At 41.6% G+C, this 288,358-nt stretch overlaps 14 protein-coding genes and 1 long non-coding RNA gene across 29 annotated transcripts in view; 9 read left to right on the top strand and 6 right to left on the bottom strand.

The window, feature by feature from the left end:
- The window catches only part of ogdhb (oxoglutarate dehydrogenase b), a 35,257-nt gene extending 18,804 nt beyond the window's left edge, over positions 1-16,453 (top strand). For all 3 annotated transcript variants that reach the window (XM_078272003.1, XM_078272005.1, XM_078272004.1), the window contains 15 exons: positions 574-753; positions 829-957; positions 2,658-2,837; positions 3,933-4,085; positions 4,846-4,948; positions 5,059-5,187; positions 5,665-5,815; positions 6,957-7,084; positions 8,007-8,185; positions 8,311-8,382; positions 8,884-9,009; positions 9,144-9,216; positions 10,048-10,211; positions 11,588-11,742; positions 11,973-16,453. In XM_078272003.1, the coding sequence (XP_078128129.1) occupies positions 574-753; positions 829-957; positions 2,658-2,837; positions 3,933-4,085; positions 4,846-4,948; positions 5,059-5,187; positions 5,665-5,815; positions 6,957-7,084; positions 8,007-8,185; positions 8,311-8,382; positions 8,884-9,009; positions 9,144-9,216; positions 10,048-10,211; positions 11,588-11,742; positions 11,973-12,093 (2,043 nt within the window). In that variant the 3' untranslated portion in view covers positions 12,094-16,453. The remainder of the gene's footprint in view (positions 1-573; positions 754-828; positions 958-2,657; positions 2,838-3,932; positions 4,086-4,845; positions 4,949-5,058; positions 5,188-5,664; positions 5,816-6,956; positions 7,085-8,006; positions 8,186-8,310; positions 8,383-8,883; positions 9,010-9,143; positions 9,217-10,047; positions 10,212-11,587; positions 11,743-11,972) is intronic.
- A 153-nt stretch (positions 16,454-16,606) lies between these two features.
- pargl (poly (ADP-ribose) glycohydrolase, like) lies at positions 16,607-32,119 on the bottom strand. Its single transcript, XM_078272006.1, has 16 exons — positions 31,728-32,119; positions 30,184-30,728; positions 28,024-28,146; positions 26,998-27,087; positions 25,235-25,306; positions 25,059-25,145; positions 23,548-23,708; positions 23,213-23,292; positions 23,057-23,129; positions 21,469-21,544; positions 20,598-20,745; positions 19,731-19,809; positions 19,551-19,659; positions 18,605-18,701; positions 17,202-17,330; positions 16,607-17,113 (listed from the first exon to the last, which is right to left on the bottom strand). The coding sequence occupies exons 2-16, from the start codon at positions 30,724-30,726 to the stop codon at positions 16,995-16,997; spliced, it is 1,986 nt and encodes a 661-aa protein (XP_078128132.1). The 5' UTR covers positions 30,727-30,728; positions 31,728-32,119; the 3' UTR covers positions 16,607-16,994.
- A 7,585-nt stretch (positions 32,120-39,704) lies between these two features.
- Positions 39,705-76,756, top strand: zmiz2 (zinc finger, MIZ-type containing 2). 8 transcript variants are annotated; one of them, XR_013503191.1, is made up of 22 exons: positions 39,705-40,153; positions 48,319-48,420; positions 52,044-52,161; positions 53,035-53,237; positions 54,853-55,021; positions 56,988-57,191; positions 57,854-58,066; positions 59,932-60,015; positions 60,130-60,307; positions 62,908-63,049; positions 65,263-65,341; positions 65,632-65,763; positions 67,277-67,382; positions 68,143-68,300; positions 68,930-68,997; positions 69,095-69,163; positions 69,739-69,980; positions 71,173-71,288; positions 72,491-72,577; positions 73,214-73,423; positions 73,668-73,793; positions 75,560-75,643. XR_013503191.1 is itself a non-coding variant. In XM_078271011.1 (21 exons), exons 2-21 carry the CDS (start codon positions 48,371-48,373, stop codon positions 73,709-73,711), a joined length of 2,676 nt encoding a protein of 891 aa, XP_078127137.1. In that variant the 5' UTR covers positions 39,705-40,153; positions 48,319-48,370; the 3' UTR covers positions 73,712-73,791. The 8 variants fall into 8 exon arrangements, 7 of the variants coding, with proteins under 7 accessions (XP_078127137.1, XP_078127136.1, XP_078127133.1 ...); XM_078271011.1 differs by lacking the exon at positions 75,560-75,643 and having other exon boundaries at positions 73,664-73,791; XM_078271010.1 differs by lacking the exon at positions 73,668-73,793 and having other exon boundaries at positions 39,706-40,153; positions 52,047-52,161; positions 75,560-76,756.
- Positions 76,757-80,088: 3,332 nt separating this feature from the next.
- On the top strand, positions 80,089-85,824 carry LOC144531502 (peptidyl-prolyl cis-trans isomerase-like). Its single transcript, XM_078271665.1, has 5 exons — positions 80,089-80,234; positions 81,677-81,707; positions 84,034-84,122; positions 84,199-84,371; positions 85,429-85,824. The coding sequence occupies exons 1-5, from the start codon at positions 80,166-80,168 to the stop codon at positions 85,562-85,564; spliced, it is 498 nt and encodes a 165-aa protein (XP_078127791.1). The 5' UTR covers positions 80,089-80,165; the 3' UTR covers positions 85,565-85,824.
- Positions 85,825-89,247: 3,423 nt separating this feature from the next.
- LOC144531476 (tripartite motif-containing protein 16-like) lies at positions 89,248-91,211 on the top strand. The gene has a single exon (XM_078271630.1). It carries the CDS (start codon positions 89,279-89,281, stop codon positions 90,971-90,973), a length of 1,695 nt encoding a protein of 564 aa, XP_078127756.1. The 5' UTR covers positions 89,248-89,278; the 3' UTR covers positions 90,974-91,211.
- A 3,260-nt stretch (positions 91,212-94,471) lies between these two features.
- Positions 94,472-98,483, top strand: LOC144531702 (peptidyl-prolyl cis-trans isomerase-like). Its single transcript, XM_078271960.1, has 5 exons — positions 94,472-94,612; positions 94,851-94,881; positions 96,310-96,398; positions 96,475-96,647; positions 98,190-98,483. The coding sequence occupies exons 1-5, from the start codon at positions 94,544-94,546 to the stop codon at positions 98,329-98,331; spliced, it is 504 nt and encodes a 167-aa protein (XP_078128086.1). The 5' UTR covers positions 94,472-94,543; the 3' UTR covers positions 98,332-98,483.
- Positions 98,484-112,624: 14,141 nt separating this feature from the next.
- Positions 112,625-116,291, bottom strand: dusp26 (dual specificity phosphatase 26). Its single transcript, XM_078271731.1, has 3 exons — positions 116,113-116,291; positions 115,083-115,294; positions 112,625-112,836 (listed from the first exon to the last, which is right to left on the bottom strand). Exons 1-3 carry the CDS (start codon positions 116,289-116,291, stop codon positions 112,625-112,627), a joined length of 603 nt encoding a protein of 200 aa, XP_078127857.1.
- A 6,093-nt stretch (positions 116,292-122,384) lies between these two features.
- ddx56 (DEAD (Asp-Glu-Ala-Asp) box helicase 56) lies at positions 122,385-136,814 on the top strand. Its single transcript, XM_078271863.1, has 14 exons — positions 122,385-122,488; positions 126,110-126,271; positions 127,753-127,907; positions 128,437-128,607; positions 128,904-128,994; positions 130,102-130,343; positions 131,469-131,615; positions 132,125-132,238; positions 132,426-132,520; positions 133,205-133,278; positions 133,671-133,760; positions 133,862-133,967; positions 134,462-134,565; positions 136,410-136,814. Exons 1-14 carry the CDS (start codon positions 122,432-122,434, stop codon positions 136,488-136,490), a joined length of 1,689 nt encoding a protein of 562 aa, XP_078127989.1. The 5' UTR covers positions 122,385-122,431; the 3' UTR covers positions 136,491-136,814.
- A 1,936-nt stretch (positions 136,815-138,750) lies between these two features.
- aebp1a (AE binding protein 1a) lies at positions 138,751-164,663 on the bottom strand. The gene is made up of 20 exons (XM_078271437.1): positions 163,964-164,663; positions 157,538-157,810; positions 157,098-157,157; positions 155,516-155,584; positions 154,630-154,689; positions 154,463-154,522; positions 152,737-152,814; positions 151,204-151,313; positions 149,807-149,946; positions 148,698-148,782; positions 148,464-148,608; positions 146,944-147,023; positions 146,728-146,851; positions 146,442-146,638; positions 145,146-145,319; positions 144,907-145,032; positions 144,570-144,816; positions 143,964-144,103; positions 142,305-142,404; positions 138,751-140,749 (listed from the first exon to the last, which is right to left on the bottom strand). Exons 1-20 carry the CDS (start codon positions 164,214-164,216, stop codon positions 140,181-140,183), a joined length of 3,090 nt encoding a protein of 1,029 aa, XP_078127563.1. The 5' UTR covers positions 164,217-164,663; the 3' UTR covers positions 138,751-140,180.
- Positions 164,664-168,899: 4,236 nt separating this feature from the next.
- On the bottom strand, positions 168,900-171,289 carry pnx (posterior neuron-specific homeobox). Its single transcript, XM_078271895.1, has 2 exons — positions 171,172-171,289; positions 168,900-169,306 (listed from the first exon to the last, which is right to left on the bottom strand). The coding sequence occupies exons 1-2, from the start codon at positions 171,287-171,289 to the stop codon at positions 168,900-168,902; spliced, it is 525 nt and encodes a 174-aa protein (XP_078128021.1).
- Positions 171,290-178,529: 7,240 nt separating this feature from the next.
- On the top strand, positions 178,530-183,012 carry LOC144531457 (uncharacterized). Of its 2 annotated transcripts, none has more exons than XR_013503219.1 (5): positions 178,530-178,648; positions 179,873-180,022; positions 181,577-181,651; positions 181,954-182,042; positions 182,558-183,012. It is a non-coding gene; the product is annotated as an uncharacterized LOC144531457 (long non-coding RNA). The 2 variants fall into 2 exon arrangements; XR_013503218.1 differs by having other exon boundaries at positions 182,339-183,012.
- A 1,368-nt stretch (positions 183,013-184,380) lies between these two features.
- Positions 184,381-200,316, top strand: ash2l (ash2 like, histone lysine methyltransferase complex subunit). Its single transcript, XM_078272108.1, has 17 exons — positions 184,381-184,544; positions 186,966-187,032; positions 187,185-187,330; positions 187,422-187,510; positions 188,885-188,979; positions 189,307-189,402; positions 190,265-190,360; positions 190,739-190,814; positions 191,024-191,041; positions 192,610-192,709; positions 194,123-194,340; positions 195,244-195,411; positions 196,765-196,958; positions 197,615-197,707; positions 197,798-197,896; positions 198,061-198,120; positions 199,661-200,316. The coding sequence occupies exons 1-17, from the start codon at positions 184,486-184,488 to the stop codon at positions 199,766-199,768; spliced, it is 1,782 nt and encodes a 593-aa protein (XP_078128234.1). The 5' UTR covers positions 184,381-184,485; the 3' UTR covers positions 199,769-200,316.
- Positions 199,642-222,414, bottom strand: grk5 (G protein-coupled receptor kinase 5). Of its 2 annotated transcripts, XM_078272109.1 has the most exons (16): positions 222,157-222,414; positions 221,215-221,304; positions 219,225-219,337; positions 216,005-216,082; positions 214,522-214,619; positions 213,580-213,672; positions 213,339-213,402; positions 212,481-212,621; positions 211,350-211,540; positions 209,916-209,953; positions 209,246-209,335; positions 208,131-208,339; positions 207,923-208,060; positions 205,957-206,094; positions 204,948-205,079; positions 199,642-201,388 (listed from the first exon to the last, which is right to left on the bottom strand). In XM_078272109.1, exons 1-16 carry the CDS (start codon positions 222,206-222,208, stop codon positions 201,299-201,301), a joined length of 1,755 nt encoding a protein of 584 aa, XP_078128235.1. In that variant the 5' UTR covers positions 222,209-222,414; the 3' UTR covers positions 199,642-201,298. The 2 variants fall into 2 exon arrangements, with proteins under 2 accessions (XP_078128235.1, XP_078128236.1); XM_078272110.1 differs by lacking the exon at positions 207,923-208,060.
- Positions 222,415-233,803: 11,389 nt separating this feature from the next.
- Positions 233,804-264,646, top strand: scarb1 (scavenger receptor class B, member 1). Of its 4 annotated transcripts, XM_078271658.1 has the most exons (14): positions 233,804-234,046; positions 235,696-235,856; positions 238,057-238,198; positions 240,004-240,207; positions 241,119-241,214; positions 241,297-241,412; positions 241,509-241,675; positions 245,477-245,595; positions 250,880-250,953; positions 251,112-251,163; positions 254,516-254,662; positions 256,092-256,142; positions 259,589-259,655; positions 263,735-263,887. In XM_078271658.1, exons 1-14 carry the CDS (start codon positions 233,927-233,929, stop codon positions 263,740-263,742), a joined length of 1,524 nt encoding a protein of 507 aa, XP_078127784.1. In that variant the 5' UTR covers positions 233,804-233,926; the 3' UTR covers positions 263,743-263,887. The 4 variants fall into 4 exon arrangements, with proteins under 4 accessions (XP_078127784.1, XP_078127783.1, XP_078127786.1 ...); XM_078271657.1 differs by lacking the exon at positions 259,589-259,655 and having other exon boundaries at positions 263,735-264,646; XM_078271660.1 differs by lacking the exon at positions 256,092-256,142.
- Positions 264,647-272,386: 7,740 nt separating this feature from the next.
- On the bottom strand, positions 272,387-285,804 carry tacr1b (tachykinin receptor 1b). Its single transcript, XM_078271894.1, has 7 exons — positions 285,565-285,804; positions 283,881-284,056; positions 276,533-276,727; positions 275,229-275,379; positions 274,398-274,594; positions 274,151-274,247; positions 272,387-272,617 (listed from the first exon to the last, which is right to left on the bottom strand). The coding sequence occupies exons 1-7, from the start codon at positions 285,802-285,804 to the stop codon at positions 272,387-272,389; spliced, it is 1,287 nt and encodes a 428-aa protein (XP_078128020.1).
- Positions 285,805-288,358: the final 2,554 nt, after the last annotated feature.

Here is a 288,358-nt window from a genome sequence, read left to right as displayed (position 1 = left end):
AATTATTTGTAATAGAACAGACTTAGGGTTATGTTATAGCGCTGCTTGTTTTGAATGTTTTTATGAAATATCTGTATTGACCCGCATGATCATATCACCGTGTTATTTACCGCCACGCGAGCCACAAATTCAAGCTTGGCAAGCCGCTTCTCAGAGCCCAATGTGATTTCTTTGCTCGACATTTGATGAGAGGAAGTGAAGTGAGAAGATTGGTACCACCCTATGTCTGGAGAGTGGAATCCATCTTCTGATTGAACGCTTGGCGATAAAGCAAATAAGCATATTTTCCAAAATGTCAAACTGTGTTTTTAAAATGGTGTGTTTTGACTTTGTTCTGACCAACAGGCCAAAAAAACTAAAGACAATTGATTTAAAATCATAGAAGAGAGTAAAGCTGGAAATTTTTGACTTGATAAATTACCTTAACGATTAACTGACAATCTAAATTAGGGTAATTCATTTTCTCTTAAACAACTAATCGATTTAAAAGCTAATCATTTAGCGCTAGTTTTGTCATGGAAAATTAAGCCTGAATACGGTAGCTTTAACTCTTTCCTGATGCTCTGCTCTCAGGGTTCTGGTGACGTGAAATATCACCTGGGGATGTATCACAAGAGGATGAACCGAGTCAGCGACCGGGAAATCACGATGTCACTCATGGCGAACCCGTCCCACCTGGAAGCAGCGGACCCGGTGGTGCAGGGAAAGACCAAAGCTGAGCAGTTCTACTGTGGAGACACTGAGGGCAAGAGGGTACGCAGAGTTTTGTACAAACGTATGGAAGAAAAAGCTTGTAATACGTTTGTAACCTGACAAATGATTTCCCAGGCGATGTCCATTCTGATTCACGGCGATGCTGCATTTGCAGGCCAGGGTATCGTGTACGAGACGTTCCACCTGTCTGACCTGCCGTCCTACACCACACACGGCACCATACACGTGGTGGTCAACAACCAGGTACGCACTGTTAAGCCTGATTTATGGTTCTGTGATGATTGATGAATCCACGCTGTAGGTACGGCATAGAGAGGGACCCTACACTGTACCTTACTCTGTAGCCTAATGAGCACCTCCCCAGAAATGTAACTACACGTCTGTGATTGGTCTGCTTGGACATAGCTTCGCAGCGTCGCAATTCCCGGGTTCTCCTTCTCTGTAACCAACATGAAATCGAGGAAAGGGCTAACTTTTCCTGCTACAGCTTTCTGACCGTGGGGAGACACTTTGTTTCTCGGTCTCCACCGCCAGAGTGGGTTCTCGCTCCGAAGCTAATCACCGTCACTCTCTTACTGGCTTTACCACACGCACGCCGGCTCTGCTATTCTCTTAAAGAGAGAGGCTACAACAACGCAAACACACCAGCACACAATTATAAATCCTCACAACTAGGGTTGGGTACCGAATCCTACGCAACCGGTAGGAATCAGACCGGATTAAAACACAAATTTCGGTTCCTCATTTCGGTTCCACCTAATGTGTCGGCTGAAATATTTTCCCTCTGTCGCTCCGAAAACAGACGTAAAAATATCACACTTTCTCTGTAGTCTACCGTTAGCTAGCTACGGTAAATGTAGGCTACTTTTAAAATGCCACATTTTCCCTCTGGGCTCACCAAAACGGACGTAAAAGCCTTTCTTTGATGTCATTTTTCAGTTTTTCATGAATCGGTTCAGGAATCGGAATCGTTCTAAAAGTACCGGTTCAGCATTGGAATCGTAAATAACCCAACCCTACTCACAACTGCGTTGGCCACTTATGTACTGTATGCTACAGCTTAGGTATTGTGTAGAGCGCTACTACTATAAATAAGCATTTAGCGTGCACTCACACACATTGCGGCGGCCCTCAGGTGGATAAGCAGGTCTTTCCACTCATTTTGAATGTGGTTAGAGTGTTTAGCTGCCTGCGGCGAAAATTTCGGAGCAATTCAACTTTTAGAGAAACACAACCCAACGTCATCCTGCGGTGGCCAGTCATATAACTGGCAATCAGACTTGTCCGTGTTTTTGAGGGCAGTGTGAGAGTCCTGTACAGGAAACGGGAAACATCACTGCCTCTATCGCTGCCACAAGAACGTTTTAAAACACCAAACGCAAGCACTGAACTGCCCGGAAGTTTGTGGAACAGTTGACCATTCCCTAAGTCTCTAGTCTCTTTTTTTCTCTCTCTCTTTCGCCGTGAAATGAAGCTGCCTTCAAGTGCGGTCAGAAATATCGAGATCAAAAAAGGATCTGACAGAAAAGAATAATTGTGAAATTTAAAGTCTACTTGTGTTACATTGGGCGGTTAAATGACACAACACGAAATTGCACACATGGGCTGTTTCAGTGACACGACAACCCTGCGGCGTATCGCACAGTCGCGTTTTTCAGCATATACTGTGATTTTGAAGCTGATTGAGTCCAAAGAGTTTACCTCAATTAAATATATTGAAAATAAAACCAGTTTAGCTACATGAAATGTTTTCTTGAAGTGGTGAAGGCATGCTACATCATGAAACGGCGACCTGCTCCTGAGATTCTCATTTTACCCCTTTGTTACTTTATTTTGGATTTGATTGAACACAGATTGAATACACAGCATGAAACGACAAAGGAGAGTACAGTTTGCTGGTTTTGCTGTTAATACACTAATTATTGATACTCTCATCCACGCAGATCGGTTTCACCACAGATCCCAGGATGGCGCGTTCATCTGCTTATCCTACAGATGTCGCACGGGTCGTCAACGCTCCCATCTTCCACGTCAACGCAGACGACCCGGAGGCTGTGGTATATGTGTGTGAAGTAGCAGCCGAATGGAGGAACACCTTCCATAAAGATGTAGTCGTAGACCTGGTATGTGTATAAAAACTATTCTTCATCGCTCTTACATTAAATGCAAGGAGTTTCCTCTTATCAGATGATGGTTTTGGGATTGTTATTGTGGATCCCAGGCAGAATGAAGACATTTTAATTATCTACTGACAACAGTACAGCCTTTTTGTTTTTTTTTCCTTTCTAAACCAATTACATTGGGGCGCAGGTAGCTCACCTGGTAGAGCGGGCGCCCATATATAGAGGTTTACTCCTCGACGCAGCAGCCGCGGGTTCGACTCCGACATGCGGCCCTTTGCTGTATGTCATTCCCCCCTTCATGTCTAAGCTGTCCTATATAAAAGGTCTAAAATGGCCATAAATAAAACAATTATATTGCACATATTTGTTATAGTGTCTTTGTGCATACTTTTTGTTTTATATCTACTCTGTATTTATGTTCTTGACTGTAGCAGTACTTTGTTTTATTGATAATTCCCTTTTTTTTAAATGTTTATTGTTTTCCTGTTTGCACCTAATACACCAAGGCAAACTCCTTGCAATAAAATCAGATTCTGATTCTGAAATGTATTGCATCATTAGCTACAGTTTCCAAGAAATTGAAGAGAGAGGCCTGATAGGTTTCGGGAAGTCGAGCAACTACTTTCAAGGAAAGATTGAAAGCAGGAGTGGTCACCTGGGGGGTGGGCAGTCGTCAAAGAGCGTGGTAGAGATGCGACATTCGTTTAATATGGGGATATAATAGCTTTCAGACAGACATTCATAGTGTTGCACACAAAAAGTGACAGAAATAGTTGTGTTAAAAAACACTTGAGAGAGAAGGTCAAACCCTGGCTCCTCTTACCTCCACACATCTGAAAGAGATGTTGATCTCAGATCCTCAGTTTCAGAAAGTTAAAGAAATTGTCCGACACAGCCCCCCACTCCAATTCTGACATTGGAAAGGTGTGGAGGGAGGGGTTTACCAAGCTGCTACAACGTCCGACAAGCAGTTCAGATGGAATATACCGGCGCCTTAAAATATATTTATAATATATAAAAATGGTCACTTGATTGTGTGCACAAGAGAAATGTGAAAAGAAAAGCATGCCTAAACTCTTGCCTTCTCACATTCAGGTGTGTTACAGGCGTAACGGGCATAACGAGATGGATGAGCCGATGTTCACGCAGCCGCTGATGTACAAGCAGATCAAGAAGCAGATAGGTGTCCTGCAGCAGTTTGCTGGAAAATTAATCGCAGAGGGAGTCGTCACAACACAAGCCTATGAGGTAAAGCAACATGCACTGTTGTAGGTCATACCGCTTGTCATCCAACATCTAAAATATGTGCAAGATTCTGTACTAGACAAGGAGGTTGTCTTGCACAGTGTGACAATTTTAAACCATTAAATTCTCTATATTCCAAAAAGCCTCTGTGTCACATTTACCTTGAGACAATTTGCAATCTCTGCAACTATTTGAAATTTGTGTGAGGAGCTCTGATGTCCTTATAGGACAGAAACGTCCTTCATCAACACTGCAGTGCTCCATAAAACGGCAGCAATGCCCCGTGTAGAAACCAGGAAAAACAGCATGTTTTTGCCCCATAGAGTTAACATGGGATCAAAAATTTTGGGTTTTAGTGGAGACATTTTTGTCCTTAAGGGTCGGAGTGTCTGTATTTTGGATACACCGTTTTTTATGGACTTATTATAGGAGCTGAATTGATTAAAAAGCCAAAAATGTCCATAGAAGAGAATGAAGTATTATACGCTGACGACAAGCCACTTCGAAGCAGTAAATCCTGTAAACTATAGGGGAGAAATGAATGAGGTCCAATGTCGGAAGAAAACACCTTCTTCCTGTTCTGAAAGTTGCCACAACTCGAAAGCTGTCAAACCCCCTTTCACTCTCTGGAGGAGGTGAATACGTTGGGCAACCTGTACAGGCTTGTGGCGAAGTAATAAGCTACTATACACAAGGCAGAGAGTTGCTACTTTGGACACCGGCACTGTGAAGCTTTCAGTAAACTCGCATCCATCTCTTTCAGGAGGAAGTTGCGAGGTACGACAAAATCTGCGAGGATGCTTACGCTCGCTCCAAAGATGAGAAGATCCTTCACATCAAACACTGGCTGGACTCACCATGGCCTGGTAACGAGTGTTGTTTTTTTCCCCCCCCGTTTAATGAATCTTACGTTTAAACTGCAGTGGACTTTTTTTGCAGCATGGGTCTGTGATGTCTTTGTGTGTCTTGTCTGTAGATTTTTTCACAAAGGAGGGACAGCCCAAAAGTATGAACTGCCCTTCCACTGGCATCAGTGAAAAAGAGCTCAACCATATTGGAAACATTGCTGCCTCCGTCCCAGAGGAAGACTTCACGATACACGGAGGTACTGTCCGCTCTCCTCCTCCTGTTTCAACCACGGGTTAATGCATAGACTCTATAAGTAAAGCCAAAAACGTCAAAGTACACGTCAAATACATTTTTCCCAAAGATGCTCATTGTCATTTCACGTAGTTCCGATCTTGCCGATGTTTGTTCAAGTGTTAATTTTTCTGATAAATTTGGTTTTAATTAGTTAATCGATTCAAAAACTGGGATTGACTCGCGATTGGTTTTGGGCAAGTGTATGGGCGGGACTTTGGTACCGCAGCTCCACCGTTCGATCACTACTGTGCAAGACTCTGGCTCCAAAATTACAACATGGCAGTGCCTGTATCCGGGATATTTTGGGTTCACTTTTGTACAGCGGGAGGAAATGGAGACGTGTCGTCCATCTTTATATACAGTCGATGATTTCAACCCTCGTAATGTGCTGACAGTCTCTTTTAAATCTGTATTTTGATTCTGTGTGATCATGTTTCAGGTTTGAGTCGTATCCTAAAGGGCCGTGCAAATATGGTGAATCAACGATTGTGCGACTGGGCTCTCGGGGAATATATGGCCTTCGGCTCTCTGCTCAAAGAAGGGATCCACGTACGCCTTAGTGGACAGGATGTGGAGAGGGGCACATTCAGGTAATGCATACACAAAAAGGGAAGTCGCTGGTTTTATTTCTCTCTCTGGTTTTTGGAGAGAGAGAAAGTAGCAGCCGAGGGGAGGTACACCTTCCGTAAAGGTGTAGACGTAGACCTGCTAAGATTATAGGAGTTGTTCCTGATGGCGCTTGCATTATGTGTAGGGGGTTTCCTCTACTTAAATGATGGTTTTGGGATGTTTTAAGGTGGATCCCAGGCAGAATGAAGTCACAGAATGTCAAGACCTATTAATCATCTACTGACATTCACTGGATCATTAGCCACAGCTTCCTAAAAATAGAAATATAGAAAGTAGAGAGAGGCCTGAGAGTTTTCGTGGGTGATTGATAGCAGGAGAGGTAACCTTCATGCCTAAACCCTCCTGTGTCAAATTCAGAGAAACGGTGTGCAAGGAGCGCAGGGAGCGCCGGGAAATATTTGTGTAAAAATGACTTCTTCCTCCTGAAGATCTTTTATGGCTTCAGAGAAACTTCTCTACTTTGGACAACAGAAAGACGAGGCTGACAAATACTTAATGCAGTTTGTCTCAGGAAATAGAGACAGAATTATGCTCTTTTTGTTTTTACCACTTCACTTAATTTCTCTTTTTTGTTTCTAATAGTTCTAATAATACACAAATGGGTGATTTCACCTACTGTACATCTCTCTTTTGTATGTTGTTTTAGGATTAACTGCCATTTCATCTGTGACGTAAACAAGCTTGCACAAAGATAGACGTAGTAATGGTTCAGTCGTTTACTTTTTCAAGCACTGTGCCGATCGGGCAACTGGCTGATTGTATTTACTGGCCATGTAACCTTTGGCAGAAGGGTTCTTTGCAACAACAGTTTAAGTTTTTCTCAGAGATATTTTAGAGGCACAATTGAATGCACCATTAGTTTAACGAGGTGCACCATAAAGTTCTGTCAGAGCCCACATGATTTACCTACAGTGGCAGACTTCAGGGAAGCAGGAGGATTTTCCTGTTCTGTTGTTTAGCCGTCATCTCTGACCCGGGCAGGCTACCGGTTAACGAGCGCAAGTAGGTGGGGGTGGAGAGAGAAAAGATTCTGGGGAAATCGCTTCGGATCCAATTCAATAGTTGAAATCAAAATCTTTTTTTCTCTGATTTGCTTCCCAGCCATCGCCACCATGTTCTTCACGACCAGAACGTTGATAAGAGGATCTGCATCCCAATGAACTACGTCTCGCCTGATCAAGCTCCTTACACGGTCTGCAACAGCTCTCTGTCGGAGTACGGAGTACTGGGTAAGTAGCATACACACAAACCCCGTCAGTTGTTTTAAATGTGTTGGAACTGTGATTGAGGTTCACTTTAGAGAGCCACGCAGACATTTAGGCTACATCTACACTACTAAGTTTTGGTTTTAAAACTAATATCTTCTGCTAAGTTTAAGGCTTTGCGTCTGCACTACTCCGGCGTTTCCGAGCCAGTCCCACCTTGTCCAAGCTAATAAATCCCTGCTCTTTCTTTAACAACATTGTTGTTCTTTCTCCAGAATACTTTCTGTATTTTCTTTTTGTGTCAACTTTGGGGTGGCAGTAGTTCAGTCCGTAGGGAGTTGGATTGGGAACTGGAGGGTCACTGGTCCAAGTCCCCGTATGGACCAAAGTACAGAGTGTGGATTGGTAGCTGGAGAGATGTCAGTTCACCTCCTGGGCACTACCAAAGTGCTCTTGAGCAAGGCACCATACCCCCCAACTGCTCAGGGCGCTGGTCGAGCAGTCGCAACCTGCTGTCACTCTGACATCTCTCCATTTGTGTGTGTGTGTGTGTGTGTGTGTGTGTGTGTGTGCATTCCAGGCCTGTGTGTAGTGATTTAGAACAGAGTGTAAATTGTATGTCACAGTAAAAGTATAAATTAAGTATAACTTCTACATCCGTGATTTTAAACCGCAGAGTAACATCAGACAATCTGTCATGTGAAATGTGTTGTCAGACATGTTAATATGGACGGAGATTAGTTCTGCTACTGGAGCTAAAACTCGTGTGTGGATGGAGATTGTTTTTGTCTCAAAACGCGGCTTAAAAATGAAAAACTAGTCGTGTGAATGCAGCCTTAATCTACTTTAGAAGTTAAGTTGGAGAACCGAGCTCTGAAAATGTTGGAAAGTATTTTATTTGCCCGTCACTGAACCTGCTTTGTTTGTCTGGTTTATCTGTGTGCAGGTTTTGAATTAGGCTTTGCCATGGCCAGTCCCAACGCGCTGGTGCTGTGGGAGGCCCAGTTCGGAGACTTTCATAACACAGCTCAGTGTATCATCGACCAGTTCATCAGCTCGGGCCAGGCCAAGTGGGTGAGACAGAACGGCATTGTGTTGCTGCTTCCTCACGGCATGGAAGGCATGGTAGGAACTAAGAGACTTGATCTGCCACATTCTGCATTTATCTCAACCTCACAGGAGGCTTTGTTAGGAATATGTAACGTGCCAACTCTTGATGTTTTTTGTTTTAATTGTATCTCTTCTCTCAGGGTCCAGAGCACTCGTCTGCCCGCCCTGAAAGGTTTCTACAGATGTGCAATGATGATCCTGATGTTTTCCCTGTGAGTTTGTGTCAGAAACATTCCAATCCTCCCCCCTAAACATCTCCTTATAACTTCTGATTTTGCTCATATACATCAGATTGGATGTGTAGTTTGAGTACAGTTTGAGATTCAGTGTTACTTGCATAAATCTGCTTAGAAATTATAGAAAACTTACAAATTTGAACTCCAGAACCTGCCTGGGACTCATCATGTTTTTGAGTTTTCTTCAGTATCAAAGTAATCCAGTCATAGTTGTCTGTCCATCCATGGGTTCACTGCAAACATGAACTGGTAATAGATAATGTGGCATGCTTTTTAATTTGCCACAATGTGAACTAATTTAGTCTAAAGAAACGCTGTAACTTCCTGTTTACATCTTCCAAAGCATTATAGAAAGTGTAGCTCCACAATAATGTAAGAAGTAAGACAAAGAATGCTAACAGGAGTGACAGAATGATTGATTGGATTTCTGTATATTCTCACTTGCTTCTAACTCTCATCCCTACTTTAATTTGTCAGAAACTGTCAGAGGACTTTGCAGTGCGTCAGCTGTACGACTGTAACTGGATCGTTGTCAACTGCTCTACTCCTGCAAACTACTTCCACGTCCTCCGCAGACAGATCCTGCAGCCCTTCAGGAAGCCTGTAAGACACACACACACACACACACACACACACACACACACCATGAAACGTGACTTCACACACACCATGAAACGTGACTTCACACACAAGATAATGCGGTTTAAGGTCACTGAGCTCTCTCTTTATCTCTTCAGCTGATCGTGTTTACTCCCAAGTCGCTGCTGCGCCATCCTGAGGCCAAGTCCAGCTTTGATCACATGCTGCCAGGTGAGCACCAAGATGATCATAGTTTAGAATTTTCAGATAGTTTTTATTATATTTTAATTTTGACTTTTGGGTTTGATTTTAGTTTGAGTTAGTTTTCAGAGTGTGTTTGCTACTTTTAGTTTAGTTTCAGTTAGTTTTCAGTAGGGATAGACTGATCATCGGGCCGTTTTTTGGCAGTCTGCAGATAAACTGTATCTGCGTTTTATTTGCCTGATAACTGATAAAGTTAATGAATTAAAAAGTGTTGTACTTTGGCTCCTCTCCATCTCTGGGTCTGTCCCTCTGCTTCGGTTTCTCTCACCACTGAGTCTGACTTCATGTCTCCCCCCCACAACACCACCTGACTCTCTGTTACTGGGGATTATGTTGAAAGTTTCTCATTTATTAAATAATTGCTGAAAGCATTTAAATAGTTTTGTGTTGGAGTTTGTAACATTCCAAAATCTTCATTTTGACCTAAATATTTTCATTTTCACTGTAAAAGCATATCGGTTCCAAATATCAGTTATCAGTTTCATTAACTACTACTAATCAGTATCGGCTTTAAAAAGCCAATATCGGTCGATCCCTATTTTTGTCTTTGCTTGTTTTAGGTTCAATATCACAACAAGAGTTGACGGGAATTCATCCTGTCTCCTTTTTTTAGAAGCGAAATATTAAAGCTACAAAACTAAAACTGAAATGATTAAAATTCATTTTAATTTGATTTTAATTTTTTTTAGGCAATTTAGTTTCAGTTTAGTTTTTCTTGAAGGTTTTAGTTTTTTATTTAGTTTCAGTTTAAGGCTAGTTTCTTGTTGTGTTATTTATAGTTTGTTTGTTATCCTGCAGGCACACACTTCCTGCGTATAATCCCAGAGGACGGGCCTGCAGCGGCCAGCCCAGAGAAGGTGAAGAGAATCGTTTTCTGCACCGGCAAGATCTACTATGAACTCACCCGTGAACGCAAGAACAGAGGCATGGACGGCGCTGTAGCGGTCGTCCGTGTGGAACAGGTAACGTCTGAGTGGAACAGAAGGTGTTGAATGTTTTGGAGGTGGTATCTATGGAGGCACCTACCTTTGTTACATAGCTTAAATATGACCTTACATGTTTTTCTCTCCTTAAAGAGTAAATTCTGTATTTCTTCGGTTCAGTTTTTGTGATTTTTGTGTCTTAGTAACTAATGGGAACAACATTATTTGAAAGCAAGACCGCTGCAGCCTTTATACACACTCCAGTGTATCCACTCGGGGCATTTGTGCACCTTCAGTTAGCGTCCACTAACACCGAAATTCCACCGGCTGCGGATCGGCTCCGCTGCGTGTCGGCTGCGTGCTCCACAGTCCGTCAATACCCACCAGGTCTGGATTTGTTGCGGCACGGCTGCGGCCATGACTGACAGCTGAAGTCACGAGGACCCACGAGATCTCGCTAATTCACGTAGAATAGAACCACAAAACCAACAAGCGTTAGTTTCCATCCAGAGGAGTAGAGGGGAAACAGCTCTGTGCTCTGTTTTCAAGGTGTAGTGCAGGGAAATATGATCCGCCGTGAGCATGGTGGATTTTATTTATTTCTCTCCGGCGTCCGGCAAAAATAGAAGCTCTGTGTATCTGCTCCGGAGGGCTGCGGACCGCCGGAGCTGGGACGCAGTAGGGACACAGCCGTTCTGCAGTCAGTGAAAATGCACACACTGACTTTAATGGAAACCTATTGACTCCGCCGCCGTTCCGGAGCGGATCCACAGATGTTACGCAGTTGGTGGAAATTACCCGTAAAAGTTCAGTTTTTGCCACTTACGGGCTCAGATTATTATTCTAAGTGTCTGACAACATTATGGAAAGGATCCCTACAGAGATAGACCTTTCTGTTATAGAGTGAGATCATTTTTGTTTAACATGAAACAGCTTTTAAAGCACCATCACCAAACGCACCAGACTCCATGTAAATAATCAGGACTTTTAGCGTGTATAGAGCCAGCATATCTTCACATGTAAATGGGTGAATTAAGTTTTTTTTTCTTTTCTTTTTTTCTTTTCAACCAAACCAGAGTGGTGATTGTTGGGACAGTGAGAAGACAAACCAAGACGGCTTTTGAGAGTTATTTTTTGTTTCTATCGACTTTGAATGAAGTGTGTTTTACGATGATAAAATTACTGTTTATTTAAATGGAGTCTGGTGGGTTTGTGCGATAGCAACTCAGGGCTGTTTCATGATTAACAAAAAGGAGTATCCTTTCCATAATGTTGTCAGACACTTAAAATAATAAATAAAACGGCACTTTTGGTGGATGGACATTGAAGGTGTGTCCTAAATTATGGCAACTGCAAGCATGATTACGACCCAAATAAAAGTATTCTTAACGTCCGTCTCTTTTTTTTTTTTTCAGCTCTCACCCTTCCCGTTTGATCTGGTGAAAGCAGAGACTGAGCGTTATCCAAACGCTGATCTGGTGTGGTGTCAGGAAGAGCACAAGAACCAGGGCTACTACGACTACGTCAAGCCCCGCATCCGCACCACCATCAACCGCACCCGCCCCGTCTGGTGAGTTCTACCTACCGGAATTGGAAGTGCCTCTGCTGTGAATGTACCATATGCTTATTTGTGTGTGTGTGTGTGTGTGTGTGTGTGTGTGTGTGTGTGTGTGTGTGTGTGTGTGTGTGTGTGTGTGTGTGTGTGTGTGTGTGTGTGTGTGTGTGTGTGTGTGTGTGTGTGTGTGTGTGTGTGTGTGTGTGTGTGTGTGTGTGTGTGTGTGTGTGTGTGTGTGTTTGCAGGTATGCTGGACGTGACCCGGCAGCAGCTCCAGCTACCGGAAACAAGCCGACTCACCTCGCGGAGCTGCAGCGTTTACTGGACACAGCGTTCGATCTGGAAGCGTTTGCAGGAAAAGTTTAACAACTCCACTCTCTCCCACTCATCTGTCAAGCTTCCTCTAGACTGACTTCACCTTTTGAGGCAAAGTCACTTTGCATTGATGTTTTTTTTTCTCCCTCAATATATTTACATATCAGACCTGTTCTCAGGCATCATCTCCAAACTAAATGCACAATGACTTCAAACACTGTTACCATGAATACCTCGTGTTCACAGTGACACTTTTATAGACGAATAATGTTAAGTTAACCTGCATTGAATGTATGAATTTATACAAAGTTAATTTGTAAGAAAACAAGTTTTATCTTCATTTCTTTCATTTGCTTTCATTTTGTTGATTACAAAATCATTTTGTGCCTGCTCTGCATGTTGCAGAATCTACCAAAATACTCGATGCAACCACCTGCTGAACAAATACTTGAAAACAACAAACCAAATCTGTTAATCAGCATCTCTAAAGCTCAGATTAAAGCCCCTACGAAGTGTTTTTAACTGGTTATGAAACAGTCTCAATTTAATATTGATGCCTCTGTAAGACCTACATAATAAAACTAGACCCTCAGCGAGGAGATCGGCTTTTCCTATACAGTTCTTCTTAGCAGCCGGTAGGGCAATAACAAATAGTATAGTTTAGAAGTCATCAAATACTCTCCAAAAGTATACAAATAGTTGAATATTGGCGGGATATTTGTATGTATATTAACAGATGTCATGGGAGTTTATGAATGTTATTTGTTTATTGAGAAACATCAGTAGTGGCTGACACACAGCGGAAAGAGCCCTCATAAGGACACCGATTATTAACCCATTTTACTCAAAAGGCAAATGTTAACCAACAGAAAAAAGGCTAAAATTCACCGCAGTGAAACACCATAATGACAGAAAATATCCAACATCTGTGTTCTTGATAAACTGACAGTTTGGAAAACTTTGTCTGTCATGACAGAAAATCATCTTAGACGTGGGCCTCAACATACAGTGCAAAAACAAACTCGGACAGTAAACATGCAATAGTTTTTTATTCGCATTTTGCACTCCTGAGGTGCTTCTCGTGTCTCTTAAATCGCTTCCCTTCACGGGAAATCACGGGAGGAGAGAGGAAATGAGCAAATGTGTTTTTAGAGGGATGAGACGTCCTTTCCTCTGAAGCGTCACATGAATTGGTCAGCTGTTTGGGCGGAGTTAGCAACTCCTTCAGCTGCACGGCTTCCAGGAAGGCTGCTCTCGTGTTTCCTCGCCTATAGCTCCTCGATGATCCCTCCTCGATGCTCGCTCCTCGGGGCAGAAATAAGAGCTTTGAGACGGCCTTCACCGAGGAGGGACAGAACAACTTCCGGTTCAGCCGAGGACCGAGGAGATATCAAATTAGGGAATACGAGAAGCACCCTTGTTAGCTTTCAAGAAAATGTCTGCTGCTTTACCGCCTTGCATTGCAGAACTACAAATTGTTTTACCCACACTGCCCCCTGCTGCATATGTGATGTAATTACATGCTTTTCTGACACATTGCCACTACTTCATAACTGCACCATGGTAAAACCAAAGATGACCGACTTTTAGACCGTCAATTAGTATTTTGATGGTGGACAAATAGTCGACTATTCTGTGGAATCCCTAGCAGCCGGAGCTCTGGCAGGAGACGGAGAGCTTCACGCCTGTCAGCCAGGAGCAGAGCGTCGCCTGGCTGCTCCGCCGCTCCCCTCTGATAACGGTCCCGGGGCTGCAGGGTCCACGCCACGCTGCTGGAGGGAAGGGAGGCTCGGGAGAACCAGGACCAGGCGTGGCAGACTGTCATACTCTGCTGCAGTAAAATGAGAGGTTTTCTAAAGGGAGTCTGGCTGCTGCAGGAGTGACCCGGAACATTTCTGTTTGTGTTCTTCTTGAAAATGGATGGAGGAAAACTGTTGCTTCCGGTTTGACAGATTTTGACTTTAAACTTCACTTTGAAGCCGAAATTTTTCAGAAATTTTTGCAACATGAGGCGATTCTGCTCAAGGAAACGCTAACGCTGTTGTCCACGGGGGCCGCCAAAATCAACAATTAAAGTTTATGTTAAATTCCGTTTGGTTAATCCGTACACAAACCAAAGTCCAAACATGGATTTGTGGTTTCAAGGGGGGGGTTTTGTGCCTGAATATTTCTTGCCCGGGTGCAGAGACTTTTGGAAGCTTTAAATGTGCCGGTTCTTTAAGTTCTTGACCGCACCAGGCTAGCTGTATACTCTTGTTTCCAGTCTTCATGCTAAGCTAGACTAGCCAGCTGCATATTTAGCACACAGACATCTTCTCATCTAAAACTCTGCAAGTAAGTGAAAAAGTTATTCCCCTAAATGTCAAACAGCAATATCAGCAATGTTTCACAACTACAGTGTCACAACGACCACATGAGAGCTGGCAACCCTGGATGAAAAATGAAATATTGGTGAGAATTTGAAATGATAGCTGGATGTTTGTAGGGATATTTTTAAGCGCCTTTATGAACGCCTGCTCAACTCGGAAAACCGGGAAAGAGTTTGGTGCCCGACTTGCTGACTTGACGTCATGTGTCGTCAACAGGGCGGGCAAAAGTAGATGTTTTTATTAGGTAAGAAACTGATTGACCAGGTACCAGAAGAACTATTTTCTTCATCGTGGGAATATTATCAGGTCCTCCAAAGGGATGCACGTCACTCAAACCTTTTATTGTATTTTGTTTGTTATGGTAACAATCAATGTAGTCTATATCCACAACGTTCCACTTTCGGGACTGCTCTGTTGCCGCTGGAAATTCCGCCGAATGTCCGTCCCCTTCCTCTGTCTTTGTGTTGGCATTCTAACCTCTGGTGGATGTCTGAGGACTATGGTTAACTGCTCCTCAGATCTCTGCAGGGTAAATCCAGACAGCTAGCTAGACTATCTGTCCAATCTGAGTTTTCTGTTGCACAACTAAAACTACTTTTGAACGTACACACGTTCCACCAAAACAAGTTCCTTCCCGAGACTATTTTGCAGAGGCACCGTTGCTCCGTCCGGCATTTTGCGTCGCCCAAGATGATTGTGATTGGTTTAAAGAAAAGCCGATAAACCAGAACACATTTTTCTCCCATCCCTGAATGCTGTGTGGACTAGCCAGACCTTCCTCCGCAGCACTGTGGAGGAAGGTCTGGCAAAAGCGAGACTAAAATCAATGTTTCGACTTAAGAGAACTTGAACACATCGAAGTCGTAAGAACTACTTCAGATCTGGGTAACTCTGACTATCTGAGGAGCACATGAACGCACCATTAGCCCTCTACATATTAACTGTGACAAAAGTAAAACATCAATGCATGTGTCTTGTGTAAAATCTTTTTTCGGTGGAAGATGATTCACCCTTCACCGTCCTGCCTCATCGCTGTAAATGTATGTTGCGCGCCAAATAAAACCGATAACTGAAAATTACATTTTATTTTAAGAAACGATGCAGAAATCTGCAATGGAAGAGACTTCTGTAAAGATGTGAGGAGATTCCTTAGACTTGAAGGATGTATTTATTTGAATAAAGTTGTGAGAGCCATTTGAGTGAATGTTTTTTGTTTGTTTGTTTGTTTTGAACCTCCCGCCACTAGAGGCAGTAGTTCACTGTTAAACTGGAGAAGTAAACAGTTTTTTGACCGTGTGGCAACTGAATGTTTGTCTATGATTGGGGAACTAGAGTAATAAAAAATAAAGTGGCTGCACTCTGTTGATCAGGAACGCTAAGATATCAACTGTCTTTGTATTGAAAACCCTGGACATTTGGTCATCTATTGCACGCGTCTAAAACACATTAGGCTATCATCTGCAAACGTGGTTATTCAAGAGAATAACGGGCAGAAAAGTAAGTAGAAAAGAACATGATGTCTCAGTGAAGTTGACCTTTTGGATATATATATATATATACTCTGAGTGCTGAGTATATATTGTCATAATTTTATTCTATTACACATTTGTGTGAATTGTTGACATAATTAGCGTCTGAATTCTTGAGTTATGGCCAAAAATAGTATTTTGTTTCTCAAGGCATTCCTGAGTTATCGCAATTACGAGAATGGGAGGGAATCTGAAATTATTATTTTTTTAATTGGAGCAGCCTGAAATCTATTTTCACTTGAATTATTAGATCTGAATTTGTGACCATGAAAAAAATATTTTCAGCTTTTTGAAATTGCAAATCAAGAAATTTCATATTTTAAAGAGGTTAATTCAGATACATGGTTATCAAAGTTAAGACATTTCAATATGAAGTATTCAGTGGCTGTTGAAGAATTTGAATACTTCTCTATGTATTTTATTTGCTTCCATAGTCTCTGTACGTACTTTGTAAGGGCAGATGTAGTACGTGCTAAAAGTAAAATATGTGACTGGAAACACAACACAACAAATGAAATAATAAAACCCTTTTGACTTAATATCCAACTCCACTTCTACATCATAGGTGTATATTTCAGGGGGCATGCAGGGGCTATGCCCCCCCTAATATTTAGAAGAGGTTGATTTGTCCCTCTCAAAAAATATGAAAGACAATCCACTCTCCAAAAGAAGTCAAAATAACGGTTTATGGGGCTCATTGTGCTACATCGGGGTGTTAAAGAACAGGAGCGTGGAAAATAAAGATGTCATTTCATGTCTTCTCTGTAACCTTAAACTATGGAGCTTTAACAAGGTCTCCTCCTCCAACAGATTTGTTGTTGAGATGTAAATGATTCATGTTTTGAATGTGAAGAGGACACAGGAGAATAATACTTTTCTTTTACATAAATTGAGAGATTTGCACCATAAATTGTTGCATACAAATTCCCCAGAATTCAGGAAATGAAGTGTTTGAAGCCCAACAAATTTGGGATGATCGGTTATAATGTCCGTCTAAAACATTTGGGTTAGATTTTAGTGCAAATGCTGAAGCAGCCATGGGTTGAATCCGTCCTCACAGCTGACTCCGGGAAGGTCTCACGGCGTTCCCGATGAACTCGAACAGATCCACATGTGAACCGCTGTGCACCTGCTGAATAGCGCAGTAGTCCTCCAGGAGTCCAAACAGTTTCTCTGTGAAGGAGAACAAACATTTCATTGTTAGTCTCGTTTTGCCGTTCAGACCTAATTTTAACAGTTTAAAAGTCCTGAAATCTCTCACCAACTGTAGTTCCTTGTGTGACCAGCAGGTGGTGCGTCTGCTGCAGGCCCTGCTTCAGCTTTTCATCGTCAAAGGTGAAGAAGGCCAGTCCTCGCTTCGCCCTCGCTGCCGCCATCAGCTGGATCACCGCTGAACATGAAGGAAAAGATCATGTAAGTGTCTCCTTTAGGTCAGGCACCGTCATCCGTTATATCACGGATCTTATTCACCGAGACTCTTGTTCTTAAAATGTCTTGTTTTGTCCACAACTCAAAGATATTCAGTTTACTGTCACAGAGGAGAGAAGAAACTATAACATGTTCACATTTACAAGTTGACATCAGAGAAATTTTACTTTTTTTTCATAAAAAAATGCCTCCACCAAACCGATTAATCGATCAAAATAGTTGGCGAATATTTTAATAGTTGACAACTAATGGATACATCTTTGCAGCCCTAATAGCCCACTAATCCCTCCATCTGTTATCATCATGTCTATAATTCCGTATTTGTAAATTGCTGCTTGTTGTGGCGTTAGATGTTCTTTTTGTGTTTTCGTTCTACTTTTATTTTTACATTTCAATGGTCTTTAAAACATCACCTTAGTGCTTTTTTGTACAGCACTTTGGTCAGTGTCACGAGCCAAAGCATTAAGAGGTTGTTGTAGCAACTAACGCAATAATAACTTAGATTAGCCTAATATAGAGCATTATATGAATCCCAGGGACGCTTTACACAAGTAACATTACAGGGGGAGAAGAGAATAGTCGGCCAACACAAACATGGACTAAAAGGAATAAAGTCTGCTCTAAATGGAAGGGGACGTAATGTAATGTCGGCTACTGACGTACAACCACATGGCCCAATCTGAAGTTATTTTATGAATGAAATGACATATTTCATACCTGAGGGCCAATTCAGGGTCGGTTTTGAATCATTTACAATCCCATAATTGTCTCCATCTGTTAAAGCCCGACGTTATCGTTGTCTGTCACTTTCCCTTTTATCTTTTAGTTGTTCTTCGTTTAATTTCCTTCTTTCCTGTGATGGCCCTGCCCCAGTATCAGCCATAACTACAGCAGATAACTTCTAAAATAACATTAAAATACAATTAGGGCTATATAAAGAAATCTCCTGCTTCCTTTTACCTGGCTCCGCTGGCTGGATACGCTAACACAGGCTTTTCTGGTGTTACAAAGAAATGTGTGACCCGTCAGAATGTGTGACTGTAGCTCCGTCTACCTGCTGTAAATCATTCTGCGACCGCACGGGCAGAAACTATATAATAATAGCGTTTCACTGTTAGTCTTGTTTGCTGTTACAGGTCATTTAAGATCATTGTATGAAAAATGCCAGAGCTTCAGAAACATTAAAAAGTTACATATAGTCACTTTAATGAACGGACTGACATTTTAAAGAAGTACCTTTGAGTTGTGGGTCTCCGTTGAATGCTCCACAGCCCCACTTGCCCGTGGCAATGTCGGGCTCATTGTGCCCATGACCCTTAAATCCACAGTATGCCTTCAAGGATACAAACAAATCACGTAAATATGAGAACCGTAGAACACAGGCCTGCTGCCAATACTCACTAGAGTATCAAATGTGGATCAATAAATAAGTAATATGCCATTAAATGTCCCAAATGTAGTTATGTACAGTTATTGTTAAATAAATAAAATATGACAAATTCATATTTCTGTTTTATTTGCGTTTGTATGATTTCCCATATTTATTTTCTTTCCTATTTAATTGTACCTATTTATTTATAATTTTTTAATTTATAATTTTTATGATTTTTTATTTTTATTTATTTAGTTTAAATATATTTTTTATTTATTTATTATACTCAAAGGGAATAGGGTCAAAAAAATAAATAAAAGTTAAAACAAAGAGATTATAATTATACCCTCTTTGTTTTAACTATACTTTTTTATTACTATTATTATTATTATTATTAAAACCTTTTTGGTTAAAAGACAAAATAAAAGATTGTATATATCTATATATATATATATATAGACTAAAAAAAGCTTAAACTTGCTCTGCCCTTCCATCTATAACACTGACTTACTGCAGAGTTGCTAGTTTGGGTCTTTCCAGCTCTTAATGCCGAATGTGCTCTCTCGATGGTTAGATACATGATGGTAGAATATAGAAAAATTGCATATTGTATGTTCAGGGATGACAGATTGATAAGCAGACATGCTTCTTATGACTGGATCTGGCTCTCATGAAACAAATAGTGAAGACCACTGCATCACCTGAACCTTTTTATTTAAATAAATTATGTTAGTATGTATTGTCATATTATATGTTAATGTTAAAATAACGACACAAAATAATAACAATACACACAACGATAAACCTGACCTTGTTGAGTTCCCGCGTGATGCGGATCATATCGTACTGCTCCCATCTGTGTTTGTAGTTCAGAGCGTCGATGGCTAAGATCTGCCTCTTCAGCCGAGCCCACTCGTCTCTGTAAAGACCCAAAATGTGAAAAAACCAAATACACTCAACGATAAGAGCCATAACCAGAAGCGCTCATACCTGTCGAGGCGTTCTTCATAAGGGCCCGCCCACTCAAAGGTCTCACGGTAACCGGAGTAAAGGCTGAACTGCTGACAGCCTGAGGAACAGAACCCAGTTCACAGTGATGTAAAAAAAGAGTAAAACAGCAAATCCTCACAATTTAGTTGATTATCAAAAATACTATTGATTTATTTGTGTAAATTAACAATAACTAATCCACTAATTTTGGGTGTCACAATTTGATCTGACTTTTGTTTTTTTGAAATTGGAGACGGCAATGCCACAATCAGAGCCACTAGACGGCAGATGGGTTTGCAACAACAGTTTGAGTTTCTCAGAGTTCACAAGGTGCAATTGAATGCACCATTTGTTTAACAAGGTGCACATGAATGATCCATGGAGTCCCATCGGCGCCCACGTGCTTTACCTTCGTTGTGATGTTTCCATAACCCATTCACGGGGAAGGACAAAATGTTGCCACAGAGGATTTTTTTTCTAGTTCGATTGTCTCTGCGTTATCTCCAACTCCGGCAGTTGCCATGGAGTCGGGAGAAGAGCAGCTGCAGGCTACCGCTAAGCTAACCCTGTGTCTTTAGCTGCATGCTACCAGCCGGTAAGCTAACGTCAACTGTATATTTAGCTGCATGCTAGCAGTCGGTAAGCTAACGTCAACTGTATATTTAGCTGCATGCTACCAGCCAGTAAGCTGCGCTATTTTTATCAGATGTGCGCAACTGGGCGGGTGTGCACAGAGAAAGAAATACTGGGGGAATCGACCATCCTGCTTCCGATTTCGATAGTCGGAAATCGAAAGCTCATTGTAATTGATTTTCAAATCGTGACACCCCTACCATTAATCCACTAATCCTTTCTTTGCTACTGTACCTGTAACGATCAGACACTCATTGTCTGCGAGTTTCTCAGTGAAGAGGCGGGACACGATCAGCTCTGGATTCATGAGGAACAGGATCTCCTCCTGCACCAGACCAGAGCCCAGAACACCTCCACCTATAGAGCTGCAGGCAAAATCCACCTGCACACACACACACACGCACGCACGCACGCACGCACGCACGCACGCACGCACACACACACACACACAAACTTAAAAACAAACTTACTTTATTCTTAATTGTCACATACACACATAATACAATGTAGTGACATTCTATTTCTGCAGCTTAACCCAATAATAGTGTTAGGATGGGTGGAGAGCTATATATACTCAGCATCCGGGGAGCAACTTTGGGGTCTAGTGTCTTGCTTACGGGGCCACTTTGACATGTGGCACAAGCCAAATAAAACAAGTTCTGGAGTCAAACAGCTGGGGATTGTCGTTGCTTTGAGTTAGTTCCTACCTAGTCTCGCTTTGCCAGACCCTCCTTCAAAGCGTGCTGAAGGAGGGTCTGCCTACTCCAAATAGCATTCGGGGATGGGAGGAAAACGTGCTCTGGTTTAATGGCATTTCTTTAGACCAATCAGAATCGTCATGAGTGGTGCTAAACTCCGCACAGAGCCGCTGCAAAATAGTCGTGCGAGAGAAAACTCAGATTGGACAGATAGTCTAGCTAGCTGTCTGGATTTACCCTGCAGAGATCTGACAACTGTCAACAATAGTCCTCATTAATCCACCGAATTTAAAATTCCATCAAAAAGAAAGCGGTAGGAAATGGAAAATACGTGCATTTGGCGGATTTTCCTGCTGCACGGCAGCAATCCCGGAAGTTGAACGTCAAGGATATAGACTAGTTCCTACCTGGAGCAACCCTGTACCTTCGGTCTCGATGGTCCCGTGTGTTGTGACGTGCAGTTTAGGCGGCTTCTCCTTACAGCTAACACAAGAACAACAACAAAAGAGTTAAAGTGATTTACACTAGCGTGTTTTTTTCAGAGGAATCATTCTATTAGTCATGCTAGCTGCACGGCTTTACGGATGCCAATCATCCGTCCAACAGTTTGGTCCTCACTGAAATATCTCAACAACTGTTGGATAAATTGTGATGAAATGTGCTTCATCATTCATGTTCCCCTCAGGATGAATTGTAATAACTTTGGTGATCCTCTGACTTTTCATCTAGCGCCATCAACAGGTCAACATTTGAATGTGTCCAATACTTTAATTTATGAATATATACCATGGATGTATAACAACAGGATGCAGCGTTCGAGGCAGAGCGAGTGAGAGTTGCTCTGTTTCTGGAATTAAAAATCCCGTTCATTTTCTCCATAACTATTTTGATTATAGCCATAATGTGTAAAGGTAGACTGACCATGAGCTACAAGATTATGAAACGAAGGCTTATGCTCCTGTAGGAGCCTGAAGTCCAAATAAATTAATCTTTGTTTTAAGAAAAACATTTGTCACGGAGAGGTACTACACTACTCAAAATCCTAAGCGTAACAGCGACATCTCTGATTGGTGGAGCTCGCTGTTACCATTGAAATGTTTATTGAACCCGCGAATGGCTAGCTAGCTGCTTCCACTAAAGTCTATGATCCTTTATTATCTTTGAATTTCTTTTATCTTATTTACCTGACCTTGTTTTGTTACTTTATCACTGTTATCCTTTTAATCACATTTTATCACTTCTTGATTTAAATTGTACATCTTGTGTGAAGCTTGTGTTTTAAAGTGCCCATATTATGAAAAAAATCACTTTTTCTGGGAAATTTTGTGTCTCTGGTGCTTCCACACGCATACAAACTTGAAAAAAAAAAACATCCATGCTGTTTAGAGTGAGATACGGTTTCTGAACGTGTCCTGCCTTCAGTCTCCGGGTGAGCTGGTCAAAATCTGCACGGCTTTCTACGTCACTAGCCCAGACGAGGGGCTAACCGTTAGCATGCTAGCACTAGCATGCTAGCTCGTTCTCAATGGCAAAACACTGCTACAACACACACAAATTCACCCTAATCTACAAAATACATTGTATAGAACTACTTCCATGTCCCTGTTCTGCAGGTATTCCACGCAAAGTTGGAAGTGCGCCCTCATTTAGAAGAAGTCTCCCAGCTAATCCTGCCTTGTACTGACTGAAGTTAGAGAAACAGCTAGCTAGCTCATGTAATCCTTACCTAGCTACTGCGCATGTGCGACTGACAACAAAGATGTTACAGAAGTTGCGAGGTCTCACTCTGTAGCTAAAACAGAGACCTGAACACAGGGGGAAAAGAGGAGCTGCAGCAATGTGCAGTACAACAAAAATATGGTGTTTTTTTTTAAATTAAACCATGTAAACCTATTCTGATAAAATCTCAAATTACAATTATGAACCTGAAAATTAGCATAATGTGGCCACTTTAAGAAGTCTCTATAAATAAATATGACTATTATTATTACTTACTTTCTCCAGTCGGACACGGCCTGGTCTCTGAGGCAGCGCCTCTCAAACGTCACCAGTCCTTTTGGTTTAGTGTCTGCAAAGACATCAACAACAGTCACAGATCTTCACCGAAATGTCTCACAAACAGGAGGAAGAGGAGGTTTCGCATCAACTCACTCTCATCTGTAACCACCTGGAAGTAATACATGATGGCCCTCAGCTTCTCTTTCTTCCGCTGTGACCACTGTCCCAACAGACTGCATGCAGAAACAGAATGAAGCATTAACGTACAGGCAGCACACAGAATGTTAAGTATTTTTGTTGCAATCATTTTAATTTCACGTTTATTTGAATAGGGGACGGATGCATTTGTTAAAAAAAAAATCTCCAATCTACAGCATCACAGCATTTATAACTATTGCTAATTTCCAATGCCAGTCCCTAGAAGGGCTTTTAAACACAAAAAAACACATAATCAGATGTGAAACAGTTTGTGACGGATGTTTCCTGACCTGGTGAAGTTAATGGTGGGGTAGTTGTGGTACTCTGCGTTGTGAGATGTGGCGTTGCGGTGAGGGAAAGTGCAGAAAAATGCGTTGGCGAGCAGGCAGGAGATCTGAGCTTGTGACAGAGTGATGGATGCAGAGTGTCCGGTCCGAAGCAGTGGGATTCCCTGAAAACACGGACACACACTTTACTATCATCATCAGTGTGAAGTGAACTACATACATACATTCTGGGATAGGAGGGAGAAAAAAAAACAGTCTGGGTTGTTTGCATTTCTTTAAACCAATCACAACGGTCTTGGGCGGCGCTGAGCTCGGGACGCAGCGACAGTGGCTCCGCTAAATAGTCTCGGGAAGGAACTTGTTCTGGTGGAACATTTGCACCCCGCAAAAGAGAACGCCACATACAATATTAAATGAGGGGCAAACTGGTGTCATGTGTCTTTCTCTTGCCTGGCATAATAATCTTTTTCTATAACTGGTGGGCAAACATGCTAGAACGTCCCAGTCAGAGAGTAAATGCCGTGAACATATTCTTTGTAAATCTTTACAATCATTCCCTGAAAGAACCAAGCAGGCCTGCCTTGTTGCACCATCCAAATTTCTTTTAAAGTGCTCATATTATGCTCATTTTCAGGTTCATAATTGTATTTAGAGGTTATATCAGAATAGGTTTGCATGGTTTCATTTTCAAAAAACACCATATTTTTGTTGTACTGCACATTGCTGCAGCTCCTCTTTTTATCCTGTGTGTTGAGCTCTCTGTTTTAGCTACAGAGTGAGACCTCTCACTTCTGTTCCATCTTTTTTGGGAGTCACACATGCTCAGTAGCTAGGTAAGGACTACTAGCCAGTCAGAAGCAGAGTATGAGGGCGTGCCCTGACAGTAGCTAGGTAAGGACTACTAGCCAGTCAGAAGCAGAGTATGAGGGCGTGCCCTGACAGTACCTAGGTTAGGACTACTAGCCAGTCAGAAGCAGAGTATGAGGGCGTGCCCTGACAGTAGCTAGGTAAGGACTACTAGCCAGTCAGAAGCAGAGTATGAGGGCGTGCCCTGACAGTAGCTAGGTAAGGACTACTAGCCAGTCAGAAGCAGAGTATGAGGGCGTGTCATGCTAGCAGCTAGGCGAGCATTATAACGTGTGTTACAAAGTGACCACGTTTGTCTCTGAAGTAAAGGCTGGACTACAACAGAGCTGTTTGGAGCAGTTTGTGAACAGTGTTTTCTGTTGGAGATGGTAAGTCCCTTTGGGGTGGACTTTGGGCTTTTTCACTTTGTTAACCAATAACATGCAAAAAAAGATATATAACACAATAAAGGAAAGGGAAAAGCCAAAAAGCATAATTATGAGCACTTTGAAACTTGACTCAGCGTGTAGCTAGTTAGCTCGAAGTTTCTTGTTGTTGTCTTTGTTTACCGTAGCGAAGGGGGCAACATGCACCGGATTAGTTGCCGTTCTTAAAAACCTCAAAACCAGACCAACTGTACAGTGAACTGGAGCCAGTACGTTTCATACCTTCTGCACGAGTTCAGGCAGCTTTAAGGCCAACGCAGCAATCTTTGGAAACAGTTTAGGGAAGTTATTTTCTTCTTTCGGCATAACCTAGAAGGAAAATATAATTTTCTATCGTTAGAGGGTTTAGACACTAAACTGACGGTTGAATGATTTAATGTAAACACATGGACACTAACCTTAACAAAGCTGGAGAGGGCATCAAAGGACCACTGACTTTTATACTTGGGGTTATATTTGATGATAGCATCCTGGTGAGAGTTTGAAAGAGTACATTTTATGTTTCTTGCAGACAGATTAGAATCAGGTTTAGGTTTTCACATATCAGGAATTTGCCCTCTGTGTTTTGGTGCAAAACGGTCCCAATAAACATAGTGAGAGAAAAGAGTTGAGAATCATAAATAGAAAATAGAAATTTACAATACAAAGTATGTAAAATACATCTGTTTTAAGAGAAAATAACACCAAGACGATGGAATGTGCAGTTTTAGTATGAAGAATATGTGCAATATGCAAAAATAATAACTGTTTAACTTATATTATTAACATCCTACAACTAAGGATTATTTTCATTGTCGATCATATTCTCGATTAATGGATTTGTTGTTTGGTCTCTAAAATGTCAGAGAAATGTGGATCAGTGTTCCCCAAAAAGCCCAAGATGACGTCCTCAAATGTCTTGTTTTGTCCCCAACTCAAAGATATTCAGTTTACTGTCCCAGAGGAGAGAAGAAACTAGAAGATATTCACATTTAAGAAGTTAAAAATCAGAGAAGTTTTACTTTTTTCATAAATAGTGATTCAAACCAATTATCAAAACGTTTGTGATTAATTTAATAGTTGACAACTAATTGATTAATCTTTGCAGCTCTACCTACAACGCAGTGGTGGGATGTAACTAAGTACATTTCCTCAAGTACTATACTTAAGTCCAAATGTTGAGGTACTTGTACTTTACTTGAGTCTTTTCTCTTCATGCCACTTTCTACTTCTACTCAGCTACATTTCAGAGAGAAATGTTGGACTTTTTACTCTACTACATTCATCTGTTACAGCTTTAGTTACTAGTTACTTTAGTTACTCCTCTACATTCATCTGTTACAGCTTTAGTTACTAGTTACTTTAGTAACTCCTCTACATTCATCTGTTACAGCTTTAGTTACTAGTTACTTTAGTAACTCCTCTACATTCATCTGTTACAGCTTTAGTTACTAGTTACTTTAGTTACTCCTCTACATTCATCTGTTCCAGCTTTAGTTACTAGTTACTTTAGTTACTCCTCTACATTCATCTGTTACAGCTTTAGTTACTAGTTACTAGTTACTTTAGTTACTCCTCTACATTCATCTGTTACAGCTTTAGTTACTAGTTACTTTAGTTACTCCACTACATTCATCTGTTACAGCTTTAGTTACTAGTTACTAGTTACTTTAGTAACTCCTCTACATTTATCTGTTACAGCTTTAGTTACTAGTTACTTTAGTTACTCCACTACATTCATCTGTTACAGCTTTAGTTACTAGTTACTTTACACATTAAGATTTTTGCAAACAAAACACATGTAGTTTATAACATTTTTATAAAAGTTGTATTATAAATTAAACTAGCCAGCAATATAACGACCTACAAGTCCAGCTGAAATTATGAGCAGATTAAACACTTGGTTGATTGACAGAACAGTTTGGATCGTTTCCAGTTTCTAAAATGGGAGGATTTTTCTGCATTAAGTACTTTTACTTTTAATACTTTAACTACATTTTCCTGATGATACTTACATACTTTTACTTAAGTTGCATTTTCAATGCAGGACCTTTACTTGTAACAGAGTAATTTTTACGGTAGGGTGTTTGTACTTTTTTACTTAAGTAAAGGACCTGAGTAACTCCACGTCAACAGAATTTTGGGTGTGGTGAATACTTTGTCCACCGCTGCTACAACGTACCTTCACATCATCGACGCTCACGGCGGTCTTCTTGGCCAGAGCGCTCAGCTGCTTGGAGATCACGTCCCACCTCCTCACCTGGGTCGGTGACTGTGGACAGAAAAGATTCATTCAATAATACCAGTTTTCTCGGGGTAGAGTTAATCTGTAGCTACATGTAGGGCGGTGCAATCTATCAATCTATTTTTATTACAGCTCCTTAGGATCACAAAAACAATTTAACGGAGAGAAATAGTTTTTTTTTTTGCACGTTACGTTTCGCGAGCAAACTCTTATATTGTCTTGTGTTCTGGATGACACAGATCTATGGCATACATTTAGTTTAGTTTTTCTTTTATTTGTGTTTCATTTGTTACTTGTTTTCAAAAGATTGTGAAAGTGCACTTTTTTTGGGGCATTTCCGCCTTTAATGGACAGGACAGCTAGGTGAGAAAGGATAGAGAGAGAGAGAGAGAGAGAGAGGGGGAAGACATGCAGGAAATAGTCAGAGGTCGGACTCGAACCCTGGACCTCTGCGTCGAGGCATAAACCTCTATGGGAATTGAAGGGAAAATGTGTGTTTTCACTGTTGATTTGTTTAACTGTTTCACTGTTTTTTTTAGGTTCAGTAAATGCAACATCTTTGCAAAAGTCATAATATAAAAACAATCCTGATTTTAAGATGGACCAAAATAATTGTGATTAGGGCTGCACGATATGAGGAAAATATCTAATTGCGATTATTTTTTTTTTATCGTCATTTTCATAGAAAAAAAAAATAATTAAAATGATTATAGTGTGATTTTAGCGAGGATCTATACAAAACAAAGACATTTTCTTTAGTCTGTACGATACGATTTGTAGTTTGACACATATTTTGCCTTTAACAAATATTGCGCCCCCCTTCGATTTGGATATTGCACTAGTCCATATTGCGATTTCCAATTGTGATTATGATTTTTGTCCATTATCCAGCAGCCCTAGCTACATGTGGCTCACATCGTAAAGCCAGCATAAATGTAGATCAGTTAGTAGTCTCAAACACACCTTCACAAGTCCAGTCTTGATCATGACGCTGGATGGTGAACACGGACTTTTCACGAAGTTACTGTGCCACATGTCTCTCCCTCTCTGAGGCAAAGCTCCTTTTCCATCGTTGAAAGCAGCAACCTAAAAAAAACAATAGTCAAAAACAAAAACAATTTCTTTATTCGTAATCTTCTGCATGTGTGTGTGCTGCTGCGCGTCCCTGTGTGTGTAACAAGCATAGTGTGCGCGCTGTGCACGAGCCTAGGAGCATTTTACTAATGCTCTGTTAAAATAACAATGAAATGCTGCGTTATTGACTTTAGACCAGGTTTTTGTTGGTCAATGGTGCCATCACTTCCTGCTGCCTCAAAGTAGCAATACGAACAGAATGCACCTGAACCCACCTCCCTGTAAGACCAGCACGCGCAGAATGCACCTGAACACACCTCCCTGTAAGACCAGCACGCGCAGAATGCACCTGAACACACCTCCCTGTAAGACCAGCACGCCCAGAATGCACCTGAACACACCTCCTGTAAGACCAGCACGCCCATGGGCGCACACATGGGCGCAGGTGCATTTGCTATTTAAACGCCTTGGGCGCTGGACGGGAAATTGACAACTGGGTCGGTCGTCGGAATTATTAGTATTTTTATTTTCTCTCGTTTAAGATGACAGCAAAGCCTTAACTTACCAAACAACGAGAAACGTTCTTCCCTTCTCCTAAAATGGTCAGAAATCGATGCTACTCTACTTTCTTGTTTACGTTGCACAGGTAGGAATGAAATGCAGAGAAGGAGAATGAAACTATGAGAGCGTCTGTCTCCACAAAATCATCTGTTGTGAGTTTGATGGTTTAATGTTTTAGAACTTAACCTGAAACAATCAGAGAATTCAATTTGTATTTTCTCTCACTCAAGCCGACAGCAAAGCCTAAATGTACTTTTAATGTTATCAAACAGAGAAATGTTCTCCACTCGTCCTAATTTACTCATGAAACGATATGAGAGTACTCTCTTATACTCACGTTCCTGGAACTACTTGGTCGGAAAGAGGCTAACGACTCAACACACTACTTCATATTCCAGGCCTATAGGTGGCGCTGTTTCTGCTACAGAAATTCACCAAAAACGGAGAAGAAGAGGCGGAGCATGCGCATAAAGCTTGCACGCTGTATACAAACAGACCGTAGAAGAAGAAACCATAAGCCATTTTTGCTCAGCGTGGTGGCCAGGAGCATAATATTTTGCCCTAGTAACCCTAATAGGCTCAATATCTTCTCCAGCAGGAACACAAGCACGTTAGCCTAGAAATCTAGACCACCCTAGTGGCAGCAAATGTAATTTGCAGCCAGGGGGGGGTCTAGGCACTCTCTGTTGGCTTTGCGAGCTGGAAAAAACAAACTCTGGTCAGGCCAATCACATCGTGTATAGAGTCAGTAGGCGGGGCTTATGGCTGCTGCTGCTGCTGCTGGGAACAGCGGTCTTCTGGAAGACTTGGAGTTCAGCTTTTCTTTGAGAAAAGAACAAAGAACGGCACTGAAGTCATTCTTAAAAAAGGAAGCTGTGTTCGGAGTTTTGCCGACCGGATACGGCAAAAGTTGAATCCATCAACTAGCGGTGCTCTGATTGGTTGTAGAGCTATCCTATTGCGTGCAGAGGGAATTTGAAGACAACCGTTTATCCCGCCCCTCAGATTGAGCTCCGTCAATGGTGAGTTCCCAGACCCAACATCTGGATGTGGGGCTGGCTCGTCAGGCTACAAGCATGTAGTCGGCCATTGTTGTTGTTATGAGACGTCGTCGCGGGATAAGAGGTCGAAGGCTAGAAGTCGAGGGGTGTGGCGATGACATCATCGATACGCAAGTATGCGGCTTCGCCTTCCAAACGAAGACGCAAGGGCGGCGTTTTCGAATTTGTTCACCCTGGGACCAGGTTTAGAAAAAGTGCGTCTTCAGGCGGTGCGTTTACAGGATTCGTTTGGACGATCGGCCAAAACGATGCAAAACGTGCATTTACACCAAAAAGCGTTTCTGTGTGGATGGCCCCTCAATTTAGACCCTGGTCCCTGCGGTTAAAACGAGTTCCTACTTATGGGGGATGTTACTGCGGTCGGAAAGCACCTCTATTTGGGTAAAAATAAAAAAAAAAAGGGACCAACATAAGGATCAAATCTCACATCTACGAGGACCGTGTGCGCATGGTTGAATTTCAGAGGTCCCAGCTTTCTGTTACACTCTGGAAGTCGCTTCAGGTCATTCAGCGGACAACAAGACGAGGCGCCGTCCTCCCTCTGCGTCCTCCCCGCCTCGTCCCCCTCCACACGTCTACTACGTACATCTCCGTTACCGGAGGGGGCAGAGGAGGATGAGGGGTATGCAGAAGAAGAGGGGGTTTCAGAGGAATAAAGGGGTTTAGAGGAAGAGGGTTCAGAGGAAGATGAGGGGGGTTTAGAGGAAGAGGATGCAGGGGAAGAGGGTGCAGAGGAGGAGGGGGGTTCAGAGGAAGAGAGGGGTTCAGAGGAAGAGCGGGGTTCAGAGGAAGAGTGGGGTTCAGAGGAAGAGCGGGGTTCAGAGGAAGAGCGGGGTTCAGAGGAAGAGCGGGGTTCAGAGGAGGATGAGGAGCAGGCGGCCAGACTTGTGCAATCATTGCCCTTGTGCAGTATTTCCGGCTGAAGCAGCTCTGTCATCTGGCTGCTGTTGTTGCGGCGGTTGTCGTCCATCTCTGGAGGTTAGAGACAAAACACAACAGTCAGTGTGTTACCATGCAGTTTAAAATCCTGAATATATTCAGCTTTCAAACGCTGGTTTCTCAAACGCAACGTAAATGTCTTTCTCCGCCTAAAATCATAGTTCTAATCCCCCGGGGTTAACAGACCTAGATAACTCTTTTGTTTACATCTTAAACAGGTTCCGCGTCTGCACAAAATAATAATCAATTACCGGGTTATGCCAAATCTCTCCTGAAACATCGACAAAAAGCATCAAACGTTGACAAAAAAGCGAAAAAAAAAAAAAAAATAGTATCAGAATCAGATTTATTGTTTGTTTATACATTGTAATTTCCCCTTGCGGGATTAATAAAGTATTAATGAAGTATATATTATTGGCCAGCTATACTTACATACACAAGGAATTTGACTTTGGTAGGTGTTAACTCTATACATTCAACAAATAGACATGTAATAGTAGACATTCAGTAGACAAATAGTTATATAGACACATACTGTACAATAGAGACAACAATATACATATAGGCACATATCAACATAATATACAAATAAGACATAATATCAAGACAAGTACACATGGAGTGGGATGTAAAGTGCAAAAAGTAATAGTGCAAAGTAGTGTGCAAGATGCACAACTATCATGTTTTCCCAAATGATCTACAGATTTTTAGGCATGCTTTTGTCAAATGTCTTGAAAATAGTGAATGTAAATGGAGCATGCCCTCAGCCCCTGGAGGGCGTATTATTACGCTGTACTCGCTGTAATGGAAGGCGTATTTTTAGACCATTTCTACTTTCATTTGAGTAAATCTCGGATCTGAGGACAACTACCCTTTCAAATAGTCGTATTTAAAAGCAGAAAGGCAAACAATGGACCACTTAAAATACCGTAGCCTAAATGTCACGTTGGACTTTGGCCTGATACTGGTGAAATCTGTCTTTCCGCTCGAGATAAACCGCCTTAATAAAAACATTTGTACGGAATTACTCACCTTTCACCAAATGTGTTCAGGTTTCACGTAAGTATCTAAAGCCGCAGCGTTCATCGAGGACAACGCAGTGAAGAAGACGTTTCAGACACACCGAGTCAACTTTACTTTCACTTCGACGCAAAACGAAAGTGAAGTGAAGTGAAGTGAAGTGCGCAGCAAAAAAAACCTCAACGTGAGCGACTTTAAAAACATTTTCCAATCACCATTATAGAAGTAGTTTAAACCAGTAGTGTACGTAGTCGCAGGTATACGCAGTATACCCACTAAGAAAGCTCCCGGATTTCCACTTAAAAATGCCCGATGACACGCAATAACATACTTTCCACTATATTTTAGATATATTTTGAATAGTCATCTGTGTTTTTCTTCTTCACATAGGTTAAATAAAGGTATTTCTACCGTGAATTGGTGCATAAAAGTGTATCAGAATACAGGAAATGAAGTCGTTGATGCTCAAAACTTCTCTGGGGGAGGTCCCCCCCCCCGAAAAAAAAGGCAGATTCTGGCCAATATACGGTACAGTATACCCACTACAATGCATTAGACTACAACACAGGTTTAAACAAATAGTAGCGTAGATATCCTTAAGCTAAAAAAACAACGTAACAGCCTGCAAGATTATAATAACACCACATAGATAAACTATTTATCATACACCAGAACAATGTTGCATTTAGTGGAGTTTTTTGAACACAAGGTGGCATCAGTGAGCCGCTGTGATTCACACAACCACCAAAAATAATGTGTTTCTCTAATCTTTTCAAGATTATACAAGATAAGAATAAAAAGAGTAAGGATACAATTAGAATAATCATTTATAAAACTACATTTCAAAGGGAAATCATGTGCTTTTTACTCCACTACATGTATTTATTTAACAACTATTTACTGATTGTTTTTCAAATGAATGTTTTACATCTAAAACATATGTTCATCTTATAAAATACTATACATTGATCCAAACTATTCAACTGTATATACAATTGTTAACCACCTACAACATTTAAATGCTGCCAGCTTGCGTAATGAGTACTTTTGGCTGTGAATACTTTCACTTGTAATGGAGTATTTTTATATTATAGTATTGCTTCTTTTACTTCTTGTATTTCTGTAATTATCAATGTTAGAGCAGCATGTAACTGCTGTGGCTGCTCCAGGTGGAGCTACTTTAACTACTTTATATACTGTTTGATACTTTGGTCCAGAGGTTCCCAACCTAGGGGTCGGGCCCCTCCAAAGGGTCACCAGATAAATCTGAAAGGTCGAGAGACGATTAAGGGGAGAGAAGAACAAGAAACTAAAGGGTAACTTCGGTAGATTTCAACCTGGATTCAACCTATTTCCCTGTGTTTTTGTGTCTTAGTGACTGATAGGAACAACAATCTTTGAAATTGGTCCAGTATTAATCAACACAGAAAAAAAAAAGCTGCAATCTAACTTATTAGGCAATTGCGCACCGTCAGTTAGCATCCACTAAAAGAGCTGGTTTTGCCGCTGACAGGCTCAGAAGTGTCTGACAACATTATGGAAAGGATCCCTACAGCGATAGAGCTTTTTGGTAAAGAGCGAGATCCTTTTTGTTTAACATGAAACAGCCCCGAAATCAACATCACCAAACTACACCAGACTCATTTCATCATCGTCAAACACACTCTATTCAAAGTTGACAGGAACAAAGTAAAACTATTAAAAGCCGTCTTGGTTCGTCATTCCACTGTTCCAACAATCACCACTCTGGTTTGGTTGAAATAAACCCTTAATTCACCCATTTACATGTGAAGATATGCTGGCTCTATACACGCTAAAAGTCCTGATTATTTACATGGAGTCTGGTGAGTTTGGCAACCAGTTTAGGGGTTTCGGACTGTAAATTGGTTCATTGAGCTATTTGAAGACATCAGCTTGGGATTAGAGCTGTAATCGGGCCTTAAAAATTCGGACCGAGCCCGACAAGTACATTTTGATTGACAGCTTTTTAAAAGCCCGAACCCGTTTACAGCCCGACATTATTCAAATGTGCGCACTCACACAGCTCTTTTTCCTTTTGTCAAGAATGAGTCATGTATACATTTTTTAACATCATTTATTCATGACTAATGGAGGCTATCGGCCGCTTGGAAGTTGGAACAAAGAAATGAAATAAGTCCTCCAGAGGCCAGCCTCCGTTTCACCTCCTCAGCATCACTTTTCGCGCTAACCGAAATGCCTCACCTGACCGCTCATTTACCGCGCAACCCGGAGCGCAAGCCCGAGCCCGGCCCGAGCCCGTGTAAAATGATAGAAATGGGTTTGGTCAAAGATCTTCAGCTCTACTTGGGATTCAGTGACCTCAGAGTGAAAATTAGGATTTTGTCTGGTTTGAGTTCTGTAATTTTTGAAACGTTCCCAACATTCCCTTGTACCGTTGATAGTAAATCCTTCATTTCCGGGGTTTTGGACTGTTGACTGGATCAAACAAGCTGTTTGAAAACATTACATTTCTTACATTTCGCACATTGTCTCATCGACAATAAAATTGAATTGAATTAATGGGAGGTCCTTGATGACCGCAGGGTGAAAATTCAGACTTTGTCTGGTTTATGTTCTGTAGTTTTTCATAATCAATAAATGTCATGTTTAAAGAAAAAATACCCAACTTTCCCTTTGTTTCATTCATAGTAAATCTTTCATTTTTGGGGTTTTGGACAGAAAAAGCTGTTTGAAAACATCAGTTTGGGATTAAGGGAATTGTATCGGGCACTTTAAACAATTTTCTGCCTTTTTAATATTAATGGATTATGAAAATAATCATTAGTTGCAGCCCTAAATGGAACGTCATTGATGGCTGCGAGGGGAAAATTCAGATTTGTTCTAGTTTGAGGTAATAATTTCACCCAACGTTTCCTTCTTCCACTGATAGTAAATCCTTCATTTTCGGGGTTTGGGACTCTCGATTGGATCAAACAAGCTGTTCGAAGACATCCGCTTAGGATTTAGGGAACTGTAACGGGCATTTAAAACTATTTTCTGATATTCTAACATTAATCAATTAGGACAATAATCACAAGTTGCAGCCCTCTACTTGAGTAGAGGGAAGGTCATTGAGGACAGCGGGGTAAACATTCAGATTTTGTCTGGTTTGAGGACATGATAATGGAGTTGTATAGAAGCTGTGGGGCGAAAAAGCTGTCATGAGTTCTTGTGATGATAGTCACGAGTGCAGTGTGTACTACACAGTGAGCGTGTCCGTGTTTCCCCACATGAAATGTCGTATGTCTGTTCGGAAACAGCGGTTAAAGTAATGCTTGGGCAACAAAAGGGTGGAGGACTACACTCACTCACTCACTTACTCACTCGCTCGCTGCCTCGCTCAGCCGTCCTGCGTCTGTGAGTGTTATTCTGGGTCAGCCATTTCCCTGGAATGCTCTGCCTCCTGCCAAAGAGAAGTCATCACACTGGAATGCACACATAACACCGCAGAAACACAAGGATGACTTAAAAAGGCGCGAAAGTGAGGAGACATGACGCGCGTAAACGTGTCTCTCTGGTGGCAGCTTGTAGGCCTTCCTGTCTTCACTTTCATAACGCATTAATATTTAAAAAAATAACACCTACAGTTATGAAATGAGAGTGTGTTCAATATGGTGAACCATCTGTCTGAACCCTGTAGCGTTCCCATGAGCATTATTTTTTAAGATGATTTTTTTTTGGGGCTTTTTTGCCTTTAATTGATGGGACAGCTGTCGACGGAAAAGGGAGGAGAGAGACCGGGGACAACGTCCAACAAAGAGGCGCAGGTTAGATTCAAACCCGGGCCACTGGGGTAAGGACTGATGGGGCACATGGGGCGTTTAAAAAAAATTAATAATAATAATATAAAAAAAAAATATATATATATATGTAGAGGCTAAACCCAAGCTTTAAGCCCCTGAGGTGCTCTTCTACGGGTAGAGTAATTGACGCACTTTTTACCTTTTTGATCAATGAAAGTCCAAGTCATATTTGCAGTTAACACCATTGGTTCAATTTATTTCCATGAGATATTCGTTGGGTTTCAAGACAAATTACTGCTTGTGTATGCTTGTGTGGTGTTGGTGTGCGTGTGTCTGTGTGTCCGTGTGGTAAAAAACTGTATGTGCTTCCCGGTTGCACCTGAGGAACCAAAGATTGGTTCCTATTTATACCAAGAGCACTAATTGGCTCTTACAATATATATATATATATATATATATATATATATATATATATATATATATATATATATATATATATATATATATATATATATAGAGAGAGAACATATTCACATTTAAGAAGCTGGAATCAGAGAATTTCTATTTCTTTTTCTGTTTCCAGCTCCTTAAATGTGAATATCTTCTAGTTTCTTCTCTCCTCTGTGACAGTAAACTGAATATCTTCTGAGTTGAGGGCAAACAAGACACTTGAGGACGTCATCTTGGGCTTTTTGGGGAACACTGATCCACATTTTCACAATTTTCTGACATTTTTACAGAATAAACAATCAATTAGTCAAGAAAATAATTAACAGATTAAGCGACGACAAAAAATAAGTGTTAGTTCCAGCCTTAAATAAGGGTGCTGGCACCTTTTTTTTTTGGGACCAAATTCAAGCACTGGGGAAGGGCACTTTTCCATCTTGTCCCCCTTCTTTATCTTCGCATCCATCGAATTCACAGCAAGCGAGATAAACCACATTCTTAAAACTGAGAGTGCATGCAGCTTTGTTTTTATGCCCTCTTTGTCTCCTCAACCCTCCCTATCTCTCTCCCTCCCTTTTTTTTTTTTAAATTTGATTTCCTCCCGGAGGTCAGGTTGTTGCAGCACTCAGTCTCTGAGTTAAAGGAGGGTCAACGCCTCTGTGGTGTCTCAGGTTTTTCTGTGTAGCTATGTGGTGGAGTAGTCAGTCACTCCGCCCTGCTGTGACATTGTGAAATGACTGCAGTAGTAGATTGGAAATTGTGTGTAAAGTGTGTAAAGTGTGTGTGTGTGTGTGATTGTACTATGCGGCAGGTCGTGGGGGGAGGAAGCAGCAGCAGCAGTAGTGGTGGTGGTGGGGAGAGATATGGATAGTGTGGAGAGAAAAAAAAAATGAAGAAATGGGAAATCTCGGCACCTGTTTCCAGGGCAACAGAGGTCTGAAAAACACAGGCAGGTTGGACTTTTTTTTTATTCTCCACGCTGCACTGCCCTCTGGCAAGATACTGCAGACACCTCTTAATGACTCCGACTCTGAAACACCACCCACCTCTCTCTGTGTGTGTGTGTGTGTGTGTGTGTGTGTGTGTGTTGAGGGGGGTAATATTGTGACACATATATGCAGGCTAGGGCTGCAACTAATGGTTATTTTCATCGTCGATTAATCAGTGGATTATTTACCGATTACAACTATTCATCTTTGCAGCTCTAATGCAGGTACAAGAGTGGAAATCACAGACCATGTTGCATGCAGGGATCATACGTACGTGATCATGCACGGGTGACGTCATTCTCCATGATCTCCCCTCCGTCACCTCCTCCACCTCCACCCTCCTCTCTCTCTTCTCTGAAATGATCTGCTGCTCTGGTCTGCAGTCAGTCAGTCAGTCGACTGGAAGCGACAGGAAGATACCTTCCTCTGTGGGAAACATTTAGCCCTGTGATCTCATGAATTATAGAAGGTCACAGTGACACATACACGCAGGGGAAATCACAGACCAGTTTACACTCATGGATCATACATACGTGACCACGCACGGGTGACGTCATTCTCCGTGATTGAACCCTTTAACACCCAGCATCCATCTTTCAACGCATAATTTAAACATGTCAAATATTATACACTGCATGTGCTGTCATATCCACCGACTAGTAGGACTGGGCCATATATGGATATAATACTGACATCGATATATCATCTAGACCCCGTCTACACATTTCCTAGTAGCCAAGGAGGACACCCTCAAATATTATTTGGTTAATGTTTACATTAAGAACTGACCTCCAAAAGGCTTGTTTAACGTTTTTTTATACTTAAAAGGACTAACATTACATTAACATATTAACATATTAAAGATCGATTTCGGGATTTTTTAAATCAATATCAGATTACTCAAACATTTTAATTTGAGAAGCGATTAATTTAACCCAGCCCTTCCACCTACCTCAGATATATAAGCAACCGGTTACATTATTAATTTCCTTTCCTTTTGTATTGCCCTGTTGTCTTACTGTTTACAATCCTCACAGCTGTTTGTTTACATGAGTATACTGAGGTTTTCCCAAAAATTAGGTTTAGGTGCAGCACCCATGTTCGTTTTGGGTACCACGTAAGCTTAATAAATGTAAAAAACAATGTAAGAATCAAAACTAACTAAATGACTTTTCTCAGATCTAATGACTGTAGTTGGTCCCCAGTGGACTTCTTAAGCAAGTTTTGTCTTTAAGCTTTTTGAGTGTTATTTTATTTATTATCTGCTCTAGCTTTTAACAATGTTTAGACACAGATATGGTAATAATAATGGTCCAAAAAAAAACGTGAAAACGTGACCTTTTCTTGAGGGAGGACCCGTTAACCCCGGGGCAAATACGTGCACCTAAAGGCTTTTTTATGCTTCTGCGTCAACTCCACGCCGTAGCTACGCCATCGCTCCTACAGCGTCGTGACCCTTTCAGAGTTCTGCGTCGGGGTTGCTTTGCATCGCGGTGTATTTCACCGCCATAACGCCAGGGGGTGTCGCCTGTGTCTGTGTCGCTCACCACCGAAACGGAACTCAGAATGGCAAACCCCATAGACTGTCGTGCTAAAATATTAATATTATTTGTTTGGCCTTTTCTTGCTTAGATTTTGTAAAAAGTATCAAGAAATAGACCCAGTAAAATCCATTGACCTAGTTACTGTAACCAGAAAATAAGTCTGAGGTTATTTGCGAGGTGTCTGCCAGCCAGTTTATGTTATGTTAGCAAGAAAACTTTAGCACAACTGCCCACAAAGTACTGCTAGCTGGCGAAGTGCTAATTTCAAAACGTTACTGACATATAGACACTTTACAAACAGATAACGCCGTCATTGTAACCAAAATATGTCTGAGTTTATTTGCAAAGCGTATGTCAGTGAACTAGCATGTTGCTACTCCCCACAGTAGGCTGCTTGAAACACCGACTATCAACACACAGGACGAGTTGACCAATCACAGTCCTTGCGGTCTGCGTCGCCTCGACGCAAAGTTACAAATTTTTGGAGGTGCACGTCGAGCTACGGCAAAGGGCTTGGAGGGGGGTTCGTGGTGACGCAGAGGGGTCTGCGGGTGTACGCAGTCGATTCGACGCTGAAGCATAAATCAGCCTTAAGATTTCCACAAACCTAGGGAAAACACTGTGTATTTACACAGGTATTAATGCATGTATAAACATTGTACATCCAAACTTATATCTGTACATAGCAGTCAAATGTTTACGTTTTGCTTGTTCAGTTTTGTTGTCCTTGTTTTTAGCCCATAGGCGTAGATTTAGGGGGGATGCAGGGGTTTTTGTCCCCCCCAATATTTAGAAGAGGTAGATTTGTCCCCTTTAAAATATATGAGAGACAACCCACTCCCCCTCTTGTGTGATGTTGTGAATATGCAGAAAGTTTTGAACAATACAGGAGAACAATACTTTCCTTTACATAAATAAAGACATTTGCACCATAAATTGATGCATAAATATTCACCAGAATGCAGGAAATTAAGTGTTGGACCCTTAAAATGTTGACGGGAGTAGGACCCACAGACACCCCCCTTTCACCCCTCCAATGTTGAAACAAAACCTACACCCTTCCCTTGTTTTAGCCATGTATAATTATGTGTAGCCAAGTAAAGTAGCCAAATTCCCTGCAAGTATTCACACTTACTTGGCCATTAAAGCAGATTCCGATTGTGATCATGTCCCCTCCCTTCTCCTCCTCCTCCCCTCCTCTCTAAAATGATCTGCTGCTCTGGTCTGCAGTCAGTCTGCCTTGCCTTGTAGGAGGAGGAGGGACAGGAAAATGCCTTTCTCTGTGGGAGACATTTAGCCTTGTGATCTCATGAATATATTAAAGAGGGTCATTGTGCAATGAGGAAGGTATTGCCGAGCTGCCAGGTTATGTCCTGCCCCAAGCCAAGCACAGACCGCAACAAGCTTTTTTCTTATCAGTTACAGCTTATGGGTGGAGTTTACAACACACAAGAGTAGCATCATTATACTTATTATTTATAGTTTACTTACTCCCCAGCAGTCTGGGGTGTGATAAGTAAAAGAAAAATATATTATCAATACGCTCGACAACACGGTAATCAAGCAGCCTTGTCTTGTCTTGTTAGCCGTTGGACTGCGACACTAGCTAGCTAGCCGTTGAGCTAGCCGCTGAGCTAACCGTCTACAACCAAGCGGCTCTTCATCGTTCGTCTGGCAGCCGGAGCAGGCAAAAGGTAAGCTTCGGTTACCGTCATTCATTTTCAAGCTATCTGTTTGCGATATCATGTAGCTAACCGTTCAGTCAATGTAACGTAAAACACGCTAAGGGCTACGTAAAACAAGCTAACTAAGTAGCCGTTGGGAGCTAACGGTGCCTTCGGCGCAGCAGCAGCAGCAGCAGCAGCAGCAGCGTGTTAAAGACCCTCCACACAGCTCTTGTTACCAGTCACTGGCACTGACAAGACAGATACTTCAAACATGAGGCTATAACACTGCATTATCACCTAAATATTACATTTATTATAAGCACTATTTCCCAATTATACTTGCGTTTTGCGGTGAGCTGCAAAATTTTTTTTTAACCAGCTCAGCTCAGGTAGGTGAATCGAAACATTTGCTATTATCTTTTTTAGTAATTGATAACACAGAGACAGAGAGATAGATAGAGGGAGGCTGCACTCCTCCACAGCATGTACACTGCTGAAATGCTTTGTTCTGCTTTGCACTGCTGCAAATTTGAGCAGCATGTTTTTGTTTTTATGGTTGCAGGAGCATTTGGCATTCAGATATTATTTGCATGATTTTCAACACAGAAAACCAAATCCTAGGAAAGGAAATTCTGCTTGTTCCACTTAACAAAAGCTGATTTGACACCCTGGATGCTTCACACAACAGTTGCTTTATTATGCATGAGTTGTTGTTGTATTGCGATGTATTTTATGAGGTAGCCAGAGCCTGTTTTTTCCCCTTTTGGACATGACTTCCTGAATGTATCATGGGTACAATAACATGTTGTCTTGGCTGGAAGCCAGGCTGGCGTAGTTATTTCGGCTCAGTGCTCATATGAAAAGGCATAGAAGTCTTAAATGAAGATGGTGATTAAAAAGACTGACAGCTACAGTCTGAGACTGCTGATGTTTGAAACATCCAGATGTTTTTGGGTTTTCTGTAGGACGTGTCCTGTGTGCACCTTATTGATCTGTAACTATATTAGGGCTGCTCTATTATGGAAAACATCCTAATCACAATTATTTTGGTCAAATCAGGATTATTTAACACGGTTACTGACTTTTGGAAAGATGTTGCGTTTATTGAACTTAAAAAAACTGTGAAACAGTTAAAAAATTCAACCGTGAAAACACCTTGAACTGTGATATTTCCCTTTTATACTTGTACTTTTTATGAACTTTTTGAATTCCCCTTGGGAACACAAGATAAAATAGACGTTTACTTACAAAATGTAATGTGCAAAATCATCGTTTTTCTCACCCAACCTTACTTGAAATACTGTTGGGTAGTTTCTGAATTTCCCACCAGGGATCAATAAATAATTTTAACCTTTTATCTATAATAATACATCGTAGTTTATGTATTGATTATATTTTGTTATTAATCTGAATCTGCAAAGTAGCTAAAGCAGTCAGATAAATGTAGTGCAGTGAAATGTACAATATTTCCCTCTGAGATGTAGTGGAGTAGAAGTAGAAAGTAGCAGAAAATGCCTGGAAATACTCAAGTAAATTACAAGTAGCTCGAAAATAGACTTGAGTAAATGTACAAAGTTACTTTCCACAACAACAGCAACATATAATAGGCCCTTCAGACCTTTTAATTTATCTTTTCTTCACAGTGTCTATAGGGCCCTATTTCAACGATCTAAGCGCACGGCGTGAAACGCATGGCGCAGGTGCGTTTAGGGCGTGTCCAAAACCACTTTTGCTAGTTTGACGGTGGAAAAAAGGCTCCGTGCGCCGGGCGCATGGTTCAAAAGGGTTGTACTTAGTGTCTTAATTAATCATAGGTGTGTTTTGGCCGTTACATGCAAAAAACCAATCAGAGATCATCTCCCATTCCCTTTAAAAGCCAGGTGCGTTTGGACCTTGGAGCATTGCTGTTATGATGGAGGATCTGCTGAGCAAGAAGGAGAGATTTTCAGGAGAAGAAACTGATCTGCTCGTGCGTGAAGTGAAAGCGCGGGAGCAGATCATATCGTAATACTATTTCGCATTGTAATAATGTTATTTTTAATTTTTTGTATGTTTGTGTGCTGCTACGCGTCCCTGCACCAGTAGGCGCGCTGTGCACGAGCCTAGGCGCATTTTACTAATTTGCTGTTAAAATAACAATGAAATGCTGCGTTATTGACTTTAGACCAGGTTTTTGTTGGTCGATGGCGCGATCACTTCCCGCTGCCTCAAGATAGGAATACGCCCAGAATGCACCTGAACACACCCAGTCTTATACAACGATCATGTAATAAATCCTCCCTTCATGAAAGTTATTATCTTCAAACCATTAAAAAAAAATATATCCAAATTTTACCTTCCAGTCATCGTTGATGACCTGCCATTTACTCAAGCATAGGCAGTGTTGGAGGAAGTATCAGCTTTACTTATGTAAAAGTACTTATACCACACTATAAAATACTTTGTTACGAGTAAAAATATGTATGTAACACTTCTGGATTATGGAACCATGAAATGACACCATGAAATAAATCAGTTATCAAAATAGTTTCAGTTTTCTGTAGGGCGGCGAAACGATTACTTTCATTCTTAATGAACCTGTTGATTATTTTCTCCATTAAAAGATTAGTTGTTTGGTCTATAAAGTGTCAGAAAATTGTGACAAATGTGGATCAGTGTTTCCCAAAAGCCCAAGATGACGTCCTCAAATGTCTTATTCTGTCCACAACTCAAAGATATTCAGTTTACTGTCCCAGAGGAGAGAAGAAACTAGAACATGTTCACATTTAGCAAGAAACTAGAAAATATTCACATTTAGCAAAATATTCACTTCTCTGATTTAGCAATCAGAGAAGTTTAAAAAAAAAAAATTCATAAAAAAAATAGAAAAAATATTGTTACCACCACCGAGCAGCGGGTGTCATTTATTTATTTAAGAAAAAAATAATTTTTAAAGATTTGTTTGGGGCATTTTATGCCTTCATTTTGTCAGGACAGCTGAAGACATGAAAGGGGAGAGAGAGAGGGGGGAACGACATGCAGCAAAGGGCCGCAGGTCAGAGTCGAACCCACGGCCGCTGCATCGAGGAGTAAACCACCAACTGAGCTACCCGGGCGCCCCGCGGGTATCATAAAGGATTCACTGAACCTTGATTGATTCATTTACACGGTGGTCAGACTGGCAGCTAATAAATTATGTAAAGTGTATTTATTTGTTTTTTGATTAAGTAGCGGAGGGAGTATTTAATCATCTTTCCTGACTATTTGCCAGCCTCTCTTCCCCTCCAGCAATTCATACGTACTTAACAATGAATAGCTGATTTCTCTTGACTTGAATTGATTATTAGTTTAATTGAATTTGATTATAGCTGTTTGGCTCCTATTGTAATCAGCAGCATTAAACTAATCTGTAGAGACTTCAGCGTGTTTTTGAATTAGTGTTAAGTGTTTTAATTATAAAACGTAAGTTCGAAGTGTCTTATGATGATTACTTTAAAACAGTTACACTGTAAAGTCTGTTTGACTTCACTGTATCACAGCAGTTCAGGCATGAAATTATGATGAAGTGGTTCCATTAAAACATCATCCTTTTTATTTGGTTGTTTCAAGTTGATTTCATTTAAAGCTATATTGTCAGGGTTCAACATAAAGTTTTTTTTTTTTTCCACTTGTCCAGTCGGGCAAGTGATGAAAGGTTTTTACTTGCCCGAAGTCAGTTTATACCCTAACCCTTTCCAAGTTTTTTTCGGAGCAAACTTTGAAAAAAAGGGTTTAAAAAAATGTATATGTAGCTCAACCGGTAGATCGTGCGCCCCATGTACCAAGGCTCAGTCCTTACAGCAGCGGTCTGGGGTTCGAGTCCAACCCGAGGCCCTTTGCTGCATGTCGTCCCCACTCTCTAACCCCCTTTCCTGTCTACAGCTGTCCTATCAATTAAAGGCATTTAAGCCCAGAAAATAATCTTCAAAGAAACGTCAGAAGTGCCTAAAAGAACTGCAGAAAAAAGCATCAAATGTCAGGAAAAAAAACCTTTTTAAAAGCCTCAAAAAGCATCAAAAGCGGAAGAAATGCGTCAGAATCACCCACTTAAATCTTGATTGGCCGACTGCACATTCAAATCAAATCATTCAACAAGCATTCACCGACGGGGGCAAGAGAACGACAACGTCCTTTATCATACGAAGATTCCCAAACAGGCAACTGGGTTGTTATGTTTACTTGCCCGATGTGGCGTTTTACTTGCCCCGGGCCATTAGGCAACCTTATTGTTGAACCCTGAGTGTGCAACAATTTTTTTTATTAACAAATAGGGTTGGGCACCGAAACCTGGTGCTAATATGGCACTGGGGCCTTAACGACCGGTATCTACCGGACCGAATAGCAACGCAGATTTCAGTGCCTCATTTCGGTGCCACTTAAATGTCTGCGCTGCTCTCTGATGCTCCGAAACAGACGTTAGAGGCAACAGAAGCATCGCTGCACGTGACACTTGACAGCAGGTAACGTTAGCCTACCGTTAGCTAGTAGCTGGCTTAAACACGGTTAAAATGACAGCCAAACGGTGTAAAGTGTGACTTTATTTCACTTTAGAGGATTCCAACAGTGGGACATAACAGTTACCACGAAATAACTTTGCCTAAACAAACTTCTACAATTGATTTGAATCAGGAACTTTCTGATCAAAAGATGAGTGTACACAAAATTAAAAAAGAGGTTTGATACCCAGCCCGAAGGCGATCCTCAACATAAATTTAATCTGCATTTATTTAGATACGTCTCAGTCCTTTTTTAAGCCAGAAAGCAAAACATTTGCGGATTTGAGTTTCCTTAAAATGGGAATTAGCTTTTTCTGTTTTTTTTTTTTAATTATTGTAAACTGAATATATTTAGGTTTTTGGGCTGTTGGTCAGACTAAATAAGAGATATAAAGACTTCACCTTAGACTCTTTTATCCAGTGTGTCTTGACATTTTATAGAATCAAGAAAAGAATCATTGGTTGAATCCTTTCTGCATCAGTATTTGATTGCAACCTTAACCTAATTAAAACAGTTGGTTCACACAATGTGCAGACAATTGTTCCTTGGTATTATGTAGAGCTGCAACGATTACCCAATTGGTTAGCTAACTCTGCAACTATTTACAGAATCAAATGTCATTTTTGTTCAAATGTTTGATTATTCCAGACTTTGCTGCTTCATTTTGGACTCTAAAGTCGCACAAAACAAGAGGAAATCCTTTTCAGGCTGTGGGAAATTGTGATTGGCATTTTTGAATGGTTTTCTGACTGTTCATAGACCAACAAATAAATCGATTAATTGAGAAAATAACCGTAACAGTTGCAGCCCTAGTATTATTTGAAAAGGCAAATTAGAAATAAGTTAATAAACTTGAATCAGACCTTCTCTGTTATCTGTTTCATCTGCTTTTTGTACAAAAAGCTGGAATCGATCAAACAAAACAGCGTTTGTAGTGGCTGAAAGCAGAGGGTCAGCTGAGGGTTGATTGAGCGCCTCCAGTGTTTTTTTGCTGTCAGTGTGATGGCATTCGCTGAGATGTAAGAGGTGAAGGGCGGGAAGATAAATTTGAAGTTGGATTGAAGAGTTGCGGGTAAAGAAAAGCTCAGAGGTCAAAAGAGGCAAAGAGTGTGAGAGAACAACGTGTCTCAGTTGTACCATTGCAGGTACAGTCTGTGCTGCTTGTGATAGAGGCCCACTTTTTGCATGTCCTTCGCCCTTTGTGTGGTTTAGCTGCTCAGCTGTGATGGAAGTTACAAAGTGCTGTCTGGAGGCTGACAATGTCTTTTGATAGGAGGGAAATAAGAGGTGAATTCCAAGACTCTTATTGCAGATTCAGAATCAGAAAAGGATTTATTGCCAAGTAAATAAAGCACTTACAAGGAATTTGCCTTTGTTGTTGGTGCATCATATATATACATATTAAACGTTAATATGAAAGAAACAAACAATAAATACAGAAACAAATAACGCATATATAGAACTATTTACATTAAGAAAAACGGAGCTGATTTGATAGCTCCTCGCTTGAACCAGAAGTCGTTTGAGCCCTCTTTCGTGAAGGCTGTCTTACAGCTCTTATTCTTGTGCTGAGGATCAAGGATGAAGGATGGAGGAGGGATCTCTGAGGAGCTATGAGCGAGGATGGAGGATGGATCTCTGAGGAGTTATCAGCGAGGATGGAGGGATCTCTGAGGAGATATGAGCGAGGATGGAGGATGGATCTCTGAGGAGCGAGGATGGAGGAGGGATCTCTGAGGAGCTATGAGCGAGGATGGAGGAGGGATCTCTGAGGAGCTATGAGCGAGGATGGAGGAGGGATCTCTGAGGAGCTATGAGAGAGGAAACAAGAGCAGCCTTCCTGCCAATACAACTGAGTTACATAACAATGGTAGGGTAGAAATTTGGCATAAACAGCATTATTAATCTTATAGTCTGGCAGTGCTAGCTCTCGTAAGGTCTGGCTACACCACAGATGCATTCTGAGATGGGAGAAAAAAACGCTTTTGGCAGTTTGCATTTCTTTAAACCAATCACAATCATCTTGGGCGGCGCTAAGATCCGGACGCTGCAACGGTGGCTCTGCTAAATAGTCTCAGGATGGAACCCGCAAAAGAAAACGCCACATACAATAATAAATGAAGATAACTGTTGACACAATACAGTAACGTGAGCTATTAAATGATGGTACATGGTTAAACATAGTTTGCTCTTTCCAGTGTATCTCCGTGTGTACTTCGTCCACAGCAATCCCACCAATCATTCCCAAAACGTCCCAGTTAGAAACAGTGGCGGTTCTAGACCATTTCAAATGAAGGGGCCCGGCTGGACCCACATGCGATTTTAGTGGTACAAAATAAAAGCACAAGTGTTACATAGCACCAACCCTCCATAGATTGGGTTCTACAAAAGACTGATGATACATATAACAATAAACAAAGAAGAAGAATACTCATTTAGTGTTGACTTACATTTTATTTATCACTGCACATGAATAATATCCCCTCTTTGTAAAGATGGGGTTAAACATGAATGAAAATATTTGCCACAGTTAGGGGGGCCAGAGGGGGGGGTCGAGGCTTAAAATTAAGGGGGCACTGGCCACCCCATCCCCCACAATCATTTACCGAAAGAACCAAGCAGGCCTGCCTTGTTGCACCATCCACATTTTATTTAAAACTTGCTATTTTTCAGTGTGTAGCTTGCTAGCTCGAAGTTTGTTGTTTGCCACCATGGGATGTCAGGCAATGGACTTCTTTTGATCCAGAGTACTGATCTTGAAACCCTTTTTTATCGATGCTTGAGTATGAATGAATGGTAAGCTGACAAATCTGCTGCATTTGAATCAAAATCATAATGATCCGGGCTGCTCTAATTGCAAATCAATGATCCCCAACAATGCCAAGTAAATGTGGTCTTCAATACTCTGAATTGAATATTATAACAGAAGAACATTTACTCAATTATATGAGAACTCTTTAGGTGGTATCATAGAACAGTCTAAGGTCTTTTAAAAGCCTAAAAGATTTAGGGCTTTTAAGAAAACATTCGGGGCTGTAGCCCCAGAAGCCACGCCCCTCCACTCTCCCCTGCACAACATGTGGGGTGTCTGACCCAAATCTGCAAAAAGGAAACCAAACAGAGGACATGAGGGGGTGTATGTCAGGGAGGTCGGAAAATGAGCTTGTCACTGTCAGATAAAGAAAATCATTAGCGGGAGTGGGGATGAGGAAAATGTAGGAAAATAGGGAAAACATCTGGTATTGAAGGAGGGAGAGTGGCGGATAAAAATGTAGGGGTGTTATCAAATGAAGCAAATCGCAGAACAAGATGATTCCTCTCAGCGGCAGAACAAGTGTCGGTGTGCTGCTGAGAGAAGACTCTGCCTCTTCACATCTATGTTCTCTTAAATTCCTTTTGAAATCAGCAAGCTAAATTTAGCTTCCAGCACCCTTCCCTCCCCCCTCCTCTGAGAGGTATCAGAGCTACAGCAGTCAGCGATAGGCTAACGTTTTGATGTGCGTGCGCACACACACACACACACACACACACACGCACACAGATTAAAGCGAGTGGCTCTGAGTGGGAGGGCACTGTGTCTTTGTGCACACAGTGTGGGGTATGGTGATGATGAATTGTTGCTGTGCAGCAAATGAGCTCTAAGTAACTGTCTTTATGTGTGTCTTTCTCCCTCTTAGGGCTGCATCTTAAGTACAGTGGGGGCTCTCTGATGATCCCCCCGTTCATCCGATGAACCACCTCAACTCCATGAAACCTTCCCTGCCTCCCAATCCACAAAGGTACACACACACACACACACACACACACACACACACAGTCCACAGATGAACCATGTGACACCCTTGGTTTGTTGTCCACTCCTGTGGTCTGTATCACACAGTCAGGCTCTCTTTAGGTCACCTGGCTTCCAAGTTTACATCCAGATGTTGTAAGTTTGCACAAAAAAGATGCCATTAAATGTATATTTCCATCCACAACTGTTATGCAAATATTGGGCTGCACAGTGTGCTTTCTTATTGATCTTGTGTGTTGTGTTTAGGGCTGTCCCAAATACCATTTTTCCATTTTTTTTGTGTGCATCGAAGCTTCGGTACTAATGAACAGCGACTATTCGATCGCTGCAGGATTGTGCGGTGGTGGGAGTGTCACTTAGATGGCTCATTGTGTGACGTGACGTTGTGTTCTTTAACCCGCCCAATGTAGCACAAGTAGAATATATTTCATAATTATTGTTTTCCGTTATTGTCAATCCGTCTCAACTTTGTTACAGTATTGAAGGAAAACAAAAAAACTAATATTCAAATCACAATATTGAAAATCGAATACCTACAGAACGAAAATTCAGATCCAGCCCTAGTTGCGTTAACTCAACTATACGTTTTTCTACGGATCAATTGATTGGCATTGATTTAAAGCTCGTAACACCTGGTTAATTTTGTCCTGTGGCAACTCCAACAACGTTTGTTCAAACAGGACTACCACGTTCTCAACAATGTTGACAAAAAGGCAGTGTTACTTTGTGCAATTCTATGAGCCGATGTCTGGAGGATGCAGCAAATAATGTGTTTATTCTGCAGCAAAGCTCAGTTTTACAGTATATCCCAGCTCAGTCTCATTCAAGACTATAATCAACCTATCCACAACATACAACAAATACTACTGCAGTACGATTCCGAACAAACGCACTACAGTCTAGAAGAGATGTTTTGACCGCAGCCAGATCATTGATTGCTCAGGCAATTAATTAGCTGTGACCCCCCCTCGAACTGCACTTCAAACGACAACCGATCTGGCAGAAATTTGGCTCCGATACTGCCTAAAACGCTGGTATCGGTATCCACTCGCTCGCTGTGAATGATCTGCACTAAAGGCTGGGCTCAATCGGACAGTTACACAGACAGGGAAATGAACGTTGAGGGAGCAGCGGCACTATTTTCACAATCGAATGTTAAAGTGCCCATATTGTGGAAAAACACTTTTTCTGGGATTTGGGGTGTTATTTTGTGTCTCTGGTGCTTCCAACACGCATACAAACTTGAAAAAAACAAAAAACATCCACGCTTTCTACGTCACTAGCCGAGACGAGGTGGCTAACCGTAGCATGCTAGCGCTAGCATGCTAGCTCGTTCTCAATGGCAAAACACTGCTACAACACACACTAGTTCTGTCTACAAAAGAACTACTTCCATGTCCCTGTTCTGCAGGTATTCCACGCAAAGTTGGAAGTGCGCCCTCGTTTAGAAGAAGTCTCCCAGCTAATCCTGCCTTGTACTGACTGAAGTTGGAGAAATAAACTAGCTAGTAGTCCTTACCTAGCTACTGCGCATGTGCGACTGACGACAAAGATGGAACAGAAGTGAGAGGTCTCACTCTGTAGCTAAAACAGAGAGCTCAACACACAGGGTGAAAAGAGGAGCTGCAGCAATGTGCAGTACAACAAAAATATGGTGTTTTTTGAAAATTAAACCATGTAAACCTCTTCTGATATAACCTCAGAGAAAAATGAGCATAATATGGGCACTTTAATATTTGAATGTCTTGTTTTTGTTTAATATGTATCCACATTTAGACTATTCGTTGACAGCCCTAGTGCCACTGCTAAACTTGTAGTTGTAGAGGTACGAGAGAAAAAAAAGAAATGGTTTGGTTTCCAAAGAGAAAATGAATGAATCAAACAGCTTTGAATCCTTAATTACAAACTCTAAAGGCAATCGACTGTTGAGTGTCCTCTGTTCAGCCTTTTTTTTTTTGGAAGCATCTCGGTTGGGTTTACTCGAGCCAAAACACACTTTAATTGAGTGCAGCCACAAAGCCTGTTGACTGCTCCATTTCTCTCCAATAAACCATGAGAGCAGGAGACGTGTTGCCAACTCTCTGACACGACATGCAGCCCCAGAAATGGAGCTGATTGTAAAAAGAAACAGAAAAAGCAATGCAGTTAAATTCAATCTTTTGATCTTATGATTCTTTCCCTAGGAACTGTGAAAAATGGACAGTAAAATATAAAAAAAAACAGTGGGTACAGATGTCAAAATGACGTAATGCTGTGGCAGTTTTCTGTTAGAGAAATGGTTCAGAAGGAGGAAGCAGAGGGTAACCTCAACTGTCAGATGAATAAACCATGCTCAGGTTAATCGTTAGCTCACCGAGGTGTAAATGATGTATTGATGACCTCTTACTCGGTACTGTCTCTGTGCTACTGCAGTACAAATAATCCCTAATAAGGTGCTTAAACACCTTTTTTGTTTTTAATGAGGAAATAATAAAACATTGACTGATTAGAGCTAAAAAGATGTCAACTATTAAATGAATCCCCAACTATTTAGATAATCGGTTTGAGTAACAAATTCTCTGATTGCTGCTTCTTAAATGTGAATATTTTTTTAGTTAATTCACTCTATGTCACTATGTGATAGTAAACTGAAAATCTTTGAGTCTTGGAGGCGTCATCTTCAGCTTTGGGACAATGTTTTCATTATTTCCTGACACTTATATATACGATATAAACTATTAAAGGTGCTCTAAGCGATGTAACGCGTTTTTTAGGCTACAACATTTTTTGTCACATACAGCAAACATCTCCTCACTATCTGCTAGCTGCCTGTCCCCTGAACACACTGTAAAAAAAAGTGGTCTCTGTAGACCGTCCAGGCTCTACAAACGGCAACAAAAACAAACTGCGCCAACCTGAACCACCAAACATAACAAACGGTCTTCCAGCCAATAACCGACAAGAAGGATTTGGGGGTGGGGGTTGGGGGGATTAGTGCACGGTAGCACGGAGGGGGAGGGGACGGGATGAGGAGGAGGGGGGAGCGAGCTAGCCTCCGTTTTGTTTAAAAATACTTTGAACGTCAACAAGAAGTAACGTCACCCAACATCGCTCAGAGCACCTTTAATAGAGACAATAATTGGAACATTGACCCATAATGGAAGTGATTACGTGCGTACAGTACGATCTGCGAGAGCTGCGAAGATTAACCATTATTTGTCAGTTTTTTAATTAATCGCCAACTATTTTCATAATAGTTTTGAGTAATTTTTTTCATGAAAGTAAGACACTTTCTCTGATTCCAGCGTCTTAAACGTGAACATTTTCTAGTTTCTTCTCTCCTCTGAGACAGTAAACTGAATATCTTTGAGTTGTGGACAAAACAAGACATTTGAGGACGTCATCTTGAGCTTTTGGGAAACTCCGATCCACATTTTTCACAATTTTCTGACATTTTAGAGACCAAACAACTGATCCATTCATCCAGAAAATAATGCACAGATTAATTGAGAATGAAAATAATCGTTAGTTGCAGCCCTAACTGTGATACCGTTGTTGATATCTGGATGAATGCGCCCTCCTGAACCTTCCTAACCATCCCAGTAACTCGGCTTCATCTCCTTTCTGCAGCAGCGACGGCCCCTTCCTGAATGACCCAGTCTCCTGGCAACCAGGCACCAATCAGCACCCAGGATCTCTCTCTGTAGTAACCACAGTGTGGGGCGTGACCAATCCCACACACAGTCAGGTAACACCAACACGTCTCAGCACCCAGGGACATTTAGCATTTTTTTCTCCTCCTGTTTTGCGTCATGTAACGACACAAAGAAAAGCTTGTATTTATTTATTATTTAAGTGAAATCAAGGCTCATATGACATTGGAAAAAAAAAACATGTTTTTGCCTGTAATGTCTCGCCTTTAAAGAAAGTTACCAAAGGAGAAGATGGCTGTTTCTCTCTGATGTGACTGATTTTGAACACTTAGAAGCTGCTCTTAAAGCTCACTCCTACGCTTCAGTGTAAGTAGAAGTGAGCTGCCTAATTGCTTCAGTTGGCACATTAGAGCATTTTTAACTTATTAAATATGCTCCCAAACTTCTCAGATTGATACGTATGTGTTCCTACTTATAAGTGTAGGAGTAAAAGCATTTTATCGACGTGGGAAACCTCTCCTTCAGGATGTAGGACGAGAGCTGCAAAGGTTATTATAAGGGAAGAACAAACGTGTGCACATTCTGGGATGTTTGGAAATATTACACGCACAACATTCAATTTGCTGCTGGGACGCAAGTCAGGGCCTGATCAACCCTGGCTGGGTCGCATGGCAGAGGGTGTCTGATGTTGCGAGACCCGAAACACCTGATGACCCCATGTAGGGCTGGGCGATATGGAGAAAATCAAATATCACGATATTTTTGACCAAATACCTCGATATCGATACCGCAACAATATTGTAGTGTTGACTATTGGTGCTTTTACAAAATATTTACACAATGAGATTTTTGATAAATAATCATCAGTAATGTGGATAATGTCATCTCTCTCTGATTGACTTCACTTGTTATGGTTCATATGTTGGCACTGTTGACTGAGGTGACGCCTCTCTCTGTTTCCCATGTAGGTGTTTGGGGCACCCATGGGTCCGGGTGAGGGCTCTGGCGGTCACATGATGCCTGGCGGCAGCCCCGGTATGGGTCCTGGCATGGGCTCCCAGTATATGGGCCAGCAGTCATATGGAGACGCCGTCTCTAAGGGCTACGGCCAGCCGGTCATGTACGGACGTCCCAGTGCTGCTTACAACCAGTCCTCGGGCTACGGTGGAAGGTACACTGCTCCTCTGGTCACTAAATGTCAGCTGCTGTGAATTTAACACTAAGTTATACTTTCAATATGACTTAAAATGAATATATATATATATATGAATATAACTTGTCGTAGGATCAAGTTCTTAAAGTACAGTTGAGGCTGATGGGAATGTCATTAATTCTGCAGGTGTTCATACAATTAAAGTATTGGACAAATTGGAAGTTTGACCTAATGATGCAACTAGATTGAGTCAGTTAGTAATAATCACCAAAGTGATTTAAAATTCATCCTCTGGGGAACATGAACGTCGGAAACCAAAATGAATGACAATCTATCCAATATTTGTTGAGATATTTCACTAAAAAGCCAAACGTTTAACCTTATGGTGGTGCTACAGGAAAAGTTGGAAGATCACTCAATTCAGTAGGATTCATCCTCTGGGGAACATGTATATCTGTTCCAAATTTCATGGCAATCCATCCAATAGTTGTTGAGATACTTTATTCTAGACCGCTGCCATCTCTAACGCTACGTTTACACGTGGCCGGCTATTTTCATAAATGGACATTTCAACCTCAGAAATAACATCGTGCACAGCTGTCAGTTTTCAGAAAAGTGTTTGTTTACACGTACCCGTGTATATATGCCGTCAATGCCGTTAAGAGCGTGCCAAACCTGTAGGTGGCAGTGTAACGAGAAGCTCAAGCACACGTTAGCCAATCAGACTCCCGGAAATGGCAACAACGGCAACGAATCACTTCCTCACTCTTCTCTTCCTCACTTCCTCGGCTGCCTAAACCTCCGTTTGTCTCAGTTTACATGCAAACAAAGTTTTCCAAAATCTCCACTCTGGCCGGAGTTTTAAAACGGACTCAAATTCTCCGTTTGCGTGTAAACGAAGGGCACAAACGAAGGGAAATGTCTCCGTTTTTCAAAATAACCACGTACGTGTAAAAGGGGCCTAAAGCCACTCTGCTAGCACAGCTAAAAACTCACCTGTCACAGCTCCACGAAATTCCAACTTTAGAGTCACAATGCTGCCTCTTGCACTCAATTGTTTACAGTTTGTTGCTGCACACGGTTATACTTTTTCTTTGTAGTTTGGAATGAGCTCTGTGGATTTTTTTTAAGGTGGAAAATGCTCCAGATACCTGTTTCACCTGGTAGTCTTTGACAATCAATCGCCCAACAAAGGAGACACCCAGGCAGAGAAATGCTCATTATGTGGCAATAGTTTAACAACATAAGAGCCATTTACAGCAATTAATGTTATTTCTAGGAGCACATAAACATAATTAACACCTATTTGGAGAATAATTCACAACCTTGAGTTTCCTGTTGCTTTAACACTGAGCGTTTTTTTTTGTAAGCAACATACATTCTCATGCGTTGCTTTGATCATGAAAGAAAATGGAAGGTATAAAATGGAAATGAGTTTGATAATTGAACAGTGTTGTTATGTAGCACAATGCTTTGTGTCATTTCTGCGGGGTTTTAGCATCAACATATGTCAGCGTGGCTGCTCTCACCCACTGCTCTGACTCACGCTCATGACGAAACCACACACACTCGCACGCTCATTTCACTTAGTTCACCGCCCACTCATCTCCACGTCTTTCTCTCCTTCTTGCAGTTACTCTGGTAACAGTGGAGGTGCCGGTATGGGCGTTCGTCCTCCCTCAGACTTCACTCAGGCTGCTGCCGCTGCCGTTGCCGCCGCCGCTGCCACAGCAACTGCCACTGCTACGGCAACTGTCGCAGCAATACAGGAGAAGCAGAACCAGGAGATGAACTATGGCCAGGTAAACGTGTCGGTCTGTACGGGAGCCTGGGATCTTTTAACCCTATCCTGAGTCATTTTATTCATCTTTTTTATTTTATTTTTATTTATTTTTTTTGCCCAAAAAATAGATCCGGTGCCGATCTAGCCTGTCCATGTCAGTTGTCGTTGCAGATTAACATGTTTGAAACCTATTCTGGCATTTTTTTTATTGTTTTGTTTGACATCATAATAACAGTATCTCTGCACAGGATGTCTTCAGTTTCCAGTCACAACTTGGGCCAGTGTGTATAAAGCCATTCAGAGTCATTTGTTTGTCTGAGTTGCATCAAAATGTGCATATTTTTCCCCCTTCTTAGAACAAAAAAGTAGTTTTTTCTTTCTTCAACAGTCAGAAAACAACAACAAAAGCTGTCCACGCAAGCACTGTTTAAAAAAAGAATCTCTGTCCAATTCCTAACCTAAGTTTTTGGTACGAGTTTATTGACTCATAAGTTAAAGTTCAGGACAGTTGTTGAGACAGGCTTTACGCACGCCGGCCGGGTTTGGAGGTGTGACGTTGGGTTGCAGGGCCGTGGGAGGGGTGCAAAGCAGAAGCTGTTTTTTCTGCTGCTTCCACAGATTCATGACACATGTTTCTTATTAACAGCAGAGACATGACCTCATTTGACACGGCTCTCTCTTGCCAGACTATTTACTCCCCAGAACTGTTTACAAAACGAGAGTCACTGTAGGAGCTTCGCGAACACTATCATCATTTCTTTTTCCACTTCAAGATTCAATACTTTATTGCCATACAACTCGGTGCAAGTTGCTAGGGATTTTCTTCAGTGTGCTCATGACCGGACATCAACAAAGACACAAAAAAGACATAGAAAATATATATATATATATATATATATATATATATTCAAATGAACAAAGCAAACCCAGGTTGTACATCATCATGCGTCTAAATGTGCCTGTACATATTTATTCATTAATGCTGACAATGCTACATCTTTAGAAGAAGAAACAACTGGTTCTGAGGTTGTATTTATTGAGACGTGGAAATCAGTCCAAACTGGCCAAACCTTTGGTTCATCTTTGGTTCTACTTTTAGACCGAGAAGCAAAAGTACTGACTTTCCTAACTTGTGAGACGACTCCTGTCTTTAGGAGATTTCAAGGAGAGAAATTCAGTGGGAGGAGAGCTTTTAAATAATAAACTATGCGGTTATTAAAAGATAGATTTGCCAATAATGAAATCATTTTGACTGACAGTGTGCGGGATGCAAAAGAGAGCGAATGCTCACTCTGCATAAACCAAGGTCCTTGCAACCTTAAGGGGGAAAACAAACTTGATGATTTGGGTCTGCAACACTGTATAATTTAACAGTGACAAATCCAACTTCTCCTCAGCTGAAGTGCAGAGTCATTCATTTACAAACGGCTCACAGTTAAGTTGTGGAGAAACAAGCTGCATTCAAGCGTTTTTGACATAATAGACACACCGTTTCGCCAGCTGTAAGGAAACTGCATTAACAGGAGGTGTAGTTGGAACGCGAGTTGTCCATTTGCAACCTGATCACTGATCAATATTTTACAATCTATGCAAGATGCAGCACTAATACAGGGAGTGTACGACAGTGATAGAGCGTACTAGGCAAAGTAAATTGTGTATATGTTTAATTGTGTTTATTTACAGTCTGCCGTGAATGGCTTACTGTTAAAAATCCTTATTGATCCTCTACTGTATAAGATTTGGACCTTAGATGTTGGGGGGGGTTAAAGAACACAACAGGATGTCACACAAATGGGCCATTTAGGTGACACTCCCACCGCCGCACAGCTCTGCGGCAGATCGCTTTTTCTGGACTGAACGTGCCTTTACAGCTTTTTAATAACTTTATTTTCTCTGACACACTGTTCACACTCCTGTACTTTGTGTCAAATACCCAGTGAGCTTTGTTTTTTACCCCTGCTGTTGTATTTCCCTTTCCCTCCCAGATGGGTGGAGCATCCTCTTACAGCACCCAGTTCCTGTCTCACGCGGGCCCCCGCGGCCCTCCAGGGATGGTCTCTTCCAGGCCGGGACCTCCACCTCCCGGCGGAGGCCTGTATCCTTCTCACCCTGCCCAGGCTCAGAAGATGGCCCAGCACGGAGGTTATCCTGGGCAACAGCAGGGGCTCAAACGGCCTTTCCATTCAGAGGTCAGTGAGGGGGCGTTTCCTCATACATTGAAAATGCAGAAGGCTGACACACTTCTTAAAATCTTATTAGATGATCTCCCTGCACTGGTGTGGTTTCCTCAAGCCAACAGAAAACGCACTGCTCACATTTATAAAAAGAAAATATAAGTATAAACCACTTCCTGTTTGATGGCATCAAATGCCAGCTGGGCTCTGACTGGATGTCTTGTTTGAGAAGTTACAACAAACTGGAGAGAAGTTATAAGCATCGATTCGTCAATTAACAGGAAACACTAAATACACATTTTTCATCATTTTCTGACATTTTATAAACAACTAATCCATTTATTTGCTTCCGTAAATGTGGAAGTTATTATTCCACCGTGTTTCATCACTATGTTTAATACTTCATTGCACTGCCAGATTGTTTACAATGTGTCATTGCTCTGCTCAGTATTTATTTTTTGGGGGGGGCTGAATGTTGGGCAGTTTTCGTTAAATGTATGGTTGACATGATTTTACCTTAACACATAATTGAGGAGAAGTGCAACAACATGTGTATGTGGCAACAAAGCAGTGAGGTGACTCAGTGTTTGAATTGTAATTTGACCCGTTTCCTTCTGTTGCTTGGGTTTCTCAATAAACTCTTATACGCCGGTAACTTTTCCTATCTGTGTGTTCAGGGTTTTCCAGTGCAGCAGTACGGCTCTGGTGGGATGTCGGGGTACCCTACCCAGCCTCTGCAGTACCCCACTGGTCCACAGCAGCGATGCCCCCCCTCACCCTCTTACCCCTCCAGTCGGATGCCTCTCATGGGGCAGTACACTTCTGGATCTCACAACCCGGCACAGTTCCCCCCAGGAGCCGGCCAGCCCAATCCTCCACAGTATTATAAGGTAGTCCACTTCCGTTTCCTTTCATAAAAACGGAGCCTGGCTGGTGCCGGACGTCTGAGGCCGACATCGATATTTGAGTTTCAGTTTAGTTTATTCATGAAACAGTTTAAAAGACAAGTACAATCATAACAAATAATGCAGATATGTGAAATGGGACACCCTGGTAAGCTATGTCAAGCTTGTATATGGAGGCACAACTCTTGATTGATTGATTGATTAAAATGAAAAACAAAACCAAAATGATATAAAGTACACACATTCTACAGAAACAGTAAGCTGCTATGGGCCTCAAACGTGCATCCAAAATAACAAATCAGCCAAAATTCTGTTTAAAAAAACCCCATAACAATAGCTAGTAGTTCATAGTATAGTTCAGTAGCAATCCCTTAAAGTTTGTTATTCAAATATTTGTAAGTTGGTAAAGATTTATTTATATGAAACCTTTCAAAAGTTACAAACCGCTTCACGATGAAAGCAATTACTGAAAAAACATTTTGTAAACAGTCGAGCGAAACAAAGTCAAGAGAATCAAATGTTGGAGCAACAAAATAGATTTTACAAAACATAAATCGCTAACCAAAAAAAGCTAAACATAAGTTAAGAAAAGTTTCGGCTTCTCAAATATGACGATTTGCTGCTTTTCTTAATCTTATGTGATAAACTGAATATCTTAGGGATTAGAAAGTTGGTTAGAGCTGCACCGAGTATTATCTTGGTAATCGGATTATCGTTTTAGTACTTTTTTAAGTAGAAAAGACAAACTTTTGCAGGTTTCATGCGTCCTAAATGTTAGAATATCATGCTTTCCTTTGTCATACATGATAATAAAATGAATAGCTCTGGAGGCCTGATAAAACCCATGGAAAAGTACACCGTTGTATTATATTATGTTTCACCATTTCCTGACATTTGTATTGACAAATCAATCAAACACAATGACTTAGTCTTATAATTGTTGAACTTCATGGTAGAGGAGTGCATTGGGATTGAGATCCCGCGGGTCCCTCAGGACCCAACACAAATATCGCGGGAGCGGGCGGTGTTAACAGGGCTGTGGCTGGGAGCGGGCGGTGTTAACAGTGCTGTGGCTGGGAGCGGGCGGTGTTAACAGGGCTGTGGCTGGGAGCGGGCGGTGTTAACAGGGCTGTGGCTGGGAGCGGGCGGTCCAAAAATAGACAGCTGGTCCCAGGATTTAGGAGCGCTGCTCCTGATCAGTGCTGTAACTGACTGTTAGGTTCGCCTAGCTAGGTTTCGTTAGAAAATCAGCAACGCTCACAGTGCATCCAGTTAAACAGCAGCCAAACGCTTTATTAACACTCCTCTACTCCCCAGTCCTTCAGAAAAATGCAGAGTTTTTTTGTGATTGTTTTGGGCTAAAATCCTTGATTATGCGTCACGTTTTCTTAAAAACTGCGATGGAATATGCGGGATATTTATGCAATTTTATGAGATGAAATTGCTGAAACTGCGGTGTCATCGTGGCTTCATGGCGGGGTTTGCAGCTTTTCGATGATGTTCACGTCGCGTAATTACATCACATAACGTTCCCATGGCAACAGGGGAAAATGGCTGCTCTTGTGTGAAGTAAACACAACATTTTTTCTGCTAAGATATATGTGACTTTTTTGCAACGCAAATGCGGAGATTATGAAATCATGCGAGCCCCGCATATTTCGCGCGGAAATCGGCAATTTATGTGGCAAAAGTGCGGCATATTTGAAAAAATGCGGGATTAAAAAAACAGTCCCGCGCAGGGCTCTACTTCTTGGCATACAGATCTAATTTCTTCAACACTGTTGAACTCTTTGGGGTCCAGATGGATGGAGCATTAGCTGAGTGTCTGGTTTCCTGTCTGTGTTTTCCAGTCAGAGCCGTTCAATGGTCAGGGCAGTCTGCCACCTGGAGGAGCCGGAGGATACAACGCCTTCACGCAGGCTGCAGTCAACGGGGTAAGTCATGTATGCCTAATAAATGACTATGGAATAACACAGAGAACTATACCGTAAGGTGCTTTTTAAGGAGATACTTTGGAGTTGTAAACACCCCTTATCTTCGTCTCTCAGCCAGGTCGGGGTGGAGTGATGCCCGGATATCCCAGCTCCCCGATGGGAGGGAATCCCACGCCTCCGATGACACCCGGGACGTCCATACCTCCCTATCTGTCCCCGGGCCAGGACACGAAACCCCCGTACCTCCCACCGGACACCAAACCCAACATCAACACCCAGCAGATCTCTACAGGTGAGACACGACTCTGCAGTAAACGCACCACAGAAAGCAAAGAAGATGTTCTGACGCCCTTTAGTCGGTGTGTCTACATGCAATCTTCTCTCTCTCTCTATATATATATATATATATATATATATATATATATATATATATATATATATATATATATATATATAAGCAGTAAGCGGTTTTCTTAAACGTCATAAAAACGTTATTGGATTAGACAATCGCAGAAACCTACGACAGCGTATTAGGGCCTTTTGTAGGAAAAATATACAGTATATATTACGGAGGCAGGGGTGGGGGATAATATTCAGAGAAAAAACTCTGAATTTGTGAGATTAAATATGCAAATTTACAAGACAAAAAACTGAGATTATAAAGTTATAAATTAGCTTTGGACGGATCACATATCATGTTGCTCATCACAGCCACACACAGGTTACCTGTAAGCTATTATAATAAAAAAATGTGGTGCTTCAGGCCAGGCTTAAGAAAAACAAACTGATGTCGCGTGCAACCGTAACCTCGTTACCCGGAGTTTATGAAGACACCGTGTGAGGGCGCCCGGATAGCTCAGTTGGTAGAGCGGGCGCCCATATATAGAGGTTAACTCCTCGACGCAGCGGGCCCGGGTTCGACTCCGACCTGCGGCCCTTTGCTGCATGTCATTCCCTTCTCTCTCCCCTTTCATGTCTTCAGCTGTCCTGTCTTTAAAAAAAAGAAGACACCGTGTAAAACGCACAGAAACGGTCCAAAAGGAGATGTAAGCAGAGCAAGACGTTTGAAGTGATTCACAATTTTTCCTGGAGCTGCGTGAACTGTTTTCAACACTTACTCCCTTGTTAAATATGATTGCTATATTTTATTTGATTAGTCCATCAACTGCAGGCATGATCCACGGCGTTTGTGGTGATCCTGAAGCGATGTGGTTCCTTGGAAGAAAAGAAAATATTCAGACTTTTTGTGAACGTTGTTTTTTTTCTTAACGCTTGTGTTGTCTTCCCGTCGACCATGCAACTTTTGTTTTTTTTCTGGGTCAAAATTTCAAATTAAAACTTTTTTTGGTGACGTTTTTTCTCACTTTTTTTCAAAACATTTCGTCACTTTTTTTCTGATCTTTTTCCCAACGTTTTTGTGACTTTTTGAGACTTTTTTTACCCCCCCAATTTCTTTGTCACAAATTTGCTATGTTTTTGTCGATTTTTCGGCACTTTTTTTTGGAAGTTTTTGTTCTTTTTTCCAACGTTCTTTGATAAAAAAAATTTTTAAACGCTATAAAATTAAGTAACACACCCAAAATCAATGAAAGTAGTGAACTGATCATTTATTTTACTTGTAAAGAGCAGTGCTGTCAGTTAAACGCGTTATTAACGGCGTTAACGCAAACCCATTTTAACGGCGTCAATTTTTACGTTCAAACGTTCTTTTTGGCCTAGCAAACTGTAGTTTTTTTCACAAGCTGTTGCAACAACTAGTAACGTTAGAAAAACTACAACACCACACCGGATCTAGCTAGACCGGAAACAAAACAAAAGGCACGCCGCACACACTTGTTTGGGCTTGCGAGCCGGCCAAAGAGTAGTAGGCTAACGTCATGTTTTGAGTGGATGGCGAGCAAGAGACGCCGAAATGGATGCCAATAAGATTCTGAATGGAAAGTTTACTTTTAAAAAGTTGCCAAATGGTTCCATTGACAAGACCAAAGTGATCTGTGTGTTTTGTCGTTGTGAACTGAGCTATCATCGCAGCACGTCCAGTCTGAAATACCACTTGATGGCCAAGCACACAGCTGAGGGCCAAGCACTCGGCTGATGGCCAAGCCCCCTTGTCAAAGCCAGGCGACAAAAGCACAAAGCAAGCCGATCCACTTTTCCATGTTGATAAGAGCATTAAAATGAGAAAAAAAATGGGACAAAAAGAAATCAAGGGACATTTTAGAATAAATAAAAATGTGTGATTAATTGCGAGTTGACTATGACATTAATGTGATTAATCGTGATTAAATATTTTAATCGTTTGACAGCACTAGTAAAGAGTAATGGTTGTATGGAGCCATCCACGATATGTTTTTGGCCAATTTGGTTGAAAGAAACCCAAATTTCTGATATGGAAATTTTTTTTAAAATGCAACATGGAGGGTTAAAGAAACAAAACATGACAACAGCATTTTCACACACACGAGGAAACGACAATTAAGAGTCATTATGTAGTTCTTTGTATTTACTGAAAAGGTGACTGAAAACCCCAGAGCGCCTGTCTCCTTAGTAAAGGGCCTGCAGAGTGTTTTATTTATGGCTATTTGTGTACCTTACCATGATAAAACAACAATCAAATAAAGCTTTATTTCTTCTAGTAGCTGGAAAGCAGAAAACCTAACGTTAATAATAACAATTAATGACAGTCTTTCACCCTAATATCGATACTGGTTGCACCCAGTACTTCCTTATTTTGTGGATGAAGTTGTAAACGAGCTGAAGCAAACACACGATCCTGATAGATATCGTAGAGGAAGTCCAAACGCACGTTCCTGTAAAAGTGTCTCAGTGCTCGTGTGGAAAGTACCTGTGGTAGAAACGCACCTGAAGGCAGGGTCTTGTTTTTCATTAAAGGTAACCCGAGCGACGACCTGCGCCTGACGTTCCCGGTACGAGACGGCGTGGTGTTGGAGCCTTTCAGACTGGAGCACAACCTGGCCGTCAGTAACCACGCCTTCCAGCTGAGAGACTCCGTCTACAAAACGCTCATGTTGAGGTAGGAAGACTTTCCAATCCCACACCCTCGCCTCTTCTTCTTTGTTCGTTTGTTTGTTTTACCGCACACTTGTGTCGTTACTAATTACATAGACTACCGGTCAAAAGTTTAGAAATGTCCATTCCAGACAGAATACCAGCTGAGATCAGTTGCATTGTTTTTTTAATCAGGGCAGCAGTTTTCAGATTACATTATGTGTTTACATAATGTCAAAAGGGTTCTCGACTGTTGTAGAAAGAAGTGGCTGAAGAAACGCTTGACATCCATGCTTTTTGGTCTAAACGTCATACCCAAATTAAAAGTGGTACAGCTCCCATATACTTTGACACTCTGGGGTGTGCCTGACATCATTGGAAAGTTGATTGTTACAAGTGTCAGGGTGATTCTAGGCCTTACTGACACAGAGTTACAGAGGCTAGAATGGAGGGTTTTTATTTCCGTCCAAGTCATACATCTGTAAAATGAATACACTGCTCTAAACACATCCGATAGGGGACAGACAACACAAGGCCATAGCCACATGTCTCAGCTTACTACAGAAAAAATCCAGAAGCCAAAAGACTGACAAATTGATTTTATATGAATTATTTTCTACAGATATGTCGGTGCGTTTTTTTTTTATTTCCATTTGAAAAGTGCAAAGAAAAAAAGCCAAAAAACTACAACATACAACACTTCTCAAATACACAAATACACCCACATCAATCACCTTTCCAATGATATCAGGCACACCCCAGAGTGTCAAAGTATATGGGAGCTGTACCACTTTTAATTTGGGTATGACGTTTAGACCAAAAAGCATGGATGTCAAGCGTTTCTTCAGCCACTTCTTTCTACAACAGTCGAGAACCCTTTTGACATTATGTAAACGCATAATGTAATCTGAAAACTGCTGCCCTGATTAAAAAAACAATGCAACTGATCTCAGCCGGTGTTCTGTCTGGAATGGACATTTCTAAGTGACACCAGACTGGTAGTGTATGCACAAACTGTTGTTTCCATATTTTTAAGCCTTTGGCCTGTTGCATCTTTTCATGAGCTCCTCATCAGTGTTGATAAATGATGGTTGGTTTTATTTTCATAGGTTAAGTGTTGCAATCCCCATATGTGCACCATTCAGAGTCATCGCAGTGGGCCGCGCTCATTACACCGTGATGCACGCGCAAGAATCACTGTCAACCCGCACGGGGACTGCCGTTATTCAGACAGCTATATAGACTGTGTGTGTGTGTGTGTGTGTGTGTGTGTGTGTGTGTGTGTGACTTATTATGAGGTCTGTGAAGTAGTCCTTCTCATAACTGTCTCCGTGCTGTTCTTCTTTGCCGTTGACTGAGAGCGTGTAGTTGTAGTACTGCGAGTTCCCCACCTGTAATATATGAATGGCAAAAGCTAGGACAACAGAAATACTTGGAAATATAATTTAGTATTTATGTGTGTGTGCCTTGCTGTGTGTTTAAATGTGGACGTACGCCCTCTGTCCATGTTGCTGAAATACGTGCCAAAACACAGGATGAAAAGCGTTGCCACAGAGGTAGTTGTATTTGTATTTTGGTGTTAATAGAGGTAACGGACTATTTAGCTGTCAGAATAATAGGCCGTCTGACCTACGGCGAGGCAGCTCAGCTGCATGTCACTTTATATTCTTTCTACAGCGTCCGACTCACCATGCTGGATAAAGTGAAAGTCACTTTCCTTGTCAGTGTTTTTACCTCTGTGTTTAAATTAACAGGTCCGTTTGTTTTGAAGGGAAGGAGACCTCTGCGGATAATTTTGCTCCCGGTTTGTGTCGTTTGGATTGTTTAATTGATCGTCATTGCAATTATAAATGTGTTTATTTTTTTGTTTTAAATGTCTATAAATGTTTATGTGCATCAGGGCACCCCCTAGAAAACGAGATCTCAAGGGATTTTTCTTCAAATAAAGGTTCAAGATAATATCCTCTCCACTGTCATGATCTCCAAACTAGGCTTTTACTCTCTAAAGAATCATGGAGGCAGGAAAGGAACAGTGTTTTAAAGGAAATGTATTTGGGGATTGCCATTAAAAGGTTTTGTAACTCCGTCTGTAACATAAAATGTGGCTTCAGTGTGAATTCAGAGCTCTCTGTTTCCTCTTCCTGAGTGATATGAAAAACACAAGATAAAGAAAACAAGGAATGTTTGATAACCCCACCCAGTCTCTCCCTGAGCCTTGTGTTGTGTCGCCCCCTGCAGACCGGATCTGGAGTTGCAGTTCAAGTGTTACCACCACGAGGACAGACAAATGAACACTAACTGGCCTGCCTCTGTTCAAGTAAGCATCATCGGCCCTTCTTCACATTTTTATTGCTCGAGTCTTTGAGATGGCGCTCTCTCTCAAAGGGTTATATGGTTATTTTGGGCCTTTTGTGGCCTTCTTTTCCTAGATTGGGTTGAAAGTGTCCTCACTTGATGCTATTATTGACTGTTAATCTGTAATGTTGTGATAACTATTTGTATATTTTCAAGGATATTACTCACAGCAGTGTGTTAAAAGTCCACGTTGTAATACAGTTTTTTGGATTCAGCTGCTTAATTCTCTCCCTTTTTTATATCCTATATCAGGTGAGTGTCAATGCAACTCCTCTGTGCATTGAAAGAGGGGACAACAAAACCTCCCACAAGCCCTTGTACCTAAAGCCAGTGTGTCAACCGGGACGTAACACCGTACAGATCACAGTGACCGCCTGCTGTTGTGTAAGTAGCCTCTGAATGACACCTTCCAGTCTAATCCCAATTCTCCACCGGGCACGTCTGTGCTGCGTTCCGGCTGCGTTCCAGTTTTGTTCTGTCTTCCGCCACGCGTCATACCACACCGAGAGCGCCTCAGTAGCGGAGTGTCTTGCTGCCCGACTCCCAGATGTTATTGTCTCTACAACAGGGGTGTCAAACTCAATTTAACTTAGGGCAACACTGGTAAATTAAAAAAAATGTTAAGGGCCGGACATGTGATGTTTATTGACATTTTATTTACAGTTTGGTCCACATAAAGCCCTAAACAAGTTCCTTAGCCATCGTAGAATTCAGCAAATCAATAAATAAAAAAAGCATTTTTAATAACATTTTTAAATTCAGGCTACTACACAGCCGACGGTTTCATACCCTGACTTTGAAAACTCTCCGGTTGTGCAACTTGTGTGTGAATTTCTGAGTCTCAAAGTCGGTAAATCTGCTTTAAGTGTGGTGTAATTGCAGTTTGAAAACCATATCCAGTCTTTTTTGTGTGACGCACAACTACGCCGGCCAAAATCTATCGTAAACCTGAGTTGACATGCGGGCCGGATCAAAATTTGCGAGGGGCCGGATTTGGACCGTGGGCCTTGAGTTTGAAACGTGCTCTACAAGTACTTTAAAAAGAACAATCACATGTTTATTAAGCTAGTATCTACCTTCCACTCCAAGCACTCCTGCAGTTAAACTCCATGTCTTCTCTTTGAGAAGATCTGTGGTAGGGCTGGGCGATATGGAGAAAATCAGATATCACGATATTGTTGACCAAATACCTCGATATCGATCCCGCAACGATATTGTAGTGTTGACTTTTGGTGCTTTCACTAAATATTTACACAATGAGATTTTTGATAGGTAATCATCAGTAATGTGGATATAATGACTAAGTAAGTAAAGGCAAATAATAGAACAGCTACAACAGTCTGGTAAGTTCAGAAAATGACATCACTTTACTGTAATGCAGCCTTTAAAACCAGGAAAAGACAACACTTATGTCATATTATGATATCCAAACTCTAAGACGATATCTAGTCTCATATCACGATATCAATATAATATCGATATATTGCCCAGCTCTAATCTGTGGTGTCGTATTATGGTTTTCCACCTCCAAGATCAATCTCTCGTTGTCCGTGGTGTTGTAGAGGAGACATCTACTGTAATTGGGGGGTCTTTTGGTGAATTGACTGGATACTCTCGCTGTTTCACTTCCTGCCCGGCTGTCTGAACGGCTCGCGTGAAAATAGACCTGGCATTTATCTTTAGCGGAGCGCCGCTTCTGGGACGCGCCTTGACGCAGCTGGTGGAATACCAAGCATCGACTTGAATGGCAGCGTTTGCTCGCGCGGGCGATGCGCCTGGTGGAAAATAGGGGTCAGCGATCGGTTCCCACAGTCACAACACATTATATGTCTTACAATAAACAAATTGAAACCCATTTTAAACACATCTTTTTTCCCCCCCTCCTGTCTCTTTCCAGTCCCACCTGTTTGTGTTACAGTTGGTCCACCGGCCGTCGGTCCGGTCGGTCCTGCAGGGTCTGATGAAAAAGAGACTCCTGCCGGCCGAGCACTGCATCACTAAGAGTGAGTTTACATCCCGCCGGCTTTCATCTTCAAATCATTTTGGTTCACAACTGTAGCTGCTTTTTCCATTCTCAGTTTTTCATTCCATCAGTAAAGCAATCACATCACACAACGTCACGTACATGGTGCTCTTTCAAATTACAAACAATATGCTGAGACATAGGAACGCGTCCCAGGTCCAAAAAGCACAGAGAGGAAAGGCGGGAAGGAGGGAGACAGAATAAAAACACAACAGTAAGAATGATGTCTGCAGCTACAGACCTACACAAACACACACATAAGGGACCAAACAAACAAAAGACATTGGCAGAGAGAGAGAGACAGACATAAGACATTAGGGACCAAACACATGCACAAATAGAAGTAAGAAGGCTATACCACAAGTCTACAGCATGGATTTCTAGGATTCAACAATGTTGAGCCAAGTGTCCCAAGTCTTTTCTGACTAAAGCATTTTACTTTTAAAGAAGAACTTTTCAAAGAAACAAACCTTCTTTCTTCTGTGCAGGTACGTTGGAAAATAGTCACAGACAGAAATCTTTTCTTTCGACGGAAACTGAAACAAACTTAATTGTATGCATTTGCTAAAACCTTTGTGAACCAGTGGCTGATGTGAAGACCTTGCTGGCTCCGCCTCCTCCAGGCGTCTGAATCCAGAACACGCTCCGAGTTGTTCTCAGCAACACATTTACGTTGTTTCATGAAGCCGTAAAGTAACCGTGCTTTCTTTTCTTCATTGTCTTTTTTTTTTTTGTTTCAGTAAAGAGAAATTTCAGTAACGGCACCATCCCCGGGACCCCTGGCCTGAACGGAGAGGACGGCGTAGAGCAGACGGCGATCAAAGTTTCCCTTAAATGCCCGATCACGTTCAGACGAATCCAGCTGCCAGCCAGAGGGCACGACTGCAGACACATACAGGTGGGTGGGGTGGGGGGTCCGTCCCCCACTAGTTTAGATCAACAGAAGTACATTTTCAGGACAAAGCCTGACATCCGGTGCATAGGCCACACACAGGATGTCAGGCTTTGCGCCTCACCTTCCGTTCTCTGCTCTGCGTTGCGGTTCTCAAAATTCTTTTGCTACGGGAAACGATGACAGGAAACACGCTGAAAATGTCAAGTTTTGAAGAAAATTTGGAACGGGCACAAGGCAGGCCTGCTTGTGTTTTTCGGGGAATGATTGTAAAGATTTACAAAGAATACGTTTAGGGCACTTCCTCTCTAACTGGGACGTTTTGGGAGCGATTGGTGGGATCGCTGTAGACGAAGTACACACGGAGATACACTGGTAAGAGCAGATGAGGTTTAACCATGTATCAGCTCATTCAAACAGCTCACGTTACTGTATTGTATTGTGTCAACAGTTAATATGATAATGATTGATTTAAAGAAATGCAAACAACCCAGAGCGTTTTTTTTCTTCCCCCTCCTATCCCAGAATGCATCTGTGGTGTACACCGCCGCGCTGTCGAGAGAGGGTCTTACACACACATACACACCTGTACGTGCAAATGAATCCTCTCACACTGATGTCTTTTATTTTGTTAGTGTTTCGACCTGGAGTCCTATTTGCAGCTGAACTGTGAAAGAGGGACCTGGAGGTGTCCAGTGTGCAAGTACGTTCTTTTTTTTTTTTTTAGCAAGTACTTTTCTTTTTAGAATCTGATCCTGTCAGCATGGCATGTAACAGCAGTTTGTTTGTCTCGTTCACAGTAAAACCGCTTTGCTAGAAGGGCTGGAGGTGGACCAGTACATGCTGGGGATTCTCGTCTACATCCACAAGTAGGTCTTTATGTGTGGAGTATGTGTAAATAGTTGTACGTTTGTCCAAGTGAAAAACCCATCTGGCGATGAAAATCTTCAGCCTCAGGCAACTCCAACAATTCTCATTAAAGAATATCTGAAAGAAAATAAGCAAATGAAATATGAATGGAGGAAATCTGCAACTAACGATTATTTTCATTGTCGATTAATCGGTCGATTATTTTCTGGATGAATCCATAAGTTGTTTGTGGCCCTATTTTAACGATCTAAACGCACGGCGTGAAGCGCCTGGCGCAGATGCGCTTAGGGCGTGTAGGGATACACTTTTGCTAGTTTAACGGCGGGAAAAAGGGTCCGTGTGCGTGGTTCAAAAGGTGTTGTACTTAGTGTCTTCATTAATTCATAGGTGTGTTTTGGGCGTAACATGCAATCAACCAATCAGAGATCATCTCCCATTCTCTTTAAAAGCCAGGCACGTTTAGACCTTGGTCCATTTTTATTATAATGGAGGATCTGCTGAGCAGGAAGGAGAGATTTTCAGGAGAATAATGATAATAAATGTGTATATATACATCTATGTCTTCCTTTCTCAGTTCTGACTATGAGGAGATCACCATCGACCCGGTGTGCGGTTGGAGGCCGGTGCCCGTCAAACCCGACCTGCACATAAAGGAGGAGCCAGACGGTCCGGTCCTGAAGCGCTGCCGAACAGTCAGCCCGAGTCATATGGTCCTGCCTAATGTGATGGAGATGATCGCCGCTCTGGGCCCGGCGTCGTCCCCCTACCACAGTCTGACTGCAGGTGGCCGCAACACGCCCGACTACAACAGGCCAGGTACAGTAGCGCCAAGACTGAGGAGGGAAACTGTGTATGGGGGTCAGTGGGGAGGAAGTATCCCAGGGTACCCGCTGTCAGACAGCCCTCTAAGACGGGGCACTGAAGCCGTTATCTCTGCTCTCTTCAAAGCCACCAGACTCCTTTGACAAAAACAGTGATTTTACCTCACAGAACAAGGGAGTTGCTACAGTTTAAATATTTGTGCTCAGCCGGAATCTGCAAGAATATATTCCACGGATGTGCAAAGTTTCACTGTATCGGGGCGACCTCTAGCTCACCCAGTAAGAGCGTGCGCCCCATGCAGGCTGAGTCCTTTGCAGCGGCCCGGGTTCGAATCTGACATGCAGCCCTTTGCTGCGTGTCATCTCCTTTCTTTCTCTCCCCCTTTCATGTCATTCTTTCTTTTTTTTTCTTTTTTTTTTGTGTCGCCATTTATATTCAATTCAATGTTCTATTTGTTCAATAAAATAACGTTGGAAATGATTTCCTTTTGTTGGTTTTAAATTCAACCAGCAGTTTGTTGTAGTTCAGCAGAATACTGAAAGCAGTCTTTGATATCTGGGGCGCCTGGGCAGCTCACCTGGTAGAGCGCGCGCCCATATACAGAGGCTCAGTCCTCGACGCAGCGGCCACAGGTTCGTCTCCGAACCGCGGCCCTTAGCTGCATGTCATTCCCTTCTCTCTCCCCTTTCATGTCTTCAGCTGTCCTGTCATAATAAAGGCCTAAAAATGCCACACACAAAAAAAGAGTTTGATATCTGCCTATTTATGGCAAGTAATATCGTTATCGCGATATTCAACAACATTATCACATATTTTCCTCATATCGTGCAGCCCTGCTCAGGGCTATTTAAGGTATAAAAGATCTTTATAAACCTGGTGTAAGGAATGAGTCATTTTGACTGGTACAGTATGTGACCATATATAATCTATAAATACACGTACTTTTGCAAAATCACACTTTCCAGCTCAGTCAGTCAGATCATCTGCTCGTAGATGGGAAGTGACCCAGAACAATATTCCAAGACCAGTGTCCCCTTCCCCCCCCTGTATACGTCTTCTTAAACTCCACAGCTGGAAGCACTTTCCCTCCATGCTGCACTGCTCACTATTATGCAAGAGAAAACAAAAAGTCTACGCTGACCTGTGTTTAATTGGGTGTGATATGTGTTTTGTTTTGGTCCCGTAGGGAGCCAGGGATTCTCCAGCCAGGCGGGATTCACGGACTTCCCCAACACTCCTGGCACCCCGACACTCGGAGAGTATGCCTCCTCTGGACCTCCACTCCCCTATCAGTCTGAGCAGGTCAGACACCTTTAACATACATGTCTTACATAACATGAATGAGCGAAACACAAAGGAAGCGTGTTCCCTTTAATCGACGTAGCCTCTGGATCCCTGTCGTCTCTGTTCGCGTCACTCTGTGCGTTTTCCTTAACGGTCGAGTAGGCAACAACGTAACCAGAGTATAGATGGATCACGGAGCTTCCTTCACGCACAGACCCAGAGTTACAGGTATCCGTTATGACTGACTTTAAAATATATATATATTTAAGTAAAAAAAAAAAAGTCAGAATTCTGACTTTAATCACATAATTCTGAGAAAAGAAATCTGAATTCTCAGATTAAAGTCAGAATTCAATACATTTTTTCACATGTGGCCCTAATCCTCAAAGATATTCTATATCTTTCTTATTGTCAATTAATCCCATGAAAAGACAAAGAACGGCAGTATCGTATTCAAAGTCGGATTGATGTTACGCCCTTAAGCAAGGCACCGAACACCGGAGTACTGGGAGCGCTGTCCGGTGTGGCTTTCGTCTCTGATATCCCTCCGTGCATAATACATGTGCATGAAGACAGAGCACCGTCTCGACCTGGTGGCATTTGTTTGAAATGTTTGCTGCGTTTGACAAAGTGCAGTGTGAACGCAAACCAAACCAAATGGAGAATCCAACCGTGGTGCAACTTCACCGCCGAATCGCACCGCAACCTTTTTGATTGAAAGTGTTTATTTGGAATATGTGAACAGAAACGGACAAGAAATAATCATAAAAACAAAGAAAATCTAAATAAATAAATAATAAACAAACACACACACACACACACACACACAAACACACACGCTCAGGACCTATACATGCTATACACACTAATGGAGAGATGTCAGAGTGAGGGGGCTGCTCCCTGAGATGTGCGCCCCTGAGCCTCAGTGCCTTGCTCAAGGGCACTTTGGCAGTGCCCCAGGAGGTGAACTGGCACCTCTCCAGCTACCGGTCCACCCTCCATACTTTGGTCCATACGGTAACTTCAACCGGCGACCCTTGGACTCCCAACCCAACTCCCTAAGGACTGACCTACTGTCACTCAAAATATGTAATTTATTATAATAATAAATGGATTAATACTAAAGTTCACAGCAGGGATATTGTCAAAGACTTGTTGATTTGTTTACATATTGGAAAAATGTACCGAACTGTAAGTGTGAAAGCGCTGTTGGTTTCCAGTTTAGTCCCTCAGAACCTGGAGCTGTTGGGTTGCAGAGTGCGCTGCTGCATCAGTCACCAACACTGACTGTCTCGTCCTTCTGGCTTGTGAGTTGATTTAAGAGCCTTTAACTGAGGCTGAAGTAGACAGCGCTGACTGAGACCATATTTGCTCACATACCGAGCCGCTAAACCACATACCGCCTGTCGCAGGCAGCTGCTCGTGTCCTCTACTGTCACACACTTCTGTTCAGTTCAATTTTTATTCACAAAAAGTTAAAAGGCAAGTACAATCATAAGACATTATGCAGATATGTGAAATGGGACACCCTGGTAAGCTATTTGAAGCTTGTGTAAAGGGGCCCAGACACTAGTAAATAATACCCATTATAAATACAATCAGATTGTTTGGATAAAAATGAACATGTATTATAAAGTAACATTTACAACCTAGAAGGGAAAAACAACTCTGACCCCAGACATGTATTCCACCAGCCTAAGCATTGGTCTAGACTAGACGATTTCCTAGGCAGATATTGACTTGGGACTATATTGGGGCGAAGCACTGCTACTTGGGCACAGAGAAATCACGCAGCACCTGAAAAGACCACAAGGATTACACATCATGCACAGTGTTTTCAGTGAATTCAATGTGTTGGACAGAAGCGGCGTGTTATTTTAATGACCATAAAATAAAGATTGTCCTGACTGTCTTTGTGTCTCTTCCTGGTCCGTCGCCATCAGACGTCTCATTCTGGGCGGATGGAACACGGCCACAACATCCTCCAGCAGCACAGTTCAGGCGTTCACGGCAATCCGAGTCTCGGCGACGCCGGCAGCCCGCTGCCGCAGCGGAACATCAATTCCCAGAATTCCCGGCTGCAGAGCGAAGGCTCCTTCGGTCTGGGAGGCCCCGGAGCACCCGGAGGAGATGGGCCCGATCACGCACTAGATGTGAGCGGACCGACCTGTTGACTCCGTTTGTATAAGAGCACGTACTTGACTGTGTCTTGATGTCTCTGTTTGATAGTTGAGGGCACATATACTTATTGAACTGCTACAAGTGAAATGTGGGACTTGAACCTTTATTTTCCCTGCTAGAAGAATAGAAGCTAATTATCACAACTTCTTACAACTTAACTTAATACTTTTTAACATTTTGAGAAATTTGCTTATTTGCTTTTTCGCTGAGAGTTAGATGAGACGATCCATACCACCCTCATGTCCTTACGGGGATTATGAAGCTACAGCCAGCAGCGGGATAGCTTAGCTTAGCATAAAGACTGGAAACAGGGATGAAACAGCTAGCCTGGCTCTCTAAAAGGTAAAAAAAAAAAAAAGCACCTCCTGAAAGCTCACTCATTAACACGTCATACCCTGTTTGTTTGAAGGGTAACTTTGATGTTTTTTTCCCCCCCCCGGACCCTTTTTCCCCCTTATGTTTATGTTTGTAAGTGACTGATGGGAACAACGATCTTTTTGCTCCAGTATTGAGCGAGACACAAGCTGCAATATAACGTTAACGTCAATAGGGCACTTTCAGTTTCCAACAAAAATGATCTTACTCTTCAACAGAGAGGTCTTTCTCTGTAGGGAGCCTTCCCATAATGTTGTCAGAGACTTAGAATAATAATCTGAGCCTGTCAGCGGCAAAAACAGAACTTTTAGGGCCAGTTCGGACTCGCCCTATAGGATTACTCGCAGCCCAGGTTTACGGCGTTTACAGCGTTCTCGCTGAACACTGGACCAATTTCAAAGATCTTTGTTCATATTAGTCACTAAGACACAGAAACATGGGGAAATAGGGTCCAGGTTGAAAAAAACAACAACCAAAATCACCCTTTAATCTGTACAAAAGTGTAAAAATGGTGGCTGGGTTGGCTCAGTGGGTAGAGCAGGCACACATATACATAGAGGTTTATGCCTCGACGCAGAGGTCCAGGGTTCGAGTCCGACCTGTGACCATTTCCTGCATGTCTTCCCCCTCTCTCCTCTTTCTCACCTAGCTGTCCTGTCCTTTAAAAGCGGAAAAGCCCAAAACAATCGTCTTGAAAAAGTGTAAAAATGACAATTAGTCGTTTTATGCGGCATACTGTAGCAGAATATTTCTTAACCAGGAGCAGTAACTTCAGAGGTGAGAACAAAACCTCCTGAGACATATTTCAGAATGATTGTAAAAAAATACCACTGCTCATGAATGTTATCTGAAGCCCTACGTATCATTTAGAATAGTTTTTTTTTTTCCTTGCCTTGACTCTCCGTGCATCTTCATTGTCCGCGCTTAACCTCGTCTCCAGTTTTTCTTTTGTACGGAAGACAATTAAGACCAAAAAAATGCATTTGAGTTCTGAGTTTAAAGTCAGAATTCTGACTTTATTCTCAGAATAAACGTGGCCTTAATCCTTATTTCCGTACTTTTGTTTTTCATTTCAGCTAATTTCCCTTTTAATAACGGAGACATTACAGTTCAAACAAAAAACATATATTTTTTTCAAGTCATGTTTTTTGCAGAAAAACATACCACGAGTAACATTGGAGGTTTTGTTGTTAACAATGAACATCTCTGATTGGCTATTCTGCACTGAGCAGTTGGTCTTTAAGGTTGCCTTTATACTTCCCTGTAAGGAGACCCTGACCTCCACTATTTCTCTCTAATGTAACAGTTTTATATCTCGACTTTAATTTTGGTAGAGCTGCAAAGATGAATCAATTAGTTGTCAACTTTTAAACAAATCGCCAAGTATTTAGATAATCAATGAATAGGTTTGAGTCATTTTTTTGTTGTTTGAAAAAAAGTAAAACTTCTCTGATTCCAGCTTGTTAGATGTGAACATGTTCTAGTTTCTCCTCTCCTCTGTGACAGTAAACTGAATATCTTTGAGTTGGGGACAAAACAAGACATTTGAGGACGTCATCTTGGGCTTTTTGGGGAAACGCTGATCAACATTTTTAACCTTTTTCTGACCAAAACAACTAATCCATTCATCCAGAAAAAGAATCGACAGATTACATGACAGTGAATATAATCAGTAGGTGCAGCCCTACAGTTTGGTGTTGAATTTAATTTTGAATTCTCTGTCTGTCGTTAAGCTTCTTCCTGAGCTGACCAACCCGGACGAGCTGCTGTCCTACCTGGGCCCCCCCGACCTGCCCAACAACAGCAGCGATGACCTGCTGTCTCTGTTCGAGAACAACTGACCGCCTTCACGTTGTCACGCCAGTCCTCTTCCAGCCTCTGCTTCTCTTTCTCCGTTTGCTGTAGCCCCGCCCTCATTGGTCCAAGAAAGTGTGTGTGTGTGTGTGTGTGTGTGTGCGCGCAAATGTGTGTGTGTGTGCGTCAATAGGCGTGTGTTTTTGTGTATCTTTTCTTTGCTGTACTTTGAAATTGACTGACTGCGGTCTACAGGAAGCGGAGGGGACACTGTCCATCATAAAGAATATCACAGCACTGACTCTGCAGACCAGCATTTTAAACTATAGCACAAATTGCAAGCTGAAGGTTTTAAATATAAAGTATTTAATTTATGTTTTTAGTTCATGGAAGCTGGGATGTGTTAATGAGGAGTTAATGGACACATGATACAGTGGTTCCCAAACTTTTTCTTTCTGCCGGGGCGCCCTTTTTGCACGCACGCACATTCCTTGTAGATTACTTTGTAACGCAAACGCTGTATTTCTACCGTTTACCTCGAGATCGCTGCAACGAAATATAAAACTATTATCAATGTGAGTCAGTTCCCATAGTTGTAAAATCTTTTCTCGTAATATTTTAAACTGCTGTATTCCCCCCCAATCCCACACACACACCTACACCCCACCGCTTACGTTACCTTTCAGTTTGGGAACCACCGCACTAAAGGTTAAAGCTGAGGACGTTCAGTATTTTTCTTGTTGTCAACAAACCCCACGAAAAGAGCACACGCAACAAAACGAGACGCGCCAGTGTCGAAACCAAACGCCGTCGTATCCGGGGTTCGTGACGTCATCCAGAGGCGCACACAGCACGGTGAATTTCACCGCCTTCTCCAGGAAGTGCGTCTGGATGACTGCCGCTTTCGGCGCTACTTGAGGTACAGATTTATCTGGGATTTAAAGTGCAAAATGATGCCGAAATAACCACGTAATGACGCCGATTTGTAAAAAGTCTGAATTCGTGCTTTGTCGGGTCCGTCCACAAGACGACAAGTAAACAACTTTTGAAATGCCTCGTTTCTGGATGGAGTTTGGATCGATCAGGGTCATGCTGTGCAGGAGAATCTCAACGCTGATAGGCAAGGCAGCTTCATTTATATAGCACAGTTTCAGCAACGATGCCGTTAAAAAACATTTGCTGAAGAGAATATTAAAATAGAATAAGACGGGTATGAAATACAAGAATAAAAGTAGCAGTGCAGTGTAAGAAATGAACAATTACTTTAAAAAACTTCACGTTTTGCGTCGACGTTATATCTAATCGCACTGCACAAAAAGTTCGCTTCACGTTCGTACTTTCAGACTCCCTTACCGTAGTCTTTATCGACGACGTTTCGTTTACGGGATTGTTCAGGTGCTGTCGGAAATTCTGCCGGATGTCCGTTACCCTCCTCTGATTTCTGAGGACTATGGATAACTGCTCCTCAGATCTCTGCAGGCTAGTTAAACAATCTGAGTTTTCTGTCGCACGACTAAAAGAACTTTTGAACGTACACACGTTCCCCCAAAACAAGTTATTTCCCGAGGCTGTTTAGCAGAGGCACCATTGCTCTGTCCGGAGCTTAGCGCCGCCCGTGTCGATTGTGATTGGTTTAAAGAAACGCCAATAAACCAGAGCACGTTTTTCTCCCATCCCAGAATGCTGCGTGGACTAGCCAGACCCTCCTCCGCCGCGTAACTGTCTCAGCCCAAACCCTCTGGATCCTACTGAAGACGTACATTTTTGAAAACGGGTCAAGAGTTTATATTTAAGTTATAATGAATACTTTTCCTAAAACAGCTGGTCGATAGTTTTGTATCAAAGAAACGGGAGGAAATAGTGCACTATTTTCAGCGGCGGATTAATCCACCTTTGTGAGTATTCGTGGCAGCAGGACTGTGTGTGTGTGTGTGTGTGTGTGTGTGTGTGTGTGTGTGTTTGTGGGCTTTATTGACAAAAAGAACCTAGACTATCACCAGCTTCAACCTTAATACGTAAGGATGTAAGATAAGGGCAGCGGTTACTATTTTGTTTCTGTGATCAGTCAGATGTCGGAGTAAAAGAGTGACGACCTCGCGAAAAAAGGAAAAAAATATGAAGGCTGGGGCCCAGATGTACGATAGACTTAAATACATGAAGTTTGAGCTGAGGTTCATTGTATCTCTGACATCCTTCAGCACTGTGAAATATATATATATATATATATATATATATATATATATATATATATATATATATATATATATATATATATATATATATATAAAACTCCCATCTTTTCCTCCATTCGGTTTCACCTTCTTTCGAAGGTTATTTTCAAGCATACTGTAAATGAGTACAGCTGTGTGTCGTGGCATTTTCTGCCATTTGAAAGCTACTAGTATGTTTTTAAAATCGTTTGACATGTATAACCCATCATGACGCGGGTTTGTGTACTGTATAATCAGCTGTTTTCATTAGAGAACGTGTGTGTATCAAATTAATTGTTAACCATGGTAATTTAAATGTTATTTAGTTGGATAATGGATCATTTGTTGGCACTGTATACATAATGTATGTTAGGAAAAAAAGTATAAAGCAATTGTAAAAAGGTCATGCATGCATGTATGACAGAAAACAGTCAGCGGACATTGAGCAATGCAGTTAAAGATGCAGAGGAAATTATTCTTAATACCACTTTGTAAAGCTGACGGGTTTTTTTCTATGAATGAGTTCACCCTTCGTGGTCCAACAAGGCAACAAGAAATACTGTTCTCCGCCAATTGAGCAACACAATAATGTTATATTTGGAAATGATGGACTATTTAAGTGCAAATTTGCTAGATACAAAGGTTTTTTAATATGTAAACTATTCCACATATTTTGTAAAACATTGTAATTGCCATTATTTTCTATTTATTTTTTAATCATAATCGTCATTGTACCTACAGTTACCTTCCTTGTCCCTTTCCTGAATCTCAGAATTAAAAATCACTTTATTTGACACACTTGTCTTCGGAGGCTCTGGTATTTAAAGTTCAACATTCAATTTCATAGTTATGTATTTCATTTTGCAGCCATTGGGTGGCCATGAATGGCCATAAATGTTGCAGGTTCTTGTACTTTCGTATTTCCATTTTCTGCTACTTAATACAACACTACTGATACTTGAGAGGGAAATATTGCACATTTTACTGTTCTACATTTATCAGCTGTGGTTTCTATTTTCTTTACAGATGATATTTTACATTAAAAACTATCTTTTAACTACTTCAAATAGAATCAGATATCAGAGGAGACATTTTACTGCACAATGAGTACTTTTAATGCTGATACTTTACACTTTGCTGATTTTACTGCTACTTAAGCAGGATTTTGAATGCAGAATGTCTTCTAATGGAGAATTTCTACATTTTACTTAAAGGGATAGTTTGTATTTTTTTAAGTGAAGTTGTATGGGGTACTTATCCATAGTCAGTTGAGTGTACGTTATATTTAGAATATTTTCACGGCGGGGCTTCACCATCAGACAGCCCTGTTAACGTGTATGTGAAGGTAACCGAAGCTGTTATCTCTGCTCTCTTCAAAGCCACCAAACTCCTTTGACAAAAACAGTCATTTAACCTCGCAGATCAAGACCATCGCTTAGTTTGTTCGTGTTATGGACATTTTTGACTTGTCATAGTAGGAAAAGCACAGCTGAAATTGATAACCTTAACGATGGCTCAGTTCCATCAAGTGTCCCAGTGAGCTATTTCAGTGAGTCAGCATGAACAATACCAGGGCCTCTCCTAAGTGGAACGCAGCCATCATTAATGGGTTTGAATACACCTGTGCTTTTCCTACTGTGACACGTCAACAGGTCTGCCGTGAAAAAGGTCTATTATGATGATAAAAGACTGTCCGACAGCAAGATAAAGCGGTGAAAATATTGTAAATGTAGCATACATATACGTATAGGCTACATAGTGTGTTTTAGGCATAGTTTAGGTGTCTAAAATGCGACATACGTGTGTAGACAGGCGGTCCACTTTTTGTTTCTATGGTTACACCACTGAAGTAGGCTACAGTAACTTAGTAAAATGTAGCCTATGCTACTAGTTCGCCTTCTTTTTTAAGACCGTGTAGGTGCGTGTTTACAGATATTTCCAGATGAAGTCAACTATCTACCTCAGTTTTTTCCAAACTGACGCCAGCATTGAATTTTGGGTGAGTTGAATCTTTCCTTTTTTTATACACGGGTGCAAAGTTCAAGTTGCTGATTTTTCACGACAGAAGCTCTCTTTTGTGGTCACTGACTGGCTGCAGTTGCCGTGGAGACGCCTCACCAACTGACAGCGCTCTGCGTTTAACCCCCGCCCTTCTCCATTCCTATTGGCCCATTCTGGAGCCTTTCAGAAGGACGTGGCTGTGATTGGCCCTCGGCAGACTTTACTTCATCGGTGCGCACAGACCCAAACAGATCCAGTGTCTCTGACGCGTTGTCAGGAATTCATACAAAGTGCGTATTTCCATCATACCCATATCACAGGCAGGTCTATCAACATGGGAAACCCCAAAGTTTTCTTTGACATCACCATTGATGGAGCTAACGCTGGCAGGATTATAATGGAGGTAAGAAAAACAGACTATTTACTTGACATTTGTCACTGTTTTGTATTTATTATTAAGGCGGCAGGAATATCTTTTACATCCATCTGTATGATTTACAGAAGGCCTGGAGCTCTGACAGACATGTTGCAGTGCGTCAAACTCCTCTCATGCAGCTTTTAGGCTTCCATTTTAGTAGTTTTTTTTGCATATATTATATATTTGTATTATCCTGATATGGTATAATGAATTGTTTAAATACAGATAACCGCGTTTAAATCATAAACAAATCCTCCAGAGAGATCATATCCGGATGGAAACGCCCAGCAGCAGCAGCAGCAGCAGCAGCAGCACAGCTGGTAATAACAAACGCTGCAGTTAAGATGGGCAGGTCAGGCTGTAAACCACTGGAGATGAATCTTATCTGATCGTCTTCTGAACACTATAGAGTTGCAATTATTGGTCGAGTTAATCGATTAGTCAGTGGACAGAAAATCAACCATTTTGACAATCAATTAATCGTTCATAATTAGGGCAAAAATGCCCAACAAACTCTGTTTTCAGCTTCTCAAATGCCATCATTTCTTGCTTTATTTAGTTATATATATGATGGTTGACTTAATATATTTGGGTTTTGGACTGCTGGTTGGACAAAAAAAGGCATTTTGAATAGGGATGCACCGATCCGACTTTTTCAGTCCCGATACCAATACCTGGGGTTTGTGTATCTGTCGATACCGGTACCGATCCGATACCGTTTAATTAATAATACACTGTATACCTTCCACCTCATACCTTCCTTCCACCATGTGGAAGAGACTAAAGGCACCAGACTTTCCTAACTAAACATTACTTTCCTAACAAAGACAAAATAACATAGATGGAATGTATTGAATTCTTATTAATTTGTACACTCAACTCTTCCAGCATGCGACACGTGTGCGACAGAGGGGAAAAAAACTAACAAAACTGGATCTGCCCGTGGATCTGTTCATTTTTCCGATCCCCGATCCAGCTATTTTTGTCAATATCAGGACCGATATCCGATCTTAATATCGGATCGGTGTACCCCTAGTTTTGAATGTCATATTTGGATTTTTCTTATTAAATTACAATGTTCAATGTTTTTTTTTTTTTTTTAGTTTACAGACAAACCGATTCATCGAGATAACAATTTTGCTATTTATCAATAATGAAAATGAAGTTGCAGACCTAAACGCAATATAGTGTTTGGGCTTTAGGCCTATAATCGTGCTTAGTTTTATAAACTAAGATGTTAATAAAAAAGGCATTTGTTGCTGGTATTTTCAGACATTTTGAGTCTTCTTCCAAAGGTTTAGCATTCTAGTTTATAGTGTATTTTACATTCTCTGTGTATGCTTTATGTGTCAAACTGCCCCCCTCCCCCCCCTCCACCCACTTCTGCTGTTTATTGGTCACTGATTGAAACGTCTTGTGTTTTGCAGCTCCGGGCTGATGTGGTCCCAAAGACTGCAGGTATGTAAGACTTACTAAAAAAGGAGAACACTTTGTAAGTCCACTGTACAGAGCTGCTGGTCTGTTTTTATTACCCCCCACACACCTAAAATGCATTCACGTTTGGTTGGGGAAAATACGCGTCCCCATTAATCCTCCGCTGAGAGTTTATTCTGAATATGGGTCGAGGCTGCGGGTGATTCAGAGTGTGAAAGCATTGCACAAAGAGCCTGCCTTTTGCAGAGCTGAATGTGAGTGTAAACAGTGAGACGCTGCTGTGATTAATGAGAGGGAAATATATATTGGTTGTTCTTTCCCACAACCTTAATGCAACTCCCAACGAGAAAAGCTGCATGATACATTGCTGACTTTTGTCCCCCATAGCCATTGTTAGTTATATATGACCTCCTTTATACTCTGTGGATGCAGAACAAGTGTCCTATATTCTTCCTTTGTGCATAGAGTACATACTGTTTCTGCTTTTTCTGCACTTGTCGTATTCTCTAAAAGCACGGCCGATGGCCAGATACGACCCATGAGACAGTTTTTATAAAGCCCCACACGTGTTCTGTAGTATTTAAACTCCTTTCTGATTCTGGTATTTAGTATAATAATCTGTGCGGAGGAGTGTCAGTGTGGATCTGCTGTGGCAGGAAGCTTTGGACAGGAGTCAGACTGTCATCACAGCTAAGGTGCTAGTCTATTAGGGCTTTGACTTTTGCCCAAAAAGTTCGTTTGTATATTAATATTCGAATGTATTTGAATATTTATTAATAATATTTTGACCATTCAATGCCTTCAGTAAGACCTATATTGGTATCAAACTTAAGTTGTATATGTTCTGTCCACCAGAGGGCAGTGTATCAGTCAATGTCAATAGGCAGGCAATGATGGTTCCAGAAGAAAAACACACTGTCACGACATTAAAAGTCAGACTCTGGATTAAAATCTTCGCAAACGAACCGTGTCAGCAAATCTGTCGCTCTATTTTGACGGGCACAGGGGAGGCCTCGTGAAGGCCTGCCTCGCCCCCGATCCCTCCTCCGCTCCTCCTCTTCCAGCTTGCCAGGATGTAGTGTTGACAGGTGGGCTCTCAAGTTGCTGGTCGTCGTGTGGTATGCGAGTTTGGTCCTACATATTTTACATATCGCTTTGTCCTTACTCTGGATTTTTCCCTGTTTTTCTTTGGGAACCCAAATTGGCGCCACACGTTGCTTTTCAAATTGTCAGGAGTGTAGATTTCGAACTCCTCGTCAGGCGTGGTTGTTGTAGGCGTTGGCGCCGCCATTGTTTTGGTATACAAAATGGGCGCGAACCAGGACGCTAACGTCACCTACAGGAGCACAGATGACCAATAATAGCCTTGCTAATGAGCTCGCGATTCACAACTTCACCAGAGGCCTGTACTACGAAGCGAGATTTGGCGTTAACGAGCTAACTTCAGGTTCGACCCAGGGTTTTCTGTACCACGACGGTGGATTAGTTGTTACCGGGTTCAATCGCCGTGGTAACTCATGCTGAACACCTAACCTGGTCGGGAGCAGGTTATGTTGGAGATTAGAGATCAACCGGTATAAAAGCACCGCCTACTGACCAATCAATGCTCGATTGATAACGGAAGTTCAGAGTCAAAGCCCTATAGTCTGTATCTACGACCATCCATTTCTGGGAGTGCCGCCGTAAATTCTACCAAATGTCCCTCATTTAGCCCAGATGTCCGTCCCCTTCCTCTGTCTTTGTGTTGGCGTTCTAACCTCCGGTGGATTTGTGAGGACTATGGTTAACTGCTCCTCAGATCTCTGCAGGGTAAATCCAGACAGCTAGCTAGACTATCTTACCAATCTGAGTTTCCTGTTGCACGACTAAAACAACCTTTGAACGTACACATGTTCCACCAAAACAAGTTCCTTCCTGAGACTATTTTGCAGAGGCACCGTGGCTCCGTCCGGTGCTTAGCGCTGGAGATTAAACAACGTGCAAAGATCCAGGACTTAGCCAAAAAATTTTAACATCAACAACTTCTCAGTCCCTCCCGCTTTTCTGCTAAAGCCCAAAACGGTCTCCTAAGCCCCTCCCCCCACAAGGGAGAATGAATGCGTGTGCATGAGCAGTGATTGACACGCAGTTAGACAACCCCCCCCGGCCCTGATTGGTGCATCTGAACAGGGAGCGGTGGATTTTTGCAAATCTCACTACAGGCTGTAGGTGGAGCCAGAGATTACCTGCTACATGTAGTTCTACTGGAACATAGGGTCAGTTTCAGCAAATATGACAGAAAGGTAGTTTTATAAGTCTTACCTACTGCACTTAAGTATTTTAATGAAGTGCCATTGTCTTTATTCAACAGAAAATTTCCGTGCTTTGTGCACCGGGGAGAAGGGTTTTGGCTACAAGGGCTCCACGTTCCACCGTCTCATCCCTAAATTCATGTGCCAGGTACAGTGAAGACAAGGAACTAGATCTTTGTAATGGCTGTGGCCACCAATACCGAGTTAACCTTTCCTTTTTTCAGGGCGGGGACTTCACCAATCACAATGGAACTGGAGGCAAATCCATCTACGGGGAGAAGTTTGCTGATGAGAACTTCCAGCTGAAGCACACAGGCCCGGGCATCCTGTCCATGGCTAATGCCGGGGCCAACACCAACGGATCCCAGTTCTTCCTCTGCACAGAAAAAACTGACTGGTGAGCTCCACTTACAAAACAAACTTTACTCCCTATTCGTCACATACACACAGTACAATGCAGTGAAGTTCTATTACTGCATTTAACCCATCCTAAATATTAGGAGCAGTGGACAGCTATACATACAGGGTCCGGGGAGCAACTTGGGATTCACTGTCTTGCTCAGGAACACTTAGGGCTCCTGCACACTCCCTGCGTGACACGTACGTCTCAGGCCGCGCCGAAAACGCCTGCATGCTAGAAATGGGACAGACGCCTATTTTTCAGCGGAAGGGTTTCCAGGCAAAATAGAATACAAAAAGATGTTTATATGTTATTTTGACACAAATATATTTCATAAGTGACATTTTGATGTTTGAAAGTCTCTAGGTTTTGTCATAAATGCAGATATAAATGTCATTTTTTTAAAAACTGCCGACGTTGTCTTTGCTGTTATCAAATCAGTATATATTTATGTTTAACATGAAGTATACTACTGCTTGAGTGCATACAGTACATGTGTACAGACAGGGCTAGCAGCAGCAGTGCTGCGTCAGACATGTTTCTGGTGTGCAAAGACATAGAAAACGCCACGCAACAGAAACTCCACGCTCACGCCACGCCACGCAGCCAGTGTGCAGGAGCCCTTAGACATGTGGCCGGAGGAGCCTGGGTTTGAGTCGCTAACCTTGTGGTTTCTACCCTCCGAGCCACAAGCCACCTTTGACCCACGGGCTGCTGCATTCTGGTTTGATTAGTCTGGATCAACGCAAGAACATTTCCAGGATAAAGCCTGATGTCCTACAACGTGCGTTTTCTTTTGCGGGGTGCAAATGTTCCGCCAAAAGAGTTCCTTCCCGAGACTATTTAGCAGAGCCACCGTCGCTGCGTCAGGAGCTTAGCGCCGCCCAAGACCATTGTGATTGGTGTAAAGAAACGCCAATAAACCAGAGCACGTTTTTCTCCCAGTCAGACTTTACTCCACAGTGCTGTGGAGATGGAGCTGGCAATGCGAGACTTTAACAAACGGTCTTGAGATGTTGGTCTCTCACACTAACCGACTTTCTCTCCCCTCCAGGCTGAACGGTAAGCACGTGGTGTTTGGCTGTGTTGTGGAGGGCATTGATGTTGTCAAGGCGATGGAGAAGCAAGGCACGAAGAGCGGCACTCCTAAAGCCAAGGTTGTCATCGCCGACTGTGGGGAATTAAACTAGCGCGACGAGGCTCCTTCAGTTCGGATGTATCCTCTATCGTCCACAGCCCAGTTAATCTCTGAGATATTTGTGTATATCTGCTTCATCCGTAGAGAAACGCCCAGTTAACCACCTTTCTCCTCGGAAAATGTCCGTCCCCTGGGTTGATATTCGTTGTGTAATATTTTGTACCTTCTAATTTGTTCCTTGAGGACCACGTTTGTTAACAAAATCTGAATAAAATGATCTCGATGTTGTAAATAAAACAACTTGAAAGCTTACTTTGTGTATGTCCTCATTGATGAATACAAGTTTTATATTGAATTATTCTTTCAACCAAATAAAAAAATAAAAAAAAGTAACGTGGATGGTTCCCTACAAAGCTCTTCACAAGTAAAATAAATGATCAGTTCACTACTTTCATTGAGTCTGGGTGTTTTATTCAGTTTTATAGCATTTGAAAAAAATAATAATAAAAGAACGTTTGACAAAAATGTTGGGAAAAGCTCCAAAAACATGGGGGGGGAAAACTTTAAAAAGGCACAGAAGAAGTCGACAAAAACCACGGGAAAAGCCACAAAAGTGTTGGAAAAAGACGACCCAAACGTAGACCTAGAAAAACTAAGTTGCATTGTCGAAGGAAGACAACACAAGGGTTAATGAATCACGTTAGAGTCTAATTATTGCCAGTGGGAACCAAACAAGTGAAGGTGCTCTGAAGATAAGATTATTGCAGTTGACACATTTCACCACTAGATGTCATTGCAAGTTTAACTGGTGATTACATCTAATCTAAAAGATACTAAAACATCATGAAAATAATTTGGGAGGAGTTAAAGTGTATAAAAGGTGCTTTTTCATATATTCATATATAAGTGCAGTGCCCGGGCTAATTGCTTGGCCTGGGGAATTGCTGCTTGCAGCTTTCTCCAGAACCATTCTACTCCGAAATAACTTACAGAGGAACCCTAAGACACTTAATATGCAACTGTAACACCATACTACTGACTGCTACAGAGGGAAACATTGGACTGCTCCATTTACCTGACAGAGGACGTTGCAGATTCAGATTCTAAAAAAATATACTAGTTAAAATATGATGCATTAAACTATCCAGCATTACCCTTGAAAATCTCCACCTTAAAGTACATTGCCCTAATAATGCCTCTCTGTTTACTTTAACTAAACATTTGAAAGCATAACTTGTTTTAAGGGGATGGAAGAGTGAAGGGGTGCCGTCAATCCAGGAGTGGGCTCGTGAGACGGGCGGCGTTTGAAAAGATGTCATAGACACGGTTTGCCAGATTGGATGTCTGTACTAGAAAATGGGGAAAGTACCAGAGCTTTCTGGAGGACTCCTAAGAAGCTTTGTGCTGGGGAGAGACGTGTATGATGGGCCATTTAGTTATTTTGTATTTTGTTAAAAAATGAAAGCAGAACTTGTACTGTGCGGTCACAGGCAGTTTTACCATACTACATGAAGCGCTACGTGAGTGTGTTTTTTGGTCATTTGTTTTTTATAAAACTCAACCTGCCAACCAACACATGTTGCAGCCCCGTTCAATCAGGCGCGGTTCAGCTGCGGCTCATCTAGAGATCTGGCATGTCCCCCTTTTTTTTTTTCTTGTGTAGGAGTCACACATCGTGATAGACCTATTTCGACCTCACTCAGACCGTCACCACGGTCTTACCTTGGTTGAAGGATTGCATCATTCAAGGTAAGATCGTGGTGACGGTCTGAGTGAGGTCGCATAGATCCATAGTTATAGTCATAACTTACGTTTTTAGGTGATGTGGCCCGGGCGGCGGAAGCAGGGAACCCACAACCGCTGGCAACAAAACAACATGCTGGAGAGCCCCGGGAGCGTGCCTATGTTCCCACATTTCTAAGAATTTTTTCAAAAATTAGGCCCTATGTTCCCACATTTCCTTTTTCATAAATTTGTATCAGATTTTATCCCCCTTTCTCCCAATTTTGTAGCCAATTACACCCAACCTGTTATCCAGTAGCAATGGACTACAGATGGAATGTAACACTAACCCTAACATAGGGCCTAATTTTAAGAAAAATCTTAGAAATGTGGGACCATTGGGCTGTGGGAACATAGGGCTGTGGGAACATAGGGCTGTGGGGCCATTGGGCTGTGGGAACATAGGGCTGTGGGACCATTGGGCTGTGGGGCCATTGGGCTGTGGGACCATTGGGCTGTGGGAACATAGGGCTGTGGGACCATTGGGCTGTGGGAACATAGGGCTGTGGGACCATTGGGCTGTGGGACCATTGGGCTGTGGGAACATAGGGCTGTGGGACCATTGGGCTGTGGGACCATTGGGCTGTGGGAACATAGGGCTGTTGGAACATAGGGCTGTGGGACCATTGGGCTGTGGGAACATAGGGCTGTGGGACCATTGGGCTGTGGGAACATAGGGCTGTGGGACCATTGGGCTGTGGGAACATAGGGCTGTGGGAACATAGGGCTGTGGGGCCATTGGGCTGTGGGACCATTGGGCTGTGGGAACATAGGGCTGTGGGAACATAGGGCTGTGGGACCATTGGGCTGTGGGACCATTGGGCTGTGGGACCATTGGGCTGTGGGAACATAGGGCTGTGGGACCATTGGGCTGTGGGACCATTGGGCTGTGGGACCATTGGGCTGTGGGAACATAGGGCTGTGGGACCATTGGGCTGTGGGACCATTGGGCTGACCCCAGAGCCCCAACCTGTAACAAATGAATGCAGCGCGGCTCAATCAGTCAGGTCTCGGCTGCGGCTCATCTAGAGAGTCAGCGTGTTCCTATATCATCATTGCATGTAGGCAGCAATCAGTTTTTGGCATCACCAGCGACACCAGTAGCCGGTAAAATGCAATGAATGAGCCTTGTAGGGATGTAGGACCTCTCCGCCCCCCGCTGCTGTACTGCGCATGTTTGGGGACACACGCACAGAGATTTCTTGATTTATAGATGGATGAGTTTAGTAAACTTGTAAAAGCATTAAGTTCCTGTTCGGAGCTGCAATAAGTAACTGATTTGAATATGTTGTTTGGCCTAAAAAGCAATGTTTAATTCATGCGTCTTCCATATTCTGTTTGAGTTATTGTAAACAATGTAAAGTATGATTTATATATTATATTATTATATATATTATATATTATTATATTTATATCTTAATAACAGGACGTCTCAGTCATTTAGTAAACTGGGGAGCCGTCTCCAAACCCTCTGATTCTATGAAGAGTTTACCTCCTAAAAGCTGAAGTCAGCAGTTTTAAATGACAAATGAGCTCTGTTGTCAACAAGTGTTGCTGCGTTCCTCATCATCGTTTTTTACTTTTAGTACAAACTGCAGCTGCTCTTACAGAGTACGTACTGTTGCCTGCAGTACAGTCTGCATAAGATTGGGACATACACCTTTGTAATAACATTGCACCATTGACCCTCTTGCTCAGATATGCTGCACAGAGGATTGTGGGTCAGAAAAGCATGCTGACTTTCAAACTGCAAAATGCGACCGGATGCATTAGGACATATGTTTGGTACACTGTAATTGATATACTATGCATTGAGACATACTAAATATTTTCTTGTCAAACTACTGGTAGTAGGAGCATTGCAACACACCCAGTTTTCTCTCTGCTCCTCTTCCAGGAATGAAGCAAAACTTGGTTACCCCTCCCTCCTCTTCCTGCTCTCAAGTGAAACTCAGACAGTCGTTGTCACTGAGCGAGAGGTGAAATGGCGCAGAAAGGAGTTCAGCTGGACCGGGAAACTATCTCTTGTTCCATCTGTCTGGATCTACTGAAGGATCCGGTGACTATTCCCTGTGGACACAGCTACTGCATGAACTGTATTAAAATCCACTGGGATGAAGAGGATCGTAAGAACAGCTACAGCTGCCCTCAATGCAGGCAGAGCTTCACACCGAGGCCTGTCCTGCTGAAAAACACCATGTTAGCAGTTTTAGTGGAGGAGCTGAAGAAGACTGGACTCCAAGCTGCTCCTGCTGATCACTGCTATGCTGGAGCTGAAGATGTGGCCTGTGATTTCTGCACCGGGAGAAAACTCAAAGCACACAAGTCCTGTCTTCAATGTCTGGCTTCTTACTGTGAGAAACACCTTCAGCCTCATTATGATGTCGCTCCATTAAAGAAACACAAGCTGGTGGAGCCGTCCAAGAAGCTCCAGGAGAACGTCTGCTCTCGTCATGATGAGGTGATGAAGATGTTCTGCCGTACTGATCAGCAGCTTATCTGTTATCTCTGCTCTGTGGACGAACATAAAGGCCACGACACAGTCTCAGCTGCAGCAGAGAGAGCTGAGAGACAGAGAGAGCTCGAGGGGAGTCGACAAAACATCCAGCGGAGAATCCAGGACAGAGAGAAAGATGTGAAGCTGCTTCAACAGCAGGCGGAGGCCATAAATCTCTCTGCTGATAAAGCAGTGGAGGACAGCGAGAAGATCTTCACTGAGCTGATCCGTCTCCTGGAGAAAAGAAGCTCTGATGTGAAGCAGCAGGTCAGATCCCAGCAGAAAAGTGAAGTGAGTCGAGTCAAAGAGCTCCAGGAGAAGCTGGAGCAGGAGATCACTGAGCTGAAGAGGAAAGACGCTGAGCTGAAGAAGCTCTCACACACAGAGGATCACAACCAGTTTCTACACAACTACCCCTCACTGTCACCACTCAGCCAATCTACATCCAGCATCCATATCTGTCCTCTGTACTACTTTGAGGACGTGACAGCGGCCGTGTCAGAAGTCAGAGATAAACTACAGGACGTCCTGAGAGAGAAGTGGACAAACGTCTCACTGACAGGGACTGAAGTGGACGTTTTACTGCCACAATCAGAGCCCAAGACCAGAGCTGGATTCTTAAAATATTCACGTGAAATCACACTGGATCCAAACACAGCAAACACATGGCTGTTATTATCTGAGGGGAACAGGAAAGCAACAGTACGTCAAACATTCAACATTAAATCAACATTCATGTTACTACAACAGTCTTATTCTAGTCACCCAGACAGATTCACTAACTGGTGTCAGGTCCTGAGTAGAGAGAGTCTGACTGGACGTTGTTACTGGGAGGTGGAGATGAGAGGGAGAGGAGTTTATGTAGCAGTCGCATACAAGAATATCAGCAGAGCAGGGGGGTCGGGTGAATGTGGATTTGGACAAAATGACAAATCTTGGGCGCTAAGTTGTAAACAAAACATTTATACATTTTGGTCCAACAAAGTCCAAACTCCCGTCTCAGGTCCTGGGTCCTCCAGAGTAGGAGTGTACCTGGATCACAGTGCAGGTATTCTGTCCTTCTACAGCGTCTCTGAAACCATGACTCTCCTCCACAGAGTCCAGACCACATTCACTCAGCCCCTCTATGCTGGACTTTGTTTTTATTCTGGAGACTCTGCTGAGTTGTGTAAACTGAAATAGACAGAAGTCATTTAAGGGTTAAATTCAGTGTTTTAACTCTTCGACTTATTCAGGGTTCATGTTTATTGCTGAGAGCTGATTGTCTATTTTTGACGTTTTTGTTGCTTTTATCAATGTTTTTTTGTCAGTTTTTCGACATTTCTTTTTTTGAGATGACCAGAGTTTTCTATCACTTGTTGCTTTTTACAGCCAACATTTCCTCTCTGCACTGAGACAATAAATATTTCACTAAAACTAACTGTGTTTCATTAGTAGTTCCTCTTCCCCCCCAGCCCTTAATATTACGTAACAGCATGCATTGCCAAAAGCCACAAGGGCATAACTGCAAAGCATTATGGGCGATATTCCCCTCTGAAGTGACCATCGTTGTTCACTCGCTCCCTCTCCCATTGCCTGGTCGTATCTAAGGTCCGTCCTATTTACTGGAGCAGTGAACAACATTTGCATTGCAAAAAGCAGCTTATGGGATGGGAATGATTGTTCCAGGTATTAGAGAAACAACAGAGCCGTGCAGAGACCTGTGAAGGGACAGGGGCTCAAAGTTAAAAAGGGGCATATGGCACACAAATGTATATGTATATCACAAATATGGGTTTCTTTCAACCAAATTGCCCCAAAATAACCTGGATGCATGCATGAACGTTGTATGGAAACCAGACAACATTCTTCACAGGTAAAATGAATCATTACTTCCATTGAATTTGGTTTTTTTTTTATTCAATTTTATAGCGTTTGAAAAAGTCCTGACTAAACTTTAACATAAACCAGTCTGTGATCCACTCAACATCCTCTCATCTTAACTATTAGTCAAAATAATTCATAATTTCTGCTTTTTTAATTGACAAATGCCATTAATGAAACAAAGCGTGGAAAAAAGCAAGAAAAACGTCGAAAAAGGACAACAAGTTAAAGGTCAACAGGAAGACGACACGAGGGTTAAGCAATCAGAAGAGTAAGATGTGCATTGTGTGGGTAAGGAAGAGAGAGAAAGTCAAAGCTTGCTGACACTGCTAAGAAGTGTCTCACTGTGACTGACCTGATGTCATGTTCACCTTACTGGTTACAGAGGGAGCTACAGCCGGGGAGATGCTTCCAGGAGACATGACTGCGCCAAACAAAGAGCTGAAACTGAACTAAATAAGAAATCAAGTCAACACATTCTAACCGGGAGGTCTGGGGGTCCTATGAGGGTCATATATTTACTGGTAAGAAAGAGGGCTGGATCCAAATATCAGACTGTAGGGATATTCATTTGTTGGGTAGGTATTCAGTTTTCATTTTGGGATTCACATATACGTTATTTTTAAATTTTTCTCATTTAATACCGTAATAAAAATGAGAGGGATTCAACTTTTAGAGAAACACAACCCTAAGAAGCAGCTCTAAGAAGGATATAAACATGTTTTGAGCCCCCCTTTTTACCACTTTTTGAGGAGTGGGTTGTCTTTTATATACTGTATATATTGACCTCCTCTAAATATTGGGGGGGGGACATATCCCCTGCATCTCCCTCACCCTCCCCCCAAAATCTAGCCCTTTACTTACAGTGCGGCTGAAGTGAAGATACTGTCCTGAGTGGCTCAGTCAGAGCATCACTGTAGCAGCAAACTGCTGTCTGGAATCACAGGCAACTTGATCTATAGAAAGAACATAAGGGGGGGGGGTAATGTAGATTAAACCAGTGTTATATGTTAGCATGACCAGATGCAAAGCTTGCTATTAAGGGTGACTGACCTGATGTAATGCTCTGCTGACTGGCTGCAGTCAAAATAAATCCTCTATATCAGCCAGTTTCAGGGATTATTCATAGAGGGCTTTTTATTATAAGATGCTTTAAAATAAGAAGTCATCTTCACCTCACTAAAATCATATTAACATTACAGGTACAAGGTAACATTGAATCTTGGCAGTGGCACACAGAAACATAGAGTTAGAGTGACTGCAACATAAACATTAATGTAACAGCAGGCTAACATGAATCCAGAAATATCAACTACTGAAAGGTAACACTTCACTGTATATATTTTTGCATTGTGATATTAGTACTTTTACTTAAGAAAAGGAAGTACTTCTTCCACACAAAGCACATGTACTTTATAAAATCTGATGTTTTATTATGAATTAAACTACCAACCCTGTACCCAACAATATAACCGCATACAAGTCCAGCTGAAATGATTAGTCCAGAGATCTTCAACAGGGGGTGCTGGGCCCCTAAGTTACTGCAGGGGGGCCACCAAATAATTATTTTTAAATTATTATCTTAACATGAATCCAACAAATTACTCCATCTATCCATCCATTGTCGTCCGCTTATCCGGGGTCGGGTCGCGGGGGCAGCAGCTCCAGCAGGGGACCCCAAACTTCCCATTAACCAGCTCCGACTGGGGGATCCCGAGGCGTTCCCAGGCCAGGTTAGAGATATAATCCCTCCACCTAGTCCTGGGTCTTCCCCGAGGCTTCCTCCCAGCTGGACGTGCCTGGAACACAAATTATTAGCAAATATAAATCATAAAAAGCCTGTTTGTGAAGAAAAAAAAACACACTGATGATGGGCTTACTGGCCTAAAGGTAAGATAATCACTGGTAGCCATCCACAGATACAGTGAATAAGGATTCACTGTGCCCACATGTATGTTTGACAGAAAAACTGGATTTATAAAATCATGCCAACAATTATTTTAATAGCTTAGTATTCTATGCACTAAAAAGTTATGTATAAAGGTTTTAGGCCGCCCTACACGTTACTGTAGGCCCAGTTTATTATGCAACTCTATTTTATACATTCTATGTAGTAGGGGGTCCCTGCTCCGTGTCTCTTTCAGCTTGGGGGTCCTTGGTTTAAAAAACGTTGAAGACCCCTGGTTTCCAGTTTCTGAAATTTGAGGATTCTTCTGCATTGGGTACATTTACTTTTAATACTCTAAGTACATTTTCCTAATGATACTTAGGCCTTTATATTTTAAAGTGACATTTTCAATGCAGGACTTTTACTTGCGACAGTGTTTTCACCGTATGGTATTAGTACTTTTTCTTATCTAAAGTCTATCACTGATGTAGCCTTCAGTAACTGAGTAAATGTCATTTATACTTCTCACCAGGTGGGATTTCTGTCAGAATAGACAATCAAGTAGTCCACTTTTAATAAAAGTAGGGTTTTAGTTGGTTGCTAGGAGTTGTCATGGGAGTAGACAACATATAAAAACACTTTTATTTTCATGTAGGGACACATATTTCCAGAAGATGACCACCTCCCTTTTCTTCCCCACTGAAAGGCATTTTAAGCTCACCTATTATTTTGGGTGGGTTAGAGTTGAACACGTTTGTACACGCTGTCTACCTGCTCATTGCTCCGCCTCTGTTGCAACGTTTCCAACCATTTAACTCCGCCCATCTTCACACCTATTGGTCCATTCTTGAGCCTGAACCTTGGTTGTGATTGGCTGTCGGCTGCCTCTGCGTCACCGGTGCATCGACTCACATAAATACAGGAGTGTAACCTGTCTGACACGCTGTAGTGTCCGTACAAGTGTATTTTTCCCATCCTAACCCACAAGCTCGTTGAGAAACATGGCAAAACCCAGAGTTTTCTTCGACATCACTATTAATGGAGCTAAGACTGGCAGGATTGTAATGGAGGTAAGAAAAACAAGCATCACTTAACCTGTGTGTATTTCAACTATGGTTTAAAACCGTTGGCTTAAATGTGTTTTACATTGTGTGTGTGTGTGTGTGTGTGTGTGTGTGTGTGTGTGTGTGTGTGTGTGTGTGTGTGTGTGTGTGTGTGTGTGTGTGTGTGTGTGTGTGTGTGTGTGTGTGTGTGTGTGTGTGTGTGTGTGTGTGTGTGTGTGTGTGTGTGTGTGTGTGTGTTTTGCAGCTCCGGGCTGATGTGGTCCCAAAGACTGCAGGTAAGTTTTAGCTTTTTTTAAAGTTGATTGCATGCAGCAGTAACCACAGAGCTGCTCTGGCTTTTTCCACACACACCTGAAAGGGATTTGTGATTGGCTATCAATCCTCACCTGAGCGTCTCGATTTAAAATGGGGGGGGCCGAGGCTGTGGGTGACTCAGATTGCGAGAGTCTGAATAACAAGTGGCAGAGCCAAAAGAAAAGTGTGTAAACAGTGAGGAGTGCCACGGTATCACTGCTATGATTAATGAGTGGGGAGAAGATTAAAAATAACTTTTCTTAGCATTAAATGTCCTGGTGTTGGTCATTTCCACCTGGTGGATGACAGCGATTTTATAAATACACAACCTTCATGTAACTCCCAACATGAAAACCTGCAAGATACATTACTGCTGACTGAGATATTTGGTCTCCCAGACCAGTCTTGTTTTAGGTTGTGTGTAAATGGCTCAAATGCATCACTCTGTTTCTGCGGTTTTAATTGTCATATTCTCTGAAGTTAGGACTACAAACAGGGTTTCCGAGGGGTCTTAAAAAGTCTTAAATTCGTAGAAGTATTGTGTTCTAGGTCTTAAATAATTTCAGACGGGTCTTCATTTTCCTACATCCATGCAACGCCTCTAATGCTCTGTTGTAGTTCTTTCTTTCACTAGTCCAAATATAAATGTTGCTGCATTACGACTACAAATGAGACCAACATGCAACTTGTATCGCAGCCAATCAGCTTTTGTGTTATTGGCGCGCGTCTCTTTGGGATTGTCCCACAGACATAAAACAGATTTTTATTCTCAGCTTTGTGGAAGTAAAAGTTCAGAGATATTTGGCTTAAAAAAAACTGAATGTAGGGCTCAGTTGATGTAGTGCTAAAGGTCTTTAATGTCATTCATAATGGTCTTAAAACGTCTTCCATTTGACTTGGTGAAACTTGCAGAAACTCTGTACAAAGAGACCCAAAACTACAACAAAGAGACTCCGAACGACTTCAGAGATTCAAATGACCACAAAGAGGCGCAAAAATGACCAAAAGGAGATTTACGAACAACCACAAAGATGCATACGACCACGGAGATGCTAAGCAAATGCAAAGAGACACAAAGTAGGCCTACTTCAAAAAGATGCAACCCACCATAAAGAGACGCTAAAGAACGTTGCCTCTGTAGTAAAGGGGGGGCGGGGGGGTTTACGTGTGAGACCCAACAATTTCCCCCAAGAGCATGCATTGGGGGGGCGTTGTCTCATATCAGCAGCATCACTCCACTGAGAATGTAAAACAGTATCACAGGTAGACCTAGATGGAAAATATTGATGCAAAAGATAATAAAGTACTCAACAGCCTGACTAGTGACCTCAGGTGGTTTGAGTTTGATAAATAGTGCTTGTGATGTGAATTTTCTGCATTTAATGAAGTGCCGTCTCTTTATTTCACAGACAATTTCCGTGCTTTGTGCACCGGGGAGAAGGGTTTTGGCTACAAGGGCTCCACGTTCCATCGTATCATCCCTAAATTCATGTGCCAGGTACAGTGAAGACAAGGAACTAGATCTTTGTAATGGCTGTGGCCACCAATACCGAGTTAACCTTTCCTTTTTTCAGGGCGGGGACTTCACCAATCACAATGGAACTGGAGGCAAATCCATCTACGGGGAGAAGTTTGCTGATGAGAACTTCCAGCTGAAGCACACAGGCCCGGGCATCCTGTCCATGGCTAATGCCGGGGCCAACACCAACGGATCCCAGTTCTTCCTCTGCACAGAAAAAACTAGCTGGTGAGCTCCACTTTAACCCCTGTGCTGCTGCTTTCAGGTTTAATCAACATGGAGCTGCAAAGATTAATCGATTCAGTTATAGGGTTGGGCATCGTTTGGATTTTAACGGTTCTGATTCTTTGAGGGTGGAGATGAAACGGGTCAAATGCTTATTTTCACAAATAAGGGGAAAGTTTTACTTTGATTCAATGGTGGTTTGCAGTTTTACAGCTTCAACGTAAAATAAAGCCACACTAGAGCGCTGCTTACTGAGCTCCAAGGCTGCAGCACAACAAGCGCCTGGTCGCTACGGAAACCAAAAACTTGCGCATGTTAAATTGGGAAGCGATGATCAGATTTGAAACCAGAGCCTCCAAACGATTCCAATAAAGAAACGATTCCACTGGAATCGTAATTTTTGAAACGACTCCAAGTAGGAATCGGTTCTCGATGCCCAACCCTACGCAGTTATTAAATTGAGGAATGACACGCAGCAAAGGGCCACAGGTCGGAGTCGAACCCGCGGCCACTGCGTCAAGGAGTAAACCTCTATATATGTGCGCCTGCTCTACCAACTGAGCTCACCCGGCCACAATATCCCACATGTCTTAATCGGTAAATGCGATATTCGGAAAAAGGCCTCATTCAGAAAATACAACCGGAATATAACATGACCTGAATCAAATTCATGATGTCATATCCGGAGTAATAGTGGAATATTAGGGCTCCTGCACACTGCCTGCGTGGCGTGAGCGTGGCGTTTCTGTTGCGCGTCAGTTGCGTGGCGTTTTCTATGTCTTTGCATACGATAGAAACGTGTCTGACGCGGCTGGATCACCCTTGTTCGACATATGGGGAGAGAGTTGTGGAAATTTACTGCACTCAAGCAGTAGTATACTTCATGTTAAACATAAATATATATACTGATTTGATAACGGCAAAGAGAACGTCGGCAGTATTGACGGCAAAATAGCCTACAGAATATTTCCTTCTGCATTGACCGGTGCAATATTTGAAAATTGATCATTATTTAAAATTTTTTTTAATTACATTTATATCTGCATTTATGTCAAAACAATAGACTTTCAAACATGTCATTTATTAAATGTATTTGTGTCAAAATGACAACATCTTTTTGTATTCCATTTTGCCTGGAAACGCTTCCAACACGCTTGCGTATCGTGTGAAAAATAGGTTCTATTTCTATCATGCACGCGTTTTCGGCTCGAGCCGCGCCTGAGACGTGCGTGTCACGCAGGCAAGTGTGTAAGCTCTAACCTGTTAACATGGGAGCAGAAATATATAAACGCTCACGCTCACGCCACGCTCACGCCACGCAGCTGACACGCTCACGCCACGCAGGCAGTGTGCAGGAGCCCTTAGTGTGCATGTAAACATACTCACGGATCCACATTTTTCACCATTTTCTAACATTTAATAGACCAAACAACTAATCGATTACCGAGAAAATAATGTACAATGAAAATAACAGTTAGCTGCAGCCCTAAATCAACAGTCTTGAGGCGTTCGTCTGGCGTACTAATCGGCCTCTCTCCCCTCCAGGCTGGACGGGAAGCACGTGGTGTTCGGCTGTGTTGTGGAGGGCATTGACGTTGTCAAGAAAATGGAGTCGTACGGCACAGCAAGCGGCACTCCGAAAGACAAAGCCAAGGTTGTCATCGCCAACTGTGGCGAACTAAAATAGTTTGGGCTTGTTCTCCCTTAAGATTCATTCTTTATTATCCACATTTGTTCGTGTACCATTTTTGTACCTTCTGATCTGTTCTGAGGACATTTGTTAACAGAATCTGAATAAAATGTTGCTGATGGTGTAAATAAAGCAACTTGAAAAGCTAACTTTGTATGTGCTGTCATTCAACATGCTCGCTTTGTTAAAACATTTGACCACCAGAGGTCATCATAAGCATCAACTCAACTCAGGGTAATATATGGAGTAATACATGTAGTACAGTGAAATGTTCCCTGTCAGTGTTTTCCTCTTCTATCTGATGTTTCTGGATTAATATTCCCGCTGCATTGTTTGTTGTATTTTACTGCTGTAGATGTTTAATGTTGTGCTCATTTTAACTCCTTTTTTTTATATACTATTGGGTAGTTTAATCTACAGCAATGCATCATGGTCTATAAGTTCATGTTTGTAGCGTCGTCCTGTGAGAACCACCTAGGGCTGCAACTAGCGATTATGTTCATAGTTTTCATTGGTCTCTGAAATGTCAAAATATGGATCAAAAGACTTTTACTAAAGCCCAAGATGATGTCCTCAAATGTCTTTTGTCCCCAACTCAAAGATATTCAGTTTCTAGTCTCAGAGGAGAGAAGAGACTAGGACAGGTTCACATTTAAGAAGCTGGAATCGGAGAAGTCGTACAACCAAAAGTGACTCCAACCGATGAATCGATTATCTAAATAGTTGGCGATTCATTTAATAACTGACAACTATCAATTTCTTTTCAGTTTTAGAACCACGTATCTCTAAGTTTTAAAACTTTGTGGTGTCAGAAAAACAGCCTTGTTTTCACCTTTTGTGACGATTACGGCTGCAACTAAAGGTTATAGTCGTCGACAAATTGTCAGAAATTTTCCATTCCAGTTTTTCTTTCGTCAGTTCAAAACCCAAATCTATTCAGTTTATTCTAATTTTCAAACCGAGAAGTAGAAAAATCTCCATATTTGAGAGAATGAAAACAGCATTTTCTGCCATTTTTGCATGAAAACTTACTTTAATGGTTAATGACCATTATCAAAAGGTTTCCATTTGTCGACTAATCATTGCAGCTTTGTGTATTTTCCAGCTGATCCCAGAGGATTTTTAAAGACTTTATTTAACTTAAGGAGAGTTTTCTCAACACGTAAAGGAAGACGTCATCCTTCAGTTTATCACAAACATTCAACATCAACACATCTGGAGATACGTGGTTTCCACTGGACAGGAAGGAGAGGAAAAACTGTCATCTGAAAAGTAACTAAAGCTGTCAGACAAATGTAGTGGAGTACAGAGTACAATATTTACCTCAGATGTGCAACGGCAGGTCCGTGGTCAGCCTACTGCAAGGTGGGGGGGACCTTCAAAAAGTGGACATTTTTTGCCGTTTTTCCCTCATTTTGTATATACATGAGGTTCAAATACTTTTGTTATGAGTGCATACAGTAAGTTGCATGAGTTGTTGATACATTAGATGTTAGAAATTCACTGAAGTGGCGCTTTTAACAAGATTAAGGCTTCAGTTTGGTTTAGATAGTTTTTATTTGGGGGGGGGGGGATTGGAATTATTGGTTATTTTAAAAGAAAGTTCTTTATGGACGGCTGTGGCTCCGGTGTAGAGCGGTCTCCTACCATTCAGAAGGCTGGTGGTTCGACTATCGGTAAGCAGGGTAAGGGGCCAGTGTGACTGAAAGATATTGATTGACAGCTGGGGCCCCCTAACACATTTTCATTACTCGCGACAATCCCATCAGTCCCACGTCCACTGTGACAGCCAGCGGCCAAGCGGGAGTGAGAACGGGTCAAATTAATTCCCTTGTTTTTGATATGAAAACGAGACACGTGTGTGACTCGAACATCTCACACTTACCAACAAAACGTACAGCGAAAGACCGTCCTGCCTACCTGTATACATTTTAACATCAATGTACGCTGTAACGTTTTTTTCACTCTAAAGTCACTGAAAGCCGCTGCTGTTTCAATCCTGGCGGCTCTGCAGCGGGTGGGGATGCTCCGTTCCCCCCGCGACTGACACACACACACACACACACACACACACACACACACGATGGATGCAGGAAAAACCACAGATGAGACAGGATGACCTAAATTGAGGACAGCTATGCTCGTTATCGTAAGTGCAAGTCCAATATGTACTTTATCAAACCGTATGAATGTGTGTCCCAGGATAGGAAATGAACTAACAATGTAAAGATCAACAAGCCACTGACAGTGACACATGGGTTCATATTTGATTCATTCAATGCATTATTATTTTTTGTCTTAAATCCACCAGCCATTCTCATATTATACCAACATTTGCAGCATCCTGAGCCTTTTTGGTAAGGTTCCTAGGAAATCTCAGCCCAGAGTAATTCATTAATAGTAATAATTCTTATTCTCCCCAAAACAAGTTTCCTTTTTATTTTTAAAGAACTATACAAAATATAGTATATATATTTTATATTTATAAAATGATTTATTATATATATTTTTGCAACTTTCACTGCCTCTCGCAACTTCATTGGTACTTCATAAGCCTCCACTGGGAAGCTAACGTTAGTTTACATAGCTAACGGCTAATGAAAACAGGATTTTCATCTGCACATGTGTTAACGTCTTGCGCACGCACAGAAGGAATCGTGCGGGCAGCACGGATCGTGTACCGACAGGTACAGTGCAACCACAGGAGAACGTTTCAGTTGGTTGGTTCAAACTAACCTTTAGAGAACCATAAGCTAAACGTTCTGTGTTAGTGGGGAAGTGACGTTGGTGTTCAGGCATTTGTTCGTCGCCATCTTCCGGTCAAATGAAGAAAATCAGGGAGTAAGTAAACATTTCACTACATGGTCCATTCAGCAGTAAAAAAAAAAAAAAAAAAAGTATGTAGACTAAGCTACAAATTATTATTATTATTATTATTATTATATAATAAATATTTATTTTATTATTTATTATGTTGTTTTGTATAAGTAAGAGTCACAACAACATTTCTTAGGGATTATTAGAATTAGGATAGACTAAGTGAAGAGAGTATTTTGCATATCGGCAATTGCACATAGGCCTATTCTCTATCATGGCAGACAATATCAGGAAGATAGTTGTCGCAGTGTGGATGATTTGGATCAAGAAGATGGGAACTGGCAGATAAGGAGGATAAATAAAGCAAAGCGGATTAGAGGAATGAAAGAGAGTGAGGAGAAATGGAATGTTGTTGTGACGTTTGAAGAACCAGGAGGAGTGAAGAGTTTGAGTGAAATAATTAAGAATCAGGTTAAATATGCTAGGATTCTAAATGATGGCAATTTATTGATTGGATGTAACTCTGAAGAGCAGATTGGAAGAGCTTTAACCCTTGTCTTCTGGTCGACCATGCACTTGTTGTACTTCTGGGTCAAAATTAACACTTTTTTCTTTAACGTTTTTGTCACTTATTTCATCACTTTTTTCAATGTTTTTGTCACTTTTTTCCACGTTTTCGATGCTATTTTTCACTAACACCAACTTATTACCAATATTTTTACACGCATTTTTGGAATTCATGGTCAATAAATCTAATTTATAGGAGATTACACCTCATTTTGAAATGATGAATGATTTTGACAAATGGAAAAGGAACGTATGTTGATGGAGAATCACAGACGTGTGGATGTCAAAGTTTAAGTAATTTGGTTAAAAAGAAACCCATATTTCTGATATAAAAGTTTTAAGAACGGGTCAAATTTGACCCGAGGACAACGTGAGGGTTAAGCGTGCAAGCTGTTGGGAGAACAGTGGTGGTAAAGGTGATGAAAGTGGGTGAACAAGGAAGTAAAGGATTTGTTTTCAGAAAGGCTCAGGTCCGATCACCTTCTAGCTGTGAGCTCACGCTAAGGGTGCAAGATATATCGACTCAATGTCGTTATCGCAATATATCGAAAGCGACGCAATAATATGCAATATTTTGTTTATTTTGTGGAGCGCTGCGTCCCGTCCGTTGGCTGTGCGGCTTAGTTGTGTTTGATTTAGAGCTTGAAACGCTGTAACGATCATGTTTCATTGGCCAGTTACCGTGCCACTTGAACATGTTAGTGCACGTCAGCGCACGGGTCCACTACGAGACAAACCCTACGGAGCGTACCACGTGTGTGCATATTTCTACAGAGTGACAGCGTGAGTGAAGAAATAGATAGAGACAACTGAACAGAACGAATCAGAGAAGAGAAAGAAAAGTTGTGTCCTGTTCTCTTTATTTATATATTTTATACTGTCCAACCAGTAGAACATGTCCTGCTCTCTTTATTTATATATATTATACTGTCCACCCAGTAAAACATGTCCTGTTCTCTTTATTTATATATATTATACTGTCCAACCAGTAGAACATGTCCTGTTCTCTTTATTTATATATTATATACTGTCCAACCAGTAGAACATGTCCTGTTCTCTTTATTTATATATTTTATACTGTCCAACCAGTAGAACATGTCCTGCTCTCTTTATTTATATATATTATACTGTCCACCCAGTAAAACATGTCCTGTTCTCTTTATTTATATATATTATACTGTCCAACCAGTAGAACATGTCCTGTTCTCTTTATTTATATATTATATACTGTCCAACCAGTAGAACATGTCCTGTTCTCTTTATTTATATATGTTATACTGTCCAACCAGTAGAACATGTCCTGTTCTCTTTATTTATATATTTTATACTGTCCAACCAGTAGAACATGTCCTGCTCTCTTTATTTATATATTTTATACTGTCCACCCAGTAGAACATGTCCTGTTCTCTTTATTTATATATTATATACTGTCCAACCAGTAGAACATGTCCTGTTCTCTTTATTTATATATTATATACTGTCCAACCAGTAGTACATGTCCTGTTCTCTTTATTTATATATTATATACTGTCCACCCAGTAGAACATGTCCTGTTCTCTTTATTTATATATTATATACTGTCCACCCAGTAGAACATGTCCTGTTCTCTTTATTTATATATTTTATGCTGTCCAACCAGTAGAACATGTCCTGTTCTCTTTATTTATATATTATATACTGTCCACCCAGTAGAACATGTCCTGTTCTCTTTATTTATATATTTTATGCTGTCCAACCAGTAGAACATGTCCTGTTCTCTTTATTTATATATATTATACTGTCCTTATTTATTTATTCATGTTGTACCAGTCCCATATGACTGTCAGTTGAAATAAACCTTGTGTTGTAAGAAAACTTATTTAATGTGTTATGAATCTATTTTGATGCGTTTTCCTGTAACTTTTGTAATTTTATGTTGTTTATGTTTAAAAATATCGAAATTAATATCGATATCGCAATATCACATTTTGTCAATATCGTGCAACCCTAGCTCACGCTGTTGACCACTGAGGTGGCCCTGAGAGCTCGGGTCCTGCCCCCCATCCAGGTGGCCTCTATGTGCCTTTAAGGACAGGGGCCGGTGGAGGAGACGGTAACCTGGATGTGAGGCAGGACTTGTTTTTTAATATTTAGTGAATGTGGGAGAAACACTCGGAGCGCCTGGAGAAAACCCTAACGCAGCAGACACACCACGTTTCACTTAAATACAACCAAACCTGGTTCTACATCCGCAGATGTAAAATGCTGTTTTCGCCTACGGCCAACGTGGCATCATCATGACGCCACTTTCCTAAAGCCAAGTGGTGTGTTATCTGTACGCATTTTGAGCTATCAGCGTGTATGTCTACGCAGATGTGAGCATACACGTCGCACTTGGCTTGTTAACGCGAGAACGTGCCGTACTATCGCGAGAACGTCACACGCGCGTCGAAACAAAAAGGTTGGGTTTAGGAAAACAACATTGGGGAAGGCTTTAGTAAAACTAAAAAACGACAGTTGACAAACACCACACGGGGGACGTGATCCCCGCTCTCTCGGGTGAAAGTCCTGCGTTTTAAAAAGAACTCCTGAAACACCACCTGTTCACCACAGCCTACAACCTCCTTTAGCTTAGCCACAGTAATTGTGTAAAGTGTCCTTGGGTTTCATGAAAGGTGCTATATACTGTAAATACAAGTTGTTGTTGTTATTATTATTGTTATTATTATTTAGAACCACCCGAACCCCCTCCCCTGTCTACGGCCCTGTGTGGAAGCATAAATCTACCTCTTTTTAATACAAAATGCAGTACAACAGCTGTGAGAGAAGTTTTATTTTATTTCTGATTAATTACAGTTTGACTATTATTGCATGTCTCATAACATAGCCTTCTCACTTACAGTTTGGGCCCCAGAAAGTCGGCAAAAAAGTTCCTTAGCCATCATAGAAAGAAGAAACAAAAATGTTGAAAAAAGCAACAACAAAAAAGTGTGGAAAAAGCACTGAAATCGACAGAAAAAAGTAGCACAAACAATTAAAAAAGCGCCAAAAAACATTGGAATAAAGGGACACAACTTTCTGAAATGCGACAAAAACTCAGTATGCCAAAATATATTGTGAACCTAAATTGAAATGTGGGCCGGATCACAATCTGCGAGGGGTCGGATTTGCAGTACAAAATGCAGTACAACAGCTGTGAGAGAAGTTTTATTTTATTTCTGATTAAGTAGAGAATTTATCAAAACAAAGTTATCAATCAACGCTCAAGTGTTGTTACTCACAATAAAAACTGAAACAAAAGTCTGAAAACCAACTTGAAGTACACAGATTAAGGCATCAACATCAACTTTGCCAGTTTCTTCTTCAATGAACCTCAAAGAGAGTGATACAAAAATAAATTGAAAACAATTCCAAGTTTTCTTATAGAAAGTTCTCTGTAAGAAAACAAAGATATTACGAGAATATAAAACAGCAATTGAGACCAACGACCAATCACGGCACAGTAAAACCACAAATACAAAACATACAGATCCAATACAGCAAAGAGATCGTTACGGCAAGAGAGGCTCCGTCCAGAAAATATCCTTGAATATATAGTTCACTTGTGTTTTAACTGAGTGGAGAGCTTCTAAAAAAAAAGGCAGATTCCGCAGGACATCGTCGTATTTAACAGACAGTCGTAGCAAAGGAAGTCTCTGTTTTCTTGACACAAAATGTAACGAGAGAGAAGAGTTTTGACGGGTTGATTCTTGACTTCGGGAGTAACTTCATGCTGTCACACAATCAAACCAAATATTATACAAAATGTGGCAATTTCAAATATCCAGGATCTCATGGAAATATCTCTCCTGAGATGGGGATAAAGCCCTTGGGTCATCGATTGGTCCCCAAGTAGCCGGCTGTGATGCAAATGAGTATCGATTTAAAGTGCTCATATTATGCTTTTTTGGCTTTTTGCCTTTCATTTATCGTGTTATATATCTTTTTTGTGCACATTATAGGTTTACAAAGTGAAAAAGCCCAAAGTCCACCCCAAAGGGACTTACCATCTCCAACAGAAAACACTGTTCACAAACTGCTCCAAACAGCTCTATTGTAGTCCAGCCTTTACTTCAGAGACAAACGTGGTCACTTTGGAACACACGTTATAATGCTCACCTAGCTGCTAGCGTAGCACGTCCTCATACTCTGCTTCTGACTGGCTAGTAGTCCTTACCTAGGTACTGTCAGGGCACGCCCTCATACTCTGCTTCTGACTGGCTAGTAGTCCTTACCTAGGTACTGTCAGAGCACGTCCTCATACTCTGCTTCTGACTGGCTAGTAGTCCTTACCTAGGTACTGTCAGGGCACGCCCTCATACTCTGCTTCTGACTGGCTAGTAGTCCTTACCTAGGTACTGTCAGGGCACGCCCTCATACTCTGCTTCTGACTGGCTAGTAGTCCTTACCTAGGTACTGTCAGGGCACGCCCTCATACTCTGCTTCTGACTGGCTAGTAGTCCTTACCTAGGTACTGTCAGGGCACGCCCTCATACTCTGCTTCTGACTGGCTAGTAGTCCTTACCTAGGTACTGTCAGGGACACGCCCTCATACTCTGCTTCTGACTGGCTAGTAGTCCTTACCTAGGTACTGTCAGGGCACGCCCTCATACTCTGCTTCTGACTGGCTAGTAGTCCTTACCTAGGTACTGTCAGAGCACGTCCTCATACTCTGCTTCTGACTGGCTAGTAGTCCTTACCTAGGTACTGTCAGGGCACGCCCTCATACTCTGCTTCTGACTGGCTAGTAGTCCTTACCTAGCTACTGAGCATGTGTGACTCCCAACAAAGATGTTACAGAAGTGAGATGTCTCACTCTGTAGCTAAAACAGAGAGCTCAATACACAGGGTGAAAAGAGGAGCTGCAGCAATGTGCAGTACAACAAAAATATGGTGTTTTTTGAAAATTAAACCATGTAGACCTATTCTGATATAACCTCTAAATACAATTATGAACCTGAAAACGAGCATAATATGAGCACTTTAACACACAATGCAAACAAATTGTTCCTTAAACTCATTATAGGGATTCCCAAGGCAAGGAATAATTTTGACATAACTCATAACATAACTGCAGGAAAACTGCAGCAGAAAAGCTCATTTCCACAAAATATTTAACTAAAACTATACCTTTAAATCTCCACAGACTGTACAGAAACAATATTCAGCTTTTTATTTACACTTTTTTTTCTGCAAATGAGCTGAGAAAAGTTGCTCATCTCGTTTCCCCGTCTCCTGTACTTTATCATGGTGTTAAAAACAGCACAGACGAAGACCACGAGTCCCAAAAATAATATGTTTCATACTTGAGGTAATCATTAATAACACACAGGAGGGTATTTGAAAAAAACGGTATGAGTTTCAGCATTGGATCTTCTGTTGTTTTTCATTAGCACGAGAACACAAGCCTCACTTAACACCAAGACAAAAGAGCGGACTTTGCAAGACTCGCGTACAGCGCTGAATACGGTGCACTCTTCCTGACATCCAGGCAGTTGTTAGCTTTTGCGATGGCACATTTGTGGTATTGTCTCCCAGTGCACGTCTTCTCTAAATACTTCTTGTGCTGGCATGATGCTGTCAATGATCCCTTAGAGTCCCATTCGGGACAGCTAACAGTCACTGTAAAGGTGGAGAGATACACCAGACTAGGAAGTGGTTTAATAGCCACGTCAGAGCGCTGTGTTGAGTCTGAAGCACCATTTGGACTGGATTTATTACTTACGTGAAGGTGTGGGGGGGGGGGGAGAGTGTAAACTGAAATTTGAATCAAACCTCAAGTGAACGGATTGCTCCTTTTTCTAATTTAAAGTCCAAAATGGGTCTCTAAAATGTTTCTTTGGGAAAAAGCTGCATGTCCTTTTTTATTATCCATGTTTTGTGAAGATGGAGTCGCAGCCTAATACCCCGTTTACACGTACATGGTTATTGAAGATAACTTAAAAATGATTCTCAGGGAAGTTCTGAAGTGTCTTTTTTTCTGTGATTTTCAAGCAGATTTGTGGACATTTAGTCGCAATGGACACCAGAAATTGTTATATCCACGGGAAGTGTAAGTCACCGTGAGTCTAATAATATGTGTTCCACGTCAATGTGTTTAGTTAGACTGAGTTATGACCCAGAGAAGGAGTGCGATGTTTGACCTCAATTCACCTCTTGCAGTATCTTTGCCTGGCTTTAAATGTCCCGATCTATTCCAGACATATTCTGTAGTTTCACGATGATTAAAAGGCCTCCGTAACAATGACTTAAACTACTGAGGTGCAAAGAAACTCCTGCACACTGTGTAACTTGCAAAAATACATTTAATAGCTAAATCTATTAGCTGAAATTTAGGGATACAGCGATTATCGGCCCGTTTTTTGGCAGTTTGCAGATATCTGTATCTGCGTTTTATTTGCCTGATAACCGATTAAATTAAAGGTGCAGTAGGTAAGACTTGTAAAACTACCTTTCTGTCATATTTGCTGAAACTGACCCTATGTTCCAGTAGAACTACATGAAGCAGGTCATTAAAAAAGAAATCCAGCTCCTCTGGCTCCACCTACAGCCTGTAGTGAGATTTGAAAAAAATCCACAGCTCCCTGTTCAGATGCACCAATCAGGGCCAGGGGGCGGTGTCTAACTGTTAAGATGCACCAATCAGGGCCATGGGGGGATGTCTAACTGTTCAGATGCACCAATCAGGGCCAGGGGGGGAGGTGTCTAACTGCGTGTCAATCACTGCTCATGTATGCACACACATTCATTCTCCCTTGTGGGGGGAGGGGCTTAGGAGACCGTTTTGGGCTTTAGCAGAAAGGGGGGAGGGACTGAGAAGTTGTCGATGTTCAAATTTTTTGCCTACGTCCTGGGTCTTCACAATCCTACCTACAGCACCTTTAATGAATTAAAACGTGTTCTACTTTGGCTCGGCTCCACCTCTGTGTCTGTCTCTCACAACTGAGTCTGACTTAATGTCCCGCCCACAACACTATCTGACTCTATTACTGGGTGTTACTTTTATATTAGAAAATTGCTTAAAGCATTTAAAAAAAGTTTTGTTTTGGAGTTTGTAACATTTTCACTGTAAATATCGGTTCAAAAAAATATGCTCGGCCTTGAAAAAACAGTTTAGGGGGATCCCTATTTGCAAGTTAAGCCAATGTGCGTAATGTCGATCCCGTCCAAATAGGCTCAAGTCTCTTCTCTGCCGGATGAATACATTGGATTGAAAACAATACATTGAATTGAACAAAAATGATCATATACTGTATGTTTCTATTTACAAACTCGTCACAGGTAACAACTGTGTACGGATTGTGACAACACTGTTAATACGATGAATAAACAGGCTACATATACCTGTGCTGGTTTAGACCTGGGCTACAACTAGTGTGTGAGTTGTTCAGAGCACTTAATGACACTTGCTGAATGTAAAAAAAAAAAATAAGTGGAGGGAAGACCCGCAAAGACTTGAACTATGGGGGAGAATCGCTGAGCAAGAGTCTTTGTTTCTGAGGGCTGACGTCACAGGTTTAACCCTCCGTTTGGATTACAAAAGACAGAATAGCAGCCCATGTGTGGACAGAGCCAGGTGTGGTTATTTCGGGGCCCTGCACAAAATAAAGCATGCGGCCCCTTGAATACTGACCCTGAGCTCCAGGCGGGCTGATAAGAAAAGGGCCAGAGGCAATACTGTTATCTCCATTTTAACTTTTAAGTTATTTATTTTAAGTTATTTGGTCTATTGTTGAATCCTGCACGCTGTCGATCACTTGTTCTCACCTTATTAATGACCTTTTGGTTCACGTTTATGTCATTAGGCAAATAAAACATAATGATCAGTGTTGTAATGTAACAAAGTACAAATATTCCCTGACTGTACTTCTTATACATTTCACGTATCTGAACTTTACTTCATTATTTATATTTGTGGAAACTTTCACTTTTACTCCAGTACATTTCCTAAATAAAATGTATACTTTTACTCCGACACATTTCCCATAAGCGTCGTTACTTGTTACTTGCAAGAAATGTCGTACGTTAGAGGGAAAGATCCTTCCGCACAAACATTTTTTTTTTTTTTATTTTGTTTCTGTTTTCTGTCTTTGAATTTTAAGTTTAAGAAGGTGTGGAAACCCTGACTATTATGCGTTAATTTTTCTTTTGATACTTAAGTATCGTACATATCAGATACTTCTAGAGACTTTCACTCAAGTAATCTTTAACTTCTACCAAAGTCATTTTCTGGTAATATACTTGTACTTCTTTCTATAAAATGATAGAGTTATAAGACGTATTTCTTTCTATAACTTTATACAAGATGGGTTTTGATCAAACTGGTTTTCATGCTTTCCATAAAAATGTTAGTATACCAAAGAAAGCGACTTAAGTTGCTTCAATATAAAAAAGCAACTTAATAATCACTTTTAGTTTCCTTGATAGAAACCCAACAAGGTTTATTCCTACCCTCTAAAATTTCCATCTTTGTACCTAAACGTAACGTCACGGTTTTAAACATGTCGTAAACGTAGTGAAACAGTCGCAGTTTGGTTAGTTTTAGGCACCAAAACTACTTTGTTAGGTTTAGAAAAAGATTGTTGTTTGGGTTCAAATCAGCACAGTTGTTACGTTACTACACTTCCATATGAAAGTTCATGACGTAATTTCATGATGGAGAACGTGACGTAGTTACGTTTGCTACGTAAAGTTATAATGACTCGTTTACCTTAATTTTCAAACGGGACATTAACACTGGTCTCCTGGGTCTTCTGGTTTTACTCCCGTCATAATTAATATGGCCACTAAAAATGGGTCATAATTGCTAATTGTACAAACGACCAACGTGGGTGTTTTTATCGGTTTATTTTGATAAATGTTATTATGTTATATGAAAAATGTAACTCCAAAAAAAAAAATTGTTTAATTTCTATCTTTACTATAAAGAGTTCTGTCTTTTACTGAATTATCTTTGTTGTTGATGATCAGTTCTGGCGTCATTTTAGGAGAATTATCTAAACCGTAAAAGGACACGTTTTAAGGTTTTCTTAGTGGATGAATCAAACTGAAACTTTCAAAGTGAGGGGGACTAAGATAGGATTTTAAAAAGTGAAACGGACACGTCCCCCTCACGGCGAGGATCGTAAATTTGACCTGTTAAAAGACGACCGAAACTTTGCAAATAAAGCGAGTTCAAGTGAACAAAAGTTTGCAGGTTTTTGGGTTCTTAAAAAAAGTGAAAAAAATCTACTATTGAGAATAGATTGATAGATATAATTCAGCTCATTTTAAGACCTTGGTGGAGTCGTTGACACCTTTCTAGAAATTTCCGGAAATGAGAACAAATGCGCCAGAGAATCTGTGACCTGTGAAGGATTCCTGCAGCGTATTAGCAACCCCGAGTTCTGTCAAGAGTCAAGATTTATATTTTGTACTCTTTTCAGTGGCAGTAAAACATCAGGTTCAAGTGGAATGCTCTGAAGTTTGATTAAAAAGTTGAAGGAAAGAGTGGATTTTCCTGTTGTATAATAAAACGAGGGGTTCCCAATCTGATCGCCTCCTCGTCACAGGTGGAATGTAATCAATAAAACTCATTGACTTAAATTAATTCTTCATTAATTGGCTGAGAGTTTCCTTCTGACATTAAATACATGTCACATTATAAAAGATGTTGGCTTCACTGGAGTTTTACCCTCCAGAGCTCATGTTGTTTTAGAGGCTCAGGCTACAGCTATACGACTAGGTTTTCATTTTTAAGCGTCGTTTTGAGACAAAAACAGAGTTTTAGCTCCAGTAGCAGAACTAATTTCCGTCCATATTAACACGTCTGACAACACATATCACATGACCGTTTAAGGCCCTGACACACCAACCCGATAATCGGCTGTCAGACAGTCTGGCGAGGTCGGTGACTCGAGTCTGTTCAGTGTGTTCCGTGCTGTCGTCCGTCGGAGGAGCCGTCTGCCTTCATTTTGGCCGACCTGACTTGTTGAATCGGAGGGTGGGCAGTCGGCCTCAATGACCAATCTGATTGGTGGAGAGCTAACCCGGAAATGACGAGTGGGATGAGCGATGAACGCCTCTCAAAATCTGACGAAAATCTTTCAAACTGACCTTTGTCGATCTGAAATGAAGACAGATTCAGCAACTGCACGGCCTATTTCTTATGATTTCTTAAAATGTTTTGAGAAACACGTTTCAGTGAACTATTTTCATAAATACTAGATTGTATTTCAAACGAGCTGCCGTTATGGTCGGCTGGAGAAGCCAGACCCACATGACGCGTTCGTCATTTCCGGTTTTCATTTTTGGGCCGACAACACAGGTTAGCGCCGCCTGCTGTTATGGAGATGCATGCGCTCAAGTCGGCGTCACTTCGGTGTGTTCTGAGGCACTTTTTGGACCAACGGGAGCCGAATAAACAGCCTGACTGCCTTTTCTGCTGACGGTCGGTCATCGGGTTGGTGTGTCAGGGCCTTTACACACACTGGGCATGCGCGGGTCTCCGTTTGTGTCCGTCCAGAAACCCCGGAGTTTTCAATCCAAATCGGGGGAAGCAATGTTTCCAAATGTCTCCGTTTGAGGTACTCGGAAAAGCCGAAATTGTGCGGACGGGAGACGTAAACATAGCAAAAGGTATTTGTTTTTAAACCAAAACGTAGCAGTGTAGATGTAGCCTCAAACGCAACAACAATATATAAATATATAACACATAAAAATTGAGTTTGAAGATATTATAATCAGATATCAGTCAAACCCTGCTCTCACCTTCTGTCACTAAGAGCCACGGCATCAGAAACCCACTAGCTGCTCCTGACTTGGTCCCATTATCTCCCCCAGTTTAACCAGTCCTCAGGTGTGTGTGTGTGTGTGTGTGTGTGTGTGTGTGTGTGTGTCGAGGGGGTTTTCAGCTGTGCGGCGACGTCTTACGGCTCTCTCTCAGGATGCCGTCCAAGCCGTTGAGCTGGCGGAGGAAACCCCGGTTGGGGATGACGCCCCGGTGGTCCTTCACCGTCTTGATGGCCTCAACCAGCGTCAGGTTCTGTCTGATCATCAGGTAGGCCAGCACCAGAGTGGCAGAGCGGCTCACTCCCACAGTGCAGTGGACCAGCACCTTACCTACACACACACACACACACACACACACACACACACACACACACACACACACTATGAGTATCACCATATAAATCAGTTTCTCAGTTTTTCACAAGTTTATATACATTTCTGTTATGCATATCATCTTTTGCCCTTAAGACTAAATATCTTTAAAGCTGCTATAGTCAAATATTGTTTTAAGCAATGTATTAAGTGAGTGAAAGCAATCTCTGGTAGTGATAAACCTCTGGAGAATTATCAGCTGGATATGCAGCTCCTCTTTGGCACAGTGAGTTTAGTTCTTTGTTTATCTGTCCGGCTTCAACTTTACTGTTCTGGTTCTCTCTCAGCGCTCTCATAGCGTCGCTTTCAGAGACAAAAAAATGTGAAAAGCCACTGAACACTACCTGTTCAGCAGCAAACAGCAGACAGACTCAGTTAGAGACTATCTGGTGAACATAGTGGAGCATTTAGCAGGTAACGAGACAGATATTATTGGACTGACATTCATCAGGTGGAACCCAAACACAAAGACTCCTAATGAATGTGTTACAAGACAACAGTTTGATAACAAGTTCAACATATCAACTTAAAAGACGCTGATATGTCAATGTTGAGTTCACAACTTGTTTTTGCAAGTTTTTTGCAATAACCGTGACGGCCGATGCCCTGCCAGATCTTGGCCCGGTCCCGCCCGTCTGCCTCGCCTCCTGGCCGACCTTCAGAGCGTTCCCTTCTAAGTCGCCCCAACTTCAGAGCGGTCCCTCTGATGTCGCCGACCTCCAGGTCGTTTTTTTAAGAATGGTGCTTTGCCCGTCTTCCCCCACCTCCTGGCTGCCGTGTGTATCACCGCCCTTCAGGTCGTTTTCTAGAGTGGCTCCGCCCGTCTGTCCGGCCAGCTGTTCGTCCTCCAGACCCTGCTCCTTCTCTGTCGCCAGCATCCAGGCTTTCAGGCCCAAACTGCTTCCCACATCTGCTCTGCCTCCCATACATCTGCTTAAAGCCCCCAGGCTCTGTTCTTCAGCTTTCCGGCCTCTTGCCCTTGTAGTTTTCGGTCATCGCTTTTGAGCTTCTGTTCTGTAGCGTCTGTCTTACCCTGGAAATCCAGAGTTCTCACGAGAGCACAATTTGAATTTGCTCAGCGAGTCACTCTGGCATTCAGTAATGATGCTCATTAACTATGCCCTTGTAGCCGAGCTGCACCAATCACATCGGTGTATCTGATATAGGCGGGCCAGAGGCCAGCTAAACAGATGACGACAGCGCTGTGACGTCAAAGTCATTAGTAAACATTGCAAGATGGCTATGGATGAACACCAGTTGTTTGAAACGGCTTTGGCCGCTACAATGAACGAGTTAGACTTGTATTTTTATCTAAAAGAGGAACAGAAGACGGCGCTCGAATCGTTCCTTTGCAAGAAGGACGTTTTTGCTGTTTTGCCGACCGGATACGGAAAGAGTTTAATCTACCAGTTAGCTCGGCTGGTAGCTAAGAGTTTAATCTACCAGTTAGCTCGGCTGGTAGCTAAGAGTTTAATCTACCAGTTAGCTCGGCTGGTAGCTAAGAGTTTAATCTACCAGTTAGCTCGGCTGGTAGCTAAGAGTTTAATCTACCAGTTAGCTCGGCTGGTAGCTGAGAGTTTAATCTACCAGTTAGCTCGGCTGGTAGCTAAGAGTTTAATCTACCAGTTAGCTCCGCTGATAGCTAAACGTACGGGGCTCTGGTTTCGTCACCGTGTATTGTTGTGATTGGTCGTGGTGTTATCCAATTGCGGGCAGTGAGATTTTCAAATACATGCTTGGTGCCGCCTCTCAAGTTGGGCCATTTTCATTACTCATTGCCAGACCCTTAACCTTTCGGATTTGGGTCTGGATTTCCAGGCTATGTCTGTCTGACCTACGGCTTAATCTGGACTGATGCCCAGGGTCCAAAATTAGCACCATCCACTAGCCAAAAAGCACCAGTTATCTATTGAGTGGCTGGTAAACTCTGCACATTCACTAGCCATTTGGCTGGTGGACAAAAAAGTAAATGTTGGACCCTGCTGATGCCCTTTTGTTTAAGAGACTCTAATAATGTTTAAGATAATGCGACACTAACTTGTGTCAAATGTTTACCTTTGCTTGTTCCCAGCCTGGCCTTCCTTTGGTTACCTGCCTGCCTATATAATCTATATTTCATCAATAACCCACAGAAATCGTCCTGCTGCCTCGACTCTCTTTCCCTTGTTGCTGCTCTCCCTCCCCGCGTCCTGACAGAGACTAACCTCCACTCGTGAGGGCTTTGTGGATGAACTCAGCAGCAGGATAGAAGTTGACGCTCATGTCGAAGGTGGGGGAGTCGTGAGCCTCGATGCCGTGATAGGTGATGTTCATGCCGAAGTAATACTCGGCTCCACTGCGCCACTTGCTCTGGGCACAGTTGAGGATGTGTGTAATGCCAAGTTTGGCGAGCTCACGCCGGTCTGATGCGATATCTCTGCAGAGAAAAGGAGATTTTTACAACCTAGTATCAGTCCGTCAGTCTGATTATATTTCAGTATGTACAGTATGATTTATATGTCGAAGTTAAACCTACTTAACTACGTAAAAGTGACATGAACAAAGGCAGCTGGAGCGTGCAGATAATTGACTGCCACAACTTCACATTAGGCAGTCTCCAGAAAAACGTGATTATTCGCATTGACGCATACGCATTTTTCTGGAAGGACTGATTAGGGCTGCACCCTCTTATTTCTTAATTTCTTTAGTTGATTTTGCTGTTAGTATAGTTTATTTATCTCTATGCTTTCTATTTTGTGTAATATTATTTTCTGTATGACCCTCTCTGTCTTTTTTTCAACCAATCAATCAAAATGCTTTTAAATGCTGAATGAGTTGTTTCCAAGAAACTTATGAACACATTTCTGGTAAACACAATATTTAAAGTGCTTCTTTTTCATGATTCTTTGTCGAGGAACTCAGTTTTACAGATGTAACTAATATTCAACAACAGTCAATAATACATTATTATATATTATTATAAATTAAGCCACCCTGCATGATGTAAAGTAGCTGTAATTAGCTCCACCTTTACCAGCTTCAACTCTGCATCAATAATAATAACATAATATGCTATATCATGGGTACTTTTACTATAAATAGGCTACTTTAAGTATACTTTGATTTAAAGTAGTATATGTACATTAACAATTTTGAATGCAGGACTTTTACTTCAGTAATGATTTGTGTGTGTGTGTGTGTGTGTGTGTGTGTGTGTGTGTGTATGCTGCTTTGTGCTTATTTTTGTAAACTTACTGATCTCCAATGTAGAGTCGTGGCCACACTTCGTCGGCATGGTTACAGGCAGTTTTGCCCGTGCACAGGAGTCTCTCCAGCTCGGACACGGTCAGGGTCGGGGACACGCGCTCCGAGTCTTTTCTGTTCGGCGACCTGGAGCTGCTCCGGGACCGGGAGAACCGGGACATGAACGCCATTTAATCTGAAAAAAAACCGAATGAAATGAGCGCTTTATTATCTCATGAAATAGGCTATTAAAGCGATGAATAAAGGCAAAAATGAATAAATAATTGGCCTACAGAAAACTAGAATGAAATAAAATCGAATAAAGGGAAATAATTACAGTCTTTATCATTTGAATATTATCATTTTAAGATTATATAACAAATATTAACCTGTAGCTTTATTTTTGTGACGGCTGGATGCCTTTCTAGGATTGAAACTACAAAAAAAAAGGTGAAATAAAACATGCAGGCCGAGTCTTTTCCCCCGTGGCTATTTTATTCACCTGTGTGTTGTGTTATTCGGTGTCTCAGCGGTGATACAGGGCGAGCTGCTCCGCGGCCATGTTGACTCATTTATTTACGATGGGATGATGATGGGGCTGCTGCTGAGCATCCACCACCTACACACATCTTCAGCTCCGACCGCCGCTCCCCTCAGCTCCGACCGCCGCTTCTCAGCACAATCTTCTCAACAAGTCCTCATTAAGGCTCATGTAGTAACTCCACAAAACATGGCGGCTCCCGCTTTAATACCACATCTATGCTGCTGTGCTCATCCCTTGCCGCTTCATGTGCGTTCTATGTTTTCAGTCTGCTGAAATTATCGCGGTCATTTCATTTTATATTTAATTGTTAATGAGGGTCTACGTGACGTTGGTGTTCAGGCATTTGTTCGTCGCCATCTTCCGGTCAAATGAAGAAAATCAGGGAGAAGTAAACATTTCACTACATGGTGCATTCAGCAGTAAAAAAAAAAAAAAGTATGTAGACTAAGCTACAAATTAAAATTATATATATATATAAACATTTTAAAATATATAGGCCTATATATATATATATATAATAAATATTTATTTATTTTATAATATTTATTTTATTATTTTATATATATATTATGAATAAAAATAGATAAAATAAAAAAAAACATATAACTAGTATGAAATAAATAAAAACTGTAATACGTGTAAGAAAGTTGTAGACTGTAATCGCAATTTTTGGTGTTGCCCCTAGCAACAGTGAGGTTTCAGTCACTGTTTTGTCGCCATCTTCTGGTCAAATGAGAGAAATCAGAGAGACGTAAACAAGAGGTGGAGGACAGACGTTAGATGAGGACGGTGGGTTGGAAGTCGGTCTACACGTGGTCAGCGTTTAGAGAACGTTTGTGTTGTTTTGTTTTGTTTTGTACACGTAAAAGTCACAACAAAATCTCTCAGGGATTGGGATAGACTAAGTGGAGAGAGTATTTTGCGAGAGTAACCTATCGGCCGACGGCCTGTATAGCTCCGGTATATGATAGCCTACAATTGCACGTATTCGCTATAATATGCTAGGATTCTAAATGATGGCAATTTATTGAAAGAGTTGCCTACAGAGCTGTACTTTGGATATATGAGAGACAGGGTAAGATAGTTCACTCATAAGCCAATAAGATGTTACAAGTGTCAGAAGTTTGCTCACGTAGCTACGTTGTGCAAAGGGACTAAAAGGTGTGCTAAATGTGGTGGGGAATGTGGAGAGGGGGTAAGACCCCGAGGTGGAAAGTAACGAAATACATTTACACATTGTGTGTGTGTGTGTGTGTGTGTGTCTCTGTCTGTGTGTGTGTGTGTGTGTGTGTGTGTGTGTGTGAGAGTGTGTGTTGTTTAATTCCTTTTAGTAACATTTAGACTGTGGTGGAATGTAACTAAGTACATTTACTCCAGTACTGTACTTGAGTCCAAATGTTGAGGTACTTGTACTTTACATGATTCTTTTCTTTTCAGGCCACTTTCTACTTCTACTCCGCTACATTACAGAGAGAAATATTGTACTTTTTACGCCACTATATTCATCTGACAGTTACTTTACACATTAAGATTACTGCACACGAAACACATGTAGTTTATATATAAATCTGATGTTTCATTCTAAAGTAAACTAGCCAACAATATAACGACTACTAGTCCAGCTGAAATGATTAGACCATTAATCACACAACTGTTTTGGATCCTCTACCCTTTCTACAATGGTTTAATACTTTAACTACATTTTCCTGATGATACTTACACACTTTTACGTAGGCCTTATTCCTCAGAATGTGTTCGTTCTTCCCCTTGCTGACAGTAGTTTGGTTAACATGCCTTTTAAAGGACAATTCCGACGCAAAATGTACCTAGGGGTTAATATCATATGTGCCCCGGGTCGACTGTTCTCTGGGATATGTTTTCATGCTAATCGAATGCGTCTCTGACTGAACTCATCGTCTCTGATTGATCCTTGTGTATGGTGAACGTAAGTCCAATAAAAGAAGGCGCGGGAAATAAATAACAGGAGTCAGATTAGTTCGGCCTCAGGGCCTTTTTGGACAATTCCCACTACACTACAAAAACTTATTTTTTCACTGAAGATATTGCCATAGGTCCCCGGGAAGCTGACTATTGGAGTCGGCTTTGTGAAATATTTTTCATTAATCTAATTTCAATACTTCTTATACGTCGAGACGAGGTATCATATGACTGGACGTTACCGGAGGATCCCGGGTGGATTCTGCAGCGACCCCTTTAAGGACATTAAAGACCTCTTTTTTTTTTAACCTTAATGAACGGATAATACACAGAGCAAGTTAGAATAGAATAGAATGCCATTTATTGTCATTATTCACATGTACAACGAGATTAAAAGCAACTCCTTTCTAGTGTCAACAATGTAATAAAATAAGTACTGCAAAAAAAAAAAAGGGGGGGAGGGGGGGAGTAAGAGGTAAGGTGCACAGTTCTGAGACGCTATATACATATATACACAGTGTGATATACAGTGTGAAGTAATGATATTGCACAGTAATGAAATTGCACAGAATTTCAATATTAACAAAAGTATTAAATATCAATATTGCACAGTATGTGGGTAGAAGAAAGTCCAGGGGTTGGGGGTAAGACTGTGAGGTCAGTGCATGTGTGAGTTCAGAGTGGTTATGGCTTTTGGAAAGAAACTGTTCTTGAATCTGGTAGTCCTTGTTCTGATGCACCTGTAGCGCCTCCCTGAGGACAACAGGTCAAACAGATCAAAGCCAGGGTGGGAGCTGTCCTTGGTGCTGTTTTCAGCTCCGCTGAGGCAACGGGAGGTGTAGATGTCTGTAAGGGAGGGGAGAGGGCAGCCAACGATCTTCCGTGCTACCTTTCTACTCTCTGAAGCCTCTCCCTGTCTGCCACGGTGCAGTTGCCGTGCCATACTGCGATACAGTACGTTAGCAGGCTCTCGATGGACGAGCGGTAAAAGGTCAGCGGCAGGTCGGAGTCCAGGTTGTGCTTCCTGAGGACCCTCAGTTATTCAGAAACGAGAGTCCAGGACAAACTGTGCCCAGCTTGAACAGCTGTGAGCTATTCGTGAGTTATTTTTTAATCTCAACATCTTTATATTTGGGTGCAAATCAGGCTAAGCTATTGGTTTATTTACAGATAAGGTAATGCAGTTGCTGTTATTTTTTACATTGGTTTTGAATGCAGTTACAGGAACTTATTATAACGTAACATAGGCCTGATTAGTGGGTCAGAACGAATTACATATCTAAAGGGTAGTTACACTTACTGAATGACCTACCAAGATTCTAGACTGATTCGTTCTTACTTTACAGTTACAGTTTTTGCTTATTGCTTGCACACTTTTTGCAGAATTTGGCTCATTATGTCAAAACTCTACACACAAGCCAGTCAGACATAGCACTAAGATTAACAACTCACATCTATGACAAAATGAAACACTGCAGTCAAAACTTAACACTCCTATCTAAAAATGAAATTCTTGCAACAAAACCATACACACAAGCACCATTTGAATTCCTCTTTCATATCACCAGCAACACACTGACGGGCTTTATAGAAAACACTGCAGTCTTTGCGTTTTCTATTTTCATTGTCATTTTCTCAGACTCAGTCTTCTGTAAAACTCAAAAGTAGAATTTCTGCAGTAATCAAACAAGAGTTTATACAAAGAACAAACATTCTTACAGAAATAAATACAAATAGAAGCACAAATCATCAAATATAGCAACAAAACAAAAGTAAAAAAACAAAACAATTACTGGATAAATTGCTATTGTGAAGAAAAAAAAAACATATACTTGTTGTGTGTGTGTGTGTGTGTGTGTGTGTGTGTGTGTGTGTGTGTGTGTGGTGAGGGGCTGGGGGGCTTATGGATCCCGCCTTCTGTTCGGATCTGGCCACAAGACCTCGTCAACATCACAGGCGATATCTCTTCCACGTCCGACTCCTCTCTCTCTCTCTTTGTCCTCCTCTTACTCTGACTCTCTTTGCCTCCATGCTTGCAAAGTTCTCAAAATGGCTTACCTGAGGCCTATTTGTAGTGCTAAGGCTCGGACCAAATTGGTGTTCTGTAGTGTCTGAAGTGTTTTCAGGTGTGTATGTAAGTGCCTACAATTGCCAGATGAGTTTTGATATTATATATTTGCTGTTAGAGCTGTAAATATGCAACTCCGAATGAAATTCTGCTGATTCTGTTAAATATATGAATACCAGCCAATGAAAAAATCATGTTACATTTAAGTTTCACACACCAGTTTCAACATATAAAAACTACATTTCCAGATTTCTCAATGTCAGTGTGCACCATTCCACGAAAATGAGTGTGAATGCTAAATAGCTCAATTGCTAATGCTAAACTGGATTAATAGCTTAAATTTGTAAGAAGAAGTTGAAGTAGTGAGAATAGTTGGAAAAGTGGGAATGGTTTTAATAATATAATATATATATATATATATGTTATATAATAACCTCACTAATGTAAAAAAGATGTGGAAAAAAAAAATTTTTTTTGAAAAGCTAAAGCTAAACTGGATTGCTGGTTAAAATGTGTAAGAAGAAGATGAAGTTGGAAGAAAAGTGGAAAAGTGATAATTGTTTTAATTAATATATCTTTAAAAGTTGAATAATAGCCATATTGTATGAAAGTTGTAGGTGTTACAACAGTGGCACAGCGGGGGCAAACGAGAGACATATTACTGTCTATAGTTGCAATTTGACTGTCTGGCAAAAATGCTGCGTCATGCTTACTAATCAGGGGCCATGTTTGTAAACACAGAGGAGATTTTGATCTATGTAATCAACTAACGACCTATCACCTGTGTCAGACTGCTGCCATTAAGGGACACTGATAGCGACCTGTGAAAGAAAGGCTCACTCTGTTTTACACGTGCATTAAAGGTCCCATGACATGGTGCTCTTTGGATGCTTTTATATAGGCCTTAGTGGTCCCCTAATACTGTATCTGAAGTCTCTTTTATATAGGCCTTAGTGGTCCCCTAATACTGTATCTGAAGTCTCTTTTATATAGGCCTTAGTGGTCCCCTAATACTGTATCTGAAGTCTCTTTTATATAGACCTTAGTGGTCCCCTAATACTGTATCTGAAGTCTCTTTTATATAGACCTTAGTGGTCCCCTAATACTGTATCTGAAGTCTCTTTATATAGACCTTAGTGGTCCCCCTAATACTGTATCTGAAGTCTCTTTTATATAGACCTTAGTGGTCCCCTAATACTGTATCTGAAGTCTCTTTTATATAGACCTTAGTGGTCCCCTAATACTGTATCTGAAGTCTCTTTCCTGAAATTCAGCCTTGGTGCAGAATTACAGCCACTGGAGCCAGTCCCACAATGAGCTTTCCTTAGGATGTAAAGTGAAATCGTTAGCATCGTAAACGTTTCAAAATAAAAGGTAAAAGACACTGCAGGTAAAAAGCGATCTCAGAGCACAAATGATCCACGTGATATTTTGCCAAGAATTTCAGGACATTTTTGTATGTAATGTTTTGTTTCTTTTTATTATCTGAGGAGAACAAATCTGATTTAAAGAATATGATAGATTTGTATTGTTGGTTATTTTGATTTAAATAAAAAAAATTATTATTTTTTATTGTTGTGTTATATGTTCTTTAAATGTATGCATTTATCACTTTATCTTTCTTTTACCAGTTAGTGTTAGCGGCTTGGATTAAAGTTTGTTTGCCAAAAAAAGACGAAAATAAAAGGGATCTTGGGAACACGGGGCTTTGGAGGAGGGACTTGAAGGCAACATGACGTAAAAATCTTGCGACGCACGTGTGAGTGAAGTGAGGGGCAGAGATGGCTGCTGAAAGGCTACAGTTCCATGAAATGGGCTTAGACGACCGTCTTTTAAAGGTAACAAACCGTCTGACATTATCCGTACATGTGAAATAAACTGTAAGTGAAACGTCAACCCTTCAGCTGAAGAGTAGGAACCGAAGAGAAGTGGCGGAAACTCGACGTAAACACAGGAGGAGATCCTCAACTCGTCTCGTGTGACGTTAACGTTACTTAACATTAAATTGCCTTGTCATTTTTTACATCCATATAGAGTTATATCCTGTCAGCGTGAGATAAAACGGTTGTGTACAAGGACAAGGTAGATAGTGTCCGTTTTTTTATACATCTATGGACATTTTTGAAGACGTTTATCAGATATGTGTCACTAAACAATGGTTCCTCCATTGTATTTAGGGGAGCGTATTTCCCAGGGTCCTAGCTCAATATCCTCGTAATATGACACATTAAGACCTTTCAAATGTGTTTATGTTCTCAGCTATGTTTTTTTTTCCCTAGGTCACATTTTAAATGTATGTTTCCCTGGGCAATGGGGTCAGCCCTATATTCCCACATTTCTAGGACATTTTCAAAATTAGGTCTTGTGTTCCTACATTTCCTTTCAATGTTTAGGGTTAAGGTGGGTTAGGCTAACATAGGGCCTAATTTTGGAAAAAAAACGTAGAAATATGGGAACTGTAGGATAGAGCTGGGCAATATATTGATATCGTGATATCAGACTAGATATCGTCTTAGATTTTGGATATCGTAATATGACATAAGTATTGTCTTTTCCTGGTTTTAAAGGCTGCATTACAGTAAAGTGATGTCATTTTCTGAACTTACCAGACTGTTGTAGCTGTTCTATTATTTGCCTTTACTTACTTAGTCATTATATCCACATTACTGATGATTACTTATCAAAAATCTCATTGTATAAATATTTTGTGAAAGCACCAATAGTCAACACTACAATATCGTTACGGTGTCGATATCGAGGTATTTGGTCAAAAATATCGTGATATTTGATTTTCTCCATATCGCCCAGCCCTACTGAAGGAACATTAGAGATGTTCTGATACCGATACCAGTATCGGTATCGGCTCCGATACTGCCTAAAACGCTGGTATCGGTATCAGGAAGTACTGGAGTTTATGCTCCGATCCCATGTAATAAAGCCCTAAAGAAAATCTACGTTAAGTAGTTTATTTATGTTCTTTTTCCGTTATACAGGGATAGTAGTATACAGCTGTTATACATCATATCATCCATACAGAGATAGTAGTATACAGCTGTTATACATCATATCATCCATACAGAGATAGTAGTATACAGCTGTTATACATCATATCATCCATACAGGGATAGTAGTATACAGCTGTTATACATCATATCATCCATACAGGGATAGTAGTATACAGCTGTTATACATCATATCATCCATACAGGGATAGTAGTATACAGCTGTTATACATCATATCATCCATACAGGGATAGTAGTATACAGCTGTTATACATCATATCATCCATACAGGGATAGTAGTATACAGCTGTTATACATCATATCATCTATACAGGGATAGTAGTATACAGCTGTTATACATCATATCATCCATACAGGGATAGTAGTATACAGCTGTTATACATCATATCATCCATACAGGGATAGTAGTATACAGCTGTTATACATCATATCATCCATACAGGGATAGTAGTATACAGCTGTTATACATCATATCATCCATACAGGGATAGTAGTATACAGCTGTTATACATCATATCATCTATACAGGGATAGTAGTATACAGTTGTTAAAACATAATAAAATATATGACACATTGGTATCGGTACTCGGTATCGGCCGATATGCAAGTTCAGGTATCCGAATCGGTATCGGGAAGCAAAAAATGGTATCAGACCATCTCTAAGGAACATAGGGCGTCATTTTGAATTTTTTTTTAGAAATGTGGGAACATAGGCACGCTCCCGATTCAATATGTTAAAACCACTTTGAGTTTTAAACTACTTGAAACCTACACTCTCAAATTTGCGGGCAAGACTGATTTCTTGACTTTTAGACATTGATATCTCCACAGTGGCTGAACGGATTTACACCATTTAAACTGCTTTTGAAACGTCCATCAACCCTTTTTGTGTGTTGCAATTAGAACTGCGATGATAACCCTTCCCAATCTCTGACAATGTTAGTTTTATATCAAGAGACATTTACACTACCAGTCAAAAGTTTTGGGTCACTTAGAAATTTCCGTTCCACTCCATTATAGACAGAATACCAGCTGATCTGAATGGGTGGCTGATCTTTAATGCAATATCTACATTGCCCATTATCAGCAACCATTCATCCAATGGTCCAAAGACCCATTCTGTTTACTAATCTGATATCATTTTAAAAGGCTCACTGAGAAAACATTGGAGAACCATTTTGCAATTATGTAAACACATAATGTAATCTGAAAACTGCTGCCCTGGTTAAAGAAACAATGCAACTGATCTCAGCTGGTATTCTGTCTATAATGGAGTGGAATGGACATTTCTAAGTGACCCCCCCCAAAGTTTTGACCAGTAGTGTATAAATATTTACACATTTTTTAAACCCCTAGGAAGACAGATGTTAAGTGTGTCTTGGGTGTTTATATTAAGGCGGTATAGAGCAGGGATGATGCCGTATTTAGAAATGGTCACAAATGTTGAGAACTGAAAGCTGGGGTTCTTCCCTGGTGCCCCACATGTTTTGTGTCTTCGTTTCTTTACTGTATATTTAAAAAAAGAATCAGGCAATATAAGGGCTGGGCAATATATTGATATTCTATCGATATCGTGATATGAGACTAGATATCGTCTTAAATTCTGGATATCGTAACATGGCATAAGTGTGCCAGTCTTTTCCTGGTTTTACAGACTGCGTGACAGTAAAGTGATGCCGTAGACTGTTCTAGCTGTTCTGTGAGTTGCCTTTAACAGCTTAGTCATTATATCCACATTATTGATGGTTATTTATCTAAAATCTAAGTGTGAAGATATTTTGTGAATGCACCAATTGTCAACCCTATAATATCGTCGCAATATCGATATCGAGGTATTTGGTCAAGAATATCGCCGAGTCCTAGTTACATTATCTACATACATATATTCATATCTCAAAGCTGTGGAAATAACACATACGTATTGTAACCCTATTACTTCAAACGTCTAATATTGACTGTTGATTTGTGTCTATCCTACCGTCTGCTTTATTCTCTTATATTGTCCATATGTAATGCTGGTCTCTAGACTTTATCCTCGCACTATTGGACTTATTTGCACTACCACCATGACACACCCTCTCATAGAGCACCTCACCATGCAGACTGAATCACAGGGTCAGTCCCTGCCCGGTCACTGCAAGCCTCTCATGCTTATACATCCCTTTAGTACATTCATGTTTTTTATTTAGTATCTTTTCTTTTATTGTCCATATTATTCATGTGGATCTGTTATTTTATCATCCTTTTTATGATGTGTGTGTATGTTGTGTGTGTGTGTGTGATGTCTTTAATCTACTGGGACCTTGAAGTTCCCTTTTGGGATCAATAAAGTATCTATCTATCTCTCTCTATCAAATTTCTGTATAATAAAAAGTAAAAAAAAGTATTCAGCCATCTAAAATGAATCCTTGTTGTTGTTGTCATCATGATTTAGGCGGTGGCAGATCTGGGTTGGTCCCATCCCACTCTGATCCAGGAGAAGGCCATCCCTTTGGCCCTGGAGGGGAAAGACCTTCTGGCCCGAGCCCGCACCGGATCTGGAAAGACTGCTGCTTACGCCGTTCCTGTCATCCAGCGCATCCTGGCCTCCAAACAGGTGAGAAAACCAACCTCAGGAGGATATTAATCCCTGTGTTGTCTTCCCGTCGACCGTGCAACTTTTTGTTTTTCTGGGTTAAAATGTAAACGTTTTGGACGTATTTTTTGACACCTTTGTTGCTTTTAGTCCACAACTCAAAGATATTCAGTTTACTGTCCCAGAGGAGAGAAGAAACTAGAACATGTTCACATTTAACAAGCTGACTTCAGATAATTTGACTCAAACCGATTTTAATTGATTATATAAACACGGCAATAGAGCGGGGCGATATGGGAAAAAAAATCAAATATCCCGATATTTTTTTACCAAATACATAGATGTCGATATTGTGGCGATATTGACTATTGGTGCTTTCACAATATGTTTACACCATGAGAGTTTTGATAATTAATCACCAATAATGTGAATACAGTGACTAAGTGTATAAAGGCAAATAATAGAACAGCTACAACAGTCTGGTAAGTTCAGAAAATGACATGACATCACTTTACTGTAATACAGCCTTTAAAACCAGCAAAAGACAACTTATGTCATATCAGGATATTACGATATCCAAATTTTAAGACGATATCTAGCCTCATATGTCGATATCGATATATTGCCCACTTAAATTAATAGTTGACAACTAATCGATTAATCTCTGCAGCTATAATACATAAATACATATCACCCGGCTGTTTTTTATTCCTCCTGACCGCTAACTCTGTTTGATGGCGTTGTTATCACAACATGTTTTTCCCTATTACATCTCTCCATAATGTGAATATTCTTATGTGCAAGAGTTTAATTACATGTGCAATATCTGACATTATTGTAGTCTAATATGTTTCAGCCACTTGTTCACTGCTGTCCAGTAGCATCTGTACAATCCATGATTTTAGCAAGATAATCGTTTTAACCCAATCTTACTTTACTTTAACTCAATTTTTAATTCTTGCGCTTAAGCTTTGTTACTTTATACATTTATGAGTCTATATCGATGGCGTTTCATTTTTTGGGATTGCTCCGGAAATTCCACCGGATGTCCCTCATTTCGGCCGGATGTCCGTCCCCTTCCTCTGTCTCTGTGTTGGCGTTCTAACCTCCGGTGGATGTCTGAGGACTATGGTTACCTGCTCCTCAGATCTCTGCAGGGTAAATCCAGACAGCTAGCTAGACTATCTGTCCAATCTGAGTTTTCTGTTGCACGACTAAAACTACTTTAGAACGTACACATGTTCCACCAAAACAAGTTCCTTCCCGAAGTTATTTTGCTGCGTCACCGTGGCTCCGTCCGCCCAAGACGATTGTGATTGGTTTAAAGAAATGCCAATAAACCGGAGCACGTTTTTCTCCCATCCCGTAATGCTGTGTGGACTCGCCAGACCCTCCTCCGCAGCGCTGTGGAGGAGGGTCTGGCAGTGCAATTTGACTGTGAGCAACTGCAACTCAACAATTTCCCAGAGGGATCACTAAAGTGTCCTGGTTGTGATCTTCAGAGCGTCCGAGAGCAGGACGTCAGAGCTCTGATCCTGGTTCCAACCAAAGAGCTGGGTCAGCAGGTCCAGACCATGATCAGGCAGTTAACGGCGTACTGTTCCAGGGACGTCCGAGTCGCCGACATCACGGGGAAAGCTGACCTGTCGGCACAGAGGTCAGTCCACATGTACATTACACACAAACAAGAAAACATTGTATATATGCACTTGTGTGCATATATACAATGTTTTCACATCACCACAGCAGTTGATTAAAAACTGTAGGAGACGATACAACTTTAATGTCAGTTTACACCGAAACTACACCTACCAAGAGCCTGGGTCTGTCCAAGATTTCTACCTAAAAAGGGAGTTTGTCTTTCCTCGCCACTGTTGCACTAAATGCTTGCTCTTGGGGGAATTACTGGAATTGTTGGGTCTTTGTAAATTATAGAGTGTGGTCTAGACCTACTCTATCTGTAAAGTGTCTCGAGATAACTCTTTCTATGATTTTATACTATAAATACAATTGAATTGAAATCTGAAGAAATGCCAATAAACCGGAGCACGTTTTTCCCCCATCCCAGAATGCTGCGTGGACTAGCCAGACCCTCCTGCGCAGCGCTGTGGAGGAAGGTCTGGCCAAGCAAGACTAAACTATATGTATTGGTTAGTCATCGGTTGATGTCTGCTGTGTTTGAACAGGCCTATCTTAATGGAGAAGCCCGACGTGGTGGTCGGGACACCGTCCCGCGTGCTCGCCCACCTCAACGCCCAGAACCTGGCGCTGCACTCGTCGCTGGAGACGCTGGTGGTCGACGAGGCCGACCTGCTCTTCTCTTTTGGCTTCGAGGCAGACCTGAAGAACTTGTTGTGGTGAGAAGACACAGACGGATTTGAATTCACTTACGTGAGGCAGCTGCACACAGTTTATTTTAGGTATTCGGCAGAAAGATCATTGTCCCATTCAGTGGCGAGTTTGAGGAGTTCTTTCCCATGGCTTGTGACTTCTTAAAATGACAAAGTTATGGCCTAAGTGTTGATATGAGAATAATATACCATCTCAGACTGATGTTTGTGATAAACTGAAGGATGAAGTGTTAGGAAATGACAGGATGAATGCAGATGCATTACTAAATGAACCCGTTCTCTGGATTTTGTTGTTTTCACAGTCATTTGCCGAAGATCTACCAGTCGTTCCTGATGTCGGCTACTCTCACGGAGGATGTTCAGGCCTTAAAGGAGCTGCTGCTACATAACCCTGTAATGTCATTTTCACATTCACAGTCTTAGCAGGGCTGCACGATATGAGGAATGTGTGCGATGCGTTGTTGAATATCGCGATAACGATATTACTTGCGATAAATAAACAGATATTGTACTCCGTTCTGCTGCTTAAAACAAATAAAAGGAAACAATTTCCAACTTTCCCGTATTGACCAAATTGAACATTGAGTTGAATATTAAAGCCAACACTAAAAAAAACAATGAAAGTTCCATTTTAAAGTGCCGTTTTCTGCTGATATTTTCTTTCAACTAACAAAAAAATTCGGAGTATCTTTCGCAATGTGTCGCAGACTTTTGCAATGCATTTATTGCGCAAGTTGATATCGCTATGGCGATACATCCATATATTGTGCAGCCCTAACGCTTTGGCCACGTTGAACGCGTGACATATGCGGACCGTTCGTGCACAGGCTACACATGCTGCGCCACACGACAGATGAATGTGACAGTTGTCACAGGAACTCTCAAAACAAAACTGCCAATACGCTCACTGACAGTCATTAAATCGTTTCCTGTATATCGGTAGTTTGATTTAAAAGAAATATTGACACTTTATGATCCATTTGTGCGTAAAAATATAAATAGCAGACGTCCTATTTTTACACTTGTGGAGCGGATCTCTGCGGCGCATATGCACAACTTAACGCGCTGCTCTAGTGCCCGGTGTCGCCAGTTTCATTAATTATAGTGGAAGCGTAGTGTTGGAGCATCCACCCCGCATACGTTACGCATGCAATGTTGTCAGCCCGTAAGTCTAACAAAAAAAACAGCTGCACAGTGTCTGTGTCTTTAAAGCAACACAGAAAGAACTTCTCCCCGCTTTGGTCCCCCTACAGGTTGTAAGCGGAATTGTCCATTATATTACATTGTCCAGTTCATTCGAACCACAGATCCGCTACCCGATCTGGCAAACTTGCGTAATGTAATGGACAATTCCGCTTCCAACCTGTAGGGGGACCGAAGTGTGCTTTTTAGTGTTGCTTTAAGTTCCTAGTAGAAGCAGCAGTAACACATCAGAGATGTTGCACAGTGAGTGTTGTCGGCTCTGGTTCTGTCTTCATACCTGGGTCTGCGTCCTCTCAGGTGATCCTGAAGCTACAGGGCTCTCAGCTCCCAGACAGCAGCCAGCTGCAGCAGTACAGCATCAAATGCGAGGAGGAGGACAAGTTCCTGCTGGTCTACACGCTGCTGAAGCTGCGGCTGGTTCAGGGGAAGACGCTGGTGTTTGTGGGAGCGGTGGAGCGATGCTACAGACTCAAACTGTTCCTCGAACAGTTTGGCATCCCCGCCTGCGTGCTCAACTCGGAGCTGCCCATCCAGTCCAGGTGAGAGCAGCGAGGCAGACTGGAGTTACTTTTTCAGATTTCAACTTTTCATCCCCGTCCCCAGATGTGTTGCTGTCGAATGTAGGGCCGCAACCAACGATTGTTTTCATTGTCGAGTGTTTTCTCAGAATCAGAAAAGGTTTCATTTTATTTCCACAATAAGTTAACCATAGTCCTCATAAATTGACCGGCGTTTAGAACGCCAACACAAAGGAAGCCCAAGGTAACGGCTATCTGGCCTAAATGAGTGAAATCCAGCGGATTTTCCTGCGGCAACGCAGCAATCCCGGAAGTGGAACGTCCAGGATATAGACTACCATTCAACTAAATCGAACTGCCGGCCCAGTTATCTATGATATCCAAAATATAAGATGATACGTAGCCACATATATCGATACAGATTTAATATTGATATATTGCCCAGCCCTACTCTTGATTTGTGTCTATCCTACATTACATGTCATTTAGCTGACATCTTTGTCCAAAGTGAGTAACAATTGCTACATATGATGAATCGCAGCCATCACCACTGTCTGCTTTATTCCCTTATAATGCCCATATTTAATGCTGTCTTTATCCTTGCACTGCTGTAGTTTTTATATTACTATGTCTACATCATTCTCTTATATTGTCCATATTTAATGCTGGTCTCTAGACTTTATTCTCGCACTATTGGACTTATTTGCACTACCACCATGACACACCCTCTCATAGAGCACCTCACCATGCAGACTGAATCACAGGGTCAGTCCCTGCCCGGTCACTGCAAGCCTCTCATGCTTATACATCCCTTTAGTACATTCATGTGGATTTTTTATTAAGTATCTTTTCTTTTATTGTCCATATTATTCATGTGGATCTGTTATTTTATCATCCTGTTTATGATGTGTGTGTATGTTGTGTGTGATGTCTTTAATCTACTGGGACCTTGTATTTCCCCCTTGGGGATCAATAAAGTATCTATCTATCTTAGTCCATGTCACATTCAGCACAGTTCAATACGTACAACTCCGTAGCAAGAACGTCGGCTGAAATTTGCCGTTCAACTAAACGAAACTGCCGATCTAGTTATCTATACAGTACGACATGTTAATCCCCTTTTCTCCTGTTTATACACTACTGCAGGTGTCACATCATCACCCAGTTCAACCAGGGCTTTTACGACTACATCATCGCCACGGATGAACAGAATCTGGCCGACCCCACTGCCGCTCCGCAGGCGACTGCAGGCAAAGGGAAGAAGAAGAAGAAGGGCACAGAGAGAGGAGGAAGGTGAGTCAAATGAGTCTGTTCAATATAAAAATCACCCCTACAAGTTTTGTTTCCTTCTCCGAAACGTTGACACCCGAGAGTTAAGTCTGTTCCGCGTCTTCAGACTCGGACAGATAAAGTACGTCACTGTGTTTAGTACTACGGCTGGGTATCGTTAAAATACAGATACCGTGACTTCGATGCCGGTTCCTAAGCGAAGAGAGATCCTGCAAATAATAGGTTGTTGTACTGAGGTTTATTTATTTTTTATTTTTATTTTAGGCCTTTATTTGTGACAGAATAGCTTAGACATGAAAGAGGAGAGAGAAGGGAGAATGACATGTAGCAAAGGGCCGCAGGTCTGAATCGAACCTGTGGCCTCTGCGTCGAGGACTGAGCCTCTGTATGTGGGCGCACGCTCTACCAGGTGAGCTAGCCAGGCGCCCGTTTACTGAGGTTTTAACAAGATTGCAGAGTATGCGATGGTCGGTTTTGAGAAGAAAATAAATGTCTAACTGCTGTTTTTAAAGGACGAAGGACAAGGAGTATGGAGTCTCCAGAGGCGTGGACTTCCAAAATGTCGCCAACATCATCAACTTTGATTTCCCCACAGCTGTAGAATCGTACATTCACCGAGTGGGAAGGTGAGTCGTGTTTCACTTCAGTCACACTTCAGGATCCTTTGTTCACCAGCGCTCTGTTTGCTTATTTTGGGACGCAGTAAGAAACGACGCATTTCTGAGAATCAAATCCCAGTGATCTCTCGAGTATAAATAAAGGTTGAGTTGGATGCATGAACAAAAGAACGTGTTCCTTTTTGTTTTTCTGAAGAACGGCGAGAGCCGACAACCCCGGCACTGCTCTGTCTTTCATCTCTCACACTGAGCTGGGTCTGCTGTCGGAGGTGGAGGAGGCGCTCACCGGAGGTAACGAGGAACTGAACTCTGTTGAAGTCAGAATTTAGTTTTTAGTCTGAAGAACTAAATCCTCCAATTCATTCACCACAAACCTCATCATTTAGTTTAGTTTATAGACAGACATGTAGCCATGAAGTGGCATTGCACTTCGTCATAGTTTATATACACAAATTAGCTATTTTTATTATGTATAACCTATTTAGAGCTGCAAAGATTCATCGATTAGTTGTCAACTATTTATTCAATGATAAATGAATATATATTTCATTTTTGTTTTTAAATATTCACTTATCAGAATCATTTTTTTTAAACTCGACCCTAGCTGCTCCCTCAGCCGAATAGTGTGGGTAACAGATCAAGGCAGCAACGTAATGAAAGCCCTGGAACCATATAGGAGGCTTTCTTGTCTCCATCACCTAATTAATAGTTACAGCACAGTTTACCTCACACTCATGTCAGTGCAGGACATCCACCCAGAATGCTTTGGTAGACGGGCGGCTTTATGAAAGGAACACCAGCAATCATCCGACCGATTTGGACGCGCAAGAGAGTATCGACCGACCAACCGAGCTCGGGACGTCAGCCCTAGATGGTTCTCGCATCTGTGTCTAATCCTTTCTGTTGCTGTGACTGTAGTAGAACATTAACATGTTTTATGTATTCATATGAAACGTGTGTATTTTTTTTTTTTAGATAATGCGGATTCTGTTCTGAAACCTTACGAGTTTAAGATGGAAGAGATTGAAGGCTTCAGGTACCGGTGCAGGGTGAGTATCAGTTTATTGATCCCCTCTGGGAAATGGTTAAGATGCAGTTGCTCACAGTCACAAATTGAAGTCAAAATAAGAGTAAGAAGAAACTAGACGATGCGTGTTTAAAGCAACATAGCTTGAGTGCAAGAAATAACAAGTTAGGTTAAAGTAAGATTTGGTTAAAAAGATGGTTGTACATTATGGATTATACAAGTGCCATTGAACATAAATAAAGTATCCTCCTCATATCTGACATGTGAAAATGCAGCCAAGCAGGACGACCGCTGTCTTCTTTTACCTCTGCTGGTGTTTCTGATACGAAGAAGTTGGGAGCTAATTTTGTGACGCTACGCTTCCAGTTCACACTTTTCACCCTGGCATCGCTAAACCCTTTGTCTCGTACGCAGGACGCCATGCGCTCGGTGACGAAGCAGGCGGTGAGGGAGGCCAGGCTGAAGGAGATCAAACAGGAGCTGCTCAACTCGGAGAAACTCAAGGTGCGTGTCGGTCACTCTCCTCCACAGAGGGAGAAACGGAGCTGTGTGTGTGTGTGTGTGGACATTTTGTGATTTGTTGGATGCTTTCTGCTGTCACTCAGACGTATTTCGAGGACAACCCCAGAGACCTGCAGCTGCTCAGACACGACAAAGACCTGCATCCCGCTGTCGTCAAACCCCACCTGAGGAACGTTCCCGATTACCTCGGTAAGACACGTTGGCATCAAAATGTACTTTGTAAAGATTAGTTTTTTTGGGGGGGCTTTTTGGCCTTTATTTGAGAGGACAGCTGAAGACAGGAAAGGGGAGAGAGAGTGGGTTAGTGGGGAGTGACACGCAGCAAAGGGCCGCAGGTCGGATTCGAACCCGGGCCGCTGCAAAGAACTCAGCCTACATGGGGCACCACACTACTTCATTCAGAACGGTTTGACACATATTTTGCCTTTTAACAAATATTGCGCCCCCCTGCGATTTTGGATATTGCACTAGTCCATATTGCGATTTCAATGTAATTGTGCAGCCCTAGCCCCTGCCCCCCAAAATGTCTGTGCACGTCCCTGCTCCTTATGCAGAATGCCTCATTTAGAATAATATATAGATTACTGTATGTTTCTGGATTAAACTTATTGATTGCAGTGTTTGAGTAACTGTACTTGATCCGTCCATCGTTTGTTGCTCATTTTTTCGCTGACTTCCTGCAGTCCCTGAGACACTGAGGGGCGCGCTGAATCCGCTGTCCAACCGGAGGAGGAAGAAGAGGAAGGAGAAACCCAAACCAGACGGAGTCGTCAAGAGCAAGTTCAAGGTGAGACTGTGGGAAACATTTTGAACAGTCTGTGAAAACGGACCGAATCCCAAATCATAAAGGTAACTGTGGTTATTTTGTGACGACGGCGCTCCGATGAGCAGCTTAATGAGTCTGCAGGTTTTGGAGATATTACAGAACGTAAACTTTCCTTTTTACGAGGACTTCAAACGGGTACTACAGACACCTGCTGGCAGAAGACTAAAGTGTGGGTTCACTGGTTCTGAGAAACTTAGATATTTCTATAATTCTGTATTGTGTAAAACCTCCTCGGTTGCAGCTGTGATCTATCATTATTCTGCAGTTTAAGGTCAGTGGTTACTACATTATTTTTAAAATGGTGTTGGCTCAGAGGCTGCTGTGTGGGGACAGTTTGCTAGCAATGCCAAGTGCTCCTCTGGGTGGAAAAACCAAAATATGCACGCTCAAAGCCTTTGGCAATAAAAGTGGATGGCACACATTTTTGCTGCAATTTGATTGGCTGTTTGCCATGTTGTCATCATTTGCTCGTAGCTGGCAGCCGTTGGTATTTCTTTTAAAAAGCATGGTAACTGCGTTGCTTGTCTTCTACAAAACACATATGAAAGTCTGATATTAAGAGATCCAGCCACGGGATATTGTTCCAAACCAAACCTCTGGTAAATATGAGCTGTTTTTAACGTGGACAAAATGGCTCAGATTGACTTGCCATACCGCCCAGCCCTAGTCCGGGGTGTGTGTTATTCGGAGGAGATGGTGCCCGGTGAAGAACAGGTTTTCAGGATCTTAGGCCTCCTGCACACTGACTGCGTGGCAGAAAAAGCGGTTTATATGTCATTTAGACACAAATCACATGTTTTATCACATATAATCACATAAAATTCTGAAAAATAAAAAACTGTTTTCAAGTACATATTAATGGAAAGCCATTCTTACCAGATTTGTATTTGGTTATTATATATTTTATCTAGTCGCACATTTTAATTTAACAACTTTGAATGCACCACAAGGCTGTAAATTACCAGTTTCATTGAACGCACCGTCTGTGTTTTTCCGACAACAGCAGCTGCAGATTGTTACATCCCGGTGTTGAATCCTCTACAGTGAAATACAGACACACTTTACACCGTTTAGCGTTAGCTGTCAGCATTGTAACCGTGTTTAATCCAGCTACTAGCTAGCGGTAGGCTAACGTTAGCTGCTGTTGAGTATAGTGTTAACTAGCTAGCGGTAGGCTAACGTTAGCTGCTGTTGAGTATAGTGTTAACTAGCTAGCGGTAGGCTAACGTTAGCTGCTGTTGAGTATAGTGTTAACTAGCTAGCGGTAGGCTAACGTTAGCTGCTGTCGAGTATAGTGTTAACTAGCGTAATTTAATTTTATAAATTAATAAATGGCGGCATGCGATTAATACGATTAAAAAAAAAAAATATACGTTATATATATAATGGTTGTCAGCATATCATCAGATGCGATTAAGGGCAGAGCATAATGCGTTAATTTTTTTTAATCGCATGCCACCATTTATGAGACATCTTAAAGCTCAAACGATTAAACGAATGATTGAAAAAAAAAATAAGTGTGTGTGTGGTCCAAAAACCGGGGAATACAGTATACTTGTGGGGCCCAAAATGCTGGACCCCACAAGGTTAAATGGCTGTTTGAGGGTTAAGACTTGGTTTTAGGGTTAGAATTAGGTTAGGGTGAGGTTAAGGTTAGGCATTAGTTGTGATGGTTAGGGTAAGGGGCTAGGGAATGCAATTTGTCAATGACGGGTCCCCACAAAGATAGTGAAACAAATGCGTGTGTGTGTGAATAAAATGATATGGAAGAGAGTTGCTGCAATGACTGATTTTCACTCCTGCAGAACATCCAGGGGAAGAACCCACTGAAGAGTTTCCGATACAGCGGAGTGAGGAACAGGAAGGGCAAAGCAGGCCACTCATAGCTGCAGTACACCTGGATGTGTATCAGTCCTGGATCTTAGAACTGTGCACAGAGACTTTTCACCAAGAAGACAATTCTGTCTCCAACGTTGGCCCGGATGGACGAGACACACACAAACTGAATGGAAACGGGCCGGTAATGCTTCATGGGCTGCGGATGAAACGAGAGGAAAATGCGAGAAACAGAATCAGTTTTCAAAAGTCTCCAAACATGATATAACATATGTAGAAGAATACAGTGTCTGCTTTCTCTTATTTCTAATGCATCGGTTCTAAAAAACGTAAAAAATGTTTATTAAAATAAAATGATTATTTCTCAAACTTCATGTTTTTGTATTGTAGTTTTCTAGTGGCTCATATTTACAATGCTAACATGCTGATGTTTAGCAGATATATAATCTTTAGCATTCTTACATGAACTTATTAGCAGTAAACAGTGGAGGATGATGGGAATGTCATCAGTTCTGCAGGTATGTGGTCATAAACGAGTAGAGTAAAGTGGTCGACCGACCGGCCGGCCGGCAGACTTTATTAGTGAAGCAGAAAAGGAGGCAAATAAAAAGTACAGAATAGCCCTTTTTCAGCTTTGGCAGGAAAGGAAGGTAGTGGTGGAATGTAACTAAGTATATTTACTCAAGTACAAATGTTGAGGTACTTCTACTTTACTTGTCTTTTAAGATTATTATTTTTTGGGCATTTTTAGGCCTTTATTCGACAGGACAGCTGAAGAAATGAAAGGGGGGGGGGAGAGAGGGAATGACATGCAGCAAAGGGCCGCAGGGCGGAGTCAAGGAGTAAACCTCTATATATGGGCGCCCGCTCTACCAACTGAGCCATCCGGGCGCCCTTCAGGCCACTTTCTACTTCTCTGCTACATTTCAGACAGAAGTATTGTACTTTTTACTCCACTACATTCATCTGACAGCTTTAGTTACTTTACACACTAAGATTTTTCCACACAATACACACGTGGTTTATGAAATACAATGTTTTATTAAAAATTAAACTAGCCAACAATATAACAGCCTACAAGTAGATTGTTTCTAGTTTGTAATGTAAGGATTTTTCTGCATTGAGTACTTTTACTTTTAATACTTTATTTAATTTTTCTGATGATACTGACATACATAAAATGTCCAAAAAAAAGGCGACTCAAACTCTGAAAAAAGCAACAAAAAAAGTTAAACGTGACAAAAACCTTAAAAGAAAAAGAACAAAAACTTTGAAAAAGACCACTTTTGATTGTTGGGGGGGGGGGTCATTATTTGTGTAGTTATAAACCCCATTATCACAATCTTATGAATTTCTGAATGTGATATTGTTACAGTAACAACATTGCTTGTGTAATAATAATAATTTTTATTTATATAGCGCATTTCAAGAAACCCAAGGACACTTTACAGAATTAGAGGTTGTAGGCTGTGGTGAACAGGTGGTGTTTTTTTTAAATGTCCAGGGATGTAGCATTTCGGATATCTGAAGGGAGGGCGTTCCAGAGGGATGGGGCTGCAACACTAAAGGCTCTGTCTCCGAAGGTACAGAGTCTGGTGTGGGGAATGGAGAGCAGGCCAGCGTCTGAGGACCGCAGGTTTTGGGGTTGGGGTGTATGGATGGAGGAGGTCGGAGAGGTACTGTGGAGCCAGGGCAGGGAGGGATTTGTGGGTGAGAAGGATAAGTATATGCGATGCGGGACTTAGGTGGGAGCCAGTGAAGGTGGATGAGGGTTGGGGTGGGTGAGCCTGTCTAGGGTTTTGCTGGGGACCCCAGACAGGACTTCATTGCAGTAGTCCAAACGGGAGGTTATGAATGCACGAATGAGGGTTTCTGCCACGGAGTCAGACAGTGATGGCCGGAATCTGGAGATGTTTTTGAGATGGAAAAAAAGGCTGTGATGTGAATGTGATTGATGTGAATATGGAAAGAGAGGGTGGAGTCCAGTTTGGCTGCAGAATGTTTTGCACCACTCATGCTTCATTTAATTTATAGTCATAAAATGTCAGCCTCTTGTGGCCGAAGGTATCACAACAACAAACTGTTTTCACAGATTGGGGGGGAGAGTGTCTTAGATAAAGTATCCTTGCAAAACCTTTTTTTCACCCTAAACGTAGGAGAGAAAACTATTTCAGTATCACCAGAATTTTTTTCTCTTACTTCAGGGCTTCCGTCTCTGCTGTCGAATATGTTTTTTTTTTATTAATGATTTGATCTTTTAGGTGATGTTACTGACCCTATTTCAACCAAAGAATAATACACAGACTAAAGTAATTTAGAAAATAACTTCATTTTATTCAAATGCATTCCGCAGTACATGAAATCAGATTAATTGAGTCCGGCAATCACACTGTAAAGCCATTTAAAAAAAACATAAAGATATACATACATTTCTAACGGAGACGTACCTAATGGTATCCTGTTTGTTTTGTGACGTGATGCACTTTGTTTTATTGAGCCAATTCAGTTCTGTATAGTCTCTGCTCAGCAGAAACGTTCTATTTCAGATCAGTTCTCTGTAAAGAATTTTCCAAAAACCCTTTTGGGATGTCCCGATCAGCTATTTTGGCCCCCGATCCCAATCCAATTTCTAAAATATTGAATATCTGCTGATAGAGTCCCGATTCCGATACTTGTATTTGCCCAGATATTAGAGCTGCACACGTTTTTTTTATTTATAGCTAAGTAAACAAAGTAACTTAAAGATGTCTTCAGCTTAATACATATGACAGTGCACCTAGCATTTTTGTAAAACTCGCATATAAAATCAACTTTTACTTAGAATGACGTAAATATCGGAGTAAGGGGATTGGGGTGACTGCAAATGCCCGATCGATTAAAAAGTGCCTGTATCGGCTCCGATCAGGACTTCAAATTGACACCCACCAAATGCGAGTAAAAATGTACTTTGGCAGGTAACATTTTAAAGTTACTAGCCAATTTGGCCGGTGATGAATGAAGCAAAGCGTCCGTTACCCTGTTTCCACCAAGCTAGCGGAAGCTAGTTTTCCAGGCCGAGAGACGGTTCTTCGGCTGTCCAAACACGAAAAGCACCGGCTCCGAACCGGCCTTCAAAATGCGTTGGTGGAAACGGGGTTCGTTTGAATCGGCAGAATGCAGAAATATTTCCAGATTGGTCTGTTTTGCGCCAAGAAATTTGGGTGGTTTTGCGTGTCTTTGGCTTGGAAACCTAATCTTTATTTGGCAACACTGCTTTAAATACAACATTTTCCATGAACACTTTGTCGTGACGTGTCATACGACCTTTGGCTACGTGCCTAGCGTGCGTGGTATCGATTACGAGCTACGCTGAAGAAGACGACCAGAACGGAGCCAAACAAATCAGAGGAGCTATAATTAAGTAGTTAGGGAAAAACAAACGTGGCTGGTGGAAAATCTGATTGGCTGGTAACTTTCAAAATCTACTAGCCGTGTTGGCTGGTGATCAAAAAGGTTAATTTAAAGCTCTGGCTCCAATAATTCCAGATCTGATTGGGACATCCCTACACATTTATCTTATGGACATTCCCTTAAAGTCACATTCATCTCCACACTCAGTGTTTACCCAACAAGTGAAAACTTTGAGAACTAAATAATTAACAACCTATGTGTTTTTATATTTTCTATTAAAGCTGTGATGTTGCAGCAAACTGAAGTGGTTAGTAAGGTATACAAAGATGTGGGCTCGCTGAATGTTGTAATCAGTCAATGGTGTATTCAAAAGGATAGTCCTGTGTGGGCGCCGAGTTAAAGATGACGCTATCGAACGGGTTCTCAGTGATCCAACTGTCCACCGGAAACCAGGAGTCATACCAGGAAGTTGTCCTCTCTGTTTCCGGTATTGTTGTCGGGGCTGCTGTCGTGGTTGTTGTTGTGGTTGTTGTTGTGGTTGTTGATGCAGGAGTTGTGCTAAGACCGGCTCGTAATCTCTGCTGACGCAGCCGGCGTAAACGCATGATCCGGAGCCGCCTGAGTCGTTCTGCGTTCTGAGCGCTGGCGTGACTGTCGACGGTGGTGGTCGCAGGGCTGCTGGCCGCAGTCGTTTTCACCGCGTTGACTTTGGTGACCAGTCGAATGGGCCTCTTGCCGTTGAGCGCCATGATCTGTTTGATGCGGTCCCAGTTGGATTTGGCTAAGGTGAAGCTGCAGGAAGTGGCCCCGGAGTCGTAGCCCACCATGCAAAGTCTGGTCTGAGGGGTGTATCCGTCAACTTTGGCCGTCACCCTGTACTCGCCGGGATTCAGCAGCCGCCAGTAGTCACCACCTGGAGCTAGAATGAGTGTAGGTTAATGGTTAGGAGCTGAAATTCTTTCAACGTGCAAAAATTAAACGTTACGTTAAACGTTAAACAACTTTCTGCTCATGAACCATTCGTACATATAGCTACGAAAAGCAATACACTACATACTTAATCGTATGTATTCCATATATTTAATACTCTATGCAACAAAATGACATCCACTTTATGAGAGCGCCAAGATCTGTGTAAGGGGGAGGGAAGTTTGTGTTCCAGAAGAAGTTAAGAGGGCAAAACACATGACTTTGTGTGCTGGGAGTAGTACTTAAAGGGGCCGGTGTTTTAATCCAAACCACAATCTCTTGTCTAATCTTAACAAGTCATTAAAACACAGGGCTTTCAATCCGAGGAGCGAAGTTCGTGTCCCGGAAGAAGTTAAGGGGAAAACACAAGACTTTCACCCAGGAAACAGGTGTTCATGTCCTGAAGACGTTAAGGAGAAAACACAAGACTTTCACCAGGAAACAGGTGTTCATGTCCTGAAGAAGTTAAGGAGAAAACACAAGGCTTTCACCCAGGAAACAGGTGTTCATGTCCTGAAGAAGTTAAAGGGACAACACAAGACTTTCACCCAGGAAACAGGTGTTCATGTCCTGAAGAAGTTAAAGGAGAAAACATAAGACTTTCACCCAGGAAACAGGTGTTCATGTCCTGAAGACAGTTAAGGAGAAAAACACAAGACTTTCACCCAGGAAACAGGTGTTCATGTCCTGAAGAAGTTAAGGAGAAAAACACAAGACTTTCACCCAGGAAACAGGTGTTCATGTCCTGAAGAAGTTAAGGAGAAAACACAAGGCTTTCACCCAGGAAACAGGTGTTCATGTCCTGAAGAAGTTAAAGGGACAACACAAGACTTTCACCCAGGAAACAGGTGTTCATGTCCTGAAGACGTTAAGGAGAAAACACAAGACTTTCACCAGGAAACAGGTGTTCATGTCCTGAAGAAGTTAAAGGGACAACACAAGACTTTCACCCAGGAAACAGGTGTTCATGTCCTGAAGACGTTAAGGAGAAAACACAAGACTTTCACCCAGGAAACAGGTGTTCATGTCCTGAAGAAGTTAAAGGGACAACACAAGACTTTCACCCAGGAAACAGGTGTTCATGTCCTGAAGAAGTTAAAGGGACAACACAAGACTTTTAGCCAGGAAATGGCTGTTTGTGTCCTGGGAGAGCTACTCAAGGGGACCCAAACTACCCAAACTTTTTTAAAATCTTAACTAGTCATTTCGGTGTCTAAACTGTAGTTGTCATAGGACAGTCACCTTTTGTAGGCTAAACTTAACTGCAAAGACCGCTTAAAAAAACGTCCGTAACCTCACGGTCCTGTGTACTCGACTCACAGTTACCTTTTCTCGGCTCAATTTAACTGTAAAGACCGCTGAAATTAACTGTCATGTGACCGATCGTCATGTGACATAGGATATGCGAATTGTTGTGCAGAAGTTTTCGTACGATATACAAACTCGTTGATGAGAACGCGTTGTAAACGTACATGTCATGCAAAGTGTTTTTGTACCAAACATACCCGTTTTGACATCATGCCGTATCCCCTCCACAGATATGGTGGCATTAGGCAGCGGATTTCCCTCCACGTCTCTCACTACACCCTTTATCCCTCGATTAACCTGCAGAGGACACCACATGTCATGCCTCAAACAGAGCCAGTTTGTAGACAAATGAAACAGTGAAATACATCGCTTTCAGTCCATTGTTTAATGTCCCAGTGAGACACTGAAATACAATCCAGGAAAAGAGGTTTGAGTAACAGATCAGTGAGTTTGAAGGGGTCCTCAGATGCCAAAAAACTGTCTGAGGTTTATTATACTATGAGGAAGGATTTTACAACTCTGGAACGTCACGCTGACAGTCTATTTATCTTTCGTCACATCAATCGTTCACGTAACGTTCAAGTAATCCATTGGGAATGTGCTCTTACATGTATCTCATTGTCCAACACAGCTGCTGATGTCTGTCTGAACACAGGCCTAAGAGTATCACTCAGCCCTCTGAAAGGTTTTTCTAAGAAAGATATTGTTATGAATAATGTTACAGTCCACATTCCATTCTGTGAAAACTCTGAAGAAAGTCATTCTCATCTGTTTTATTCCAACAGGTTCTCACTCCCATCTCGTAAAATACGGATGCTTGGTCAGGTGCCTTTGTCGTTGTTATTGAAGCTAAAAGTCTCCTTTAGCGTCATATAACGCGCTTTAACTAAACGCGCTTGGTCAGGACTATTGGCGTCCCTTTTGACGCAGTTATGTTAAGGAAAAGGTCGTGGGTGGGCTTACGTTTCCATGACACGCGGGAACGGGGCGGTTGAGTTTAGGAAAAGGTCTTGGGTGGGCTTACGTTACACGCGGGAATAACGGGACGGTTGGGTTTAGGAAAAGGTCATGGGTGGGCTTACGCTTACACACTTATTCCGTGACACACTGGAATAACGGGACGGTTAAAGAAGAAAGCGACTTTAGGGACTGTCACAAGCGGGACACGAACCCCGGTCTCCTGGGTGAAAGTCCTGTGTTTGACCCATCCACCACCCCAACCAACCTACCTATGCGGAATTTCGGCCTTACATACTACTCACTAAACCCCGTTAACTGCCTGCTCTCCCCGGTACGTTATACAAACACGCTGAAGGACGCCTTTTTCGTCGCTACAGACGCTGACAACCACTGTCCAAACGTCCGTATTTTACGAGTAAGGAGTGAGAATGGGTTGTTTATTTGTATCCTAAATTGCAACATTGTTTTTCTATCTGTGTGAACAAACCTTGGGACAATCTTTCTGCCCATCCCAACACTTTCCTATCTCACTACATGTCATCTAAATGAATGTAGCCATTGTTCGAAAATATGTACATCCTTGTGTGTCATTAAATCTCATTAAACCTTTATGGCAGTTACACACCGGGCCGATAATCGGTCACAGTCTGGCGAGGTATAGCCGTATTACGTCTTGTCGCTTCGGTGTGTTCCAAGGCACTTTTTTGACCAACTCGGGGAGACTGATCAGTCCAACTGCCTTTTCTGGCAACGGTCGGCCGTCTGGTTAGTGTGTAACTGCCTTTAGAGCATTGTGAACTGAATCCTGCTTCGTGTCGCTTTGTTCTCCAAGATCTGCTTATGTTTGGAGATTTTCTGTGTGATAAGTGTCTCATACTTATCAGTTCAGTTCTCACTTGTTCGATGAAGGACAACAGAGCCTCGCGGTTGTTCTCCCACTCCAGAGGCAGTTCACTCTCATGGGGAAACTTGTCACAGCCCAAGAAGATGGACAGCTCAAAGCAGTTGGTGTGCAGGTAGCTGAAGTCATTCATACCTGTGGGAGAGGAAATGATCGGCTCATTTACTCATGGTGGTGTCCACTCATGCAGATGGTTATCTGTTCAGGTACCTACCACTGTTATGCTGGAGGTACATTGGATTTCCGATATTGTATTTAAATGCATCAATTCATGACATTTGACAAAGTCAACAGCAGCACGTCTTTCCAAAACAATGCCACAGTTTCTCAGGATAATTTCACTGTCAAAAGGTTTCATTTGGAACACTTTTTTTATTGAAGGTAGAAACTATGAGTTCTGTGGATTATCCAAAATAACCAGGACACTGTTTCAGGGAAGACATGTTGCTGTTGACTTTTGGAGCACCACAAATGTAATGCCATTCACTTCTATTGAATTGGACCCCAAACGGATGAATCCGTCGATAGATAAGTGGGATAAGTGATTTGCTTTTTCACATCCTTTTACTATTTCTTTGAAGCTCTCTGTGTCAACACTTACTGCCCACCACTGGATCCCAGCTGGCTCTGTTGATGATGCCCTGTCCCCCGGTGATATCGTCACCATGGCAGGAGCCTCGGTAGGTCTCCGTCATGGTCAGATGGCTGTGGGCGTACGACATCGCCAACCAGCGAAACATGGCGTCGTCGGGCGTCTCCTTCAGAGATCCATCCCTCTGCCGCTGGATGCGAGCCCACGTCTCCTCGTTCATGTCGGTGTTACTTCTCCAACGCCGGCTGTCGGTTAACTTTAACAACATCGAAGGGTTATAGGGTTATTATATGGGTGCTGAGTTGATTTATATTTTTATTTAATTCTTCTTTGTGAAATAGCTTACAGAAACCGCTGGACGCTGCATGTCAAAAGGGTACGCAACCAGTTTTTCTCCTCCTTGCAAATTAGCTCCGAGCACAAACGGGTTGCGCTCCATCCAGGAAATTACGGCTTTTGTCTCAGTAGCAAGCTGTAAAAAAAAACAAAAAGCAGAGAAATGTTTGAGTGTCAGCACATTGTGTAGGATCAAAGGGGGGGGGGGGGGGGGGGATGGACCCTTGGTGGCATTAGGAACAAACTCACAGAGCCATTGATGAAGTTTTCTGGGAGGGGGATGTGATGGTTGGGCACGACGCGAGGGACCCAGCCTCTGTCCTCGGCTCCCCACAGGATGCTGTTCAGGTCGGGGAAGTTCTGGAAGATGTCGTAACCTTCTTCGGTCCAGTGGCCCAGCGCCCAGTTCCCCATCTCCGAGCCCTGGAGGAAATGGAGGAGGACCACATTAGCTCTCAAAGAACATTTTGAAAGTGTTGCATACGTACGTAGCATTTTAGCATCAGTAAATAAATATTTGAGAAAATGTTCAGATGCTGCAAAAGTACTCTCTTAGACGCCCTTCCAGTGGAGAAAATGTGATGCAGTGCTATATAGGCTGCTGTCATAGACAAAGCTTCCGGGTCTGAAAAGTGAAGCCAACGAGGAAGTGCCTTAAACCTATATCCCATCTGATTTCCAGCTGGGGGCGACTCCACTGGCTCCAAAAAGAAGTCTGTTTCTACGGATGTCTATAAGAAAATGAGCCTACTTCCCTTCTCATTTGATTTATTACCTCAGTAAACTTTTTCATAATGAATTTATGGTCTCAATCGCTAGATGCAAGTCTTCTTACAGCATGATGTTCATTTTGTAACTGATGGTCCTATTTATTTTAAAATAGACAATAAAGCAGGGGATGCTTTAGGACCTGTCAATCAGGACAGAGGCTTAGCGATGCTAACCATGCTAACACTGTGGACTTTAAAATATGTTGTTTGGCTGTTGTCCGCAGTTTCATCTTAAACTTTGACCCTCTTACTGTGTTTTTTCACTTTAGAAAAGTTACCTGGAACATTTTGGTCGTCTCAAATGTCTTGTTCAGCGTTCTGCCATCCAAGCTAGCTAGCTAACTCTAGCTTTAGCTGGTAACTTAAGTGAAAGTTTGGCGATTTTCTGTCCAGCCGTACTGAACAGCAGCAGCACCCCAAGGTCCGCATTTACCCGCGGATAAATCTCCGCTGGATCAGTCTCTTCAGAGGGGTTGAATATTGGCAACTTTTCCTCTTAGCATTTAGCTAAGAGCAGCCCAAAAAACATAAACAACACTGGCAACACGTCCATTTTTTTTTATTTTTTTTTACAGTCTATGGGTGCCGTTAAAAGTTCTACATGCAGATGGTGCCGCTATTTCTTCCGCCCCTGCTCCTCAGACAGCCTGAGTCCCGCCCTAACTGAGGATACCCATATTCTACTGATATTCTGACCGATCTCAGTGCTTCCCGGTGCTGAAGTTACACTAACGTTTTGCATGTTAAATTCTGTTTAATTTATGTTCTAACGTACCATCTCGAAGGCCAGCTCGTAAGCATCGGGGTTGAGCGAGGGCACCAGGTGTATTCTCACTCCGTCCACCAGGCGTTGCACTCTGGGGTTCCCATCATTGTACTCTTTGCACAGAAACTGCATCAGCAGGAGGAGAAGCTCTCGACCCAGCGCCTCATTCCCATGCAGACCAGCTGTGTACCGAAATTCAGGCTCACCTAGAGACGGTGGGAACAAAAAGGAACCGTTAGTTTGACTGAGCGGTGTCACGTTTACACACTCGGGATGTTCTTTAGCTGTCTCGTACCTGTCTCGTGCTCTCCGGGGTTGTCGGAGATCTCCATGGCGTACATCTTCAGGCCCTGAGAGCTTTTACCAATGTTGTAGATCCTGGTGATGTTGGGACACTCTTCGTTTATCACCTTCATCATCTACAAAAAGAAACGCATTTGTAATATTTGTTGCTGCAGAATTATAAAAGGCACAAGTGTTCATTATTTATTAGTCCGATTTAAAAACCGACCTGTCTCATGTCCTTGTAGTTGTGGTGTTTGAAGTCCAGGTCGTCTGATGGGTTGACTTCATTCTCACTGCGGTAGCTGCCTGAAAGAAGCAACACGCTGATTGTAGAGAAGATCGGATTATCTGCTGCAGAGAAGATTTTACTCTTAAAGCTATGTATCTTTCTGATGATACTGAAACCACTAGTTAGCATTTTACAGTTACATCTTAGCTGCTCTTTGCAAAGAGAAAACATCTAAATATCTAACAATTTAATGTTACACTGTCTGACGAAAAACTAATAAAGTCTACTGAGCATACGTTAGGACTTTAAAAGCATTGGTGTCAGTTCTAAAATGTCCATTCTAGTAAACACAATTCTTATTCTTATTATTTATTTATAAAGGACAACACACATTAATCAACATTTTCTGTAAATGTGCCAGTGTGAGCCAGCCGGCTAATTTTCAACTGTAGTCCTTTGGCCAGATGATTTTAGACCAGAGCAACAGGAAACAGCAAGACATTAGTACAGGGTAAACTATACAGGCAGAAGCCAACAATGTGTTTCTGATAGGTAGAAGTAGTCAGTGGGGGAAAAAAGTACTTAGATCTTTTCAGTAAAAGTAACAACGCTACAGTGTAGAAGTACTCTGTAACAAGTAAAAGTCCTGCATTTATAATTGTACTTAAGTCAAATAAAAATAATAAGTATTAAGTACCAAATGTAAAAGTACAGATTATGCAGAATGGCCCATTTCAGAATAATATATATTATATTATTGTACTCTAATTATTGATGCATTAATGTGTTCATCACTTTAATGTTGCAGCTGGAAAAGTTGGAGCTCATTTGAATTACTTGATTATTCTTAATCAACTAATTTATTAGTTGATTATGTTTTGTATTATTAATTAGAATTTTGCAAAGTAACACCATTTATAACATAAATGTAGAGGAGTAGAAGTATAAAGTAGGAGAAAGCAGAAATACTCAAGTCCAGTACTTTCCAGCAAGACTGAGAAAACGTAGTTTCTGGGAAACAGTTATTCTGTGATTCAGTTCTGTGCAGTAATGTTACACTTTCTAACCCTGAGGCTATGGAGTTTGTGTTGTGAAACCATTTTAACTCAAAGTCTGGCAAACAGTTATGTTTTTTCTTCCAGTGGAGGATGACGTATTCCTGTAAAGAATGAGAAAACTCATGACTCATGAGGTCAAGAAACTCTCCAAAAACCTGCGAAAAACCTGCAAACCCCCCCCGGCTTCCTAGCGGCTGAAAGAGATGAGACATCAGATCAGTGGTGTCGAGATCTCCACTTTTGAGCAAGATTGAAATATTGAAAGCCAAACACTTCATTTTCTGCATTCTGGTGGATTTTTCAGCATCAATTTGTGGTGCAAATGTTTCTATTTATGTAAAGGAAATTATAATAGGTTTTTGCGGGGTTGCACTGGCCAGTTTTGATTATTCGGGGGGTTGTAACCCCCCCCCATCCACCCCTGTAAATTACACCTCTGGTGGTGTCTGTGATACTGACTGGGTAGTTGACAGGCCAGGATCTCAGCTCGAAGACACAGGCTGCCGTTCCAGCTCTGAGGCAGGATGCGGATGTAGCGAGCCACCACGGGCGGGCTGAACTGACCCAACACCGGCGTGTCCTTATCCACATTCCCATAGAACAACTGCAGGAGAAGATCACAATCAATAGAAAAGTATAATTATGATCTAGCTATTGTGAGCTATGAGTTATGTATTGTTGATTTCCACACACCCATTCAGCGTAGCCGTCTTGCAGTGTTGTCCAGTCACGACTGTCGTTACTGAAGGCCACAAAGTAGGACGACACAAAATCCTCCCTGGGAAGAAAATGAGATGAACCACTCCATATTTGATCTGTATGGAAGCTACGGTATGTCAAGAATGTTACTTTGAAGATGATTTTTTGCGGCATTTTGGCCTTTAACCCTTAAACCCTCTGAGGTCTAAGGGTATTTTTTTAAGATATATTCTTGAATTCTCCTTTTAAGGGTATTTGCATAGAACTGATCCTAATGTGTTTCATATCAAAATGTTCAGAACAAACTTAGCTTTCTGCCCAAAATTGTTCCAGAGCAATGTGTAAAGAGATAATCTGGCCCTAAAGCGGAAATATTTCTCAAATCTCTTGTGAAAACATACCTGTACTCAATTGTTTTGGTGCTTGAAATGAGTTTACAAAAGTCTTGGGTTCACAAAAGTAGCGTAATATACAAGGGCGTAACTTTGGGTTCAACATTGAGAGGGTTGACATCGTGTATTAAAAAAAAAGCGACGAAAACATCTTAAAAGTTGATGGAAAAAACCCTAGAAAAAAGCGACAAAACATCACAAGTTGCCAAAAAAAAAAAAAAACTCTGAAAAAAGACTATCTGTCCAATCTGAGTTTTCTGTTGCACTACTAAAACAACTTTTGAACGTACACACGTTCCACCAAAACAAGGTCCTTCCTGAGGCTATTTTGCAGAGGCACCATTGCTCCGCCCAACGCTTAGCTCCACCCAAGACGATTGTGATTGGTTTAAAGAAATGCCAATAAACCAGAGCATGATTTTCTCCCATCCCAGAATGCTGTGTGGACTAGCCAGACCCTCCTCCGCAGTGCTGTGGAGGAAGGTCTGGCAATGCGAGACTAAACGTGAGGTTACGGTCATTTCAGCGTCCTTTGCAGTTAGGTTTAGCCGACAAAAGGTGAGCGTCATGTGGCAACGACAGTTGTTAATGTCAGTCCCAACATTGTCTTTGTTTTCTGGCAGAAATTAGCTTCCGTAGCTTCACAAACAAGCAATAAATAACAGCGAACACATCACTGCGTGCATCTTATGAAGTGAAGTCCAGACTCACATTTGCTCTGAGTTTCTTCCCTGAGTGATGACCCCCGTGAACTCCACCTCTCGGCGGGCATCGACCTCAAACCAGTGGTTTTTCTCTTCTGGCTCGGCACACCACGCTCCGCCGTACAGATCCTCCTCATCCTTAGAGCCCTGCACACGACCCACCACAGCTTATTTTCATCCAGACTTGTACACAGATGATTACTTTGAGAGCAGACTCCCCCACGTTAAGAAGCAGCACAACTCATTTCACATACGTGAAGAAGATTCGGGAGACTTTCGGGAGGAGCTTTTAATGAACACTCGAATGAGGAGAGAATTAAGCAGGCAGTACAGATTAACCACAATGTGTTATTTAAAATAACCTATTTTGCAGTGCCGTCCCAAATCTCTGGAGTTCCTGTCTTCCTGTAGGTGTATTTAAACTCATGCTGGAGGCGTTACATTTAGCTGACCCTTTAAGGTAAACAAAGATATAGCAGGCGCCTAAAACACAGATCAGGGGTCTGTTTCTGGAAGGAGGTTTAACAAACTCTGAGTCTAACCCTGGACTCTGAGTTGATTTACCCTGAGATGGGAAACTCTGAGTTTTCGGTTCCAGAACAGCTGATTTGAGTTGGTTCAATGAACTCAGAGTAGGTTCACTCAGAGTTAAGCGCGTGCACCACCACTATAAAAAAGCAGCATGAATGGAGCCAGGATACTACGATTCACCATGGCAACAACCACAAACAAACTGGTCGTCGGAAATACTCTGAAACGGGCTGGAGTTACCCCCCCTCTCTCTCAAGTTTGATTAACCTCTCTTTCTGAAACAGAAAACCCAGAGTTTCCCTCATCTCAGGGTTAACAAACTCAGAGTTTTCACTGAACCTGCTTTCTGAAACGGGCCCGCTAAAGCCTAGTCCAGCCTCTCTCTCTCTCTCTCTCTCGTTGGGAAGTTTCAGATGCTAAAGCCTAGTCCAGCCTCTCTCTCTCTCTCTCTCGTTGGGAAGTTTCAGATGCTAAAGCCTAGTCCAGCCTCTCTCTCTCGCTCTCTCGCTCTCTCTCTCTCTCTCTCTCTCTCTCTCTCTCTCTCTCTCTCTCTGGGAAGTATGCTAAAGTGTGGCAGGTCCTCCAACCTCCAAAAGGAGACAGTCCTGAAACAAAACATTCCCTTATCATGCAGCTGTCTACACTCCCTGAATCTGTAGAGACACAAACATATTTATACATGAACAGGTTTGGTTGTTAGAGACTGGCCGAATATTCTCGTCCCCTGACCTGTGACCTATGACTGTCCTGATGTTGTTTAAGCTTTCCCCTTTTCCCCTTTGTCTCATCATACCACAACATGGTGTTTCTGGAAATCCCACCACACACCCCGTTTTCCATCTTTAGTTGTTGTAGTACTTTTTGAGCCTATACCTGCATGTTGAGCCGCCCCCTCTGAGCCGTGAAGCCGTGGTGAGACTGAGAGGAAGCCAGCAGCTGGTCGTCCTCCACCCGGTGAGACTCCAAGCCCAGAGGAGGACACTCTGAGAGGGAACGCATAACACACAAACAGGATCTGTTCAATGTGCCAGAAACACTCTGATTCAAAACACTCTTTGGCTTCATTCCTGGGAGCAGCAGAGCAGCTGTTATCGAGTCTGTCAGAAGCTTTTTTTTCTTCTTTTTAATGAGACGCAGTAAAACATTACCTCCTTTATACACTGTTGGGTAGTGTGAATCTACAGCGATGCATCATGGTCTATAAGATCATCATATGTTTGTAGCGTCGCTGTCCTGTGAGAACCATGGATCTCTAAAAAGTTTTAAAACTTGTCACGGTGTCAGAAAAAACAGCCATTTTCAGCTTTGTTACGATTAGGGCTGCAACTAACTATTATTTGTTACATTACATGTGGACGCGTCGACAGTGTTGTTGTCATTACTTAGAATTCCTCATGGGGGCGACAGAAACTACGCACTATAGCTTTAAGTCGTTACTTTACTCGAGTAAATTATAAACAAAACACTTTTGTTTTTGCCCCCATTTTTCATGAGCTGAACTCAAAGATCTAAGACTTTTTCTGTGTACACAAAAGGTAGCCTGACAAGCCAGCCCCACATCCAGATGTTGGGTCTGGGAACTCACCATTGGCAGGGCTCAATCCGAGGGGCGGGATAAACGGTTGTCTTCATATTCCCTCTGCACTCATAGACAACCATCGCAATGTTAGTTGATAGATTAAACCGTTGCTTCTCTGCCATCATTATGTTAAGCCCGCCCACCCACTCTATACACGATGTGATTGGCCTGACCAGAATTTGGTTTTTCCAGCTCGCAAGCCAACGGAGAGTTGATAGACGACCCTGGCTGCAAATTACATTTGCTGCCGCTAGGGTGGTCTAGATTTCTAGGCTACACAAAAGAACTATTTCTCTCAAATATTGTTCACTAATCTGTCTAAATCTGTCAGTGAGCACTTCTCCTTTGCCGAGATAATCCATCCAGCTCACAGGTGTGGCATATCAAGATGCTGATTAGACAGCAGGATTATTGCACAGGTGTGCCTTAGGCTGGCCACAATAAAAGGCCACTCTAAAACGTGCAGTTTTACTGTATTCGGGGGAGGGGGGGGTCCGAAAAACAGTATCACATCTGGTATCAGTATCTGGTGTTAGGGTTAGGGTTGGGTTAGGGTTCATCCCTCTCTCTCTCTCTCTCTCCTAAAATTGCTATTAACTTTTATACATTAATATTATTTTCCACTTTCATCGAGTTAAATCTTTTAACCCACATCAGTCCTGTTTCATAACTAACAAAAAATTCTTTTATTTTGATGCATCGTCTATAAAACAAGTCCCTGTATCTTATGGAAATATTAGGTGACTGTGTCTGAAGTTAAGTGTTATTAGATATTTTGGCTACAATGTAGACACATATACTTGGTAAGATTTAGCTTTTTCTCTTACTTTTTGGCTCCACCGGCACAGAGATCTGCTTCAGTCTCTCCTCTTCCTCCTCCTCCCACTTCTTCCTCTGCCGCTCGGCTTCACCGCGTGATGAGAAAACAATGTGTGTTAAAACATGCTTTAACATGGACCTTGCTCTCCAGCCAACAACAACCACCACCACACAAAATACTACCATGTGTGCTTCAGTGCACTTTTGTCTCCACTCGTACATTCCTCATCTGTTTCCCGTCTGAAACATGGGTCAGTTTAGTCGACATGAGCTCATATTTTCAAGGTTGTTCGATGCATGAAACTTCTTCTTCTGATTTGACAGGAAATACCTAAATGTTGTGTCATACTTTTGACAGGCGGTTATCAAAACTGATCTTTTCAGTCCCTCCCTTCCTCTTGATATCATCGTAACGTCACCCAGCTGGTCTCTGGGCTTTATATAACAATCCACATTCTTTCTCCCACCGCTATCTTCTCTAGTAATTTTTTTCCTTATCAATCATTAAAGGATAACTTCAGGGTTTTTCAACCTGGAGCCTGTTTTCCTATCTCTCTGTTTCTAAGTGACTGATGGGAACAACCATCTTTGAAATTGGTCCAGTATTAAAGGACAAATCTGGTGCAAAAATGAACCGAGGGGTTAATAACACGTGTACCGAGTCGACCGTTCTCTGTGATATGTTTTCATGCTAATCGAATGTGACCAGTTTTAGCGCAGAACCGCTAATTAGCTTATAAAGCTAGTCATCGGGGCATGGGTAAAGTAAAAAGAAATCTCTATTTCTATACCACTAACAAGGCTCAAAATAGCACCACACTTCCACGGTAGCATAATGAGGGTCCCTACATGTAAACAGAAGCATTGAGAACTTTGTAAGTGTACAGACAGTTTATTAAAAAGATAGTTTAGAAAGACTGTACCGTTCACGTTTACAGGCGGGCGCCATCTTGGGAAAACAGTCATGACCAGTCGAACCACGAACGCCGTGCTTGAGCTATGTTACTGGTTACACGGCATTCGTCGTTCGACTGGTCATGATTGGTTTTCTCAAGATGGCGCCCATCTGTATACGTGAACGGTACCGTCTTTCTAAACTATCCTTTTAATAAACTGTCTGTACACTTACAAAGTTCTCAATGCTTCTGTTTACATGTAGGGACCCTCATTATGCTACTGTGGAAGTGTGGTGCTATTTTGAGCCTTGTTAGTGGTGTAGAAATAGAGATTTCTTTTTACTTTATCACTTTCACCAAACCCACCAGACTCCATTTAAACAAGCGGTACTTTTATCGTCGTAAAACACACTTCATTCAAAGTGGACAGAAACAACAAAAAACTATTAAAAGCCGTCTTGGTTCGTCTCTCCACTGTTCCAACAATCACCACTCTGGTTTGGTTGAAATAAACCCTTAATTTACCCATTTACATGTGAAGATATGCTGGCTCTATACAAAATACTAAAAGTACAGATTATTTACATGGAATCTGGTGATGCATGTCTCAGCTCCAAGCCTTTTGGTTCCTACTGATGACGTGCATCTTTAAAAACACTTTTTTTTAAAAGCTCAGTCAAGTGACTTATAGGAACAACAATCTTTGAAATTGGTCCAGTATCGAGCGAGAATGCTGTTCTTTTTAATCACACAAACTTGTGACACAAACTTTGTGGAGGACTATTTTGAGCGGCAGATTTATCCACAGGCTTCCCAGAACAATTTAAATATTAAAAACCTTTTTCCGCCTTTTCTTTACGAGCTCTCTCCTCCTCTTCTTCTTGTTTCTTAGCGGCCACTGTGAAGACAGAAACGGAGAGTAAGTCGTCTCACTGGCACGATCAAGAAGTGCAGCACGTTGAGTTATTGGTGCAAAGTTATATTAATGATGGATGATGGACGTACAGTCGGCGTAATCATACTCTTCATACCAGGGGCCGACATACGGGACGGTGGTGGCTTCCTCTGAAACAAACGCAGATACACGATTAGAGATAAGGCTGACAATGTAAAATATAATAAAGTACATATATTACAGTAAGGGATCTGGGTACACTGCGTACTGTACGAGGGCATAGTTGGTCGATCCGTACCCGAATCCACATTAGACAGAAACGTACCAAAATAAAAGTGAACCACTATTTAACCCTCGAGTTTTTCTATTTTCAAAACATTTCTATATCAGAATTTTTTTTTTTTTCAACAAAATTGTCAAAAATAATAACTTTATGGTTCCGTAAAACCATAACTCTTCAAAAGTTAAATAAATGATCCGTTCACTACTTTTATTGAATTTGGCTGTTGTATTCAATTGTTATAGCATTGATAACAATTTAACAAAATTGATAAAAGAACGGTGAAAAAAGTGACAAACATGTCAGCAAAAGCTTCAAAAAAGGGAAGAAAAAGTGGCAAATAACTTGGGGAAAAAGTGACAATAAACATCGGGAAAAGCTTCTCAAATTTCGGGAAAAGCTACAAACGTGTTGAAAAAGTTTTAATTTTAAATTATGACCCAGAAAAAAACAAAAGTTGCATGCAAGTTGTGTTGCAACCCAAGGGTTAACGTGACTATAAGAAGTTATAAATCTGTCTCAATTCAATACTAATGCCACTCTGTCAGCAGCGGCTTCTCCTCCCGAAGTTTTTGCGCTGGTCAGTTTTCTTTTGGCTCAGACTGAAACCTCTTTGGGGGAGCCCCAAAAATTCCTCTATACAAAAACCCTGAGTATAAAACCCATTGCCATATACCAAGAAAAACGTGGACACATATTGTATGACAGAGGGGTACCTGGTATATACATGATGACCTCAGTAGTCGTTTTTTTTTTGGTATCAGGGCGTCCCCTGGGCACCTCACCTGTGAAGAACCCAGCACATACTGAAATATTATAACATTTTACGGCAAAATATCTGCCTTCAAACAAACAAAAGACACTACACATTAACTGGCACATTTTCTGGAAAACCCAGCCCTCCCCTCTCTGTCCTCAGCCCCTCTTTTCAAACAAAATGTCTTCTGTACTGAGGCCGCTGTGGAGTCTCACGCAGTCAGCAACTAAATCCCTTTTCGTTCAATTTCATAAATAAACTGACCCTATGTTCCAGTAGAACTACATGAAGCAGGTCATTTAAAAAACAAATCCAGCTCCTCTGGCTCCACCTACAGCCTGTGGTGAGATTTGAAAAAATCCACCGCTCCCTGTTCAGATGCACCAATCAGGGCCAGGGGGGGGTGTCTAAGTGCGTGTCAGTCACTGCTCATGCACACGCATTCATTCTCCCTTGTGGGGGGAGGGGCTTAGGAGACTGTTTTCGGCTTTAGCAGAAAGGGGGGAGGGACTGAGAAGTTGTTGATGTTCAAATTTTTTGGCTAAGTCCTGGATCTTCACAATCCTACCTACAGCACCTTTAACTATGTAAAGGGTGAAATGGCAACCAAAAAAAGACCACCACATAACCTGTATGAACACTATTCATTCCCATCGTGATCCCGATGCCGTTATGTAACGGCAGTTCTCCGAGAATGACCCTCCTGTTTCCTTTGTAAAGCCCTTTGAGATGTCACTCTGTGATTCGAGGCTCCAGCTCGCTACAGAGACGTGAACTTGAATTAGCCACCGTCATGAGTCCTCGGCTAGTTGGCAGGAAGCTAAGGCCTGAAGTCTTGTTTTCTCTCTGAACACTTACATTGCAATATAGTGAACGATTATTATGGAATTTTTTGCCCAATGATGCCATAAACAAAACTGCCCACCCCAGCTTTAATGTCCTTATTATGTACCCAGATTAAAGACAGTAGTCTCTTTTTTATTCACTTGTTGAAAACATCTAAATCATAAATCTGTTTCATTGAGAGCAGCAGTATCTTCCATGTCCATTTTCACGGCCCTCCTAACCCTCTGGAACCCTTTTAGCTTTGTCGTAAAAAGGCTTCATAAAACTTTTGGCTCTGAGTGAGTGGATGGTGATGAAAAGAAACAACGTACATCCGGCATCCCAGTAGTCAGCATCGAGCTCACTGCAAGTTTTTGTTGGAGAATCCTAACCCTAACACCCAAAGAGGGCCCCTTTCTTTCGGGCAACGGCCCAAGCACCCAGAAGGCCTCCGAACCTGTGACTTTTAAGTTCTTTTAACCTCACTGTAACCTTTTACTCCACAGCTTTAAGGAGCCTACCTCCCTTTTACTTTTCTCTTAATTTTCTTACTCCCCCTCTCTTTTTAGTCCTCTGTATTTTCCTTTACTGAAGGTTTATTGGGCCTATGTGAACAGTTTCAACCCAAACCTAACCCGGCTTCTTGGAGATGTCAACTTCATGTTTTGTGAACAAGCACTAACACCGGTTCAGTGTCCCGTGAATGAAAGTCTCACCGAGGCCTGGCTCGACGGGCTCTTCCCATCCAGGCCCCTTCGGGGTCACAGGTGGAACCACTGTGAAGATCAAGTTAAAGAGTTAAAATGTCTGGAATCCCACCGACCCACCAGACCAGAATAATAAACATTTTCTTCAAGAATATACGGTAATACTTTACTTGAAGGTATCTACATAAGAGTGACATGACACTGTCATGAACACATGACACATGAACCCTAACCCTAACTCTAACTCTAACCATAACTTGTCATGACAAAAACCGAATGACACTTACTAAAAGAACCGTTATGTCATAAACGTTTATGACTTGTTTATAATGTTTATGACATGTTCATGACACGTTTATGACAATGTCTTATGTAGTTACCTTCAAGTAAAGTGTAACCGAATATACTTCTGATTCCCTCTTAAAAACCCGAGTATGTTGTGTACGTACGTGTGTCCCAGCCCAGTTCAATCAGCAGTCGTTCCTCTTCCTTGTCCAGAGACGGACGCTTGGTTTTGGGCTGCACTGTGGTCGTCGCCTTTGGTTTCTTGGTGGCTTTGGGCGCTTTGGGCGCTTTGGGCGCTTTGGGCGCTTTGGGCTTCTTTGTGGGTTTTGGCGCTTTGGGTTTCTTGGTGGGTTTGGGGCCTTTTGGCTTTTTGGTGGGTTTAGGAGCTTTCTGCTTCTTTGCTTTGGCTTCCTTCTCTGCTGCTTTCTTTGCCCTGGCTTCAGAGAGATGAGTTTAAAAAGAGGAATTAGTATACAATGGGTGTGTTTATACACGTATGACATATAAAGCAGCTGTGTAGCTACTTTAAGCATTTTATTGGAGGCTTATATGAACTTTTATCGCTAAAATGTTTCTCTTCTGTTCTTGCCTGTTTGTTAGCACAGACGTATTTAAAGCAAACGTCATATTGTACCTATAAAACAAGTTACAACTCAGACAGACGGACAGACGGCCATAACACATAAACACAGCAGGGCCTGGTTCTGAAAGAGAATTCTGCCGGTTCATTGGTTTGTTTTGGTCCGAGACCAAACAAAAATAGCACTCAGAGTGGAGACCGAGGCCTAAGAATCGCCCCGGTTGTTCCTTTGACAGTCAATCCTGCAGGCTGTTCTCATGAACCATTCGTACTATAACTACGAAAAAGTAAAGCATTGTAATTGGTATGTATCCCACGTATTTATTACTGTCAGCACCACATTGACTACTGCTGTATAAGAGCGTGAAGAGCCTCGTAGGGAGGAAGTCGGGAGGGGGGATGTTTGGCTTCTAAAACACAGCCGGGGAGCGGAGTTCGCGTCCCTGAAGAAGTTAACGGGAAAACACAAGACTTTCACCCAGGAAACGGGTGGTTGTGTACTGGGAGTACTACTAAGGGGACCGGTGTTTTAACCCAAACCACAATCTTGTTTCTGATCTTAACTAGTTGTTTTTGGTGTCTAAACTTAACTGTCGTCGCTGCGGGACAGTCACCTTTTGTCGTCTAAACTCAACTGCAACAGCCGCTGAAACAACCGTCCCCTCACGGTGCTCCGTAGCCGGCTCACAGTCACCTTTTCTCGGCTAAATGTAACCGCGTCATGTGACCGGGCCGTCACTCGCCCTAATTTCGTGTTATATCATACGAACCTGTTCATGAGAATGTGTTGACTACTGTACAGAGAACATGATGGAATAGTTACATAAGAGCAGACAAAAGTTTGATCTGATGGCAGAGCGAGAGGAAAGGTCATGTTTTTACTTCGGCCAAGAAGGTTATGTTTTTGGCTCGGTATGTCTGTCTGTCAGCTGGATTATGGAAAAAACTACTGACCCCATTTCAACCAAACTTGGTAGAAGAATTAAGCATGAGTCAAGGAAAAACCTATTAAATGTTGGAGCAGATTGGAATCACAGGTCGAATACACAAATCATGTTTTCTAGTTGCACTGTAAAATCAAATGAATTGAATTAAAACAACTCAACTTTTCTAATTAAAATAATTACATTAAACAAACATGATACAACGTGAATTACTGAGCTCTAGAATTGTTGGTAGTAGTATTTTTTAACAGAGCCATGCTGTTTCCCCCTTCCTCCTGTTACAGCTGTGTGCTTTAAGGGATTAGTTCAGATGTCTTGAAGTGTGTTTGTATGAGCTACTTCTCCATAGTCAGTGTGTTAGCTACAGTAGACGGCGGTCGGCATGCCCCCAGTTTGCAGAAGCAGGCAGGAGTACCGACATGGGAGCTAAGAAATGTTCTGTACTGCAAGTTTTTGTTATATATGCCGATATATTGACCTGGCTGATTTATAGTTTGGGCTGTAATGATTGTCCAGAGTGATGCATGAGGGAATCCTAAGAAAGCTTGTCAACTAACTAAACAGTTTAACAAATTCAAACATGGTAAGTTATATTTTATGTTGTGAAGGTGTAATGTTTTCACAGTGTGTGCACAGTAAATATTCTGCAAATCCAGCCTTTATTTTCCAAGACATTCAGATTTAGGCTATGTTTAGACGGAAATGATCTGAAGAGAAAACGCAAAAGTGGCGTTATCACTTTTTATTCCGCGTTTAAACGAGCGTTTTGGGGGGGGAAATCTACATGCATATGGTGACACAAAAGTGTGTGAAATTCAATTTAGTATGCACACCAGGCGGCTAGGTGGTAGTGTGAAGCACTGCCACACAACACCACTTGTCCGCGCGCCTGCGTAGAACCTTCCTTCTACTTCTCTCCCTCTCCTCCTCCTCTCTCCCTCTCCTCTCCTTAGTAGCACGAAACCAAAACATGTCGAAGCGAACAACAAAAGCTGACAATTTTGTCTGGACAGACGAGGAGGTGGCACAACACGCCATGGACTGGGAGTCCTGCCAGTCAAAATATATAGACATATGAACGGAATTTCTTCAGCAGTATCCTGTACCTGGAGGGCTGTCATATCCACACAAGAAAGACGCTATGTGTAAAAGTCAGATATCATCAAAGCTGAAAGCCATCCGGACCAAGTATAGGCAGGCTGTGGATACCCAACGGCGGAGTGGCCATGGGCGAGTAATCAGTCTATATTTTGATTTATGTAACGAAATATGGGATGGGTCGCCAGCCACCACAACAATAGAGGCTGCAGACTTTTGCGTTTTTACCCTTTAGACTGGAACGCAACGGTGGAGCGTTTTTAAGCCCCAAAAACGCCATCGCTGTCTAAACGAAAGGCACATCTCATAAAATATTTTTACGTTTTCACCCATGAGCGTTCTCATGTAAACAGGGCCTTATAACAGCGAATGGATGAAGGGGATCCCCAGAACCTTCAATCAGCTCAGTGTCCCGTTACACCTCCTCAACTGTCTGATGAGAAACAGCTTAAAGACTTAAAAGGTCCCACGTTGGACTAGACAGAATATTACAGAGAGGAGATCTTCAAAGAGCTTCAGGGTTCAGTATTTTGAATCCGCCGTGGTTATGTAACCATCGTCCGACTCCAACGCAGACACAGAGGGCGGCTCGTTTTCTCCTGCTAGACATATTTAATGATGTTCCACCGGTCCCTAAACACAACACTGCCAACGCATTACTCACCCCCGGTGTACTGGGCATCCACTTTACATTAATGTCAGTCACCTTTTCTTCCTGTGTGACAGTACACAAACATAACATCATACAACATGTGTTCTATGCTCCAGTGTTCAGGCCTCAAAGCTTTTATCTGTTTTAGGTTCTCAGGCGCGATTAGGGTTTTATTTCAAATGGTTTCTTTGCAAAATGATGTGTGTCATGCTAACATACACTGGAGAAAAGCCCACTTCAAAAACAATGACTATAAGGTGTTTTTTTTGCTTGTACAAATCTGCCGATGGAACAAGTAAAAAAAATTGCTAAGATTTCTTGGAATAAGATTTGATTTTCAAACAAGATGATCTATCTTTTACAAATAACAGAGCAGCTTAAACACCTCATTAGCTGTTTCATCTGAGATACGACTCAAAACAAAATGTTTTCAAGATATTTAAGTGAATGTGTCTTATTTTAAGTGTTATTACATATTTTAGAAATTAGCGGGCTCTCATGTAAGTGTAACTTATTCTGGCAATAAACCTTTTTCTGATTTAGAACCCGAAAGTCCTAGTTCCCAACATGTCCAACCAGAATTGTACCGATACCAGTATCGAAAATGCTTCCAATACGGCCTAAAATGCTGGTATCAGTATCAGTGAGTACGCAGATCTATGCACCGATCCGATGCCATGTAATTTAGCCCTGAATTTCTTTTACTTTTAAAGCTTTAGTGCGTAACTTTTTGATATTAATGAACGTCCGTTACATTCAAGCCATTGCCAAATGAGTTGCTACAAAGCGATATCAAGCTAAAGCTAAGACTATCAGCTCCACACAACTCTCTCTGTATTTCTCAGTATGACTATGTTCAGAAGATTGTGGTGTCCGGTGACTTTCCTGCGCAGAAGCTCGAGTGAAGATAATGACCTCTTCTGAAGAGTCCATCATGTTTTTTTAATCCTCCGTGTCCTCCTTGGCTACTAGCAACTGTGTGGAGGAGGAGGGGTGCGCGGTCACAGAAGGCTTGTATCATGTGGACGCTCCGACAGTGTTGTTGTCATTACTTAGAATTCCTCATGGGGGCGACAGAAACTTTGCACTATAGCTTTAAGCAGTTTATTTATGTTCTTTTTACGTTATGACTGGCTGTCAAACTAGATAAGACTCAGACTTAACCTTGATGACTCAAACTTGGGCCTCGGACTTTGACTTTGAACTTCTTTAGTGACTCAGACTTGGACTCTGACTCTATACTTTAGATTTGGGGGGTTAGGGGCCTGACAACAACTTTTCTGCCCATGGATACAATAAATGTTATCAATGCAAACAGAAGATAACTGCATTCATGCCTTGATAGACAAAAATCCTTGATAGCAAAAATCCTGTAAAACCGGTCTGATGAAGATGTTGCACACTCAGCAAAGCCTTCCCCGGAGTGGAAAAAACCTTGTTTTGGGTCTCAGGTTTAGTTAATTATGGCCTTTAATGTAACTTAAATCAGCCACACATGAAAAGTTTTGGCTGCTTGTGGTTTTGCTTCATGCAGCGGAAAGTTAACATTCAGAACATCAGTGCCATTGATCAATGCTACTGAAAGCTGGTGCTCTCGTAAATCCTGTCTGCTCACTTCTGGAAAATCGTAGTGGAAATATTTCTGCTGTTGCTCAGACTCTGTGTTTTTTACAGATGTGTCTTTCTTGGGAGACATAATTGAGGCACACAGGCGTCTTTCTTGCTGTAAAAGCTCATTCTCTCATCATTGTGCCGGACAAAACATGCCACTAAAACTTTAACACACGACCTGTATTCCTGGCAGGGAGATCATGTCCGCAGTCAGGCTGCCAAGAAAATGTCAGACCACCAACCGGACGCACTGCGAGTTTCTGCCCTGTCATCTCTGAATCACTGAGATATTTTCATCTGGTTTCTGAAATGCAACTCATGTGGTAAACACACACACACACACACACACGGCTTCTGTGACCATATGGAGGCAAACAAACTGTCTGAGACAAAGAAATCTATGGATGACTTCAGAGAGAAAGCTAGAGCACTTGATAAGAGAGTTCTAACCAAATGTTTTCCTGCCTCAAAGATTGATTGCAGCCTTTCCTGTCTGTGTATCATCAGATTCTTGGCTGCAAGCTGTGGCTGCAAGCTCAGAGCAGAGCAGATGCCAGGAGAGGTCACGAAAACTCTGATCACTTATGCCCTTAGACCAGGGGGTCTGCAACCTCCAGCTCATTAGCCCCTCTCCAGTTTCTCCCTGTGGCTTTCCGTAAAATTCTACATACATTTTTTTTTTTTACGTAAATGAATAACAGTTACTTTTGAAACCTTTTAGTTTTCATTTAGCATTGTTGTAGGCCTAAAGTGATTCTTACCATCTCCATTTACAATTTTTTTTCAATTATTAGAGAGATACAATGTAAATGATCTATTCTTAGCAGAGATGAGGGACTCGAGGTTGAGACTCGGACTCAAAGTCGCACTTAAGTCGCACACAGAGTGACTTCAGACTTCACTTGAGACTCGTCCTCAAAAGACTTCAGATGCGATGTGGAAAATATGTGAACTCTAGCTCAAAGACTCGAGACTTGAACTCTAGCTCAAAGACGTGACTTGGACTCTAGCTCAAAGACTCGAGACTTTACTTGGACTCTAGCTCAGAGACTTGAGATGTGACTTGGACTCTAGCTCAAAGACTCGAGACTTGACTTGGACTCTAGCTCAGAGACTTGAGATGTGACTTGGACTCTAGCTCAAAGACTCGAGACTTGACTTGGACTCTAGCTCAATGACTCGAGACTTGGGACTCTAGCTCAAAGACTTGTGAGCGTCTCTGATAGACTTCAAAAACAAAACTGGGATAGTTCAAAAAAATGTAACAATATGGCTCTCTTTGCAAATACCTTCAAAGACACATAACCTCAATTACACCTATAAGTTATGTTGATAACACGAAAGACACTCACAGATCTTTTGTGTTAGTTGAAAGATAATATCAGCAGAAAACTGCACTTTAAAAAATGTAACTATCATTCTTGTTTTAGTGCTGTCTTTTATATTCATCTCAAAGTTGGAAAGTTGGAAATTATTTCATTTTATTTGTATTAAATACAACAAGCAGTTTGTTGTATTTTAGCAGAATACTGAAAGAAGCAGAACGGAGTACACTTTAATGTCGGTTTATTAATCGCAACTAATATCGTTAACGTGATATTCAACAACATCAGATATTTTCCTCATATCGTGCAGCCCTAAATTCAATCGCAGACTAGCACCATCTGAACAGTAGACTTGTGTCTGTGTTATAGCTGCTTCTTACCTGCCTCAATTTCCTCAGGTGTTTTCTTTTTCTTTGGTTTTGTGCTCTCCTCTGGCACCACTTCAGCCGGCTCGTCTGACATTTCAACACCCCCTTCCTCCGTCTGTCTCCTGGGCTCGACCAGTCCTCGGGTTTCTCTCACCTGGACCCGGTCTCCGGAGAGTTTGTTCTCCTCCTCCACATCTTCTCGAGCAGCGAGCGGAGCGCAGCACAGGGTCAAAGCCACCCAGACGACCAGCACCTCAGCCCTCATTTTCTCCAGTGAAAACACAACACACTGCTGTCTGGGACCAAACGCACTCCAAGAAACCCCCCCCCCCCTAAAACTCAAACTAACTTTTGGACGCACAGTGACGAAGATCTGACCTGCAGATGCACAGATTCTCTTAAAGGTCCTTTAGGAAGCCTCATAAGACATGAAAAGGGATGCAGAGAACAAAAGGATGAGCCTGTGGACGTCTGGAGAGCTTCCTCCTCTCTGATGGCGAGTCAGCGTGGACAGAGGGAGATAATGTTGTGGGCTGCAAGTTTTTAAAGCTGGCCGTGCTGGAGAGGAGGAAGTGTGTGTGTCTGGAGTGGATTTTCTCCAGAAGCAGCAGCAGCAGAGCAACACACCTCCCTCTTCCTATTCTTCCTCCTCCTCCTCTTCTCCCACATATTCCTCGGTCACATCTCTCCCTCATGGCCCTTCACCCCCTTTTTTTCCCCTCACCCATGTCTAAGCAGAGGGGAGGAGCATCTGCCACATGTGACATTCCTACCAGTGAGGGAAGAAAAGAAAGAAAGAAAGAAGAAACATTAAAGAAAGACAGTCCACTCTGGTTTGCAGTTGTTCGTAGAATGACTCAACCAGCGTGCAGTAGATGTGGATTTAATCAAATGATAAAAAAACATACATTGAAAGACAACAAAACAAGCTGACTTCCCACTTCTTCTGAATGGAAACATCCTCCTTCGAAACTCTCAAGAGATATAGTTTAAAGCAAGACTAGTTCAATTCAGAAGAGATTAAAGGCACTATTTTCTCAGTTTGTTTAATCTCACATCGCCAGACCTTCCTCCACAGCGCTGCGGAGGAGGGTCTGACTAGTCCACACAGCATTCTGGAATGGGAGAAAAACGTGCTCTGGTTTATTGGCATTCTTTAAACGAATCACAATCGTCTTGGGTGGCGCTAAGCGCCGGACGGAGCTGCAAAATAGCCTCAGGAAGGAACTTGTTTTGGTAGAACATGTGTACGTTCAAAAGTTGTTTTAGTCGTGCAACAGAAAACTCAGATTGGACAGATAGTCTAGCTAGCTGTCTGGATTTACCCTGCAGAGATCTGAGGAGCAGTTAACCATAGTCCTCAGACATCCACCAGAGGTTAGAACGCCAACACAAAGAAAGAGGAAGGTGACGGACATCCGGCCGAAATGAGGGACATCCGGCGGAATTTCCGGCAGCACCGGAGCAATCCCGGAAGTGGAACGTCGTGGACATAGACTACAGGTTTTTTGACTGCTGTGGGAAAACAAAAACCAAGAATTTTAAGTTTAACATTTTGAGAAATACTCGCTTTCTTACTGACAGTTAGACAAGGAGATTGATACTTGAGCTGCAAAGATAGTCGATTAGTCGACTATTAAAGGTCCCATTTTCAGGTTCATACTTGTGTTTTGGGTTTCTACTAGAACATGTTTCTATGCTTTAAGGTTATTGTTTCATTATTTTTCTCATACTGTCTGTCTGATTATACCTGTATTCACCCTCTGTCTGAAACGCTCTGTCGGAGCGCCTGTCTCTTTTTTCTCCTGAAGAAGCCCACTCTGCTCTGATTGGACAGCGATTCTGGGTCTTTAGCATCTGTGTACTCTGAGTCTCTGCACCGTCGTTGCAGCCTGGGAATGACTGTAGCAGCACGTTCTACCTGTATATAGTGTAGTTGTGACATCACAACCACACATAAGTCCTGACGGCTCGTTTAAAGACACAGTTTCTGAATACGGGCTGTGGGCATTTCTCTGAGGATTGAGCATTTTGATACTTTCACAGTATTTATGTATAACCTCGACCTTCTTTATAATGTCATCAGAAATGACACGGAAGTCTCACTTTTTACAATAAGGGACGGAGAATCCTTTCCAACGAGGACAGGTAGGCCTACGTTACCTGTAGCCTGGCTGCAGGCCCAACAGCCAATAGCAAGATAGCGTCGTGACAGTATGTTTGTCAATTTAAGTGAAGAAAGTCATAGTTTTTCGTAGGTTTGTCATAGTATAGAATCATTTTCGTGCCTTTTAAGTCCAAAAATAGTTATCTCAAAGGTAAAACTTAAAACTTGCACACAAAACATGACTCATGATGACTCATGGCCGTGATGACTCATGGTCGATATGACTCATGGCCGTGAAGCAGAACAACAACAGCTGTTTCATCTGGAGGCCTATGAAATCTGCTCAAATACCTTCGAGACATTGTGCAATTATTTTGGTTTGTTTGTTTTATGGTGCGGTGGACAAAGTATTCAAAACCATGTATCTCTAAAAAGTTTCAAAACTTTTCATGGTTTGAGGTTTGTGACGATGCATTTTTCCAGCTGATTCGTGAGGCTTTTTAAAGACTTTATTTAGCTTAAGAAGAAGGAGAAACATTTCCTCAACACGTCAAAAGAAGACTTCATCCTTCAGTCTATCACAAACATTCAACGTCATCTGAAAAGTAACTAAAGCTGTCAGACAAATGTAGTGGAGTACAGAGTACAATATTTACCTCTGAGATGTAGAGGAGTGCAAATAGAAAGTAGCAGAACATGGAAACATTCAGTACCTTGAATGTGTACTTCTGTACAGAACTTGGGTACATGTTCTTAGTTATATTCCACCTCTGGTTTTAGGATCTTAATTTCTGCAGAAAAGGACAGGAAAGCATTTGGCTCGTCTTTTATCACGCACAAAACATTTCCCTGCTCACGCTCTTAATTTTCCTTTTTTAGACCTGTGTGTGTGTGTGTGTGTGTCTCCATCTGTTTCTAATACCTGAGATGAAAGTGGTTTCAGATCTGTTTCATCCATTTCAAAGGCTGTCTGTTTCATCTTCTTAAAAATCTATTATTGGATATTTGAAGATGTATTTATGGAGTGAAGGAATCTCTGAATTTGTAGCACCTGGAAAAAAAAAGTCGATGCGCAATCAATTCTTCTGTGTGTGGTGTGTGCTAGTGTGTTTGTGTGTGTGTGTGTGTGTGTGTGTGTGTCTCTTTAAAAAGAAAAAACACTAAAACAGAAAGTAATTTTGTGTGTCTTTGAAATTCTTTTCATACAGAATTGAGTTTAACACACACACACACACACACACACACACACACACACACACACACACACACACACACACACACACAGTTAAACTGATCTGAGGCCAATCGAAAAGGGATGGAGTTTTTAAAATCTGATCCTGATACTTGATTAGATTATTAAATGGAAACCAACATGTGCATTAGAAAAGTTGTTTGAGAAGATACACACATTGATCCCTGTGTCTTTATGTAATAATTCAATATGTTGTAGCCATGACAGCGACGTAGCTTCATGTCGGTCTGTTGGTCAAGACAGAAATATCTAAACAACTGTTGGATTGATTTTCATAAAAATGTGTTATTAAATTAAAGTCCTAACCTTTAATTATAACTGCACAACATACTCTGGGACAATATTAAGAAAATCACAGTTTAGGAATATATATAAAAAAAAAAAAAAAAATGTATTTAATCCATTATAGTTTCTTTGGAGATGTATGCATGTGATTGCATTTGTTCCAACAAGTTATTTTGATTTAAAAACTTTATCTTTGATTCTTTTTCTGGAACTCTGTGAGAATCAATAAGTCAAAATATATGTCAAGAAACAAGCAACAAACAAGAACAACTTCAATAAAAAAATGTTTATGAAAATAAGTTATAGCATAAATACATTAGAACATATTTAACATTTCTAAACTCAGTCGTGTTTGGCACTTTAACAGCTCTCTGGAATTATCATAATAGTGCCATATTTTGCCGAAACTTTTCCCTGGAGATTAGGGCTGGGTACCGTACTTCGATACTTTTAAGACAACGACCGAATTGCCTTCTTAGTAACGAGTACTGAAAAATGCCTCGTCATTCCATCAGTGAGCCAATAAGCATGCAGCGTGCTTCTACCAAGATCTAATCAAGTTTGTGATTGGCTGTCTAACATTACACGTCGTCGAGACACGCAGGAAAACTTTACATTACACAGAGATGAGGCTCAGGGGCGTCGGACTGGGGTGGGGGAAGGGGACTGAGTACCCAGGGCCCTCATGTGAGGAGATGCTAGAATGAATAGCTGTGGATGCGGGGAGGGGCCCATAGAAAATGCTTTTCTACAGGGCCCAGAATGTTGTGCTACGCCCCTGACAAGGCTCATGTGTGTGTTGTTGTATTTTGAGAGGCTTGACTACAGTTTATGTCATATCATTGTAAAGGAGCTGAAAAATAACAAGAAAGATATGAACCGTATTGTGTAACAGGGGCGGAGACAGATGTTGGAAACATTCGGGGCTCAGCCCAAACCTAGAGGGGGCCCGTTTACCACAGCTACCACATGCATTTTTTTTCACAACCCCCCCAATAATCCAAACTGGTCAATGCAACCCCCCCAAAAAAACTATTATAATTTCCTTTACATAAATAAAGACATTTGCACCATAACTTGATGCAGAAAAAAACACCACAAAAGTGATGCCCTTGCCCTGATGTGTAACGTGATGTCTTTCTGTTAATTGGATTTTTATTAAACTGGTATAGAAAAAAATATTGATCGGGAACCGGTAGGCTATCAAAGTCACGGTAATGGCACCGGTATCAAAGTTTTTTTTTTTTGTGATACCCATGTACTGGAGATGCTGCATGTTGGTCCATAATGTGCTGAGTCACCCATCATGTGTAATAATGATGAAAGGGCAGCAGCGGCAGCGGTGCAAACAGCTGCAGTGGAGCGCGCTGCTGGCAGTAAAGCGGCCCGTAGGTCAGAGGATGTGAGGATGTGAAAGTGGCTTCCTCCTCCTCCGCCTCCTTCCCCCCCTGCACACACTCCTTCTTCCACTTGGTGCGTCTGTTCTGGAACCAGATCTTGACCTGAGTCTCGGAGAGGCGCAGGGCCGAGGCGATGGTGTGCCGCTCCAGCACCGACAGGTAGTGGCACCGGCGGAAGCTGCCCTCCAGTATCTGCAGCTGCTCCAGGGTGAAAGCCGTGCGGACCCGTCGGCTTTTTGCCTCCGGGCTGCCGCCGCCGTCGGCCGCAGGATGCTGCTGCTCCCTGAGTTCATCTCTGCCAGTAGAAGCACCTGAAAGCAGGGATGGAAGTAGTATTCAGAATCCTTTACTTCAGTAAAAGTAGCCTACTAATACAACATTGTAAAAAATACTACATTTTCAAAAAGTCTCTACAATATATCAAAAATTTGGGTTTCTTTCAACAAATTGTTGAAAAAAATAACGTGGATGGTTCCATACAACGTTCTTTAGTGTTAAATAAATCAATACTTTCAATTCATTTGGGTATTTTATTAGATTGATGAACATTTTTTTATAGAAGGTTGAAAAACGTGACAAAAATGCTTCAAAAACGTGGGAAAAAAACCAGAAAAACTTCGACAAAAAATCGACAGACATCAGAAAAAGTGACAAACTTGGAAAAAAATCAGAAACAAATTCAAAAACTTGATAAGAAAAACACAAACGTAAAAAAAAAAAAATAAAATTACTGAAATCGACAAAGACATTGGAAAAAGTGACAAAAAAAACTGCGTGGTACATCATGTTATGTTAACTTTTGGTCAATTTAGGAGAAATCTACAGACACAAATGGACAAGCTGTAGAAAAATAAACATCTAAATGTGTATATTGGATGATTTTTTTCCCCACATAGCCTGAAAGAAGACATGTTAGCCTATGGAAGCAAAAATATTGAATTGAAAAATGATGTTTTTGCCATTTTAACTAACTTCCCAAATGATTAACTTATATTATTATGTAAGTTTTCTGAAATGTGTGTTTAAATATGCAAAATGAGGCATTATCTAAAGCTAACTTGTGTTTAATTTAGGAGAAATCTACAGACACAAATAGACAAAGTAAAAAATAAAGAAAATACACTTATGGATCTAGGACATAAGTTCCACTGGGGATAGGGGATTTTTTATATATACATATATATTTATATAGCTATATATATATCGCTATATCGCTATATACTTGCTCTCTGGTTAGATGCTAACTGCATTTCATTAGCTCTGTACTTGTACTGTACTGTATCTGTAATATAAATCCCCTCTGATGATAGGCTTACATGCCTGAGGCAGCCATCCACAGATACAGTTCATCTTAAGGATTCACTGTTCCACATGTATGTTTTAATATTATTTATAAAAACATGCCAACAATTACTATGCTATTTTAATAGCTTACTAAAAAGTCTTAACATGAATCCAACATATTATTAGCAAACATAAATCCCATAGTCTCTAAGGCCATCCACATATACAGTTCATCCTAAGGGTTCACTGGGCTACATGTATGTTTAACATTCAAACATGATTTATAAAATCATGCCAACAATTAGTAGGCTATTTCAATAGCTTAGTATCCTATGCAAAAATGTATAAAGGCTTTAGGTGGCCCTACACGTTACTGTAGCCCCAGTTTGATATGCAACATTTTATACAATATATGTAGTATGGGGTCCCTTCTCCGTCTCTCTTTCAGTTAAGGGGTCCTTGGCTTAAAAAACATTGAAGACCCCTGCTCTAAAATGTTGTAAGGTAGAAATATAAGGTAGCAAAAAATGCAAATACTCAAGTAAAGTATATATATATAAAAGGGGATTGGCCACTATTTTAAGCAATAAAGAAAGTAAGACATCTTTTTCCTTTAGGACTATTCTTTCTGGCATAACTTCATTATTTTCTGGATTCTGCATCACCACAGTCCCTATAAATAATAATGTACGTAGAAATGCAGGAAATGGAATTTCTGAGGAACCCCAGACCCCCTGTTTTGTGTCCCCCACTACTTCTCAAACCAAAGTTACACCCTTGCTATGGATGTTTCCCCCCCAATATAGTCTAAAAGAAGACGCGTCATGGAATTAAAACTGAAAACATGTTGGTTTTTTTTGCCTGCAGTGTCTCGTGCCCTCTTAATGCTCACCTGTCGTTGCATCTCGAGCACAGATTATTCTCCTTGTGAACTTTGTTGGATCCAAAATATCCTCCACAGAAAAAGGCGTCCTGTGGCTGAGCGGGCCTTTGGCTGCGACTGGCTGCATCTCTCTCTCTCTGTGTGGATGTGGATCAGGACGCATGTGGAGGCAGAGCGCACGACTGCCTGATCTGCTCCGAGGGTCTATATATATATATATATAGGCCCATTGGGACTTTTGCACACGGGCTCTTTCTCATTTACATTTCATTCAAAAAAAGTTACCCAAATGAAGCAATTGGAGCCTCTGTGTGTGCCGACACGCTTCGGCCCCGTGCAGCTCCCCCGCGCGGGCACTTGAATATGTAAATGACGCGCTCTCAGCTGGAGATGCACGCACCCTGTTATTTATTGCCAGGCATCTGTTTAAAACGTGCCTCCTTTCTCTCCCTCCGTGTTCCTCATTGTGGTTTGTCTTGTCATTATTTGCAAATGTGAGATTTTACGGTGCTCGGACACGTGAACGCGGCTTGTGATGTTAATTGATGGACTCATCAAAGGGACAGTTTGAGCCTTTTCTCTTTCTCGTTGTGGCCCAGTTTGCATTGAGACGTTTGTCCCGTTCAGTGCAACATCCCCAAAAAGCACAAAGCACTTGGGTTTAATTAGAAGCCCACTAACAACTGTGTGAGAGTCGCTAGCCATCTGATCACTTCTTTTTCTTTTTCTTTTTTTTTTTGTTCATAACTTTATTGGGTCCAACCAAAACGGGCTTGTACATTCTTTTCATTAGAATCAGAATGAGACATTTGGGGGCACGAAATTATTGTGAAGTTTTGAAAGTTTTTTCAAAAATGATAGTCTTAACATGAATCCAACATATTATTAACAAATATGATGATGAATAATAGTTTGCACTATTCAGCAGCTTCCACCTCACTGTTTAACTATGTTCTATACATATATCATCCAACTGTACATTTGTTGATGTTCATACTGTACATACCACACATTTGCAATCCCTACTGTCTACATTTTAATATACTCACTGATACTGTATTTTTGTACATGTTGTAAGTTAGAGCTGCAATACTTACTCCTGCACTTTCTGTAAATATATATATATATATATATATATATATATATATATATATATATATATATATATCGCTATATCGCTATATACTTGCTCTCTGGTTAGATGCTAACTGCATTTCATTAGCTCTGTACTTGTACTGTACTGTATCTGTAATATAAATCCCCTCTGATGATACAGTTCATCTTAAGGATTCACTGTTCCACATGTATGTTTTAATATTATTTATAAAAACATGCCAACAATTACTATGCTATTTTAATAGCTTACTAAAAAGTCTTAACATGAATCCAACATATTATTAGCAAACATAAATCCCATAGTCTCTAAGGCCATCCACATATACAGTTCATCCTAAGGGTTCACTGGGCTACATGTATGTTTAACATTCAAACATGATTTATAAAATCATGCCAACAATTAGTAGGCTATTTCAATAGCTTAGTATCCTATGCAAAAATGGTATAAAGGCTTTAGGTGGCCCTACACGTTACTGTAGCCCCAGTTTGATATGCAACATTTTATACAATATATGTAGTATGGGGTCCCTTCTCCGTCTCTCTTTCAGTTAAGGGGTCCTTGGCTTAAAAAACATTGAAGACCCCTGCTCTAAAATGTTGTAAGGTAGAAATATAAGGTAGCAAAAAATGCAAATACTCAAGTAAAGTACCCCAAATTATACTTATACTTTCCATCACTGCCTCAGTCAAAGCACTTTGTTTCTAAAGGTGCTAATACAAATAAAGTTATTATAGGAATACACAGTAATACAGCCAGCAATGTGACTGATCCAATGCCTGACTGGAAAGATGAGTCTATAGCTGTTTTTTTTTTTTTTTTTTAAATATCATCAAAGGCTGTAGCTCTCTTTGATTAAATGTAGCCTTTGACTTGTTACTTGTTGCTCTAATATGTGTTTACGTTGATTTGGCTGCTCTCCACACTTCTATCTGCCTCCAATTGCTTCATTAACTTTACAATTCAGCTAACAGACGCATCTTTAAATCCACATTATCGGTTATAGTTTGCTAATACCCAGAGAGGCCTCATGTAGTAAAGGAGGGTCCCGGGGGGGGGGGGGGGCTTAGGAGTAAATGATCCTGTGGAGGCAGTAAGTCATAAAGGTGGCAGCTGCCGGCGTGCTCGCAGCTACAGACACCTACGGAGAGACTGGTATAGAAAGCAGAAGAGAGGCCAGCCCAACAGGACAATTAGCAGATGTCACCAGTAGGCCTGACCCTCTCTGACCCTCAGCTTTGTTTCTGCAGGACAACGGGAAACGGGTAGACTCGGGGGGGGTTGAGGGGATGAAAAATGATGAAGACAGAAAATATACGTTGGTGAAGACAGGATAGGAGAGATGGAGAATACTTTAGCTGTGACTGCAGCAAGGTTTTGAGTTTGGGATTTTTATTTTAGTTTAGTTTGAGTTAGTTTTCAGAGTGTGGTTGCTAGTTTAGTTTAGTTTCAGTTTTCTGAAAGGTTTAGTTTCAGTTTTTAATATTTAGTTTGACCCCACGTATTAGACTAGGCCTGCACGATATTGGAAAAAACTTACATTGCGATATTTTTTCCCCCTGCGATATATATTGCGATATGAAAAAAAGACAAATTTTTACAAGAGGACATAAATAGCCCTATTTAGAGATACTAAATCATTCTCAACTACTGGGGTGATTTTGTAGGGGAGTGCATCTACAAAGAAAATGAAAAAGGAAATGTTCTTATGTGAACCAGTCTTTGTTGAACTTTAATTCTTTACAAAAACCAAAGCAAGTAAGGCTGTGACTACTCTTCTGAAGTGATTTTGGAGAGGGAAATTAGGAAGAAATACACTGGTTGACTGACATGACACCATTGTATTCATAGAATATCAATCCAGGCTAAAGTGAATGATATTAATAATGCATGCATGTTGCTTCCTCTAAATTTCAGGAACCGCTCCGAACCATAACGTTAGTTGGGACAGACGCCTTGTTTCTTCAGGCTAACTATGTTAGCTTTAGCCTGGCTGGTAGCAGCTTTCTGCAGTGAAAAATGGCCGGGATATGTCGTGATTACGTTGCATTAATCAGGTGATTTAGTTTGTCTTTGCAGCGAACATAAAACACTGACTACTGTAGCTTCACTACCCATAGAAAAACGTGCATCACGGTGTCAGCAGCAGCTTACGGTATTTTTCTCATAGACAGTATATAAGAATGGACTAACAGATCCTGTTGCTCTGGACGGAGACCAGAAGGCCATTAGAAGCACTTTTCCAGTGATGGCTGAGCGTTACTGAGCAGCCGCCAACTGAAAGAGACGACGTAGATGTGACGTGAGCAACCTGTCTGAAAGTTGGAAGTCTTCTGGTAGCTGTGCCAAGAGAAATCTCAATCATTCCCAATCTAGCAGAGACGGAGAGCGTAGGTATATGTAAGGAGATAACATGGACACAGGCTAATTACTGCTAACTAAAATGCTAGTTAACATTAGTAAATAAACGTAAACAGCTAATGTAAGTTCAAACTGCCTGAGAGCTTCTCCTGTACTATACGGTAACTCCTCTACTATGCGACAGTAAGTTGTGTGGTTATGACACAATTGTTAGCCTATTGTTATAAAAATGTCTGCTACGGAGCCATAACGTGAGATACAAGGTAATGGAGCCTTTTATACATTGTCGTGTTTCTTAAGAAATAAACAACGGACAAATAGTCTTTAAACGCTTCAGATGTAAAGTTATTCGCTGTCAAAGTGACGTCAAAATGAATGGCAGTCAATGGGATGCTAACGTCGGGTGATGGCTTTGTAGCATCAAAATGGCGCCATAGGAGGTTCGAGCTCTGAAGGACTAACGTTACGTCACATGACCACCTGTCTTAAAGGGGAAGGGTCAGCCACCACGAGACTAATCAGCATTGCAGATTGAACATGCAGCTGGACTTGAATGGCCTTCTTTTGACTGAAAGTACTGCCAAACAACACTTTTTCTGCTCACCAGTTCCATTTTCACTTCCTCTCAGCCTGCTGCATTGAACGCTCCACCTACGTAAACACCTTCCCGTAATCACCAATCAACCAATATTCGGCTGAATCCAAAGCCGAATCCTGGATTCGGTGCATCCCTGAAAAAAAGTAACTAAAAGTAGACAAATTTCACAACATTTGCGGATCAAGTGAGTGGATTTATCTGCAGAATGTATCCTGACACATTTGCACCCATGGCAGCTGATCCGATGTTTGAATGTGCAAATGTCTTCTTTACTTTTCCAACCTCAACATTTCCATTTACTGTCACAAAGTAAAGAGCGCATATAAAAAGCTTTGAGATGACGTGAGACCACCCCACGCACGTTCTGAAAGTCAAACATAATTTAGAGGTTTTGTGGCGCCGTTCAGGCACCAGTAAAAGAGACGTCGAGCACAAAGACAAAGTGTGCAGCAGAGGTCCCACAAAAGGCCAGGGGAATGCTAAGAGCACCCCTGGGTGTTGCCATAAATGCCTTTAAGCCTTTGTTTTGGGAAGATAATAGTTGTGTTCTCTCCTCCCCTTTCCTCCTGCAATGAAGACACATCTGTGACATTAAGATAGTATCAGGAAGTTGTGATAGGGGACTGAACTCATGGGACTTTAGGTATTTATTTAACCCTTGTGTTGTCTTCCTGTCAACCATGCAACCATTTTTTTTTTAATGTTTTTTTTTTTAACCTTTTGGTCACTTCTTTTCAACATTTTTATCACTTTTTCTGATGATTTTGTCACTGTTTTATAACAGGGTTTTTTTTACACTTTTTCCAAAGTTTTTGACGTTTTCTTCCAATGTTTTTGTGATGCAAAATAAGTTCTGTTCAGTTCAGTTCAGTTCAGATCACATTTCTATTCCCCCCTATATTTTTTATTTGCATTCTGTACATTTTGACATACATTGTTTGTCTCATTTTAAGGATGTTTTGATCAATTTCTGATGTGATCAATGTCTCTTGCAACTTATGGTAGATGGCTCTCAAGACTTTCAGATCACCCTTTATTTTGTCCATGTTTTTTTCCCCACATTACAACTTAAAGGTCAAGAAGAACGACTTCCCAACTCGGGAAATGGGACCATCCGAAGAAAACGACATAATGTTGTGTTGTAATGTAACGATATGCAAAAACGTCCTTACTGTATAGCTACTTAAGTAGATTTGTCACGTATCTGTACTTCACTTTGTTCTTTATATTTCCGGAAACTTTTACTTTTACGCCACTACATTTCCCCTAAGCATCTTAGTTACTTGTTACTACAAAATAAAATCTGAAGAAATTTGTTATATTGGAAAATAATTGTTGTACTGGAAAAACAAATGTGCACAAAAAAGTGTGCATGTGTACTTGTCTTGATATTATGTCTTATTTGTATATTATGTTGATATGTGCCTATATGTATATTGTTGTCTCTATTGTACAGTATGTGTCTATATTACTATTTGTCTACTGAATGTCTACTACTACATGTCTATTTGTTGAATGTATAGAGAGGTAACACCTACCAAAGTCAAATTCCTTGTGTATGTAAGTATACTTGGCCAATAAAACTGATTCTGATTCTGATAGTAAATATCAGATACTGTAAGACTTCATTAACGTAATATTCTGAAAGGTGACTTAAAGTTCTACCAAAGTCTATTTTCTGGCAAGATAGCCTACTTGTACTTTTACTCAAGTATTGCTTTCAAGTAAATACAAGACTGCATACAACCATACTTCAAAAGTACCCTTAAAAACATCACAAACAACATACACACACATCATTAACAGGATGATAAAATAACAGATCCACATGAATAATATGGACAATAAAAGAAAAGATACTTAATAAAAAATCCACATGAATGTACTAAAGGGATGTATAAGCATGAGAGGCTTGCAGTGACCGGGCAGGGACTGACCCTGTGATTCAGTCTGCATGGTGAGGTGCTCTATGAGAGGGTGTGTCATGGTGGTAGTGCAAATAAGTCCAGTAGTGCGAGAATAAAGTCTAGATGATGGCGGACTCTCCTACAATATCAGGTTAAAGCCACAGCCAGTGGTTGCTCTTTCTGGCTGCTTTTTCTGAAGCTGCAGAAATCCTGACCACAAATCCATCATCCAGTGAGGAAACTACGAGTGAGTTTTGACTACAAACCCACAGCACCCAACTTCCACAAAAAGCTTCCAACATAAACGTTATAATCTTCTCTGACTGACCAAAGCACAAACCTCCACTTCATCTTAACTCAACTGGGAGAAAAAGAAACAGCCACAGCGTGCAACGTTTCCACAAGATGCACCAAGACAAAAACAAAAACAAATAGTAGACTGTCACATTGTTGTAAATTAGAATAAATCTTCTTAAAAGCATCATGTCATATTCCGTTATCAAGTTACATTGACATTAATTCCATCTGACAGTTGGCTCTGTTTCTGAATATTAAAATAAGTCTCTTCCGGACAAATCTTAACATTTTTACATCTCCAGATAGATTTATGTCAATGTCAATGTCAAATTTATTTATATAGCACATTAAAACGACTGTGGTTGGACAAAGTGCTGAACAAGACAGAATATCAAATACAAAAATGATCACGTAAAATACATCGTTACAGATAACAATGAAACAACAAAACGCATTAAAAGACATTTGACGCCCACACTCAGCCAGGACCAAAGGCCAAAGTAAAAAGGTGTGTCTTTAGCAGGGACTTAAATGTATATATATATATATATATATGCGCCTCTCGAAGATACAGTGGAAGGCTATTCCAGAGGATTGAAGCACCCACCGCAGAAGCTCGATCCCCTCTACTTTTTAACCTAGGTTTTGGGACACCCAGCATGGAAGAAGTTTTCGGCACCTTGGCAGCACGGTGGCCCAAAGGTTCTCTGCATAAGACACAACAATCTGACATAAAGTCACACGTTTGTCATTTCAAAATGACACTACATGAGCTGATTGGCCAACATATACACACCTGACCAAACACCTCAATGGTTCATTGTTACCAATTATGATGCCTCTTTTCTTTTTCAGTTTACTGTTTTTTTGTGAGCATATTCTTTTGTTCAGTCCAGTGTTAATATATCTGCTGTGCATATGTATGCTGTGACTTTTTTGATGTGTGTGTGTGCCCAGGTGAACACTGAGCTGGTTTGTAGGTAGGTCTAATAATGATAAAGGAGTGGCATAATAACTTGACAATGCAAATTCACTTCACAAATTTCCCTGTTGCTGATGTTGCTTCCTCTTCATTACAGGAAGATCTCTAAACCAATGCGCGCATCTGATGGACAGTGGACGGTTTCTGTCTTTTCTCTCAGAGATTGTGGATTGACATGAGCCGAGGAACCGTCTGAATGATCGCCACGGACCTCAGGAGGAGGACAGGTATGTTTCTAACGTTGTTGTGAGAACTTTTCTAATGTAATTGAAGACAGACAGCGGTTTGTGAAAACAGCGTCTGCCGTACCCAACATTCACTTCTCATATCGCAGCTTAACAGATTTAGTTGTGTGAGATGTTACAGGTGGAATAGACTTCTTTAGGTTTCTACGTATAGTCTGTACCCACAATGCAAGGGTTATGACGTACTACGCATGCGTCGGTTATTGTGCTTAAAGGTTTCACTAGTGACGAGTAAAATGGCTTTCCCATTCTCATCCTCATCCAAGGTTTGGACTTTTTTTATATTTTAAACAATAATGAACAGACAAGTAAGATAGTAAATAGTAGAGGGTCTTAGTTTTGATGGTCAGTAGCCGGAGAAGTTCCTGCACGTACTTAAACTGTTGCATGGTTAGTCACCACGTGCTGCTCTGGGTCTAAGTGCTCGTGTGCCAACATGGCAACGTGGCTGTTTTGGCTCTTACCGGAGACGTAAGATGGAAGACCCTGAGCCAGGCTGCTGCTCGTGTGGACTTAAAGAAACTTATTATCAAAATCTAATGTATCAATGTTATGTATAATTGTATGTATGTAATGTATAATTGAAATACTTAGTTGGGTTTAATGTAGCACACACAATCAAAGTTAGATGTGAAGTATACTTTGCCTAAACAACCTAGATGACTCGGTGCACATGTCTGTAATCAGAATCAGAAAAGGATTTATTGCAGAGTAAGTATAACTTAGGAGGAATATGTCTTGGTTGTTGGTGCATACATAAACATATTAAACATTAATATGAAATACACAAAAACAATAAATACAGAAACAATTAACATACATATATGTGTTTAAAATTAAAAAAAGAGGCTGTATGGATTAGTGCAGGATGTGCAGAGGTTCAGGATGTCAGTGTAACTTCTATATATTGAAACTGGAAGATATAAAGGAGTGTGTGCATGAATGAAGCTGAACGGGTAAGTGACCTGTAGGAGGTAGTGTGTATACTCCTGACTGATAGGTGCGTCTACCCTCCACTACACAGCTGGATAGTCCTCATATTACTTAGTTTCTGATATTTCTTCACTCTGATCTCATCTGTGTTTCTTTGTAAATGTGTGAAGTCTTTGATACTAGGCTGCATTTGAAGTTTACATAATAACAATAATTTCTTGAATCTTAAACATATTTTTTAACTTATAGTTTTAATTGTGTGTTTTGCTGCAGGATTCCAGCCAGAGGACAGCTGCTGCAGCTGCTGGTCCTCCTGGTGGTCCTGGTGGTCTTGGTGGTGCTGGTGGTCCTGCTGCTGCTGCTGGTGCTGGTGGTGCAGCTGCTGCTGATGATGTCTCTCCCATGGAGTGGAAATCTGCAGAGGTAAATATCTAATGAAGACAGAAAGTGGGATATTGAATTATAATTTTGGCTTGTTGCACAGTGTAGGGAACCCTGATCTATAGACTACATATAGTAATAATACGTCCAAAACGGCAGACATTACGCCACTCTGGGACAGCTTCAATATACCAGACATATATGATAAGATTTAACAGAACTATATAGTATATCCAAACAAGCCTTAGTGATGAAGTTGAAGATTAAATATAATATTTCCCTCTGGAAACAGCCGGTTTCCCCCAGAGTGGCAAGGACCTGTATTTGGACCGGGATGGCACGGTTCCGGCGCGTTGCCCTCTCTACTGGATCCAATTCAGTACATAGATCCAAGAGCTCAGCTGTAGGGAATCTAAATCGGCATATTAGCCAGTCATCATCATGGTCCCTGAAGTCTCTTTCTCTCCTGATTCTTCCATTAGCGCATAGTCCTCCTGCAGGGGCAGCAGTGCCATCATGCAGCATTACGCACAGGTTCACCGCAGTATTTATATGTTTACAACAATTCGTGATTGTTAACACCTTGCCAAAATCACAGCATCAACTAGTGGTACAATTTGAAGATGAAAGAAAGTCTAATAGGCAAACACACTTTTCTTCATGCAGGTTTTGTCATGAACAGTATTAAAGTTCCGACCGATAACGAGGACATTAAGTGTAACGATTGCGCGAAAGCTTAACGGCTGTATTTCTAGACTTTGACATTTGATGATATATGCACAGTATTAAAGAAAGGTATTTAGTTATTTACACTGTGTTCTGCCGTTATGTAATGGTAGGGTATTTGATGCTATCCTGTAATCCATGCAAAACATTAAGAACACATTTTTATTAAAGATTTGAGTTGGATTTTACAAGGTGTTTATGGAACAATTATCACTCAGTACAAGCGCAAATACCACTGCTGGATTTAATCTTCATGGTAACGTGGATGATATGGAGTGAAAAAATGTGCGTGAGGCATCAATACTAGAAAATATTACGAGTAATCGTTATTCCCATTTACTCTCTGCAGTCTGACTTCAGTTCACCACCTCACCATCTGCGTCGCCAATTCCTATTTTGTCTCCAAAATGTGCGTACGCACGGGTCAGAGTTTGCGTGGAGGACCGCACAGTCTCCCGTCAAGTTTGTTTTTTATAAATCACAACCTTTGCGTGGGAAGTGGCGTACGCACATTTTCAGCCCCGTTTTGTGCGTACGCCACGTTTATAAATGAGACCCCAGAACATCTGTTTCCTGGGTAAAAGCCCTGTGTTTTAGGAGCCAAACATCCCCCCTGACCTCTTCCCTATATTCATGCTCTCATACAGCAGCAGTCAATGTGCTGCTGACAGTAATAAATACTGGAATACATACCAGTTACAGAGCTTAACTTGTCACAGATATATGTAGTATATGTAGGAATACTTCATGAGATCAGGCTGTGTCAGGTGTACTGTAAACTTTAAATATGCAATGCATGAACATTTTACTTTAATATCCTTTTCAATCACTAATCTGTGTTGTTACCTTCTGAACTTGTGTGTGTGTTAGGGTTCTTTCAAGGCCAACAACCAGGACCAGGATGACGATATGGACTGGGAACTTGCAGGGACTAATCACAGCCAGGTAAATATCTAATGGAGTCAGAAAGTGTGATATTGTCTTCTGAATAGTGGCTGTGAAAGCTTCCTGAGACGCTGTAACATCTGGTGCATTTACATCACAGTGTGACTGGGTTCAAGGAATGAGCAGAACGTTTTAAAATAACATCACCTTTTTGTCATTTCCCATCACCTGTTTCATGGGTGAAAGTCGTGTGTTCATGAGAACAGGCTGTGTCAGGTGTACTACAGTTTAAATATGCAATGCATGAACATTTTACTTGTGTCAATCTGTGTTGTTACCTTCTGAACTTGTGTGTGTGTTAGGATTCTTTCAAGGCCAACAACCAGGACCAAGACCAGGACTAAGAGATGGACTTGGACCATCCAGAGGCTGTACATTCACCATCACTCAGGTAAACATGACTCTATCCTAAAAAAAAAGCATTTGACACTATAGATCATGCAATATTAATGACAAAACTAGAAACATATGGTATAAGAGGTGTAGCACACACATGGCTTAGTAACTATGTGGACATCAGACAGCAGTACGTACAAATAGGTAACGATAAATCTGATTTAAAGAAAGTAACGTGGCGTTTCACAAGGCTCAGTACTCGGTCCAAAGCTGTTCATATTGTACATAAATGATATCTGTAATATGTCTAAATTGTTGAAATACAGTTTGTGTTCGGCCCGCTGCTCCTAGGTAGCTTCTCTGTTCTCTCCTCTCTCCCTCTCTCTGTCTGTCCTAATCTGTCTCTCCTCTCTCTCTCTCCCTCTCTCTGTCTGTCCTAATCTGTCTCTCCTCTCTCTCTCTCCCTCTCTCTGTCTGTCCTAATCTCTCTCTCCTCTCTCCATCTCTCTGTCCTAATCTGTCCTGCCATCCACTGGACCAAACGACCACCGCTGGACCTCACCACTTTAGTCGACCACTGGATTACTCTGACGGTATCACTCCTGGACAGTGTTCATTTCGTTGACGAAGACTATGATGAAAAATATTCGTCAAGGAACCTTTTTCACGGACGAAAACTAAATAAAAACTAAATAAAAAGTCATATATGATGACGAAGACTGACGAAATATAACAGACACTTTAGTCAACAAATAAAAATAAGACGAAAGAAAGAATGCCTTTCTGCCATTTTTACATTTGCCATGTTTGTATGTTCTCCCCACGTTTGCGTGGGTTTCCTCCAGGTACTCCAGTTAACCCCACCATCAAAAAACATGTACTAGGTTCTCCAGTCAGTGCCCTTGAGCAAGGCACTGGCTCAGATCTGGAGTTGGTCCCCGGGCGCTGTGATTGGCTGCCCACTGCTCCCTTGAGGGATGGGTTAAATGCAGAGAATGAATTTCACTACATGTCTGTGTATGTGACAATAAAGTACCTTAACCTTTAAATCCAAAGCAAGTGGTTGGTTGACCTCAACAACATTCTGCGTTTGATGTATATGTCCCATATTTTACAGTAATAAGACTCTGTCCCTGAACCCAAAACAGAATTGTTGTTGTTGTTAGATGAGCATGCATTAACGTCATGTTAATCTACACATGGTTGACAAAATGGAGTCAGTAGAGAGATAGCTGATTGAACCATAGTTACACCCTGCATTCGGTCCCTTTGAAAAATAATAATAATGCGATAATATTGACAATCAATGCAGCAATTTTTTGCTGCAGCAGACCCCCCGCATCACCCTTAAAATGCAAATGTACAATATCAGAATATCAAATTTAAAGTCTTCTACCGTATGTAATATTCCTTCTTAGATAGCTAAATTAGCAAATTAAGTAGAAGTAAAGTGTAATATTATGTAAATATGATGGATGGATAGTAGAAAACAACTGGACAGTTTTGAGTGTTTGTCACAATCTTATTGAATGTAACCCTTGTGTTGTCTTCCCGTAGACCGTGAACTTGTTGTATTTCTGGGTCAAAATTGCAAATGAATTTTTTTGGCTCTTTTTCCAATGTTTTTTTGACGCTTTTTGAAACATTTTTGTCACTTTTTTCGACGCTTTTTGACTAACATGGCCAATACACATAATTTAAATGACATAATACCTATTTTTTTTGTTCAAAAAAGCTTAAAATTATGGATTATTTTGACTGATAGTTAAGATCAGAGAATGTTGAACGGATCACAGTTTATTTCAAATGCTATAAAATTGAAAAAAAAAAAAAAAACACACCCACAATTCGATGAAAGTAATCATTAATTTTACCTGCCAAGAATGTTACATGACTTCCATACAACGTATATCCACGCATTCATGTTATTTTGGGGCAATTTGGTTCAAAGAAACCCATAATTCTGATATAAAAATGGGTCAAATGGAAATAAGGTGCAGTTCCCATGTCAACCTGCGGTGGCGCTGCTGAGCTGAACCGCGGCAGCAAACCGGAAGCCAATGCTCCGTCTCCGCTTCGCTTTTTTTTTTTCTTTTTTCATTGATTTGAAACATGGCGTCTACGAAGAAGATGTAGAACATGTACTTTTTGTATGCGAGAAATATAATGATAGTAGAATAAACTGGCAGGAAAAGGAAGGAGAGAACGCAATACATAATATACTTCAAGAACAGGGTATGACAAGGGAGAGACTTGAAGCTTTATTTATTTTTCTTCACAATACTGGTTTAATGAAAAGAATATAAGTTTGGTTATGGTATTTTATTTTCCCTTTTTTTTTGTTATTTATTTTTGTTTTGTTTTGTTTGTTTTGAATTAATTCAAGCCTAGACTCTATGAAGTTCGTGGTATTACACACTGATGTACAGTTGGTGGCGGTATAATACAAAAGTAATCTGCCAAAAAGAAAAACAAGAAGAAGAAGAAGAAGAAGAAACATGGCGTCTGAAGGAGAGGCGGGCAGTGCTGCTACAACCGAACCGGAGACCGGAGACGGGTATGTGTTCTTCATGCAAGAGATGTGTAATTGTTACAAATGTGAAGGCCGTGATTCAGATATTCTGTGAGAATATAAGACACATTTACGCTCTTGTTTGAGCCATAAACGCTGTTTAGATAGCACACCAGCTAGCTAACGTTAGCGCTCCGCAGACTCACCGAGTGAACCAAATAACAGTTACATCTTAGCTGCTCTTTATAAACACAAAACATCAACATTTCTGACCGTTTAATGTTACCCTGTCTGCCGGCAAACGTATAAAATCTACTGAGCATACGTTGAGACTTTGTATGCATTCATATGTCCGTCTAATAATCTTGTATTTATATGAACCCCATAACGTTACACCAGACTCCCTTTGAATAATGTCCATTTTAGTGAACATCATGGATTTCTGATAGGGAGAAATAGTCAGTGGTGGAAGAAATATTCAGATTATGAACTTATGTAAAATAAGTAATAATGCAGCTGGTAAAGTTGGAGATCATTTGATTACTTTATATACTGCTAAGTAGCAACATCTATAATAATACATCCACATTTAATGTAATGTTAGTGTAGTGAAAGTAGAAAGTGGCAGGAAATGGAAATACTCAAGTACAAGTACTTTAAATTGTACTCAAGTACGATATTTGATTAAATGTAAAAAGTTACATTTCACCATGGAAATGGCAGGTGAACACAGAGAAGTTGACATATTTTATTTATATATATATATATATATATATATATATATATATATATATATATATATATATGTGTGTGTGTGTGTGTGTGTGTGTAGATACAGCAGCAGTATCTATGTACATGCATATCTACAATATGTGGGTAATAAGTTCGTGAATTTGCTCTGTTAATTAGAACAAGTGTAGTTTTATATTTAGCGTCCATAATGGAAATTTTAATCACAAAAAACTATGTAATCTTCAGTTCTATATGATGTATTTTAAGGGTAATTAAAAACGTTCAACATTTCACATTTCTAAAAACAAATGTACAGACACACACACACACACACACACACACACACACACACAGTTGTACAAAGCAAATCAAAAGAAAAGTGTGATTCCTAATAGAGTGGTTTAGAAAGGATGCTAACAGAGCAGAAACTATTTGTTTGGGGAAAAATATAAGATACTTATATAAGTAATTGGTGAGTAATAGGTTAGTACATTTCCTCGGTTATTAAGAACAACTGTAGTTTTATGTTTTGCGTCTAGGGCTGTGCAATTTTAAGAAGAACAATTATTTTGCACATTACTTTTTGCAAGTATACTCTGATTTTGTCTTGTGTTCTGAATGACAAGCGTACGTTACCCTCCCCAAGGCTAAACTCACTCAGCCAACACTTGAATTTGAATGTATTTGTTATATTATTTATGTTAAGGGGATTTCAAAAAGTTCAACGGGAGAAGTATTAAGGGACATTTCCCAGTTCAAGGTGTTTTCACTGTTAATTTGTTATATTAATAATATTAATAATTAATAATAATGTTTTTTTTAAGTTCAACAAATGCAACATCTTTCCAAAAGTCAACGAGTAATCGTGTTAAATAAGTGTTTCAATATTGACCAAAACAATTGTAGTTATGATTTTTTTTTTTCACAATCAAGCAGCCCCACCATTGTCCATATTTAAGGATTTATTTTGTTTGGTTTTTAACCAGTTAATATGAATTTAAAGCTATAGTGCGTAGTTTCTGTCGCCCCCATGAGGAATTCTAAGTAATGACAACACTGTTGGCACGTCCACATGATACAAGGCTTCTGTGATTGCGCACCACCCCCCACCCTCCTCCACACAGTTGCTAGTAGCCAAGGAGGACACGGAGGATTCTAATGGACTCTTCAGAAGAGAACATAGTCATACTGAGGAACACAGAGAGAGCTGTGTGGAGCTGATAGTCAAAAGAAAAACTACGCACTAAAGCTTTAAAATAGAGATGGTCCGATACCATTTTTTGCTTCCTGATACCGATTCCGATACCTGAACTTGCGTATCGGCCGATACCGAGTACCGATCCGATACTAGTGTGTCATATATTTTATTATGTTTTAAGAACTGTATACTCTCTGTATGGATGTGATATGATTTCTATCTTTGTTGTCAGTCTGGCTCAGGTTAAACTCTTTGTGAAACATGAACGCCCCAGAACGTTCTTTTATTCTCCAGTTTGACAGTCAGTTATAACGGAAAAAGAACATAAATAAACTACTTTAACGTAGATTTCCTTTAGGGCTTTATTACGTGGTATCGGATCGGTGCATTAACTCCAGTACTTCCCGATACCGATACCAGCGTTTTAGGCAGTATCGGAGCCGATACCGATACTGGTATCGGTATCGGAACATCTCCACTTTAAAACCTTTACAGGTTTGGCTTAATATCTGATGAATATCTCTGTTGACTTTCAGGGATGCTGCATTTGGGGAACTACCCACCAGCATGGATACGGAATCATCCAACGGCAAAGAGGGAATGGTAAAATTCTGAAATATTTGTTATCGTTCTTACTTTGTTTTTATTTAGTCTTTTATTGCTTGTGACCGCATGTTGTCTGTCCACGGCTTTGCTATAAATCATGATGCAGATGCTGCTATTTTTTTGTCCTAAGCAGACTTTGTGTCTCCCAGGAAACGGCTGGCGAGGGCTCCGAGGCTGCCGACGCTCTGACTGGATCCGGAGACGAGGAGAGCGGGAGGCAGCTGGGAGAGGTGGAGCTGCAGTGCGCTTTGTGTATGAAGTGGTTCACCGCGGACACATTTGGCATCGACACTGCGTACGTGCAGTTATTTGTCATCTCGATATCCGCAGTTCTACAACCACACCGACAGTTTTCATGATTCAGTCCTTTTTCTCCTCCTCTACAGGACCTGTCTTCCCTTCATGACTAATTACGTGTTTCACTGCAACGTGTGCCATCACAGCGGCAACACATACTTCCTCAGGAAACAAGCAAGTAGGTGGTGTATGTACGGCTGTAGCAATTCCAAATTTTTGGAAATTGTCACAGAAATAATTGCAATTAACAATAATAACATAATTGTCTCTTTCAGTCAAATTTAAAAATATGTATTTAATATTTATTCATTTATTTATTACCAGGGTTTCCCGCAGAAAATTTGTTAGTTAACAATTATTTATTAAACACTAAATATTACATTTAAATAATAATATATATCATTAATAAATTATATCTATCTATATCTATGTGGCTATCTGCCACATGGCGAGTAAATGTTTGTACCAAAATAGTTTTTCAGTCTTCATTTTGGCGAAGGTGCAGCTACTTTCTACTGTTGCGCGCGCACACGCAAACACTGGCGCACACACCAGACGCCAGCCACCACGTCGCTTCTGTTTACTGATAGCTAGCGTTTACCTCAGGCTAATTAATTAGCTAGTAAGTGCTAATTTTTTGGCAGCCAGCCTTCCAGAAGAAAGCACAATGAAATTAATTGTTAACCGATCATTCACCATTGACCGACAAGCAAGAAACGGAGTCTCAGTTCACCCGTCCGGGAGGCTCTGACACATTTTCCGCACTCCGTGTCCGCGGACAGCTGTAGGCTTGTACCGGTTAATGTTCTGTGCATTGTCGGACACATGCAGCCACTTTCCTGAAACCGCGTGCGAGACTGACACACGTCCACAGCGGCGTGTTTGTCCGAGCCCGTCTCCACCACCTCTTTTTTGGTTGTTTTTGTTTGGATGGTTGAACTGTGACTCCAAATAGTTTCTGTACTTATAAAACGAGGCATTAGAAAGTTAGTAACTACACCACAAGTATGTAGTAGTAGTAGTAGTAGTAGTAGTAGTATGTAAGTACTGCGCGGTAGCAGCCGAGAGGAATATCCATCAGGCAAGTGTTTAAATATACTTCTGGTGTAGTTGTAGTTGCAGTTACTTTCTAATGCCTCGTTTTATTCTAAGTACAGAAACTATTTGTACTACTGTAGAAGTTTGGTATCATTCTGGACATTATTAGTGGGGTAATTTATGAGATACAAACGTGGATCCGTTAGCGCCTGCACTAAGCTAACCAGCTGATAATGCTAACTCGACCAACTTTATAACAAGGGAAAAAAGCTTATGGGGGGTTGTTTGGCTCGAGGTCAAGGTGCAAAGCAGCCTAGGGTGAAATTACTCTGAACCATCACTTTAACAAGGGTCGACTATTGGTCAGAAAAAAAACCCCTCTCTTAATTAGCATACCTAGTTCTGTGTGTTACAAACAACCTAAAATGAACACAACGGTGGTGTAAGCTTTGTGACACTTGCCATCAACATTTGTAGCCTTTAACAAACCCATGTTTCTGTCTCTGTGTTTCAGACCTGAAGGAGATGTGTCTCACAGCGCTGGCAAACCTGACGTGGCGGTCCAGAACACAAGACGAGCATCCAAAGACGATGTTCTCCAAAGACAAGGTGCGCAAAACATGTTTTCGCAAACTTTTATCGGACCTCTAAAGCCATTTCATGCAAGTAAATGTGATGTGGAGCTTTTCAAATAAACTAGACTTGACTTTCCGTAAAGATGATGTCACAAAGACAAAGGGGGGGTAGAGCGAGTGAGAGAGTGACAGTGCTTAGCTTCGGAGCGAGTAGCGACTCTAGAGTCCTAGTGAGAGAAACAAAGTGTCTCCCCTGTTCTTTCTGACCACAGGGTTAGAAAGAACATCTCCTGATGTACAGAATTTGTGAGTACTTAATCACTCATGGAAGTATTTGTCCCTCTTTGATTTCTCTCTGCAGGATATCATACCATTCATTGACAAGTACTGGGAGTGCATGACGACCCGTCAGAGACCGGGGAAGCTTACCTGGCCCAACAACATAGTGAAGACAATGGTAATGTGGTGTACAGTGTGGGGAAACACAGTACCAGATTCACAGAGAAATTTAAAAGATGCTTTGAATCCTTCATATGGAAACCAGTCTCTGTTGAGGCAGCCAATAGAGAGGCAAAGTCCCTCCGCTTCCGGTGGACCCCCATGGGGCCTTGTTTCAGAAAAAACTATGTCCGGTAGTGAACGGGGAGAGACAGATCATTATTTGATCCCGTTTGAATTGAGCCATGAATTACTCTTATGACGTGCGTACATTTAAAAGTTTGCAAGTCAAGAAGTTCTCAGTTTGTAGTATCAGACTGTGAAAAATACCTAATTAGAAAGACTACTCACCATAAAGTTGCATAAGTGACGTCTCTCTGAACCTACGATGTTTGTTTCGTACCGGGATGTAACGTTACACAAAGGATGGATGGATGGATGATGGACGGATGGATGGATGGAAATCTGTTCAGCAGTGTGCATAAAAAATGAATAAATGGAACAAAGTTAAATAAACAGAACACAGACAAAGGCAACTAGAAAAAAAAACATGAATTAAAGCCAAATATATATACAAATAATCTCAAATAGTAAGTGTTTAAAAAGTGACCTTTAAAACAGTGGTTAATGTAAGTTAGCAGCATACAACGGATTGTGCAAAACAGCGATTCTATGATTCTAGTGTCTACAGCTGGAAGGGGAGGGACTTCGCCTCTCTATAGGAACGAATGTTGTGTCTCACATTGTGTTGAATCTCCTCCAGCTGCTGTTTCATTGCAGCCGCCAACTTTAAGGAGAACATCTACAAATGGAGCAAAATAATATGCCAATATCACTGTTATAATGTTAGTTTTGTAATGGAACTTGTGGTTATTTTCCAGAGTAAAGAGCGAGATGTGTTTCTGGTGAAGGAACACCCTGACCCTGGCAGTAAAGACCCAGAGGAGGAGTACCCCAAATTCGGCCTGCTGGACCAGGTATTCACCACTCGGCTGTAGTACAGTATATAGGAAGGGGCTTTGGGCTGCAGAACATTTTTATATATATATAAAAAATATATAAATATATATTTATATTAGGGCTGTCAATTCATTCAAATATTGTGTCCATAGTTATACTCGTTATACATTAATCACACATCTTTATCTGTTCTGAATGTACTTTAATAGAGGTATTTTAAAGTTTTTTTTAATGTACTGTAGGCCCAGTTCATTATGCAACTTCATTTTATAAGATATATGTAGTAGGGGGTCCCTGTTCCATCTCTTTTTTAGTTAAGGGGTCCTTGGCTTAAAAAAGAACATTGAAGACCCCTGCTCTGAAGTCCAATTTCAGTTGCTGTTACTTTTCTGTAGGACCTGGGAACCATCGGACCATCCTACGACACGCAGAAACAGACCACTGCTGCTCCCACTGCTGCTGGGCTGAATGGTAAGCATAGAAAAACACAATCTGAACTGAAAAAATTCATATACATTTTACCTGTAACACAGATTTAAAAAATTAAGTTGCACCATTCTGTATCAAAAACAAAGGGGGGGAGGGTGTTTCACATCACTGGCCACTTTAAACTCCCCCGAAGCTGAGAGTGAGACGTGTTAAATGTGGTGACCATGGCGATTTTGTGCATTGTGTTCCAGGTGGATCTTCTTTCTCAGGTGACTATGTGGTATTTTGGCCTCTGGAGCCGATCCGTGTGCTTTATGTGTCTTGTAACCCTCTGGATAGAAGTTGGCCCTGAGGTTTCTCAATGAGCATCTCGTGGGCAACTTCATCCACGTCCAGTTGTAACCCCCTCTGTGTGCTCTCTGCATCCGTTTGGTTCTGCTCCTGCTTCTCTCCCTAAAGCTTTGCCTCCTTTAAGGGCTGGGCGATATGGAGGAAATCAGATATCACGATTTTCTGGACCAAACGCTTCCATGTCGATATTGCGGCGATATTGTAGGGTTGGCTATCGGTGCTTTCACAACATATTTTACCAATGAGATTTTAGATAAATAATGTTAATTTAATGACTGAGTGGTTAAAGGCAAATAAAAGAACAGCTAGAACAGTCTGGGAAGTTCAGAAAATGGCATCATTGTACTGTAAGCAGCCTGTAAAACCAGGAAAAAACTGGCGTACTTATGCCATATTACGATGTTACGATATCCAAAAATCTGAGACGATATTTAGTCCCATATATTGATACCGATATAATATCGATATATTGCCCAGCCCTACCTCCTTTTTGATCGGTGAACATACCTTCCTCGTCTCTGGCTTGCTGCTTACACGTTCTGAAATTTAAAATAAAAAATCTCCTCACTGAATGACACTCCGTAACACAACATATGTGAGATCAGAGTGCCATTCTTGATTTGCTATTGGCGTTCATCCAATGCTAATTAGCTTTACCCTCGCTCTTCCTTCTCCTCCATTTATAATGTTTGGGTCCGATCTATTGGTCACATGCTAATTGAATTATTTTAGGTATGAGTTTAAAGTAAAAGTGCAAAACTAGTCCTGAGACTTCCCTTTGTCTGCTGTAGTTGGTAAGCATAATGGTCATTTTGGAGATTATGAAGTCAGTTGAAAAAACACCAGGAATCCCATTTTAAAAATAGCTTCACATTACGTTAATGTATTTGTTTAAACGGGACAGTAAGTCAGACAATAGTTCAATAACTGAAGACAATGTACGTGGAACTACTTTCTTTACCACATGAATATGTTTAGTGGAATATTTTCATGTCTTAATATCTGAACTAGCTGACTCGACATGGTTTTACATACAAAATAAAGAAAGACACAATAATTAGTCTTAAAAATGAAAAATATAACTATTGTTTTTCTGGCTTGGCTATTGTGCAGCCAGTGCCTTTCTTTGTGAGTTGTTGCTAAACACGTACTGATTAGTCTTTTTGTGAAGGAATAACTGCATTTTGTCTTTGAGCCTACTTCATATTTGCAATGTCACATTTCCCTGGGAGGAAGTAAAGAATCTGATCCCATCATCTGGTTCCCTAATGTCAGTGTTTCTTAGCAAGAGAACGATGTTGGTCACGTTGAAGAGGCTAATAACCACGCTGACTAATTCCTGCTATCTGTGCCTGCTGTTTCCCTGTGTACGCCAAACGCCTTATTACCTGCCTTCTCTCTCTCTGTGTGTGTGTGTGTGTGTGTGTGTGTGTGTGTGTGTGTTCTTTAAGTGCAGGAGTGTAATCTGTCTTGTGTTGTTTTGAAGGTGCTTTGGCCCCTGGCCCAGGAAAAGGAAGAGGGGCCAAACGCAAACAGCAGCAGCAACAGGAGGGCACTGCTGCAGGAGCTACTAAGAGAACCCGAAGGTATAGACCCAAACGCAATGTTTGTTTTTACAATAACGTCTGGGTCGAAAACTATCTTTTGCGTGTGTGTGCTGCTGCGTGTCCCTGTGTGTGTGTGTGTGTGTGTGTGTGTGTAACAAGCATAGTGTGGGCGCGCTGTGCATAAGCCTAGGAGCATTTTACTAATTTGCTGTTAAAATAACAATGAAATGCTGCGCTATTGACTTTAGACCAGGTTTTTGTTGGTCAATGGCGCGATCACTTTCCACTGTCTCAAGAGAGCAATATGCCAAGAATGCACCTCCTTTCTTTGGATTTCTTTCTTACAAGCATAGTATAGACAGTGTTTCTCAAACGGCGGTACTTTGGAGTACTGCAGGGGGTATGTGAGATTTCTTTTAATGTTCCTTTTAAAACATATCAGTCGTGCAAAAGTCCTAAAATAATTATACACTATAGTTATGAAATGAATTTAGTGATTGTAAACATTTAAAGGTCCCATGGCATGACAATTTCACTTTGAGGTTTTTTAACATTAATATGTGTTCCCCCAGCCTGCCTAGAAATGGTGATAGGTGTAAACCGAGCCCTGGGTATCCTGCTCTGTCTTTGAGAAAATGAAAGCTCAGATGGGCCGATCTGGAATCTTCTCTTTATGACATCATAAGGGGAAAGGTTACCTCCCCTTTCTCTGCTTTGCCCGCCCAGAGAAATCTCTTCTCCTCAATAGCATTTAAAGCTACAGACACAGAAATGGTACATCCTAAGTAAAGCTCATTGTGGGACTGGCTCTAGTGGCTGTAATTCTGCACCAAGGCTGAATTTTGGGAAAGAGACTTCAGATACAGTATTAGGGGACCACTAAGGTCTATATAAAAGAGACTTCAGATACAGTATTAGGGGACCACTAAGGCCTATATAAAAGAGACTTCAGATACAGTATTAGGGGGACCACTAAGGTCTATATAAAAGAGACTTCAGATACAGTATTAGGGGACCACTAAGGCCTATATAAAAGAGACTTCAGATACAGTATTAGGGGACCACTAAGGCCTATATAAAAGAGACTTCAGATACAGTATTAGGGGACCACTAAGGTCTATATAAAAGAGACTTCAGATACAGTATTAGGGGACCACTAAGGTCTATATAAAAGAGACTTCAGATACAGTATTAGGGGACCACTAAGGCCTATATAAAAGCATCATGTCATAGGACCTTTAAAGTCTAGCATTTGAGTGTTTCAGTTTAAGGCATTTTTTTTCTACCAAAATAGTTTTGTGCCGTTTAGCCCGGTGGTACTAACATATTTCAAATTGGGTCCATTATTGGAAAAGGTTTGAGAACCACTGGTATAGTGTATCACCAGAGTCTTCCTTTTAAGTCAACGAAGAATCAAATCAAACTTGTGCCCCTCTTCCTCCCTGGTGGCAGCGACCCTCTGTTCTCGGCCCAGCGCCTTCCTCCTCACGGTTACCCACTGGAGCACCCCTTCAACAAAGACGGGTACCGCTACATCCTGGCCGAACCAGATCCTCACGCTCCAGACCCGGAGAAGCTCGAACTGGACTGCTGGGCCGGGAAGCCCATCCCTGGGGATCTGTACAGGGCCTGTCTGTATGAGAGGGTGCTGCTGGCTTTACATGACAGAGGTACTGAAAAGTCAAAACTCAGAAAAATAACCCAATTATCTCTATTAATTATAATGTTTTCACGCTATGTATATAAAAAATAAAAAAAAAAGTTAACCGAATAATGTAATGGAAGAATGTTTTCTTTGTAAAGCCCTTTTGAGATGACGTACTTGTACTGGTTCATGTTTCTAAGCGTGTAAGAGCTTAAGCCATGTTAATATGATGTGTACTAGGGCTGCACAATATACCGTTTGGTTATCGTAAAATCGTATTATCAACCTGCGCAATAAACGCATCGCGAAAGGCTGCGACACATTGCGAAAGACACTCAGATGTTTTGTGGTAGTTGAAAGAAAATATCAGGAATACTGCACTTTAAAATGTAACTCATTATTTTATTTTTTTAGTGCTGCCTGTTATATTACAGTGTTTCCTTTAGGATTTTTTTTAGCAGTGGGGGCAGGTCTGTCCGAACAACAAGTTGTCCAATCAGAACGGACCCACCGCGGTGGAGCTGTTGGTTTAATAGTCGACTCGGACGGAAGAAAACGTTTTGACAATAAACTCCATCAACACAACAGTATGTGGAGTTAAACTGGACGGGCCCAATAACCTCTGACTAGTTCTACTTGTTAAATAGCAGTGTGAGCGGCAGCCAACTTGGGGGGGGGAGGCTTGCATTATGTCGACAGGATCATTTAAAAGGCAACTGCGACTACATTGTGCGTCTGCCCTGTTTCTGATACCGTTGCGGCAGAAATTTTGATATTTGATATGATTTCCTTTCATTAGTTTTAAAGTCAACAAGCAATTTGTGGTATTTTAGCAGAATACTGAAAGCAGCAGAACTGAGCACACTTCGATATCTGTTAAGTTATCGCAGGTGATATCGTGCAGTCCTAATGTGTGTTTGTGTTGCAGCGCCGCAGCTGAAGATCTCTGACGACCGTCTGACGGTGACCGGGGAGAAGGGCTACTCCATGGTGCGAGCCTCCCACGGGATCCGGAAGGGCTCCTGGTACTTTGAGGTCACCGTTGAGGAAATGCCTCCAGAGACGGCCGCCAGGCTCGGCTGGTCCCAACCGCTCGGTCAGTGGTGCTTCCTTCTTACGCAAACCTCTTTACATTTAGGGAGAATATGCATCATAACAAAATATGCCAAGTTTTTTTTCTTCCTTTTTATTTATTTATTTTTTTTAAATTTGGTCTCGGACCCGATCAAACTGACCCACGGTCCGGTTTGTTTCTAGTGTGAAAGCATTTTTTGGATAGTTCGGACTTTCGGACCAAATACAGGAAGCTCTGGCAGGCTGTCTTGGTGTAATATGACCGGGGAAGCTCCTTTTTAAGGAAGAGCTCAGAGCTTATTATGTACGTGAGAGAAAGAGGTGTCAGCGCTCAGGGCAGACAGCTGTCGGCTATCAGAGCAGAGAATAAATCAGCAGTTTACTTGTTAAGTGGTGGTAAATGTACAGGGTAGGTTTTAGTTTGTCTCTGAATAAATGCGGCAGCTCCTCAAACTCCGATTGAAGTTCCCGCGTGTCGCTTCTCAACAACGCAACAAAACAAAAAGTGCCGCGGCAGCACAGGGGGAGAGGCAGCGGCCAGTTGGGGGGAGAACGACACAGTAAGTTTTCCTCAGCCTGTCTCTTCTCTTAGCCCCATTACGCTCTTTCTTCATTTTGTAATCAGTCTTCATGGCATGTGTCGCCAGCAGCGTCAGCCCGGTGTGCGACAGTAATTATCATCCGTGCGGAAACGCCTGTGAGCGATACAGAGTTGGTAACATTAATTAAACGAAGCTTCGAGGCAAATCCTTTTGTATCGAGGATTTTTAGTCATCGAATTATTCGAGTTACTCGGGGAATCGTTTCAGCCCTAATCAAATGCAAAAACATCAACCTTGGTTTGGACCTCGGTTCGGACTTTCAGGTGTGAAAGTCCCCTAAAAAAAATCAGGCAAATTTTTTCAGCTTGTTCCTGCTTCCAACGTTAGCTACATGATTGCTGGATATAAGCCAGACACTATATCGTATTAAGTTGCTGTGAGCTGTATTCTACATTCACCACTTCTAACCAGAGGCAGAACATAAACAGAACATCTCTCTCTCTGTCTCTCTCTCTCTCTCTCTTCTCTCTCTCTCTCTCTCTCTCTCTCTCTCTCTCTCTCTCTCTCTCTCTCTCTCTCTCTCTCTGTCTGTCTGTCTGTGCTCTCTCTCTGTGTCTGTCTGTCTCTATCCACACACACACAAAGTAGATAGGTGCACCACTACCCCATGTTGTGTTCTAAATAGGACTGAAAGTGTTTTTTTTTCCAGGAGAGTGTTAAAAAAACAAAAGTGTGGAAAAAAAAGACATTTTCGGACACTTATTTAGGATAAAGAAGGCCTGGCAGAATATTTCTTGGAATGCTATAAGATATTTTCCTTTTTTATGTTGCAGGAAACCTGCAGGCACCTCTGGGTTACGACAAGTTCAGCTACTCGTGGCGCAGCAAGAAGGGCACGCGGTTCCACCAGTCGATAGGGAAGCATTACTCCTCGAGCTACGGTCAGGGAGACACGCTGGGCTTCTTCATCGAGCTGCCGGACGCCACGGAGACTGCCAAGGCTCTGCCGGACACATACAAGGACAAGGTAACACCCGGCACGCAATGAGAAGTACGCGGGCTCGGCACGCGGCGTTAGGCCGCGTTTGGACTGCCTGCGTCGGCGGTCACGGCAAAAACATAGGTCTTTCTATTGATTTTGAATGGGTTCAGTGCGGTTAGGCTGCGGCTGGGTTTGGCGCAGACTGGAGGCGCAAAAAAAACAGGCCCACGGTGAAAAGTTGAGACGAACACAACCCCACGTCAAGCTGCGGTGGCCAATCATGTAACCGGAAATCAGTCTTGTCGGTGTGTTTTGAGCGATGGTTTGAGGCGGTCTGGGAGTCCCGTACAGGAAACATCGCTGCCACTAGAACGATTTCAAACGCCAAACACAAGCACTGAACTACCCGGGAGTTTGTGTAATAGCTGAATGTTTCCTGCAACAACAAAGCACTCGCTACCTCTCTCTCTCTCTCTCTCTCTCTCTCTCTCTCTCTCTCCTGTGAAATAAAGCTGCCTTCAACAAGTGCGGTCGGAAACGTTGAGATCTATAAATGTCTGACGGAGAACCGGAAAACAGTGATTGTGAAATATAAAGTCTACTTCTGCTACATTGGGGGGTTAAAGAGCACAACAGGACATCACTCAAACGCTTTTTTTTGGTCTGAACTTATTCTGATATTCTAAATCTGCTCTTTTCAGGCACTAATCAAGTTCAAGAGCTACCTGTACTTTGAGGAAAAGGACTATGTCGACAAAGCAGAGAAAAGCCTGAAGTCGATGAGCTCCAGCAGGGTGAGGAGTCCTCTTTAGAAATAAAATTGAGTCTGAAAGCCTGGCGCTGTTTGCTGCCGTTAACTCGTGGATCCCGTTTGTTTTTTCCAGATGATATTCTATAAAAACGGAGTGAGCCAAGGTGTAGCCTTTGAAAACCTGTTTGAAGGCATGTACTTCCCCGCCATCTCACTCTACAAGAGCTGCACGGTCAGTACGCTTCTTGTGTTGGCGATTTTTCGGCCGCTGCTTGGTTGATCTTTTTTTAAGTTTGCTTAACTTCTCTCTCTCTCTCTCTCTCTCTCTCTCTCTCTCTCTCTCTCTCTCTCTCTCTCTCTCTCTCTCTCTCTCTCCCCCTCCCTCCCTCCCTCCAGGTGTCTGTTAACTTTGGGCCTCATTTCAAACACCCTCCGAAGGACCTGAAGTACCAGCCGGTAAGAGCTTCAGTAATCAAATGCAAATTGACTTATAAAGCACATTTAAAAACGACACCAGTTGAACCAAAGTGCTGTACAATCGGAGAATACAAATGCATAGAACACAAAAACAACACAGGGTTTCTCTCCCCCCCTCAAAAAATAGTTTAGCCCGGTTGCAAGTGTCTTTTTTTGACAAGGGCCGGGCGTGAGCCAGTAATAACATAACACAATCATGGACGGAGTCGTGAAATTGAGAAGCAATTGAGGCAACTCATTCCTGAGTTTGGGGGCTGCAACTGCAAGGCACAGTCAAGTCAATTTATTCATAGAGCTTTTAAAACCAACCTAGGCTGAACAAAGTGCTGTACAAAGTTATATTATGTCATAAAAAACAAAGGAAGACGATAAAAGTATAGACACAATAAACATCATACAAACAACACACTTCTATACAAATGTCCCTAAACTAAATCATACGCCAAAGAATAAAAATGTGTTTTAAGACGAGACTTAAAGATCTCGGCAGTAGAGGAGGACCTAATACGAATGGGAAGTTTGTTCCAGAGTCTCGGGGCCACAATGGAGACGGCGCGGTCCCCCTTTGTTTTCATCCGATCTGATTAGACCTAGAGCTGCAGGCGTGATGAAGATGATTGGCAAATCCCAGAATACAAGGAAGACGAGAAGAAATAAGAGCATGTGTAACAGTCTCCAAGTCCTTACAACAGAGGAAGGGTTTTAGTTTAGCGATAGCCCTGAGATGAAAGTCTCCCCGGTGCTTCAGCCTTGATCTCAGGACCACAAGGAGAATAAGGGCCCTATTTTAACGATATAAGCGCACAGCGTGAAGCGTCTGGAGCAGGTGCGTTTAGGGCGTGTCCAAATCCACTTTTGCTAGTTTGACGGTGGGAAAAAGGGTCTGTGCGCCGGGCGCATGGTTCAAAAGGTTTGACCTTAGTGTCTTCATTAATCAGAGGTGTGTTTTGGGCGTAACATGCAATAAACCAATCAGAGATCATCTCCCATTCCCTTTAAAAGCCAGGCACGTTTGGCCCTTGGAGCATTGCTGTTATGATGGAGGATTTTCACCGTAATATTTTTATTTGTAATCTTCTGCATGTGTGTGTGCTGCTGTGCGTCCCTGTGTGTGTAACAAGCATAGTGTGCTCGCTGTGCACGAGCCTAGGCGCATTTTACTAATGCTCTGTTAAAATAACAATGAAATGCTGCGTTATTGACTTTAGACCAGGTTTTTGTTGGTCAATGGCGCAATCACTTCCCGCTGCCTCAAGATAGCAATACGCCCAGAATGCACCTGAACACACCTCCCTGTAAGACCAGCACCAGTGCATTTGCTATTTAAACGCTGTGGGCGCTGGACGGGAAATTGACAACTGCGTCTGTCTTAAACTAGCAAAGACACTTGCGTCGGGCTTTGAGCTGCCCTGCGCCGGGTGCAAGAGAGGACCCTGAGAGTTACATCTTTACAAACTTCACGCTGACGTCCACTGAGCTGTTTGATCAATCTTCCCTGTGTTGTTCTTCTCCCTCTCAGATGAGTGACATGGGCTGGGGAGCTGTGATCGAACACACGCTGGCTGACATGCTGTACCACGTGGAGACGGATGTGGACGGACGACGCAGCCCTCCGTATGAAGGATGAATACGGCTTGAATTCAGTACACACTCACACCCCCGCCCACCGCGACAGTAAAAATAAAAGCACCACATGCTGCAGTAACCTGTCGCTCAAAGAAACTGGCCAATTTCCACCCTTACGATATTAGTTTTGCGAGACGGGAAGTTAAAACGTAAAAAAAAATAGGCTGTAAAAATTCCACCAAGCTAATAATGGATGACTGCGCACCGTCATTTGTTAACGTGCCATTTGACAGAAATTGTACTCTGAACATTCGACGACTGAATTACTTTTGGTGCTCTGCTTTAAAAAATATCTACATTTTGAAGTTGTTGTCTTGCTGTAGAGAGATCTCAGCGGGCATCATGTTGAACCTCTGATGTTCTGCATGTTGTTGCAGCCAAACAGACCCACTTCCATGTGTCGCACACCTTCTGTAGACAAGAGCCCATCCTGCAGTCTGGTGCGTTCAGTGTTTTTTTTGCTAATTTAGTTTGTTTTAAAATGTGTGTGTTTTATACTCTGGGTTAAATAAATAAAAAATAAATGCTACATGGAAAAAGTTGAGCTCATTAATGGATTCTGGATTCGTTTCCTGACCTTTCTGGCTTCTCGGCATTTAAAATAAAGTAGTGCTGCAACTTAAGCGTGATTTATGCTTGTGCGGAGGCTCCACGCAGAGCTCTCCGTAGCCTACGTAAGTGGCCTAATGTTAAAACGTGTGCGTCGATCTCTTTAAGAGAATATCAGGGCGTGTGTGTGTGTGTGTGTGTGTGTGTGTGTGTGTGTGGGGTAGAGGGAGTGACAGAGATTATCTTTGGAGCGAGTAGTGACTCTAGAGTCATAGTGAGGCCTTTTACTGGCGTGCTGTGACCCCCTACTGATCTCCAGTAACCGCGAGTGGACGATATGAAAATACAAACCAATCACCCTCCCCTAATCTGTGTGAACATGAATTGTAAAACAGTGTTTTTTTTGTTTCATTTATGATATTTTAGGGGCCCCAAAAAAAGGTGAAGGTGAACTTTATAAGGAAAGAAAAGCAACAAGTCAGAAAAACCAAACTTAATATTTTGTAGCAGAAATATCTGCCTTTCCTATTTATCCATTTAATCTGAATAACACTGGCTAGATTTAAAAAGAAGAAAAAATAAACTGGTTTATTCAGCCATTTCGGCTAAAACAGTGCAACTGAAATTAGTGTTAATGCCGTGACGTAGCCTCACACTGTGACATGCTACTAAATTCAAGTACTTAACAAAACGCCACTGACGTAATCGGATTTAAAAAATGCATGTGTCGCTGCTTGTGTGCGTGACATAGCAGTACAATTATACATGTTTGTTTTTGTTTTTTTTTCATCTAAAAAAAAAAAAAAGCAAATGCTTATATAGTGTAGCTGTGAGTGAAATGAGAACAAAGAACACAAAGAAATGTATGCTAAGCTGTTATTTACACGGAGGAACAGAACTGCATCCAGTGTGGTTTTCTTCTCCGGTAGACGGTTGTGTTTTAGTGTCTTTTAAAGCTAACGTCTCTGCGCTGCGAGCGTCCTCAGAGGGTGGTGCTGACCATGCCGGACGTCATGTAGCTTTCAGTGGAAATCAAGTTCTGTTTGCTTTCGTCCAACCCATCTGAAGCGTGCTGTTGGAGGAAAGAAATATTCAGCCGTCACATAACAACACACACACTTTAAGAAACCGTAAACCAGTGGTGGATAGGAGTAGAGCTGGGTACCGAATTCATTTCTTTTTAGGCGCCGAAGTATCAAAAAATGCCTCATCATTCAATACCCAATTACAATTCCCTTAGGAGAAAATCTCATCAGCGTCAGTGAGCCAATAGGCATGCAGCATGCCTCTACCAAGATCTAATTAGGTTTGTGATTGGCTGTCTAACGTTACATGTTGAAGAGACGCGCAGGAAACACTCTACGTTACACAGAGACGGGGCTCACGGAGTAGGAGCTGAAATTTAAATAAAAGGATTTGTGCTGTAATATTTGTAGAAATATATTGTGTTAAGAATAGAATGTCTTGAACGCCTGGGAATCGCTTTCGCTCTCTCCTCTTGTCTGGCCCGTGTAAGATAAGACAGTTGCAGAAGGAGCAAATTGCTCCTGATAAACATTTGGGACAGAATGCACCCGGTATAATATCTATTAGTGACAGACAATCTTGAGGCCAGGAGAGGAGGAGAGAACCGGAGTGATTCCAGGGCTTGCGCATATTTCGCTATCTTCATGAGGGACAGAACGTCTGAGCTATGACCATGATGATGATGATGATGATGATGATGATGATTAGCGGCACAGACACCATGGCGGAAGGAGGAACCCGGAGAGAATAAAGAGAGGGGGCAGAGAATCGGACGGGACCAGATTACGGGACAGACTGTTGGCGTTAGGACGAGAAAGAACATGTCTTAAAGGGGGTCTGGTCCTTATGCATGGGTACCTGTTTGTCATGATGCATAAGTTGTATTCTGCTTGCAATATCATTTACTAAAGCGTTGTTCAATTGAACTGAGCGAATCCTGAGTATTATTTTCTGGTCTACCAGTCAACGAACACAGAGGTACCTTGAGAAGTGACCAAGTACAGTCAGAAAACGCTGGCCTTTTGAGCCTGAGCAGAATCGGTCCTAGTTTTTCCTTCATGTTGTAATTTGTTTTTGTTTTATAAAATTGGTATTATATAAAGTATCGTTTAGGAACCGGTATCAAAGTCATGGTATTGGTATCGCTACTGGTATCGAACATTTTTTAACGATACCCAGCCCTAGATAGGAGTGTAACGAAACATTGGTTATATTTTTTATATATAGATATATATATATAGTATATATATATATAGATATATGATATATATCTCATATATATATATATATATATGTATATATATATATAAATATATAGCTATATATAGATATATCTCTATATGATATAGATATCTATCTCATATAGATATAGATACTATCTATATAGATATCATCAGTATCTATATCTATCTATCATCACGTCATCATCTATATATATATATATATATATATATATATATATATATATATATATATATATATATATATATATATATATATATATATATATATATATATATATATATAATATGACTGACTAATGTCTGGCTCCTACAAAAAAGGCCAGACTTAATCTGACTCCAATTTTATGGTCACTTCACTCTGGATGGTGTTCGTTTACTGGTAGATCAGAGAACTAAGACTCAGGATTCGTCCAGTTAAAGTTAATAACAAGCTTTAGTGAAAAATGATATTGCAGAATACAAGAGCGTATGCATACGGATCAAATACTATACAGGTCTATCTTTCACCTATCAATCAGTCAAAGATTTCCCCAGCATCTGATGTCCTAAGTTAAAAATCTGCCTTATTTATTCACTTCCATCTCATCCTCTGGTGGTGCTGTCATCAATTGGATACAGTCCAGATCTTCTGGCTCCAGCCGGCTCCTAACGGTTTGTAACACACTGTATGAAAAACATGACCTTGACTTCTCCCATTCTCAGCTCAAAAGAGACAAGTCGCTATTGTTGGATTTGAACACCTGTGTGCTTTAATCTCCTGCAAACTTTAAGGAGTTTTCATGAGAGCCAGGTCATTTCCATACTTTGTGTCACAAATCCCGCGCTTGCAAAACGTTGTCCATTGTTGCCTCGTTCCCTCCACCTGATCAGAGAAGATCTTTCTCACACTCCTTTTATAATGTCTAATCACTGTAAAACTAAATGGCCTCTCATAACCCAGGGTGCATAAAAAGGCAACAATGGTCAACACCATGAACTCTAAAACCTCTTCTTAACTCTTTTCACAAAATATATTCTAACAGTATATATGTGTGTGTATATACAGTATATATCTATATACACTGTATATTAATGCTTAACGATCCAATATCATCGATGCAAAGTGCAAATATTGATTTATTCTACATTAGATAGATAGACAGGAAAGGGGGAAGACAGACGGGATGACACACAGCAAAGGGCCGAGCACAACATTAAACATCTACTGCAGTAAAACGCAACATAAACATTAATGTCGCAGGAATATTAATCCAGAAACATCAGAAGAGGAAAACACTGACAGGGAACATTTGGCTTACTTTTACTTTTCATACTTTAAGTACATTTTGATTAGGGCTGGGTATCGTCACCGATCGACCGATTTGATTTCAGATCTAATGTCGAATTGGGATATTTCAGTTGCAAAACCAATTTTGCTTGGCTATGAAAGAGATTCTACAATTATACAAAGTTCCCTCTGACCCTGCTGCGTACAAATAGTACAAAGTACAAATGTTTACATTAAGAATTGACCCCAAAGCTGTTACAATAATGTTCTTTTTATTTAAAGGTGCAGTAGGTAAGACTTGTAAAACTACCTTTTCTGTCATATTTGCTGAAACTGACCCTATGTTCCAGTAGAACTACATGAAGCAGGTCATTTAAAAAGAAATCCAGCTCCTCTGGCTCCACCTACAGCCTGTGGTGAGATTTGCAAAAGTCCACCGCTCCCTGTTCAGATGCACCAATCAGGGCCAGGGGGGGGGTGTCTAACTGCGTGTCAATCACTGCTCAGACACACACATTCATTCTCCCTTGTGGGGGGAGGGGCTTAGGAGACAGTTTTGGGCTTTAGCAGAAAGGGGGGAGGGACTGAGAAGTTGTCGATGTTCACATTTTTTGGCCAAGTCCTGGATCTTCACAATCCTACCTACAGCACCTTTAACATGAACACACAATAAAGTGCAGCTTGACAGACTCTACAGTCAGGGAGTGCTGAGTGACATTTCATTCAGATATCTTGAGGTTTTAAAAGGGCCATGCCAGTTTTCCCCCTCGCCAAAATGTAGCTTAACTTCGGAGCGTTATTTAACCCCCGTCCCGACAAGATAGCATGAAAATTGGTACCAATTGATTCCTTAGTTCTTCTAGTTTCATATTATACAGACAGAGATTGATTCTGGATTTTATGAATCGATATTGGATCATTCAAATGAAAATTGATTTAAATGGGAAAAATCCCAGCCCTAATTTTTATGATACACACTTGTACTTCAGTAAGGATTTCAATGCATGACGTTAACTTGTTGTGGAGTATTTTCACAGAGTGGTATTAGTACTGTTACTGAAGTAAATGATCACACTGCAGTGGACTGTTCTTACTTTTTTGCGGAAGATTCGGTCCAGCAGGCTGCGTTTGGGGCTGTCTGGGTTCTGAGACCAGTCGAGGTCTGGAGATCGAGATCCCTCAGGGCCAAAAGTATTCAGCTCCTTGAAACATCCCGTCTCTATCACCTACAAAGGAGGAAGAAAAAGACAGTGAGGTTTGTAGAGTCTGGAGTCTGGACTAGTCTTGCTGCAGAGGAGGGTCTGGCGAGTCCACACAGCATTCCTGGAAAAGGGAGAAAGACGTGCTCTGGTTTATTGGCATTTCTTGAAACCAATCACAGTTGTCTTGGGCGGCGCTAAGCGTCGAGCAGAGCCACGGTGCCTTGGCAAAATAGCTTGAAAAAAAACTTGTTTTTGATGGAACGTGTACGTTCAAAAGTTGCTTTATGCCGACCTTGCTCAAAACACTTGTAAAAACAGACATGAGGAGAATGGAAGTGTTCCATAATGGATGCCTCTGACGAATATGCCAGATCTTTTGGCCTAATAAGATCTCCAACAATGAACTGTACAAGAAAACGGAAAGCCAGAGCATCACCAAGGAGATTACGCACATGACGCCTGAGATGGCTAGGACGTGTTGAGGATGGAGCAGGACCACATCGCAAAAGTCGCCTTAAGATGGACACCACCTGGCAAAAGAAAATCTGGGAGGCCCAAAACCACCTGGCGCAAAGCTGTGACACAAGAGCTGGAACAGATGAACCTGTCATGGGGAGAGGCCCAACATGCTGCCAGGGACCGAATGCAATGGAGAGCATTGAAGCCCTATGTCCCATAGGGGAAGAAGGGGAGTAAGTAAGTAAGTTGCTCAAAACTACTTTTCAAGCGATTCCGCTGTCGCAGACTAATTTCTAATATGGGAATTACATCCTGAGAGTCTTGCTTGAGTTGTGCAGATAGTCTAGCCAGCTGTCTGGAGTTACCCTGCAACTTAAGTAGAACATGGTAGATATAGACTAGTCTGGATAGATTGTATGATGTGACCAAGATATGAACGTACCTCGTTTTGCCAGGTTATAGGGACTCGTCCTGTGTTGAACTTGGAGTAGAAGTTGATGTCTGTCTTGTCCAGAATGACTCCCTTCACGCTAGAAAACTCATCAATGTCCTGCACGTCGCTGCAGTACACCAGTCTGGGCTAGAGGAGGAAAACACAACAAAACCGAAACTCAGTTTTACCTTCTTATTCGTCAAAAAACAACCATCACCGGTTGTGGAAAGTAAGTACATTACTCAAGGACTGTACTTCAATTATTTGTACTTTACATTTTCAGGTACACTCAGGGGTGGAGAGGAGGGGGAGGGGGCTTCTGGGACTCCAGCCCCGAATGTTGTTTTTTTTCAAAAGCCCCAAATCTACCTACCCCCTACCTATGTTACCATGGGCCTCTAGGCTGCTTCTCTGATCAATGCTCTCATTGCCCGGCCTGTCAGTTTAGGTGAACGGCCATGTCTTGGCAGGTTTGCAGTTGTGCCATACTCTTTCCATTTTCGGATGATGGATTGAACAGTGCTCCGTGAGATGTTCAATGCTTGGGATATTTTTTTATAACCTAACCTTGCTTTAAACTTCTCCACAACATTATCCCTTACTAATGTTCACTCTAACAAACCTCTGAAGCCTTCACAGAACAGCTGTATTTATACTGATATTAGATTACACACAGGTGGACTCTATTTAGTAATTAGGTGACTTCTGAAGGCATTTGGTTGCACCCCCCCAATGTAGCACAAGTAGACTTTACATTTCACAATGTTTTTTCGTCAGATCCTTTATAGATTTCGATGTTCCCGACTGCACTTGAAGGCAGAGGCAGAGCGAGACACAGGGAGTGCTTTGTTGTTGCAGGAAACATTCAGCTATTACACATCTTTCTTGTGGCAGCGATAAAGTTAGTGATGTTTCCTGTTTCCTGTACTGGACTCTTACACACAGCCTCAAACCATCGCTCACAACACACCGACAAGTCTGATCTCCGGTTACATGATTGGCCACCGCAGCGTTGGGTTGGGCATTGTTTGGATTTTAACCATTCTGATTCCAATTCTCCCTTTCTATTCCGGTTCTCATCGATTCTAGATTCCGATTCTTTGAGGGGTGGATGCTTATTTCACAAATAAGAGGAAAATTTTATTTTGATTCAATGGTGGGTTTCAGTTTTACCGGGCTTTTTTAACATAAAATAAAGCCACACTAGTGCTCTACGGCTGCAACACAACAAGCGCCTGGCCGCTACGGAAACCAAAACTTGCGCATGTTAATTATTTGGAAGCGATGATCAGATTTAAAAACAAATCCTCCAAACGATTCCGATAAAGAAACGATCCCACTGGAATTGTAATTTTTGAAACGATTCCAAGTAGGAATCGGTTCTCGATGCCCAATCCCGTTGCGTCGTGTTGCGTTTCCCCAAAAGTTGAGTCGGTCTCAACTTTTCTCTGCAGGCGGGCTGCGTGTCGGTCCTGCTGCAAACACCGCCGCAGCCCAAACGCACTACCCCCATTCAAAATGAATGGAAAGACCTGCGTTTTTGCCAGACCGTTGGACGGCCGACACAGGCAGGCCTTATGGAACTTAAAAAAAGTAACATCGGACAGTTTCTGCCTCTCTTTTTTCAACATTTGTTGTGTTCTGGTTTCAGAATGATTAGTTGGAGACAGTTGGAGGAAAAATAAGATGCAAAATATAAAAAATGTCAAAATGTGATGGACGGAAAAAATGCAAAAAAAAAAAAAACACGTTAAAAGCGACAAATGCCGGAAAAAAATAGGATGTCACAACTATCATGTTTTTTTTCCAAATGATCTGCAGATTTGATAGCATTCAATTATCTTATCAATGTCTTGAAAAATAGTGCACGTAGCTGCAATAAACTGCCTCCCCACCCCCCCCGAGCCCTGAATGTTTACAATGTCTGTCTGAATAATTATAATCCAAATATAATCTATATATTCAGAGTACTTGCATCAGGTTTGAAAGGAGGTTTAACGAGTCCGGCCTCCAGCATCCTGAAGTTGATTTTTTGAAAGAAATGATGCGCCTGTACTTCACTCCCCCCCGAGCTCTGGCAACCCAACCTCTGTTTTGGGTCCGTGTTTAGCAGCTGCAAAAAGAAAGAAGAACCTATTAGCTTCTCGAAGATTGGACTTTTTTCAGCATTTTTCAGAACTTACAGAGGAGCAGATGTCTTTGGCCGTTTTGCTGAACTTGTCACTGTATTCCAGCTGTTCCGACTGAATCCTTCTCTCCATCTCGGGGGCTTTAGGATGTTCTCCTTTGACCCGGTATGGAGGCTGCCCCGCGGTCATCTCGTAAATCAGGCAGCCGAGGCCCCACCAGTCCACGCTCATCCCGTAATGCTTTCGGCCGATCACCTCAGGAGCTGAAATGAGAAAACCACGGATATTGCAGTTCATGGTGAGTGTCTTAACACAAATGTTCTCACGCTTATGCTCAAAAAACATACTTAAAGCGATAGTTCAGATTAGGCCTACACAATATATTGTTTTTTAATCGTCATCGCGATATCAACTGGGGCAATAACATTGTGAAACGCTGCGACATATCGCGATAGACGCTCTTTTTCCGCTAGTTGAAAGAAAATATGAGTAGAAAACTGCACATTAAAATGTAACTGTCGTTCTTTCTTTAGTGCTGCCTGTTACAATTTAATGTTCGATTTGTTCAGTAAATGAATGTTGGGAATGATTTCCTTTGTGTTTCAAATTCAACAAGCAATTTCTTGTATTTTAGCAGAATACTGGCGTCTCGTTCTGAATAGTTCACAGAAAAGTGTTTCTGAAAACATTTTAAGCGAGAAATAGGCCATACAGTTGCTGTTTTTTTAATCAACAAAGGTCAGTTTAAAAGATTTTCGTCAGATTTTGAGAGGCGCCGGGCCGACCGCTCCTCAAGTGGAGCGCTGCTGCTGCAGGTCACGTCACGTGCAGAAATGTCAAGTGGGAGAGATAAGGAAGGCTCGTCGTATATAGTCTGGTGTGTGGGAACATTTGGGATTTCATGTTACCTATGATGACAGCGGAAATAAAACAATAGATAGAACTGCCACTGTGTGCATGTATTGTGCAACATGCATTAAATATGCTAATTTTAGCTATATATCATATGCTGAAGTATATTTCTGGAGTGTTAAAGATTAAAAGAAAAAAATAACAAGAACCGTACAGAACCCGAAAACCGTGACCCTAAAGCCGTGATACGAACCCAACCGTGGATTTTGTGAACCGTACCACCCCTAACTCTCAGACATACACACACACATACATACCCATGTATCCCAGAGTGCCCACCATGCCTCGCACTAGTTTCCCCTCCGACAGCCTCACAGCCAGGCCTAGGTCAGAGATGCGGATATGTCCTAGAGGGAACAAATACCAAAGCTAAATCCACTGAACCGGTTCAGATTTTTTAGCAGTTATGACGCACATTCTCTTTTGTGTAATCAATTCCTTTAAGTCCGTCCCCTCCAGCTCTACTGATTTGTACAGTGCGAGCTGTCTGCCGTTGTTGCAAAAGATAAACATTAAGCATGTGAAGTACTCTAACCAGTAATTTGTAATTACTGAAAAAATGCTAAAACAAAAGGTTGTTAGAGATTTCCAAACCTGCTGCCAAGGAATGAAGGAACAGGTGTGAAGGTTTCTAAAAATAGACACACACCACACCTGATTCCCAGAGGCCTTTCACTTCCTCCACCTGGCTTTGTTTGCACCCATGTCAAAATACAGTCAACTTGATTGTCTGGCTCAACTCCAACTCTTATCGTTTAGATCATTGGGAGTAATTTCCAAGCTAAAAATAACTAGCTGTTGTAGATTTGATCAGGTTGTGTCTACAGAGTTAGGAATGTGACAGTATTACAGAACATAAGTTGTTGTTGTAGATCTATTTGTGGCACACTGAAACAAATGGGAGGTGGTAACTATGGTGGTACATACCGTTGTCATCCAACAGAATGTTTTCTGGTTTCAGATCCCTGCAAGATCAAAACACAGCATTTGATTCAGTGAGACACTGAAACATTTTCACAATGTATATATTGTTCTGAAATGCGCCATTCTGCATATTCGAAGCTAATACTTTTGTACTATTACTTAAGTAAGATTTGGAGTGAGGTTTTCATACGCTGTGGTTTTGCTATCTTTACTTGCGTAAAAGATCTGAGTACTTCTTCCACCACTTCAAGTGCATCAGAATCAGAAAAGCGGTTATTGCCACAGTAATATACACTTGATGCGGGTATTGCCTTGGTGGTTGGTGCATACAACAAATACACAAACCTATTGAACATTAATAAGAACTAGAGAATGCAATTTCTGAAGAAATTGCGGTGTGAATGCTGTACGTTGAAAGGCTGGCGCTACCCAGAATGTATGACAGAGGTGGAACATTTTAAAGTTTGGATGGTGTTTCTCTGCGAATGTATGAATGAGTAGATAACAATTCAAGTTTGAAAATTCCATCCATTCACTTGAATGGAGAAAATTTCCCCGAAAATGTTGAATATTTCGTTAATTATGAAAGTTATGGAAATGTTGTATAGAAGCAGGTATGTCCTAATCGTGCTGAACGTTTTGATGTCTGAATGAAGTTTCTATGTTAAAAAATGTGAAAGGAGTTAATGTGCAAAAAAGGGTACGGAAAAAAATAATGAATATGTAGAAGAACATAGGGTTGTGAATGCCTTTAGCATTCACACCAATAAACAATAAATACAGAAAAAAGAAACAAATACATACAAAATAGCTGTTTAGCATAAGAAAAAGGTGGCCTAATGGGTTGAGTGCAGAATGTAAAATATATATAGTATGTGCAATGGAATATATAGTATGTGCATGTATTGAAGTACTAGTATATCATTTAGAGCACAGGTGTCAAACTCCAGGTCTGCGGGCCAAATCCGGCCTGCATATCAATTTAGGCTCACAATAATAGATTTTGGCCCGCCGAGTTGTGCGGCAAACCAGTTGTTGACGCTCAAAGCTGAATTTGGCACATTTTCCGACTTTGAGACTCTTTCCCAGTTCCCAAACAACCGAAGAGTTTTCATATCCAGGCTGTGAAACAGGTTGTTGTGAGTCGGCTGTGTGGTATCCTACTTTTTAAAATGTACTCCTTTTTGTTAAATTCTATGATCTAAGGAACTTTTTTTCTGACTTTTTTATGGCTTTATGTCAAACTGTATGTGAGAAAGCTATATTAGACAAGCAATAAAGGTCAAAAATATTTTACTTTTTTGATTAAATAAAAGCATGTTGATAAACTTTACATGTCTGTCCCTGGATGTGAGACTCATTTTCCAGTGTGGCCCTTAGTAAAGTTGAGTTTGACAACCCGGATTTAGAGCATTGCTAAAGCAGAAACGCACTGACCGATAGAGTATTGACTTCTGGTGGAGGTGAATTAAACCGCAGCAGATTTCTGCAGCGTAGAAGCGCGCTCTGTCTTTGTCCAGGCCGGGCTCTCCGATGTTATGAATATGAAACTTCAAATCCCCGCCGCTCATCATTGTCAGAACCATGCAGAGGGCGTGCTTTGTCTCATAAGCGTACGCCAGATTCACCTGAATGGAGAACGAGGAAGTGCGTGAATCAGTTAAAGACTTTGAGTATAAATCTGGGAATATTCTATGTTGTCAACAAATCTCCAAAAAAAAAGACCAAAACCATAAAGTGTTAATCCATTTCCCAATGCTGTCTGACTTCCTGTCTGTCTCTCAGCTCCACGCCTTTTTTTTTTCCAGCTTTTGCCTATTGGACAGTGATTGGCTTTCGAATCTGTGACGTACCCAATCAAGCTACCCGGGGTATGTTTGAAAGTCAGATTTCAGTGCACAGACATCTCCTCTGTTGTCACAGAGAAATGTGACACCTGTCTAGTGACAAACTTTGCACAGATACAGGTCAGTAATTTCAAGGCCAGACATTTTAGGGGACATGAACATAAGAAATACACATTTTTGTGTAGAGAGGATCTGGGTGGCTTGTGGCTCGGAGGTAGAATGGTCGCCCCATAACCTGTTAGTGGATCATTTCCAGGCTCCTCCGGCCACATATCAAAGTGTTCCTGAGCAAGAAACACCAAGTTGCTCCCCGGACCCTGTATGTATAGCTGTCCACTGCTCCTAATACTTAGGATGGGTTAAATGCAGTAATAGAATTTCACTACATTGTACTGTATGTATGTACGAATAAGGAGTCAAGTTTGTAAAGTATAATCCACATTTGGTGCTTTAGAGTAGTGAGTGTGTGTGGCAGCAGGACGGTGTGATTGAGTAAAAAATAACTAAACATGTCAGCCGCGTGGCTCATTGATGTGTTTTATTAATGGCTACAAAGACAATATTTGTTAATGGGATGGTTTTGGTCTTTTTATTGGATTTGTTGTCATTAGTAAACTGATAGTATATCACCAAACTTGTCTTTTAACATGTGATCTTACAAGCTTTTTAGAAAGCTAAATGGTTAAACAGAAAGAGCGTAACTGTTGTGTAGTAATCTCACCACGAATCGACTGTCCAGCCCTTCCAGGATCTCTTTCTCGTTGAGAGCCATGGCTTCCCCCATCCTCTTCTTCACGTGAGTCTTCTCCAGCTTTTTGCAGGCGTACATCATCCCCGTGGCTCGCATCTGACACGCCCACACCTGCAAACAGAACAGATTACGGTCAATTTATGGTTTTGGATGTCCCTTATTTTCGGCCAAGTGTACGTCACCTTTGGATTTCTTTGTGTTGTAAGTTTAAACTCCAGTGGACTATGGTTAACTGCTCCTCAGATCTCTGCAGGGTAAATCCAGACAGCTAGCTAGACTATCTGTCCAATCTGAGTTTTCTGTTGCAAGACTAAAACTACTTTTGAACGTACACACGTTCCACCATAACAAGTTCCTTCCCAAGGCTATTTTGCAGAGGCACCTTGGTTCTGTCTGGCGCTTAGGGCTGCCCATAATGATTGTGATTGGTTTAAAGAAATGCCAATAAACCAGAGCACGTTTTTCTCCCTTCCAGGAATGCTGTGTGGACTAGCCAGACCCTCCTCCGTAGCGCTGTGGAGGAGGGTCTGGCAATGTGAAACCAGTTCGGGCAAAACAACTACCCATACAGATAGATCTGGTTTTATGTGTGCAGGTTCTCAGATATCACAGTTCTCTACTTTAGAAATGTGTCACATAAAAACAAGGAAAACTGTTTCTGGAGAAACATGCTGCCGTTGAACAATCACAAATGAAATGCCTCCTCCCTTCCAGTTTATTGTGGGTGAAGGTAGAAATCAGATCTTAAAACCTGGACAACCCAAAACGATCTAATACCACGAGAGGTAAATGACAGAGAAATATAAAGGGATGTGACTTCAGTCTTACCTCTCCGAACCCTCCTTTCCCCAGAAGTCTGTACTGTCTAAACGTCTGCTTGGTGATGGGCTGCCTTGAAGAGAAAAACAGGTTGCTGTTTTCATTCTTAAAAAAAACATCTTAACGGAAACTGTTATCAATGTGGCACAGAGTCAAAAATTGCACAAGTAGACAAACCAGCTTCCCAACCAACTGTCATACATTGTTTTATAATTGTCTTATTTCCTTGTTTCAGAACACACGTACTGACCTCTCCAACATCTTCCACTGCAGGAAACGGTCGAAAAACATGCTCTCCTGGTACTGGATGAAGGGCTCGCCACCGAGGAGTTTATGTAGGTCTCTAAGACACCAAACAGAGATCTCTAAAAACGTATGCACAACATGCAAAGTCAAAATATCAATATATGTCCGTAGGAGGCCTCTTTATTTTAGATTCCCACTTCATATTTATTATTTTTATTAAAAAACTTTTTTTTTTTAAATGTATTTAAACGCCAGGAAGACCTCAGTTATAAAACGGACAAATCATATTTTAGTTGCTTTTTTGAGTTGATGTACATGTAGTCGATATCAACGACGTTTCATTTTCGGGATTGTTCAGGTGCCGCCGAAAATCCTGCCGGATGTCTCTCATTTTCGGCCAGATGTCCCTCTTTTTGTGTCGGATGTCCGTCCCCTTCCTCTGTCTCTGTGTTGGCGTTCTAACCTCCGGTGGATTTCTGAGGACTGTGGTTAACTGCTCCTCAGATCTCTGCAGGGTAAATCCAGACAGCTAGCTAGACTATCTGTCCAATCTGAGTTTTCTGTTGCACGACTAAAACTACTTTTGAACGTACACATGTTCCACCAAAACAACTTCCTTCCCGAGGCTGTTTTGCAGAGGCACCGTCATTGTGTCCGACACCGCCCAACGCCAGAAACACACTGCACGCTGAAGTGCCTTGTGCGGGGGCACTGCAGCAATAGTTTGGGCGATTCCGGCAATCTATTTCTTCCGTGAGCCGCGAGCGAATGTGTCAAGCCAGGACTGATCGATTGCAGGCCCCTGAATTGAATCCAATCAATATCGAATCATTACAGACTTCAAGATATCAGCAAATAGCGTATCGTTGTCCAAAGAATCTATATAAAATGGTATCGTGATAACACTTGTGATTTACACCCCTAGAAAGAGCGTGTACGGACTTACTCTCTGCAGTCGTGGAAGACGTCCAGGCACGGGTCGAGCTCCAGCTTCTGGATGCAGCTGTGTTCGTGCTTCAGCATGATGGACACACACTGAATGGACTGAAAAAACATGGATGTTACAACAGTAAGTAGGGAGGCAGTTTTTTCAGCAGACTGAATTATATATTGTGGGTTTCTGTGTGGATGCAGAACTAATTTAAAAATGGAGATCAGGGTTTTCCCCGCCATCATAAGACTTAAGTGCAACATCCGAGGCGTTTTTGGCAGCACCTAAGCCGAATAAATGTAAAATCATTGTGAGCATCAAAACTAACTAAATGATACTCAGATACTCAGATCTAATGATTGAAGTCGACTTCTTTAGCAAGTTTTGTCTTTAAGCTTTTTGAGTGTTATTTCATTTATTATCTGCTCTAGCTTTTTATCAATGTTTAGACACAGATATGGGAATAATAACGGTCCAAAATGACTTTTTTAAGCGAAAAACACAAACTTTTCTTGAGGGAGGACATCTAAACTCCTCCGCCCATGGACGTAATTTACAGGGGGGATGGGGTTATAGCTATTATAATTTCCTTTACATAAATTAAGACATTTGCCCCATGATGCAGAAAAGGCACAAAATGGTGCAGAAAAAAACACCAGAATGCAGGAAATGAAGCTTTTTATATGCTCAAAATTTCAATTTTGCAAGTGGAGATCTCAACCCCCCCCCCCCCCCAATGTTGAACCCAAACTTACACCTTTGCCTCCGCCAAATATGGCACCTAAGTCTTTCACAAACCGAGGCCAAACACTGGAGTTGTATTTATTAAAAGTATATGTTGTAATAAAAATGAGGGATGTCCCGGTCCCGATCGCAAGTATGGGCTTTTTTATTAGCTGATCGGGGATCGGCCTTCACCCAGATCACTTTACTCCGATCATTTACCTCAGCTGAGCACTATTTGAGGCAGAACGTAAACTCGCAAAGTAACTTGGCATTGCTCATTAACGTGCTAAAATGTCAGCAGTGTGGAAGTATTTTAAGTTTAAGGTTATTTCATTTATATAGCACTTTAAAAGCTAACAAGTTTGCACCAAAGTGCTTCACAAAGACGAAAAAAAATATGTATACAAGCATAAAAAAACATATATATATATATATATATATATATATACACACACACATATATTGTTTTCACGAGGCGGTAGCAAGAGATCAGATCGGGACTCGGTGTCGGCAGATATTCAAATTCATACTTTGAAAAGTCAGATTGGGTTCGAGGGCCAAAAAAGCTGATCGGGAAATCCCTAAAACAACTAGAGATGGTCCGATATCATTTTTTGCTTCCCGATAGCCAAATTGGCTAGTAACTTTCACAACGTTACCGGCGAGTGTCAATTTAAAGCCCTGCTGGTGTCCGTATCGGAACATCTCTAAAAACAATATAACATGAATATTTGTGAACAGTAAATACTGGTTTTCTGTGTGTTGGTCAGACCTGAGTACTGAAGAATCTCTGAATGATGCTGAAGCCAGATTCTCTCCTCAAATCATCCGACTTTGTCTCAAAGGCGTCCTGAAGGAGAGAAAGGAGACGCAGAAATAGAGTGTTGATGTTACAGGTCACTTCCTTCAGAGCTTTTAAAACGGAAAGAAGAATATTTATTACATTTAATTTATTCCCAAAACTCGGCTTTAAGATATACTCTGAAAAGTTGATTTGCAAAAAAAAACATTTAAAAGTCATTCTTAAACTTAATAAAACAACTCCAGTTTGATTGATATTCCCTGGAGTTCACACAAAATCACGATTTAGGAGAATAAAATAAAAACTAGAGCTATCTATTTTCAGTGGTGGAATGTAACTAAGTACATTTACTCCAGTACTGTACTTAAGTCCAAATGTTGAGGTACTTGTACTTTACTTGAGTCTTTTCTTTTCATGCCACTTTCTACTTCTACTCCGGTACATTTCAGAGAGAAATATTGTACTTTTCACTCCACTACATTCACCTGACAGCTTTAGTTACTTTACACATTAAGATTCTAAAAACGTCTAACGTGATAACATCCAGCGTACGGAGTCTGTTTATAGTCAGAATTTCAGATTCTGAGAAGTGTGTATCGCTTTTCATATCAAAAACATCCTGCACCAAAACAACCCACGACATTCATTATGTACGGAAAATATTTCCCCCTTATCTTTCTTCCTTAAGTCAAACATTGGTCAGCTGCAAACTTTTTTTTTCTCATAGTAAATTCCATGAATAGGTTGTGAAATACACAGATCATTGCGTCACACACTTCAGATTTGCTCCTGAATCTTTTTTGTTAATCGATCCGTTCCTGACACTAAAAAAAGTGTCGAATTTGGAGCTTTGTAAGCCGAGTTTATGCGATAACGTTGTTGAATATCGGGATTAACGATATTACTTTGCGATAAACAAACTGATATTAAAGTGTGCTCAGTTCTGCTGCTTTCAGTATTCTGCTAAAATACAACAAACTGCGTGTTGGATTTAAAAAGAAATGAAAGGAAATCATTTTCAACTTTCTTTTAACGAACAAATTGAACATTGAATTGAATATAAAAGGCAGCACTAAAAAAAGAATGACAGTTACATTTTAAAGTGCAGTTTCCTGCTGATGTTTTCTTTCAACTAACACAAAAAAAATCTCAGAGTGTCTTTCGCGATGTGTTTATTGCGCCGGTTGATATTGCGATAGTCTATGTCCACGACGTTACACTTCCGGGATTGCTCCGGTGCCGCCAGAAATTCCGCCGGATGTCCCTCATTTAGGCCGGATGTCCGTCCCCTTCCTCTGTCTTTGTGTTGGCGTTCTAACCTCTGGTGGATGTCTGAGGACGATGGTTAACTGCTCCTCAGATCTCTGCAGGGTAAATCCAGACAGCTAGCTAGACTATCTGTCCAATCTGAGTTTTCTGTTGCACGACTAAAACTACTTTAGAACGTACACATGTTCCACCAAAACAAGTTCCTTCCCGAGGCTATTTTGCAGAGGCACCGTGGCTCCGTCCGGCACTTAGCACCACCCAAGACGATTGTGATTGGTTTAAAGAAATGACAATAAACCAAAGCACGTTTTTCTCCCATCTCGGCCTGGCAAAGCGAGACAAAGGGGGCTTTCACACCTGAAAGTCCGAACCAAGGTCCGGACCGAGGTTCATGTCATGTTTTTGCATTTGCTCCGGTACGTTTTGGTTTCATACTGCAGTTAGGAAAGTGCACTGAAGACCTAAAACTACGTCCCGTTGTCATCACGTACGTGAGCTGCGTCTCCCGTCAGTAACTGATTGGTTTGTAGACGGGCCTCCCCATCCTCTCCTATCCTCTCTCTGTGTCGTTTTTTTTCCCTCCAACTGCCCGCTGTTCTCTCTGTGCTGCCGCGGCACTTTTTGGCATTTATTCAGAGACAAACTGAAACCTACACTGTACATTTACCACCACTTAACAAGTAAACTGCTGATGTATTCTCTGCTCTGATAGCCGACAGCTGTCTGCTATCCATCTCTCGCTCTCTCTCACGTACACTAGAGCTGTAATCCGGCCTTAAAAGTTAGGCCCGACAAGGCCTGAGCCCGACAGAATTCGGCCCGGGCCCAAGCCCGACAAGTACATTTTGATTGGCAGCTTATTAAAAGCCCAAACCCATGTCAAAAGTGAGTCATTTATAATTTTTTTTACATCATTTATTCATGACTAACGTAGGCTATAGACCACTTGGAAGTTGGAACAAAAAAAGTCCTCCAGAGGCCAGCCTCCATTTCACCTCCTCAGCATCACTTTTCGCGCTAATCGAAACGCATCAGCTGACCGCTCATTTACCTCGCAACCCGGAGCGCAAGTCCGAGCCCGTGTAAAATGATAGAAATTAGATCTTCAGCTTTAACGTAGACACTAAGCTCTGAGCTGTTCCTTAAAGGAGCTTCCCCGGTCATATAACACCAAGATAGCCTGCCAGAGCTTTCTGTATTTGGTCCCAAAGTCCGAACTATCCAAAAAATGCTTTCACACTAGAAACAAACCGGACCGGACCATGGTTCAGTTTGATCGGGACCGAGACTACGTCTTTTGGTCGGACCAAAATTTTGGCTGTTTGGTCCGGACCGTAGACCAGGTTTCACACCTGGAATTTTGGTTCGGACCAAACTGAAAAGTCCGAAAGGCCAAAAAGACGTTTCTGTCCACACTAACGCTTCTTTTCACAACAATGTATGAACACCACTAACACCAACTTATTACTAGTTTTACACTAATTTTTGCAATTCATGGTCAGTAACCCTTATTTATAGGAAAATATACGTAATCCTTGAGATAAAAAAGCAAAACATTATGAATTATTCAGACTAATAATAAAGGTAGGATTATCACAGAAGGGTGTATGTCAACGTTGAGTCAGGATACGGTTTCGAAACAGTTAGTTTTTTTTCAAATGCTAAAAAATGGAATAAAACACCCAAAGTAGAGATCCGATCTTTTGTCGTACTTGTGAAGTGCGTTGTGTGGAATCATCAGTGTTATTTTTGGGTAATTACAATTAGGTAGTAACAAAGAAACCCATATTTCTGATATAGACATTTAGAAAACGGGTCAAATTTGACCCGAAGACAACACAAGAGTTAAAGTTTCTCTGGATTTCTTGCAGTAGAACATGTTTTATAAACCACATGTTCCACAGTTGAAAGTGTACAGTACCAGAGCGTCCTGCAGGGAGATGTAGTTCTGCAGATCGGGCCGACTCCGACAGAAGAGCTGAAAGAGTTTCTTGCCGATAGGCTGCTTCACACACAGACTGTAGTAGTCTCGCTCTGACGGAGGAAATGAGACACCATGTGAACTCATGCAACACGCCAACCACATGTACGGACTGAACCAAGTCACTAAGTGCTTAACATTCATTCATTTAAAAGGACCACGAGCAAACGGTTAATATAAGAAAATAGCAAGATGAAATGATAGATAATGAACAAACAAATCAAAAGTAAAATCAGTAAAAAGTGAGTTTTTAAAAAAATTAGTGAGTTTTTAAAAGAGACGGCCCTGATTACCTGTAGTTTTCAGGTTTGACATTTACTGTACTTCAGTCCAAATGTTGAGGTACTTGTACTTTACTTGAGTCTTTTCTCTTCATGCCACTTTCTACTTCTACTCCGCTACATTTCAGAGAGAAATTTTGTACTTTTTTACTCTACTACATTCATCTGTTACAGCTTTAGTTACTAGTTACTTTACACATTAACACAATGTAGTTTATAAAATCTGATGTTTTATTCTAAAGTAAACTAGCCGACAATATAATGACTACAAGTCCAGCTGAGATGATCAGACCGTTAAACACACTACACTGTTTGGATCCTTTACACTTTCTAAAATGGGAGGATTTTTCTGCATTGAGTACTTTTACTTTTATACTTTAAGTACATTTTTCCCGATGATACTTTTACTTGTAACAGAGTATTTTTACAGTGTGGTACTAGTACTTTTACTAAAGTAAAGGGTCTGAATACATCTTCCACTGCTGTCTATTTTTGCAAATAAACCCTTCAATATATTTAAACTGTCATTAAAACAGATCACAATGATTCTTAAGCTTGATAAACCAACACCAGTTTCATTGACATTTCCTGCATTTTTGTTGACGTTTTTGGCAAGTTTTTTCACTTTTTCCTCGCCTCTTTCAATTTTTTTTTTGTCTTTTTACAGTGTGGTATAAGTACTTTTACTTAGTAAGTAAAGGATCTGAATACTTCCACCGCTGGCCAACAGTGAGCTGCCGGAGGAGCTTAGGTTCAGTTGTAGCTTGTACAGATCAGACGTTCAGCTAAATACTTTGGTGTAATCCCCATACAAGTTAACTTCTGTACTGATATGTACAGCTTCTCATCAAACTTTTTATTTTTTAAACATTATTTCTAAATGAAACACACACACACACACACACACACACACACACACACACACACACACACACACACACACAGACACAGTCACAGACACACACACAGTCAGAGACACAGAAACACACACACACACACACACACAGTTAGAGACACAGAAACACACACACACACACACACAGTCAGACACACACACACACACACACACACACACACACACACACACACACAGTCAGAGAGACAGACACACACAGTCAGAGAGACAGACACACACAGTCAGAGACACAGACACACACACACACACACACTCCGAGACACAGACACACACAGTCAGACACACACACACACACACACACAGACACAGTCACAGACACACACACAGTCAGAGACACAGAAACACACACACACACACACACACACACACACACACACACACAGTCAGAGACACAGACACACACACACAGAGTCAGAGACACAGACACAGAAACACACACAGTCAGAGACACACACACACACACACACACACACACACACACACACACACAGAGTCAGAGACAGAAACACACACACACACAGACACAGACACACACACAGTCAGAGACACAGACACACACACACACACACACACACACACACACACACACACACACACACACACACACACACACACAGTCTCACACACACACACACACACACACACACACACACACACCCACACACACACACACACACACTCAGAGACACACACACACACACACACACAGTCAGAGACACACACACACACACACCTATGGTCATGGCCAGGTCTGCACACTGACTAATGTGAGAAAAGCGAAACATCTCTCTCCATTTCCAGCTTCTTCCTTTGCTCCCTCCACCTGCAGAAAATGAGAACAGTGGAAAGTGTGAGATATCTCAGAGTGTGCCATCTATCAGCAGTCTGTCATAAATGTCCGTCCGTGCGTGCGTGCCTAGTCCATCAGGTTTCAGACAATAGTATGCTCCACTAGAGTGAATGAACTATTTATAGCTCGGGGAGCAGGTAAGCAAAGCCTGTGGGACCACATTACTCTGCAGCTTACATTCAACTTAAATGGCCATGCTGTCACTTGAACTTTATACCTCTTTAGCAACTTAAAATGAACACTACAATCGTGTTCCCTTCAGGGAGACTTGAACACTTCACTTTAATGAGAAATTATATGTTTGGTAGGTTTGAATGAGGCTTCCTGCTCAGTGTTTCTTTAATTTTATATCTATATAGATATATATATTCACTGAGTTTGACTGAACCCAGATAAGTTTTGGACAAATAAAGCCAGTTTTGGCATGGATTGATTTAAAAAAAAAAAAAAAAGTGACCTAAAAAGTCCTGTCACAGCTGCAATCGGTGTCTAATCTGTGATCAGTTGCATCATTTATCATCTTTCAACACTGTTGTTGTTTAGGGAAGTCACCGCCCTCGGATCAGCCAGCCAAAACGCAGCTGGAGACACTTGTGATCCTCAGAAATCAGCAAATTCAGTCCAAAAAAACGTCTTAAAAACTCAGATTTCTCTGAAACCACATGCACGACGTGTTAAAATCAGCCTCTGGTTTAATCTAAAAGTATATTAATAATAAATAATAAGCATCCTCTGTCACTGTCCTTCCAAGAAGTGAGAAAATGAGTTTTACAAACATTTTGGATGTACATTTTGTTGATAAAAGCAGAAATAAAGGACTCTTACCTTCTCTGGCTTTAATAAGAGCACTATTTGCCACCATGCTTTCAATCTCCATGTAGGAGTGTGTGTGTGTATTTTTTTTTTTTTTTTTAAAGTTGTCCCGGTTTATTTGTCCCAAAGCTGCGGTACAGCCAGCGTTTATGCACCGACTGTGATGAAATAAGAAGTCATCACCTGCCGCGATACTGAGAGAGCAACAGTCCAGTTGGTTGAGTTGAAGTAATGAGAGGAGTGGCTATTGGCTAGTGACTCACTGATGAATGGATGGGCAGGTGTTTGCACTCCTGGTAGGGCAGCGTCCTCCAACCACAGGACACTCCCACACCTCAGAGGCGGGACAAACACTCATCACTATGTGGGGAACGAGTTCCCAGTGTCTCAGAGGATACAACACGGAGCCGTATGGGTACTTTCATCATTTACATTCAGGGGCGATTCCAGGATTTATTTTAAGTGGGAGGGCACAGGGGGGCACCAATTCTCAGCCGGGGGTTATTAAATATTAAACAATACACATTTTCTATAAGCTCAGTCAGCCACTTTAAAGGTCATCATATAAAACATGAATTGGTCATGTGACAAGGGATGGGAAAGTTGGCAGAACAGGCAGCCAAGTGACAATACTCCAACAGTGGTGATGTTTACATTTAGATCTGTGCATACTAGGCATACTTTATTCACAAACTAGTTCAAAATACAAGAAGAATCATAAAAGAAAAAGTGCAGAGATGAGAAATGGCGCCCCATGGAATCTGCAGGCGCAGAATTTTCGCCCAGATTTCCCCACTACTTTAAGCAAATTCAAATATAAAACTTATCACATCTTCACTTTTGAACAGAAAAACAGGCCATTACATTCGGAAGATTTTCATTCTGCATCAGCGCTGCTAACTAACACAGAAAAAAAAGAAAGAAATTCCCCCCCATTCTGCTCCGGTCTGCTGATAATGATGATGAAGGATGTTAAGCTTTCATACAGGGGCCCAGACACTAAAACAACTTTTGAATGTACACATTCCACCAAACCAAGCGCCTTCCCGAGGCTACTTTCTTTCTCTGGAAGGAATTTTAAAACTCTGGCTGATTCATGGTTAACTGTTCCTCAGATCTCTGCAGGGACAGCTAGCTCGACTCTCTGTCCAATCAGAGTTTTCTGTTGCACGAGCAAGACTAAAACAAATTCTGAACGTACGCATGTTCCACCTAAACTAGTTCCTTCCTGAGATTATTTTGCAGTACGTTTAGCGCCGCCCAAGATGATTGTGATTGGTTTAACCCTCCTGTTGGCCTCGGGTCGAATTAGACCCCTTTTCAAAAAGTTTCTATATCAGAAATTAGTGTTTCCTTCAACCAAACTGTCAAAAAAATAAATGACGTTGATGGTTCCATCCAACGCTCTTCACAAGTGAAATAAATGATCATTTCACTGCTTTCATAGAATTTGGGTGTTTTATTAAATTTATAGCATTTGAAAAAAATGATAAAAGAACATTGAAAAAAGTGATAAAAATGTCAGGAAAAAAACAAAAAAAAGTGCCGAAAAAAACAACAAAACAATGGAAAAAGTGACGTCGCAAAAAGAAGCGACAAAAGTGTCGAAAAAAAACCCGGCCTAAAACGTTATAAAAAATGTGTGAATTTAAAATGTTGACCCAGAAAAAAAATAAAATAAAAATTGCATAGTAGACGGGAAGACAACACGCCAATCAACCAGAGCACGTTTTCCTCCCGTCCCAGAATGCTGTGTGGACTAACCAGACCCTCCTCCGCAGCGCTGTCGAGGAAGGTCCGACAATGTGAGACTAACTCACATCCCAATCTGTGATGCACAACAAATACTTTTACAGTTTGATGATACTTTTGCCTTAGTTTAGTGTAGTTTATTATAAAGATCCCCATTAGCTGACGCCTAGACGACCAGCTAGTCTTCCTGGGGTCCAAAAGTCCATTTTTTTTAATGTTTTAGTGTTGCTTGAAATAGATTACTTATAAATTGTAGTATTGGTGCTTTTACTTAAGTACATGATTCTTCAGCCACAGATGTTATTTTACTCCACAGATTCACAGTCAAACAGTTACTATAGTTTAAAGGGCTGAGCCTGACACCTGGTGGACAGACAACAGCACTGCAGCTAAAGGTCCAATCACAATCATCTTTTATTTCATTTCTAGCAGCTGTCGTTTGATTTCAGATGTCAGTTATTTGTCCAACAACATGTCTGCATGGATATTTTATAATCTGTCTCTTTTAATGGGTTATAATTCAACAATGACTTAATTCTTAATAAGAATGTAGGCATATATAAGCTTTTTCTTCAGACTAATGCTTTCACTCACTATTGACTGAGTTTACAGTGTGATATGTAAATAATTATTGTTTTTATGATGACTGAATAAACTACTACTACAAAAAAAACCACTGTAGCACAGACAGTTAAGTCCTTCACCCCGTCTCGTGTTATTCTGCTTATCTTAACGCACATGCTTATCAACTTAGGTTTACATTAAATTGAATCTAGTTAATGCACCAAACCCAAAAAGTCAGGAAACACACCAACCCGATGGCCGACCATCGACAGAAAAGGCAGTCGGACTGATCATTCCGTTCCCGACGGTCCAAAAAGTGCCTCAGAACACACCGAAGAGACGCTGACTTGAGCGTACGTTCTGCTCGTGCGCGAGACGTAATACGTCTCCATAACAGCAGGCGGTGCTAATCTGTATTGTCGCCCAAAATATCTTTTTCATAATCTTAACTTGTCATTTTGGTGCCAAAATGTAACTTTCGTCTCCCCCCAACACTCACTTCTTCTTGCCTAAAAGTAACCGTAATCTCCACCGAAATGACTCTCTGTACCCAGCGCACAGACGCCTATTCTCGGGTAACTGAACCACCATCTACCGCTGACCTGACGGAGCCGGCGGCATGAAGATCTGTAGTGGCTTAAACAGCTAGCAACTGCCGCTCTGTAGCACTGAGCTCTGTAGCCGATGTCAGGAGGTCTCCTAGTTTGTGACTTTTCGTACGATATCATACGCACCCGTTCATGAGAATGCGTTGTTCCTGTATCTGGGTCACGTGGGATACGCCACCGCCACGCATACGCAGAGTTTGCGGGGGGGGGGGGGTCAGGGGGAGCACTGCCCTCCCTGTGGCTGAAACGGGTAATTGCATTGTTTCAAAAATTAGTGGAATAATTACGTCTGGCATGACCAGATATTTTGTGAATATTAAATGGTGGGAGGTAATACATCTTTTTTTGTGTTTTATGGATTGCTCTGCATCTCGCAACGCGGCTGGGATTGTGAAGGCCATCTAAAAAGGGCTCGATATGTGTGGTCTTAAAAACATCCCAATTGTGGCACACAGTTACGACGGTGCATTTGTGGCGTCAGGTCATGTGTCTGGTGTGCTGCAGCGCATCAAAGAGACTCACCCCTACGCAGCCTACTTTATTTTTCGTGTCATTGGATTACGGCGAAATACGGATCTTTTTTCTTAACGTTTTATGGTGTGATTGCACTTCGTTTCTGCGCTTGGAGAGGCATCTCAACAGACTGTAGGTCGAACACTGATTGTTCACTGTTACATTTTAGTTGGCTTTAAGTGTCGGGGTATTCTGCCACCGTCTGTCTGTTGCGTTCCAAGACAGCCGTGCCGCGATTGGATTGGATCATAAGGGCGAATTGTTAAATGATTACAATGTAATTTAAAATCTGCTTTAAAAATAAACCTATATGTTTATTTAGCATGTTTGTTTTGTCCATATGTGCTCAAGTGGTAGGCCAGGTCTCAGCTGCAACAATGAGTTTTTTTATTTTCTGCTCCCCTTGACTCGAATGTCAAACTCCGCCTATGCCGCCACGCCTCTTTAGGAGACTAGCGGCAGGTCCTGAGTGTGTTGATTCTAATGGGAGAAGTGAACGTGAACACGGATTATGAGCGATTAATTTGCCCCGTAGTGACCAAAGTAAAATATTGGACCCATTTTCCACAAGCCACATATCTCCAGAACATTTTGACACTAAAATGGCATTTTTCAGACCGACACATCAGGAGAAAATTAACTTTTTTCCAGACCTGTTTCTGTCTCAGGACCGAACTCTCGCGAGATCTGGCAACACAGAGAAGACTAACGTCAGCTAACGTTCGTGAACGCCCTAACAAAACTAATCTCACTAATGCTAAATATGTCTTTTAGTTGTGTAAATATCTAACCTTAACAAAAGAAAATATTAATTAATCACACAAATATAACTTTTCATCCATCCACACGACGTTCACTACACGTTCAAACGAGGCCACGCCCCTTTAGGAGACAGGAAGTGTGGACCGTTTCATACTATTGGCGTATATCTTAAGTGTAAATGTTCTTTGTACGCACTTACGTTACAAAAAACGTATGAGTTGTCGCTCTAGGACGGGCGTGTATGAGGCTGGGAAGGAACAATCACAGTTTACTCACTGCAAAAAAACTAGACTACACCACTGCTTTCGTGTGCGAGCATTTGAATGTCACCCACAGATCAGCTGGTTACGTCTGTCTCTTAACAGATGCCAGAGAAGAACCCGGTGTTCTGATCTTTGTCTGGAAATCTGAAACAAGTTCTCAGTCAAATTTGGGACCCGTGTCAAACTGATGATGGACCCCTTTAAAGCCTTGAGTTTCCTCGCAGCGCTTTGAAACAATGCACTCCCTGTCTGCACACAGCTCTGTGCATACATAAATACTCCGGCCACCTGATCTTTTAGAAAGGGGAATTATAGCACTGAAACCTTCATTAGCTCTGATTTAAACAACATACTCTAACTTGAGCTTTTTGTACCTTAGATTGACCCTTTATTTAACCTGGAAAGCTACGTTATCGGTCTAAAAACGTTGGTAAAGCAGATAATAAATAACTAACACTCAAAAAGCTTAAAGACTAAACTTGTTAAAGAAGTCCAACTACAATCATTAGATCTGAGAAAAGACTAAGTTACATTCATCCGACTTAGGTAATGCCCAAAACGGCTCGGGTGCTGCATTTAAAGCTTTAGAGCGTAACGCTTTGATATCAATGAACGTCCGTTACATTCAAGCTGTTACCAAATGAGTTGCTACAAAGCTAATTAAGACTATCAGCTCCACACAGCTCTCTCTGTATTTCTCAGTGTGACTATGTTCAGAAGATTGTGGCGTCCGGTGACTTTCCCGCGCAGAAGCTCGAGTGAAGATAATGACCTCTTCTGAAGAGTCCGTCATGCTATTTTAATCCTCCGTGTCCTCCTTGGCTACTAGCAGCTGCATCGAGGAGGGGTGGGGGCGCGTGCACGATCACAGAAGGCTTGTATCATGTACAAACGGACGGGCCGACAGTGTTGTTGTCATTACTTAGAATTCCTCATGGGGGAGACAGAAACTACGCACTATAGCTTTAAACCTTATAATGGCGGGGGAAACGCTGTTCTAGAGCTGCAGCGATTATTTTCATCGTTGATTAATGTGTGGATTGTTTTCTGCATGAATGGATTAGTTGTTTGGTCTCTATAATGTCAGAAAATGGTGAAACATGTTGATCAGTGTTTCCCCAAAAGCCCAATATGACGTCCTCAAATGTATCGTTTTGTCCACAACTCAAAGATATTCAGTTTACTGTCACAGAGGAGAGAAGAAACTAGAAGATATTCACATTTAACAAGCTGGAAGGGATAGTTTGCATTATCCTCAGCACGCTTGTCACATTTACACAGCAATAAAATCAACGCTTAGTTAGTTTACACACTTCTCAGGGACAGTTTGTAATCAGCAGCAGGTCAACTCCAACGATAAGGATGATAATCAGCTACTGATAACTGCAAGAATCTGAGTGACTTCCTCTGAACTGTGAGTCTCTTTCCTGCTGAATTCTCAACATTGATGATATCAATCAGCATGTAGTTAAATCCACTTTACATTATCCGTATAAAACACAGATCAACATAAGTTTAAGGAGGCTGTATTAAGAAATGTTTGAAAGATTTCATACATCCAGGGTGCGATTTGTGAAAAAAGCAGAGGGGGGGGGGGGATGGGGGAGGGGAGTGTATTTAGATCATGCACGAAACGAAACAAAACATGCAAGACTTAAATCCCCCGTTTCAATACCACCATGGATTTGGAGCCACTTGGCCAGCGGAGCGGCATTCACTATATGCGGTGAAAACAAAATACTTTCAATCGGGAAACCCGGCTCGTTCGTTCCTCCGGAGGGTTTTAATCCAAATCCGACCTTTTTCCTAAACTGAACGAGTTGTTTTGGTGTCTAAACTTAAATGTCATCGCTGCATGACGCTCACTTTTTCTGGCTAAACTCCCCTACCACGGCCACGGCCCCTGAAAGGACCGTCATCTGGCGGTGCCTGTACCCTGACTCACAGTCACCTATTGGGGGCTAAACAACTGCCGCTGGTAGCCGGCGTCCCGGAGCTCTGGAGCAGCTAAATACAACCAGCAACTGCTGCTCGGATTTTATCGTTCTATATTCACGTTACAGCGCTTTACTTATTTTAAAATACTCAGATTTTTAGGTATATAATATTAGCCTGACGAGCCAGCCCCACATCCAGATGTTGGGTCTGGGAACTCACCATTGACGGAGCTCAATCCGAGGGGCGGGATAAACGGTTGTCTTCAAATTCCCTCTGCACGCAATAGGAGAGCTCTACAACCAACCAGAGCAACGCTAGTTGATGGATTACACTTTTGCCGTATCCGGTCGACAAAATCCGAACACAGCTTCCTTTTTTAAGAATGACTTCAGTGCCGTTCTTTGTTCTTTTCTCAAAAAAAAAGCTGAACTCCAAGTCTTCCAGAAGACCGCTGTTCCCAGCAGCAGCAGCCATCTTCTTTGTTTTCAAGTAGCAGGGAATTCACGCGGAACCGTCGCAACTCTGCCGTCATTATGTTAAGCCCCGCCCACCGACTCGATACACGATGTGATTGGCCTGACTAGAGTTTGGTTTTTCCAGCTCGCAAAGCCAACGGAGAGTTGCTAGACGACCCTGGCTGCCGCTAGGGTGGTCTAGATTTCTAGGCTAATATAATATATGGTCAATTGGTGAAGTAGCATTGATCACTTTGGGGGGGTGGAGAGAGGGGGGGGGGGGGAGAATACATTTTGTCCACACAGGTCCATCAAGCCGCTGAACTCCGATAGTAAATCTTAGCACAGTAAAGCAGGGGTGCAATAAATACACCAGCACTTTTTTTTGCACTTCGCACTTTAATTATTACAGTTAATTCTTAGGATGTTGTGTTGTCTGTGCTGTCATGTGTGTCCCTCCTATGTTTGTGTTGATTTTATTTTATGTTGATTTTAGAATGTTTTTTCTGTTACATGTTTATGTTGTGAAGCAACAGATTGTAGCACTATGTCCAAGACAAATTTCCCCTCTGGGAAAATAAAGTGTATTATATCTATTCTATCTATCTATCTGGCCAAAGGACTACAGTTGAAAATTAGCCGGCTGGTTAACACCGGCTCATTTACAGAAATGTTAATTGTGCATTAAAAATATAGTTTTGAGTGACCCAGTATGTTGGGTCACTCGCTAGGTGGGCTATTCTTTAAAGTAATGACACATATGCATCGGATCGGAAACACATGATGTTCAGTATAAGGGGAAGCTCAAGGCTTTTTTGGTTTAAAGCTTCCTTTTTTTAAATGAAATCCCGCCATCAGCATTTAGGAAGGAAGATGTGATGTGAGGAGAATGTCACTTTAGTCCATAATGGAAACACAATTTTTGCTTTTAAAGGCCAAAACCAATGTGAAGAGGAGAGATTTCATAGAGCAGTCAGATGAGCGTCTTCTGCTCTGTGGCTTTATGTGTCTTTAATACGTATAAGGCGATCATGTGTGCGCTCCAACAGAGAAGACCTCTTCATCGCCCCAAATTCACCGAGACCATGGATAAAGATGTGGGAGGCACATCAGTGGTGAAAGATTTTAAAAGTTTCATCTCCTGGGGGCCACACAGAGATAATATCTTTATATTTTAAACAACAGGATGGTTGGCGTGATGTTCAGAGTTCTTAATTATGTAGCACCGACTTAAAGTCTCCTTTAAGCCGCCTACACATGATAAGTGATTTGCAAAGTGCAGATAGCACTAGTGTATATTCATATTAATTATACAAAATATTATAAATAATCAATGATGTATTATAGTGGATAAAGATGAGACTTGATTGATCCGGTGGTGAAATTCACAAGCTAGCTGCCAAGTCCAACTTCCGCTTTTATTTTGGTGAAAGTAACTCAAAAGTAACGCAAAAGTAGTGTAAAGCATTACAATTCAGAGACAGTAATATTGTAATATAACTAATTACTCTCAAATGACAGTAATTAGTAATCTATAATGTATTACATTTTGGAAGTAACTTGCCCAACACTGTCTGCAATTATCCCTCGAATTGCTGACATTTGCAATATGACCTCAAGGCCCTTGCGCACTGAGTCCGAAATTTTCGTATATGCCTTTTTTATTTTTTTTTTAATCTGTCCTAATTCTAAAAAATGTCGTCACGCACAGAAATCCCGAGACTATTCAGCAGAGCCACCGTCGCTGCGTCCAGAGCTTAGCGTCGCCCAAGACCGTTGTGATTGCTTTAAAGACATGCAAACAACCCAGAGTGTTTTTTTCTCCTATCCCAGAATGCATCTGTGGGGTAGCCAAATCTTCCAGGATCTGGTAATGTGAGACTAGATGAGTTGTAGTCTGTTGAATTGGTGTTTTTGAGGCTGTGGTCCAGGCTGGTGCTGTATATTCCAAATGGATCTGATATATGGTAGTTTATATCCACAACGTTCCACTCCCAGGATTGCGCCAGTGCCGGAAATTCCGCCAGATGTCCCTCTTTTCAGCCGGATGTATGATCCCCACACTTTTACTCCTGACTTGTCTGATATCTCAAGAGCTGCCATCACCGTCCAACGCCGATCACATAAAGCACAACTCATATTTGTGTATAATAGACAATTCAGCACAAGTTTTTTTCAGCAGAGCGCCTTCTAGAACCAAGCTTCTAAATATGACACATCTAGTGAATTAATCTTCAGTGTATAGCACACAGCTGAGATAAGCATATGCAACACAATGAGGGTGGGCGTGACTGAGTCAGTCCCCTGAAGAACTGGAAAAACCGGGCAACGAAAATACGTAACATAGACTATGAGGCTAAACTTTTGACCTTCTGCTCTAATTCAAAAGTGTGTATACATCCATATTGTTTTAACACTGTAGAAAGTAAAGTCATTATTAAACATTGTCCCCAATTTTAGGGACACCCAGCAGAACAGTAGCAGGCAGTGGTCAGTTAGAACCAGAAAAGCACCTTTTACGAATATCTCCAGGACTAATATCTCCTGAATAATAATTAGGAAATTCCTTTCTGTGCTTGCAGCTTTCCTCCAATATTGGCAACACATTGAGCCTTATGCAAGAAGATTTTCGCATTCTTATGCTAAATCTCCCTTCCTTTTTCAGAGTCAGATTCATTGTCTTCTCCCATGAAGACATTTATTATGAGTCATATTTCTGTGGCTCTCTCCCTCTGTCTCTCTCCCTCTCTCTTTCTCTCCCTTTCTCCCTCTCTCTTTCTCTTCCTCTCCCCCAACTGTGTCAAATGGTAGCCCACCAAGAGCCAGCTCTGTCCGAGGTTTCTGCCTGTTTAAAGGAAGTTCTTCCTGGCCCCTGTTGCTTTGGGGGGAATTGTTGGGTCTCTGTAAATTATAGCGTGTGGTCTAGACCTACTCTATCTCTATACGCAGTGTCCTGAGAGAACTTCTGTTATGATTTGACACCACTGGAGCACGCCAAACGTGATTTGTGCTGACTTCAACTTCACTGCACTTTAAATCAGACAAAGTGGCAGACAGTGAAGTCATCTGACTAAAAATGTGATCGCAGAACAGTATTATTTAACATGTATTTGGGAAACAGGATGTGTACACCACCCCTTTGTGTGTGAAGAGGCGGGGTCTGCAGAGTATAAACACAGCCAACACGCCTGACTCTTCTGCATCCATCACTGCTCATCCTCTGACCTGAACACTGCAGCTCTCATTCATATTTCAGCTCGTTGCAAAGGAAAACCGCAACCATGGCCATCACTAAAGCCAAAGTAGCTATTGGATTTATAGTTGCAGGGACTCTGACCGTGGTGTTTGGAGCGGTTCTTCTCTTCGTGGGACCGGTGGTGATGAATGACCAAGTAATAAAGGTAAGTAACGGCATCATTTGAATACTTTCTTACATCCTTTCCTGTTTCATTTCAGTTTTCTTTATTAATAAAGGAGGTTTTATTCGGAACATGTTCTTTATTCTTTGCTCGGAGCAGGTTATTTTACATTGAACCACACTCCACTTCACTGAGGATTCTTTTTTTTTTTTTTAAAAACAAATACACAAACTGTACTGTGTCTACATAATACAGATCGGATTCCAGGGAACATGTCCATTCCTTTATCCTTCTCCCAATATTTGCATGTTTATCAATCCGTGGGCATCTCATAGTCTTAACAAAACATGTGTGCTTTAATAATAATGTTTTTCTTTCTTGTTTCACTATCATTCCCTGCAGATATCACACTGATTTGTGCACCGTGATGGACATACAGTACGAAGGCCTTTAGTGTTAGACTATGCCACTCATTTGCACATGTAGTCTATTTTTATTTACTGTTATTATATCACCCATAGTATAATATCTGTTTAGGTGTCACAGCTGGTGACTTTAAAGCGCAGGCTAAATGTGTACGGGAAGTCTTTCTTGCCAAATGCAATTAGGATGCTGAATTCATTGCGTATACGTTGATCTAGTTTCCCATTTTATTAGGCACACACACTTTTATTTTTACTATATTTATGTGTTTGTTGAGTCCCTGTCATTTGTATTCATAATAAAGTTCCTTACTAACTAACTAACTAACTAACTGGGCTCATTAAAAGTGCAAGTTCAAGGTCTTTTGGGCTACCAACCAACCAAGTTGCTAACTACCACTCCACCCTAATATAGCAGGTTAAAACCGACCCTGCTTGTTTTGAGCAAATTCCATTTTCACATACCCTTCTGCTCCATGCAATCAAAAGGAGTGAAACTTTCCAACAATAAAAAAAAAACCCAAAAACGATTGACATTATGTTAAGATGTTAAACAAAAGAATGCAACTGTGACTTTTGAATTAATCCTATGAGTGTTTTCCCACCTTAACTGTAATCATGTACATTCTTGTGCTAAAAAGGCTATTTGGTGTAAAGGCTACATCATTGTTTTCATCAGCAGGAAGCACCACTGTTTTTGTACTTTAAGTATATTTTGAGGCTAATACTTTTGTATTTTTACTAAGGTAAAACTTTGAATGCAGGACTTTTACTTGTAACAAAGTATATCCCATTATGGTGTTACTACTATTTCCTTTGCAGCATCTGTGTAGCCTACTTCTTCAACCAGTGTTCTATAACCTGGTTGTTTTAGAGGAGAATGCGCGGGAACTACATTTCCCAGAGTCCTCGGCTCGGCGGAGGCGTGACGAATGGTTTATAAATACGGCTACAGATCGAGATGGGGCAGAATGGATCAAAAGGTTTAAAAAGCCGGCTGGGCTTTAGGCTTTAGCTTATTTTATGTTGAGGTTTTGTGGTAGTCTGTTGTCACAGTTAGCTAACTCTGTTTAGCCGTGACGCTTTTTCTGGATATAAACAAGCTACGGACACAGGTCACAGGCTGTCGGCTGTCAATAACAAGCTATGGCAATCGATAAATCCAAAGTCGCTATTGGGTTTATAGTAGCAGGGGTCCTCCCGGTGTTTTTTGGGACGGTTCTTACCTTTGTAGGACCAATAATCATCGACGACCAAGTAGTAAAGGTAAGCCAGCGTGCTGACATGGACATTTAGCATGTTTAACTTTGCACAATAGACTGTATTTGAATTTGGTTTAGACCAGTGTTTTAACGTGCTGAGTCAAGTTTTTTTTAGTCTGTAACCACAGCCGAAAGTTTCAAAAAGCTCCAGACTGCTGCGTGAAAGAAATGAATAAATGTTAAAAGGCGCGTGCAGGGAAACAAACTGTTAATAAAGAATAATATGTATGCACTCTGGTTCCTGCCAATTCAAGCAGTATTCGTCATCGTTACCTTAACAAAACAAAACAAGATGTGGCATGCTCCTAAGGTTGTCCTTAAACACTGGTGTGGAAAAATAAGACCTGTAAAGAACGAAAGTGAAAGATAGAAATGTGTATATTCCGTATATTATATATGTGTACATGTCTCAGTGGTGGAATAAATGAGTAAGATTGATAGGCCTATAAGATAAGATATACTTTATTGTCTCCAAGGGGAAATTTAGCTTGGGCAATAGTACTACACACAGATAAGTGGTACACCAAACCCACAATAATATAAATAATTATATATATAAAATATTTACATAAAACAAAATATATGTAAATATTCCACATGCTCTGTGAGATAAAAGATATAAATATGCCTACATGTGCATTAAACCATATAAGGCTACAAAGTGCATAAAACTTGATGCAACAGCGCATGTTTGCCTTTGAACTATGTAACTATGTTTTTCTGTTATAGACATAAAGAAAGCTTGAAGCACTTTTTACATTTGCTGGAACATTTACTCATGTACTCCACTTAAGAACTATTTTGACATAACTTGTACTTCACTTGAGTATTTTGTCTTACTTTATTCTTCTACTCCAATACTTGGAAGCAATATTGTGCTTTTTACTCCATTTATTTAGCTCTGCTTTTTACATAAAATATGTTTTTATATGATGTGTTTTACGATTCAAAACGACTTACGATGTTAGGTTCACAATACGATTTTCTCAGGATTTTTTTTAACTGGATGAGCTGCAGATAAATGACTTGAAAAGTATTCCTTTATTTATATAAACCGTGCAAAACGACAAACGTGTCCTCTTATCCTTATCCTCTAGGTTGTTGTTTTACATATTTTTATACTGCTATGGAGCTGTGTGTGTGAAATAAAGTTGAATTTTCAAAAGTGCAACTGATATTGGATTTGATCTCAAACAACAAAAAAAACAAAACAAAAATCCAATAAAAAAAAAAAAAATTCAAAGTTAGAGGACGGCATCTTGGGCTTTGGGAAACACTGATTGACTTTTTTATTTTAACCATTTTTTTTTTTTACATTTTAAAGACCAACCCATTAATCGATAATAATCGCTAGCTGCAACTCTTTTGTTCGTGTAGATTTTTCGGTCATTTTTCTAAGTAAATATGTCAGATATTTGCTGTTTTCTACTTCCTAAATCTAAAGATTTGATGCTTTTCTTTACCATGTATGATAGTAAAGTGAATATATTTGGGGCTTTGGGCAGTTGAAGGAATAAAAACAAGCATTCTGAAGATTCAACTTTTTTTCCCCCCCAGTTTTCAAGCATTTTATGAGAAAACGATCAATTGAGAAAATAATTGTTGTATCCCCTTTTGTATGATTTACCCTTCTTTCTCTCCCTCTCATGTCAGAACACAGTGATCGACCCAAAGAATGAAATGTCCTACACCATGTGGAAGGACGTCCCTGTGCCGTTCTACATGTCTGTGTACTTCTTCAACGTCCTCAACCCGAAAGAGATCCTGGACGGAGAGAAGCCCATGGTGGAGCAGAAAGGACCTTATGTGTACAGGTACATCCAATACCTCCCTGAGAACAACCGCTGAACCATGAACTACGCATGCTTGTTTTTGCTGTATTGCATTTGCCTATCAGCAGCACACTTTGTCCTGCAGCCTGTAAATATGTTGCAAGATGTTTTCCCAGGTCCCTTCTCTGCTTTTGTTGCTTTGGGTAATGTATATGACCAATAGGATAACCTGTCTGACATATTTGAGATATTTGGATTCAAATTGAGACTATCTTGTCTGTTTTTTACCGCACTCCGTTAAAACTCCATTGTGCAGGCTATCGCTATCCATAAGCTGTATACTGTACTATATGTTCTCAAGTACAGCTGTGTCTTTAAGCCTGGCCCACTTTTGGGAAAACTATGTATCCCTTAAACAATCTGTACATTAAGTAGGTAATTCTACATGCCAGTAACGCAGTGGGATGTGGTCCAAACATTGTTTCATAAGTATTCCATTTGTACAACGAGGGGTACGTTTAGAGGGTTGAACTCTCTAAAATAATTAGGTAACACTTTATAATAACCATCATTAATAGATGGTAAAATTGATAGTCAATTCATCTTTAGTTAATTGTCATTTAACTGTTAGCATGCGGTAGCCTGCACAATGGAGTTTATTATTCATTATAATTTCATTATTTGTTAACAGTAAGATGACTGTTTGCTAACAGTTAAATGACAATTAAAGGTCCTATGACATGCTGCTTTTTGGATGCTTTTATATAGACCTTACTGGTCCCCTAATACTGTATCTGAAGTCTCTTTTATATAGACCTTAGTGGTCCCCTAATACTGTATCTGAAGTCTCTTTTATATAGACCTTAGTGGTCCCCTAATACTGTATCTGAAGTCTCTTTTATATAGGCCTTAGTTGTCCCCTAATACTGTATCTGTAGTCTCTTTTATATAGACCTTAGTGGTCCCCTAATACTGTATCTGAAGTCTCTTTTATATAGGCCTTAGTGGTCCCCTAATACTGTATCTGAAGTCTCTTTTATATAGACCTTAGTGGTCCCCTAAAAAATCTCAATCATTCCCAATCTAGCAGAGACGGAGAGCGTAGGTATATGTAAGGAGATAACATAGACACAGGCTAATTATTGATCACTAAAATGATAGTTAACATTAGTAATTAAACTTAAACAGCTAATGTAAGTCGAAACTGCCTGAGAGCTTCTCCTGTAGTATACGGTAATTCCTCTACTATGCGACAGTAAGTCTCGTGGTTATTATACAATCGTTAGCCTATTTTTACAAAAACGTCTGCTACGGAGCCATAACGTGAGGTACAAGGTAATGGAGCCTTTTATACATTGTCGTGTTTCTTTAGAAATAAACAATGGACAAATAGAGTCTTTAAACACTTCAGATGTAAAGTTATTCGCTATCAAAGTGGTGCCAAAATGAATGGGAGTCAATGGAATGCTAACGGCAGGTGATGGGTTGATAGCAACAAAATGGCTCCATTGGAGCTACGCTTTGTGGACGCTCGCTTACCTCCTTGGTTTGCAAGCCATGACAAGTCTTTCTCTCATGGGTGGGCCAAATTCTCTGGGCGGGCAAAGCAGAGAAAGGGGCGGTAACCTTTCCCCTTATGACCTCATAAGGAGCAGATTCCAGATCAGCCCATCTGAGCTTTCATTTTCTCAAAGGCAGAGCAGGATACCCAGGGCTTGGTTTACACCTATCACCATTTCTAGCCACTGGGGGACCATAGGCAGGCTGGGGGAACTCACATTAATGTTGAAAACCTCATAAAGTGACTTTTTCATGCCATGGGGACCTTTTTAACTAAAGATTAATTGACTATCAATTTAGCATCTATCAATGATGGTTATTATAAAGTGTTACCTAGAGTTCAACCCTCTAAACGTACCCCTCAGTTGTACAAAATAAATACTTATGAAACAATGTTTGGACCACATCCCACTTTGTTACTGGATAAGTTTAATTTGTGGCATGTAGAATGACCTACTTAATGTACAGATTGTTTAAGGGAAACATAGTGTTCCCGAAAGTGGGCCAGGCTTAAAGACACTTAAAGAAAAAATTTCATGAACTTATTGATCTTCTCTCATCTGTACAGTAAGGAGACAGACTGTGTTCAGAGAGACTTTAGTGAGAAAATCTATCCATCTGAAGCTTTAACAGTGAGGGAGACGAATGTTTAATTGTTAATATTGTCTTACTTATTTTTCAGAAAACACATTCAGAAAGACAACATCACATTTCATGCCAACGGCACAGTGTCCTACAGGGAATACAGAACGTACTTCTTTGAGCCGTCCATGTCTTCAGGGAACGAGTCCGATGTCGTCACGATTCCAAACATGTTGGTGCTGGTGAGACATCATTTCCCCTGCTGCATCAACACACACTCTCTAGTTAATTCACTCGCAATCCTATCTGCCTTTTCACTCCCATCTAGGGCTGAGTACCGAATTCAATACTTTTTAGGCTCAGAATTGCCTCTAAAGCAGAGATCTTCCACAGGGTGTCTGGGGCCCCTAGGGGGTCAGTTACTGAGTTCTTTTTTGTTTTTAGTAACAGAAAAATACTTTGCACATCTATTTTATAACGTGAGACAGGTGCATCGGAGGGAGATAAGTAGGTCAAAAGTTGCAAAGAAACTCACTGTCTAGCTTGTAAAAAATAAATTTAATAGTAGGCAACGTTTGAGGGACTAGACCATCATCTAGCAGAATGAATGAATGAATGAATGAATGAAGGCTTACTGGCCCATAGGTAAGGTAGTCACTAAGATCCACAGATACAGTTTATCTTAAGGATTCACTGTCACATGTATGTTTAACATTAAAACATACCAACGATTAATTGTATAGCTTAGTTTTCTATGCACTAAAAGGCATAAAGGTGTATGAATATGATAATAAGCAGCATTGTGCAGCCCTTTTTATTGACCTTTCAAAGGCATTTGATACAGTGGACCACATAGTGCTTAAGCAGAGACTGTATAGGGCTGGGCTTTGTGAAAAAACTGTCGGCTGGTTTGTTAACTACCTTACAGACAGAACTCAGTGTGTGCAGGCAGAGAGCAGCACTTCTTGCTATCTCAAAATAACAAAAGGCGTGACTCAGGGGTCAGCCTTGGGGCCACTGCTATTCATCCTCCATATCAATAACATTGATCATAACGTGTCTAATGTAAAATTTCATTTTTATGCTAATGACACTGTACTGTATTGCTCTGCACCGACCGCAGATCAGGCCCTCTCCCAGTTACAAGTTGCTTTTAACACGCTTCAACAGAATCTTTATGATTTAAAACTTGTTTTAAATGCAGAAAAAACAAATGCTTTTTTCAAATTCGAAATCTAAATCAAATCTCCCTTCAATCCTCACTTCCCAGGGTACGAAAATTGAATGTGTTTCTAAGTACAGATATCTTGGTATTTTAATTGATGAATCTCTTTCTTTTACCCTTCATATTCAGCAGCTAGCAAAAAGATTAAAACTTAAACTAGGATTTTATTTCAGAATCAAATCCTGCCTTTCGTTCAAATCTAGAAAGAGGCTGGTCGCTGCCACTTTTATGTCTGTACTTGACTTTGTGATGTTTTATACATGCATGCTTCATCTCAAAGTTAACATGCACTGTACACTGTATACCATGGAGCTCTGAGGTTCATCACTGGTATGAAAGTCCTCACTCACCATTGTGAACTGTATGAACGTGTTGGATGGCCTTCTCTATCAACATGGAGACTTCAACATTGGCATACCTTCCTATACAAGGCTATTTTAGGTCTCCTTTCATCCTACCTTCTGACCTATATCGGTGTAAATAGTACCAGGACTTACAATCTTCGTTTCCAGGATCCTTTCCTGCTGTCTGTTCCAAAGGTTAGAACTGAGCTGGGAAAAAAGCCTTTAAGTTTGCTGCTCCCCCTGCCTGGAGCAAGTTACAGAAATCCATGAAACTTACTGAGTTGGTCTCATTGGTCGCTTTTAAGAGGATGTTGATTGACTTGGAGACATTTTTGCCGTAATGTTGTTATTTCTTTTTGTTTTAAAAAATTGGTATGGAAAAAGTATCGTTTAGGAACCGGTATCAAAGTCGCGGTATTGGTACTGGTGTTGAAAATCTTTGAAAGATGCTCAACCCTACTCCCATCTGTGTTTTCAGGGTGCAGCCATCATGATGGAAAACATGCCTTTCCCAGTGCGTTTAATGATGAGCGCCACCTTCAAGACTTTCAAAGAGGGGCCGTTCCTGACCAAGCCAGTTGGGGAGCTGATGTGGGGTTATGACAGCGGTCTGGTTGATTTCCTCAATAAATACCTGCCCGGCATGCTGCCCACATCGGGGAAGTTTGGACTCTTTGCTGAGGTGAGTGAATGATTTGTTAAGTCTAGTTGGATATAACCTTAGTTAGCATTGCCTGGCCGATCTCCACAGCGCTGTGGAGGAAGGTCTGGCTACACCACACATTTCTTTAAACCAATCACAATTAGGGCTGCACCATATGAGGAAAATATGCGATAACGTTGTTGTGTGTGTGTGTGTGTGTGTGTGTATAGATAGATAGATAGATAGAGAGATATATATATATATATATATAAGCCATATATATATATATATATATATATAAGCCGTCATTGGAAACTGTTTGGGAAAGGGCAGGCACTTTCAAAAAAAATACCTGGCAGGTGATTGGATGAACCATCTGTCTATCACGTCCGCCATTGTTGTTTTGAACGAAACAGTCGCCGGCGTCACTCACATCTTAATAACGGCCGTAGCTCCTCGCTGGACGCTGATTGGTTTAGGGCGCTGCTGTTCGGACACAAACGCATTAGCTTGACGAGATGGATTTTTGTGTGATATGTAATACCGTGATTCTCCCGTAATCATATGGCCTCACACTGGGCTGTCCGACAGGTCGGGCAGGAAATGGACCGGGCAAAGAGCACCAGGTTAAATTTCCAAATAAACTCTCTGTGAAGATTCCCGATTGTATATCACATCACTACACTGTTTTAACAACTGAAACACAGCTACACATCTTTGATTCATGCCGTTCATAAATAGACTATGGAAAGAACGAAATCCATGAGTCTGGCAGGCAAAACGCTCCGCTTCTGAGACGTCAGAAAAAACTACCGCGCAACCAGAACGTGGTTCCTCCACGCCTGCTGGAATTCCAGGGGTAACTTAAATATCTTTGGGTTTTGGACTCTTGGTCAAACAAGGGATCAGAAGCTCCTGCAGATAAAGTGTTCAACTATATCTTTATTTAGTTCAACAACTCCAACACCGGCCTGTTCACCATCCACACCGGAAAAGACGACATCAGGAAAGTCCACAAAGTCGACTCGTGGAACGGTCTGACGGAGGTGAGATGCCAATGCTGCATGTTTTATTGTGTACAGTATGTTCTTCACACCGACCTGACTCGACTGTCGTCTCGGTTGGTAGCTGAACTACTGGAGGACTCCTCAGTGTAACATGATCAATGGAACAGCTGGACAGATGTGGCCTCCCTTCATGACCAGAGAGAGCACGCTACCTTTCTACAGCCCCGACGCCTGCAGGTGAAAGTGTTTTCCACTCTTTCTCGTTTCTTTTATCGCACAATTCTTTTTGCGTGCTTATGAAAAACCCTGTTTTTTTAATTTGTGTTTTTTCAGATCCATGGAGCTTGTTTACCAGCGTGACGGGCAGATGAAGGGTATCCCTCTGTATCGATATGTTGCACCCAAGACTCTGTTCGCCAACGGGACGGATTACGCTCCCAATGAAGGCTTCTGTCCCTGTAGGCAGTCCGGTCTGCTGAACGTCAGCAGCTGCCGACACAGTGAGTTAACGTGTACACATCTCTAAAGGTCACGTGGACAGAGGCTGTCGACATTAAAATAGACCTGAACTTGTTTTTGGGTCTTGTCTAGTGCTGGGACAAAATAGCGCTACAGCAATATATTGTTTTCCTTCTTTGTGCGATACAAGAATTGATACGCTGGCACCAATATAATATTGATATATTAATCCTATTTTAAATGAATAAAGTAAAGCGCTCTAAATAGATTTCCCTGCTCCCAGCGTCAGTACTTTGTGGTTCCTTGACGTGGCGAAACTTGAACAGAAGTTGACAGCTGTAGCTAAAGAGGAAGAGGTTTTCCACAGGATGGCAGACAGCAGTTTGAGGAACAGATGCCCCAGCCACATTTAAGCCCAAAGTCTGGACCCAGAGTTGCTCAATAGTTGTGTCATTTTAATTTACAGACTGAAAAACTTTTCTAACAGTTTGGACTTGCAGTGAATAAAGAGAGAAACTTACTTACTCCCCTTCGTCCCCTATGGGACATAGGGCTTCAATGCTCTCCATTGCATCTGTCACAGTTCTGCGCCAGGTGGTTTTAGGCCTCCCAGGTTTTCTTTTGCCAGGTGGTGTCCATCTTAAGGCGACTTTTGCGATGTGGTCCTGCTCCTTCCTCAACACATATCCTAAAAATCATCACACCCGGTTCCAAAAAAACAAGATTCCCAAACTCGAGGCTCCAAAACAGCAGTCCACAAACCAATGGCTGACATCACGGCTGCTACGTCCACTATTTTTACTGTCCATGTACTTAAGTACAGTACATGACTATCCATCCATCCATCTTCGTCCGCTTATCAGGGGTCGGGTCGCGGGGGTAGCAGCTCCAGCAGGGGACCCCAAACTTCCCTTTCCCGAGCCACATTAACCAGCTCTGACTGGCGTGCGATAAATTGAATGTAATACCGCACCCGCTGTGCCGATTCTACGACCAATCTCCCGCTCCATTGTCCCCTCACTCGCGAACAAGACCCCAAGGTACTTGAACTCCTTCACTTGGGGTAAGGACTCATTCCCTACCTGGAGAAGGCACTCCATCGGTTTCCTGCTGAGAACCATGGCCTCCGATTTAGAGGTGCTGATCCTCATCCCAGCTGCTTCACACTTGGCTGAGAACCGATCCAGTGAGTGCTGAAGGTCACAGGCCGATGATGCCATCAGGACTACATCATCTGCAAAAAGCAGCGATGAGATCCCCAGCACATCGAACTGCAACCCCTCTCCACCCCGACTACGCCTCGATATCCTGTCCATAAATACTACAAACAGGATTGGTGACAAAGCGCAGCCCTGGCGGAGGCCAACTCTCACCTGAAACGAGTCCGACTTACTGCCGAGAACCCGGACACAGCTCTCGCTTTGGTCGTACAGAGATTGGATGGCCCTGAGAAGGGACCCCCTCACCCCGTACTCCCGCGGCACCTCCCACAGTATCTCCCGGGGCACCTGGTCATACGCCTTCTCCAGATCCACAAACCACATGTAGACCGGTTGGGCATACTCCCAGGCTCCCTCCAGGATCCTTGCGAGAGTAACGATCCGGTCAACAAGGTCCGTTTTTCCACGACCAGGACGGAATCCGCATTGTTCATCTTCAACCTGAGGTTCGACTATCGACCAAACCCTCCTTTCCAGCGCCTTGGAGTAGACTTTACCGGGGAGGCTGAGAAGTGTGATACCTCTGTAATTGGCACACACCCTCTGGTCCCCCTTTTTAAAAAGGGGAACCACCACCCTGGTCTGCCACTTCTTAGGCACCGTCCCAGACTTCCACGCAATGTTGAAGAGGCGTGTCAACCAAGACAACCCCTCCACACCCAGAGCCTTAAGCATTTCTGGACGGATCTCATCAATTCCTGGGGCTTTGCCACTGTGGAGTTGTTTAACTACCTCAGCAACCTCCACCAGGGAAATTGACGACAATCCCCCATCATCCTCCGGCTCTGCCTCTACCATAGAGGGCGTATTAGTCGGATTTAGGAGTTCCTCAAAGTGCTCCTTCCACCGCCCTATTACCTCCTCAGTTGAGGTCAACAGCGTCCCGTCCTTACTGTACACAGCTTGGATGGTTTCCCGCTTCCCCCTCCTGAGGTGGCGAACGGTTTTCCAGAAGCACCTTGGTGCCGACCGAAAGTCCTTCTCCATGTCTTCTCCGAACTTCTCCCACACCCGCTGCTTTGCCTCTTTCACAGTAGAGGCTGCAGCCTTTTGGGCCCTTCGGTAACTTGCAACTGCCTCCGGAGTCCTCTGGGATAACATATCCCGGAAAGACTCCTCCTTCAGTCGGACGGCTTCCCTGACCACCGGTGTCCACCACGGTGTTCGTGGGTTACCGCCCCTTGAGGCACCTAAGACCCTAAGACCACAGCTCCTCACCGCAGTTTCAGCAATGGAAACTTTGAACATTGTCCACTCGGGTTCAATGCCCCCAGCCTCCACAGGGATGCACGAAAAGCTCCGCCGGAGGTGTGAGTTGAAAGTCTGTCGGACAGGGGCCTCCTCCGTTCCCAATTTACCCGCACTACCCGTTTGGGCTTACCAGGTCTGTCCAGAGTCTTCCCCCACCCCCTGACCCAACTCACCACCAGATGGTGATCGGTTGACAGCTCCGCCCCTCTCTTCACCCGAGTGTCCAAAACATACGGCCTCAGATCAGATGAAACGATTATAAAATCGATCATTGACCTTTGGCCTGGGGTGCTCTGGTACCAAGTACACTTATGAGCATCCCTATGTTCGAACATGTTGTTCGTTATAGACAATCCATGACTAGCACAGAAGTCCAACAACAAACAACCACTCTGGTTTAGATCAGGGAGGCCGTTCCTCCCAATCACGCCTCTCCATGTGTCTCCATCATTGCCCACGTGCGCGTTGAGGTCCCCCAGCAGAACTATGGAGTCCCCGACTGGAGCCCCAGGCCGAATACTCCGAACTCTTGTTTGGTGCATATGCACAAACAACAGTCAGAGTTTTCCCCCCCACAACCCGCAGGCGAAGGGAGGCGACCCTCTCGTCCACCGGGTTAAACTCCAACGTAGCGGCGCTCAGCCGGGGGCTTGTGAGTATCCCCACACCCGCCCGGCGCCTCACACCCTGGGCAACTCCGGAGAAGAAAAGAGTCCAACCCCTATCCAGGAGTATGGTTCCAGAACCGAGACTGTGCGTAGAGGTAAGCCCCACCAGATCTAACCGGTAGTGCTCCACCTCCCGCACAAGTTCCGGCTCCTTCCCCCACAGAGAGGTGACATTCCACGTCCCCAGAGCCAGCGTCTCCTGCCCAGGTCTGGTCCGTCGAGGCCCCTGACCTTCACTGCCACCCATATGGCAGCGCACCCGTCCCCAGCAGTTCCTCCCACAGGTGGTGGGCCCATGGGATGGAGAGATAGGTCCCACGTAGCTTTTTCAGGCTGTGCCCGACCGGGCTCCGTGGCAAACCCGGCCACCAGACGCTCGCTGACGAGCCCTCCATCTGGGCCTGGCTCCAGACGGGGGCCCCGGGCTTCCTCCGGGCAGGGTCACTCCATCTCTACCTCGGTCACTCATAGGGTTTTTGAACCATTCTTTGTCTGGCCCCTCACCTGAGACCACTTTGCCTTGGGAGACCCTACCAGGAGCACAAAGCTCCAGACAACACAGCCCTCAGGTTCATAGGGACACACAAACCTCTCCACCACGATAAGGTGATGGTCCCCGGAGAGTACTTGACTATATGTACTTAAAGATCTATATCTGGTGACAGGTTTATAATAATTCCACAATTTCTTTTTCGATTTACAGACTCTCCAGTCTTCATCTCTCATCCTCACTTCTTCAATGCTGATCCTGTGCTGCTGGACTACGTGCTGGGCCTTAATCCCACAGAGGACGAGCATGGCCTCTTCATAGACATCCACCCTGTGAGTGTACACACACGCGCACACACACCTGTGTGTGAGGCCTGATTTACATAACACACACAGACATGCAATCTTTGTATTGTGAGTCATAATCAAGCGCAAGTTTTGATCTTTTTGTAAATACGGCAAGAAGAGTCTCCGGTCGACAGTGGGTGAAAGCTTGCATCTGATTTCTACAAGTTAACCTCCAACTGTGTGTTAATGCATTCTTTAATTCTTGAAATATTGTATGAGATTTTTCAAACTTTTCTCACTACAGACTCCTTAAACTTGTGTTGATCTAAGTTTTAGGTAGACCTAAACCCAACAATGTTTTTCCTCATCTCTAAAGGTCTCCCATATATGAAATGGATTCTTGGCTAAAAATATTTTACTGCTAAGATTGTTAAATTAACAGATATTGTTATACACCCCAAAACAAAAAAAGGAATAAAATATAGCCTGTCCGTATGGGAGTTAAGGCATATAAACTAATGCAGATCAATCACACAAGTTCTGAGAGCTTTGAAACTTGGCATGTTTGTAGTCAGGAAGTTGCTTGACCTACAGGAAAAGACTGGATGTGAATATCTTGATGCATGGAATAAATAGAGACCTATAAACATACCTAAAATAGGCGACCATGCAAAAAATGAATATCTATGCAGAATGCAAAATTCAAATATAAGATACATTTAATAATGAAACATTTCATATGGCAAGCAGGAGACCAGGAGTCAGGATTGCAGTTTGACCTTAATGAGGCTTTTAATAAAACTATAACTTAACATAATACAAATTAAATGACTGTCCTAAATCAAAAAAATGGCAATCTAACAAAACAAACACTGTGAGGGGGAATGAGCCCTCTCCTCACTGAATCTCCAGCTGTTGTCAGGCTGTTTTTTTTGTAGCAGCAACCATTTGGAACATGAACTGCTTTTGGTAGCCATTCTGGGGGTTAGGCCATCTCCAGTGGCCACTTTGGGGAGGTCAGCCCCCCATGATGTTACAACTGCAACACACCACTGTCACTCATCCGCATTGTCATCAGTGAAATATTTGGACAGTCTGAGATAGGGTAAGAGCAAAACTCTGTGCAGGTCAAGCCCAGTGAAAGACACTGGCATTTGGTGGCATCGTTGCAGTTTCCGTCTTAGTAGATAGTAGAGGGTGATGTCTCTAACTTCTTTAGGTGGTGCCTTCTGGAACATCACAGGTTCAATGCACCCATCTTCTCTGAGCCTCCATTCTCTACCAACTGGGTTCCAGAGAAGAGGTTTGACCAGGTGGCTGTGACGCCACATTGCTGTTTTAGGCTTTAGGCTGGTAGGGGTATCTCAAAAACTAAAACCCTTTTTGACCATTTGTCACTAGCCTACTAGCTTTCTGCTTCTTTTTTGCCGTCTCAGCCATGACGATAGTGTGAAAAACTCCATCGCTACTAGCCGGTTCCTGAATGGGCGTATGTGTGCAGTGCCTAAAGCAATTCGTTACATCGTGAGACCTGATATCACGCGATACTTCCTGATGCTGAGGCCGCCGGCTCGCCGGCCAAAAGTTGCAAGGGTGGTTGTCATATAAAATGTCATATAACCATTCCAATGACTCCGAAGCTTTTCAGTTAAGGTAAATTAGGCTAAAAAAAGGGCCACATTGAGATAAAATTATTTTACAAATGCGTTTATTTCATAACAGTAGAGAAACTCAAGTTCAATTTCAGTGGGAACAGTGTTGTTGGTCTCCCATTTTGCCAGTGCATCAAAGTCTGGGGTTAGTTTTGTTGTGGCAATTCTCAGGATGGATCTGAGGTGCTGGTTTTGTTGATGTTCATGATGCTGAACGTCTGCTCACACAAGTAGGTTGAGCCAAACAACGCCAGCATCTTCTGTGCTTCTGTGGAAACGTGGCTTCGTTGAGTGAAGCATGAAAGTCCTTCAGTTTAAGAATGTTAAACTTCTCCGTGAGTCAGACTGAAGATCGATCAGTTCCTGTTGCAGGTTATGTGGTGCTGTTTCAGGGTCGTGTGACAGGGGACTAGACACCAGCTGAACCGACAGCAGGATTCTCTGTGCAGGTCGTCCAGTCATTTGCTGTACTTCTTCGAGTTTCGGGTGGCCTCTTCCTGCGTGGCTAGTGGGGGGGGGAATGAGCGAAAGATTTGTTTTGAAATTTGTCTGGAGAATAAAGTCAGCTTGGATTTGAAGGCTCTCACATTTGTGTACATGTCGTACACAAACTGATCTTTCCCACTGTAGCTTCACGTTCAGCTCATTCATGTGGGAAAATGTGTCCCCAGAAAACGCAAAGCCAGTTCTTGTCACTCAACTCGAATGCGATTTAATAAGTCAATTTAATAATATAGTTTGAACAAGTTAGGCGGGCCCGATTAAAAAGCCTAACCCATGCCCATACCTGTCCTAAATGTTGGTGTTGACCTGCTGCTGATTATGTAGCGAAACTGTCCCTGAGAGTACCCAATGAACTCAACGTTACGTGATTTTATTGCTCTGCCATAACCGTAAACGTGCACTGATGATTATTACATCATCGTTTAAATGATTTAGATATGCTGATAAGTTTGATAACGCTGCCATGAACCAGCTTGTTCTGAACACCTTACACAACTCCGCCTGTGGAAATGTCACTATAGGTGTCTGCGGACCCCACTGTGATAAGGTAATTGGAAATTGGGCTATTTCTCCGTAATTGCGGTCTGTTAAGGGTTGTTAAAAAAACTTTATTATGGTTTGATAAGATAACAAAGTTTGTTGCCGTGCATATTAAATCTCTCCATGAGCTGGTTCCAAGAAGAGGAAGACAAGATTGATATAAAGTTAATAATTAAGGGAAATCATGTGGCGTTGGAATTTATGAAGCTATTTCCAAATGTCGCCATATTGGGTGCAACCTTTTTTTTAACACTACAGATTGGTTACCAAAGTAGTGTGATTTTATAGGCAGAGCCATTTATTTATCCAGCACAATTCACACAAACAATCATTCAAAGTGCTTCACAGAATAAAAACAGTTTAACAACAATTAGGGCTGCTCCATTATGGAAACAACTCAAACTACAATTAGTTTGGCCAATATTGAAATCAGGATTGAACTGTGATATTTCCCTTCATACTTTTTCTGTTGAACTTTTTGAATTCCCCTTCAGAACATAAGACAAAATAAGACTTCACCTACAAAATGTAATGTGCAAAATCGTATTTTCTCGATTACGTTGTCTTTGTGATCGTGGCCGAATGCGCGAAATTCTATTAATTGCACAGTACTACAACAACCGAATATACAGAGACACATTAAAGGTTAATACAAGTTAAAAATGCACATTTAAATAACACATTGCTGCTCTACTGCTGCCTCCATCGGTAGGGCTCTTAAAAGTTGCCAAAACTTTACGAGTTAACATTAACTCGTAAACCCATCTATTGAGCTCTAGCGATGCACACAGGTTGTATCCATCTCAAATTAACTGCCGAGGTAACGCCTGCTAACTTGGAACCTTAAAATAATTTTAGCATTACGTGTGTTTGCCAGGATACCGCTATACGGTGAGAATGAACTTCTGGGGCTCAGGGACATTTCATTTCCTGCAGGTTCAAGCAGTACAGTTTTGATTTCCGTCTCTCACTCGCCAGATGTTCCGAAACATGAAAGCCGGGTGCCTGAAGAAACCTTGTGGCACGAAAGGGCTGCAAGAAAGCAGTTATGATGTCCAAGCCTTTTGTGTAAAAACAGTCAGATTTATGAATCGCAACCAACCTACAATAGAAAATAACAGAACAACGCAAATGTATGATTTTTAAATTCTGCGAAGTCGCCCATTGCTGAAACAAATATGCCAGGAAACAATCTGAGAAAAGACAGAGACAGAGTAGTGAATCCAGATTTGAGAAGCCTTACTGCAAGCTACAGAAAACCCTCCCTGGTTTTAATAATTTACAGACATTCACTCCAGCCCTGTGGGTCTGAGCTGGATCTCTGGACCGGGCTGCACCACAACTTGTTCTGCCAGGAAAAACACAACAACTCATGACAAAAGGGTTCTGGTTTCTTTCTTTTTTTTTAAATGATTGCTTTTGTTTTCCTGGTTACCTGCGGGCTGAACTCCACTGCCCAAACCAAACTGATATGAACACTAAACAACCATAATGCGTGATCAGTTTATGACCTTTTCTGCAGCCATCCCCAGGGGGGCGATCTAGATGTTTTTGACTTCACAAATGTTTCTTTCTCAAATTAGTCCTTTCTCATTGGTTTTCCTGCAGGCTGGCTCAAATGAAAGAGAAGTTAAACGTACAATAAACTATGCATATTTACAGTAATTCTCACACCTGCTAAGTATGTCGATGTGTGCCGCCGGAGGTTCCACCTGATGTCCCTCATTTTCGGCCAGATGTCCGTCACCTTCCTCTTTCTATGTGTTGTAATTCTAACCTCCGGTGGATTTGTGAGGACTATGGTTAACTGCTCCTCAGATCTCTGCAGGGTAAATCCAGACAGCTAGCTAGACTATCTGTCCAATCTGAGTTTTCTGTTGCACCACCAAAACTACTTTTGACGTTCCTTTCCAAGGCACCATTGGGTTTAGCACCGTCCCAAGACGATTGTGACGGCTTCAAGAAATGTCAATAAACCAGAGCACGATTATTCTCCCATCCCGGGAATGCTGTGTGGACTAGCCAGACCCTCCTTTGCAGCGCTGTGGAGGAGGGTCTGGCGATGCGAGACCACCCCCACCGGTGCGTGAGAGCGCACATTCAGTATGTTCACCGGGAACGCGCTTTTGTGCCAGCTGGGCTAGGCCGCCGTTGTCACTTGCTTTTGTGTACTTGCGCAGACAATGTTTCTGCCTGTTCTAGTTCTGTTGAATGACGTGAGTGTAATGTTCGGGAGTCCACACACTTTCGGCCATGTAGTGTTTACTGTGTAAGAGGATAATAATGATTCATAGCTGAAATCACTCAAAGCCTGGCTTGCACTTTGTATAGGGTCTTGGACAGTTATAACTAAGACAACGAATGTTGTTTGCACTGTTACATCTCACTTATTGACTTTTGTGTTGGGTAGTGGTGGAGTCCTTGGGTGAACTATTTGATGCTAAAACTGGATCGTACTTCTCTAAAATCATCAAAAGATCCCTAGAAGAATTCCTAACGCATGAGGATTTCCTTCGTTTGTTTAGGGTTTTCTGTTACATGGGAACAATGTAATGAAGTTAACACTGATGGCTTTTATTATTTCCCATATGAGATTTAACATGTTTTTGTTTTTTTTGTGCGTCTCTTTCCAGCTAACGGGCGTCCCTCTGAATGTGTCCATCCGCCTGCAGCTCAACCTCTACATGAAGAGAGTGTCAGGAATTACGTAAGGAAATGATTCCCTAATCTACCATCATGCCATTAACATTTGTCATGTATTGTGTTTACATCCGTTTATCGTTCAATATGACAGGACATTTCCTGCTTTCTTTTGCATTCACCATGCAACCTTGGAGTTTAAAGCAAAATGTTTTGCCTTTGTAGAGAAACTGGGAAAATTTCTGAGGTGGTGATGCCAATGATCTGGTTTGAGGAGGTAAGCTAATTGCTAGAAAGTTCTTACTGTGCAATTTTTCCAGTGTTTCATCACTGTTTCTTCTTTGTTGGGGATATGTGCTTTGCTTCAATTTCCACAAGAGTTGCCAGAGTTTGAAAAACAACAAAATATCCTTTTTCTAATTTAGGCCTTAAAGTCTCAAAATGAATCAAACTAGGCAATACATCATGCAGAAAGTTTGATAGTTTGTATTCTGACAACTGAACACGTAATGTAGGGTTTTGCACTTTGTATGTTAGTTCAGCATTTTCTCCTTAAAGATAAGATAATAAGTTCATTTGTCTCTTTCCATTTAAACTCGAGCAAATTCTTAAAAGACTGGCTCGTGGCCGCTGATAACACCATTAATTGTGCATCAATTGCCATCGCTATCTGCCCCGTCTCAAGGTCCGATTCACAAAAGATATTGCTCTAATGAAATTACAGCACAAACACGCCCATACAGTTCTGCAGCTGAGTGCAATTTGTTTTCTTCTTTTACGTCTGATTGTTATTATCCATGTGTCAAAGTATGAAGGTTGCCTTTGTGCGGCAGAACAAAGAAAATGTTCAGAGAGCAAAACTTCAGGCGTGGAATCAAAAGTGACAGACAGATTTAAAGAGCAACTTTGTTTTTTCAACTTGGACCCTATTTTTCGTATGGAAGTGATTGATCGGAACAACATTTCAAATCAGTCCAATATTAAGCAAGACGAAACAAGCTGCAATGTAACATTAACGGGCAATTGCACACCGTCAGTTTGCGTCCACTAAAAGTTCTGTTTTTGCCGCTGACAGACTCAGATTATTATTCTAAGTGTTACGACATTATGGAAAGGATCCCTACAGAGGAAGACCTTTTAGTTAAAGAGTAAGATCCTTTTTGTTTTAACATGAAACAGCCCTGAAATCCAGTGGAGGCTGCTGGCCTACAACATAAAAATTGTCCATTTATTTATACGTAAATTCTGCCCTACGTTCCTTTTCAAGAAAACGGGTGTAGGACCTGAGCCGCTTTAAATAGGAGAACCTCCTTTCTACACCTGCAGATGTAGCTCCAATTGTTGCCACTAATGACAACAGTTTGTAAAGCTGAGACATTGCACTGTCCAACTCCATGTCGTTAAGGAACGCCAAGTAATCACACAGCTTTCCCCCGTTACCCTGCAAGTCCTGATCTGAAATCAGACCTCAGTCTCCCTGAATCAAAGTGATGGCCATAACTTTTCAGGACACTTTGGAAGGCCTCCTCTAGAAACACTTGTCTCATGTCATCAAATTTCCCTGGATTGACTAATTCTAAGAAGTCCAAATTCCAAATTTGAAAAACGTCAAGGAATATGCTCCAAGATGTTGTCAAGGATGGCAATGTACAGATTTCTGTAGCGCTCTTGGGGATCCTGCAATTGGGTCAGACGGCGCTAGTCTCGTGGGTCTGATGTGAGATCTGCTGCTTTGGCATAAACGGCTTGGAAAGCCCCCTCTGACCTCTTCTCTTTGACAAATGCAAGAAGAGACTCAATTCTTTTCTTGCAGTAAAGAACATCCATTGCCTTCTGCTGGACAATATCAAAGACAACATCTGTCTCAGAGACGATTTGTTCCTATGTGTACAACATGAACACAAACTCAAAATCCTCCAGTTTCCTCACAAAGCTTTTGGCACACTCCAGTGTATCATCATCCATTGTCGTATATCTGCAATTATGTTATCAAATGTCTGCAGGAGGCCGTCATAATTGTTTGCCACAGTGCTCACTATCCGTGATGTGAAATTCCATCGAGTAGGAGCATTTGTGGGCAACCTTGAACAGCCTGCAGACTCCAAAAAGATGTCCTCTTTGTGGAGCAAGGCAAGCATTTAGACCCCTGTGACAGCACCAGATTCAGTGTGTGTGCATAGCAATGCACAAACATTGCACTGGGGGCTATTGCTTTCACTTTGGCCTGCAGACCATTTAGAGCTGAAGCCATGGCAGCAGCCCCATCATAGGTCTGTGCCACAAGGTTATCCTTAAAATTGTAGCCCTGCATGTTCTCATTTAATACATCAAAAACAGACTGAGCATCTCGCCCCCCAGAAACATAAAAAAATCCAATAAAGCGCTCCTGAATTTTACCTGCACTATCCACATATGGCGCTTTTCCATTACGTGGTACCTGCTCGACTCGCCTCGACTCTACTCGCCTTTTTTGGTTTTCCATTACGAAAAAAAGTACCTGGTATTTGTGTGTCGCGTTAGGTCACGGCAGTTTCCTGCGGTGTCGCTATGAAGACCAGCCACGCTGAGGCGGTACTAAAATCAATCTGCAATGGAAAACGGACGCACAGTGCGTCGAGTAGCGTAGAGGCGAGGCGAGGCGAGTCGAGCAGGTACCATGTAATGGAAAAACGGCAATAGCCAACAATGACAGAGAGTTGGGCACAGCAGGATATATCAGTTGTTTCATCCACCTGCCATCCAAAAAAGGGAGCATCCTGAATTTCATCTCTGATCTCATCAGAAACGGTGGCTGCAAGAGCAGAGATCAAGTCATTTTGAATAGTATGGGACATACCAGAAAACACAGTTGAGGACTTGAATTGTGTGGACAGGACAGAGTCCTATTTAGCTAATGTTTCTGTGAACTCCCTGTAATTCCCCTTGTTGGATGATTCACTACTCTCATCATGTCCCCTAAATGACTGGGCCAAGCAAAGATGTCACATCAATGAGGCGGTTTAGAAAGGCCCCGTATTGTTTGACTGTTTCATTATGTTTAGCCACTTGAATGCGAGCACCTTCATTGATTGCATGCTTTCACATGTACTCACATGTTCATTGCTCTTCTCATGCCTTTTTATATGCCCTGTCAGAACAGAGGAACATCAAAATATATTAAAGTTCTGATAAATAAAATGTATAAAAATACAAACGTAAGATATATGAAACTTGAATAAAAACACAATAACGACAACAAAAATGAGTGTTGCCAGCAGGGACGTTGTAGAGCATTTATCGGCCATAATAAATGCTGATACCGATAGTTTGGAAAATGCCTAACATCGGCACGCCGATATATCGGTCTGGCTCTACATGTTAGGTGATTGTGTCTTATATTAAGTGTTATTAGATATTTTGACTAGAAATTAGATGCTTTTTTGCAGTGTGAGACGCTACAGTCAGGGGCGCATTTCACCCTTTGCGGTCGCTTTGAGAACTTGTTTCTTTTCGTCTTTGTTGTGCAGGTTTAGCGGCCGCAACAGCCGCGCAATCCTTTTGTGAGTTTGCCCCTCAGTTGTGAAAAAAAACTGAAGCCATTGTATAATCCTGTAATACACCACAATGTATTCTTCTTATTTCCTCCTCAGAGCGGCTACATAGACGGCCCCATCCTCACTACCTTCCACACAAACCTGGTTATCCTGCCGTCTGTGATGGAGTACATGCAGTACGGCTTCATCACCCTCGGCCTGGTTACCATAGTAATTGCCGCCCTGGTGCATCACAAAGTGAAGGTAAAGCATGCAGGCTGCTGTGCGCCGTTATGCTTTTTATTTTTTTATTTTTTAACTGCATGTAGCACGTCGCACAGTTACGCATGTTTCCCATAAACAGATGGAGAAAGCAGCAGGAGGGGAATTCACTGAGGGTGCACTGATAATATGGTATTAAGAGTAAAGCTTAGATCATTTATCTTCAATATATTATTAGTCTAACCTGGTTTTGGTTTATGTTGGTGTCATTTTCTGCTCAAACGGCAAAGAAAAAAGGTGATTTATTATTTTATTTTTTCAGTTCAATACTGCAGTGTGAATACACAGTTTCTCAAAAACTTTGCATCAAATCTGTTTTGGCCTGATCATGTTCTTAAAAAGTTCAAAAAGTTTGCCCTAAAGGATAATTGCATTTTATTACAACACCGGTAAACATTATTACTGATAAGAAGTATGAACAAAACTACAAAAACAAGACCCAGGTTGTAACAAACCAGAGTTGGCTCAAAGTTTAAGTCAGTTTTCCGAATTATTCGTTTTTCTTATCGTCAACAAATCTCCACGAAAAGACCCAAACCAACAATGTGTTAAAAATACCCTGCAAAAAAAAAGTCTCAGTAATTTCCTAAAACGGCTGCTCACTGTAGTTTTTTAATCAAACAAACGGGAGGAATCTACGTCGTCCAAAAATTTACTTAACCCTTGTGTTGTCCGTTTGTTTTTCTGGGACATAATTTAAAATTAAGACTTTTTGGTCGTCTTTTCACAATGTTTTTTTTTTTCCTCACTTTTGTTTAAAGTTTTTGTCACTTTTTTTCGACGTTTTTGTCACTTTTTTTTGACGTTTTTGTCACTTTTCCTGACATTTTTGTCACTTTTTTCAATTAAACCCCCAAATTCAATGAAAGTAGTGAACTGATCATTTCTTTTACTTATGAAGAGCGATGTAGGGAACCATCCATGTTATTTTTTTTGGACAATTTGGTTGAAAGAGAACCCGATTTCTGAAATAGACATTTTTTGAAAATGGGTCAAATTAGATCCGAGGACAACAGGAGGGTTACATTCAATAAAACAGTACTTTGAAGTGACATGTTTTTGTATAATGACCCATAAAGTATTGATTAGTGATCTTCAGAGGTGCCGGGCTAACTGTTTCCAGTCTTTATGCTAAGCTAGGCTACCTCCTGGTCGTACAGATATGAGATTGGTTTCAATCTTATCTTCTTCATGAAAGTAAATAAGCAGTATTTCCCAATAACTTAAGAAACATGTCCAGTAGCTGAATGTCCATTATGTCAGCGTCATCAGTTAGTTTGTGTTATGTGTTATGACAGTGAGACGACATGTTTGCTTAGAGGTTTAAACTTCAAGGAATTATTTTTTTTTGAGCGCTGGCAGGTTTTTCATATCGTGATTAAAGGTTGGTTTTGATGCTTTATGTTTGCAGAGGTCTCATACCAATTTGACAATGACTTCCACAGGAGTGGACAACCCCGCGGTGTGTAAACTCTATGATCTCAATCATCCAAATCCAAATAGTTTTTTTTAGAGATGTGATTTTTTTTTTTTTTGTCTTTTAAAACGAATCATTGTTGTACGTGTATTTGAGTGATTTCTTCTTAATTGATTATTAGTTGCCGTCCATGTTTATTAATTGATTTACGGAACTGCTGCGTCACAGCTGGTTGTGGATCATGCTTCATCAGATTTACAGCTTTCAGCTGCTTGTTAAGTGGGTTAAAGAAAACACTGCATTCATTCTAAACTACATATCAGATATTTATTTAGTTTGTTTAGTTTTGCAGTAGCTATAATGTTGAGCTTTATCGTCCACTGGGCATCCTTCAACGTAGTCTCGCTTTGCCAGACCTTCCTCCGCAGCGCTGTGGCGGAGGATCTTGCGAGTCCACACAGCATTCCAGGATGGGAACGTGCTCTGGTTTCTTAGCATTTCTTTAAATCAGCATCAGCATCAGCTTTATTGGCCAGGTTTGCGCAAACAAACAAGGAATTTGACTCCGGTAATTAAACCAATCACCATAGTCATGGGCGGAGCTAAGCGTCGGGCAGAGTAACGGTGCCGCTGCAAAATAGTCTCAGGAAGGAGCTTGTTTTGGTGGAACGTGTTCTTTCAAAAGTAGTTTTAGTCGTGCAACAGAAAACTCAGATTGGACAGATAGTCTAGCTAGCTGTCTGGATTTACCCTGCAGAGATCTGAGGAGCAGTTAACCATAGTCCTCACAAATCCACCGGAGGTTAGAACGCCAACACAGAGACAGAGGAAGGGGACGGACATCCGGCGGAATTTCCGGCGGCAACAGGAACAATCCCGGAAGTGGAACGTCGTGGATATAGACTAACTTCAACTAGACTTGAGACGATTAGGGCTGGGTATTGTTAAAAAATATTCTATACCGCTGCCGATACCATGACTTCGATACAGATTCCTAAACGATACTTTTTCCATACCAATTTTATAAAACAAAAATAAATCACAACATCACAGCACAAATCCTTTTATTAATATTTCAGCTCCTACTTCTTGAGTCCCGTCTCTGTGTGTCTCTATCGTGTAACATTAGACAGCCAATCTGCTGATTAGCTCACTGACGCTGATGAGATTTACTCCTAAGGGAATTGAAATTGGGTATTGAATGTCGAGGCATTTTTCGATACTCGATACTTATGAGGCAATTGTCCAAAGAATCAGGTCCGATAATTGTCTAGAGTTTTCCTTTCACACTTGAAGCATACAATGAAAGATTGGCCGTGTCAGACGCGTTCCCACTTCCTGGAAATCCTCCGTTTGGTTAGAGCGTGCAGGAGGCACGAAGAAAGACAGACAGACAGAATTTCTTACATCTCACCGTCTCTCCAGTTAGACATTTTCGTTGCCGTCTTCGTGTAAATCACCCTTTTTCTACTATACCCTCGGATGTTTGTTTTGGTTTTGCCTAAATCAATAGAACCGTCTCACTCCCACTCGCTCGCTGTGAATTCTCCGGGCAATGAGCTGCTCTATTCACACTCTGGGCTCTAGGGACATTACACAGACTTTCTACTAGGGTAAAGACTTAAAGTTTAATGCCTGGTCCAACTAATTGGGACATTTGTGTTGTCACATACAGCTCTGCCAGGTAAATTCTAGATAATTTCAGGTGTGCAGCGCGCTGTCAATTGACAGAATTTGGCAATTATTTTGAAAATGAAGTACCGGTAATTCAAAAATCTGTTTCAGCATTTTTTTAAATGTGAATAATTCTTCTGTGATATCGAACTAAACATCTTTGCAGGGTACCCGCGGGGTCTTAAAAGCTTTGAAAAAGTCTTAATTTTGATAATCTCAAATTAAGGCCTTAAAAGCCTTGAATTCGTTATACAAAGTCTTGGATTACGTTACAAAGGTCTTATATTTTTTTGCCTTTCCTAGGATTAAGTTCATACCGTAACAAAATGAACCGTTACTAATATAGGCTAATTAAATGTATACAGATTTGACATTTTCCCCTCCTACTTCTGTCGTAATGGGTACGAAGCTGGCATTGAATTTCATTTGAAATGGTATTAAAAAGGTCTTAAAAAGCCTTGAATTTAAGTTGGAGGATCCTGGGGGTACCCTGTCTTTGGTACCACTGGTTTACAGAACAGGTATCATGAATATGTTAGCGTGGACTTTGGGAAACTGTGGTGAGAATTCCCTAGTATTTTTTAAACATTATTACAGCTCCAAAGATTCATCATTTAATTGAGAGAAAATTGTTAGTTGCAGCGCCACGCTCAACAATGCACAACTGATAGAAGATGTGAACACATTTCTAGAAATGTTCATGTCCAACTGCAGTTCAATTTTGATCACATGTGAGAGCAGTCTCACTGTCTGAACATCACGTTCACAGTTCACAGAGTTTATGTTTAATGTTTGCCAGTTAGCCCAGCAGTTTGTGCTACAAAACGCAATGCTAATGCAGAGATAATCTGTGTAATGGCTAAATATTTTATTATTTATATCCAGCTCTTGTGTTTTTGGGGTAGCATTTAACTAAGAAACTCCCTTCATGATGTAGAATAAAATACACTTTATTGTCCCCGAGGGTACATTTTTCTTGTCAGTCTGTTGCTTCACAATACAAACATGTCATAGAGAAACCATTCTAAAATCAACATAAAAACAACATAAGATCAACAAAGCATCTTAGTTCATTTCAGTTCAACTGTATTAATATAGCACAACCATAGTTGACCAGTGCTTAACAAGCTCAAAAAACCCAAAATGATAATATACACAAACAATACACAATACGAAATAACCAACAGTAGAAAAAAGGACAAGGTGTCAAAGCTCAACTTGAATTGAAAGCCAAAGAATAGGAGTGGGTCTTAAGCAAGGACTTGAATGTTTCAATGCTCCCGAGCTGTTCTTATATGAATAGGTAAACTATTCATATCCATAGGATATGAATGAAGGACATAAATGACCGTACAGACAATATAACATTTTAAAAAGTGACTAATAATTAAAGTGCAAAAATGCTATTGGAGTTCAGCAGCTCTATGTAACATTTGTTGATCCTCATCAGAAGTCACAGTTGGTCAATTTCAAGCATATTTCAGCTTTTGTTCATCATTTTGCTGCATCATAATCTGACCGTTTAAAAGGGCTGCGGAGGCAGTCAGACCGAAACACTTCACATGTAATTGTGTATGTTGACAATAGGCTGAACTAACCAATCACACTCTGTCTAAATTGACTGCATGGTCGAATCAATTATACCCAGAAATTAGTCCTTTGCATGAATTCTACTATCCCTGCACACCCACAATTTAAAATACCACTTTACGCTGCATGTTTTCACGACGTAACGACTCAAATCAAACCAGCGGCTACTTGTAATCGTTTGTATTTTCTGATTGGCTGATGTGTGAGACATTTTGGTCGTGTTTTAGGCCTCCTTTACAGAAAATGGTGCACATTACCAAGAAAGAAAGGAGAAATGTACCATAAATAACTCAGGTGGGTGTACACACAAAGGCATACAGGTGTATAAATGTACTCATTTCTTTTGTGCAGTTGTGGTCAAGCTTAATGTCCCGCCCACAACACTATCTGACTCTCAGATAGTTACTGGGTATAATGTTAAAAAGTTTCTATTTTAATAAATAATTGCTTAAAGCATTTAAACCAAGGTTTGTGTTGGAGATTACAACATTCCAAAATCTCAATTTTGACTTAAAGATTTTTATTTTCACTGTAAATGCAAATCGGTTCCAAATATCACTTATGGCTTTTATTAACTACCAGGGTTTTTTCTGGCTCAGAATGGGCCTTTGGGGGGGGGGGGGACTATGAATGGCAGTAATGGTCGGTCCGCGTACAGGAAAGGCAATGAGTCCGTGTTACCTTATTTGACAGAAATCTATGCATTTTGCTGTTATTTCTGAAAATTTTATAAACAAGATTGTATATTATGCTTGAGTAAATGAAACCCCAATTAACAAAACTGGTTAAAAAAAAATGAATATTAATATTTAAATAAATCACTGGGAGAGTCCGCTACAGCCTGACTTTGTACGATAAGACTGAGATTATCTCTCATATTCAAGTTTATGTTCTGCAAAAACTTTTTTTTTTTTTTTTAAATCTGTCTGGGGCTGCAAAACATATTTGAGCCTTTTATAATGAGAGTAACCCATTCTATTAAGTCTAATTTAGCTTATAAACATTACTAGTTTATCTAAATGAGCATTATTTTAATATGGGGATGTTTGTTGCCATTTCCGTCCCAGACGAAGTAGCAGTATGCTTCAGATTAAATTGAATTAAGCGTGTTCTTACAGACATAATGGCAGGTTTGCAACCAAACGTAAGCACTACATTTGGCCTTCCTCCTCTTTACTTGCCATGCGATCGTTTGCAGGGAGAATAGCGGCGCTGAAATAGCGGCTGAAAACCTTGAATGTACAGTAGTCCGAAACCATAGCTTTTCAGGAAATGCAAAAGTGCTAATTCAAAAACATTTTCTTGAGCTATTTCACTCACGGTTTTTAAATATTTGTAAAACCCACAGACACGTGAGCAATAACATTGATTAAAGGTGCAGTAGGTAAGACTTATAAAACTGCCTTTCTGTCATATTTGCTGAAACTGACCCTATGTTCCAGTAGAACTACATGAAGCAGGTCAGCATCAGCTATGGCTCCACCTAGAGCCTGTAGTGAGATTTGCAAAAATCCACCGCTCCCTGTTCAGATGCACCAATCAGGGCCAGGGGGGGGTGTCTAACTGTTCAGATGAACCAATCAGAGCCGGGGAGGGCGTCTAACTGCGCGTCAATCACTGCTCATGCACACGCATTCATTCTCCCTTGTGGGGGGAGGGGCTTAGGAGACCGTTTTGGGCTTTAGCAGAAAGGGGGGGGGGGAGGGACTGAGAAGTTGTTGATGTTCAAATTCTTTGGATTTGTCCTGGATCTTCACAATCCTACCTACAGCACCTTTAATGAACAAAATATATTTGAACGACATATGGAGGTACGAGGGTTCTGCCCGACAACGACGATATGTTTTTCGAGTCCATCAGCAGAGTGATACCAATGCTCACAGCAGTCTTTGACCTGAATAATTTCTTGAAATCTAAATATTTTGTGGTTCATCTGACACAAATGAATGCATATTTATTTGGTTAAAAGCAAATTAAATGCAGGATGGAGGCGTTTCCTTTTTAAATGCATGAAAGGGAACAATGTTGACTGCAGCGACGGGAAAGGAAAACGGCTCGGAATATGAAATAGAAAATGTTTTCTGTGAGGATATAAGCTGCAAACTGCCTCATGTCTGATGCATGATTATGTCTGTCCTTTTTAAATGTTATTGAAGAGCCTTTCCTGATTTAATTTGAGCTTGAATCTTTTTGTTTCTGTCTTTTATTTCTTTGAAAAATGTTTTTTCTATTCTTACCTACACTGTACAGGATTTTATACACCAAATAGTTTTTGTTCTGTTTTAAAAACCTAATTTTATTTTGCTGTTTTGTGAAGCACTTTGTAACGTGGATTTTGAACAGTGCTCTTCCGGTGTTCCGATGTTTTGTTGATGTTGTTTTCCCCTTTTGTGACAGGGGAAAGAAGAACAAATCTTCATTGTTAAAAATAATAACTGTTCTAAAGTCATTCATCCCTTAATTACACTTTCTTTGAATGAGAACAAATTCAATCATACAGATTTATGAAACAACCTGCATTTGCTAACGGACTGTTTTCCAAATCTGACCGAACAAAACAACACATGAACATAAAATCGTGTCGCTGCCATCGGTGAATGCCATCTTGTTTGCTGATTGGGCGATGGCAGACGACGAGGCGGTTATCGGCCAAGACACCATGTCTTATGGTACGTGTCCATATACACGTTTCACGGCATTACACTGCTAGTGAGCTGGGGTCAGCCCAATGGGTTCCCACAGCCCAATGGGTTCCCACAGCCCAATGGGTTCCCACAGTCCTATGGTCCCACAGCCCAATGGGTTCCCACAGCCCTATGGTCCTACAGCCCTATTTTCTAGGACATTTTCAAAATTAGGTCTTGTGTTCCTACATTTCCCTTCAATTTAAAGGGGTGATAGAATGATTATATAGGGTATTTCACACTGTTCCTCAAGGTCTCCTAATAGGGTATTTTAAGGTTTTTATAGTTGTTTTTTTTTTGCCCTTATGCATCCCTGTGTAATGGCTCTATTTGGAACGACAGCTTTTCTTCCAAATATGGTATGCTCATGAATATTTAGATGAGCTGCCTGGTTGAGGAACCACATTTCGACACTTTCATTACAACTAGTGTTGTTGTAACGTTACCCTTAGGACATAAAAAACCAAAGAATCGCAACTCACCTCATAGCTAGTAAGCGCGGGGAGCGGAGCGTGAACCCCTGCAAACATGTCCTCTGCCAGTGCTTCTGCAGCGCTGCGTTAGATCCACAACTCCCTCTCGTCCAATATACTCGTTCTAAACACTTTTCTCAGCCAGTATTCCGTTGTACAGTCTGGAACACTGCATTTACGACCGTGGTTCATTTTCAATATCCTTGAAAAACTTCCAAACTTTCTTCTTTCTAAGGTACACAGTGTAGCTCGTGTGTGAGATCCTCCAGCTGAGCAGGTCTGTGAAGGGGGAGAGGCCGACAGGGAAGGCAACAAACCCGGCCAACAGCCGCCACCTGTCCCGGCAGATTGTGGAGCTTGTGAAGTCCGACACTATCTTACCAAATTTGCAGTTAGCCATCAATTTCGCTAAAATGGCCCATATTTGAGCTTTACATAGTTGACCTCCCGCATAGAAACATCTCAGAAGTGAATTTAGTAATGGAATATCCGAGATCTGCGTGACCTCAAGATTCAGAAGACTAGCTGATCTCCGATCAGTGGTGTAGCCTACGTAAATGTTTGGGCGTGACAAAGACTAGAGACTAGAGCCAAATGAGGAGGAGCCGCCGAGTTGACGTCAACTTGGTGGCTCGTTGGTTCTAAATTGTTTCTGAAAAGATTTTAAGCGAGAAACAGGCCATGCAGTAGCTGAATCTGTCTTCATTTCAGATGGACAAAGATTTCCGTCAGCTTTTGAGAGGCGTGGAGCCGAGCCGGCCGCTCCTCGTTTGCTTTAAGTTGCCTGGATTCAACTTAATGCAAATAAGAAGTGGACGGCTCGCCGCCCCGCTTTTCCAAAGTTCCCGCGAAGCTACCAGAATGCATTGCACGGCTGCTCCAGTACAAATGAATGGGAAGCGTTGAAATGACGCTGACGTACAATCACTGATACATCAGTGCGTCACTATCTTTCATCGGGCGATATTTCTGCCTGATGATATTCCCCAAAAAAAGTTTGTTTCATTTGAGATATGACTCAAAACGAGATGTGTTCAAGACTCTTTTTCACTTAACGAGATATTTAAGATGCATCGTCTAAAAACAAGTCCCTGTATCTCACGGAAATATCCGAAATTATGCTAAATGTTATTAGATATTTTGACTAGAAATGAGATGAATGTATCTGGTAAGAATTAGTTTAACGCTCTTTCTCTTTCTTTTGGTCCCGACACAGAGAAGTAAATGTGAAGGTGGCACCCCATCAGATGGAAACCCAAGCACTTCAACCGGAGAGAAAGATCCACTGCTAGAAGATGATACAGACTGACACAACACACACACACACACACACACACACACACACACACACACACACACACACACACACTCAGCTGGCATTGTGGACTCCCTCTCGGCCATTATTACACTAACTTGAACTGAAACACTGACACATGGTGCTCCGCTCGGTATGTTTCAATGAGTCTTGCGCACAAGTGAAGCAATGCCATATTTTTTTACCTTTCTGTGACGTTAATGACGCTCCAAGACTCAGACTTGCTTCATCAAGTCTGTGTCGAAGCAGTCGGGGTTGAAACACAACAATTTAAGATGCTCTGTCATTTAAAACCACTTTTTTTGTACAAAATCTACCACAGTAAGCACTATTTCCAGTTAATTTTGCTCTGCTCACGGTTCGATGATTGGAAACATTTCATAGTTGTATCACTTCATTAGTAGACAGTTACTGTGCTGGCTGTTTTCCTGTGATTTTAAAGAAATGTTACTGCATCAACAACAAGGGAACTGATGGGCAGAACGGCTGACTGCCTGGTGTAAAGTATTGTACTACCTACGTGCCTTTATCAAGGAGGAAACACTTCTCCCTCACCTCCGGGTCTTTGTATTTAATGTGACTGTTAAACACTCTGTAGTTAAAATCGAAGAATCAAACGCTCCTCTGTCAATGACTGAGTCGAGCAGAGGTGACTCATTCCTATTTGTTGACTACTCTCCTCTGTAAAGGTGTGAATATATTTCGTTAAATGGACGTGAATGATGACATTTGTGTCAAATGTCTCCTTTATTTTGAAGAAGTGAATGAATGCAGAGAAACTTAGAGGTAATAAAGGTTTATTATTATTATCTATGAATTTGTGCTCTCGATTTTGTTCTCTGGGTGTCTTGAATGTTCCCCTAAATTCCCTTCATAAATCATTCCGTCAGATTTCGTGGGGAATCGGACCTGGGACAGGCGTTCTTCTCGATAACGGTCTCATTTGCGTCAGTATTGACGTAAAGCTGTTTCATAACCAGTTAAACAACACTGTAGCTGCTTTAATACAGTGACTAAAAGAGCTAAAACGATTATTAAACGATTGATTCATAATTTTAATTGTTTGCTGCTTTTTTTTTAGCCATGCTAGCACACAGCTATAGGGATACCAATATCTGTCAGTTGGTCGGTCCACCACTTTGGTCCAGGCCACCAGAAAGTGCGCCAGGCTTTGAAACAAATTTGACATAGTGGCAGAACAGTGGAATTAAATCTCCCGTGTCACGTGATGCCATGGGTCCAAACCATGCGTTAACCTGTGTCTTTAGCTGCATGCTACCAGCCGGTAAGCTAGCGTTAACCTGTGTCTTTAGCTGCATGCTACCAGCCAGTAAGCTAGCGTTAACCTGTGTCTTTAGCTGCCTGCTACCAGCCGATAAGCTAGCTTTAACCTATGTCTTTAGCTGCATGCTACCAGCCGGTAAGCTAGCAGTTGTAATGGGAAAATTACATTTAAACATGTCTTCATTTGTTTCACTCATCTTTTTGAAAAACCACTCCTGCTGCACAAGAAACTTCCATCACACAGTAACCTGTGTCTTTAGCTGCATGCTACCAGCCGGTCAGTTAGCGTTAACCTGTGTCTTTAGCTGCATGCTACCAGCCAGTAAGCTAGCAGTAACCTGTGTCTTTAGCAAAAATACTGGGGGAATTGCTGCTTTTGATTTAAATTTTTCGTGACACGCCTATCCTCTGACTTTGCCTTTATAGCGCCCCCCCTGAGGTTCACATTTGTGGTTTTGAGTGAAATATTTTGATACATATTGGATGTATTGGGATGAAATGTGTTTCATTCAGTAAAGTAGGTAAGTATTTATTCAGGTGTTCAAACAGCCACATTGTTGACTGTGTTACTATTTATTTTTATGTTTCTTGCCTTTGTGATTCATTATGATTTACTATGATTTATTGTGATTTTTGATTGATTTTTATCGATGGGTTTTAAGGTAACTTTACTCACTTGGTTACTTACTTCTAGGTGATCACATGTTGTCCACACAGAGCTTCCCTTAGCTGTCCGGTGTTAGAAGTTAATTAGATTAAGCTAATCGTCTGATTGTTTGAACGCAGAGGAATTTGACCTCTTTATCTGCGCTGCAGCCTTTATCTTCCGTCTTCTCAGAGGTTACAAGTCAAAGTCTGTTTGTGTTAGCTTGTTATATACAGAAGTTGATATTCACACACACACGTTTCCTTAAAGACAAACCCCAGAATATCTAATCGAAGCCTTGAGAGAGACATAATGTTAACTAATTTTGAGTGAACGGAACTGAACTTTGAAGGATGCACCCTCCCTCCCCCCGCCCAAATACCTTTATAATGAGCCATATCTCATCATTCACATTTCTCAAATGCATTTACAATCACAGTGTCTGAGTTATTAGACAAACAAATGAAGTAATAGGCACAAAAGAGATATTCAAACAGAATAATGAACACAAAAAGAATAAAGAAATATCTAAATACTAATTTAAGAAAATTAAAGAAAACAACAAACAATGGACACTTTCTTTAAGCAGTAGAACCTTTTTTATATTTCAACAACATAAGTTGGACTAGTTTAGTTTTAGTTTACATGTTGAACGGCTTGTATAAAACGTACAAAATCAGAAATACATTTTATGTGTTAGAGTGCCAAAAAAACATAACAAAAAAACATAACAATGTAAGAAGCGACCTGAACATCGGAAAAATTGTTGGAAAAAAGAGACAAAGACTTTGGAGAAAAAAAATCAAAAAAAAGGTGACGGAACCGTCGGAAAAAAGTGTCCAAAAAAAACTTCCCCCTCGTAAGTTACGCCTATGAACAAAAGATTCGATACGATTCAGGATTTTAAATTTTTCTCAGGATTTTTTGAACAGAATGTGCTGCAGACAAATGAGTGAAACATCTTCCTTATTTCTATAAACTCTGCAAAACAACAGATGTTTTCACTTATCTAAAGTGGCACTCTAGTGGTAAAAAGGAGCGAAATGTCAAAAGGCGACAAGAAAAAGGGGCGCCTGGCTGGGTCAGTTGGTAGAGCCCATATATAGAGGTTTACTCCTCGACGCAGCGGGCCCAGTTTCGACTCCGACCGGCGGCCCTTTATTTGCATGTCATTCCCCCCTCTCTCTCCCCTTTCATTTCTTCAGGTGTCCTGTCATATAAAGGCCTAAAAATGGCCAAAAAATAATCTTTAAAGGGGTGATAGAATGATTATATGGGGTATTTCCCACGGTTCCTTAAGGTCTCCTAATAGGGTATGTAACATTGGTTGGGCTGAAAGTTGCCCCAATGCTATTTTATGGGCCCTTAACTACCCTGTGAATATGGCTCTATTTGTAACAAGAGCTTTTCTTCCAAATATGGTACGCTCATGAATATTTAGATGAGCTGTGCGCTGATTGGTTTAAGCGAACCACATACAAACACATTGGAGACGAGACAGCAGGTCTCATATTTCAGACACTGCAATGTTTCGTTACTAAATTCACTTCTGAGACTTTTTAATGCGAGAAATCAACTATATAAAGCTCAAATATGGGCAGTTTTACGAAAATTGATGGCTAATTGCAAATTTGGTAAGACGTGTCGGACTTCAGGAGGTCCACACAGTCAGACGAGACAGCGGCAGCCCCGCTGCGCTCCATACCCAGGAGAAAGTCACCGTTTCTGGGTTACTGGACAACCGGGGCACCGCGGAGCTGGCTGGCATAACTATAGTATATTTACTATATTACTATAATCTTCCTCATTTGGTACCAGTAACCCAGAAACTGTGACTTTGCGCGGGTATGGAGCGTCGTGGGCTTCCGGTCGTGACGGAGATCCATCTAGCTCACAGCGAGCGGAGGACAAGGAGGACACGCCAGGCGGCGAGGCAACACCGGCCGCTGTCACGTAGCCTGCTGAGCTCCTGCTGAACTGCGACACACAGTCGGACAAAATTTGCAATTAGCCATCAATTTTCGTAAAACGGCCCATATTTGACCTCTACATAGTTGATTTCTCGCATAAAAAAGTCTCAGAAGTGAATTTAGTAATTAAATAGCGGACCTCTGGAGATCTGCATGACCTAGCTAGATTCAGAAGACTAAGCTGACCTCAGGTCAGTGGTGTAGCCTATGCAAATGTTGGGGCGTGACAAAGACTAGGAGTTCAGGTCAACTATTAGCTATGTTGAGATTTGCCCTTTAAAAAACAAAATATAAATATATATATAGGAGAAAAAAACTTGAAAAAGGTGACAAAAACATTGAACACATGGTCCAAAAAAGCAACAAAAACCTTTTTTAAAAAAAAGCATTTTTTTTCCTAAACTTAATGAGTCGTTTTGGTGTCTAATCTTAACTGTCATCGCCTCATGACGCTCACTTTTTCTGGCTAAACTCCACCACCACGGCCCCTGAAAGCACCGTCATCTGGCGGTGCCTGTAGCCGGCTCACAGTCACCTACTGGGGGCTAAACAACTGCCGCTGGTAGCCGGCCTCCCGGAGCTCTGGAGCTGCTAAATACAACCAGCAACTGCTGCTCAGATTTTATTGTTCTATGGCACTATGTTCACGTTACAGCGCTTTACTTAGTTTAAAATACTTCTTTTTTAGGTATATAATGGTCTATTGGCGAAGTAGCATTGATCACTTTGAAGGGGGCGGGGAGGGTACATTTTGTCCCCACCGGGAAGTTTGAGTACATTATGTAAAGGATCCCTTTAGAGATAAACCTTTGTTGTTGAAGAGTAAGATCCTTTTTGTGTAGCAGGAAACAGCTCCACCTTACCGTTAGGTTCCCTGGTTTAGATATGAGAACAGGAAACGCCCCTGTGGGTCGTAGTAGAGGGTAGGAATCAACAGCCTATATTTGTTTTTTGAGGACTTGTTGACTTGCCTTCTAACACTGTTAAAAGTATTTGTTCACCCAAATAACAGCATGTCCTTGTTGCCTGAACATATAAAGTAGGGCCACACAATCAAACGATTTGTTATCGTCATCTCATTATCAACTGGCGCGATAAAAACATAGAGAAAGGCTGAGACGTATCGCAAAAAACACTTTATTTTCTGTGTTAGTTGAAAGAAAATATTGGTATAAAAAAACCTACACTTTAAAATGTAACTGTCATTCTTCTTTAGTGGTGCCTTTTTTATATTCAATTCAATGTTTAATTTGTTCAATAAAAGCAAGTTGGAAATGATTTCCTTTCATTTGTTTCAACATGCAATTTGCATCAGAATACTGAAAGCGGCAGAACTGAGGACACTTTAATATCTGTTTATTCATCGCAAGTAATATCATTATTGCACTATTCAACAACGTTATCACATATTTTTCTCACATCATGCAGCTCCAGTATTAAGTCAACGGCACATAAGGTACAGTAGATGAGTAATGTCTCAGGCAGCTCCTGTAATTATACTGAACCGATAACCGACAACAAGTCATGACATGATAATAGTTGGTCCTCTGTATGCTCAGCATGCACTCAACACATAACAACAAACAGCAGGCAAACAGGTAAAACAGTGCAGTAAAGTAAAGCATGTGTACATTATGTGACTACATTTGTGCAGCTGTTGTCTGCGAGGCTGAAATAGCATCATTCCTCACCAGTGACGTCCAACTTCTCCCATTCCTTAGCATGTAAACAGATGCATTTGAGCCCGGGTGTGAAACTCAAGTCCCGCGGGCCAAATCCGGGCCCCTCGCAAATTTTGATTCGGTCAACTTAGGTTCACAATAAACTGTCGGCCCGTCTAGTTGTGCGCCAAACCAAAAAGATGGTAAACTGTTTTCAAACTGCAATTATGCGACGCTCAGAATTTGGCAGATTTTGCCGACTTTGAGACTCCCACACAACCAGTGAGTTTGCATATTCAGGTATGGCGTCAGGATTATGTCACATCTCACGAGCGCTATAAAACATGCTCATGAGCAAATTATATTATTTCACACGCGTAGATATTGCTCGTCGCGCACCAGTTCAACAATCGAGAGTGGTGCGGCAGCTGCGAGCGTGAAACAAAACAGGGAGAGGGAAAGAATTGCACCTGCGCTTATAAAACTAAGCAGCATGCGCACAGACCAGCAACCACACGCCCACAGAGTGTCTGTTTTGCGAGCGCTGGAGGGTATACACGCTCTCGCAGGTAAACTCTGCTCTCGAAGTTGATTTCTGCATGCACGAACGAAACTGACTTTTGACATTTTGGGGGCGGAAACCAAGGAGGCACTGGCCCTCCTATGATTGGTCACTTTCAAGGCGATCACATCCACACACACCTTCTTAGTTTACCTTGATTGACAGCTATCGCTCAGGAAGCTCGGAGTTATTGTACCGTTTTTCTGTCTTTATTAACGATGTAGCGCAAGATAGCACCGTAAATAAAGGAATGTACAAGTGTCTCCCTTCTGTTCTGTTGTTGTGATATGTGCGATGCCTATGAACTGTCAGGATTATGCGAGATATGACATAACCTTGACGCCCTATTCAGGCCTCTGAAACAAGTTGTAAATCGGCTGTGTGGTAGCCTATTTTAAAAAATGTAATCGGAATGCATTGTTTGCTTGATTTACTAAATTCTATGACAGCTGAGGAACATTTTGCTTACTTTGTCAAGGTTTTATGTCGACCAAACAACTAAGTGAAAAGGCTATAAGAGACATGCAACAATACAGTCTAAGATATTAGAGGTGTCTGGCGGTGTCTGGCCCTTGATGTGATTGCCCTCATTTTCCATTGTGTCCCTTAGTGAAATTGAGTTGGACACCCCTCCTGTATGACTTTATCAATCTCTCTATATGTGTCTCCCTTTTCCCTGTCCCATCTATTTGGCTGGCCTGTGACCCAGTGGCTGCTGACTGAATACATCAAAACAAGGGGCTAATCCTGTCCAACAGGTGCTAGATCACACACACACACACACACACACACACACACACACACACACACACACACACACACACACATACACACACTGAATCTGCCTCTCTATTTCCAATCACAAACACAGCGTCACAGACTTGGCTGTTGCCAAGGGAGGCGGAGGGTCATGCTTTTCCCAAACCAGCCCGAGAATGCTAGGGGGTCGCACAGCTGAGTGATGAGACAGACTAGCAGGAGTTTTTCTACTGCTTCTATCAGTAGTTCGCATCTGTCTGCAGTGTCCAACATTTCACACACTTCACCAGTGATGGAAGAAGTACTCAGAGCCTTTACTGAAGTAAAACAATGTAAAAACTCTCCATTACAAGTTAAAGTCTTGAATCTCACTCCTCTTATTTGTATCTCCTCGCTCCTCGGTTGAACCGGAAGTTGTTCTGGCACTCCTTAGTTTAGGCAGTCCTAAAGCTCTTATTCCTGCCCTGAGGAGCAAGGATAGATTTCTGTGGAGCTATGAGCGAGGATGGAGGAGGGATCTCTGAGGAGCTATGAGCGAGGAAACACCGGAGCAGCCTTCCCGGAAGCTGTGCAGCTGAAAGCCGTCGCTAACTCCGCCCATACAGCTGACTAATTCACGCTTCTGAGGAAAGGACGTCTCATCCCTCTGAAAACACGATAGGCTCGTTGGATATGAGCTGCGCCTCACCTGTAAAGTGGACGGGAGCAGGCGGCAGCAGCCGGGGGCGGTGACAAAAAGCCGCGGTCAAGTCAGACAGTTTCCAGCAGCCTGCGGTCTGAACAGGAAGTCACAGAAACACTCACATCCTGTTAGTTCTGATTCATTAAAATGTTCTCAGACCATATATCAGCCTGAACACAGTCTCCCGTTGTTTTTATTCACACAGAGTAGCTGTCAAAATGCTCTACATGCAAGCTGTTTTAGTCTCTCTAACTACGAAATGTCACCATCAGCCACACATGTATTCTGTACAGAATAAGTCTTTAACTCAGACAAATATAAATAACAATGACACTTTATGCTGTATCATGTTGAGTCGATTCTGAACCAATCAGCTGTCAGATCAGCTGAGAGCCAGGCGTTTCCCAGTGGAAAGCAACTGTGGCGCCTGGCTCTAAAACCTGCGGTGACCTCGATCTCGTGAGGTTATCGTTGACCACGTGTCTGTGACGTCAGAGCAAGTCGGGGTCAAGTCAGACTAATATCTAACCAGCATGCATTGGGCAGCGATCGCCGGTGATCGATTCTGCGCAGGCCTGGCTTATCTCGAACAAGCCCATTCTCTCTCCAATGCTTCTTCGGTGGGAAGGACTAAGACGCGAGGAAGGGAAGTAGAGGAACCGGGGATGCAATTTAAGGAAAGTGAGATTCAGCCAATATTTCCCTCTGACATGTAGAGTACAAACTCAAAATGGAAATACTCAAGTAAAGAACGAGTACTTCCACGATGAGTTTTCACTTGCAAGACAGTTCCCCACCCACGGATGATCTACTGTAGCACCTACGTGGTATTATTGCACGTGTCCGCTGGTTAGAACAAAACATCACAGCTAAATAACGCACTTAACCAGAGCGACGGCATCTGATCTCGACCGCCTCTTCAGAACCGTGAGATCTGTTGCTCGTCACGCATTCACACTTTGTTCCCGCACCACCTGATTGTGTTTGCTCTACTGTGACGGACTGTCGTGGCTGTCGGGACTGTCCGTACTGTCGGGACTGTCGCGGCTGTCGGGGCTCTTGGTCAATGCCTCTGAGCCCGAGCCGTTGGATGTGACGTCCACATGAGGCTGGCTGTGAGGGCTGCAGGATGGCAGCTCCGACCTCCTTTGCTCCCCTGCTGCAGGGTGGATGGCGCTGAAAACCACCGTCCCCGCCCGACTGGCTCGGTATATGCTCACCTGAAAATACACATGGTTAAAGGTATAGTCAGAGATGGTAATCCAATACACTTTTTTGTCAAATTTAGCAAATCACCTCACCTAGCTCTCTATTTTCTATGTGCGCTAAATAAAAATCCGGCGTTAATACACAGCCTTGGCTGCGTAAATGGAAAACAGACAGAAAGGAGTGCACGGGTCACATAATTCCAGCCAATCAGCAACAGGTGGCGACAGTTGGTGGTAGAAGGGGAGGCAGCATGTGAATGTGCCGGCCAATAGTTATCTGTCCATGAATCTAGGGGCGGAGCTTCTGAAGGTGGGGGTTGTATTTGTTTGGCAGTTGAGTTCAACAATCTTTGTGCAGCATTGCTTACTGCACCTTTATGTTATAGATTCCTTTAGTAGACTCGGGGCTGAAGTTGCAACATCGTTGCATTTTTTCTTTGGTTCGGTTTGCGTTTAAACTGCACTTTGTCAAACGCCTAGTCTGGAACGACGACGGTTCATTTATCGGCTAGTTCTTTCGCCGCCGTAAGTTCCACTGGATGTCCCTCACTTTCCGCTTTCTTTGTGTTTACTTTAAACTCCGGTCGCATCGAGCAACATTACCCGGAATCGCGTTACACGCTGAAAATGTCAAGTTTTGAAGACAATTTGGATTTTGGATTGTGCAACAAGGAAGGCCTGCTTGGTTGCTTCTGTGAAAGATTGTAAAGATTTACAAAGAATAGTTTCACAGCATTTCCTCTCTAAACTCCAGACTGATTGGTGGGATTGCTGTGGACAAAATACACAAAGCGATACACTGGTAAGAACAAATGTAGTTTAACCACGTATCCAGCTAATTTAAATAGCTCACGTTACTGTATTCATTTAATATTGTATGTGGCGTTTTCTTTTGTGGGGTGCAAATGTTCCACCAAAACCAGTTCCTTCCTGAGACTATTTTGCAGAGCTGCCGTTGCTGCGTCCAGAGCTTAGCGCCACTCAAGATGATTGAAACCATACACAATGCTGGCTTCCCCCTCTCATCCTCCCTGGCTCCACCCTGTTGTCCATATATGCTGCACTGGCCTTTGTGCCCTCAAACAATTAACACCAAAGGCCAAGTGGCCTTGCGCCTAACATAGTCCATATCGACGACGTTCCACTTCTGGGATTGCTCCGGTGCCGCTGGAAATTCCGTCGGGTGTCTGTTACATTCCTCTTCCTTTGTGTTGGCGTTCTAACCTCTGGTGGATTTCTGAGGACTATGGTTAACTGCTCCTCAGATCTCTGCAGGGTAAATCCAGACAGCTAGCTAGACTATCTGTCCAATCTGAGTTTTCTGTTGCACATCTAAAACTACTTTAGAACGTACACATGTTCCACTAAAACAAGGTCCTTCCCGAGACTATTTTGCAGAGGCACCGTTGCTCCGTCCGGCTAAGACGATTGTGATTGGTTTAAAGAAATGCCAATAAACCAGAGCACGTTTTTCTCCCATCCTGGAATGCTGTGTGGACTAGCGAGACTACCCCTAACATGATGAAACTCCAGGCCTGCACTCACCTGTGTGTGCAGGTAGCGCGGCGTTTTGAGTTGCAGCTCCTCCTTGGCGTCGGTGGGAACACAGCAACAAAACACCTGCTGGAAACCTGCTCTGAACCTGCCGAGAGGAAGACAGATATTTCATAACAGGATGGATTAAACAGGCAGGATTACAGACACAAATACAGATTACCTACCACATGACAGAGAGAGAGAGAGAGAAACACACCAACAGCGTGACACGCTTTTTTCCAAGCGGACGTCCTACCTGCTGTTGAGGCAGTAGTAGATGATGGGGTTGTACATGGTGGAGCTCATGGCCAGCCACATGACGGCCAGGTACACCTGCTGGATGTAGCGCTGCTCGAATAAATCGGGGAAGAACTGGTGCAGTAAGAAGTAGATGTGATACGGCAGCCAGCAGCCGGCGAACGTACACACAACCACGATCATCATCTTCACCACCTGCCACAGAGACACACAGAGTGTACGGAGAGTTTAAGTTTATTTAAAAACCATTCAATTAAATGATAGTGTTTGATAGGACAAGACACAAGGTGTGTGTGTGTGTGTGTGTGTGTGTGTGTGTGTGTGTGTGTGTGTGTGTGTGTGTGTGTTAATATCACGATACAGCAATTCTGCCATAATCAATATATTGCTAGACAATCCTATAATGATACATCACTGTATTGGTCTAACTATGAATACAAAATGCCTGTGGAAAGGTTAAGTCCAAACTGTTAGAAAACAACTTTTTAAGTCTGTAAATTAAAATGACAGAACTATAGAGCACGGCTCCAGACTTTGAAAAAGAAACGACTTTGATAAAAGTGACAAAAAAAAAAAAGAAGCAAAAGAATACTTTGAAAAAAGCGAGGAAACAAACGTCAAAAGCGCTAAAAACTTCACGAGAAGCAACAAAGAAACAAGAAAGGAAACAAAAACTTCAGTAGAACACAAACGCTGAAAAGGCGACAAATGCGTAGAAAAAATGCCAAAAAACATCAAAAAAATGCAACAAACAGATCCAAAAGTGCCACCTCAAGGAGCCATGAAGTAGCGACGTGAGTGTGAGTGTGTGTGTGTGTGTGTGTCTCACCTTGCGTTTGGCGGTCAGCTGGTTTTTGTAGTGTTCAGAGGAGTCTCCAGGGATCTCACTCACCCAGAGGGTGACACCCATGATCGTGTACGCACATCCCATAATGCAAAGGGGCAGGAAGTAGATCAGCAGTGTCACACACACATAGTATCTGTGAAATGAGAGGATGAGGAGGAAAAAAAAATATGATTAATGTATTGTGATCTGCTGGAGCTGCTACCCCTGCGACCCGACCCTGGATAAGCGGATGAAGATGGATGGATGGATGGATGGATATTGTGATTTGCGCTGGAAGAACTGCTGTAATTCTTCAAACACATCCATCCAGTATTTACAGAACTGCTGGTGCACAGTGTGTTCCAGTTTTTACCTTTAAATCTTTACTGTTTCATAGCTTACGAAAATAAATATTCCACTAATATTGTCGTTTACATGCAGCTGTGTGAAACAGCTTTTTGATTCCTTCAACCACCTTCTTGAAAAGGCTGGCATAGCAATGTTTGTTTACAATTTCTAATCTCCAGCCCAAATAAAAATCCAGACCACTAAATTAAAGCTGCCTTATTTTGCAGAGAGGTTGAGAAGGTGTGTGTGTGTGTGTGTGTGTGTGTGTGTGTGTGTGTGTGTGTGTGTGTGTGTGTGTGTGTGACACGAGGCAGCCAGGGGACGATAATAACAATAATTCATTTTGAAAGCAATGTGAGATGACAACAGATCAAACCTTATTACCCCCGGAGATAGATATATATATATATATATATATATATATATATATATATATATATATATATATATATATATATATATGGTAAGAAGGGAATAATACTGGATATCAAATATTTGAGCTACCAGATATTTGAGATAAACAATAACTTTGTAACTGAAAGACACTCAAATGCTACTTCAAATGTTTCAAATCCATGACTAAATGAATTTATTATTATAGTCACATTTTTCATGGAATTATGCAGGACTAATATTTTTTGAATTAACATATAAAAAAAGAAATCTCACGTACCCCCTGCAGTACTCCTAAGTACCCCTAGGGGTACACGTACCCCCATTTCAGAAACACTGCTTTAAAGGGTAACTTCGGGGGGGTTTTCAACCTGCATCCTTTTTTCCTGTTTTTGTGTCTAAGTTACTGACGGTGTGTGTGTGTGTGTGTGTATTTCAGGCCTGTGTGCAGTGAACAAACAGAGTGTAAATTGTAATTTCCCCACTTTATAATTTATACTAAAAAGTATAAATTATAAAATTATAAATTATAAATGTTAAAAGTAAACCTATGCCATTGTACTCACATCTTCCTGAAGTCGACAGGGGTGTATTCCGGCCAGTCTATGTAGCAGACGGTGCGTCCCGGCAGCAGCGCGGTGGATGAGAAGTAGTACTGAGGGAAGGCTAGAAGCAGAGCCAGCATCCAGATCACAGCGATCACAACATAGGTCTCTGTGGAAGTCAGTCTCTGCTGCAGCGGGCGGATGATCGCCATGTATCTGACAGACACACAGAAGATGTAAACATGAGTAGAAATATCCTGTTAAAGTGCTCATATTATGCTTTTTCCCTTTCCTTTATTTTGCTATATATCTTTTTTGTGCACGTTATAGGTTTACAAAGTGAAAAAGCCCAAAGTCCCCCCCAAAGGGACTTACCATCTCCAACAGAAAACACTGTTCACAAACTGCTCCAAACAGCTCTATTGTAGTCCAGCCTTTACTTCAGAGACAAACGTGGTCACTTTGTAACACACGTTTTAATGCTCGCCTAGCTGCTAGCGTGGCACGCCCTCATACTCTGCTTCTGACTGGCTAGTAGTCCTTACCTAGGTACTGTCAGGGCACGCCCTCATACTCTGCTTCTGACTGGCTAGTAGTCCTTACCTAGCTACTGAGCATGTGCGACTCCCAACAAAGATGGAACAGAAGTGAGAGGTCTCACTCTGTAGCTAAAACAGAGAGCTCAACACACAGGGTGAAAAGAGGAGCTGCAGCAATGTGCAGTACAACAAATATATGGTGTTTTTGAAAATGTAACTATGTAAACCTATTCTGATATAACCTCTAAATACAATTATGAACCTGAAAATGAGCATAATATGAGCACTTTAAGTTACTTAATTTAACTCTTTTAACTCTGTAAATACATTGTGCTGGGTTTGTGTGTTTCATTAACTACAAATTGTGTATAATTTACATTATTACAAACCATTGTCCAAAGCTTTAATTTCCCTAAAACCTTCCAGACAGCCATTGGTTTTATTTTGTTTCAGATCAACTTTTTATTATTTTTATATTTTTGAACATACAGAACAGACAAACACAATTGAACAAGAACAAAAACCCTCTCCCACCCCCCACCCTCTGCGGTCTCGAGGAAAACAAAACAAACAAATAAACAAAAACAAAACAAAAATCACACCTTGCCTAGTCGCTCTCCTCTAGTTCTTGTGATGCTGAGCTCATTAGGACTGATACTTGTGCTGCTGCACCTTTCCACAGGTCTACAGTTGATGATTTGGCTTTGTTAATCCTTTCTGTAGAGAGCTCCAGCATAACTCTGTCTAGAAAATACGCCAACCACTGTTTCATACAAAGCGAGTGGGGGCGGGGGGAGCCAGCGCTGAACTATCATTTTCTTGGTTGCGGTTGAACCGGCTAGCCAAATTTTCTTCTGTCTCCCAAGCAGGTCTAATTCGTTTAATAGAGTCGTCATTAAGTAACAAAACAATCGGGTCAGTAGGAATTCGACATCCTATCACATCAGATATTATTGATGTTGTTTTATTCCAAAACTCATGCACCTGTTCACACTCCCAGACCATGTGCAGGAAAGTTCCAGTTTGTTCAGGTTGACAGAACGTGCAATAGGGAGTGGGAATGACTTTAGAGACGTATCTCTTCTGAGGAGTTCAATATGTCCTATGACATATGTTGAAGTGGATCTGCTGGTGATTTGGGTTCTTGGAACAGTGGGAATGTTGTCCCAAACTGTCTCCCAATTAATTGCATTCCCCTCAGGGCTCAGCTCTTGCTCCCATTACCCCGCTATTGAGAGTTCTCCTATGGATACTTGCATCAGTTTAGCACAGATCTTGGACGCTAATCCTCTCACAGGAAAATCAACAAACCATTTAATGACTGGGTGCGGCTCAAGACTGTTTCCCCATGGTACTCCATAACATTTTAGGGCTGATCTAAAGCGCAGATACAAGAAGGATGTCCTGGGGACCTCAAAACTAGCTCTTAGATCTTCAAAACTCAACATACCTTTCTCATTGAATAGCTGGTTTACAGTATAAATGCCTCTGTCACTCCACTGCTTACAAGCACAGGGTTTGTTACCAGACATCAAGGTCAAGGTCAAGGAGTCTTTATTATCCCCGAGGGTCAATTCGTTGTGCATCAATAGAATGCAGACACTATCAATAGAGGACACAAATAGATACAAAAGAGTTTTTGTGTCTGTTTGTCCTGCATTTAGGCAGACAGAATCTGCGGCCAGACGGCAACAACATGAAGTAGCTGTTCGGGGGGGGCTTATATCAGCCAGGACTGACTGGGCCTTCTTCAAGGTCTTTGTTTCATATAGCGATTTTAAGTCAGTCAGAGAGTTACAGTCATGTGAAAAAATGAGGACACCCATGCTAAAGTTGACTAAAAAGAGGAATACAAAAGTCATCTTTTAGAAAGTGATCTTAATGCCTTAATTAAAAAAATGAGGAAAAATCCAACCTTTAAGGACACCAATATTCTTTGTGAATGAATAATGTATCATACATAAATAAATGTTCTTCCTTAAAATACAGGGGGCATAAGTCAGTACACCCCTATGTTAAATTCCCATAGAGGCAGGCAGATTTTTATTTTTAAAGGCCAGTTATTTCATGGATCCAGGATACTATGATCCTGATAAAGTTCCCTTGGTCCCCACATCATCACATACCCTTCACCATACCCCCACATCATCACATACCCTTCACCATACCCCCACATCACATACCCTTCACCATACCCCCCACATCATCACATACCCTTCACCATACCCCCCACATCATCACATGCCCTTCACCATACCCCCCACATCATCACATGCCCTTCACCATACCCCCACATCATCACATACCCTTCACCATACCCCCACATCATCACATACCCTTCACCATACCCCCACATCACATACCCTTCACCATACCCCCCCCATCATCACATACCCTTCACCATACCCCCACATCATCACATACCCTTCACCATACCCCCACATCATCACATACCCTTCACCATACCCCCACATCATCACATGCCCTTCACCATACCCCCACATCATCACATACCCTTCACCATACCCCCCCATCATCACATACCCTTCACCATACCCCCACATCATCACATACCCTTCACCATACCCCCCCATCATCACATACCCTTCACCATACACCCCCATCATCACATACCCTTCACCATACCCCCACATCATCACATCCCCTTCACCATACCCCCACATCATCACATACCCTTCACCATACCCCCCCATCATCACATACCCTTCACCATACCCCCACATCATCACATACCCTTCACCATACCCCCCCATCATCACATACCCTTCACCATACCTAGAGATTGGCATGGGGTACTTTCCATAAAATCGTCTCTCAATGCAAATCAAACCAGCTATTAGGCTAACTGAAATACAACCATGCCAATCTCTAGGTATGGTGAAGGGTATGTGATGATGTGGGGGTATGGTGAAGGGTATGTGATGATGGGGGGGTATGGTGAAGGGCATGTGATGATGTGGGGGTATGGTGAAGGGTATGTGATGATGTGGGGGTATGGTGAAGGGCATGTGATGATGTGGGGACCAAGGGAACTTTATCAGGATCATAGTATCCTGGATCCATGAAATAACTGGCCTTTCAAAATAAAAGTCTGCCTGCCTCTATGGGAATTTAACATAGGGGTGTACTTACTTATGCCCCCTGTATTTTAAGGAAGAACATTTATTTATTTACGATACATTATTCATTCACAAACAAAATTGGTGTCCTTAAAGGTTGGATTTTTCCTAATTTTTTTAATTAAGGCATTAAGATCAATTTCCAAAAGATAATTTTTTTATTCCTCTTTTTAGACAACTTTAGCATGGGTGTCCTCATTTTTTCACGACTGTATGTATTGCAGCCTGTTTTTGTTTTTACGAGTGAGGGACCCAAACCAGCTCACAAAGGCAAAAGAAAGAATAGTTTCAATAAAACAACAATAAAACATAAAAGAGAACATCGGATAAGATGCTATTCACTCTCACGCGTTGAGACCTGTCAGTTAAAAAGTTCATCAGCCAACAGATAAGACTAGGATCAATATTAAAAGTATTCTTTAAGATCCCTGCCAAAATATGTGGTTGAATGCAATTAAAGGCTGAAGAAAAATCAATAAAAAGCAGCCGCACAAAGCTCTTTGCACCCTCAAGTTGGGTATAGATCAAGTTAAAAAGAGTACATGCTGCATCTTCCACTCCCCGTTTTGTATAATAATAATAATTGAGTCTTTCCAAAGGTTAGGAACGGTGTGGAGATGTAAGGACATTTTGAAAATAAAACAAAAAATGTCTGCCAGCTGTTCAGCACAGTTCTTTAATATACGGCCTCCAATGCCGTCAGGGCCAGGACTTTTCCTTTCCTTAAAACCTCTGAAGAGTGTCAGGACCTTATTTATGTCAACCTGGACATTGCTCTGCCCAGGGGCAACGTTATTAAAGACTGACAACTCCTCACTAAAGTCATAAGTATTAAAACGATTATAGAAAGTGTTCAGTTCATTTGAGAGGGCACGGTCTGACATGCCATTGAGGGAAATCGGACACTTCTTAGACTGCATCCCCATCATGGCTTTCACACCCTCCCATGCAGGATGCGAGTTGCCTGTGCTCAGCATGTTCTCAACTTTGTCTTTATAGTTAAGTTTTGCAAGCTTAAGTTCCTTTTTAGCTTGTTTTTTAAATACTCTATATTGAGTCATGTTACCTTGGTTGAAACTAATATTTCGTCGATTAATTATACTTTTAACAGATTTGGAGACCCAAGGTTTATTATTTGGATATATGGAAATGAGTTTTCTAGGAATGACTAACTCCTCACAGAAGGTGATGTATGCGGAGACAGTCTCTGTAAGCTCATCAATATCCTTACATTCATTTTTAAATAGATCCCAATCAGTACAGCAGTAGCATTCCTGTAGACACTGGATTGAGTCCTCTGACCAAACCGGAACCAACTTTCGTTCCGGCTTGTTTGTCTTCAGTACCGGTTTGTAGGACGGAACCAAATAAACAGAGTTGTGATCGGACATGCCAAGTGGATCTCTGCTGTAGGATTTATAAGCACCTTTGACGGATCCATAACAGAGGTCCAGCCTTTTGGTCCGTCGTGTTGCACAGGTGACATGTTGATAAAAATTACACAGGGACCTCCCTGGCTTACAGTTATTAAAATCGCCCATGATGAAGTTTGGTGCTTCAGGTGGAAGCCGCTGCACACACTTCACCATAGCCCGAGTCGCTAGGTCGGCATTAGCCTTCGGGTGAACATAAACAAGTGTTACAAATATCTGTGGGAATTCCCTGGGCAGATAGAAGGGGCGTAGAGATACAGGCAAAAGTTCTATATCAGGAGTACACCGTTTTTCTCTGACAATCACCGTATTGCACCATTTCTTGTTTGTATAAAGACATAAGCCTCCACCAAGTGATTTTCCCGTCACTGTGGAGTCTCTGTCAAGACAGACAGGTTCCCCAAAACAGTCCAACTCAAAATCAGAGAGTGGATCCTGGTCTTTGAGCCACGTCTCTGTCAAGGCGAGGAGACAGGCGGATCTGTATTCTGAAAGAAACTTTACTGTTGCCTGAAGCTCGTCCACTTTATTTCGAAGGGACTGGACATTGGCGAGGATAATTGAAGGTAGAGGTATCCGACAATGGCCTTGTCGCTTCAAAAAGACATTAAGTGTGTATTGTGCCAAATTGGGGTGTTCATATGCCACTTGTTGGTGTAGCATAGTTGCTCGTCCACCTGTTTAAAGTTGGTCAATGACAGCCGTTGGTTTTATGAAAATCAATCAGCAGAGACGTCAAACCTGCTTTAAACAGGTAATGGACATTTTGATCATGTTTCAATATCTTTTTGAATACTCCCGGTTGTTGTATTCAAAGACAGCCGATTGATTTTTGTATGTCATAATTTATATAATTATCCTTTCAACAATGTTCATGTCTGCTAACTGTTTGTTTTTTCTTGCTTTTTGGTCGCAGACTCCTAAATATTAGATCTCAATGCTTTGCTTAATTTCACCGGCAAAGGCGGTCACTATGGTTACTGCTCGCAAACACATCGGCATCATGTGAAGATTACCTACAGTAAGTTTTACAACATTTACATCAAAAATATGTTTACTGTGTGGAATTACTCAACTAATGCTGTTGTGTTTCCACTGCGAGGTACCGCTCTGCTCCAGGGGCGATTCCACCCTCTGCTAAATCAGGAATTTCATTAGCCAATAATCTCTGAGCTAGCTACTGAACAACAACGTCAGCTAACATTTTTTGACACTATTAATAGGGGGGCTATTTTTTTTATGTGTTTTTAGGACGTTTTTTAAACTACAGTTACAGTGGGGCGGCTTGGTTGGAAAGTTAGACGTAGTCATGTTTTCAAATCTCCGGTAAGCTTTCAGCACTGATTTAATGTAGGACCCAATATATAGTTTTTTTTTTTAAAAGACACTTGCCACCTTATAAACATCTTTTCTGGGGGAAACCCTGGACACTCACTGAAATATTTTCACCTGCAACTCGTCAATAGTGCAACATAGTGTACGTAATGTACGGAGTAGTTTTGCGGGCTGGCGTTATTTTAAATCTGGGTAATAGAGTGGTTACAAAAATTGCTGTTGTGCTATATAACATGGCGGGTTTGTGCAGGATGTCCCGTGCAGGCCCCCAGGAAGTGCCCCATGCTTTGAAGCAAATTAAACATAGCGGCCAAAACAGTGGAATTACAACTCCCGTGTACATCATGCGATGCCCTCTGGTCCAAAAAGACATTTTATTTAGCGCCACAACCCCCACAAAGTTTGATCCATTCGGTCCGATAACATTTGGCACCATTAAATCATTCAATCATTCGTTCAAGTTAGTTGAGCGATAAAGAGGAAGTAGCTGGCTCGGGAAGCAGCACCGATACTTTTTTTCAATTTTTGGCTCCATGATGGCTTCGTGCTCCACTGAAAAACTCTCAGAGGAATAAACAGGGCTCCGCCTCGAACGCTGTATCCAGACTCTTGTTTTTATTTTTTTCCTTGTTCATAACGTCGCAGAAAGCAATGCAAGTGAGAAACTGTGAGGAAACTTTTATATTAAATAACGTTGCCTCTATATTGCAGCAGTGTAAGGGATCCTCTATACTTTGCCTCAAGGTATGCTCTCTCATTTTGATTCCAGTCCTGGAGTGGAGAGTCAAAGATTTCTGGGCTGCGTGGGATTTAAGATGTTTAGGATGGCTCTTATATACACATTTATCTAAAGACGAACAGTGCCATAACACACACACACACACACACACACACACACACACACACACACACACACACACACCTGTCCAGAGCGATGGCCGTCATGGAGTAAATGCTGGCGAATATGGCTGCGATGGGGAAGAAGTTGTGGAAGCGGCAGTAAACCAAACCAAAGTACCAGTCGTTGTGAACGCCGTAGGTAAAGTTGATCACCGTGTTGAACGCTGACATGGCCGCCTCGGCGAATGCCAGGTTCACCTGCAGGAGAGCAGAGAGTTTAACGAGGCATGATTTTCTCACTTACAAAGACATTAAAGTGCTCATATTTACATACTCACTTTCCTTTGATAATTAGGATCAGTTTGTCATTAACATCTACTTCTACCACGAAACAAAACCTACGCCTTTGACTACAGTCTATCAATCACGGTAAATGTACACATAAATAGTAATGGGTCCACATGCAAGTGTGACAGAGTCCATGCAGCATTGAGTAGTTATACTTAACTGACCCTGCATTTATTTGGTGTACCAATAAATAGAAAATGTATTTAAATGATAGATTGGTTCAGTTATTATCCTCTCTGGGTTGAGAGTGAGGGACGCAGCAAAATGCATTATACAAAGAATCAGGTAAACATCAATAGCACATACACATCAAGTGTCATTTTTAAAAACACACAAAATAATACAAACAATAAAATAACATATTCATTCCATAAAAATAAATAGAAAGAAGTGCATGTAGACATATCAATTCACAATTAGTCAGAGGTTTCTGAGCTCCACAGTTTCCACAAGTTTAATAGGCTACTTGTTTGTTTACCAATCTAAGTGATTTTAGTTCTATGGGAAAAGGTACAAAGTTAGGAAATTAATTAGAAAATGTCTGCTTGTGAATATAAAATTTGGCATATAGAATGATGAAACGAATTAGATCAGTGTTTCTCAAATGGGGGTACGTGTACCCCTAGGGGTACTTTGGAGTACTGCAGGGGGTACGTGAGATTCTTTTTATATGTTAATTAAAAAAAATATCAGTCCTGCATAATTCCATGAAAAATAATAATAATACATTAAATTAGTCATGGATTTTAAACATTTGAAGTAGCATTTGAGTGTCTTTCAGTTACAAAGTTGTTGTTTAGTGAATCACAATACAGTACAGTGCTGGTACTGTGCTGTAATGTACCAGTACCAGTAGTAATCTACCAAAAAATGCTTTGGGGTGTGTGTGTGGGGGGGTCCTTGGCTCAGAGAATATTTCCCAGGGGGTACATTATTGAAAAAAGATTGAGAATTAGATAACTCACCATTTCCTGAATTTATTAAATTTTTTATTTTATTGGTTTATTTGATAGGGACCATGCATATTTATGAACATTGTTGTATAAAAAAACACCATGTAAATATGCCAGAATTAGTAAAAAATAACTTCTTTTCATCTGCAGTCCCTAGGCAGAGGACATAGGACTAACATAGAGACAGCCAGCAGTCATACAGCACTCATTCACTATAAATTAAAAAGTACACATAATGGTGACATATATACATTGACAAAACAAAAATACATGATGACAAAGACAGTATTCATCCACCTCTATACTGCATTCAATGTAACAGTGAAAGTGTATGGGTGATGAAAGGATCATAGAAACAGATGATACCTTTGTAGACGAAGTTAGTGGGTTCACAAAAAAAAAAGTAAGACTCCAAATCTGTCCTAAACTCTTTGGTTATTTCTTCTTTTAACAGTTAATGCTCACCAGAAAGTAGTTGGTGACGGTCCTCATGCGTTTGTGCGCCAGAATGATCCAGATGACCACCGTGTTACCGAGCACCGACACCGCGACGATGCTGCAGTAAGCCACAGCCCAGAGAGTGATCTGCCACGCCGGCTGGACGAACTGGTTGAAGCCGTCGCTGCCGTCGCTGCCGCTGCCGTTAACGGAGACGTTTGTCCCGGTGGTGACGTTAAAATCCGTTGCGTTGTAGAGAGAGTCCATGTTTCTGTTTCTGTCGGCGTGTTTGGCTGAGTTGGATGTTAAAAATAGATTAGTGTCCTCTCTTACCGGAATTGATTCCTCTTTAGGAGGAAAAGGAGCAACGCTTGGGGTGAAAATCTAGAAAAGGGGGGGGGAAGCGCACAACTCTCACGTTGGAGCGGTCTTTAGGTACCGTGAAGCGGCGCGCTCCGGAGGACATCACCGTGCCAAAACGCACGACGCAGCTCGTCAGTGAACCGTTGACATTCATATGGCTGTTTAACCAGGGACGTGCACGGACAATTTGTTGGACATGGGCTCAAGGGGGGAAAAGGGCACCTTTCTCTAGAGCAGAGATCTCCAACAGGGGGTCCGGGACCCCTAGGGGGTCCTCAGAGTAGCTGCAATTTCAATTCAATTTCAATTTTATTTATAGTATCAAATCATAACAATAGTTATCTCAGGACACTTTACAGATGGAGTAGGTCTCTAGACCACACTATAATTTACAAAGACCCAACAATTCCAGTTATTCCCTGGAATGGGGGCCGCCAAATTATTGTTGAAAAAATATCTCGGAAAATATATATTACCATGAATCCAACATATTATTAGGAAAGATTTTTGTTTTATGTACACAACATTGATGATGGGGTTACTGGCCTACAGCAAAGGTAGCCATCCACAGATAGATAGTTTAGCTCCCCCCACCCCCCTCTCTCTTCCCCATCACACACAGTGATTACTCATGTCTGTGGCTGATGTATCAGCTATTGGAAATCACTCCGAATGACCCTGAAATGAGACATCTGTATCTGGAATGAACGCTCTCAGCAGCGGGATTAGTCCCGGATCGCTCTGCGTCAATCTGATGATGTTGGCTCAGGCCAATATTAATGTGATGACTTTCTTTGTTTCTATTTATAGCCTATAACAGTAGCCTACATAATGGCAAGAATAAATGATGAATGAGACATTATAAGAGGGTAAATTATATGAATTATATCCAATACAAAATATTGTATTGGATATAATGGATGTTGGATGTTGTAAATCTGCTCTACCTGCACACATACTTTCAGAAAAGACTTTTCAGTTCATTCATTCAGTAACAATTGAATGTGGTTTAATCCTCCTGTTGTCCTCGGGTCAAATTTGACCCATTTTCATACCTATACCTATACCATGTCCTATACTGTACATCAAAAATTTGGGTTTCTTTCACCAAATTGTCAAAAAACATAACATGGATGGTTCCATATATCGTTCTTTAGTGTAAAATAAATTATCAGTTCAATACTTTCAATTAATTTGGGTATTTTATTAGATTTTATAGCATTTGAAAACAAAAAAAGTGACAAAAATGCTTCAAAAACATGGGAAAGAAACTTCAAAAAAAATCGACAGAGACATCAGAAAAAGTGACAAAAAAGTCAGAAAAAGCTTTAAAAAAAAAAACTTGATAAAAAAACAACAACTGTAAAAAAATAAAAAAAAAAAAAACAAAGACACCAGAAAAAGTGACATAAAAGTTGGGGAAAAAAAGCTTCAAAAAAGCTTCAAAAAAGCCACAAAAGTGTCGAAAAAGAGAAAAAAAGGTTTTCATTTTGATCCAGAATGACAAAAAGCTGCTTCGTCGACGGGAAGACAACACGAGGGTTAAGTGTCCTACATCGCCAATAAAGGTGTCCCAGTATCGCGCCTGAAAGAATGTGGTGTTGGCTCAGTGTGTGTTTGGGGAAAAGTCCTTCATCCCGTGTTAAATGTACTAGAGCTCTTACACCATTTAGAGTAGTTTGGAAGGCTAAGGCATTTGGATCATAATTAGAAATGATGAAGAAGGTAAAGTCAAAATCAGAAAGTGTCCCACTTTACCACTATTCACCCTAGGCCAGAGATCTTCAACAGGCGGTCTGGGACCCCTGGGAGGGCTTTAGAGTTACTGTGGGGGGCCTCCAATATTATTAGCAAATATAAATCCCCACTGATGACAGGCTTATTGGCCTATTCAATATGTATTGTAGTCACTAAGGTAGCCATCCACAGATAGAGTTCATCCTAAAGATTCACTGTGCCACATGTATGTGTAACATTAAAAGATGATTTATAAAATCATGCCAACAATTATTATTTTAACCCTCCTGGTGTCTTCTGGTCAAGTTTCTACATCAGAAATTTAGGTTTCCTTTAACCAAATTGTAAAAAAAAAATAACGTCAAAATAACTAAATATATCCTTTTATAACCGATTCACGATGCATTGGTACATCCCTCGAACACATAGGCCTACATGAAAGTTGTACACAAATTTCCCACCATCATCCTGTCAGTTTGGAAATTGGCTCATGGTCTCGATCGTGTTTATTGATTTCAGGCTTCAACATTTGATGCATTTCAGGCAATTGACGTCCATTTAAACATCCCAATCCAAACGGTGACACTCTGCTCGTCTGGCTGTAAATCACGGGCTCAATGACTCTTAAGGTCACTAGATTGCGGCCTGTCTGGCTAAATTACACGTCAGCTCACCAAAGTAATGGAAATCTGATACGTGGCTCTGCACATGAATGGTATTC

This window comes from Sander vitreus, chromosome 16 (genome assembly GCF_031162955.1).
Source record: "Sander vitreus isolate 19-12246 chromosome 16, sanVit1, whole genome shotgun sequence".
Taxonomy (NCBI): Eukaryota; Metazoa; Chordata; class Actinopteri; order Perciformes; family Percidae; genus Sander; species Sander vitreus.
This window is presented reverse-complemented; position numbering and strand designations above follow the sequence as displayed.

Bases quoted from the DNA above. Each gene is read 5' to 3' on its own strand.
- LOC144531702 (XM_078271960.1), top strand. From the start codon at position 94,544: ATGGCAAAACCCAGAGTTTTCTTCGACATCACTATTAATGGAGCTAAG. The intron at 94,613-94,850 runs GTAAGAAAAACA...TGTGTTTTGCAG, and splicing joins CTGGCAGGATTGTAATGGAG to CTCCGGGCTGATGTGGTCCC. The intron at 96,399-96,474 runs GTACAGTGAAGA...TCCTTTTTTCAG, and splicing joins TCCCTAAATTCATGTGCCAG to GGCGGGGACTTCACCAATCA.
- LOC144531476 (XM_078271630.1), top strand. From the start codon at position 89,279: ATGGCGCAGAAAGGAGTTCAGCTGGACCGGGAAACTATCTCTTGTTCC.
- tacr1b (XM_078271894.1), bottom strand. From the start codon at position 285,804: ATGGACTCTCTCTACAACGCAACGGATTTTAACGTCACCACCGGGACA. The intron at 284,057-285,564 runs GTGAGCATTAAC...GCTCTCCTGCAG, and splicing joins CCGTCACCAACTACTTTCTG to GTGAACCTGGCATTCGCCGA. The intron at 275,380-276,532 runs GTGAGTACAATG...CTCATTTCACAG, and splicing joins CCTGTCGACTTCAGGAAGAT to ATACTATGTGTGTGTGACAC.
- aebp1a (XM_078271437.1), bottom strand. From the start codon at position 164,216: ATGAGGGCTGAGGTGCTGGTCGTCTGGGTGGCTTTGACCCTGTGCTGC. The intron at 157,158-157,537 runs GTACGTACACAA...TGATCTTCACAG, and splicing joins TGAACTGGGCTGGGACACAC to TGGTTCCACCTGTGACCCCG. The intron at 154,523-154,629 runs GTACGTCCATCA...CTGTCTTCACAG, and splicing joins AGAGTATGATTACGCCGACT to TGGCCGCTAAGAAACAAGAA.
- grk5 (XM_078272109.1), bottom strand. From the start codon at position 222,208: ATGGAGATTGAAAGCATGGTGGCAAATAGTGCTCTTATTAAAGCCAGA. The intron at 221,305-222,156 runs GTAAGAGTCCTT...CATTTTCTGCAG, and splicing joins TCTTATTAAAGCCAGAGAAG to GTGGAGGGAGCAAAGGAAGA. The intron at 214,620-216,004 runs GTCTGACCAACA...ATGTTTTTTCAG, and splicing joins AGAGATTCTTCAGTACTCAG to TCCATTCAGTGTGTGTCCAT.
- pargl (XM_078272006.1), bottom strand. From the start codon at position 30,726: ATGGACGACAACCGCCGCAACAACAGCAGCCAGATGACAGAGCTGCTT. The intron at 25,146-25,234 runs GTTAGTGTCCAT...TTTTCCTTCTAG, and splicing joins CCCTCTCCAGCTTTGTTAAG to GTTATGCCGAAAGAAGAAAA. The intron at 17,114-17,201 runs GTGAGAGATTTC...TCTCCTTCACAG, and splicing joins CACACAAGGAACTACAGTTG to AGAAACTGTTTGGACTCCTG.
- zmiz2 (XM_078271007.1), top strand. From the start codon at position 48,371: ATGAACCACCTCAACTCCATGAAACCTTCCCTGCCTCCCAATCCACAA. The intron at 53,238-54,852 runs GTACACTGCTCC...TCCTTCTTGCAG, and splicing joins TCCTCGGGCTACGGTGGAAG to TTACTCTGGTAACAGTGGAG. The intron at 68,998-69,094 runs GTACGTTCTTTT...TCTCGTTCACAG, and splicing joins TGGAGGTGTCCAGTGTGCAA to TAAAACCGCTTTGCTAGAAG.
- pnx (XM_078271895.1), bottom strand. From the start codon at position 171,289: ATGCAGCCAGTCGCAGCCAAAGGCCCGCTCAGCCACAGGACGCCTTTT. The intron at 169,307-171,171 runs GTGAGCATTAAG...CCCTGCTTTCAG, and splicing joins TGCTCGAGATGCAACGACAG to GTGCTTCTACTGGCAGAGAT.
- LOC144531502 (XM_078271665.1), top strand. From the start codon at position 80,166: ATGGGAAACCCCAAAGTTTTCTTTGACATCACCATTGATGGAGCTAAC. The intron at 80,235-81,676 runs GTAAGAAAAACA...TGTGTTTTGCAG, and splicing joins CTGGCAGGATTATAATGGAG to CTCCGGGCTGATGTGGTCCC. The intron at 84,372-85,428 runs GTGAGCTCCACT...TCTCCCCTCCAG, and splicing joins TGCACAGAAAAAACTGACTG to GCTGAACGGTAAGCACGTGG.
- ash2l (XM_078272108.1), top strand. From the start codon at position 184,486: ATGGCGTCTGAAGGAGAGGCGGGCAGTGCTGCTACAACCGAACCGGAG. The intron at 190,361-190,738 runs GTATTCACCACT...ACTTTTCTGTAG, and splicing joins AATTCGGCCTGCTGGACCAG to GACCTGGGAACCATCGGACC. The intron at 197,708-197,797 runs GTGAGGAGTCCT...TGTTTTTTCCAG, and splicing joins AGTCGATGAGCTCCAGCAGG to ATGATATTCTATAAAAACGG.
- scarb1 (XM_078271657.1), top strand. From the start codon at position 233,927: ATGGCAATCGATAAATCCAAAGTCGCTATTGGGTTTATAGTAGCAGGG. The intron at 234,047-235,695 runs GTAAGCCAGCGT...CTCTCATGTCAG, and splicing joins TCGACGACCAAGTAGTAAAG to AACACAGTGATCGACCCAAA. The intron at 235,857-238,056 runs GTACATCCAATA...CTTATTTTTCAG, and splicing joins AAAGGACCTTATGTGTACAG to AAAACACATTCAGAAAGACA.
- ddx56 (XM_078271863.1), top strand. From the start codon at position 122,432: ATGGCTGCTGAAAGGCTACAGTTCCATGAAATGGGCTTAGACGACCGT. The intron at 132,239-132,425 runs GTGAGTCGTGTT...GTTTTTCTGAAG, and splicing joins TACATTCACCGAGTGGGAAG to AACGGCGAGAGCCGACAACC. The intron at 133,968-134,461 runs GTAAGACACGTT...GACTTCCTGCAG, and splicing joins GAACGTTCCCGATTACCTCG to TCCCTGAGACACTGAGGGGC.
- dusp26 (XM_078271731.1), bottom strand. From the start codon at position 116,291: ATGGCGTTCATGTCCCGGTTCTCCCGGTCCCGGAGCAGCTCCAGGTCG. The intron at 115,295-116,112 runs GTAAGTTTACAA...TTTTCTCTGCAG, and splicing joins CGACTCTACATTGGAGATCA to AGATATCGCATCAGACCGGC. The intron at 112,837-115,082 runs GTTAGTCTCTGT...GTGTGTGTGTAG, and splicing joins CAAAGCCCTCACGAGTGGAG to GTAAGGTGCTGGTCCACTGC.